This window comes from Tachypleus tridentatus, chromosome 2, assembly GCF_004210375.1.
Source record: "Tachypleus tridentatus isolate NWPU-2018 chromosome 2, ASM421037v1, whole genome shotgun sequence".
Lineage (NCBI taxonomy): Eukaryota > Metazoa > Arthropoda > Merostomata > Xiphosura > Limulidae > Tachypleus > Tachypleus tridentatus.
Window position 1 is genome coordinate 90,970,696 of NC_134826.1, and position 212,634 is coordinate 91,183,329.

Consider the following 212,634-nt stretch of genomic DNA (forward strand, 5'->3'; position numbering starts at 1 on the left):
GACGAAATTTGATTTTTTATGTTTTCATTTGTCTTACCACAATTATCTATATTTACGGTTTTTTTTTAAAAATAAGTTTTCTACATGATCGAGAAAAGTCATACTAATTTAAATAACTATTTCATCTATAAACAGACTTTAGTTTTATTAGCCTCCTCCTCCCCTCATAGCTAATCCTTTCCTCTCCTACTTTTAAAGTGAATATGTTGACGAAATTTGATTTTTTATGTTTTCATTTGTCTTACCACAATTATCTATATTTACGGTTTTTTTTAAATAAGTTTTCTACATGATCGAGAAAAGTCATACTAATTTAAATAACTATTTCATCTATAAACAGACTTTAGTTTTATTAGCCTCCTCCTCCCCTCATAGCTAATCTTTTCCTCTCCTACATTTGAAGTGAATATGTTGACGAAATTTGATTTTTTATGTTTTCATTTGTCTTACCACAATTATCTATATTTACGGTTTTTTTTAAAAATAAGTTTTCTACATGATCGAGAAATGTCATACTAATTTAAATAACTATTTATTAATAAACAGACTTTAGTTTTATTAGCCTATTCCTCCCCTCACATCTAATCCTTCAGTTTCCTACTTTTGAAGTGAATATGTTGACGATATTTGATTTTTTATGTTTTCATTTGTCTTACCACAATTATCTATATTTACGGTTTTTTTTTAAAATAAGTTTTCTACATGATCGAGAAAGTCATACTAATTTAAATAACTATTTCATTAATTAACAGACTTTAGTTTTATTAGCCTCCTCCTTCCCTCATAGCTAATCCTTTCCTTTCTTACTTTTGAAGTGAATATGTTGACGAAATTTGATTTTTATGTTTTCATTTGTCTTACCACAATTATCTATATTTACGGTTTTTTTTTAAAATAAGTTTTCTACATGATCGAGAAAAGTCATACTAATTTAAATAACTATTTCATCTATAAACAGACTTTAGTTTTATTAGCCTCCTCCTCCCTCATAGCTAATCCTTTCTTCTCTTACTTTTGAAGTGAATATGTTGACGAAATTTGATTTTTTATGTTTTCATTTGTCTTACCACAATTATCTATATTTACGGTTTTTTTTTAAAAAAGTTTTCTACATGATCGAGAAAAGTCATACTAATTTAAATAACTATTTCATTAATAAACAGACTTTAGTTTTATTAGCCTCCTCCTCCCCTCATAGCTAATCCTTTCCTCTCCTACTTTTGAAGTGAATATGTTGACGAAATTTGATTTTTTTTGTTTTCATTTGTCTTACCACAATTATCTATATTTACGGTTTTTTTTTTAAAATAAGTTTTCTACATGATCGAGAAAAGTCATACTAATTTAAATAACTATTTCATCTATAAACAGACTTTAGTTTTATCAGCCTCCTCCTCCCCTCATAGCTAATCCTTTCCTCTCCTACTTTTGAAGTGAATATGTTGACGAAATTTGATTTTTTATGTTTTCATTTGTCTTACCACAATTATCTATATTTACAGTTTTTTTTAAAAAAAATAAGTTTTCTACATGATCGAAAAATGTCATACTAATTTAAATAACTATTTCATTTATTAACAGACTTTACTTTTATCAGCCCCTCCTCTCTCATACCTAATCCTTTCCTCTCCTACTTTTGAAGTGAATATGTTGACGAAATTTGATTTTTATGTTTTCATTTGTCTTACCAAAATTATCTATATTTACGGGTTTTTTTTAAAATAAGTTTTCTACATGATCGAGAAAAGTCATACTAATTTAAATAACTATTTCATCTATAAACAGACTTTAGTTTTATTAGCCTCCTCCTCCCCTCATAGCTAATCCTTTCCTCTCCTACTTTTGAAGTGAATATGTTGACGAAATTTGATTTTTTATGTTTTCATTTGTCTTACCACAATTATCTATATTTACGGTTTTTTTAAAAAATAAGTTTTCTACATGATCGAGAAAAGTCATACTAATTTAAATAACTATTTCATCTATAAACAGACTTTAGTTTTATTATCCTCCTCCTTCCCTCATAGCTAATCCTTTCTTCTCCTACTTTTGAAATGAATATGTTGACGAAATTTGATTTTTAATGTTTTCATTTGTCTTACCACAATTATCTATATTTACAGTTTTTTTTTAAATAAGTTTTCTACATGATCGAGAAAAGTCATACTAATTTAAATAACTATTTCATCCATAAACAGACTTTAGTTTTATCAGCCTCCTCCTCCCCTCATAGCTAATCCTTTCCTCTCCTACTTTTGAAGTGAATATGTTGACGAAATTTGATTTTTTATGTTTTCATTTGTCTTACCACAATTATCTATATTTACGGTTTTTTTTAAAAATAAGTTTTCTACATGATCGAGAAATGTCATACTAATTTAAATAACTATTTCATTTATAAACAGACTTTAGTTTTATCAGCCTCCTCCTCCTCTCATAGCTAATCCTTTCCTCTCCTACTTTTGAAGTGAATATGTTGACGAAATTTGATTTTTATGTTTTCATTTGTCTTACCACAATTATCTATATTTACGGTTTTTTTTTAAATAAGTTTTCTACATGATCGAGAAAAGTCATACTAATTTAAATAACTATTTCATCTATAAACAGACTTTAGTTTTATCAGCCTCCTCCTCCCCTCATAGCTAATCCTTTCCTCTCCTACTTTTAAGTGAATATGTTGACGAAATTTGATTTTTTATGTTTTCATTTGTCTTACCACAATTATCTATATTTACGGTTTTTTTTAAAATAAGTTTTCTACATGATCGAGAAAAGTCATACTAATTTAAATAACTATTTCATCTATAAACAGACTTTAGTTTTATTAGCCTCCTCCTCCCGTCATAGCTAATCCTTTCCTCTCCTACTTTTGAAGTGAATATGTTGACGAAATTTGATTTTTTATGTTTTCATTTGTCTTACCACAATTATCTATATTTACGGTTTTTTTTTAAATAAGTTTTCTACATGATCGAGAAAAGTCATACTAATTTAAATAACTATTTCATCTATAAACAGACTTTAGTTTTATTAGCCTCCTCCTCCCTTCATAGATAATCTTTTCATCTCCTCCATTTGAAGTGAATATGTTGACGAAATTTGATTTTTTACGTTTTCATTTGTCTTACCACAATTATCTATATTTTCGTTTTTTTTTTAAATAAGTTTTCTACATGATCGAGAAAAGTCATACTAATTTAAATAACTATTTCATTAATAAACAGACTTTAGTTTTAATATCCTCCTCCTCCCTTATAGCTAATCCTTTCCTCTCCTACTTTTGAAGTGAATATGTTGACGAAATTTGATTTTTTATGTTTTCATTTGTCTTACCACAATTATCTATATTTACGGTTTTTTTTAAAAAATAAGTTTCTACATGATCGAGAAAATTCATACTAATTTAAATAACTATTTCATCTATAAACAGACTTTAGTTTTATTAGCCTCCTCCTCCCCTTATAGCTAATCTTTTCCTCTCCTACTTTTGAAGTGAATATGTTGACGAAATTTGATTTTTTATGTTTTCATTTGTCTTACCACAATTATCTATATTTACGGTTTTTTTAAAAAAATAAGTTTTCTACATGATCGAAAAAAGTCATACTAATTTAAATAACTATTTCATCTATAAACAGACTTTAGTTTTATTAGCATCCTCCTTCCCTCATAGCTAATCCTTTCCTTTCCTACTTTTGAAGTGAATATGTTGACGAAATTTGATTTTTTATGTTTTCATTTGTCTTACCACAATTATTTATATTTACGGTTTTTTTTTTAAAAATACGTTTTCTACATGATCGAGAAATGTCATACTAATGTAAATAACTATTTCATCTATAAACAGACTTTAGTTTTATCAGCCTCCTCCTCCCTTTACATCTAATCCTTTCCTATCCTAATTTTAAAGTGAATATGTTGACGAAATTTGATTTTTTATGTTTTAATTTGTCTTTTCACAAATATTTATATTTACGGTTTGTTTTAAAAATAAGTTTTCTACATGATCGAGAAATGTCATGCTAATTTAAATAACTATTTCATTTATTAACAGACTTTACTTTTATCAGCCCCTTCCTCTCTCATACCTAATCCTTTCCTCTCCTAATTTTGAAGTGAATATGTTGACGAAATTTGATTTTTTATGTTTTCATTTGTCTTGCCACAATTATCTATATTCTCGTTTTTTTTTACAAATAAGTCCTCTTCATGATCGAGAAAAGTCATACTAATTTAAATAACTATTTCATCCGTAAACATACTTTAGTTTTATTATCCTCCTCCTCCCCTCATAGCTAATCTTTTCATCTCCTCCATTTGAAGTGAATATGTTGACGAAATTTGATTTTTTATGTTTTCATTTGTCTTACCACAATTATCTATATTTACGGGTTTTTTAAAAAAATACGTTTTCTACATGATCGAGAAAAGTCATACTAATTTAAATAACTATTTCATCCGAAAACATACTTTAGTTTTATTATCCTCCTCCTCCCCTCATAGCTAATCTTTTCATCTCCTACTTTTGAAGTGAATATGTTGACGAAATTTGATTTTTTATGTTTTCATTTGTCTTACCACAATTATCTATATTTACTGTTTTTTTTTTTAAAAATAAGTTTTCTACATGATCGAGAAAAGTCATACTAATTTAAATAACTATTTCATTAATAAACAGACTTTAGTTTTATCAGCCTCCTCCTCCCCTCATAGCTAATCCTTTCCTCTCCTACTTTTGAAGTGAATATGTTGACGAAATTTGATTTTTTATGTTTTCATTTGTCTTACCACAATTATCTATATTTACGGTTTTTTTTAAAATAAGTTTTCTACATGATCGAGAAATGTCATACTAATTTAAATAACTATTTCATCTATAAACAGACTTTAGTTTTATCAGCCTCCTCCTCCTCTCATAGCTAATCCTTTCCTCTCCTACTTTTGAAGTGAATATGTTGACGAAATTTGATTTTTTATGTTTTCATTTGTCTTACCACAATTATCTATATTTACGTTTTTTTTTAAATATACGTTTTCTACATGATCGAGAAAAGTCATCTTAATTTAAATAACTATTTCATTAATAAACAGACTTTAGTTTTATTAGCCTCCTCCTCCCTCATAGCTAATCCTTTCCTCTCCTACTTTTGAAGTGAATATGTTGACGAAATTTGATTTTTTATGTTTTCATTTGTCTTACCACAATTATCTATATTTACGGTTTTTTTTTAAATAAGTTTTCTACATGATCGAGAAAAGTCATACTAATTTAAATAACTATTTCATTAATAAACAGACTTTAGTTTTATTAGCCTCCTCCTCCCGTCATAGCTAATCCTTTCCTCTCCTACTTTTGAAGTGAATATGTTGACGAAATTTGATTTTTTATGTTTTCATTTGTCTTACCACAATTATCTATATTTACGGTTTTTTTTAAAAATAAGTTTTCTACATGATCGAGAAATGTCATACTAATTTAAATAACTATTTCATCTATAAACAGACTTTAGTTTTATTAGCCTCCTCCTCCCCTCATAGCTAATCCTTTCCTCTCCTACTTTTGAAGTGAATATGTTGACGAAATTTGATTTTTTATGTTTTCATTTGTCTTACCACAATTATCTATATTTACGGTTTTTTTTAAAATAAGTTTTCTACATGATCGAGAAAAGTCATACTAATTTAAATAACTATTTCATCTATAAACAGACTTTAGTTTTATCAGCCTCCTCCTCCCTCATAGCTAATCCTTTCCTCTCCTACTTTTGAAGTGAATATGTTGACGAAATTTGATTTTTTATGTTTTCATTTGTTTTACCACAATTATCTATATTTACGGGTTTTTTTTAAATACGTTTTCTACATGATCGAGAAATGTCATACTAATTTAAATAACTATTTCATCTATAAACAGACTTTAGTTTTATCAGCCTCCTCCTTTCTCATAAGCTAATCCTTTCCTCTCCTACTTTTGAAGTGAATATGTTGACGAAATTTGATTTTTTATGTTTTCATTTGTCTTACCACAATTATCTATATTTACGGTTTTTTTAAAAATAAGTTTTCTACATGATCGAAAAAAGTCATACTAATTTAAATAACTATTTCATCTATAAACAGACTTTAGTTTTTCAGCCTCCTCCTCCCCTCATAGCTAATCCTTTCCTCTCCTACTTTTGAAGTGAATATGTTGACGAAATTTGATTTTTTATGTTTTCATTTGTCTTACCACAATTATCTATATTTACGGTTTTTTTTAAAAAATACGTTTTCTACATGATCGAGAAATGTCATACTAATTTAAATAACTATTTCATCTATAAACAGACTTTAGTTTTATCAGCCTCCTCCTCCCCTCATAGCTAATCCTTTCCTCTCCTACTTTTGAAATGAATATGTTGACGAAATTTGATTTTTTATGTTTTCATTTGTCTTACCACAATTATCTATATTTACGGGTTTTTTTTAAATAAGTTTTCTACATGATCGAGAAAAGTCATACTAATTTAAATAACTATTTCATTAATAAACAGACTTTAGTTTTATTAGCCTCCTCCTCCCCTCATAGCTAATCCTTTTTTTCTCCTACTTTTGAAGTGAATATGTTGACGAAATTTGATTTTTTATGTTTTCATTTGTCTTACCACAATTATCTATATTTACGGGTTTTTTTAAAAATAAGTTTTCTACATGATCGAGAAAAGTCATACTAATTTAAATAACTATTTCATTAATAAACAGACTTTAGTTTTATCAGCCTCCTCCTCCCCTCATAGCTAATCCTTTCGTTTCCTACTTTTGAAGTGAATATGTTGACGAAATTTGATTTTTTTTGTTTTCATTTGTCTTACCACAATTATCTATATTTTCATTTTTTTTTAAAAAAGTAAGTTTTCTACATGATCGAGAAATGTCATACTAATTTAAATAACTATTTCATTAATTAACAGACTTTGTTTTATGAGCCTCCTCCTCCCCTCATAGCTAATCCTTTCGTTTCCTACTTTTGAAGTGAATATGTTGACGAAATTTGATTTTTTATGTTTTCATTTGTCTTACCACAATTATCTATATTTACGGTTTTTTTTAAAATAAGTTTTCTACATGATCGAGAAAAGTCATACTAATTTAAATAACTATTTCATCTGTAAACATACTTTAGTTTTATTAGCCTCCTCCTCCTCTCATAGCTAATCTTTTCATCTCCTCCATTTGAAGTGAATATGTTGACGAAATTTGATTTTTTATGTTTTCATTTGTCTTACCACAATTATCTATATTTACGGTTTTTTTAAAAAATAAGTTTTCTACATGATCGAGAAAAGTCATACTAATTTAAATAACTATTTCATTACTTAACAGACTTTAGTTTTATTAACCTCCTCCTTCCCTCATAGCTAATCCTTTACTTTCCTACTTTTCAAGTGAATATGTTGACGAAATTTGATTTTTTATGTTTTCATTTGTCTTACCACAATTATCTATATTTACGGTTTTTTTTTTAAATACGTTTTCTACATGATCGAGAAATGTCATACTAATTTAAATAACTATTTGATCCATAAACAGAATTTTGTTTTATCAGCCTCCTCCTCCCCTCATAGCTAATCCTTTCTTCTCCTACTTTTGAAATGAATATGTTGACGAAATTTGATTTTTTATGTTTTCATTTGTCTTACCACAATAATCTATATTTACGTTTTTTTTTAAAATACGTTTTCTACATGATCGAGAAATGTTATGCTAATTTAAATAACTATTTCATTTATTAACAGACTTTACTTTTATCAGCCCTTTCCTCTCTCATACCTAATTTTTTCCTCTTCTAATTTTGAAGTGAATATGTTGACGAAATTTGATTTTTTATGTTTTCATTTGTCTTACCAAAATTATCTATATTTACGTGTTTTTTAAAAAAATACGTTTTCTACATGATCGGGAAATGTCATACTTTTTTAAATAACTATTTCATCTATAAACGGACTTTAGTTTTATCAGCCTCCTCCTCCCCTTAAGCTAATCCTTTCCTCTCCTACATTGGAAGTGAATATGTTGACGAAATTTGATTTTTTATGTTTTCATTTGTCTTACCACAATTATCTATATTTACGGTTTTTTTAAAAAATAAGTTTTCTACATGATCGAAAAAAGTCATACTAATTCAAATAACTATTTCATCTATAAACAGACATTATATTTCAGCTTATTCTTACGTTCCTAGCTAATCCTTTCCTCTCCTACTTTTGAAGTGAATATGTTGACGAAATTTGATTTTTTACGTTTTCATTTGTCTTACCACAATTATCTATATTTACGGGTTTTTTTAAAATAAGTTTTCTACATGATCGAGAAAAGTCATGCTAATTTAAATAACTATTTCATCTATAAACAGACTTTAGTTTTATCAGCCTCCTCCTCCCTTTACATCTAATCCTTTCCTATCCTAATTTTAAAGTGAATATGTTGACGAAATTTTATTTTTTATGTTTTCATTTGTCTTACCACAATTATTTATATTTACGGTTTGTTTTAAAAATAAGTTTTCTACATGATCGAGAAAAGTTATACTAATTTAAATAACTATTTCATCTATGAACATACTTTTGTTTTATCAGCCTCCTCCTACCTTCATAGCTGATCCTTTCCTCTCCTACTTTTGAAGTGAATATGTTAACCAAATTTGACAACTGGAAAGAGATGAGACAAGTAATCAAACATAAATGAAGAACTGTCTTGTTTTACATTGTGCAAGCAAAGATACAGTAATAGCAGGTTTACTTATGTAACTGTTTGAGATTCATCCGAGGTGTAGTTCAAAATTGTGATGCATTGACCTTAATCTAATATTCAGAGTGTTTTTCGGAGCTCCAACTGAGTATAGTTAAAGATTACCTTATAGTTTGTAGAAAAATATAGGTGCTCAGCTAAGAAATTTATATATGGACATATGAACAACTGGTTACTGTATGAAGAAAATCATTATCATTACTTAATTAATTGATTTCATTCTCTTAATTAGCTCGTAGTTAAAATATCGGGCAAAAAGTGTTTCATCTCATTGTCATTATCTAATATTCAGTTCTAATGACAAAATCGCAAAGTTAGATACATTTAATTATAAAATACTCTTAAATGCTTTTCATTATTCTGACCATTTTGAAATTACTTCGAGAAATCTTTTCGCACCAAATGTTTAATATCTTTAAACTCGCTATTATGTTTAACGTCACTTTCACTATTACATTATTTACAAGTACATTCCACTGGAATGTTCTTTTATTCTTATCATTCAAGGATACTTATAGCATATACAGCAAACCAATTTTCCTTCTTAATGTAATTGTGATTAAATTTAATCAAATGATCCCGCATTAAAACTTTATATTGTTTTGATTATTATTTATTACAAATCGTTGCAATGTGTTTAGCGTCAATGTTTCCATGCCACTTTTCTTAATAAAAAACTTCTTTTAAATCAAAGATTTTACGTTATTCACCTATTATCATACAAGCACCATGGATTTTCATCAATATCTATAAAGCTAATGTTAGACCAACAGTAGAGTAGACATTTCACAAGCCACCATTTTACAATTGGAAGAATACTTATGACCAACATATGAAAAAAGTGCTTTACTCCTGTTATAGTATTATGGTCAGCTTATTGCACAGTAAATTATTTAGCTTATTCTTAACGCTACAGCAGATAGCCCCCGTGTAACAAAAACTTAACACTAACCTTTCTTGCACATATATCATGGCAGAGCAGATACATGGATTTCTTCTTGCCGTTGTTAGATTACCCATTCTACTCGTAACAGCAAAATATTTGTTCTCTACTATTAGTGATCTGATTATGAGCTCATATAACAGTTAACATTATTCATCATTGTGCACGTACTTATGATACACGCAATCTAAATGTACTACCTCAACGCTTTCCAAAAACAAATGCTTCACTTGATTACTAAATTTTACCACTAAAGGCTTTGTAAATTGTACTCCAATTCCATTATGCAAATACAAAAACAAATGCTTCACTTGATTATTAAATTTTACTTCAAAGGCTTTGTAAATTGTACTCCAATTCCATTATGCAAATAATAAACCCATTGCAAAATCAGTATTGTACCTTCTTTTTGTCTCAGCAAAGTGGAGTAACTATACCACAATAAATATTTCACCTTAATGATAGCTTGGTCATCACTACGCATAGCGAAATCTTAGCACAGTGAATGTGTTAACTTAATGCCACTTTCTACCATTACTGATAGAACATTCACTGTATAGATGTTGCACGTTGATATTATTATATATTGCTAAATCATCTCAAAGAGTACATTTTCATCTGAATGGTATAAAGATTATGGACAATTAACTCATTGCGTTATTTCTCTTACTCATTCCATCACACATTACGTGCATCACTTTCACTTATCCAAAAGTGCTTATCTTTTTAGTGCGTGTAGTTAATATCAACTTATTTCAAAAGTAATATTTATCTCATTATCAATATAAAATTTGGTACAAATGAACAATCCAAAACATTTCACCTTTAATCATTTTAATTATTTAAACTCTAGACACGAACGATGTCTCTTATTCTTATTACAACTGTCCCTTATAATAAATCGTTGGAAAGTGTCCACATTTTCATGAATTAATTATACCTTTCCTTATAGACAGGTTATCCAACAGTAAATATTCTACAAGTGTATCACTAAAATTGTATTTCTGTTTCTCACTTACTACTTATTCAATCAACTAATTAAGCGTATTTATTTATGAAAATCTACGAATGAACTTCTCGATTAAAATTAATGTTCAACGTAGTGGAATATTAATATTATATCTAGTGAATACACTGCGCAGATACCGTATTCCACACAAATTTCCTACATATTAACATATGCGTATAGTTTAAAAGCAAAACTCCTTTTGATAGATCTCAGCAACATTCATTAAAATCCTTAATCAAGTACTTCCAAACGTTTAGTAATTCCTTACAATTAGAATAACTGAAAATTTTTAGCTGTTTATCACTAAATTTATACCACACTAACATATAGACATTTCTGTAATGTTGTTTGAAAATGCAATCACGTAATCGAGTTCCTCCTATGTCCGCAAGACATCTTCAGGCATAATGTCAGTCCCAAAATGTTTACTATTCTGTGTTGCTTGTTACAATAGTGAACATTATTGAATGTATCTTAAATGTATTCGAAGAAACTGCATTGGATCAAATTTACTGCTTTTAACGGGAAATTTTGCCATTTTAGTAACGTTTCGCGTGGATTCTAAGAGTACAGTTTTAACAATCCTGTTTGTTTATAAATTCAACTAGTTACTTATTTCTCAGTTTATTTACACCTCAGACTATAATCTAAATTTCGAATATACGATATTTGACTAACATACCATCATATGTGACCATTCGAAGTTTCAGGTGGTTGGCATTTCAATGAAATCATGTTTTGAAGTCGGCATGAGACAGTTGACTCACTCATGGAACATTTTACGATGAGTAAAATTATCTGGAATATGTATCATTGTCGTGTTAATAATTACGTAAAAAAAATAAATCTACGTTTTCCTCCAATGTTGTTACAGCGTTAACTAATTACGTTCTTACAAGTTTCGGCACCCTCGAGTTTTAAACTTACTTCACTGCGTATGTAAAAATAAAGTTAAATTTCGTTGTACGTTTAATACTTGGTATTGAACCACGATAGGTTGTACGATTAACTATTTTCTAAGACTACCTTATGAAACTGGTTAAAATACGTACAAATGTAGTAATTTTATTTCAAATGTGACTTAAAGATATTTCTAAAATGTAAGTAGTATTGTGTAGTAATAGTTTTTTTTTTTCGTAAAGCTCAAAAAAATTAAAATTCAAAACCTGCTGTAACAAGATTGATTCTTCAGGACGTTTAGATCTCCAGTTCTTGTTCATCTGTTTTTGTAGACTTGCATGTTTTCAAATTTTTCTTGAAACAAACGAAGATATATAGTCTTGGTTGTATTTGAAATGTAGAAGTTTTAGTAATTCACTTCTAAAATAAATGGTTAACAGTGGATTTTATTTTTTAATATGTAACTTGCAGTTTCTATGAATTTGTTACTTTAATACAAAGCTAATTGTGATTTCTAACATGTGTAAGCTAGGAATGTTTTGTATCCGGTTTACATAAACCGGGAAGTTGTTCGCTGCTTTAGCGTGAAGTTAATATATTAATGAGTTTAGTTGAAACAAAAAGAAATATGGGTAAATACCCTTTTAATCAAATAACGTACAATTCATACAAAAACTCCAAAAAGGTTTTAATCATTTCGTTAAATGAAACGCTGATGTTTATGAACACTACACACAAAGTATCCAAAACTCCACCTCTTAAATTTTCTCTAACAGTTGCACAATCCATACGATATGTCCATGTACACAAACTCGTGGTAACAAGTATAAATTGTTCAGAAGTATCTTATGCTGGAAGATTTCACAAAATACACGATAAATATTCAAGTACAAATTTCAAATAGGACACTAAATTACAACGAACTGTTCACCATGAAAAACTTCCACTCCTTATTCAGCTTCTTACTAGAAGAGCCACACGAGAAGACTTGGTTGAATGACAAGTAGAAACTTATCGCTCAAAGGTCTAGGTGTAAATGATCACTGAAGGTGGAATACAACTTGTATGATCTTGTACTAAGAGCTTCACCCATAAGGCGAGATATGCAACTTCTAATATTTTAAAGCTCTGCTTCCAGAATCTCAGAACAAACGACTTTTCACTTATACAAGACAAGAATAAAAATACTGAGACTGTTAAATAAAGTTCGTTTTCCTTAATAGTGGACTACGAAACAAGTTACTACTTATCAGAATCAGCCAGCTAAGAAACAACCGTACACCTCCACTGTGAAAGTGGTGTCCAAACCGTAGGACCCTTATTTCGGGATGTTACTGGTGAACACCTTTACGGACTTCCAGAACTCTGGTCATCCTACTTTACAACGTAAAAAAAAAAAAACCTCCCACCCTCCCATTATAGCACACAAACTAAATAAATATTTAGTTAACAAACTTGCACATTCCGACACGAATACAATTGGTGAACTCTGCATTTAGAAAGCCACCAAATCGTTCACCGTAAACCACTAGTTCATACTTTGATCAACTTAAGAAAATTTAAAACACTGAACTATACCTGCTACATTAATAACTGATAATTCTATATTAAAAAAATAGACTAACTAACTATATGTGATAACTACTACTAACAGTTGCACACAGCAGATATACTGATGATGTTAAAAACACAACTGTTCTCCCAACTCCAAGATTCAAGCTGCAGAACTTAGCAACTATTGCATTAAACTTGCCACTTCCTACGAACAAGTTCCAAAATGACGGAGAAATTCAGTGCCAATATTCAAGATGCAGTTTACAGTAACAAAATGTTACCTTAATACAACTTGTAAAAGCCACGTATCTACAATTCTCTCTTCAGTCTTCATTAAGTTTGAGTGACTATACATGAAACGTCTCAAACCTTCGTGGTTATTTCGTAGTCCGAGATTTATCCAGTGTTGAACCTATAGTATTCTGAGAAGTAAACAAATCCCCCCCCCAAAAAAAAACCAGGTATGTAGAAGTTCTATTCTTTAAAATTACACAAATTCTATCCATTAGCTTTACACTGAGGTTTGTTAAAACAGTTAAACTTGCATGTTTTTCAATAGCAAGAGTTACGGTGTTTTTTGCTTTTTATATAAAAACATTTGAAACAAGAAATACAGCGCAATATACATTACTTATTTATCCAGTTTAGTGGTAGTTTACACGTTACTATACTTAGCCCATGCAAAAGATGTCAGGACACAATTTTCATGCACGACTACATTGAGAATTTTTTTTGTTCCAATTAAGGTGTATAGTTGAAACAGAAGGTAGTACTTGGGAGGTTAAAAAAATGTTCATTCATCAACCATAATGGACATCTCCGTCCAATTTGCTGGCTGAGACTGCGAGATCTGCATATCCTAATATTACGATCTTCAACAGCACGTGAATCTCAGTTGTTCACAAGTCTGCAGGTGAACGTCATTCTTTAAGACCTAATTCAGTGGAAGAAAAACAAAAAACGCCACACGCGAAAAGTATTTGCAGAGCACACAACTCTTGAACTATTACTATGAATGAGATAGATCAACATTCTACTGCAGGTAATTCAAGTACGCTATGTTGAAAACAGTTACGAGTTACACTCGGATTATCCCTAACCTGTATAAAAGTTCAGTTGACTAATCAAAGAAAGAAAGTATTAATCAGAGGCTGGTAACTAACCGGCATCCTTCTAATTACACGTTCGTTTAACATGCACTAAAATTAACCGAAATTACCTATTGGTCTAGATGTACCAATGGCACATGATCAAGTTTCCGCTAGGTTGGACGATCTTCCAGATACATGCGGGTAGTATGAATAAAAAAAAAAAAAAAGGACGAAATTCCGACATCACCAAGAATTCATGTTGAAGAACCTGCGTGATATTTACCAAAGACACCTATTCCCTAGCAAGTTTTGCTAACGTTACTGTAACATATCTTAACCTTCAGAAAAACAAGTTCGCCAATACAAAATGTTACCTTACTGCAGGTGTATCAACTACAAGTATTCTTCTTCGTTCTCAGGGTTGAGTTTGAATGACGAAACAGCATAATAAAAAAATCATACATACGTGGCAAGCTCTTTAGGGTCTCATTGAAATTCTTCACTTTGCTGAACCTATTTAAGTAATCAAGGTGCAAGTAAAGCACTACCACCCTACCCACAGTACAAGGTAAAGGGCGGCATTTGTCTTAAAATACAGATCAGGTATAGAAATTTCCATTAAAATATCTATTGAGGCTAGACTGAATTTACGGTTTACGTTATCACTTCAGTTACAGTAAACTCGTACAGCAAGTCTTGCATGGTATTCAGAGTTCAACTTTGAATTTAAATCTCTTTTATAACTAACAAGCAATTAAACATTAGATAAAAAGTAAAAACGCAAAGTTGTTAACACCCCAAATACAGCTTACCCTATACAAGAGTCAGAATGTTACATTTACTCCAAACTAGGAACAGATGACCATTCTTCTACGACTATGGCGAATGAAATCCGTGACAGTAACTTCCGTTCTGCAATTGTATTTCAAAAAACAGAAAAAGTAACCCATCCCAAACAGCTCATCATCCTTACACAATGCACAAAATACGTGCAACTCATTTCGTAATTTGAACTTCCACCTTTTAACAACCTACAAAAACGAAAACGATGTAGTTAGTAGGAAAATTACCTGTCCTTGCAGTACTTACACACTCCTTATGCAGTTAGTTATTTCAAGATTCTTTACCATCAAAAGGCAAAGTTAGATATTGTAGATTCATCTATAGCTTCAACTGCAAGTACAGTAGAATCTATACATCAGTTGAAACTATTAAAAAACAAAACCAAAGTTTCTTTAATCCCACCTTTCCACCCTTGTTCGACAGCCTAGAGACTATATGCAGGTCAGTTGTAATTATAGTCGCATCATATATAGTAACACCTATACATAAAATGTTTAAAAAACATACGCAGAGTAAGTCTATCTTCACATTATCGTTTCGTTTTGTTTTTTTTTTGCAGATTTCGCCAGAGGGAAAATGATTAACATGTAGCACTCTTCCAGAAATTACTACAGCAAATCATTACAACTACTGCAACAAATACATAGTTAGCACAGGAGTGTTTGTCTTTAATCTTCCCCCTACTAAAAACCTTTGGAAAAAAACAGCAACAGATGATTAAACTAGCATCACATATTACTATCGGGATGCTTACTCAAAAAAATTTACGTTTATCGTAACAATAAATTTAGAGTTATCATATTTGCATCTACACGATAACTCTTCAGCGTTATTTCTTTTTTTTTTTAATAAGAATACGCAATTACTATATCAAACTGATATTTCACTAGTGTTATCTTAAAATTTGCCCTTCATCGTTGCCGTTACGACGCCGCTGGTTGTTCTTCTAATCTCCGATGTTCTTCTCTACCTTCCGTTCAAAATCCGCTTTCGCGCCCTTCTGATATACTATTCCATACTCTCTCAAGTTGTCAACTACGACACGAGGCACAAAAAAAACGCCTTAAATAGCACTCATGGGCCTTTTCACTGTATTCTAGTGCAACAAATAGAGAATATAGCTCTCATATTCTGACGCAAAATTTTAACTTTCAGATCATTATTAAGCACCAAACGTATTTAAGAGTAATAAACATTTGTTTTTATAAAAGGTTAAAGGAAAATTGTGTAACATGCTTAACGAAAAGTCAAAAGAGCATTCTAGAAATTTTGCGGAAGTACACAACCATATAACACCTATGATCTAACCTTTATATTGCGATATAATATCCCGTAGCGCCATCTATTATCTCGAATATTGTTTTCAATAACAAAAAGAAATATCCTGATGCATTACAGCCCCATCTATCAGAAAGAATATTATTTATAAAAATATAAAAAGGAAAATCCTGAAGTATTAACAAAGTTTAAGTTTTCCCGATATACAAGTCCAAACTATTTAAAAGTTGTCTTTTAAACAATTTAAAGTTATAATCAAATATATTAAAATCTAGTTGATTGTAAACTTGTTTAGACCTTGCCCTACGTGTTCAAAATTACGAACAAAGCTATTTCAAATATTTGATGAATTTAAAAATTATAACCAAAACTCAATCAACGAGAAAATAAACATACTTTTTAAATTTAAGTTTAGTCGATAAAATCGGGAAAAAAAGCAATATTACTTGTGTGTTTATTTCGAGAAATATAGCTCATTATGACAAAAATCACACAAAGTTCACCATTCTACGTTAGAAGTGCTTGTAATAATTCACCATATGACAATACAAACAAATCCACAACTCGCAATGATTTCAAAATATATTCTTTTTCAGTACAAGTACATTTAGTATTTCTTTCCCTTCGTACATTTTGTTTTACATATTAAACCATGTATTGTTCTTCTTGATGACAGAAAACCCACTTGAAACAAAAATATATCTCGGAATGGTTAACTTGAAAATGTCCTTAAAAGATTGAAACGTTGTTCTATGCTTTATTAATAAAAATGTTAAAACGCATACCATCCATGTTTTGTTTGTTTTATAATCTGTTATGGCATATACTTACCTGCAAAAACATGTTAGCATACATCGTAACATGAAAGTGAATAAAACAGGTCAGCAATTAGTTTCACTTTGTTTAGTGTAATTATTTATTTTTCTAAAATACATTCAAGCAATGAACACTATCAAGAAATCAGAGCTAATTTCGCATACTCGTTATGCTCCTTTTTAAGGCCATATTCATGTAGGTTATTATGGTACCGTTAATGCAAAAATACCCAATCGTTCGATCTGATTTTGTGAACTTCTCACACAGTTCAAGGTCTATTTCGCCATTTCACATATATTCTAATTTAAAATCAAATCATTTACATGTATATACACGCTTTTAATGTTGTCATAATAGATGAAAAACAATATTAAGTTACAGCGGTCTGGTAATAAATATATATATAAAATAAACAATGAACTGTAGTAATAATTTCATTAAGTAAAATTTGTATCCATAATTTTTATGCAAAAATCCAAAATAACAACCACCTTTATATATATGTCTCATTATAGTTACCGGTCCAGGTTGTCATACGGACATGTTTATGGTTTGTTTCCTTTGTAATTTCGCGTAAAGCTACACGAAGGCTATTTGCGTTAGTCGTCCCTAATTTAGCGGTATAAGACTAGAGGGAAAGCTACTAGTCATCTCCACCCACCGCCAACTGTTGGGTTACTCTTTTACCAACGAATAGTGGGATTGGGCGTCACATTATAACGCCCCCACGGCTGAAACGGCCAGCACGTTTAGTATGACGGAGATTCGAACCCACGACCCTCAGATTACGAGTCGAACGCCTTAACCCACCTGACAATGCTAGGCCGCCTACATATTTAATGCTACACATCCCACAAAGGCGCACGCACTCAGCTTCCTACTCTTATTTGATTTTTCTACAATTTTTCATGACGTCTGACAAGATTAACATCGGCGTTTGGATTTTGTTCGATAAATGGGATATTCCCAACGCATTTGGGTATTACTACCACATACATTATCCGTTATGACAATAAGTTGACAACCTGGACCGCTACAACAAATGCGATATTTAATTCATTGTTGTTTTATGGTGCTGATTTAATGGGTTATTAGCAATTACTGTAGAGTTTGTTTATATTTATAGGTAGAAATGACTAAGGATATTCTTGTCATTTGTGCAATATTTCTGACGTTCACATAATATCAATAACTTGGTGTTGAAAACAAAACGTGAAATCAATCTTTATTGCTAAATATAATGTGGACAGTTTTAATACTAATTAACTTTTTCATGTGTTGGTACAATAGTTGTACAGAAGGTCTAATAGAAAATATAAACTTATCCGATTTCGTGCAGAGCAGTCGCTTGCATCGGCAAAAGCTTCTGTGATGATTTACGATGACCTGAATGAACGATGGATTCACAGTGGTTCATCGAGTGGTCTTTCTAAAGTCCATATCTATAATCATGTTGCCAATAATGTATTCAGGGTGGTGGGAAGAAAACTACAAGACCATGAAGTATGTATACATTTCAGTGATGTCGAGAAACCCACTTGTTGAGAAAATTTATATGCAAAAACGGCTCGTTTGGGTTGAGAAAATATTTTACATAGAAGAGCGAACAACGTTTCGACCTTCTTTTTGTGAACCTGACGATGACCGAAGAAGGTCGAAACGTTGTTCGCTCTTCTATGTAAAATATTTTCTCAACCCAAACGAGCCGTTTTTGCATATAAATATGTATACATTTATACGAGTTGATATTTTCAAAATAATTTTTAGTTTTTTTTTATGTTTCTTAATGTTTGATCTCATTTCTGACCCAGGAGAAAACAGGCTTATTAAGCATATGTGTGAGGACGTTATTCTAATCTTTGGAAGACCCTCGACCTGAGCCGTGTATGGTAGCTCTAAATGTAGAATGTAAGTTGGACCTTGTCCTTTTATATAATCTCGTGCGCATTACTGATATATCCAACATAACATATGTCATAGTACTTACTTCAAAAGATTAAATTTGATATTTTGAATGTGGAAAAGACATATCTACAGTCAATTTGATTTGTTATCAAACATTTAGGTTCATTGGTTTCTGATGGCTTGCCAGATTTTGAAACTATTTTAAAACTGCATCACAAAACATTTTTCGAGATTCTGCATTTTGTTACAAATGGTGTAAGTTTTGGACATTTACATATTCCACTGAAGTTTGTTTTTGAGCATTTTGCTAGGTAATTAATAATATTATCTGAATAGATTATTTATTAAAATCTCCACCGAAAGTATTTGGTAATGTGGATGGCACAACACGAGTCGGAAAACCAAGTTGTGTTAATTAGAAAATTGCATAGATGTGAAACATTTCTTTATTAAAATGTCCTGATAGAATTTAAATTAACCTATGATTAGTACTATTATTGTATTAAACAAATGTTGATAATTATTTCAGTACAGTTTAAACTAATTAAATTTGCTGTTTTGAAAACGTATATTTTCAGTTTTTGTTTCAATGTGCTATACTGCTGCTAATTTATTCAATGTAAAATGAGTGTATTTTATCATGCTTATTTGAAATGGTAATAAACTGGACATAAGTTCTGTGGTACTAATTATGTTAGGTATGGTATATAACCCATGGTATTGGCAACATTTTAAAACTACAATAGATTTCAGTGACAGTTATTATTGTGTTATGTACATATTGTGTCTCTATTTCTCCTGTATATGTGTGTGTGTGTGTGGATTGCAAATATAAGTATGTATGTATTGTTACAAGATATATTTTTAAAGCTCTAAGTTTAGAATAAGGGACTTTGAGAAATAACGAACACAAAGATGAGATTACAAATACAAGTGGACAATGAAACAACAACGAGATGGAATGTTTATTTTTTAACCAATAGAATGAATCATTCTGCATGTTAACATTTTTGGATCTGTGTTACATATTGAGTTGATTTTTACATTGGGATGGTGTAGATAGCATGAAGGCCTACAACAACTTATAAAGTGTAAAAACCTATAAAGAAATTTTAAAGAAAAAATAAAACTGATTTGTTGTTGTTACATAGACTGGGCATGGAATTATTTTTACCATATAATTAAAAGTTATCTTTGTTTTTCTTTTTCTTCTGTAAATATTTACATTTCTTTTAACCCTTGTTCTTCACATATAGGTGTTTTGGTGCACTCTGAATATTAGGTGCTTTTTATGAAATTTGTTATAAAAACTGTTTTGCTACAGCCACACAGAGAATACAGTTCAAGTTTAAATTATATTAAAGGTCAGAATAGGGAAACACAAAGTATTATAAACATTGCAGCTAAACATGTTTCTGTAACAAGCCATATGTGTGACTGTTAGAATAAGTGAATTGTAGATACAGGTACAGGACAGAATTGTATGAGCAGGTTATTGTTAGAAGGATGAGGTATAACAATTGCAGGTCCAACTTTTGTCAATGGAGGTACCAGTTACACTTCCTTGGACTCTAGGTGGTAAGTCTGAGAGCTTATAACACTAAAAACTGGGTTTTGATATTTGTAGTTGACTTTGTGCTTAACTACAAATGAATATTCACTCCATTGCTTAAGTGTATAAACCGTCATTGACGTTAATAGAAAAGTTTGTACGTGACAATATTTTAAATTTAAGTATTGGAGTGACTGCCATGCTTTATCAGACCCTAGAGAATGACTTCTGGTGGCACTTAAAATGTTATCATTGGTGCAGTATGGAAAAGATGCAGATATAAATATATATATGTCAGGTTATGAACTGTACAATATTGAAAATATGCAGGTATAAATATATATATATATGTATGTATATATCTGTTAGGTTGTTATCAACTGTGCAATCCTAAAAGGGTTGAAGTACAACAAGGCTACAGCAACTTTCCATCAGTGGCGAGACAACCGACAAATTTATGGTTTGAACTTCAGTAGTAAGGAGGAAGCAGACAATTTCTCTCTGACAATGCAGAGAGCACTGGAAAAACTAAACCAAAATAATGGTATTTTTGTCTTATAAACTCCAACTACAATGTGTAGATGCAATGCATTTAAAATTATTTGAGTGTCGGGTTTTGAGAAAATCATGTATAAAAATATTTACTGTCATATCATTAAGGTAATTCGTCACATTAACAGATCTTAATACTTTTTAATTTTTTGTCATGATTGTCACTACTAATTAAAGAGCACTGTTAGTTTTAATTATTATATGTGTGTATTATAGTGCCATAACTGTGTTCATCTTACCCCACCGTTAGTTTTAATTATTATAGGTGTGTATTATAGTGCCATAACTGTGTTCATCTTACCCCACCGTAAGTTTTAATTATTATATGTGTGTATTAGAGTGTCATAACTGTGTACATCTTACCCCACCGTTAGTTTTAATTATTATATGTGTATTAGAGTGTCATAACTGTATACATATTACCTCAGTATCTACAAAGAATCATAATAAAAAGACTTAATCATAAACTTTCTTTATCATTTAATATTTGAAGCACCATAAACAACAAATAATTCACATTTCCTACTTATGTAAAGATTCATGCTTGTGTGAATAACGTGTTATCTTTACCACTGATTGTGTGAATAACGTGTTATCTTTACCACTGATTGTGTGAATAACGTGATGTTATCCTTACCACTGATTGTGTGAATAACGTGATGTTATCTTTACCACTGATTGTGTGAATAACGTGATGTTATCTTTACCACTGATTGTGTGAATAACGTGATGTTATCCTTACCACTGATTGTGTGAATAACGTGATGTTATCCTTACCACTGATTGTGTGAATAACGTGATGTTATCTTTACCACTGATTGTGTGAATAACGTGATTTATCTTTACCACTGATTGTGTGAATAACGTGTTTTATCTTTACCACTGATTGTGTGAATAACGTGTTTTATCTTTACCACTGATTGTGTGAATAACGTGTTATCTTTACCACTGATATTGAATTCTGTATAGTTATTCTACTATCGTAATGCCAGATTCTCTTGACCGTTTCACATGAGCAGTAACATGCAAAAAGCTAAAGTAAGTAATGTACTGATATATGTTGTCACTTTCAGTCTATATCAACATCTGTGTTGTTTTCTTACTTGCTAGGTGAAGAAATCACTCCTACAGTCTGTTAGAGCTTCAGAGAAGGCAACATAATGTTTTTCTCCACTTTCTAGGGGGCTAGTAAACCACTGTAGAAACCGTGCATACTGGACTCCTTCCACAGATAAATCTGAAAGTTCTTTTTAACTTGGTAAGGTAGCCTTACAGCTGTCAAATGTATGAAGTTTCTTTACAGGGTTTGAACCTCACGTCGCAACGTAAAATTCGCTTAACAGCACGAGTACAAAAAAAACAACTCTTTCTTTAGATGTACTGATTCACCAAGATTCAAAGAGACTGACTCAAACCAATATATACCTCAATATAAACCATTCTCAGATCACACAAATTAATCATAAGTTCTTGAACTTATAGTGTAATCTTTGTCTCTCGTCAGAAATAATGCAATAAAAAAAATCTTTCATACCAATTCTAATAACCATCCAACCGGTCTGAAATAATTTACAACCAAAAAATTTGAAACTTAAGTTTTCATAAGCACGACACTTCGAAATAATTAAGTAAAGATTTAGATTCATTCAAAGACACCATAATTGAAATAATAACGTGAAATTATTGGTGGAATAATGTGATGATGGAAACTCGGCCAAAGTTTAGTACAGTGCTTAACCCTTTTGGTACTGAATGTAAGTTTTAATGTTTGGCACGGCGCTGAATATGCATGTTTGATACTTCAACAAATTACGGTATCAGTACTAAAACCATGATATCTCGGCAATAACTCAACAAAAGCTCCTGAAATGTTCAGTGATTGTACCTAATACTAAATATGTTAAATTCAATACATAAGAATAACGGGAATAAATGAAGGTCGCCTGCCACTCTGAGCCTTCAAGTCGACTGAGGTCGTGGAGCACTCAACTGAACCTCAGCAAGGTGTTCACATAAGTCTTCAGAAACCACTGATGTGTATCTTAGATAATATAATGGTTGTCATGACATTAAAGGTGGTATTCTGTATTTCAGTGACAAAACCTCTTCCACCACCCCCTGTACCAAATCATCAGTTCCAGCAACAGTCTGGTTATCAACAGATGGGGGACTCCATTCCTGATGACCATAAGTTTGGGTGAATTAAGTCATCTTCATTCATTGTAAGCAAAGCATTACATTGAAAGAAATGTTAAACTTACATTTCATGATAATTTAAACAAGTTTTTGATTAAGAATGATGTTCAAGTATACATTAACATCACTAACACACTCCGATTTGTGGGATTTGTTTCCGTTACAATTCCTCTGGCTACTAAGTGGCTGCTTTGAAAACAAAAGTAAGTTTTATAGAGGATATATTATTATTTTAATCAGTTGAGTGACACAGTGTAGAGTTCACTTTTAAAATTGGGAGCACAAGTTGGTGTGGTGAAGCCATTCAGTGATGTTGAGTTAGTTATGTTTCTGACAGAAGTGTTACCTGATTCATATATTGAGTAGAGTGTTTTGAGTGTTCAGAACAAATACAAGTACTTTGGAATATTCTAGTGAGTGTTGCAGTCAGTGCAGAGGTAAAATGGTATTATTAATTTAGCTTTGTATTAATTTTTTTATTTTATTTTATATAATGATGGTTCTGCTACAATTATTGTTATGGTACAAAAAATAAATTTATAAAGTTTTACTAGAACATTTAAATAATTTTTTGTATTTATTTTAAATATTATACAATATTATACAAACTGTAAGGTGTTCATTCTTAGTATAAATATCAGTTTTATCAGACTGATTCAGTTAACACTTTGGATTATCAGACAGATTCAGTTAATACTTTAGATCTTTAGTAAAAATAGTTTATTAAAAACATTTAACTTTATATGTAGAACAGGTTTGTAATGTTTACATTAAGCGTACCAAAGTTTGTGAGAGTACGTGTAGCTAATCCAGAATTGTAGTAAACGTTAATTCACAGATTCAAGTGGGTTTCTCCTCATCATGAGATACATGATTAATCAATTTGACCAAGTCCTTTAGCAGATGTTGGAATGTCTTGTTTTTAATATATTTGTTGTGTATTATGTAACACTGGTAACAAACTATATTGATGTAATACTGTTTTCACTTTTATAAACATTATTTTCAGTTTTGCTTTCAGTCTGCATGTTGCTTATCGTGAATTATGACTTGTTTTGATAAATGTTTTGTTCCACTTACCATATTTTTTTTTTATTACAGCACCAAAGAAGACACTGATGGAGAAAGAAGGCAAAGCTTAGTTCAGTACAGTAATAATTCAGGTGAATATTTTATCTGTGAAAAGTTCCTATGTACTGGATTTTTTATTAATTCATTTAACAGTGAGATCCTCTTTAACATCAGCCTACTTTAAACTGATTCATAATAGAGATCTTGTCTCCTTGAGAGTCTTTAGCAAGGAAGAGAGAGAGAGAAAATTGTGAAAATCCATAAGTGTTTTATGAACACTACTTTTCATACTGATAGTAGTAGTGCTCTAATTAATTTTTATTTAATAAAGTAATGCAGCAAAGTACATAGAGTAATAACATGTGTAAAACAGACAATGTCCTGTGACAATCACAATTGCTTTGACATTTGTAGCAACTTGGCATGAACCGTTAAAATGTCATCCATCCACAGAATATGATTCCCATGGGAAAAAAAAATTTCTGATGAAGTGATCAACGAATCTCTGTACAGAAAACAAAACATAACATGTCATTTGCTAGATGGAAATCTTGCCTGTCTGTTGGTTGTGTTAACTAATATGGTCATAAACATAAGAGTTAACTATGTATGTTAACTAACTCTGAAAGAGAGGATGTGATAAGTGGGTGTGGCAAAAGAAGTCTGATTTTCTATTTGATGTTACTGTTACCAGTCAAGATTGAAGACTAATAAAAATATGGTTTTCTTCAGCAGTAGCAACATTGATTACTTCACATTAAATTTAACACTACCTGACTAGAGCACTTGTACATTATTCGTAGGTTATAATCAATTCTCTTAGTTACATATCTATGAATACATAATGCTAAAATGACCCTGCTCAGAACTGATATGTTTAGAGATCTGTAGTCGGGAATCACATCTGAGCACTAAATGGGGTATCACTGCACTTTTATAATCTGTTGTTTCAGATTACATTGTTCCTTCATCAGATTGCAATGTTATGACAAAAAGAATGACAAATTGTTTATTTGGATCTTCATGTGTTTTGATAAATATTTATATGAAACTGTTACAAGTGCTGATATCAAACTGTAAAATAATTAATGATTTTTAATTTTGAATAACATTATTTTTCTTGTTATGAAAATGGCTTACTGAAAAATATATTAACCCTTTTGCAATGGGTCAAAGGCCATGTCATTGTGTTTATTGATTTGCATTCAAAATTTTTTTTTGATATACATCAGTAAGTTTGGAATAAAATTGTAGATTATAATTCAAACTTTAGTATTGTATACGAGTTAATTTCTTAATTTAAAAATACATTTCAAAATAACACACTTAAATATAGATTGTATTAAATTATGTGGTATGTTGATTGCAGTACTGTTCAAAATTAGATGTTTGTGATGTCAAAATATTAAGTCTATAGTTTTGTACAATTTGGGAACTCAAATTAGTAATATCAACAACTTAGAATTTAAAATCAAACCTCTTATCTGTTTATGTTCCTGAGGTATGGTGTATATACTGAATCAAACATAATGGTCCCATTAACCTCTTTCCATATTTGAAAACATATACACTTACTTCAATGTATGACATGTGAATCAACATCTTACAATGTCCCCCTGAATGTCTTCTTACCTATTTTAACCTGTGAAATATTTACCACATTCTTTTGAATCAAGATTACATGACAGGTAGGTTGTGTCTTTTAATCTGCTTAAAGTTTTATATTTTTTAAAATCAAAATCCATCTTAGTTATTTAGCCTAATGAATTATTATAGGATTCTATGGTATCAGTATAGTTATTTATGAAGTTTTTGTTTATTCAACTGTGTGCATATATATATACACCCCCCCTTCCAAAAAAAAAAGGAAAAATGTTGATATCCTGCAATGTAGAAAGGCTTACCAACTGAGTTCAAATGTCGTAGTGAGAAGAAATAATTGTTTGCTTCACTTCTGGATTTATTGTTCTATATTTTAAGAAGAATAAGTTTAATAATTTATTTTATAAAAAGTAATCTATATACATGTATATAATGAGTAATAATTGAGATGTGACCATATATTACAAAATACTAGTGCACTAAGGAAGGCTAAAGGTCAGTTTCCCATTATTGGATATGGGACATAAGTACACGAGCACTGGGTCAAGTTATGCAACATATAGTGTTATGAGACTTAAGCTACTTGGACTAAACATCTGTATTTTGGTGTTATTATATGTAGTCATTGAAAAAACATAACTTATATTTGTTTCCTAATTTTTTATGATGGTTACGAGATTGGTCAAATTACAGACCCCACATAATTAGAGTATAGAGAATAATATAAAATATGAAGGTTTACTGAAAAAATACTTGAAATATATTGAAATGTATTAAGTAGATTTTAAAGATTATACAAATAATATTTGAAATTTCTGGATGATTAATAGTTTTTTTTTAATCATTGTATGAAATCACTTAGTTCTTAGACTAAAGTAAAAGACTCAATATTTTCACAAGCAAATCTTTATTAAAATATTTCATTAAAAATCAGATATTATTTGTACAAAATATTTGCAATCTTTACTAAAAGTCAACTACAATTTGTAAAAATAAGATACATGTGCTGTGTAAAAAGCTATAGTGCAAATATGTAGATTAACATGTGTATATTATACCAAGTCCATCACAAAAGGGTTAATATATTCATATAATTTTTGTTCACCACGAAACACTGAAATAACATAAGTATTTATGTAAATTGATAAGTTTGGTTACCTTTGCATATTTGAAGCCTAAATCCTTGAGCAAATCCTTCATCATAGTTGTAATTAGTATGAATATTAATCACAACTATTATTTCAGACTGTATTACTCTTTTATCCACAGGACAAACAGCTGGCACCTTGGTATACTACTACCAAAACTTTTTTGTACATGCACAAAATTACTGAATGAGCTCTTACCCCATCACTTACTAAAATGCATTATGCTTGAATGTGTTGCTAAGTTACATCAAACCATTTAGTGAGTTGTTGGATAAATTTTAAATTGAAATATCATATATGTATTGTCTAATAAGAATAATTATCTTTTTAAGTTTGTTTTATTCCAATAAAAGAAATATATACATATATCAGTTAGATGGACTTTATTTTATATGAATTTTTGTCCCCATATTTCTGAAGTCTCATCAGAAGCAGTATTTCAATAGAAACTGGAGCTATGCCAACAGTGAGATACAGTTATTGTACAGCAAGAAGCTAGTTCTATCCTACATCCTTGGTCTCATACTGGAACTCGTAGCCTTCTGCTTCTAGGATTTTTTTACTTAGCTTGCCATATTTTTGGATGATTTTGTCCAGCTCTTTCCACTGCCTGTCTCTGTTTGTGATTCTTTTATCCCAGATGAGAATCATTCAAACTTGTTTTATCCTTTGCTGTTCTGGAATGTGGATTTTGTCTTTTACTCCAGTTGTTTCTACTTGTTTACAGGCAAGTATATTTTCTTCTCCTGACACCTTAATCCAATATTTGTCTTTATAAAGATTCTCTTCTATCTTTTATCGACTCTCAGTTGCCTCGTCTTCCTTTCTACCAGCTTGTTTTCTTTGTTTGACTCTCTCTCTCTCTCTTCACTTTTATCTTCTTATTAAATGCTTTCTTTGTCTGTCGTCCTTGCACACCTTTCGGAGGTTTTCATCATGATCCCTACAACTTGTTGCAAGAGCCTTAAACCTCAAAATTTCTTTTTGTGTCCCTTGCTGATATTTGTGCTCATGCAGGTTTTTGTCAATTTCAGCTTCATCTTGACTTTCATTCCTACATAGTTCCCAAACTCAAGGCTCCTACTTTATGTCTTGTGTTTGGGATTCTTTTTTCTTAGACCTTCAGTCTCTTGAATCTCTTATTTTAGTTTAGATATCTTTTTCTACTTTGATTCTCTCTCATGCCATTAGTCTGATTGTGTTATATTTTGATTTTTTAACTTTTTGCTAGCTTCCCTCCTTACACTATCTTTCTAAGGCTCTCTACAGTGACCCTGAAAGCTTTACTGCATAAGGTCAAATCTACCTGTTATCCACATTGACTTCAATTCCTTTCTCAGTAGCTGTTTGGTTAATGTTGTTTCTGGTACTTGGTTAGTTCAAATTCCTTACTCACTGGAGTTATACTCTATCAGTCTTATCTCAGGAAACGTTTTAGTTTCTTTAAAAAACAACAACAAATATAGTTGAGACATCTCATCAGAAATCATTTTTTCTCATTTTGGTTATCCTGATACAGAATTTTACTCATTTGGTGTTCTTTTCTTGACATCCTTCTGAAGAGGATTGGAGATGAATTGTTTCTGGAACCACTCTTATCTCTGGTTTTGTGGGAGTTCTTCATCTTTGCACATCTGAGGATGTATTTTGTGAAAAGCTTGTTAATGCTCCCCTTGAGGGGATTTCTCTATCATTCAACTGTCAACCTCCTTTTTATTGTATTCCAGTTTTTTACTCTCCTCTTTAGGCCCTTTAATGCCTGGAAGAGGTTGTGTTCTCTTTCTAGGCAATGGTAGCAGTGGAACAAATACATAACATTATCTGAGGTTTTACTCCAATCATTTTGTAGTTCCTAAAAAAATACAGGAATAGTTGTCAATTCTATATCTGTTGCATGTGAATCAATTCCTTGTCATTCTTTGGTTCAGGATGTAAGATTTCTTCAATCCAAGGTAGGTTGTGGATAACCATTGTAGATGTTGTTTTTCATATTTCAGTTCCTTTATTTCTCCTTTTCTTCTACAGTAGTCAAGTTTCCTATCAAGTTAGCTACATCACTGTGGGTCAAGTGGACATTGTACTGAAAATCTACTTGTATGGTTAGCATTTCAACTTCTGTATCAACAGTTATCTCTTCTAATCTTATTTTGGGAGGTATCTTCTGCCTCATCGTTACTTCTGCTTTGGGAGTTTACCTATTTGTATTAGCTGGTCAACTTTCAATGTCGTTATTTATCCATACTCACTATCTGATTCCTTCATTTGTTGTATTAGCTGGTCAACTTTTGATGTCATTATTTCTCTGTACTCACTATCTGATTCCTTCATTTGTTGTATTAGCTGGTCAACTTTTGATGTCATTATTTCTCTGTACTCACTATCTGGTTCCATCATTTGTTGTATTAGCTGGTCAACTTTTGATGTCATTACTTCTCCGTACTCACTATCATTTCTTGAGTGAGCTAAGCCTTCTTCATATTTCTAACACATCAAGCTTCTGGTTTCAAAAGTTCTCTTCCTTCATGAGGAGTTCCATTGTCTTCTGTGGACTTTAGCCTCACTAGATTTATTTCTTCCTTGGCGATGCACTCATTTATGCCCTTTTCAATAGACTCTTGCAAACCATTGGACTATGTCCAGAGATCCACTAATTTCCCTCAACTCTCTCCTTCAATGAAAACATTTCTTGCTGTCAGGATGGCTCATTCAAACCCATGAAAACCATCAGTATAATTTCATAGAAAAGAAAACTATAAATCAACTTCACATGAAAAGATATTAATTCTATAAACAACCCAAAACAAGACAACAACATCAAACTTCTAAAAGCAGATAAAGGCAATGCTATAGTGGTAATGAACACAAATGAATACATTCAAAAAATGAACATCTTATCAGATACAAACAAATTTAAACTAATAAATACAAATCCAACAAAAACACATGAAAACCAATTAAACAAAATGTTACTACAAATGAAAAAACCAACCCAACATTTATTCTTATTTACACAGGACCAACTCGTGCACATCACAAACATGTGGCACCCCCAAACCTCATAAACTCAACTGTCCACTGTGACCAATGATGTTGACCTATGAATCATTTAACTATGTTAAATACATATCGTGAGCATTTTCTAAATATGTAACATCAGTCGGCTCCTTTTACAAAGACTCTTTTTACTTTAAATATATTCTTAATCAACCAAATCATAAAGCCTTAATGGTCAGTTGTGGTGTAATCTCCTTCTTCACAGAAGTCCCAGCAACTGAAGTCTGCAAGATTGCTTTGGAACTTTATATCCAAGACACCAACCCATTTATACACATCCCCAGCAACCAAGTAGCAACCCTTATAGAATTCACTACCACCAAAACTAACTTTACGTTTAATAACCAAAACTACCTTTAAATAAATGGCCTAAGTATGGAGAATCCTGTGTTACCAGTTTCAGCCAACATTTTTATGACACAGATTATATCTCAAGCAATCAGTTGAGCCTTACACCTACTATTATACTTCATGGATTTAGTGAGTGAGTATTCATTAAATTTGTCTTTCTTTTTTCTACTAAAGTGGGGAACAGTCATCCACCTACCCCACCCCAACAGAATGGTCATCAACGTACTTCTTCGTGGCCTGCTGCTCCTCCAGCCCCACATCCTCCCCCCATGCCAGTAATGTCAGCTGTCCCTCCGCCACCTCCTCTTAATGCAAAAGCTCCACCTGCCCCACCACCTCCACCCATGAGTGGGGCACATACTTTGCCACGCACAGGACCAAGTTCAGAAAGTGGTGGTATCGGGAAACGTCGCTAGCAGCTGCACTACAAGGAGATAAACTTCGGAGAACTTCTTGCAGGGTTTGTTTTAAGAGGAACAAACAATTACCACTGGTTAAAATTTTGATGAATTTTTTTCTAAGTTATTGTTCAGAGAAGAAATAACAACTGTTTTTGGTCAATTTTCAAAGTGTGGTTTTCTGTCAGATTGGGATGAAATAATGATCCTAACACAATAAAACTAGTTTGTATTTCTGTCTCGAATGATGATAAATAAAACACAATCAACTCATACTATTAAAATATCATCGTAGTGGGAAACAGCATGTAAAGCACAACCTTCTTTTACTGTAAATATTCACAAAAATAAACGTGTTTGAGTGTTAATTGAGGTGTGGTACATATATTTGATTTCTAACTGTAGTGCTAGTTGAGGTGTGGTATGTATATTTGTTTTTCCAACTGGAGTATTACTTGATGTGGTATATATATATATATATATATATTTGGGGCATTAATGATGGGTGAAATAAAATGTGTAACATTTCTTATTGGAAATCATGACTTTTTGCCAGTACATATCAAGAAACCACAGCAAGCAAGAAAGTGATACTTGATAGTAACCTACATTATTACCTGTAAGATTGCAACCTTATTATTCATAACAGACCTATACTTTATAGAACTAACCAGATCTGTTTAAAATATTAGGGTTGTTTTAGAAAGAAAATTGACTCAATAACTTCATTCCATGGTGTTACTATAAAAGTAGGTTAACAGTTTGTCATCATGCACTTGGAACAACCATACCAAACATTATTATTTACACCAGTTGTCCAAGCTAATATACAATACTACATGTTTTTTAATGAAAAGAACTTCATAACATTTAGCAAATTTGTATTTAGTAGTTGGAAAATATTAACCATCCACTTCTATGATTCTTTTGAAAACTTGAATTAGAAACTGGTAGTCTAGTTTGCCTTGCCTAACTCGTATATCTGCACATACTTTCACTGTATCATTTTGTTGCTGTAAATCAGTTGTATTGTGGCAAAGATAACAAAATTACCCACTTTTACTATAAGATGAAGCTGTAGTAAAAAGTTTAAACCAATAATTTGGGCAAGTTTCTGCTTACGTGTGTGTAAAAGTTTGTCAATTTAAGCAGTTTTGTTTGGTAAATTTGCACATGTGACTTGTATCTAACACAACTTTGATACTGAATTTTAGGATATAAAGATCAATCAGTGAACCAGATTTGAAAACAATCCATAAAAGTTCTGTTTATAAAATAAATAAAACTTGTGTATGTTTAGTGTGAAGAAGAAAGGTATGAATAAATTTGATTAAAATTGGACATTTTATATCTTGTGTCTTTTGTTAATGGATTGCTTTGAAATTTAATGTTTGATAGTTTAGGTTACCACAGTCCAAGCTACAGAAAGTCAAAATCTGTATCACTCATTAATAACACAGCGTGTCCTGCAGGTTTTCTCAGTCACATGATACAACGTGTGTCTTGATATTACCTCTTCTTACCTAACCCTTTTACCAATGAGCCATAAAAGTGGTTATCTTGTATGGCTACCTTGTTTACTAATTAATTAGAAAATTGGGAAATTATTTATTGAGGTGTATTATTGTAAAGCAGCAGTATATTAAATGTTAGACAGCTTTGAGCAATTGATAAAAACATTGTTTTATATAAAATGTTCCATATTAAAGGCATGATTAAAATTCCACTAATTTACCTATGAACCTATGAAGAAGCAACACGTATTTGTATATGCAGTGTTTAACACTTGTGGTTTTAAATTAATATATTGTATCTGGATTGACTCATCAGATGGTGGTTATTTTACACTAAAGGTAAATGTTTTTTTTCATTTTCCATAGACTCATTTTAAAGCATTAATAAATTTACTTCTTTCAAACGTATCTTTTGGAATAAGATCTGCTTTAATAAAGTGCTTGTTGTGTTTCCCATTATGATATCCATTGCAACAAGTCTAAAGTACCTATATAGCAATCATAATTATGCCATTAGCTACCTTCATATATGAAATATACAATATAGTTAGCAGAAAAGAAACTGAGAAAAGGTACATATTATCTATGAATTCATTCTAATCTTCATTCAGTTATAATTTTTGTTGTTAAACTTTCATGAAGGCAATTGAAACCTACTTCTAAATCCATTTTATAACATCAATCATAAAATTGTGTTTGTGTACTTGTTTTAATGACATTTTATCTTAAATACAACAAAATACATCTTCAAAATTCACAATTGTGATTAGAAGTTAGACCTATAGTTAATTTTTTATCTTGAATGTTGCCTTTAAAACCTTTTCTCATTCATTTACAGAATTATGCAAAAATCATTAGAGTGTTTGCTGGTGAGCCATGTTGGAAAGCCCATTTTCGACCATCTGAGGAGCATCCAGCAAGACAAAAGTATAGGGAACAGTTAGAAAAAGGATTTCTTGAATGCCCTGTCTGAAAACCAATTTTCATTTGAATGAAATGATGTTAAAAATAATTTCATGTATTTTAGTTTTCTTACCAAGCTTCAGTTTTTATAATGAGAAAATGACTGAGTTTAAATAAACCTTTCTTTTAATCATGTTACTTGAAACACTCTAACTTACATAATAAAAGAAATATGATAAAGAAGGAATGTTATATGTGTGCCTTGACTAACTAAACAGTTTTGGTTGGGTATGTATGCATTTAAGTGTAATCATTGATTTGATATATTTTTTAGATATGTTTCTATCTTTTGTCTTCTATTTACATAGTTTTGTTTCATGTTTCTTGAAATATACTAGACTGTTATCCCGTGAGTGAGTTTCCCTCTGAAAGTCTTTTTGATTCACAACATTTCAATAATTATCTTCAGGTGTTTCAGGAATGGAACTTCCCAATAATCAGTGAAATAAATGATTTGCTGCCATTTATGTTAAAGCCAACATTAAATGATACTTGTTTTGTTCGAATATCTAATCTTGTACCAAAATGATTAGCCATGTACTTTTTATTAAAACACTGCATAAGATCAAACAATGTGTGCAAATCAGTATGTTCAAATTTCCCAAAGTAAATTTCAAACTCTTAATCAACCTGATTATAATACCAGAGCAAATGCTGGACCGATCAAAACATACATATCCACAAAATGTTTATTTCTCTGGATTTTAATAATTTCTCTTAGATTTTTTTTAAGATAACAGCAGTTCATACACAGCGGTACAACACTATTTGGAATTGGTTTGATAACATGACTGTGGTGACTTCAATACATAGTTAACTTGCTTAAGGTGTTTTGCTTCTTAAAGTTTGCAACTGAAAATGTTAGCTTTACAATTTTAACTTTTGTAGTAAGGTTAATGTTTACTATCTTTTTCAAGTTGTAGTTATTAATAAGAGCCACCTTGTTTGTAATTCATCTTTCATCAGTAACACTTGACTGTTTGTAATGTTCACGTTGGCATAATGGTTTGTCTCAAACAGAAGATTCACGTTCAAAATGTCAGTTAAGTGGAAACTTTAAGCCTATTTATCACTCTTACCCCTCGGTGTGGATTCCTGTACGTGGTGAGGGGGCCTCCCAGGGAAGGTTCTGTTCTGTCTGGATACCTTCTCTGGGATCTAAACATCCACCCACGTGTTTGCCGTGCGTGGCGACCCGTGAAGGGGAGGAGAGAATCCTGGTGGTTGAGGGGTCCAATCCTAACACACCACTTTGGCCTTGAATTCCTGTAGACGGGCGGCCTTTGGGTGGCCCCCTTGGGTCAATCGGCTGGTTCACTTGGGCTAGAGTCAATCAAGTATCAGTGTTGGAAGTTCTCAATGGGTGTTGTGGACATTGTGCCTGATGCTGGTGTTTGGGTATAGTGCTCACGAAACCCTGGCATTGCTGCATTGTCCTTGCATGACATTGTAGTGCGTTCCCTCGTAGGGCTCCATAGTGGGTGCGGTCAGTGGGTACCGAAATTTTTCTTTTTTCCTATGGATCCTCCTTCAAAAAATTTGAAAATAGTGAAAAAACACTCAAAAGGTAAACGACCACGTCTTGAAAACTCTGAGCAGCAATCTTCAACATCTCTAACACACGTACCTCATTTTCTTGTATTACATTCTCTTTCAGAAAAACCTTTAGGGCAATTGTCCCCCTTTTTCATTCAGAAGAGACTAGAGGGTCTTGGTGGCTCTCCAAAGTCGGTAAAGAAGCTTTGATCTGGAGACATATTAGTTGAAATATCCACAACCCACCACAGTGAACTCCTCTTGAATTCAACGGCAGTTGGGGATATACCTATTGAGGTTATTCATGCTACCTTGAATTCATCACGTGGAGTTATTGTTGATAGGGATTTGAAGAACGTCCCCGAGTCAGAGATTCTCGCTGGTCTCTCCACTCAAGGAGTTTCTGCAGTGAGGCGCATCTCCACTCGCAAAGATGGAGTTACACTGCCAACAAATACCTTCGTTTTGACATTTACATCATCACGTGCACCTGCCACCATCAAGGCAGGTTATCTAATTTACAGAGTACGGCCATAGATTCCAAACCCTCTCCGATGTTGCTAGTGTCAACGGTTCGGCCACTCAAAGATATCGTGTCGTGGTTTCCTGACATGTGCTCGTTGTGGTGGCAAGGACCACGATGCCTATGAGTGTCACACAGATCCACATTGTGTCAACTGCAATGGTTCCCACTCTTCCTACTTCCGTTATTGCCCAAAATGGTTGGAGGAAAAAGAGGTGCAGCGTTTGAAAACAGTACATAACATTAGTTATCCTGAGGCTCGGAAATTGCTGCCCATCACTCCATCTCGGATATATGCTGCTGCACTTCATTCCACAACTACAGTGGGAGTACAGACAGATCTCTCTGTGCCTCCAAGAGAATTGTCTTCAAAACAAATGAAAAGGCTTTTGACCTCCATGGTTAAAAAGCTTGATGAATCGACTTCCACACCTATCTCTGTTCCTCCCATACATTCCAACAAACCTCAAAACCTCAAGATCCACATCCTTCAGTTTCAAATAAGGCATTTCTTCTGATACATCTTTTTCTCCTAACCCAAGAGCCAAAACAATCATTCGTTCGCGTCCTCAGTCACTGGAATCCCCTTCCAACAACAAAGACCTGCCCAATCGACCCAGGGCAGGATCCATGGAGGTTGATAGACCTCCTCCGACTAAGGACAGTAAGGAAAAAGACGTGGTCGTAAACATAAGGGTTCTCCAGCCACTTCGCCTACCCATCATTAAAAATGGCCACCTTGATACGTTTTCCACGATATTCTCGTCCATGGTGGAATCCTGCTTGCCACTTAGCACGGAAGGCTCAAAAACGGGCCTGGGATACTTTTCGTAGATATCCCTCAATTTCAAATCTCGTCGCATTCTAACGGGCCCGTGCACATATTGGTGAGTAAGACGTCAAAGCCAGAAGGAATCTTGGAGTAAGTTCACAACTAGCATATCTTCTACCACCAGTCCCAAGGTCATGTGGGACAGGATTCGAAAGGTCAGTGGGCACTACAGTTCTGCCCCCTCTCCATTTTACTCTCTGATGGTCAGAGGGTGGCTGATGTCCGGAGCATCGCTTATACTCTAGGTGAAAGCTTTTGCTGGGTATCTAGCACTTCTGCTTGTTCCTCCACCTTGGCCATCAAGACTCGGGCAGAGCGTTCACCTCTTTCCTTTCGAACTGTCTCTTTTACTATAATTGTCCCTTGGTGGAACTGAAAATGGCCCTTCATCGGTCTGGCAGTACATCTGTTGGACCTGATGATGTACACTATGACATGCTGCACCATCTATCTCCTGCTTCTCTTGATGTCCTTCTAATTATCTTTAACCGGATCTGGCACGAGAATGTTTTTCCTGATGCCTGGCGCAAGGCTATTATTTTACCTTTCACTAAGCCAGGAAAGATCCCAAGATTCCTTCAAACTACTGTCCAATTGCTTTGACGAGCTGTCTCTGTAAGACCTTAGAAAAGATGGTTAATGCTCGTCTTGTTTGGTTCCTCGAATCAAACAACCTCCTCTCGCCCACTCAGTGTGGGTTCCGACGACAGCACTCCACCACAGACCACCTAATTCAACTTGAAACATCAATCAGAGAAGCCTTTCTCAAATGCCAACATCTTGTGTCAATATTCTTTGACATTGAAAAGGCTTATGACACAACATGGAGGTATGGCGTTTTGCGAGGCCTCCATACATATGGGTTACGTGTCCATTTACCCATGTTTATTAAAAAATTTTAATGAACAGGAGATTCCAAGTTCGTGTGGGTTCAAAACTTTCCCGTTCTTTTGTACAGGAACTTAAAGTCCCTCAGGGCTGTGTTTTGAGTGTCACACTCTTCAGTACAAAGATAAATGCCATCACTGAACAACTCTCTCTCACTATTGCGAATGGGCTGTATGTCGACGACTTTCACATCTCATGTCAGTCGTCGAACATGAGATATATTTAGCGGCAAGTACGAACTGCCCTCAATCGTGTACTGAAGTGGACTACACCTAACGGCTTTAATTTCTCTCTCTCTCTCTTAAACCATTTGCATGCACTTTTGCTGCCAATGGGGTATTCACCCTGATCCTGAACCCCGTATCTGTGAAGTTGTGCTGCCAGTGGTCCCTGAGACCAAGTTCTTGGGACTTATCTTTGACCGTAAGCTGACCTTTATACCACACTTAAAGCAGCTACGGGTCAAATGCACAAGAGCGCTGAACATCCTCCGTGTCCTCTCTACTACCAGTTGGGGAGCAGATCGATGTTCTATGTTAAAGATATATCGTGCTTTTTTTCGATCAAAACTCGACTATGGATCAATGGTCTATGGCTCTGCCAGACCCTCGGCTTTAAAGATGCTGGACCCCATTCATCACCAAGGACTTTGACTCTGCAATGAGGCTTTCCGCACCTCTCCAGTTCACAGCTGATACGTAGAATCTCACGAACCTTCTTTGCACCTTTGCTGTTTGCATCTATCTTTACTATATTCTTCGAATCTTTATTCCTTACCAAAGCATCCCACCTAGGAATGTGTTTTCCTTCCTCATGGGCCATACTTTTTCAGAACAGACTATCTGCCATTGCTCTGTTTGGCCTTCGCATCCAGGCGCAATTGGATGAATTGGGTCTGTCCTTGGATAACATTGCAGATTCCACAGGTCAGCCCATCCCACCATGGCTTATTACAGCCCACAAATGTGACCTTTCTTTCAGTCATCTGAAAAAGGCAGATACTCCAGATTGGAAGTACCGTCTTTTATTTAATGAATACCTTTCAAACGATCATTCCGTTCCCATTTATACAAATGGTTCCAAATCAGGTAATTCAGTGGGTTCTGCTATGGTTTTCTGCGGTTTGGTGGTTGCGCGCAGAATCCCCTCTACAGCTTCTGTGTTCACTGCTTAACTGTATGCCATATCTCTTGCCCTGGATGATATTGAAGCTCAGCAGTACTCCAACTGCACTATTTATACTGACTCACTTAGTTCTCTACTGGCCCTGGAATCGCTACACGTTGGCTCACACCCTGTTCTAATTGATATTCAAAACTGACTGGCCCATTTCTCATTAACTGCTATTTCTATCCAGTTTTTCTGGATATCAGGCCATGTTGGTATTCGCGGGAACGAGCTTGCAGACACGGCAGCTAAATTTATCTGCTCCAGCACTATGACTACTGTGCCTATTCTGTACATGGACTATGGTCTTGTGTTCAAGGCTCGGCTCCATGCTAGCTGGCAGTCCACTTGGAGTGAGCAATACGACAACAGGCTTTTTCACATAAAACCCTTTATTGGGCTTTGGCCATCTAGCTTCCGTAAGGTTCGGAAGTTGTTCTAACTAGACTACACATTGGTCACAGTTTTTTAACTTATTGTTAAAATTCATTTGTCAGGAACTGTTGCACCAATGTGTAGTTTGTGTAACACTCAAATCACTATAAGCCACATTTTACTTTCTTGCCATCGTTACGACTCTCAACGACGGCACTATTTTAAACATGTTCTGTCCCAAGGTTTGTCTGTAACATTGGACATTGTTATTGGTGATGGTGACACTGTCCACCTTGATAAAGTTTTTAGTTTTTTAATGGCCATTAATCTTTTTAACCTCATTTAAGTGTTTGGTATTTATTTATTACATCTTTTTAATTGTGGTCCCTTTTCAGAGTCTCAATCTCTCTAGTTCAATTTGACATTGGAAAATAGCCAGAACATTAAATAACTTAACATTAGGACTGGAAAGGCCAACTTCAGGTTCTTACTTTACTTTTTGATACTGACCATAATGACACATAACTCGGAACCAGGACTGAAAGACCAACTTCAGGTGACTGATGGTGGTTCTTGTAATTACCTGTTAGCCTTCCTGGCGGGTTATGATCATTACCATTCTGCTACAGGAAGTCCTTTACAACTTTGTACCTTCTAATATTTTGACATCGTATTAATACAAACGTTTCTTCTTAATACTACCTACAGTTTAATTTTGGCTTCACTTGACTATGTCATCTAACTTGTTTTATTTAAAACGCCATATAGCTATTGATATAATAAAACCGGTTTCAACAACTTGCACATTCTCTTGTCAACACTGACGAACGTTACAAAATAACGAAGTGTTTGCCAACGACTATATCATTTCTCATATATCGCAATAGTACGAGTGTTTCCTCTTTGAGCCTCTGTCAATTCAATAACAATTCTTATTCTATTTCAGTTCCCATGACGTCCATTCCTTGCAGTAAACACCATCTTTAGTGTAATTTATATCATAAAAGTTATTTCAACCTTACTAAATTACCAATCTGTTCAAGTCAATAGCAAATTTACCATCATCAAAACACGCCAACAGTCTCATTGACACTGTAGTTACACAAAATCAAACCACCGCCTTACTTTGTACGAGTATAGTTATCAACCTCCCACGATAAACATTGCAAGCTTTTATAAATTGTTTTCTATAAACAATAATCAAAAACATTTTCAACCATTCTCGCGAAATTACAGTAGCGTTTAAAATATGTCAAAAAATGTAGTAGTTTATCTTTTCATTCAAGACGCTAGTAATTCTGCATAACTTTAGATCAGGGTAAGATATGAACTAATTACAACCTTAACTTACAATGTGTACAAATGCTGAAACTTATGAATCTCACGATGTATTCTAGTAACTGTTACATCAATTCACAAACGTTTATTTTATGCTAATCAATTACCTATTCTCACATTTCCAATTATTTACTCTCATGGTTTCAAAATGTTATACGGCGACAACTACGCACATCTCCCTGTAATTGATATTTAAGCTATAGGAACAGTGCTACGCTGTTACACGTTGAACGGTACTGCAGCGGTACTCCATTTTTACAGGGAGAAGAGCAAAAACATGCGGTCCATGGAAGCAAGGGAAGAAGTGCTTTCCAAATATGTGTTTACAGAAAAAGTAATTTTTAAGTATCAGCTAAATATGACGTATTGACTTGCAATTGATTCATACGGAAGCAATCTACTATACCGTACGAAATCAGTAATCACCTTATAAGGGCGAAAGTGCTGCTTGTCTGGCCTCCCGCTTCGTGGCTGAGTTGTTATTGCTCCTAAACATTTCCACTTCACAATATTAGCACTTGCAGTTGACCAGGGTTGCACTTTCAGGGCAGAAATTTGACGAACTGAATTGTTGGAAAGGTGGCATTCCACCAAATCCAAAGGTTGAATGTCACTGAGCTCTTCAGCACTGCCAATGTTTGTCTATGGAGCTTTAATGGCTGTATGCTTGATTTTATGCACCTGTTAGCAATGGGTGTGGCTGACATAGCAAAATCCACTAATTAGAAGGGGGTTCCACATAGTGTATCTCGATATTGTAAATCTATCATTTTTTACGTTTCATTTCGATATCCTCAAAAAATTTCATAAAAATGTTATAAACATGAAAAATAAACAAAAAGAACAACCAATTGTTTGTCCACGCTCCCTCATTTGGGAGGAGGCTATAAATAACAGCTGAAAGTGATATGTCTTTAAAATTTTTGTTTTAGTAGACCTACTGCTGTGTTTATAAAATCTAAATTGTTGCTAATAATTTTCTATTGCATTTAAAGCATCAGCTAAAACTTAAGCCTGACCTGCATGCTTATCGTTTTTGAAAAGCTTATCGAACACGATCAGCATCTCTGTAATCTCAAGACAGCTGGTATAGATATTAGAACACAAATTAAAATAAAATACACAACCGTTTCGACCTTCTTGGGTCATCTTCTGGTTAATCTGAATACATTTTTCTTCAAGTGGGTTTCTCGTCATTACAGACTATCATCTCTGTTACTGATCCGTGAATAAGTGTGTGACGTGTCATTAGCGTAAGTATGATTGCTGCTCGTTCTGCTTGGTGAATCTCCCTCGAGCTTTGGATACATATTGGTACTATAGCAATATATGTTCTAAAATATCAGGTCACACCTTTTATTTTTATGGCATTAGTCCTTCTTACATATCAGGTAGAACACAGAGCATTGTAAAATATTAGATGATTTTGTTTTGTGATAAGTTTTAGCGCCAGTGTTTTATTTTGGCATATCCCGTATCAAATTGTAGCTTATTTTCGAAGCCTGATACCAAAAATTGTTAATTGCATACATGGAACTTTCAGCAAACTCTATTTAACACGAGTTCTTGATAAGAATTTTGTCCAGGCAATGTACTGTTTTCTGTCTAACTTTGGTGGAAACTCGCGTAAATATACTTTATTTTCCTTGAGAATGTCCCCACACCCATAAACAACACAGCGAAATATCTGTTATTTATCCACTACTACAGGACCAACGACAAGGGAGATTACCCCAGGGCCTGGTATCATTAGAGGGTCCGTACAAAATCTCGTCAAATTGACTTTTCAGAGTGCATTAAAAACGTGGGCACGATAAAAAGTTCCAAAAGTTGTATTTTATAGTTAACATATTATGGTTACACCAGGGACCGGAAAAAACTCTCGTCAGCCCTGTACAAATGTGTAGCTTTGTGCTTAATTCAAACACAACAACAACAACAAACAACTGTATTCACGATGTCTGTCAAATGAAATGTTTCCGGAAAAGAAAAAAAAACGCATCATTTTCACATGAACAAACCCACAGTTTTCTACACACAGAGGGGAAATCGAACACGACTGGTCTTGTTCACCTTGAGTGACGTCACTTACTAACTTTGGGAGCTTGCATGGCCGGGGCGGAGCAAATTATCAAAAATTATTTGTTCTTAAATTTTAAGTTTTATTTTATGGCACTTAAATATAAATACAATCGTATTGTGTTTTAATTGTCCGACTTCTTTAAGATCTTAACAATAACTGAAAGTCATTTCTAAGTATTAATGAGTTAATAGCTAAAATCATGTCAAAGTGTCAGTTTATATCAAGAGATATTTCAAAATGTCACCTAATTATAAAATGACTAATAAGGTTTCAAGTAAAATCGTTGATGTTGACAGGAAGAGTCATCACAAACTATCACGGCATGACCAAGTAGTTAAGGCACTCGACTCATAATCCGAGGGTCGCGGGTTCGAATCTCCGTCAAACCAAGCATGCTCACCCTTTCAGCCGTGGGGGCATTATAAGGTTACGGTCAACTCCACTATTTGTTGGTAAAAGATTAGCCCAAGAGCTGGTGGTGGTTCCTTCTTGTCTTACACTGCTAAATTAGGAACGGTTAGTGCAGATAGCCCTCGTGTAGCTTTATGCGAAGTTCAAAAGCAAACAAAATATCAGTTGATAGCAAAAGACATATCAAAATAATAATTACTTATGAGATATATTTCAAAATATTAAAGAATAACGTTTATTTTGATTTCAAGACACATTTCAAATTCCCATCTATCACAGGAGATATTCAAAAACAACAGTAAAGAGCAAAATATGTTCGAAAACATTGTGTAATACAATTTCCTATGATGATGATACAGATTCTGTAATTGAAAATATTGTGTAATACAGTTTATTATTTTCATGATACAGATTTTGTAACTGAAAATATTGTGTAATACAGTTTATTATTTTCATGATACAGATTCCGTAACTGAAAACATTGTGTAATCCAGTTTATTATTATGATGATACAGATTCTGTAACTGAAAACATTGTGTAATCCAGTTTATTATGATGATGATATAGATTCTGTAACTGAAAACATTGTGTAATACAGTTTATTATGATGATGATATAGATTCTGTAACTGAAAACATTGTGTAATACAGTTTATTATGATGATGATACAGATTCTGTAACTGAAAATATTGTGTAATACAGTTTATTATGATGATGATACAGATTCTGTAACTGAAAACATTGTGTAATACAGTTTATTATGATGATGATACAGATTCTGTAACTGAAAATATTGTGTAATACAGTTTATTATTATTATGATACAGATTATGTAACTGAAAATATTGTGTAATACAGATTATTATTATGATAATACAGATTATAAAACTGAAAACATTGTGTAATACAGTTTACTATGATGATGATACAGATTCTGTAACTGAAAATATTGTGTAATACAGTTTATTATTATGATGATACAGATTCTGTAACTGAAAACATTGTGTAATCCAGTTTGTTATGATGATGATATAGATACTGTAACTGAAAACATTGTGTAATACAGTTTATTATGATGATGATACAGATTCTGTAACTGAAAACATTGTGTTATACAGTTTATTATAATAATGAAAAAGATTCTGTAACTGAAAACATTGTGTAATACAGTTTATTATTTTCATGATACAGATTCCGTAACTGAAAACATTGTGTAATACAGTTTATTATGATGATGATACAGATTCTGTAACTGAAAACATTGTGTAATACAGTTTATTATGATGATGATATAGATTCTGTAACTGAAAACATTGTGTAATACAGTTTATTATGATGATGATACAGATTCTGTAACTGAAAACATTGTGTAATACAGTTTATTATGATGATGATACAGATTCTGTAACTGAAAATATTGTGTAATACAGTTTATTATGATGATGATACAGATTCTGTAACTGAAAACATTGTGTAATACAGTTTATTATGATGATGATACAGATTCTGTAACTGAAAATATTGTGTAATACAGTTTATTATTATTATGATACAGATTATGTAACTGAAAATATTGTGTAATACAGATTATTATTATGATAATACAGATTATAAAACTGAAAACATTGTGTAATACAGTTTACTATGATGATGATACAGATTCTGTAACTGAAAATATTGTGTAATACAGTTTATTATTATGATGATACAGATTCTGTAACTGAAAACATTGTGCAATCCAGTTTGTTATGATGATGATATAGATACTGTAACTGAAAACATTGTGTAATACAGTTTATTATGATGATGATACAGATTCTGTAACTGAAAACATTGTGTTATACAGTTTATTATAATAATGAAAAAGATTCTGTAACTGAAAACATTGTGTAATACAGTTTATTATGATGATGATACAGATTCTGTAACTCAAAACATTGTGTAATACAGTTTATTATGATGATGATACAGATTCTGTAACTCAAAACATTGTGTAATAGAGTTTGTTGTGATAATGATTCAGATTCTGAAATAACAACTGTAACTGAAAACATTAAAAACATTCAGTAGAAATAATTGATAATCAAGGGCGTTTGAATGTTAAGCAATTCTCCTTCGTCCCGCTCGTGGTTAAGATGTGATGTGGGCTTGTTTTATTAACGTGTTTTTTGTTTGGCTTCTTTTGAAAGTAGTTTAAGACTAGAGGAAGGCAGCTAGTCATCGCCACCCACCGCCAACTCTTGGTCTACTTTTTTTATCAACGAATAGTGGGATTGATCGTAATATTATAACGTCCCCACGGCTGAAAGGGCGAGCATGTTTGGTGTGACGGAGATTCGAACCTGCGACCCTCGGATTAGGAGTCGAGTGCCTTAACCACCTCTCCATGCCGGACTATGAAGGTTCGTAATAAGGGGTGTGGGTAACGAGTGTGGTGACATAGTCAAGGATGTCGACGTCATGTAAACCAGGTGTTTAAGCTGAATTGTCTTGTAGAACTAGCCAATCATAATGTAAAATATCAAGTTTAGTTTGCGCCAAAGATAAGTGTACAGTATGTAAAAGACTAAAAGTGTGATAATATTTATAACAATGTTAACCAGTCTTTATAAAGATAAAATTATGAATAACAAATAAGATTAAAATAAAAATATTGCCAAAGGTGGTGGGAAAATGTGACGTAATATACAGGAAATGTAGATAAATTAAAACATGAGTGATGCTGTGTACAGGAAATATAGAGAAATTAAAACATGAGTGATGCTGTGTACAGGAAATAGTACCAATATAGAGAAATTAAAACATGAGTGATGTTTTTAATATAAAGTAACTTTAACAATGAATTTATGTTTGAAAAATCGTTCTAGAGACATACGGAGATCAACGATCCTAGAATAGAATATAGTATTTGATAGTGCTAACCAATAAGTTTCTAGCGATTGCTGTCATTTGGCGTTATTGTATTTGATTGTGCTAACCAATAAGTTTCTAGAGATTGCTGTCATTTGACGTTATAGTATTTGATGGTGCTAACCACTAAGTTTCTAGAGATTGCTGTCATTTGACGTTATAGTATTTGATGGTGCTAACCACTAAGTTTCCAGAGATTGCTGTCATTTGACGTTATAGTATTTGATAGTGCTAACCATTAAGTTTCTAGAGTTTGCTGTCATTTGACGTTATAGAATTTGATAGTGCTAACCACTAAGTTTCCAGAGATTGCTGTCATTTGACGTTATAGTATTTGATAGTGCTAACCACTAAGTTTCTAGAGATTGCTGTCATTTGACGTTATAGTATTTGATAGTGCTAACCACTAAGTTTTTGGAGACTGCTGTCATTTGGGGTTATAGAATTTGATAGTGCTAACCACTAAGTTTCTAGAGATTGCTGTCATTTGACGTTATAGTATTTGATAGTACTAACCACTAAGTTTCTAGATATTGCTGTCATTTGGCGTTATAGTATTTGATAGTGCTAACCAATAAGTTTCTAGAGATTGCTGTCATTTGGCGTTACAGTATTTGATAGTGCTAACCACTAAGTTTCTAGAGATTGCTGTCATTTGGCGTTATAGTATTTGATAGTGCTAACCAGAAGTTTATCTTTCTCTTCCGTATCTCACAGTTTTATTGATAAGACTTGATAAACTTAATTGTGTTAATCTTTGTTTAATCATAAATGTTCGTGTTGAAATTTTTAAATAAATGTTTCCGTATGTCATCAATCTTATTTAGAATTTGTGATTTTACTTACATGCATATGTTTAAAACATTAATGACCAGTTTATGGAATCTAATTGAATAAAAATGTATACACTGAAATGTTCATCAAATATTGAATGTACTTTAGTGTTTGTATGACTTTGTTCACTGAAAAAAAAATTCAGTATATATTGTTAAATAGACTTGGTAAACCCAAAACTGGCTTTGTTATGCGGGTATCAATGATCACAACATACAGTATTTAAAAATGTCGTTTGGTTATATAGGATGTTCATAAACTATTCACTCCATTATAGGCCTTTATGAATTCTTTATTGCAGGAGCTGTCTCAGAACGGGTTGTAGTAATTAATTGCACAACTCAATAATGTTTTCCTTTATTTCGCAGAACATGCTTCTTAATATTTGGAAAGAAATAATCTACTTTGATGCTATGCGTGTTAACAATGGGGCTCGTGCGGATATTACTGAATTATTGATTGAACTGTGGTAGTTTGCTAAATTAAAACAACAATTTATTGTGTTATGTTATTAATTGCCTCAAACCGTTTTAAGATAGCTTATATAATAGAGAATTTATAAAGACTTATAATGGGGTAAATCATTTATGGACACCCCGTATAACGACACTTAAAATGAGGTTTCTCAAAATGTGCAAGTTTTGAAACATTATAACATAGGTATTTGGAATAATAATTATAATGTAGACTGAACTATCTGAGCTGTTACCCTTCGAGTGCATAAAGAAATCTCATGTATAATATATATTACAAGTCTAATTAAACATTAAAGTAAAATTGAATCGATCTTTCATTGTGAAAAAATTACTCTAAGCCAAGTGACACAGTCCCACTTTTTTACCGAGTGTTGTAAAGTACATTGATTGTACATTGTCGTTTATATAAAACTAAGTATACCCATGCCATTCAATAAGTTTGTTATAGTGCAAGAGAATTTCTGATTTGTTAACAAATACATACTTCATTGGACAGTATAATAAATCTTTGTTGCAACGTTTCGTTTTTATTTCAAAGTATTATTTTATAAAGATAAATAGTAAATGTGTCATACACAGGTAAAAATAGATGTGAAAAACATCTATTATTCTAAGTACGAATACTTTGAGTTAAAACTCTTTCAGAATAATGTAAACACATCTCGATGTCTTTTATTTCAAATGCCAGCTGAGCTGTTTTAAAGTTACTTTTTGGTATTGGGCTAAACGCGTCATAATGAGTCAGAATGATCCACATGATGTTAGTGACTTATTGATAGAAACTAAAATAATATGTGTATGAATGGTTACAGACGTTTTGATTATAACAGGGAGAAAGGTTGAGTTATATCTGAACATTAAAACTGTAAAGCTTTGTGAATTTTAATTGTATAGTACTTCAAGTGTGTGGTAAATGTTGGTGTTTTAAATAGTTTTTATGATGATTGGTTAAAGAGTAAGCTATTAATTTCTTACGTTCACTTGTTTGCTCGAAATTAAGCACTATGCTACACAATAGGCTATCATGTGCTCTGCCGACCACGAGTATCGAAACACGTTTCCTAGCAGTGGGAGAACGCAGACATGCCGCTGTGCCACTCGGGGAGTATTCAGTTATAGCTAAATGGTTATGTTAAAGAACTTTTGCTAAAAATAGAAAGAACTGTTATGTGTTATCATCCACTTAATACATACAGTAGGTAAGATTTTCTATGACCATTTAAACTATAATGACTTTTAAAGTTAAATACGGAAATAAGTTTCTTTTTAACGATGAATAAATGGTTGTTATAAAAATGTTAGAGTCAGAAAATACAAAAAGTATGATTAAATACAGAAGTGAGAACAGTAACCACAACATTAAATGTGCTAGTAACACTACTCAGCTCTAGAAACAGCACAAATGTATGTTAAATATAGAAGTGAGAACAGTAACCACAACATTAAATGTGCTAGTAACACTATTTAACTCTATAAACAGCACAAATGTATGTTAACTATAAAAGTGAAAACAGTAACCACTACATTAAATGTGCTAGTAACACTATTCAGGTCTAGAAACAGCACAAATGTATGTTAAATATAGAAGCAAAACATTGAAACTAATGAGTTGGTGAAATGTTTTATACATAAAGTAATAGATAATTGTAAAAATATGTACAGTAAATTATTGGCTAGAACATCTATCTTGTTCAAATGATTGACAGTATGTGTTGTAAAAACTGACACACGTAACAGTGTTATAATATTTGTTTCATTAATTTAAATTAAGTTTTACTTGTAGAATGTATAAATTGATCTAGACATTGAAGACATGTTGAAACATGGTGTGATGTGATTACCATGGCAGCCTAGCAATGCAAAGTTAAAATGCAATTCCATATGCCTATTAACACTATCCATTTATTAAACCTCAGCAACCCTCTCTGTGGTATAGTAACAGCCACATAAATTTTTAGTAACGCCATCTGTCTACAGAACTTTGGTCATGCCTGTAAACCTTAATAACATATTCCACTTATAGTAACAACATCTAACTGTAAAAAAATTAGTAACACTATCTGGCTGTAAACCTTAGTAACATAATTTACCTATGGTAACAATCCCTCTGGTATTGAAGAGTTATCCCCTCCTGCAGATGGCCACATCCTCTGCTTCCACTGCTTGGATGTCATTGTCATTTGGTGCCTGTTACAGAACACTTTTGAAACCCTCAGCTGTCAGGATATTGTGTAAGTTATGTCACCCTCAGGTGTTAGCATACTTAGTAAAGGTTGCATAACCCCAGATGATGGTATGTGAAATCATAGTTATGTACCCTTAGACAGTATCTTTTGACCTCCTCTCACTCAGCAATCTCCCGCTGAGGCATCATTCTTTGAGTGGTCAAATACTCTCCTAATTACTAATGCAGTTGATCTTTAATGAGTATCACATCTCTTGCTTATTAAAAAGAGTACTGTTGATGCCAAGAAAGTGTACTATGTTTTATTATTCAAAACAGCCCTATTGACCTTAAGTAAGTATGCTGTTACTTGACAACTGAAAATAACACTATTCATTTTAAGCATGAGTAACTTTAATTAAAAATTCAAAACAGCATTGTTGATTTTAAACAATTGTACTGTGACTTGAATATTCAAAATGTTACTGTAAATCTTATACAATGATTTTATCTTTGCATGTTACAACAATTATTGTAGTAAAATGACAAAAATAAGGTAAAAATTACAAATTTCTACGTACAACATATGAGACTAAAATCAATACTGGCATCATTTATGTTCAATATTTAGTGCATGTGACTTGTGTTTCTGAGGTTGTTAAACACACAAGCATAAAAATTTTAGAAAAGCGTATTTTGAAAACTAACATCTTTGGGAATTTTAAGGTTTATGAACTGCACATTAGATGTACAAAACTGTTTCCCTTTAAGTTTAATATGAGTGTTATGCTTTAGATAGCTTGTGTAACACAAATATTAAATTTACTTATTTTTAGAAGCAACACATTATCTTAAGTTTGTTTGCATAACTGTTTACAAATCATAAGTTGTGTAGTTCAATAGTTATTAAACAGTGATTGTTATATTACTGGAACTTTCCAAGTTTTTCTCATTGTTTTAATTGAGTATTATTGCATTATAATATCTAGTTATGTGTGGAATATTCTAGACGTCTGTGGGGTAAACTAGGAATTAAAAAATTAGTTAGGTCTGGACTGTGTGATGGTGAAGAATATATAAAGAATATATAGAGGTGATTTTTAAAGCAAAATTATCACAGTGTATTGTGATAATAGAATAGAAAAAATTAATTTGTTTTGCACACTGTGTTCTAAACTAATTTAACTACACTGTGTAGACTTTGACAAAAATATCCAACTGTTTAAAGCTCTGGATACAAGTGTGGTGACTAATCACACTGTATTGTGATAACAGAGTAGGAGAAATAAGTTGTCTTGTCAAATTGTGTTCTAAATGTAAATGAACTGGACTGTGTGGATTTTAACAACAACAAAAAAGACAGTTATCTAAAGCTCTGGATACAACTATGATAACCAACAATGTAATAAAGATTTGTATACATGTTTGATTTGTTTCAAATATATTATTTTAGAACAACAGACTGTGTGCTGTTTGTTTTTGCTGAAATTTATTGCCAACAAGTCACATACATTTAAAATACAGAATCCAGCTCACACATGCATAAAACCTGACAGTGTTACTGTACAGTTTCATATTTACTGGATGGTTAATTGTCACAACCAGATTATTGCATTTATAATATATCAACAGATTGTAGAATCAATCAGTGGTCAAATAATGTGTTATTGTTCCAATGGAGAGAGTAATTTTGCAGGCAGATATATCAACAGATTGTAGAATCAATCAGTGGTCAAATAATGTGTTGTTGTTCCAATGGAGAGAGTAATTTTGCAGGCAGATATATCAACAGATTGTAGAATCAATCAGTAGTCAAATAATGTGTTGTTGTTCCAATGGAGAGAGTAATTTTGCAGGCAGATACGTCAACAGATTGTAGAATCAATCAGTGGTCAAATAATGTCAAATAATGTGTTGTTGTTCTAATGGAGAGAGTAATTTTGCAGGCAGATATGTCAACAGATTGTAGAATCAATCAGTAGTCAAATAATGTGTTGTTGTTCCAATGGAGAGAGTAATTTTGCAGGCAGATATATCAACAGATTGTAGAATCAATCAGTGGTCAAATAATGTGTTGTTGTTCCAATGGAGAGAGTAATTTTGCAGGCAGATATATCAACAGATTGTAGAATCAATCAGTGGTCAAATAATGTGTTGTTGTTCCAATGGAGAGAGTAATTTTGCAGGCAGATATATCAACAGATTGTAGAATCAATCAGTGGTCAAATAATGTGTTGTTGTTCTAATGGAGAGAGTAATTTTGCAGGCAGAAGCACTCTTTTTTACTGAGAAATAAATCAATGAGTTTGCCCTTTTTAACTTAGACCTAGAACAATTCAATTGTTATATTTATTTTTTGTCATTTCTTACAATTTTAACTAACAAAAATTAAGAGGCTGTGATTTACATAGAACATAGAGTATGTGAGCCATTCTGATGCTCATTAGATTTACTTGATTAATCATTCCAATACATCATTTGATTCTGTGTTAATAGTTAATATATATATATACACAACCTCTTACCTCTGATTTCTTTTCTGCCATTTTATTGTTATGAAAGTTGTTGTAGAAACATGATCAGGTTAAAAACCAGTCACCATTTGAACAACAAGTGACAACTGTAATTTGTTTATGAAAACAAACTTGTAAATAATAAGCTACACAACCAAGTTTTTCAAGTCCATTGAAGTTGAAACTTAAACTTTACGTTCTTCACAAGTTCGAAGTAGTGGATCTTTTTCACTTTGGTTCTCATATCCATAGGGTTTGTCAAGGTTGTCACCATAAACTATCTGAAAGGCTGTAAAAAAAAAGAGAAAAAAAAGACAGATCTGTTACAATGTTTTTTTGTTATCTATTAATTTAGGATATTAGTGATGAATAAAGATCAATAAATTAAAACCAATAAAACAACAATAATTTCTTCTCTAAGACTGGTTGGTTTAAAACGAACAAACAATTACTTGTACATATTTATTACCTAACTTTTATGTTTGAAAAATGTGGTCAGGTTATACACAAATTTACCTCCATTAAACTCTATTACCACACTCAACTATATTTCACTGAATTTCTGTCTGAACTAAGAGAAAAATCTTTATAGCACGTGTAATAAACGTCACGAATACACAGTACTAATAAGAGCTACTTTTCGACTGGAAATAAAAAGAAAGAATATACTTGAAAGTTTGAAAACCACTCAAAACATCATAAACCAATCTTTTTTTGCTACCCGAAATATTAATGTACACATCACTGTAATACCCAAAAAAGTAAGTTTGTTTCACATTTATGTGAAATAAAAATGTATACCATACTGTAATGAAAGTGACAGTAGGGCATTTGGTATCCATTTCATTAAAAAGTTTTCTACTGTTTTCATTTTCAACCACAGAATTATTATGAAATATAAAACATAGAATCTTTGAAATATAACTCTGTAAGATGTAATGCTAAGCAAAGTGTATCGATGTATACTGCAATGCTATTACACTAAAAAGATGGACAGTCTCTTGTGTTGTTTCAATGCCAGTGTTGTTACATTTTTGATCTGATATTGTGGTATTTTCAGCTAAAACCATTTCTCCGAAAAAGTAAATCAGATAGGCCCTCCATATAACACGAAGTTTGGCAAGATATATTGCAAAGTAATACTGAGTGCCCTTACAGAAAACTGAGTTTGTGCTACAAAATAGACTAAACACAATATTTAATATACACTGAAATAACTTTTATTCGTACAATACAAAATAACTGTGTGCGTGTGTGAAGTTCTGTTTTTGGAATGATGGATAGTTGCTTTTATTGAAGAGATGGATAGATCAGGCTGGTTACATTCTCTCAAGAATTAGTTCCAGGTTGACCATATGACTAAATATAATATTCCAGAATGACTGAGCTGAATATGTAACATAAAATTACCCAGAGTTCCCAGTGTTACCCATTTGATTGGTTATTCCCATTAAAAAGTAAAGGTTGTAATTTAGAGACATCTTGATCTTAGCTGAATATGTAACATAAAATTACCCAGAGTTTCCAGTGTTACCCATTTGATTGGTTATTCCCATTAAAAAGTAAAGGAGGTTGTAATTTTGAGACATCCTGATCTTAGCTGAATATGTAACATAAATTACCCAGAGTTCCCAGTGTTACCCATTTGATTGGTTATTCCCATTAAAAAGTAAAGGTTGTAATTTTGAGACATCTTGATCTCAGCTGAATATGTAACATAAATTACCCACAGTTCCCAATGTTACCCATTTGATTGGTTATTCCCATTAAAAAGTAAAGGTTGTAATTTTGAGACATCTTGATCTCAGCTGAATATTAACATAAATTACCCACAGTTCCCAATGTTACCCATTTGATTGGTTATTCCCATTAAAAAGTAAAGGTTGTAATTTTGAGACATCTTGATCTCAGCTGAATATTAACATAAAATTACCCAGAGTTCCCAGTGTTACCCATTTGATTGGTTATTCCTACTTAAAAGTAAAGGAGGTTGTAATTTTGAGACATCCTGATCTTAGCTGAATATGTAACATAAATTACCCAGAGTTCCCAGTGTTACCCATTTGATTGGTTATTCCCATTAAAAAGTAAAAGTTGTAATTTTGAGACATCCTGATCTCAGCTGAATATGTAACATAAATTACCCACAGTTCCCAGTGTTACCCATTTGATTGGTTATTCCCATTAAAAAGTAAAGGTTGCAATCTTGAGACATCCTGATCTTAGATGAATATGTAACATATAATTACCCAGAGTTCCCAGTGTTACCCATTTGATTGGTTATTCCCATTAAATAGTAAAGGTTGTAATCTTGAGACATCCTGATCTTAGCTGAATACTCAACAGCCATACCATCCATATATTTTGAAGGATGCATAAGAAGAAAAGTAGGTAAGATTAAAACAACTTAATGTTCTTCTTGTCCACATGCCATGTAAAAACTGCATGTTTTCATGCCTAAAGATGACCTTACAAGGTCAAAACATTGTTTTGTAGTTTATTTTAATCAAAGTTTTAATACCCATACCAGCTGTCTGGATAACACATTTTTACTTCAAGTGGGTTTCTCATCATCACAAATTTACCCAAATTCGAAGTGCATTTTATATTTCAATGCTAGCAGCATGGAGTTTTTATGTGTTTTATCACTACTACTAAGACATTTTTGTTAAATTCTGTGCTGCTATCAAGAAATATTTTATGTTGCAACACTAAGAACAAACACCATATCATGAGTTGTACGTGTAAGTTATATTGTAACTGGTATGATGAATTTTTATATTTTGATACTTATAATGTCATGGTGTATTTGGTTTAACTATCAGTTTAAGTTCTTCAATTTTATCAACTCTGTTGTGTTGAAACTCAATTATTCCCGACTTACCCTCTTTTTTTACCTTTGTTTTCAACTGCACTGGAATCATCGTTAGTAGCACTATAGCACTGAAAACACTAATTCCTCCAACACCATAACAAAGTGTATTTTTGAAGAACCAAGTGCAGTTATTTCACATCAGTCTAAAAGATTTAACATAGGAAAATTATAACGTATCTTATTAATTCACATAAACAAAAAAACATAACAAAACCTTAGCCTTTACTATCCCAAAAGCTCTAAGATTTGTTAGAGAGACACCAACCATTCTTACCTTACATATTTCTTTGATTCTCATTTTCATATATCATCAAAATATACATATTGAAACATGAAAACTCATATCTAAAATAATATTATTTTATAAATCATGAACAATTCCATTAAAATATTTCCTTGTGCAATGTAAATACACCAACAAGTGACATAAACATTCCCACAAGGATCTAATCACTTAAAGTGTAAAAGTTTTCATAAGAATATTATCTTTGGCAACACAATGACAAATGTGTATTATTTAATCTGGGAGGTTCATTCATTTTACCTGCTGCAAATAAACTTGAATTATTGTAACGATTACTCTTATTGAGTGGGTACTTTCTGAGTGTTTACATAATAGAAGAATGCAATGTTCATTCCACTTAATGATAAGAAAGGCATTTTATATTTCCAACTGTAAGTTTCACATTTCTACAACATAGTTATACATCACAGACTAACTTCACAAATAATGCTGAAAAGTCATTACTTGCTAATATCTGATGCATCTACAATACTTTTCATATCTCTGTCAGTTCACTAAAAACAAACTGAAACTTTACACTTCCCAGTTGACTATATCTATCATGATCACAATAGTTTACCTTAGGTCTGGATCAACTTTATGCTTTGTTCTACGTTGGGTTGGATGTTTTAATTATCTTGCACTTCCATTCTTTTCAACATTGGAAGTTTAACATCTAGTGGTATGTTATGTATTGCACAAGAATTTCTTGATCTCGTATAATAATCATAAAAATTAAAAAACTGTTCAAATCTAAAGATAGTCTAACATTACATGTGTTTCTGAATGAAGTCTATTCCTAATATGTATCCTTCCTCAATGTCAATCATCATTACATCAATTTGTGTGGCGAAGTTTCCCACAGTGAGAATGACTCCCACTTTCCTCTTGTTGGAACCTCATGCATGTCAGAACCTATACAAGCAGTTTCCCAACCTTCATTATCAGAGAAGATCAAATAATGGCAACTGTTGAACCAGTATTAATCAAGATATTTTGAAAATTTCCATAAATTAATCCATTAATTTGGGAACTGGTTTCTTTAGATAACAAATTTCTTAATTTAATTACAACAAATGGAATTTTCTTGACTGACTTTCACTTTTTGAGTTCAGCTAATTTCTGTTGCCAAAGGTCTGATTAGCTCTCCTTTTCTTTTGGTGTGGAGAGTTTCTGTGGTTCATTCTTAGGGTATCATCTCATGGGTCTATTATCATACTAATAGATGCTATTGAAAGACTTCAGTGGTAATTTCCCTAAAATTAGTGAGGAATGAATATAAAATCGGCATTTAATCTAATCCTTTGGAATAGTGTACAAGCTGTGATGGTGTACAAGCTGTGAAATTCTCTTCCAAAAATAAATACTTTTATTCTTATTGGTGTTTTTCACTGCTTATTCAGTAAAGGTTAACAGATCAATGTTAATATTGATATGAAATTTTAAGGAATTGCAAAAAAAATTAATAATTTTCTTGTAATGTACCTTTGAAAATAAACAATCTGATACACTTTTTATTTCTACATGTAACAGTTCAGGAGATACAGAATATGATAGACAGATATATAAACACACACTTGGCTGTTAGATACAAAGATATTGGTCTGTCACAGTTTCATCAGTATTGTCCATGATTTTAATATAAAAAATGGCAGTTTATTCTTAAGTTACAAATAAAATGATATAAAAAATGTAATTTGTCCTTCTTATTAATACAAGAAAATATATAGTAAGTGATTAATCCCTTAAAATCATTTATTCTACCAACCTTTATATAAAATGTACGAGATATCAAATTTAGATGTAAATGTGTAATTGTCACTTTTCCTATTTTTTATATATTTAGGAAGTAGAGGAATTCGATGGTTATTCATCCAAGATCAGATTAGAATGTTATGATATTATAAACAAGTAAGAATATGGAGCACTACATTGTGAATCAATTAAAACATGAAATATTATTATGGCAAAAGTCAAGAAAAGATGGAAAATTGTTATTTATAACAAGAAACAACATAATGAAAACAGTAAGCACAATACTTGCAAGGTAAGTTGCTAATTGCCTGCCTCAGATGATAGAAGAGTTGGGAAATAATCTGAGTTCGAATCCCTGTCACACCAAACATGCTTGCCCTCTCAGCATGTGCACGTTTTACTGACATCACAACAGTTTAAGTTTCAACATTAAATGTTCCTTATGTAAAACCATTTTAGTATCTTTCAGGAACATAAGGATTATAATTTCTACTATAATACGGAGGCTATTTTAAAATGATTAGCGTCACTATGTCTGGTCATGCTCTATCTGACGACTGTACATATTGATAATAGCCTTCTGATGTGGTATACATTGCAAAATACTCAATCATACGGCAATCATTTCCAAAGTTCACGGGTCCCACTTCCAGGTTTTCCATAAGTTATACAGTGAATGTAGATTATGGTTTTCAAGCACCTACTTCAGCAGTGTGATTAGACAAAACCCCTTGTGTGTTGACTTTACCAACATGTCTTTGTATGGAACAGTGTGAACACCCATCCCAGCTGCTATACGATATGATACAGTTGAAGGAGTAAGTCGTAGAAGTAACTTCTGCATATGCGATTTCTGTCACTTTTCTAAATGGAGATCATTCTTGAATATGGTGTGTACTGTTATTTTTGACATTTGTTATAAGACTTTGCTTTCCATGGATGGTTAATATTTGTTCCATGTTTCTTTTTGAATGGTCCTGGTGCCCCAAGTTCATAAATATTCCTTTGTTTTCGAAAGGCGCCGAGTGCATGTTCTTGTCATGAAAGTTGTAAATACCAGACCTGAACACATCTTTGTGATCTGAATGTATCAATATTTTCGCCTGCAACATATGCTAACTGAAAGATTATAGTTTAGATGGCATCACACTACCTACGAAAAGGCAAAAAAAAATGCCAAAATACATTTGCAATTGATGTTGTTGTACTGCGATTTCACATTGGTTGTGTTAGTCACGTGATATTCTGATTTGTATATTCAAAATAAACTTAATATAACTCAACACTCTGTTTACTAATTTTCTGTACTATACTGTATGATATTTTCTGAGCCATACTAAAGTTGTTTATTACAAGAAGAATTGGTTTTGGTTTGTTCTGAATTTCACGCACAGCTACTCAAGGGCTATCTGCGCTAGTCGCCCCTAATTTAACAGTGTACGGCTAGAGGGAAGGCAGCTAGTCATCACCACCCACCGCCAACTCTTGGGCTACTCTTTTACCAACGAATGGTGGGATTGGCCGTTGCATTATAACGCTCCCACGGCTGAAAGGGCGAGCATGTTTGGTGCGACGGGGATTCGAACCCGCGACCCTCAGATTACGAGTCGAGTGCCTTATCCACCTGGCCATGCCATGTAATTGAGTATAAGATTGTAGAGGACGTGTTTAGATGTTGGATTGTATTTATTAATATTGGTATAAAGGTATTCCTTTGTATTGGGTTATCTTGGGCTTGAGTTCAGATTACAATATTTCATTGATATCAAACTAACAATTTGGAAGAACAATTGTTATTTCTTTAGAATCCTTCAGTTCGTTATACACATTTACAAGTTTTATTTTTTTCCGTTTTTATTGGGGCCTGGCATGGCCTAACGCGTAAGGCGTGCGACTCGTAATCCGAGGGTCGCGGGTTCGCGCCCGCATCGCGCCAAATATGCTCGCCCTCCCAGCTGTGGGAGCGTTATAATGTGACGGTCAATCCCACTATTCGTTGGTAAAAGAGTAGCCCAAGAGTTGGCGGTGGGTGGTGATGACTAGCTGCCTTCCCTCTAGTCTTACACTGCTAAATTAGGGACGGCTAGCACAGATAGCCCTCGAGTAGCTTTGTGCGAAATTCCAAAACAAACAAACAATCCGTTTTTATTGTTTATTATCAAGTAATTTACAAGAATTAGTACTTTTTTTGATTATTTAAATTTAATAACTTTTAAAAAGTATTCACTTTCTTGGTCCTTCGTGGTTTTCTTGTATTGAACTTCCTGTCGTCAATAGCTTTAAGTTATCTCATTTTTTTCTGTTCTTGTTTTCCTTGTGGTGAAGATTCCAGACATGATGTTTTTGGTTGATTAAACTTTCTTGGTGCTAATTTTAAAACAACTTAAGCTTGAGATTTCGAAAACATTGAAAAAACTAAAATTAATAATAATTATCAAACTGTAGTACAATAGAAAAAAAATCGTTATACAAAAATCAAATCGCGGAAAGAATTAAAGCTCCGCATACAGGTACTGAATGGTTAAAAGCAGGATTGTAACTGATTTGGCTTTGATAAGAAATGATACTGCACACACGACTGGGGTTAGTTGTTGATTTTTGGTATGACAATGAATTTATGTTGCAAGTTATTCAAAGTAAAGATGATTTTGAAAAGTAACGTTGTTCGTGGTCGCCTAAGCTTGTCAGATACTTATCAAAAACAAAATAATATTTTATTTCAAATTGGAGTTGTCTAGTAAAATATTATTTATAGAAATATAAAGAACAACATAGGTAAAGACAACGCTGCCAAGCAACTGTTAGGTTTCCACATTGTAAGAAACCGGTTTGACTGCATCGTGATTGAGTAAAAGGTTCAAGGATAAATGCATTAGACTACATCAAGATAACTGTAAATCTTATACATGTGAGTGAGCGCAAATACGTAGTAACGACTCACTGAAGGACTTCATTTTCTTCAAACAATCACTTAGTGTCATTCTGAACTTGTTAGATAATTATAAATTATTAAATAAAAGAGATATTAAGATATAGTAGAGGTCTTTTTCTTTCTTTCAAATTTACTGCATAAAGAATCAATAAAACAATTTTAAGACGATTTCAAAAGATACTGAAGTTACAAAAGGCTACTAGTACATCATGAAAACACACTCGATCAAGCCGCAAAGAAGACTGCTTAATCATTATTTTAAAAAGTAGAGGTCTTTTTCTTTCTTTCAAATTTACTGCCAACATTATTTAATATTTTCAAATTTATGTCTGCAATGTTTACTATGTACAAAGTTATAATAATCGAAATAATATCCATTTTCAAGGTTCTTACGTGATTAATGAACAAAAGTTATAATTTATTCCAATGTTTTTAGTTTTTATTATGATAAAATATGAAAAAAATTCTACTTGAATAATACATATGATCTGAGCATTCGAATGTTATAAATATCCTCTCGATGTTAATATATTTTACAAGGAATTTTTAGGCTTCGTAACTTAACAATATTCAAAACCAATTTTGAAAGTTATTTATGAAATAATTTTTTTTTTCTGTACAATATTTCGTCTCTAACAATGAAATGTCATGACGTAAAACTTCTAAGGTGAGGTATAACTACATTTACTTTTCAAATATACCCAATCAAATAATTAGGTTTGAGATATCAGATTCCTCTGGTTTTAAATTATATTAACTTAAAACACATTAATGGCGCTTATTATGTTTTATTATATTAGATTATCTTTGCTTCTTAGTGCTTCCAGGTTTTTTCCTTTGGTCTTTGCATTTAACACTAATATTTTTAAAGCTTATTTCCTGTTGTTTTCAAATAGAAATACACGTGTATATACATATATATATATTATAATCATGTATAAGGGAACCTGTTTAACTTGCAATAATGACTAAGAATGTAAAAGTCGGTTTTGATTGTAATGAATAATGAATTAAGGTTACTATTATTATTACACTGTATAGACATTGATTGTAGCATATATGGAAAAATTGTCTAACTTGTTACAGAAACCAGGCTGTATATATTAATACTAAGCTGTAACGTGTGTGATGAGTTGTTTAACTTGTCACAGTGACTAACATGGCACACATTGATACTGACTGTAATGTATGTGATAAGTTGTTTAACTTGTCACAGTGACTAACATGGCACACATTAATACTGATTGTAATGTATGTGATAAGTTGTTTAACTTGTCACAGTGACTAACATGGCACACATTGATACTGACTGTAATGTATGTGATAAGTTGTTTAACTTGTCACAGTGACTAACATGGCACACATTAATACTGATTGTAATGTATGTGATAAGTTGTTTAACTTGTCACAGTGACTAACATGGCACACATTAATACTGATTGTAATGTATGTGATAAGTTGTTTAACTTGTCACAGTGACTAACATGGCACACATTAATACTGACTGTAATGTATGTGATAAGTTGTTTAACTTGTCACAGTGACTAACATGACACACATTGATACTGACTGTAATGTATGTGATAAGTTATTTAACTTGACACAGTGACTAACATGACACACATTGATAATGACTGTAATGTGTGTGATAAGTTGTTTAACATGGCACACATTAATACTGATTTTAATGTATGTGATAAGTTGCTTAACTTGTTACAGTGACTAACATGGCACACATTGATACTGACTGTAATGTGTGTGATAAGTTGTTTAACTTGTCACAGTGACTAACATGACACACATTGATACTGACTGTAATGTGTGTGATAAGTTGTTTAACTTGTCACAGTGACTAACATGGCACACATTGATACTGACTGTAATGTGTGTGATAAGTTGTTTAACTTGTCACAGTGACTAACATGGCACACATTGATAGTGATTGTAATGTATGTGATAAGTTGTTTAACTTTTCACAGTGACTAACATGGCACATATTGATACTGACTGTAATGTGTGTGATAAGTTATTTAACTTGTCACAGTGACTAACATGACACACATTAATAATGACTGTAATGTGTGTGATAAGTTATTTAACTTGACACAGTGACTAACATGACACACATTGATAATGACTGTAATGTGTGTGATAAGTTGTTTAACTTGTCACAGTGACTAACATGGCACACATTGATACTGACTGTAATGTGTGTGATAAGTTATTTAACTTGTCACAGTGACTAACATGGCACACATTGATAATGACTGTAATGTATGTGATAAGTTGTTTAACTTGTCACAGTGACTAACATGGCACACATTGATACTGACTGTAATGTATGTGATAAGTTATTTAACTTGACACAGTGACTAACATGACACACATTGATAATGACTGTAATGTGTGTGATAAGTTGTTTAACATGGCACACATTAATACTGATTTTAATGTATGTGATAAGTTGTTTAACTTGTCACAGTGACTAACATGGCACACATTGATACTGACTGTAATGTGTGTGATAAGTTATTTAACTTGTCACAGTGACTAACATGACACACATTGATACTGACTGTAATGTGTGTGATAAGTTGTTTAACTTGTCACAGTGACTAACATGGCACACATGATACTGATTGTAATGTATGTGATAAGTTGTTTAACTTGTCACAGTGACTAACATGGCACACATTGATACTGACTGTAATGTGTGTGATAAGTTGTTTAACTTGTCAAAGTGACTAACATGACACACATTGATACTGATTGTAATGTATGTGATAAGTTGTTTAACTTTTCACAGTGACTAACATGGCACACATTGATACTGACTGTAATGTGTGTGATAAGTTGTTTAACTTGTCACAGTGACTAACATGACACACATTGATACTGATTGTAATGTATGTGATAAGTTGTTTAACTTTTCACAGTGACTAACATGGCACACATTGATACTGACTGTAATGTATGTGATAAGTTGTTTAACTTGTCACAGTGACTAACATGGCACACATTGATACTGACTGTAATGTATGTGATAAGTTATTTAACTTGACACAGTGACTAACATGACACACATTGATAATGACTGTAATGTGTGTGATAAGTTGTTTAACATGGCACACATTAATACTGATTTTAATGTATGTGATAAGTTGCTTAACTTGTTACAGTGACTAACATGGCACACATTGATACTGACTGTAATGTGTGTGATAAGTTGTTTAACTTGTCACAGTGACTAACATGGCACACATTGATACTGACTGTAATGTGTGTGATAAGTTATTTAACTTGTCACAGTGACTAACATGGCACACATTGATAATGACTGTAATGTATGTGATAAGTTGTTTAACTTGTCACAGTGACTAACATGGCACACATTGATACTGACTGTAATGTATGTGATAAGTTATTTAACTTGACACAGTGACTAACATGACACACATTGATAATGACTGTAATGTGTGTGATAAGTTGTTTAACATGGCACACATTAATACTGATTTTAATGTAAGTGATAAGTTGTTTAACTTGTCACAGTGACTAACATGGCACACATTGATACTGACTGTAATGTGTGTGATAAGTTGTTTAACTTGTCACAGTGACTAACATGACACACATTGATACTGACTGTAATGTGTGTGATAAGTTGTTTAACTTGTTACAGTGACTAACATGGCACACATTGATACTGACTGTAATGTGTGTGATAAGTTGTTTAACTTGTCACAGTGACTAACATGGCACACATGATACTGATTGTAATGTATGTGATAAGTTGTTTAACTTTTCACAGTGACTAACATGGCACACATTGATACTGACTGTAATGTGTGTGATAAGTTATTTAACTTGTCACAGTGACTAACATGGTCCACATTGATACTAACTGTAATGTATGTGATAAGTTGTTTAACTTGTCACAGTGACTAACATGGCACACATTAATACTGAGTGTAATGTATGTGTTAAGTTGTTTAACTTGTCACAGTGACTAACATGACACACATTAATACTGACTGTAATGTATGTGTTAAGTTTTTTAACTTGTCACAGTGACTAACATGGCACACATTGATACTGACTGTAATGTGTGTGATAAGTTATTTAACTTGTCACAGTGACTAACATGGCACACATTGATACTGACTGTAATGTGTGTGATAAGTTATTTAACTTGTTACAGTGACTAACATGGCACACATTGATACTAACTGTAATGTATGTGATAAGTTGTTTAACTTGTCACAGTGACTAACATGGCACACATTAATACTGAGTGTAATGTATGTGTTAAGTTGTTTAACTTGTCACAGTGACTAACATGACACACATTAATACTGACTGTAATGTATGTGTTAAGTTGTTTAACTTGTCACAGTGACTAACATGGCACACATTGATACTGACTGTAATGTGTGTGATAAGTTATTTAACTTGTCACAGTGACTAACATGGCACACATTGATACTGACTGTAATGTGTGTGATAAGTTATTTAACTTGTCACAGTGACTAACATGGTCCACATTGATACTAACTGTAATGTATGTGATAAGTTGTTTAACTTGTCACAGTGACTAACATGGCACACATTGATACTGACTGTAATGTATGTGATAAGTTATTTAACTTGACACAGTGACTAACATGACACACATTGATAATGACTGTAATGTGTGTGATAAGTTGTTTAACATGGCACACATTAATACTGATTTTAATGTATGTGATAAGTTGCTTAACTTGTCACAGTGACTAACATGGCACACATTGATAATGACTGTAATGTATGTGATAAGTTGTTTAACTTGTCACAGTGACTAACATGACACACATTGATACTGATTGTAATGTATGTGATAAGTTGTTTAACTTTTCACAGTGACTAACATGGCACACATTGATACTGACTGTAATGTGTGTGATAAGTTGTTTAACATGGCACACATTAATACTGATTTTAATGTATGTGATAAGTTGCTTAACTTGTTACAGTGACTAACATGGCACACATTGATACTGACTGTAATGTGTGTGATAAGTTGTTTAACTTGTCACAGTGACTAACATGACACACATTGATACTGATTGTAATGTATGTGATAAGTTGTTTAACTTTTCACAGTGACTAACATGGCACACATTGATACTGACTGTAATGTATGTGATAAGTTGTTTAACTTGTCACAGTGACTAACATGGCACACATTGATACTGACTGTAATGTATGTGATAAGTTGTTTAACTTGTCACAGTGACTAACATGGCACACATTGATACTGACTGTAATGTGTGTGATAAGTTGTTTAACTTGTCACAGTGACTAACATGACACACATTGATACTGATTGTAATGTATGTGATAAGTTGTTTAACTTTTCACAGTGACTAACATGGCACACATTGATACTGACTGTAATGTGTGTGATAAGTTGTTTAACTTGTCACAGTGACTAACATGACACACATTGATACTGATTGTAATGTATGTGATAAGTTGTTTAACTTTTCACAGTGACTAACATGGCACACATTGATACTGACTGTAATGTATGTGATAAGTTGTTTAACTTGTCACAGTGACTAACATGGCACACATTGATACTGACTGTAATGTATGTGATAAGTTATTTAACTTGACACAGTGACTAACATGACACACATTGATAATGACTGTAATGTGTGTGATAAGTTGTTTAACATGGCACACATTAATACTGATTTTAATGTATGTGATAAGTTGCTTAACTTGTTACAGTGACTAACATGGCACACATTGATACTGACTGTAATGTGTGTGATAAGTTGTTTAACTTGTCACAGTGACTAACATGGCACACATTGATACTGACTGTAATGTGTGTGATAAGTTATTTAACTTGTCACAGTGACTAACATGGCACACATTGATAATGACTGTAATGTATGTGATAAGTTGTTTAACTTGTCACAGTGACTAACATGGCACACATTGATACTGACTGTAATGTATGTGATAAGTTATTTAACTTGACACAGTGACTAACATGACACACATTGATAATGACTGTAATGTGTGTGATAAGTTGTTTAACATGGCACACATTAATACTGATTTTAATGTAAGTGATAAGTTGTTTAACTTGTCACAGTGACTAACATGGCACACATTGATACTGACTGTAATGTGTGTGATAAGTTGTTTAACTTGTCACAGTGACTAACATGACACACATTGATACTGACTGTAATGTGTGTGATAAGTTGTTTAACTTGTTACAGTGACTAACATGGCACACATTGATACTGACTGTAATGTGTGTGATAAGTTGTTTAACTTGTCACAGTGACTAACATGGCACACATGATACTGATTGTAATGTATGTGATAAGTTGTTTAACTTTTCACAGTGACTAACATGGCACACATTGATACTGACTGTAATGTGTGTGATAAGTTATTTAACTTGTCACAGTGACTAACATGGTCCACATTGATACTAACTGTAATGTATGTGATAAGTTGTTTAACTTGTCACAGTGACTAACATGGCACACATTAATACTGAGTGTAATGTATGTGTTAAGTTGTTTAACTTGTCACAGTGACTAACATGACACACATTAATACTGACTGTAATGTATGTGTTAAGTTGTTTAACTTGTCACAGTGACTAACATGGCACACATTGATACTGACTGTAATGTGTGTGATAAGTTATTTAACTTGTCACAGTGACTAACATGGCACACATTGATACTGACTGTAATGTGTGTGATAAGTTATTTAACTTGTCACAGTGACTAACATGGTCCACATTGATACTAACTGTAATGTATGTGATAAGTTGTTTAACTTGTCACAGTGACTAACATGGCACACATTGATACTGACTGTAATGTATGTGATAAGTTATTTAACTTGACACAGTGACTAACATGACACACATTGATAATGACTGTAATGTGTGTGATAAGTTGTTTAACATGGCACACATTAATACTGATTTTAATGTATGTGATAAGTTGCTTAACTTGTTACAGTGACTAACATGGCACACATTGATACTGACTGTAATGTGTGTGATAAGTTGTTTAACTTGTCACAGTGACTAACATGGCACACATTGATACTGACTGTAATGTGTGTGATAAGTTATTTAACTTGTCACAGTGACTAACATGGCACACATTGATAATGACTGTAATGTATGTGATAAGTTGTTTAACTTGTCACAGTGACTAACATGGCACACATTGATACTGACTGTAATGTATGTGATAAGTTATTTAACTTGACACAGTGACTAACATGACACACATTGATAATGACTGTAATGTGTGTGATAAGTTGTTTAACATGGCACACATTAATACTGATTTTAATGTATGTGATAAGTTGCTTAACTTGTTACAGTGACTAACATGGCACACATTGATACTGACTGTAATGTGTGTGATAAGTTGTTTAACTTGTCACAGTGACTAACATGACACACATTGATACTGACTGTAATGTGTGTGATAAGTTATTTAACTTGTCACAGTGACTAACATGGTCCACATTGATACTAACTGTAATGTATGTGATAAGTTGTTTAACTTGTCACAGTGACTAACATGGCACACATTGATACTGACTGTAATGTATGTGATAAGTTATTTAACTTGTCACAGTGACTAACATGGCACACATTAATACTGATTGTAATGTATGTGATAAGTTATTTAACTTGTCACAGTGACTAACATGGCACACATTAATACTGATTGTAATGTATGTGATAAGTTGTTTAACTTGTCACAGTGACTAACATGGCACACATTGATAATGACTGTAATGTATGTGATAAGTTGTTTAACTTGTCACAGTGACTAACATGGCACACATTGATACTGACTGTAATGTATGTGATAAGTTATTTAACTTGACACAGTGACTAACATGACACACATTGATAATGACTGTAATGTGTGTGATAAGTTGTTTAACATGGCACACATTAATACTGATTTTAATGTATGTGATAAGTTGCTTAACTTGTTACAGTGACTAACATGGCACACATTGATACTGACTGTAATGTGTGTGATAAGTTGTTTAACTTGTCACAGTGACTAACATGACACACATTGATACTGACTGTAATGTGTGTGATAAGTTGTTTAACTTGTCACAGTGACTAACATGGCACACATTGATACTGATTGTAATGTATGTGATAAGTTGTTTAACTTTTCACAGTGACTAACATGGCACACATTGATACTGACTGTAATGTGTGTGATAAGTTATTTAACTTGTCACAGTGACTAACATGGTCCACATTGATACTAACTGTAATGTATGTGATAAGTTGTTTAACTTGTCACAGTGACTAACATGGCACACATTGATACTGACTGTAATGTGTGTGATAAGTTATTTAACTTGTCACAGTGACTAACATGGTCCACATTGATACTAACTGTAATGTATGTGATAAGTTGTTTAACTTGTCACAGTGACTAACATGGCACACATTGATACTGACTGTAATGTATGTGATAAGTTATTTAACTTGTCACAGTGACTAACATGGCACACATTAATACTGATTGTAATGTATGTGATAAGTTATTTAACTTGTCACAGTGACTAACATGGCACACATTAATACTGATTGTAATGTATGTGATAAGTTGTTTAACTTGTCACAGTGACTAACATGGCACACATTGATACTGACTGTAATGTGTGTGATAAGTTGTTTAACTTGTCACAGTGACTAACATGGCACACATTGATACTGACTGTAATGTGTGTGATAAGTTATTTAACTTGTCACAGTGACTAACATGGCACACATTGATAATGACTGTAATGTATGTGATAAGTTGTTTAACTTGTCACAGTGACTAACATGGCACACATTGATACTGACTGTAATGTATGTGATAAGTTATTTAACTTGACACAGTGACTAACATGACACACATTGATAATGACTGTAATGTGTGTGATAAGTTGTTTAACATGGCACACATTAATACTGATTTTAATGTAAGTGATAAGTTGTTTAACTTGTCACAGTGACTAACATGGCACACATTGATACTGACTGTAATGTGTGTGATAAGTTGTTTAACTTGTCACAGTGACTAACATGACACACATTGATACTGACTGTAATGTGTGTGATAAGTTGTTTAACTTGTTACAGTGACTAACATGGCACACATTGATACTGACTGTAATGTGTGTGATAAGTTGTTTAACTTGTCACAGTGACTAACATGGCACACATGATACTGATTGTAATGTATGTGATAAGTTGTTTAACTTTTCACAGTGACTAACATGGCACACATTGATACTGACTGTAATGTGTGTGATAAGTTATTTAACTTGTCACAGTGACTAACATGGTCCACATTGATACTAACTGTAATGTATGTGATAAGTTGTTTAACTTGTCACAGTGACTAACATGGCACACATTAATACTGAGTGTAATGTATGTGTTAAGTTGTTTAACTTGTCACAGTGACTAACATGACACACATTAATACTGACTGTAATGTATGTGTTAAGTTGTTTAACTTGTCACAGTGACTAACATGGCACACATTGATACTGACTGTAATGTGTGTGATAAGTTATTTAACTTGTCACAGTGACTAACATGGCACACATTGATACTGACTGTAATGTGTGTGATAAGTTATTTAACTTGTCACAGTGACTAACATGGTCCACATTGATACTAACTGTAATGTATGTGATAAGTTGTTTAACTTGTCACAGTGACTAACATGGCACACATTGATACTGACTGTAATGTATGTGATAAGTTATTTAACTTGACACAGTGACTAACATGACACACATTGATAATGACTGTAATGTGTGTGATAAGTTGTTTAACATGGCACACATTAATACTGATTTTAATGTATGTGATAAGTTGCTTAACTTGTTACAGTGACTAACATGGCACACATTGATACTGACTGTAATGTGTGTGATAAGTTGTTTAACTTGTCACAGTGACTAACATGGCACACATTGATACTGACTGTAATGTGTGTGATAAGTTATTTAACTTGTCACAGTGACTAACATGGCACACATTGATAATGACTGTAATGTATGTGATAAGTTGTTTAACTTGTCACAGTGACTAACATGGCACACATTGATACTGACTGTAATGTATGTGATAAGTTATTTAACTTGACACAGTGACTAACATGACACACATTGATAATGACTGTAATGTGTGTGATAAGTTGTTTAACATGGCACACATTAATACTGATTTTAATGTATGTGATAAGTTGCTTAACTTGTTACAGTGACTAACATGGCACACATTGATACTGACTGTAATGTGTGTGATAAGTTGTTTAACTTGTCACAGTGACTAACATGACACACATTGATACTGACTGTAATGTGTGTGATAAGTTGTTTAACTTGTCACAGTGACTAACATGGCACACATTGATACTGATTGTAATGTATGTGATAAGTTGTTTAACTTTTCACAGTGACTAACATGGCACACATTGATACTGACTGTAATGTGTGTGATAAGTTATTTAACTTGTCACAGTGACTAACATGGTCCACATTGATACTAACTGTAATGTATGTGATAAGTTGTTTAACTTGTCACAGTGACTAACATGGCACACATTAATACTGACTGTAATGTATGTGTTAAGTTGTTTAACTTGTCACAGTGACTAACATGGCACACATTAATACTGACTGTAATGTATGTGTTAAGTTGTTTAACTTGTCACAGTGACTAACATGGCACACATTGATACTGACTGTAATGTGTGTGATAAGTTATTTAACTTGTCACAGTGACTAACATGGCACACATTGATACTGACTGTAATGTGTGTGATAAGTTATTTAACTTGTCACAGTGACTAACATGGTCCACATTGATACTAACTGTAATGTATGTGATAAGTTTTTAACTTGTCACAGTGACTAACATGGCACACATTGATACTGACTGTAATGTATGTGATAAGTTATTTAACTTGTCACAGTGACTAACATGGCACACATTAATACTGATTGTAATGTATGTGATAAGTTATTTAACTTGTCACAGTGACTAACATGGCACACATTAATACTGATTGTAATGTATGTGATAAGTTGTTTAACTTGTCACAGTGACTAACATGGCACACATTGATAATGACTGTAATGTATGTGATAAGTTGTTTAACTTGTCACAGTGACTAACATGGCACACATTGATACTGACTGTAATGTATGTGATAAGTTATTTAACTTGACACAGTGACTAACATGACACACATTGATAATGACTGTAATGTGTGTGATAAGTTGTTTAACATGGCACACATTAATACTGATTTTAATGTATGTGATAAGTTGTTTAACTTGTCACAGTGACTAACATGGCACACATTGATAATGACTGTAATGTATGTGATAAGTTGTTTAACTTGTCACAGTGACTAACATGGCACACATTGATACTGACTGTAATGTATGTGATAAGTTATTTAACTTGACACAGTGACTAACATGACACACATTGATAATGACTGTAATGTGTGTGATAAGTTGTTTAACATGGCACACATTAATACTGATTTTAATGTAAGTGATAAGTTGTTTAACTTGTCACAGTGACTAACATGGCACACATTGATACTGACTGTAATGTGTGTGATAAGTTGTTTAACTTGTCACAGTGACTAACATGACACACATTGATACTGACTGTAATGTGTGTGATAAGTTGTTTAACTTGTTACAGTGACTAACATGGCACACATTGATACTGACTGTAATGTGTGTGATAAGTTGTTTAACTTGTCACAGTGACTAACATGGCACACATGATACTGATTGTAATGTATGTGATAAGTTGTTTAACTTTTCACAGTGACTAACATGGCACACATTGATACTGACTGTAATGTGTGTGATAAGTTATTTAACTTGTCACAGTGACTAACATGGTCCACATTGATACTAACTGTAATGTATGTGATAAGTTGTTTAACTTGTCACAGTGACTAACATGGCACACATTAATACTGAGTGTAATGTATGTGTTAAGTTGTTTAACTTGTCACAGTGACTAACATGACCCACATTAATACTGACTGTAATGTATGTGTTAAGTTGTTTAACTTGTCACAGTGACTAACATGGCACACATTGATACTGACTGTAATGTGTGTGATAAGTTATTTAACTTGTCACAGTGACTAACATGGCACACATTGATACTGACTGTAATGTGTGTGATAAGTTATTTAACTTGTCACAGTGACTAACATGGTCCACATTGATACTAACTGTAATGTATGTGATAAGTTGTTTAACTTGTCACAGTGACTAACATGGCACACATTGATACTGACTGTAATGTATGTGATAAGTTATTTAACTTGACACAGTGACTAACATGACACACATTGATAATGACTGTAATGTGTGTGATAAGTTGTTTAACATGGCACACATTAATACTGATTTTAATGTATGTGATAAGTTGCTTAACTTGTTACAGTGACTAACATGGCACACATTGATACTGACTGTAATGTGTGTGATAAGTTGTTTAACTTGTCACAGTGACTAACATGGCACACATTGATACTGACTGTAATGTGTGTGATAAGTTATTTAACTTGTCACAGTGACTAACATGGCACACATTGATAATGACTGTAATGTATGTGATAAGTTGTTTAACTTGTCACAGTGACTAACATGGCACACATTGATACTGACTGTAATGTATGTGATAAGTTATTTAACTTGACACAGTGACTAACATGACACACATTGATAATGACTGTAATGTGTGTGATAAGTTGTTTAACATGGCACACATTAATACTGATTTTAATGTATGTGATAAGTTGCTTAACTTGTTACAGTGACTAACATGGCACACATTGATACTGACTGTAATGTGTGTGATAAGTTGTTTAACTTGTCACAGTGACTAACATGACACACATTGATACTGACTGTAATGTATGTGTTAAGTTGTTTAACTTGTCACAGTGACTAACATGGCACACATTGATACTGACTGTAATGTGTGTGATAAGTTATTTAACTTGTCACAGTGACTAACATGGCACACATTGATACTGACTGTAATGTGTGTGATAAGTTATTTAACTTGTCACAGTGACTAACATGGTCCACATTGATACTAACTGTAATGTATGTGATAAGTTGTTTAACTTGTCACAGTGACTAACATGGCACACATTGATACTGACTGTAATGTATGTGATAAGTTATTTAACTTGTCACAGTGACTAACATGGCACACATTAATACTGATTGTAATGTATGTGATAAGTTATTTAACTTGTCACAGTGACTAACATGGCACACATTAATACTGATTGTAATGTATGTGATAAGTTGTTTAACTTGTCACAGTGACTAACATGGCACACATTGATAATGACTGTAATGTATGTGATAAGTTGTTTAACTTGTCACAGTGACTAACATGGCACACATTGATACTGACTGTAATGTATGTGATAAGTTATTTAACTTGACACAGTGACTAACATGACACACATTGATAATGACTGTAATGTGTGTGATAAGTTGTTTAACATGGCACACATTAATACTGATTTTAATGTATGTGATAAGTTGCTTAACTTGTTACAGTGACTAACATGGCACACATTGATACTGACTGTAATGTGTGTGATAAGTTGTTTAACTTGTCACAGTGACTAACATGACACACATTGATACTGACTGTAATGTGTGTGATAAGTTGTTTAACTTGTCACAGTGACTAACATGGCACACATTGATACTGATTGTAATGTATGTGATAAGTTGTTTAACTTTTCACAGTGACTAACATGGCACACATTGATACTGACTGTAATGTGTGTGATAAGTTATTTAACTTGTCACAGTGACTAACATGGTCCACATTGATACTAACTGTAATGTATGTGATAAGTTGTTTAACTTGTCACAGTGACTAACATGGCACACATTGATACTGACTGTAATGTGTGTGATAAGTTATTTAACTTGTCACAGTGACTAACATGGTCCACATTGATACTAACTGTAATGTATGTGATAAGTTGTTTAACTTGTCACAGTGACTAACATGGCACACATTGATACTGACTGTAATGTATGTGATAAGTTATTTAACTTGTCACAGTGACTAACATGGCACACATTAATACTGATTGTAATGTATGTGATAAGTTATTTAACTTGTCACAGTGACTAACATGGCACACATTAATACTGATTGTAATGTATGTGATAAGTTGTTTAACTTGTCACAGTGACTAACATGGCACACATTGATACTGACTGTAATGTATGTGATAAGTTGTTTAACTTGTCACAGTGACTAACATGACACACATTGATACTGACTGTAATGTATGTGATAAGTTGTTTAACTTGTCACAGTGACTAACATGGCACACATTGATAATGACTGTAATGTATGTGATAAGTTGTTTAACTTGTCACAGTGACTAACATGGCACACATTGATAATGACTGAAATGCATATGATGATTTGTCTAGCTTACTATAATATCTAACATTATAAAGATTTTGGTTGTACAGTAGGTTATAACCTTTTAACTTGTTACAATGCTTAACATCTTATAGATAGTTTTTATTGCAATGTATGCAGTGAATTGTTCAACTTCTTATGATAATTAAATTATGTACGAGATTGTTATTGTAACGTGCGAAAGAAAATAAATATGTTATATATGTGTAATCATTAGACTGTTGGTCCACTTTGTAATGTCGAATAATAAATTAGGCACAATGTCATAATATTATTCACATACCTAAATTAATTTAAGCCACTATATAACGACTTAGATTACTGAAAAACCCTATAATTCTTATATAGACATCACTATTATAAGAGGTCTAACTGCTCATCTGTGGTTCGCCTGACCCAAGTTGTGCTGATGTGCCCTAAACGGGAAAAAATGTAGTTCCCACCAAAGGGTGCGGGCAGGCGATGAATGCATTAGTTCTCTATGTTACAAATGATATTTTCGATTTTACCTTCAGTGAAAAAGAGATGGAAATCTTCAATGTGCGTGTACGATAACTAATCAGTTATTCTGCTGTATAATATTGAATAATAAATTAGGTGCAATATTGCTCACACACCTAAATTAAATATATTCAATCCAAAAAGACTGTAAAACAAAAAACAAAATTGCAGTGTTATTGTATAAATTCTGGTTGTATTTAATTATTTAGTTTTCTTTGGTAACTAACATTTTATAGGTAGATTTTGTCGTATTTTATGTGGAAGTTATATCCAGTTTAATGAACCTCATTTTTCTATGTTATTTATTCAAAAACGAGCGTGGGTTAGTCTCGCGATAAAGCTTTGGATTTTGTACCTGGAAAACATTAACTTGGTACACACAATACGACAGAATTTCTCCTACAGCGTAAGATGTGTATGTATTATAAGAGTGATAATTAACCGCTAAGTTTTGGTATTTTAATAATAGTGTTCTGCTTATAGGTTTTTCCCTTTGATAAGTTATTCAAAGTTAAATGTATTTTCAAGTGTCCATTTTTTAACTGAAAAACGTTAAAAAACTTTCTCCCCTAAGTATGATTTATAGTTCCTAAAAATATATCTACTGAAAAACTTATGACAAACGTCTAGCAGTCAAACAAACTGTAGGGTTTTCCTTCTGCTGCCTTTTTTCTGTAGTAATATTTTAGTTGCTAACTATTTACCATCCATTCTAAAAATACAAATATGAAACCAATCAACGAAACATCTTCCTATGAATGTAAACTTTTATTATAATATGACATTATAGAAAGAAGTGCAAAGCAAATATAGGGAGTTTGATTAAAATGGTGATCTTTAACCATTGTGTGAACTCCTTTACATGGATCTCACTATGTCCACAATTATCTGTTTTTATAAATATACCTCAAATAATCGCGCACAGATTTAACTTTGTAATTTATCACTCATTTAAAACTCAACACTACCAACACTCACACTATTTGAATGTTATAAAACAGTCAAAGATGCACACCTGTTGTGTGATGAAACTTTCAAGGTCTTTTCTTGCAGAAATATGAGTTGATTTGTGACTAATACATTTCACACATCCTACCCTAATCATCTGCACGTGGTGCAAACTAAACGTGACGGGAAAGCAGTATCACTCTATATATTCCGCAAAACGGAAGTAAAGGGAAACACATGAAGATGTTCACACAATTTCATATGCAGTTATTTTCATTGACAAATGCAATTTACCCCTACCCTTTCAGTTGTTGACAACAACGTCTTGGCTGTTGCGTAAAACAATTGCTTCCCAAAAAAATATAACAAATAAAATACCTCCATTTAAAGAACATTTGGTTAAATTCTGTGTTCAAACCGTACAAGTAAGTTCATTGGGCCTTATTCACAATAAATCGGTACATTTCAAATGAATATTTTCTAAACGCAAATTATTGCCCTTAATTGTCTTATGCCATAAATTAACTTTATGTTTTTAGTACCCAGTTTTATTGTCATTGAGGAAATTTTTGAGCCGTGTTTGATTTTAATTATACCATTTCTCAACATCCAAACGCAATGTTATGATGTTCTCTAGGAGAAATGCTAATCAAGTATTAAACTTGTACAAATGAAGGTTTAAAATCGAATTACAAAAGTTAATTATGTGTTACGTGTTTGTGTGAGGGTAAAACTACAGTGGGCTTATCTGTCGTGTCAACCGCAGAGAATCGAACTCCGGATTTTGTTGTTGTAAGACCATAGACTTATCACTATCCTGCAAGAGAACATTTCTATTGTGCATAGTTGAATAAAATAATGACAAAAATTATAAAAGTAAAAGCAACCATCGGTTATTGCAAATCACTCAACTTAGTGGACTTTGAGTATTCTGTGGATAAAAAAAATAACAAAAACGTTTAGAACAGCTGATTTATTGATTGAACATTGTTTTGAGGTTAAATTAAATATCACAATGTGTGAACTTCTTTTCCAAGTAATAATTACCTTTTGAAGATTAAAAGATTAAAATAAATTCCATACACACACAAAAGAATAAATAGAAAACAAAATCATTCTTTATTAAACATTTTGTTACACACTTTATAATTACACAACTACGTGAACGAGAAAAGTAATATTAATTTAAATAACTATTTCATCTATAACCAGACTTTAGGTTTATCAGCCTCCTCCTCCCCTCACAGCTGATCCTTTCCTCTCCTACTTTTGAAGTGAATATGTTGACGAAATTTGATTTTTTATGTTTTCTCATGTCTTACCACAATTATCTATATTTACGGGTTTTTTTTAAATAAGTTTTCTACATGATCGAGAAAAGTCATACTAATTTAAATAACTATTTAATCTATAAACATACTTTAGGTTTATCAGCCTCCTCCTCCCCTCATAGCTGATCCTTTCCTCTCCTACTTTTGAACTGAATATGTTGACGAAATTTGATTTTTTATGTTTTCATTTGTCTTACCACAATTATCTATATTTACAGATTTCTTTAAAAAATAAGTTTTCTACATGATCAAGAAAAGTCATACTAATTTAAATAGCTATTTCATCTATAAACAGACTTTAGGTTTATCAGCCTCCTCCTCCCCTCATAGCTGATCCTTTCCTCTCCTACTTTTGAAGTGAATATGTTGACGAAATTTGATTTTTTATGTTTTTATTTGTCTTACCACAATTATCTATATTTTATGTTTTTTTTACGTGCGTAAAAAATTTGACAACTCACACAAAGGCAAAACGGTCTTTATTTTTCATAAGCAAATTATATATTTAACACAAAAGTCATATGCAATGATACTTTAGAAACCGACTGGAACAAACCTGTCAACCACCTTGAACACGTTTGTATAAAGCTCAAGACACTCAAAACCACTTCAATGAAAAAACGCCAAAAATCAATGTTTCAAGACCGGAAAGAATACCTTGGTTCTCATACCAACAGACAACAATAAACTATGCCTGCTGTGGAAAGGACTTTTTCATGTGCAGAAAGTATCCAACAGAGTGGATTATGAGGTGAAAGTGTATGGGAAAACCCAGATATAACATGCCAATCTCTTCAAAAGATACTTCAAGAGGAAAGAAAACATGGCGGGTGTAGCTATCGAGGCACTGTTGGATATGTCTCGTGTATTTTTTAAAATGAAAAATCACAAGAATGATAATTTTAATGACGATTAAGAAATACTAGACCTAAGACTACTGGAAAGAAATGAGACAAGGAATCAAACATAAATGAAGAACTGGCTTGTTTTATATTGTGCAAGCAGAGAGACAGTAATAGCAGGTTTACTTATGTAACTGCTTGAGAATCATATGAGGTGTAGTTCAATTGTAGTGCATTGACCTTATTCTAATATTCAGAGTGTTTTTCGAAGCTCCAACTGAGTATCGTTAAAGATTACCTAATAGTTTGTAGAAAAAGAAAATATAGGTGCTCAGCTAAGAAATTTATACATGAACATATGAACAACTGGTTACTGTATGAAGAAAATCACTGAAAATGAAAATAAAACAAAGTTGGCGAAATATATATTTAGTGTGCTTCTGACTTTAACCATAACTAATATGTAGTGAAGATTATTCAATTGTTATAATGAAAGAAAATAAATACTGTATTTATAGAAAAGAGAAAAATAATTTCTTCAAATGGAGTTCTACAGTAATCAAACTCGCCTGTGTGAAATGTTTCACAAAATATAATTATTTAAATCTTTGAATATATCTGTAGTTGCCCATATGGTAGTGTAGGTGAAGTTATCACTGACCATTATAATGACAGAGATCAATTTTATTTTTAGTCAAATGGTGTTCTAAACTAAATTGACTAGCCTGTGTGGAATTTAACGAAAAACAAATATTTAAAGCCTGCAATACAACCGAGATCGAAAAATGTAAAAACAATTGTATAGACATTTTAATTGTTTTGAACACTTTATTTTAAATAAGTGGATTGTATTGTCAGTTTATTGTTGAAATTTGTAGCCAACAGTTCATATACACCTATTGTGAAAAATCGCGACCGATGTAAAACGTGACCATCGTTAGCCAGCTGAGATTACACAGTTGTATATGATCGTGAAAGACAAACAGCAGAAGTGGGCCTATACATGCATAACTGTTGTTGTGGCAGACAGAGTGTAGAGATTACCATTATGCCATATTTATTTTGATAAATGGATGGAGAAGGATTAGCAACTTCATCTTTACTTAAAGATGGTGAACTACGAAGATTTGTTAAATAACAAGTAGTAGTAGGAAAAGAGAAAATAAGAGTATGGAAAGAATGGAACACAACGTGAAATCACCTACATATCACAACAGAAAGGTGGAACAACGAACGAAAATGGATACAGGACCAACCAATCCAACCTGTCCAAATTTTATGAAGAATGATAACATGGATGCTTTCCTGGAAGGACACGAAATATTCGTCCAAATTAGAAACTGGGATAAAGGTGGCTGTACAATCTGTCTCAGCCCATTTCTCACGTAAAAAGGCCTTTAAATATATCTAGGTATGACGTCAGAAAATACCATGGACTATGAAAAGTTACATGTGATGTTAATAAAACACAATGAACTCACCGACGAAGGAACTCACAAGAAATTCAATCTAAATACTGGAGAAACTATATTTCACTTTGTGACACGTTGTTGGCGATACTTTACAAGACCACCGCATATATCTTAAATTATTTATTCAATTGTAAATGTTTTATATCATTACTACCACAATCTTCCTTCAAGGTAAGTGGTCAAAAAGTGGATCTTATTTATATAGTAATACACTTAAAATATTTTTATTGTACGGAGAATACTTCAGCTTTTTATCCCATGGTTATTTATCGTAAATTATAGCGCACTTGACATTTCACTCTAATTTCATCATTAAAAGTTCGTTTATAATTAAGTCATTGCACAGTGATCCCTGTTATCGTCACGATTCAATATTGTGAATTGTTCACACACGAAATATTTTATCCTATTCTTATAAAATACACCTACAGTAAATTCCTAACTTATTGTTATTATTTCCGGATTTTAACTCGTGAACACATCGTATGGTAAACGTTTTCTCTCACTGATACAATTATAACACTACTTTTAGCGAACTTACGATAAAGTAATTGATTCTACGTGTATCATTACAAGATCACTGATAATCTCTTATTACAGTAAATGTTATTCATTGTTATCATTATACACATACAATACAATGTTAATTTGAAGTGAAGCATTTGCTTTTTGAAAACATTGAAGTGAAATATATTCAGTGCGAAAATTGAATATTTTACAATCAATTATAACAAACCCTTTCCTAAGTCACTATTTTAGTTTTTTTCTTGTCATAGCTACCTATATTAAACTCATCGTATAGTAAATATTTCACCTTACTGATAGCTTGTTCACTCTGCGTCCAGTGAATTGGTGGCACTGCAAATATATTAACATAATACCGATTTCTACCATAACTGACACTATTGACAGCATAGAAGATGTTTCACGTGATGTTTTCATTATATATTTACCAATACTGAAATCGTTTCGAAGTAAATGTTTACCTTAACAGTTTATTTTAAAATTATATCTAATGAACTCATTGCACAACAAATGTTTCCTTTTTATCCTTAAACATTTAATTATAATAAACTCATGAGACACTGCAGTAAACCTTTTCAAAATGTTATTATAATTTTCCTTTCAGCGAGATTATCTCACAGTAAATATTTTACCAATTAAATGTTCCAATATGTTATTTTTCCCCAATTTCTCTTTTCATCATATAGTAAGCATTACTTTACAGTTATAAAAAGCTATTTATAATGAAATTGTCAAACTGATTCAATTCATTGGTATCTCGGTGTGTTTAGTTGTTGCCAACTTATTTCAAAATATTTATCTCGTTGTTGTCAATATAAAATTTCGTGAAACCGAATAATCCAAATATTTCACCTTATATCATAATTACTTCTATTCGCAACACCGAAAATGTCTCTTCATTTGAAAGTGAGCCTCATGGTTACTGTTACCCACTTAATTATAATACTTAACATATTGCTAATTCGTTACCTCAACGTTATTCGTATAATTTATATATAACAAGTTCGTCACACAGTAAATGTTTAAACTTACTTTCTCGTTATCATTACTTAATGGATTTCATAATCTTAATTAGCTCGTAGTTAAAATATCGGGCAAAAAGTGTTTCATCTCATTATCTAATATTCAGTTCTAATGACAAAATCGCAAAGTTAGATACATTTAATTATAAAATGCTCTTAAATGCTTTTCATTATTCTGACCATTTTGAAATTACTTCGAGAAATCTTTTCGCACCAAATGTTTAATATCTTTAAACTCGCTATTATGTTTAATATCACTTTCACTATTACATTATTTACAAGTACATTCCACTGGAATGTTCTTTTATTCTTATCATTCAAGGTTATTTATAGCATATACAGCAAACCAATTTTCCTTCTTAATGTAATTGTGATTAAATTTAATCAAATGATCCCGCATTAAAACATTATATTGTTTTGATTATTATTTATTACAAATCGTTGCAATGTGTTTAGCGTCAATGTTTCCATGCCACTTTTCTTAATAAAAAACTTCTTCAAAATAAAAAAAAATGTTACGTTATTCACCTATTATTATACAAGCACCATGGATTTTCATCAATATCTATAAAGCTAATGTTAGACCAACAGCAGAGTAGACATTTCACCAGCCACCATTTTACAATTGGAAGAATACTTATGACGAGCATATGAAGTCTTTGAAAAGACCATATTAAAAGGATTTTATTCTAAGAATTCCAACTTAAAACCTTTCGTTTTTTTGCAGTGATTTCGCCAAAGAGAAAAAGTGATTAACATTTACTCCTCTTCCAGAAATTACTGCACCATGAAAGGGAAGCTCATTACAACTACTGCAACAAATACATAATTAACACGAGTGTTTTTCTTAAATCTTCCCCCTACTAACTTTTTGAAAGAAAAAAAAAAAAAAGCAACAGATGATTAAACTACCATCACATATTACTATCCCGATGTTTACTCAAAAATTTACGTTTATCATAACAATAAATTTAGTTATCCTATTTGCATCTACACCATAATTCTTCACCGCTATTTTTTTTTTTTAAATAAGAATATGAAATTACTACAGTATACCCTCACGTGTTCGCGGGTTAGGCTCTTAACCCTATCGCATCGTATGCCGGTATACCGAACTAGCGTCATAAGAACGAATGCTCGGTAAACCAGGCTTTTGTAGGTCATAGAGACTAAAAGCGCTTTTCAAGGGTATGCCTGTATTTACTCTCTCAAGCAGTTTATCGATTGCCGTCTTTATCGAACAATTATTTCCGAATTGTACTGTACTGTATTATTATTATTACCTGAACTGTGCGTACTGTATATATCTGTCAAAATTTGCCTTTAAATTTGTTCCACTTTCTGTCAATTCTAATACATGTGTTGTACGCATAGAAAATGGCTTTACGATACAGTAATACAGTATAGGTTACTATACTATGCGGTGTTACTGTCCTCCTGTACTTAAGTTTCTTTTTGATTAAAATATTGTTGCAGTACAAAATTAAAATGTGTTTACATTATCATTACTACATTAGGGAAATACATGACTGCATGCAATATTACTATATTATTACTGTATTAATGAGTAAGAGTGTCTTTAGAAAGTGACTGAGAAGCATTCAGTACCGTATATCATCTCATACAGAAGTTTTAAAGCTGCATCCAATACGTTAAAGAACGTAACCCCCGCGAATAGCGAGGGAATATTGTATATCAAACTGATATTTCACCAGTGTTAGCTTAAAATTTGCCATTCATCGTTGCCGTTACGACGCCTCTGGTTATTCTCCTAATCTCCGAAGTTCTCCTCTACCTTCCGTTCAAAATCCGCTTTGGCGCCCTTCTCACGTACCATCCGATACTCTCTCAAGTTGTCAACTACGACACGAGGCACAAAAAAACCCTTAAATAGCACTCATGGGCCTTTTCACTGTATTCTAGTGCAACAAATAGAGAATATAGCTCTCATATTCTGACGCAAAATTTTAACTTTCAGATCTTTATTAAGCACCAAACGTATTTAAGAGTAATAAACATTTGTTTTCTAAAAGGATAAAGGAAGATTGTGTAACATGCTTAACGAAAAGTCAAAAGAACATTCTAGAAATTTTGCGGAAGTGCACAACCATATAACACCTATGATCTAACCTTTATATTGCGATATAATATCCCGTAGCGCCATCTATTATCTCGAATATTGTTTTCAATAACAAAAAGAAATATCCTGATGCATTACAGCCCCATCTATCAGACAGAATATTATTTATAAAAATATAAAAAGGAAAATCCTGAAGTATTAACAAAGTTTAAGTTTTCCCGATATACAAGTCCAAACTATTTAAAAGTTTTCTTTTAAACAATTTAAAGTTATAATCAAATATATTAAAATCTAGTTGATTGTAAACTTGTTTAGACCTTGCCCTACGTGTTCAAAATTACGAACAAAGCTATTTCAAATATTTGATGAATTTAAAAATTATAACCAAAACTCAATCAACGAGAAAATAAACATATTTTTTAAATTTAAGTTTACTCGATAAAATCGAAAAAAAAAAGCAATATTACTTGTGTGTTTATTTCGAGAAATATAGCTCATTATGACAAAAATCACACAAAGTTCACCATTCTACGTTAGAAGTGCTTCTAATAATTCACCATATGACAATACAAACAAATCCACAACTTGCAATGATTTCAAAATATATTCTTTTTCAGTACAAGTACATTTAGTATTTCTTTCCCTTCGTACATTTTGTTTTACATATTAAACCATGTATTGTTCTTCTTGATGACAGAAAACCCACTTGAAACAAAAATATATCTCGGAATGGTTAACTTGAAAATGTCCTTAAAAGATTGAAACGTTGTTCTATGCTTTATTAATAAAAATGTTAAAACGCATACCATCCATGTTTTGTTTGTTTTATAATCTGTTATGGCATATACTTACCTGCAAAAACATGTTAGCATACATCGTAACATGAAAGTGAATAAAACAGGTCAGCAATTAGTTTCACTTTGTTTAGTGTAATTATTTATTTTTCTAAAATACATTCAAGCAATGAACACTATCAAGAAATCAGAGCTAATTTCGCATACTTGTTATGCTCCTTTTTAAGGCCATATTCATGTAGGTTATTATGGTACCGTTAATGCCAAAATACCCGATCGTTCGATCTGATTTTGTGAACTTCTCACACAGTTCAAGGTCTATTTCGCCATTTCACATATATTCTAATTTAAAATCAAATCATTTACATGTATATACACGCTTTTAATGTTGTCATAATAGATGAAAAACAATATTAAGTTACAGCGGTCTGGTAATAAATATATATATAAAATAAACAATGAACTGTAGTAATAATTTCATTAAGTCAATTTTTTTATCCATAATTTTTATGCAAAAATCCAAAATAACAACCACCTTTATATATATGTCTCATTATAGTTACCGGTCCAGGTTGTCATACGGACATGTTTATGGTTTGTTTCCTTTGTAATTTCGCGTAAAGCTACACGAAGGCTATTTGCGTTAGTCATCCCTAATTTAGCGGTATAAGACTAGAGGGAAAGCTACTAGTCATCTCCACCCACCGCCAACTGTTGGGTTACTCTTTTACCAACGAATAGTGGGATTGGGCGTCACATTATAACGCCCCCACGGCTGAAACGGCCAGCACGTTTAGTATGACGGAGATTCGAACCCACGACCCTCAGATTACGAGTCGAACGCCTTAACCCACCTGACAATGCTAGGCCGTCTACATATTTAATGCTACACATCCCACAAGGGCGCACGCACTCAGCTTCCTACTCTTATTTGATTTTTCTACAATTTTTCATGACGTCTGACAAGATTAACATCGGCGTTTGGATTTTGTTCGATAAATGGGATATTCCCAACGCATTTGGGTATTACTACCACATACATTATCCGTTATGACAATAAGTTGACAACCTGGACCGCTACAACAAATGCGAATGTAGAATGTACGTTGGACCTTGTCCTTTTATATAATCTCGTGCGCATTACTGATATATCCAACATAACATATGTCATAGTACTTACTTCAAAAGTTTAAATTTGATATTTTGAATGTGGAAAAGACATATCTACAGTCAATTTGATTTTTTATCAAACATTTAGGTTCATTGGTTTCTGATGGCTTGCCAGATTTTGAAACTATTTTAAAACTGCATCACAAAACATTTTTCGAGATTCTGCATTTTGTTACAAATGGTGTAAGTTTTGGACATTTACATATTCCACTGAAGTTTGTTTTTGAGCATTTTGCTAGGTAATTAATAATATTATCTGAATAGATTATTTATTAAAATCTCCACCGAAAGTATTTGGTAATGTGGATGGCACAACACGAGTCGGAAAACCAAGTTGTGTTAATTAGAAAATTGCATAGATGTGAAACATTACAATTACATTTATGGAATTCAAACCTTCAATTCAGGGTTCCCAAAGTTAGAATACTGCAAATGACTATTCGTGTAGCTTTTTAATAAAATAAAAACAGGAACTAAAATTAAAGTACATTTAAACCATCACTTACTCCATTTTAATGAAATAATATATTTAAACAATTACAAAATATGTGCAAAATAAATATTGAAGAAAAGTATTTTCTACACTTTTATTAGTTATGAAATTAAAAAAAAAAAAGATGAGAAAGTACCTTTAATACCTGGCTTTAAACGTATATTCAATGAAATACCTTTGAGTTCCAATCAGTTTTTCTTTTATACTCAAGAAATTCTTTGACTCAGATAACCAAGTCACGTACAATGGAACCAATATAAACCTGTATACAACAGGTACATCTACATTTGTAAGTAACATACGATCATCATAGTGTTGAAACAGAATCATTCTCTTTCAAAAACCTTTAATGCGTATTTTGTCGTCACCCGTGTTTAATAATTTTATAGTAAGTTTATCTTTTCCTCAAATTATTTTCTTACCACTTTTACATCTTCAATTTCTTCCCTGCTACATTTATCATTAACAGTAGATGTTTTTTTCACCTTTTTTTACTTGTTCATTGCAATATTTTTACTTTCTTTAATAAACTTTATAATATAAAAATATTATTATTTAAATTACATTAACCGCATTTTCCATTTTTTGAAATTGTGGCTTTTCTCTTGCTATGACTCACCCTTTTCATACCACATTTTTTGACATCTTCGTCAGTATTATTATAATATTGCCAGCAAGTAATCAGTGATGACGAGAAACCCACTTGTTGAGAAATTTATATGCAAAACGGCTCGTTTGGGTTGAGAAAACACTTTTACATAGAAGAGCGAACAACGTTTCGACCTTCTTCGGTCATCGTCAGGTTCACGCAAGCTTCTTTTGTTTTTTTTAATAGTTCAGAGAGCTCTCTCGCGCCCCCCGCTAGTACAGCGCTAAGTCTACGGTGTTACAACGCTAAATCAGGGGTTTGATTCCCCTCAGTGGGCTCAACAAATAGCTTGATATGGCTTTACTATAAGAAAAACACACGCTATCTCAAATTATAACACTTTTTAATTTCCCAAAAGCTTGTTTTCTTTTCTTTGTTACCCAGTATATTTCTAGTTCCACCAAATAATTTTTTTTTCTGGTAATGTTTTTTGCAGTTTGTGTTATGCTTGTACTAAAATTCTTAATAAAAGCATCAAAAATCCATCCGTTCAACTCAAGTAAATTCTTAGCTTCCTCCTTCATTAAAATATTCCCACTTTACCTTTCCCAAACGCCACCTTTGTATTTATTCAACTCATCATTCGTAAGCCTGTTCCTACTCTTAAAATCTCGAGAAACGGATGTCTTCTTGATACGAATTCTTCATAAAAATCCGAATCATCACAAGTGAAAAATATAAATGTGATAATTTATTATTAATTTTAGTTAATACTTTGCCTCTACTATCGTTTATTTGTGCTTCATTAAACGTTCTTATAAACTGCTTGAACTCCTGATCATTACGGACTAAACACCTAGCATTCATTGTACAATTACAGAATTTCATTATCGGTCCTAATAAAATCGATACCGATTTAACTGACATAATTGGCATATAATAGAATTCAGACGGTAACAATAAATATCACTGTCAATTTATTTTTCAAATGAATGATATTTTACAAAAAAAATAGTGAAACCATTATGTAATTAACACAAAAAAGCTATGTATTTTACAAAATGATGTTGACTACAATAACTTTTTATTTACACTTTGAAAAAGGCTAGTTTTTCCTGTTATACAGTTTAGTTTTTGCATACTATCATAACTATGTCTTTACATTATTTTAGACATTTAGATATAATTATTGGCAATGATTTCACATTGGGGTAAACAAAGACTAATAATAAAGGTCAGGACAATTGATGAGATGGAAAACATTTTTATTTATAAAAGCTCCAAACGAGTCAAACCAAAGTCATTAAGTAATATTATAAATGCTATAGTTCTCAATAATAATTAATTGACTTAAAATATTTGGTTAAAATGTAAAAGGAAGAAGTATATAGATTATAGAGTGTGCAATAATTTGTTAAGTACAAATGGTTATCCGCACTGTACCCACTTTCGGTATCAAAACCTGGTTTTTAGCATTATAAGCCTTTAGCTTTGCCACTGAGAAGCAAATATGTAATGGAGCTAATACAACTGCAAATTATACAAGACTCCAAGTTACAGATAAAAAATGTACTGGATAACTAGCTGAGTATTAAGTAAAGTTATCCAGAAATAACCTTAAGAGGCCTGAAGTTTTCAAGTCACTAAAAACACAATGGTGAAATAATTGTATTGCAAATTGTTCAGAGCTTTTGTAAATAAAAATGTTTATCATTTTAACAATCATCATCTTTATTATTATATTTAATTATCATTTTAACAATCATCATCTTTATTATTATATTTAATTATCATTTTAACAATCATCATCTTTATTATTATATTTAATTATCATTTTAACAATCATCATCTTTATTATTATATTTAATTATCATTTTAACAATCATCATCTTTATTATTATATTTAATTATCATTTTAACCAGTATGCTAACTTTAAATTGTTTTGTAGTTTCTTCACAGAATTTATCAATCATAATGAAGTTAGGTACTTTAAACCGTAAGAATATTGCAAACAAATTGATTTTAGCTTTGGTTATTGCAAGTCTAGTCACTCTTATAAATTGTTATATCAAATCAAAAGTTTTTCTATCTGTGATCTGTGCTAAACAAATATTTGATTTGTTAAAATCATTAATAGGCTATTTATGAAGATGAAAATATCTGTAGTCACATGCAATGTTCCATCAAATTTATTAACCTTTATAATCAAATTACGTACTCTCATATCATACAGTTTCTTGTTACATAGACAGTGCAATAAAGGGGTACATACCCCTTTTGGTTTTTATAACTCAAAATTAACTCTTTTCCTAAAAATGTTTATTTAAAAAATTAAACATCTTTGAATTTCCCTAAAGACAGCTGAGAATCTTCCAGAAACATATGATAAACAATTTTATCTTTTGAAGATGTAGTATAAAGAGGTGACTTTAATATTTTTGTTGCAAAGTTACAATAATTATCGAAAGAGGACAATTTATAAATCTGTAAACACACAAGAGAAGTAAGCCTTAGACACAAAACAAAACTGTACACTTTTCACAGTGCATTACAAGATTCTGGAACAGAGTAGTCCATTTTGCATTTAGTAACTACTGATTACTATTCAGGAGTCAGAACAGGATGGGCTGGAGGGATCTTGTTTACTTTCAAGGGAGAAAGGAGGAATCCTGCAATCAAAGGTATAGCCATCTTCTCTTTCCATCCTAAATGTTCCCCTTTAAAACAAAACACAAGATTATGTCAACACACTAGATGTTTCTACTTGCTATAGTAGAATAACTACATCCTTTCTAATATGTATTATATATTACTGTAGGAGAAATTGCAAGTTCTTAAAACACAATAAAACAATACCTGTTTATTTCTTGAATTTTGCATAAAGCTGCTCAGAGGCTATTTGTGCTAGCTGTCCCTAATTTGTAGGTGATAGACTAAACAGAATGCAGCCAGTAAAAAGCATTCACTACCAATTCTTGAATTACTATTTAACAACAAAAAATTGGGTTGACTGTCAAAGAAATAATACATTTGTTAAATATTTTACGTTAGGAAGTCCTGCATGTCCTAAAGAGTACATATGCTAAATGTGTCACATTGAAAAGAACTGCATGTTTAAAGAAACAGATTATGTTAGACACCCTATGTAAAATAACAAGCAATTCAAACCATTACCTGTAGTGAGGATTGTTTAGGGTTTGTGTGTGATCTAAAAAGACAGAAAACTGAATATATATTTCTAGACAAATAGTTACAGTGATATGACTCACTGTAAGTGCTCAAAGAGAAACTTATTAATATTAAATAAGTTCTGAAGTTTGAATGTCTGAGTGTACTAGCTGTTTCAAGAAGAAACAAGTTTCATACAAGTTATTTTCTAATACCCAACTTTCTTTTACTTACTTTATCATGCTTTAAACTTTCCTTCGAACTTTACAAGCTTAATATATTTCTATAATACCAAAAAATGTTTTTAAAGAAACATTACCTTTATTAAATGTTCCATATTAGAGGTCCTGCATGTCCTACAGAGTACATATGGTAAATGATAATACGAAAAGATAAAAAAAAACTTATAGCTCAAAGATTTATTTTTCAATTTCTAAAAATTCAAGAAATAGCAAACCTAAAAAACAGACTGTAATTAATAACAAAATTCAATATGCATCAATTAGAATCTTCAGAACTCACATGGCCACTATAATGAAAAGCAGGCTGTGACTTCTAGAAACCTTATTGTGTGTATCTACTGAAGGCCTGAAGGCTCATGTGGTCACTATATTGAAAAGTGGACTGTGATTGCTAATAAATCTCAGCAGATATATCCACTCAGAGAACTGAAGACTTACATGTCTAGTACATTACAAAGCATGCTGCCAATGCTAACAAAACTTACTACATGTGTCCATTGGGACCATGAAAACTCACTTTGCTATAAAACTGAAAAACAGGGTGGGACTGCTTACAAAACGTACCACACGTGTTCACTGGAGTGTGAAGGCTCCCTTGGCTGCTATAAGAAATGCAGGCTGGACTGCTAATAAAGTGTACCATGTGTGTCCACTGGGCATTTGAAGATACATTTAGCTACTACACTAAAAAGCAGACTGTGACTGCTAACAAGGTGTTCACTGGGAATGTGGACGCTCCCATGGGTATTATATTGAAAAGCAGTCTGTGATTGCTAAGAAAACTTAACATATATCTGCTGGAGACTTGAAGGTTCGCATGGCCACTGCACTGAAAAGCAGATTGAAACTGCTATTTATCGCATATGTAAACAGAAGCTCCAAGACACATCACCACTGTATTAAAAAGCAAGTTGTGATTACTAAGAAAACTTACCATGTGTCCAGTAGAGCTTGGAGATTTTTATGTGATTAATATATTGAAAACTAAGCTGTTATTTCTGAAAAAAATTATCACATGTATGCACTTGAGTTTAAAGACTCACATGGCTACTATACTGAAAAGTAGGTTGTGACTATTATCAACTTACCATGTGTCCAATGGGGTAGGATGTTTAAAAATGCATGTTACTACTACATAGTATGACTTCAAACAAAACTTACCACATGTGTCCACTGGGAGCTTGAAGACTCACATGACTACTATACTGAAAAGCAGGCTGTGGTTTTGACAGAATAGGTTCCTGTAAAGTATATTGGTTTCTTATGTCAGTCACATTATCAAATCTCTCTAAAAAATGCACCATTTGCATTTAAACCTTTAGACATCAACAGAAAGGGTTTACAAAAACCAAAATTCCTCAAAAATGCTCTATCTTCACAATACTCTTATATACACAATATCATTACTAAGCAGTAACACAGACATTAGCCTGGGTCCCTTTAAAAAATCCCTCAACCCTTGTATCATGCAACACAATACAAGATGCTAAATGTCTGGGGCCAAAATTTAGGTTTCCAAATTCTCTCTTGTACAACCTATGCATATATTTGGTGGTAATATGGTTCTCCAATTTCTGCATACAGTACGTGTTTCCTTTTACTTTATTTTATTTACTTATATTTTTGTAATAATTAAAACCCATCTGCCATTTATTCACCCAACTTATTAAATGATTTAAATCCTTTTGTAAAGTATCAACACAAAAAACCCTAATGTAACCAGCTAATTTAAGTAATTTATTGTCCATTCCTTCATCCATATCATTGATGTATATAAAGAAAAGCAAAGGTGCTAACATTGAATCACGAGATATGCCACTCATAACATTAATCCAATTTGACTGAATTGCATTTATAATAACCCTCTCCTTACTTCCATCCAGCTACTTTTCTACTTAATTATCCAACTTGTCCCCCTCCACCTACATTGGTGATTTATTTTACAAACCTTTTATGTGATGCCTTATCAACTGCTTTCAGAAAATCCAGATGTGCCAAACCTACATCCTTACTCCTCATATATATAAGAATGTTAAACGATTTATAAAGCAAGGTTTTTCCTTGGTAAAAACATGCACACTACCCAATAAAATTCTAAAATTTCAAAACTTTTTCCCACTGGCTTTGGATGTAACAGACCTTTAATTACTGGGGCAATTTTTATCACCTCCCTTGAAAAAAGGAGTTACATTAGCCAGCTTCTAATCCTCTAGCACCTAACCACTATTCAAGGACTGACAAACTAGTAGCAAGTAACTCGTATATCCAATTCTTAACCTCATTCAAAACCCTTATTATCTGGTCCAGGAGCCTTATCTTTCCTTAAACTTCTCAATTTTATTTAAGAAGCTCACAATGAATACAATCACCTTGTTTGACTTTATTTCTATCTATCAACTGTTCAGGATGAAGAATACTGCTTAAACCTTCATTAAAAACAAAGTTAAATATTTCAGTCACTTCATAATCATTAGATAAGAGCCTTCCTGTATCATTCATCAAAAGCTCCTGACATTTTGTTTACCTTAATGTACTTAAAGAAATCCATACTGTTAATTTTTATATTTTCAGCCAACCTTTTTTTCATACATCCTCTTTGATATCCTAACTTCTTGGTTGTGCAACTCTCTTCATCCTCTATTATCTTTTAAATCTCCTGTAATACCAGTGAACTTAAATTTCTTATATTCCTGATATTTTTCTTCAATTTTATTCCTTATACACTTCACAAGGTAGCCTGGTTTTTAAATATTTAAAAAGTTATTTTTAAACATTTTCCACATTTGAACAGTGTCTCCAAATATAACTAAGTTGCCCAATTCACAATGGACAATTCTTGTAACATTCCTTCAAAATTTGCTTTTTGAAATTTGGAACCAAAATATGTTTATTCCTGATTTCTTTATGTAATAAAATATCAAACTTGACTGAGCAATGATCACTTGCACCTAGACATTTCCCAATTTCCACCCCATCAACCATTTCTTTACAAGAAGTTAATAATATATGTAAAATAGCATTGTTCCTAGTAGGTTCCTTGACCAATTGGTGAAAAAAAAAAAAAAAGTTTCCAAAAACCTTTCTCCTCCGTGGTTTGATCATAACATTTTCTAATCTGTACAACTGAAATTAAAATCTCCCATAATTATTACCTCATTAACACTAATAAAGCAGGCTTAATGTCTTAATGTCAAAATTCATATTTTCAGCCATATATTGTTTCACTGGTTATAAGCCATGTACACATTTCCTTCACTCACTTGTCCTATAACGCCTCGTCCTCGAACAGTTTCCAAAGTTCCTGACAGACTAAATATTCTCCAGTGTCTCTCTCGTAACTGAACTGTTAGCTCTCCCAAGTTTTCAAGCCTTATGCAATACCTCCACTGTTTAATTATAGTAACAAGAAATAAGGGAACTCTCTTTTTACATAAACAGCTCACTTGCATTAAAAACTTAAAGATTCAAATGCATGTTTACTAATATCAAAATTTTTAATTTTTATGAAGGCTCCAAATTTTTTTATAATTTATGAAATAAACTTTCAAAAGCAAACTTAAATGTTAAAACCTGATGAAAAAGTAATAAACTGGTTTAGTAAAATAAGCTGTGTTTCAAAATGTACAGCTTAGTTTATTTCAAAAATGTTTATGACAAACTACACACTTTGTAACAGAATAAGCATTCATGAAAAGTACACTAACACTAATAAATGCTGACTGCAACAAAAGCTACTATCCATAAAGTGCGTTGTTGTTTTTTATCCTTTTTTTTTCATCAGTGTTTTAACTGACATTTACATATTCTGGTATCACTGAAAGGTCTGTGTAAATTACAAAGCCAAATTCAAATATCAATCATTCAATGTATCTAAACCATAAACAAAGCCTTTCACTTTCTGCTTGGGGCCATGAAGCTAGTGCATAGTTTTGTAATCTGTGCATAAAGTCTACAGCAACTCTGCTGCCCACAGAAATCCTCGAAAGTTCCTAAGAAATGTCAAAACGATTTAGGTCTATTTGACTTTGTTCTGTGGTGTTCAATATGCTTGATAACCCATATTAAATAATTATCAAAGGTTAGAGAGGCACTCAGCTGAAATAGTAGAATTTTGCTGGAGAGGGACATATTTCACATATTTCAACTTTTCTAGACAGAACAAAAATAATAAACATATGAATTATTTTTCCAATTAGCCTTAAAAATACTTTATTGCTAATCCACAAGTAGACACGACACTTCTTTGTGATATTTGGTCAAAGTGTAGAACTGTCCTCCAATGATTTGGTGTCAATGCTAACAATATATCTTGAATATTTGGTCATCATGTTCTAGTTTATTAAATAAATTTTGTTTTCATTTCAGTGTAAAGAACTGGGATTACTAAGAGTGGTGTATGTGTGTTTGTGTCATTTAAAACACTTAGAGCTTTGTTTCTGTAGGGACATGTATCATAATAGCAATATATTTTCTTTGTCCAAAGTTCTGGTTATAAGTTCTTTGTTTTGTTTAAATATCCAAGGAGCATTTTATTCTTCTGGTATAATTGGTTTATCAGCTACCTTCTGGTTCTTGTGATTATGTTTATAAGTTAATATTTTAGAAGATCAAGATAATAAAAATCCTCAGGTGATCATGTTTTAAGAAATTCAAATAAACATTTAAATGTAAACCATTGGTGTGTTTAGGAAATATTGGTGAAATACTGTGTCTACATAGTCTCATGTATGCTATTGCTGTGGTAAGTCCTTATGGTTTTATAAATAATAAAGACAGGCCACCTAAATCAGTGAATACAGTTTTGGAGACAACATATTATGTGAAGTTTTGCATCTTTTGATAATTTAGTTGTGATGGAAAACTTTAGATATTCAGGTAAAATGGACAGTGCATGTGGTGAAAGTTCAACATTGTTTTCTACAACTATAGAACATTTCTCTTGAATAACATTGGATGTTTTCATTATTTTGTTTGATTGTTTTTGTTCTAAACAATAATTACAGTTTTGTTTCTCTTCTTTAATTCCTTTCTTCATTTCAGCTTGATTTTTTTATCTGAGTTAGTGATGCAAATCAGATTTATCATTACAGTTCATAAAAATCTAATGATATTTTTGCTTACGATAAGCCTTTTTCTTAAAATGAATGTCTATTAAATCTCTAGTAACACATTTGAAAAAACTGTTTAAAGTGAGTTGAAATCTAAAGAAGATGTATCAGTTCACATTTTCCTCTTAGAATGAATCTTGTATTTTGGCATTCTGGAAGAAATCCAACAAATCCAATTTCCACAACAGTCTTTGCAAAATTCAGTGAGTTACTTTGTTAACAGCATACAGCACTAATTAAGGAAGGGTTGCTGCCTTTATTGTCAGTAGTTATGTATACGATAAGAGTACAAAGTGCCAACTAGAGCATTTTAACCACATTATATTATTAATAAAATAACCATAAACTATAGAACAAGTTGGTATTTTTATTCCATAATTGTTTGTATAATTTTATCAGAGGCAACTTCCTACTTAAATTGAGTGGCTCATAATGTCTGAAACAAGTGCTAAACTTCTAAATTTGTTCTATCCAATAACATCGAAGAAAAAAGTGTCTGTAACAAGCTTTGAATTTTTAAATTTGTTTTCTGTTATAACAGAAAACTAAAAATAATATGCTGTTTACACTGACTATGATTTATCACACAAATAAATATATTATTAACTCATTCACTGTGTCTGGGATGTACATTTCCCAGTACAGTGATAGGTTTAATGAGAATAGAAAACTTAACATATACCTTGTAATCATAATAATTTCACTAAGACAGTTAGAATAATGACATAATAAAAATATTTACAAATATAAGTACAATATATATATAAACACAAACACACACACCCATTATATGTAAATAAATGGAAATAGTCATAATATAAATTAACCACTGAAACATAAGAAATACAATTTATGACACAAATTTGAAAATAAATAAAACTTTTGTATTTACGATGAGCATGACATGATAGTAGTTCATAATAGGGATCGCAAAGAATTCCACAAAACACTAACAGAATGTTTGGGTAAAAACATCTTAAACAGTAAAGATTCAGTTCAAACAACATTTAAAGATATTTACTACTGACTGCCAGGGCTGACCTATATAATAATGCACAAAAAAGCACTTATTATCGACTTACAAAGAAAAGAAAATCTGCACAATATAATTATTATTATTCTATTGTCAGCCTACAACAAAAATGGCATGGTATATTGCACCCAAAACCTTATGCAAGATATTAAATAAGGTATTGAAAAGGTCATAGGGGTACTGAAAATCAATTTCGTCCTTTTATATTTGACATAAGCTAAACAACATCATGCCCCCCGCTAGTACAGCAGTATGTCTCCGGATTTACAATGCTAAAATCAGGGGTTCGATTCCCCTCGGTGGGCTGTGAAAAGGTCCTCCAGATTGGGGGTTGTGCAGTAGGCTAACAACCTACTCACTTAAAATCCAGCCTGTTACAGAAACCGCAGCAATTGCGACCCTATGTTCCTTAAGGAATCAAGTGGCATATGATGTATGATGAAACAAGATCATAATTCTAGTGTAAACAGTTATCATTACCCCTTAAAATTAGCTTTCATACAAATATCTGATATTCCTTTAATAAGCTTAAGTAAAGAGTGAAACAAGAATACCAGCCAATACAGATGAACTTTAGATTACTATAATGTGTTGGTAATTAATGCTTTGTACACTATACAATTATTGCCATTAGGGAGCCAACCCCTGTACTATGTATGAAGTGAAGGATTAAAAAAAACCAATGCACATAACATTAAATTTTATTATACACATTTGTAGAATAATTGCCTTAAAAGATATGGAGATTTATTTAAAGTAATGATTTAAACTTTTTACATATTTTATTTGAGAATGTTGCTTTTCTACTGGAAAGATTTTATATGCACTTACTGGGGTTGTGTTTTAGTCTAGACATATAATTGCTAGTTGCTATGCATTATTTACAGAGAATTTAGTTGCACAGAAACTATATATGCCCACTATATTTTGAAACAAATCTTCATGACAATCTCCAGCTGCAGCTTAACATTTTACATCTTGAACTAATGTGATCTAATAGTCAATAGCTACAGTAAACTATCATGAACTATATCAGCTAGCTACCATATCAAGTTATTCTTTGCCCACAATTAAGCATAAAAAGAATCAACAAAAAACAAATAAAAAATTGGGAATTTAAAAACATGCAAATAAGGATTGTACAAGGAAACAAGGCCAGATATACTGTAAATATTATTTACTATAACTATAAACCCCTATTTTGGCTCCACTCCATTACCTAGAATTACATTTGGCAAAGTTAAAATAGGGATTTATAGTTTGAGTAATAATGTCTACATACCTCCAGCCTCATTTCCTTATTCTTTTTATCACCTCTATTTGCATGTTCTTAAATTCTCAAATTTTTATTTACCTTATTAAAAATTTGTTAGTAGTGACTAGATATTTTATTTGCAAAGAAAGATAATCTTTTTCATAAGCAATGGTCCACTACTAAACTCATTTCATTATTCAACAAATCTATCATGATATACATGAAATGTTTTATCATGTTCAACAAATCTGGATGTTTCACAATGTCCAACAAATCTGTTACATAAGGCATGGGACATTTTACCATTTTCAACAAGTCTGACAAATAACACATGGGGACACTTCACAATGTTCAACAAATCTGTCAAATAATATATAAGATGTTTCACCATGCTCAACAAATCTGTCATGTAAAGCATGTGATGTTTTGAAGATGTAAAGTTCATTCCATACTTCACACATTAATTTGTATCATATTATGTATTCAGCCCCCTGCTCCCAACTCCAGCAGTGAAACAAATAAACAACTGCAAGTCACTTTTACATCTGTTGCTTATGGCTGTTTTATTATTTTTTTCAAAAAAATTAGCAGATTTAGTTTAAATATTAATCAAATTTTTGTCAAATCTATTAACCCTTTTGTAACAGGTCAGGGTTCAAAGGCCATGTCATTGCATTTGTTGACTTGCATTCAAAATTTTATTGAACTCTATTTTATGAACTTATATCAATAAATTTAGAATAAAACTGTAGATTATAATTCAAACTTTAATATTATATATGAGTTAATTTCTTAATTTAAAATATAGCTTTTTGTAAGTCATGTGGTATGTTGAGCATAGCACTGATTAAAATTAGATGTTTGTGATTTCAAAATACTAAGTCAATAGTTTTGTACAAATAAGGAACTCAAATTACTAAAATTAGTCAGCTAGAATATAAAACTAGTACCTCATACTATTTTATGTTGCTGAAATATGGCTTATATACTGAATCATACACAGCAACTCCTTTCAACTCTTTCCATTTTTTGAAACAGTCCCTTATATACACTTATTTCAATATATGACATCTGAATAACCAATCAACAACTTAGAATGTACCTAGAGTGGTTTTCCCCACAATTTTAGCCTTTGAAAATGCTACAATGTTCTTTTAATCCTAGATTTCAATGAAGTATTGCTTTTAGTCTGTTTGAAGTTTCATGTTTTTTTTTTAATCTAAATAAATCTTAGTTACTAAGCTTAATAAATTGTAATGGAATTCTATGGTACCATTGTAATTATTGATGTTTTTTGCTTATTCAATTGCATATGTATAAAACCTAAAAAAATTTTTTTGATATCCTTCATGAGTGAAATTTTGAAAGGTTTGGCAATCTATGTCCAGCAGCAACCAAGTACAAAGGTCGTAGCTAGAAGAGATAATTGTTTGCTTTACTTCTTAATCTAGTGTTCTACATTTTAAGAGAAATAAGTTTAATAATTTATTTCTAAATAGTAGTAACATATGTAATGTATAATAATTAAAAGTGATTGTATATTACAAAATAACAATCCACTAAAACACAGCCAAGACAGGGAAGACTAAAGGTCAGTTTTATATTACTAGATATGTGACCTGAGTGCACGTGCATCACATCACTGCAAGCTATGTAAAGTTAGGTGGGCATGACTGGAAGGTCAATATAATAAAAAAATAATAAATACATAGTGTTATGAGACTTAAGCTATTTTCTAAACATTTGTATTTTTGCATTATCATATGTTGTCATTCCAGGAAAAAAAACATAATTTATATTTATTTCCTAATTTTTTTATGTTGGAAACAAGGTTGGTTAAGTGACAGACCCCACACAGTTAAAGTACATAAAATAATATGAAATATAAAGTCTTATGGAAAACAAACATTTGAAATGTATTTAGGAGATTTTAGAGATTGCACAAATAATACTGAAGATTTTTGGGATGAAGAATAGATTTTTAATCATAACATGAAATTACTTTGCACTCAGACTAGTAACAAAACAGACAAGTCTTTTGAAAAATTTGTCATTAAAAATTTGATTTTTTTTTATACAAAATAATTGTAATCTATACTAACAGTCTTTCAAATTTTATGAAGATACATATGCTGTATCAAAAGTTACAGTGCAAATACTTAATGTGTACAAATGTGTAGATGAACTCATGTACACCATAGTGAGCCCATTGAGAAAGGGTTAATTTGTAACTTAAAAATATATCAGTGTAACCAGGAAAATAACATTCAATTGCAGTTTGAAGTTTATTCTAATGAAAAGGTCAGGATCCTGTTCTTTCCTTTCAACAAATTATTCATATTTTTTAATAATTCAACAACAAATTAACAAATTCTCTTTCAGAGTAATGTGACAGTCATACCACTGTAGCTTTACAACAAATATAAGATAAATACAGAAACTTCAAATACAGTGTTAGGGCACTAGATGTATATGCAGAGAAGAAATAATATTCCTTTGACAATAAAACACCATAAGATTCTTTTATTATATGGTCCCTAGATTCCCTCTGACAAAAACAGGCTAAATACTTAGAACTTCTACCCAAGATAATGAAGAAACACATCTAGAACTAGAACTAAATTTCACCAGTAAAATTGAATTACATCACTTACCCAGTAGACTGTAGCATTTTGGGAAGCCTGAAATAGTCAGAAGTCAATAGTTATGAAATATTATTAAGCTTAAAAATATAAAACATCCTCTACTGATTGTAAACAAATTTTACAGAAACCACTAGCAAGGTTTAGTTGTGAAAACAATTGTATAATTTTCACATGTATTTAGATTTTCACTTCAAGTTTGGTAAACACGAAACAGACATCTAGTTACTAAACATAAAACTATTATAATGTGATAACAAAAGCAGAATGTGCAGATATCAGTGATTTACAATATTACTATAATTACTTACATTACTCATAAATACATAAAATACCAAACACCACCACCAATTCCAGCTATCATCATGGATTTCACAAATACAAGAGAATCCTGAATGTCTTCAGTGATAATGTTAAGAAGATTCTTGCCATCATTGTTAATCTTACTAATGCATTAAATTATACTTAACACTAATAAGGTCAGAGAACCATTAACTGAAGTTATGACTTACATTAAAATATACCAAAAATTCTGGTTAATACAACTGATATCAGCAGCATATAACTGTTAATGTGAATGGAATACAAATTACTCACTAAGATTCCTTACTTTTTTATGCTTGACATTCTAGCTAAGACAACTGATATCACAGGTATATAATCATTAACAATTACTCACTAAGACTGCTTACATTCTTTATGTGCGAAATTTTAGGTATGACAACTAATATCATTAGAAGTTATATTGGAAATACTGCTTCAGTATAGAAAAATTGTAACTTTCAACATGATACTTGCCTATTCTCACAAGATTAGCTAGAATCCCTCATTAAGAAAGAAGAAGGAATGGTGTGACAGAATGACAGGAGTACCTGCTGAAAGCATCTGAAGGATACCCCTGAAAATTAAAGATTCAGATCTGAAGAGAAGAACTGCACTACTTCTGAGCCAGGTATGGATTGTATAAGATATAAGGGCACAAAATTAGAAGAGCACATCCAAGTGGAAGAGAATGTGGTAGAAAAGTGATCCTAACTAATCAGAAGAATGTGTTGTAACTCAATCCTAGAATAAAAAAGGTGAGTAAACAATGATGCCCCCCTCCCCCTGGTGTAAATTGGCTAAGGCAAAGCGAAACGTACTCAGTAAGTCAACTACATCCCAAACCTCTTTATGAGGTACCAACATCCATGCTAGGTTAGGATAAGGATCATACTGTCTTAACCTCAAATCAAAAACCAGGGATTAAGACCTAAATCAATACCTGGGTATGACACGAGAATTACCACTGGGGTATCAATCTAGGACCATTCAGTGCTACTAACATCCCATAAGTAAAAAACATGAGACAGTCAAGGACAGAACCATAACCATCCCACATATTACCACTGTGACCCAGAACACAGATTGAGAAAATTGATGTTAAAAAAGATAAACAACCCAAACCCATATACAAACTTATGTTAATTGGTTCATTCTAAATCCAAAACCTCCTCACAAGGTACCTACACCAACATGAGGGTAAAATGAGGGATCCCAAATGAAGGGGTTAACTGCATTCTGACATCTTACTCTATTGTATTAATTAATAAATATAGGAGGATATTACATCATCTACACCCAAGGAACAACACTCTTACTTGATAACTGAATGGTTATTGTGTGGAACTTGTTTAGCAGAGTGCCTCCATGGTCGACCACCCCAGCAGCTTGGAACTGATAAGCAGCAAAGACTCCCATACTCCATTCAAAGAAAGAATGGTGACATTGTGGTGGAGAGTCCAGAGGAATGCAATCACTTGAAATGATGAAATAGCTGATCAATAAACCTTATTTTGCAAAATGGACTATACTAAGTTATTCATTCTAGACATGGTGGGGATGGGAAGCAATCCCCTTCTTCTTTATTCATGCAGTCCATGGGTGGTATGGTCCGAAATGGGCATTTTTATGAAGAAAACACTGCAAAGGTAATTTACCATCAAAAGATCTTGTGGAACACCCCATCTCAACAATGAGCATGCAAAGCCATGAAAGATAAAGCATGAGTCAACATGGCTGGACAGGCAGATTTGAAGAATACCTAATCAGGCAACACTCACCACTGAGTGGGATCCATGGAATAATGAATTAGAGAAATAGCCCTACAAGAAAAAAGTATGAAAAAAATCAGTTAGAGTTGCACTGAAATCTGAAGAATGACCACAGTTGATAGAGAAATCCAGACAATGAGAAAATTACGATATGACTGAGGTATTGGGATATGAATATACTGGAAGAGGTTGACAGCCATATTACAGAATCTCCTCCATTAAACAGGGAAGACACTAAGCAAGGGAAGAAAAATGAGATGTTGGATCTGATAGGAGGATAACTAGAATAAAGTCTGGAAGGAAGAAGGTTGAAAGGAATAGGCCAAGTGAACCAAAAGGTAGACCTAACTTGTAAAGGTAGAAAGTGAAAGATCATGAAGGGGAAAGGATTGCCAGGGGATAAATAGCCATGAAAGTGTACCCCAGAAGGTAGCAGTATGGGCTATATGACAGATCCAGTCAAGAGTAAAGATGTAGAAGAGAAGGAAGAGAAATAGGAGAAAAAGAGGAACCACCTTCCCAAGCTGTCAAGGTCTTCAGGAGAAAAGAGAAGACAAGTAAAATGATAAAGGGTACAGGAAACATCAATGACAAACAAATCTGATCTTTGAAGCTCACAGGCTTAGAGAAGAAGGACATATATATTAAGGGAAGCATGGAATATGAGAAAAGTGGTTTAAATACAGGTAGAGTAAGGGAATATAGAATGCCTGGGAGGGTGACATATCCAAAAGGAATGCAGGAATGCATGAGCATGTAAACAACAGGGGAAGAAAAAAACTTCAGAATCAGGAAAAATGAAAGGTACAGGATAAGGCTGCCTGATATCTGGGTCTATAATAAAGGTACCAATAAGGAGAGAACCCCACCAATGTAAAAGACTCCTGAAAATGAGGGGATCTAATGCCCACTTTATGGGATATATCTGGTCAGGGAGCAAAAGACATTCCATGACTAGATTAATAGCACCTGACACATGACATGCAATAAGGTGAATGTGATGTGTGTGAGCCCACTATAAAAGATCCAGTGACCAAAATCATAGATTTCTGGAACAGATGTCCCACTGGTGGTTGATATGTGCCACCACCATAGAATTGTCTGAGTGAATCATCACCAGACATGTCACAGAGAAGAAGAAAGTGAAGCAAAGCCTAATGGAAAGATAAGAGTTTAAGAATATTGACATGCAACACATTTTCACCTGCAGACCAACAGCTCAAAGTTTCTTGGTAATTAACCTATGCCCTCATCTCTGAAAAGATGCATCCATGAAAAGAAGTAAATCCAAAAACAGGGGAGGAAGCAGCATGCCTGCTGACATATGGGCTATATCCATCCACCAAAACAGGTTCTCTCTCAAGGAAGGAAGTAGGGAAAATGGGGTGGAAAAAAGATACCAAGCAAGGTTCCATCATTTCTGAAACACCCATAGAAGAGATTGCATATGGGCATGCCCAAAGGATGGCCGGTGATGTCATTAAAGACTACATTCCTAAAAGTTATAGAACATCACTAGCAAAAGTGAATAAGCTGAGAATGTGTGGTTAATCAATAATTCCACTGAGTGAAGTCAAAAAAGGAGGATGCTGGGCATAACTGATATGCATGTTGAGTGAGATCTTCAAATGGACAAATGATCAGCCAACTCACCTAGGCTACCACAGAGTGGCTGCTGAATATTTTTGGCCACTAAACAGTGGCCAACTCCTGTTCAGTAGAAGCCAGAGGTCAATGTAATAATGAAATTGAATGCCTAAGCAATTCTCAAACTGATTCTGACAGATATTGACTGGACACTGGAACTTGAAGAAGATTAAAGGAAACAGGAAAAGGCAAAAACAGAAGTTGGGAAAGAAACTGAAATTGGAGGCATATGAGGCTTTAACTATGACAAATGGGCTACAATATTTATAAGGGTAGATTACTGGTGGACTGATATCACCTGAGGCTTGATAATTTCTGATACTATGTTAAATAAACAACATCTCAGAAATGGGGCCACAACAAGTTGAGTATAAATAGATCTAAGCCAATATGGCTTCACGATCTACAAGGTCTTAACGACAAAAAAACTGCATGTGTAATGCCAGAGCCAAAGATGATATGTGGGCTAAATTAGAGGAGAGAAAGAAAGGATATCACCAGACCCCCTCCCCTTCTGCAAGGAGCCTCAGAGAGGTAGTGTATGAAAGAAGATACCCAAAGAGGTTGGTGAGAGTAAGACACAAGCAAGAATATTGTGTATGCGTAAGATTGACACGGTTGAAACAAATCCCATTCCCATTCAAAGTAATAACTTATTGATCACACATCTACAATTTTGGCAAACGTCTTTCTCTCACCTTCAAGCCACTTATAAAAAACTGTAAGAATTATGTAGATGGGAAAATTTTCTTTCTATTGTTACAAACTAGAGCTATTTAGTAGTAGGTGGTACTAGTTACAAACTTGCAAATGACTGATTTGGAGGTGGAGCCACTCTAGTATATTTGCTAAATATATTGATATTTCAGCAAATGATAGAGGTCTTATTTTATATTTAGCTTGTCTGTATCTCAAATTCAAGTTTCTAATTTGTTAGGTACTTGTGCATACTATACGATGGACATAATAAAATAGAAACTGAGCAATAAGACAACTTGATGTTATGTGACACACAAAAATCAATACTTAACATTTTCTTTTAAATTAAGAAATTAAAATGTACATAATTTTAAAGTTTAAGTTATAAACTACATTTTGATGCCAATCTTATTGATGTAAGTAGCAAAAATATCAATTAAAAAATTTTGATAATAACACTCCAAATGTCATGACATGTGCACTTTAACCTACTCAGGTGAAAGAATTACAGAATGTTGTTCTCACACAATAGATGGAATATGAAACATTTATATGGGATTTTGTTATGCTTTTGATGAGACAGCTTTATGATGGAGACTTGCTAGAAAACTACAGTTCAGGCTATTGTCAAGATGCAAGGGCACATGTGGAAAAATACTGCAATAATATGGTGAGGCTCCAAAATTGCTTTAATATATCATACTCAACCAGTGTATATAAAATTTTGTCTGAGACATTTGATATTGCCTATAAATAAAAATCTGATGTCAGGTAAATAACACTGAGAATATTAGAGTATGGTTATGAAACTATTTAAACACAATTTCCTTACTCTGCATCCCATGTAGAATGGGATTACTGTTACCCTGATATCTTCTGTTGTCTCTTTGTGTACATCTGATAACTCCAGCCATGGATGATTTTTTTCTTGCCATGCTCGTAACGTTTCTCGAGAACTAAAACATGGCTCTAGGGAAAAGCATTTTCATAAACTTCCAGCCAACATATATTGATTCTAATATCATAATTTCTCAACACTGAACACAAAAATTTAAATAGCAAGTGATAGCACAATGTCCTTAATGGAAGCAATCACACATTGTAATTAGTTACATATACTTTAGAGTAACTACTATACATGATGATCTTGTAGAACAACTTAGTTAATACCAAGGGTGCTTTAACCATTTTCACTGAGATTTATAAGTCCCAGTGTCAGTAAATGGTTAACTTTGTTATAACATATTAACAACTTTCCATACCTTTTTCAGGGTCAAACATGAGGAACTTATCAAAAAGTTCATGGTTAAGTGGATTACTTTCAGTACTAGTGTAAGGCAAAATGTCTTCATGAGCAACATAGTCAAGACCTATTAAAAATAAAAAACAAAAAAGAATAAAGTGAATTTTTTCATGCTAAGTGATACATTACATTTCTGACAACTTATATGTAACATTGTCGTTTTTGTACTGCACTACAAAAACTACAGAAATATGCCTGTTTCTGTGCAAGATAAATGACCATACTAGTGGCTCATCCATGTAATAAAAGTATAGTATCAAAATCTGTGAAAAAAATCACAAAGTATTGTACAGGTTTTTGTTACACCAAAAGGAGTTCAATTTGCAACTTTTGATTAAAAATTTAAAATTTACCTTATGAATCATTAATGTGTTGTCAGAATTGTCTAGTCATCAACAACACCTTCTTCACAGTTTTTTCCAATTCAGCAACAGCTTATACCAGATATGCTACAACTGGTGATACCTCATGAATGGAAGCAAAAAGTCAAGATGGTTAAGCTTTTTATTTAAATAAATAAACAGTTCCAATTTGCTTCACAGTCCCCACTCATAAAGAGCAAATAAAGAACAACTAGGATCTGTTGGGTTTCATTAAGTTCATACTCATATAAAAAAACAAAAAATGTGTGATATCTTTACAAAAACTCATTACGTAAAAAGGCATCTAAGTTAGAAGAATAACCACATTAAACTTGTAATATTAATTCTAGAGACTGCTGACCATACATCAACACTAGAATATAATACTCTTGAATGTAGAACATTTCATGTGAAATTGCTTCACAGTACATTGTATATAACTATGAAGCAAATGATATGTCTCTCATTTGGTGGGCTTCAATATTTTTGAATTTTCTACAGAATTAACCTGATAAGCCTAATTTTGTAAGCTTTATTTTACAAATTATTATAAAAAATTAATATCAACTCAATTTCAATTTTTTATAAATGTATCTATAAATGTGTAGGCAGCAGACAGTGTTTCACACTCTTTGTTGAGGTCTTCCGAAACACATGAATATCATCTCTATACCTGAAGCAGATACTGTTTGTGAGTGATTCAAATCCAGTACAATCAGCTCTATCCAAAACCACCGTAAAACAGCACATAATGCACTTTCATTATTTTAGGTTTTTCTATTAATACAAAGAGAAAGTAATATGAAACATATTCTGAGGGAAAAAACAAACATAAACATCAACTTACCAGGTATGGCATACAGAGATCTACTGTTGTCTTGGTTTCCCAAAAATGTTACAGCTTCAGTTTGTGTTCTCTAAAAATACAACATAAAAATATAACTAAGAGCTTCTGACTTACTCAGATATTATTTCTTATTCTGTGCAAACTCTCAATAACTCTCTAACTATGGGCATCTTTTTCTGAACACATCAGAATGTTTTCTATGACTTAATATTCAAAATATAATTAAAGTACTTCAATATCATGGCACAGAAAGAAACTTGGCATCACAACATAGTTAACAACCTAAATTTTAATATATGTTATAAATTCTTAAATATATCAGGCAATATTTAAAAACAATCCATAACTGTGACATCTGTTCTCTAGGCATTCCCTCTTTTCTACTTTATATATCACCTGTCTGAGATGATTGAAATTTAATGTAAATTACTTATTATGATGTCATCACTGAAAAAAGTACAATTTTTATAGCCTTCACATTTATTTGGTTACAGAGCCATAAAGTAAAAAACAATACCCTTTTGCCACACCAGCTTGTCACACCCTCTCTTTTACAAATTGCCAATTGTTCTTTCTGACATTAGTTACTTATTACATATAACCATGAGAAAACCAAAGTTTTAATATATCACATGATGTATTATATTACTTTGCTTTCTGTATAGAAATTTGTCTATTCTGCTTTTAGTTCAAACTTTATTTCCATGGGAAACACATTGATGAGCTTAGCTGAATTTTTAACAGCTCTTGTCACACTGTTAGAAAACCAGAAAAAATGTGATAATTATAGAACATTATCTTACTTTTGAGTACTATTATTGTGTTCTTTGATGCATTATTTAAATCAGCAAAAACAGTATTCACTGCAGTTGTGTCATTACAATAAAAACATTAAGTATTAATGACAACAAAAAAATATGAAGATCAAGGTAAGTACTATACTTCTTGTTTTACATGTGTATTTATTTATTATTATAAAAGTAACTAAAATGTAAAAATTAAAAACTTCCTAGGTTAGAAAAGGTTAGATTAGATAAAAGAGATTAATAATAATATATATTTTCACAAGACACTCTTGTTAGTAGGCCATGCATTATGTGATTCAAATAGTACCACAAGTTCCACTTTCACCAAGTGATTTAGAAATTTTAAAATAGGAATATTAGTTAAACACAGTTCAGAGAGTAACATAACAAAAAATCAAAGATAAACCATAGTATGATTTTAAGAATACTTCAAGGTCATCCTTAACACCCCCTGACCTGTATCAAAGGTTGACTGGAAGGTTGCCCCACAAAAAAATAAAATGCAAAAAACTTTCAGAATAGATCCAATTTTAAGAACTGATAAATAAACTTTTGATATTTTTATATTCTATTTAATTCCAAAAATTACAATTACTCTTCAGTTGAAAATTTTACATCTTTATTCAACTCATTTTTGATGCCTTATTTTTTACAAAGTTTCATTACATTTGAAAAAGTAAGTCCAAACCATGCCAAAGTTACGTAGTATCTTTAGGAACCATTAATGATCTATAAAAATTTTAAACATAACAGCAGTCTTGGCCAATCACATTCAATGTTTTCATTCTAACTAGATTGGTTGGGTGGCCAAGAACAGTAAAATATAACCTGTAGGAAGATAAGACTTGCATCAGAACTCTCACATACTACTCTACTATAATACAAAAATATGTTCATATACACACATCACTGATACACATTGTCATTCATACTCATATTGACTTGGAGAGAAGCAAAGTTAGCCTTATTTTATTTATTGTTATTGTTTTGTACTGATTAAAACTTTCATAAAATTTTTAGCTGCAGTTATGTTCTGTTTAATTCATAGATTTTCACACTTTTCTCAATGTAACTAGCTAGACTTGATTAGCTGTGTATGTCTAATGTTAACCTTAGGCCTACATGTTCGTAATCAAAAGGGGGACAATTGTCAAGATTAATGAAAAAAATTCTGAGTCTGACTATGTACATTTGATCATTCTAGTTTCTAATAAAGGTCTGTTGGTAAGAAGCTGAAACAGCTATCTTATTTTTAATGTTGAAAGCATCTATACTAGAAATTAATTTAAATAAATGTTTGTGTTATCAGCTTTCATTTTCATTGTGAATTCCCAACTACTCTTGCATGTGTATACATTATGAGTTACTTACTAATTAAGTATACAATAATGTTGAATTAACTACTAAACATATTTTGCCAATAAAACTTGTGTAATTGAAAATGATTGCACCATGATCAAAATATTGTGCTTCTTTTAAAAGCTGTAACTTGTAAAAAAAAAAAAAACAGTGTGGAAATAAAAGTAACTGAGCTGTACACATTGTACTGTGTAACAACATACCCATTCATACTCAGATGAACCCCATACAAAATTTACATCCAACTTTTCTATGATAGAAAGTTTAGTGTCTAAATCAGCATTATTAGCCAATCAAAAAAGCAAATGTTTTCTAATATTTACAGCCCCTTTCGTGGACTATACCAAAATTTCTCTTATGCAAAATACAACCTTTTTTAAACAAAACAAAAAAATGAATAAAAAGATATTTTTGTGGGAATTTGAGTTATTTAGTTCACCGTTAGTAAATTTACCAATGATTTTGGTCGAGAATTGGAGTCAACATTATGTGTGTAGTGTGAACATAGATTAGTCTATAGTAGACTGAGATACTGTTTGGTTGGTTGGTTGATTTGGTGTTTTATGGCACAAAGCAGCTAGGCTATCTACCCCAAACATCCAGTAAAAAGTGAAAATTAAAGTAAATTTAGTAAAATTCATAAAAGAAAATTAAGGTAAAACAAAATAAAGTTTAAAAAAAACATAAATAGCATAAAACCAATGTTTACATCTAGTCAACAACGTTAAGAGAAAAACTACAGTAATACAAGCTGTAAAGAACTTTCTGTAGCATAATTGTAATTATCATAACTCGCCAGGAAAACTAACAGGTAAGTACAAAAATCACCATCAGTCACCTGAAGTTAGCCTTTCCAGTCTTGGTTCAGAGTTATTTGATATTATGACCATTTTCAAAAAGTAAAGTAATAAAAGTTTTAAAAACCTTGTAGCAAAATTTTAATAATAACTCACCAGGATAACTAACGGGTAGTTCAAACAGCACCATTAGTCACATGAAGTTGGACATTCCAGTCCTGGTTTCGAGTTATTTGACATTACAGCCATTTTCTAATTTGAAATCAAACTAGATGGACTGTAATTCTCAAAAGAAAATCACATTAAAAAGGTCTAATATATAAATTCAAAACCTTAAATGGCCTTTAAAAAACTATAACCATTTCCAAGACAGACAATGTCACCATCACCAATAAGACTGTCTAACATTACAGACAAACCTTGGGACAGAATATGTTAAAATGGCATCATTGTTGAGACTCATAACGACGGCAAGAAAGTAAAATGTGGCTTATTGTGACCTAAGTGTTACACAGACAACAAGAAGCAAGAGAGCCAAAGTCCAATACAGGGTTTTATTTGTAAAAGCTTGTTGACTGCCAGCTGGCATGGAGCTGAGCCATGAATACAAAACCATAGTCCATGTATGGAACAGGCACAGCAGTGATAGTTCCAGAGCAGATAGAATTAGTTACGGTGTCAGCAAGCTCGTTCTTGTGAATACCAATGTGGCCCAGTATCCAGAAAAACTGGATAGAAGTAGATGTTAAAAAGAAATGGGCCAGTCGATTTTGAATATCAGCGAGAACAGGTTGTGAACTAGCGTGAAATGATTCCAGGGCTAACAGAGAGCTAAATGAATCTGTATAAATAGTGCAGTTTGAGTACTGCTTAGCTTCCATGTGATCCAGGGCAAGAGAAATGGCATACAGTTCAGCAGTGAACACAGAAACTGTAGAAGGAATTCTGTGTGCAACCACTGAACACCACAACAAACCATGGCAGAGCCCACAGAGTCACCTGATTTTGAACCATCTGTATAAATAGGAGTGGAAGGATGGTTCGAAGATGATCAGCAAATAACAGACAGTATTTCCAATCAGGAGTGTCTGCTTTTCTCAGATGACTTAAAGACAGGTCACATTTTGGAACTGTAAGAAGCCATGGTGGGATGGGCTGACCAGTGGATACAGCAATGTTACCCAATTCATCCAACTGCACTTGCATACAAAGGTCAAAAGAAGCAATAGCAGATCATCTGTTCTGAAGAGGTACGACCCACCAAGTAGGAAAGAAAACACAACCCCAGATAGGATGCTTTCATACGGAACAAAGTTTCGAAGCATATAGTAAAGACAGTTGCAAATGGCAGAGGTGCAAAGAAGGTTCATGAGGCTCCATGTATAAGCTCTGAACTAGGGAAGTGCAGAAAGCTTGATGATGAATGGCATCCAGCATCTTTAAAGCTGACGTTCTGGCAGAGCCATAGACCAGTGATCCATAGTCAAGTTTCAAACGAATAAGAGTATAATATATCTTTAGCATAGAACATCGATCTGCTACCCAAGTGGTAAAAGAAAGGACACGAAGGATGTTCAGTGCTCTTGTACATTTGACCTGTAGCTGCTTGATGTGTGGTATAAGGGTCAACTTACAGTCAAAGATAAGCCCCAAGAACTTTGTCTCAGGGACCACAGGCAGCACAATTTCACCAATACAGAGGTCAGGATCAGGGTAAATAAACCATTGGCAGCAAAAGTGCATGCAAACATTTTAGAGAGAGAGAAACTAAAGCCATTTGCTGTGGTCCACTTCAGTGAACGATTGAGGGCAGTCTGTAGCTGCCACTCAATATACCTCATGTTCAATGATTAACATGAGATGTGAAAGTTGTTGACATAGAGCTGGTTTGCAACAGTAAAAGGGAGTTGTTCAGTGATGGCATTAATCTTTATACTAATAAGTGTGACACTCAAAACACAGCCCTGAGGAACTCCAAGTTCCTGTAGAAAAGAAGGAGAAAGTGTCAAACCCACACGAACTTGGAATCGCCTGTCCATTAAAAAATGTTAATAAAAATGAGCAAATGGCCATGTAACTCATATATATGGAGGTCTTACAAAATGCCATACCTCCATGTTGTATCACAAGCCTTCTCAATGCCAAATAATACTAATACACGATATTGTCATTTGAGAAAGGCTTCTCCAATTAACATTTCAAATCAAATCAGGTGGTCCACGGTGGAGCGCTGTAGTTGGAACTCACACTAGGTGGGCAAGAGGAGGTTGTTTATTTCAACGAACCAAACAAGAGGAGCATTAACCATCCTCTCTAAGGTTTTAGAGAGCTCATCAAAGCAATTAGATGGTAGTTTGAAGGAATCTTGGGATTCTTCCCAGGTTTAGAGAAAGGTAGAACAACAGCCTGGTGCCAAGCATCAGGAAAGACATTCTCCTGCCAGATCCAGTTAAAAACAATCAGAAGAATAGCAAGGGAAGCAGGAAATAGATGGTGCAGCATTTCATAGTGTACATCATCAGGTCTGATTGATGTGATGCCAGACCAATGAAGGGTCAGTTTGAGTTCCACCAGTGTAAAGGGACGATTATACTCAAAGAGACAATCAGCTCAAAAGGAAAGAGGTAATCGCTCTGTCTGAGTCTTGATGGCTAAGAAAGTGGAGGAAGAAGCAGAAGTGCTAGATACCCTGCAAAAGCTTTCACCTAGAGTATCAGCAATGCTCTGGTTATCAGCTATTTCCTGGCCATAAAAAAACAAGATTGAGATGGTGACAAAATTATATTGCTCATTCTTGTCCCATGAGACTTTAGAACTGGTGATAGAAGATATGCTGGTTGTGAACTTAATCCAAGGGTCCTTCTGGCTTTGACGCCTTACCGACCAAGCATGTGCATGGGCCCATTTGAAAGCGATGCAGTTTGAGAGTGTGAGATATCTATGGAATGTGTTCCAGGCCCATTTTTGAGCCTTCCGTGCCATGTGGCAGGCAGGATTCCACCACAGACGAGGATATTGTGGAAAGTGTGTCGAGGTTTTAGGAATACATTGAGTAGCTGCTTGTATAATACAGTCAGTTACTGCTGCCACACAGTCATCTATTGATGGCTGACAAACAATGGCAGGATCAAGTTCTGCGAGAGCAGTGAAAGAGGGTCAAGTTTGATTGATCCAGCTTCCACCGGGGCACACTGGTTGGGTGGCATTGACTATGGCCAATCTCTCTCAAAATTATAGGAAAATGATCACTGCCTCATGGATTACTGTCAACCCACCAAGAAAAATAGGAGAATAGTGAAGGGAAGCCAACTGAGAGGTCAACAGCAGTGAAGGACTGACTAAGTGTATGAAAATAAGTAGAAGAACCAGTATTGAAAAGAGAAAGCTTGTGATCAGAGAGCATATGCTCTACAGAGCAACCCCTCCTATCAATATCAGCACTTCCCCAGAAAGGATGATGCCCATTAAAGTCCCCCAGGATGAAAAAGGGAAACAGCAACTGTTCAATGAAAACATCAATGTCTGATTGATCATATCTCTCTCCAGGCAACAGGTAGAGAGAACAAACAGTGATGGTATGACCCAAGGAAACACGGATAGCTACGGCCCCCAAGAGTGTATAAAGTGGCAAAGACAGGGTGGTCACATGCTGATCAACCAACAGTGCCACCTCTCCATGCACTCATCCATCACACAGCCTGCCATTTCTGTACAAAGAAAACTGCCGAAAGATGACTGTATCTGCAGGTTTCAGTAATGTTTCCTGTAAGGAAAGACATTCCGGATGGTAATCAGCAATCAGTGTTTTGATGTCATCCAGATTAGAACATAAACCTCGACAGTTCCATTGTATCAGAGTGGCCATTTTTATTTACATGTAGGTGAATTGGGTGAAGAACCCTTCTGTTTATGACCACATCTTGTTTCTTTACTGTCTTTATTTGAGGGAGATCTATCAACCTCCATGGATTCTGCCCTAGGTCAATTGGGCAGGTTTTTGTTGTTGGAAGAGGATTCCAGCAACTGAGGACGTGAACAAATGAATGTTTTGCATCTTGGGGTGGGAGAAGAAGATGTATCTGAGGAAATGCCTATACCCAAAACTAAAGGATATGGATCTTGGGGTTTGTTGGAATGTATGTAAGGGACAGTGATAGGTGTTGAAGTTGATTCATCAACTTTTTTAACCATGGATGTCAAAAGACTTTTCATTTGTTTATAGAACGATTCTTTTGGAGGCACAAAGAGATCTGTCTGCACTCCCACTGTAGTTGTGGAAAAAAGTGCAGCAGCATACGTCTGAGATGAGGTAATGGACAGCAACTGTCAAGCCTCAGGATAAGTAATGTTATGAATCATTTTCAAAAGCTGCACCTCTTTTTCTTCCAACCATTTAGGACAAAAACGACAGTAGGACAGGTGAGAGTTATTGCAATTGATGCAATGAGGATCAATTTCACACTTGTAAGCATCATGGTCCTTCCCGCCACAACGAGTTCATGCCAAGAAACAGCAACATGACATCTTTGAGCAACCGACCACTAACACTGGAAACATCTGAGAGGGTTTGAAATGTATGGCCATACTCTGCAATTAAGATAACCTGCCTTGATGGTGGCAGGCAGACGTGGTGACATAAATGTGAGAATGAAGGCATTGGGCAGCATCATAATTCCATCTTTCTATGTGGATATATGCCTCACTGCAGAAACTCTTTGGGTGGAGAAACCAGTGAGAATCTCAGACTCTGGGATGTTCTTCAAATCCCTCTCAACAATAACTCCTCATGACGAATTCAAAGCAGCATGAGGTGTAACCTCCAATTGCCTCTGAATGCAAGAGGAATCCACTGTGTTGAGATGTGGATGTTTCCACCAATATGTCACCAGATTGAAGCTTCTTTACTGACTTAGTTGAGCCAGCAAGTCCCTCTAGTCCCTTCTGAATGAAAAAGGGAGACATATGCCCTGAAGGTTTGTCTGAAAGTAAATGCAATATAAGAAAATGAGGTACAACAGGTGTTACAGATGTTGAAGATTGCTGCTCAAAATCTTCAAGACATGGTCATTTAACTATGGATTGTTTTTTTCACTATTTTATTTAAGTTTTTATTTGGAGTATCCACAATAAAGAAAGGGAAATTTTGGTGCCCACTGACCCCACCCACCATGTAGCCCTACAAGTGGACTCTGCAGCAATTCCAGGGTTTCGTGAGCACTATACCCAAACACCAGCATCAGATGTAATGTCCACAACAACTGTTTAAAACATCAAACACTGGTACTTGGTTGACCCTAGACCAAGTAAAACAGCCAAATGACCCAAAGGGGGCCACCCCAAGACTGCTTGTCTTTAGGAATTCAAGGCCAAAGTGGTGTGTTAAGATTGGACCCTTCAACCACCAGGATCCTCTCCTCCCCTTCACAAGTCACCAAATATGGCAAACCCACAAAATGTGGGTGGATGTTTAGATCCCAGAGAAGGTAAACCGAAAGAACAGAACCTTCCCTGTGAAGTCCCCTCACCACATACAGGAATCTATACCAAGAGGAATATTGTTTAACATAAGGATCACTAGCCACCTGTGAGACAACAAGGGTTTAAATTGGTTGTTCAAGGAATTTCTTAGTTATCTCAAATGACTGTTAAAATCAACCCCTAATAAACAAATGTATGCTGTTATAAGATTAAAGATATTTTGGATAAACAAATGTTGTTCCATGTTACAATTTAAAGTAATTTTAGAAAGAAAAATGGATAATTTAGATTTATTTCAAATTTCATTTGTGTTGATTATGAAGTTGGTCAAATTCACCAAACTAATATAGAATTTGGGTGCAGAAAATAACAGCTGAAATATAAATTTGTACTGAAAATAAAAATTTGAAAATTTTCAGAAGAAATATTTTTAAAGTTAACATTAAAATCACTTTACACTGAGAGCAGTCAACTTTTTGACTATATGTGAAGAAAATTGTAGAAAGTACTTCATTAAGAATTCTGACTTTTTGTCTACTAAGGACTCATAAATGCTAAATGAAAGCTTACCAAACTTTATAAAGATACACAAAACATATCAGAAGTAATACTATGGAAAGACTAAAGCTCAATTTTTAGGTCAGATTAGCTAAGATCGACAGTGAGAGAATTCGTGGGATTGGGCCATTGGACATACATTACATTCAAGAAGAAATATTCACTATAATTCTGAATCTACTAACAGAATCTATGAAATGTGGCAAGCTTCTATTAAATGTACAAGTAGCATTAGAATTAAACATCCAACCCATGCAGGAAGGACCCCACTTCATTTTAACCTAAAGCTGAGTGTAAAAGGATTATATATATCTAACTGATCTACTGAGCAAAGTATATGTGTGCAAATCCCCAACTGTCCATACATTCAGGAACCACACATCTCAATGACAGTAGGAAGGGATGTGACAATGTAATGGTTCACATCAAACCAAATCCAATCTAACTAGACACCCACCAGCTAACAGTAGTCTCAGGCATGGTACACACTCAGAGGCAGGGAGCTAAAGGAAGACCTTTTGGCTCAAACATCATCATCCTTCTGATAAGACCACAAAGCTGTTATTTTGTTTGTTTGTTTGTTTGTGTGTGTGTGTGCATGAGTGCGTGTGTGTGTGCTCCAAGACCCACCACAAAGAGGTGAAGAATATGAGGCAAAACTACAAAATTGAAGGTAGGGTGAGGAATCACAACCAATACATGTATAAGGATCTAAGTTGATTGGTCCAGCTCTAATCCAAATCCACTTCCTGGAAATTATTTCCTGGTGATGATGGTCCTATTGAAAAGAGTGAACTGCAATGAGATAGAATTACTCTCAAGCAACACCATCCATCAGATAGGGCTGCACAAAAGTGGGTCGCTTTTATAAAATACATGCAATTTCACCGTCTGGATAGAACTGCATAGAAGCTGGGTACAGAATCTATGTCTAGTATCCACTGCACAGGATTGGAGAATCATATGCCATCTCCACCAGCAGAACACCACCAACCTACTCTTTACTAAATGGAAGAAATCACAATCAGGAGAACATCTTCATGGTCCACTGCCACTGTGGCTTGGAACTGGCAAGTGGCAAGGATTCCCATACTCTACTAGAATAATAAGGGAGATAAAATGTGGTGGAGAGTAAACAGGAATGCCATCATTAGAGACAATGCAATGGGTGAGAACAAAAACCCAATTTTGAAAAGCAGACTTTGATTTATTCAATCAAAGGGACAACAGGGATGGACAACTATCCCTTTCTGTTTTACCAATGTTAATCCATGAGTTAGTATGGTCCAAAACAGGCATATTACTAAGTGAAATACATTGCAAGGAGAATACTTCTATCCATCTTGTAAAACACTCCATCTCAACAACATGTATTATAGGCCATGAGTATACATCTTGGACTTATAGTGCAGATTTGAAATACACAAAATGGTCCCCACTGAGTAGGATACAAATCCTAAATGGGACATGCACCTAGAGGGAAAAAAGATACCATACCCAGTCACAACCATGCTGAAATTTGAAGGATAGCAACAGATGGAAGGCAGCATCCCAATAAGATAAAAACAGCTACCCAATGAATATTGTGAGGGATGAATGTATGAGATGTAAGCCACATGCCTAACTGAAGATATTCCCTCCAATGAACAACAAAGGTCAGACTCCAGGAAAAAAAAGAAAGTTCCCAATTTTATAAGAAGACACCTGAAACAGAACTTATGAAGAAAGAGACAGGAAAGAATAGATTAATCAAAGCAGTTAATGATCCCAATTCGTAAGGGTAGAAGGAAAATGTCACATACAGATGAATGTGACAATGAGAAGATCTACAAATCCATAAGGAATACAAATGGAACTGACTGGTACAGTTTTGACTGAGAAATTCCATGGCCTGATAATGAGGAATCAAAATTCAAAAGAAGAGTTTACTTGGAGTTTGAGTAAAGTGGCAAAAGCATCCAGATATGAAATACCCCACTGAATGCATAGCCACCTGAAAAACCTGAGGATTGAGAAACCACTTCAAGGGATAAACATGGTCAGGTCTTGTGAAACAATCCATCACAAGGTAAAAAGCACCTAGAATATGACACCCAAAGAGATTTATCTGCAGAGTGTAGGTCCAATAAAGAATGTCCAACATTTGATCACAAAGGGAACAGGAGCAGGTGTTCCCACAATGACTGAATTAACCACAATATTGGAATTGTTGGATTGCCACATAGTACTGTACCAGTTTAAAAAATGAGCCAAAGCAAGATGTGCCACCACAAGCTCGAAGATGTTAAAGTGGTAAGACATTACAATCTTCAACCATTGCATAGAATCCTCTTGCTGATAGACCCACACTCCCCAACCTTGGAAAAAAGCATCAATGATTTCATGCAAATCTGTACAATATGGAAGATGAGGTACTCACTTCATTGTGCTGTCCTTGTTCAGTCATCAATATAGATAGTTTTTAACAGAAGAAAAAAGGGTGCCTGTGGAGTCTAAGGGATCCTGAGCAAGTTTCTATTGGCTGTGCAGAATTCACTGAAAAAAATACATATGCACCTGACCTAAAGAAATAAGGGCTTCCATAGAAGCTGAAGTCTTCAAAAGCAATAAACCCTCTTATGCAAAGACCAAGGAAGCAGCAAAAGCATGAAGAACTGAAAGCACTATAAAACAAAAAAGTAGTAGAAAAAGTTGGACCCAATGAGGTTGGTTTTGAAAAATAAACTCAAGTGGATAAATAGTTGGTAGGCAAAAGGAGAACTTTACCAACTCTAGAATCCAACCAAAACAAGCTGTTGTTATTGTTATAAAGCACAAAGCTACACAAAGGACTACCTGTGTTCTGCCCACTATGGGTATCAAAACTTTGTTTCTAACAGTACAATTTTGCAAACATACCACTGTGCCACTGGGAGGCATCTGCTACTGTCAGCAACAAATGAGTATGTTGAGAAGACTCCAATTCAGAATGACCTAACATGTAGTAGTGTAAACTCTACACTAGAGCATGCACAAGTTGGGCAAAAAGCTTTGACCACCCAATAAAATATATATGATGTTGAAGCAAGCTCAAAAGACTAGGTGCAAAACTAATACAGAACTGCATAGTAGACACACCAAAAATAGCAGATGCACTGATTTTTAAAGAACTTCCAAGAGGAATTGGGAAAGATCCAAAAATTGGTTTAAGCAGAACAGCTGGATCACAGGACAATAAACCTGGAGTAAAATTCTGGAGAAAATTGTCTGAGAGACTTGATAGCTCTCAATGACAGAAGGGTCAGCACAACCTTGGATAGATAGAGACAGGTAGCTGGATGCCAAGTTAATGGAAAGGAAACAGATACAAGAGACAAGGGTGAAGAGGAAAGAAAAAGGATGAAAAATCCTCCTAACAAAACTTGGATCACCCAGAAAATCAGTAGTGACTAACTGCTACATGGGAACAAAATTGCTCAAATATGATCACACCAGACAGGAAACCATTTGACAGTTACTGTCAATGAACCTGATGTTGAAACCAATGGCAAAATTTCAAATCCCTAAAGGACAGAATGTTGCAGGATGAGAAACAGTTATGGCAGATGTCACGGTATCAGAATGAGACAAACAAACAAGCAAAAAGAAATGGGTCAATTGTGTACAACTGAAAAAAGTCTGCACTTGATTACTACCTAACAAGAAATGATAATTCAATAGGATCAAATAAGAGTGATTCAGGTGGGTGAGTCACACTCCTACTAGTGGATGATTGTCATAGGATGATTTACATGCGAGATACAGTTGAACTGCATTGATTGCGAAGTACATAGGAGTTCAAGGCTTGTAACATAAACAATTTTTTCCATATAATGGGCAGCACTGAAGAAGAATAAGTATAAGAGAATAATAAGAGGGTGGGTAACATACTATTCTGGAAATATGAAGTAAATACAATTTTTTACACAAAACTTCATAATCTTAATTCCAGACTCAAAATATTTTAAGTATTTAAAAATAATTTCATGGAACTCTCTCATTTTGTAAAAAGTAAAATTTAGAGTTTGGTATAACCAAGAACAAAATTATTTTGTTCACTGTGTTACACTCATAATACGTTGATCAAAGTTTCTCACCACAAATGGACAGTCTCTGGAATCAATCAGTACTTGATAGTATGTGTGGGTATGGCCTTTCACTTCCCGGCCCATGTGATTAAACCCAGAACTTCCTTCCTCCATTCTCCTAAATGCAAAAAAGTATCCAAAACTTTGTAATGAATCTCCCTCAATTAGAAATTTTCATCACATAATGTCAAAGTTCCAAATACAAAAACTAAAGTACTGTATTACATGTCTGTGACCATGTTAGAAGTCTATTTATGTGGGGTAGAATGTTTAAACAGTAGTTTCTGGTGTAAAACATCAGACATTAGTACAAACTGTCAGAGTTCATTGACATAAGTACTTATATGCCATACAGTGATGACCCATATATCTACTCCTATAAAAATATATAAATAGCAAGAAAAATAATATACTACAGCTGAAAATCCTGAAAGTTGAGCTCTGGTGAGTTTCCAAAAAACTATAGTCAACTGTATTTTAAAAGATGTTGAAATTCAATATTTTAATATCATACATAACACCAAATACTTTGTTTATTTGAAACTGAAATATCTTTTACAAACAACAAGCAACTATATACATAGTAGTTTATAGGTCTATACATACCTACATACTTTTCAGAATGTTAACCTCTACACTGATATATGTTAATTCACCATTATAGTTATCTATGCTTAAATATATTCACTTGACTGCCAATACAAGTTAGAGATCAACACTACCACTAGTACAGCTTAATATTAGGTCCAGGTAAGCAATAAAATGGCCAACTATTTTGAAACATGATACACTTTTTCCAGTGTTAAATCTAACTTCTCTACAATTAAAAAATACATATATTTATGGCCTATTTTATATATAAAATAACATACAGCAGGACAAGTATTTTTTTTATGAAGTTGGTTACTCTTAAAAACTATGCATTTTTTGGTAAATGACAAACTTCTATCAAGTTAAGTCTACTGTGCTTGGATTGGTGCATCCTATCTTAAAGGCAAAACTATACTATTGAATTTAAAAATATATAAAAAATAAACCTGTAGTCAGGTTTGCTAGTTTACAAAAAACTTTGAGGTTGATATTTATTCAATAAAATATTTTTATTCATACACAAAAAGCTTGCTTTTCCCTTTATATTTTATTTGAATGATTACGATGCCCTCACTAACCATCGCCCTTCATCCTCCCAAAGAAGAATAGTTAACTATTTGAAAACACATAGATCCTTTTTTTTATATTTATTGCACCTTCTGAGTTTGATCCTGTGTTCCAACTCTTTTATCAGAAATGATGTTCAAGTACTATAGGAAAATAAATGTTTTAAATGGAAAAAAATGAAGAAGGCTTAGTTAAATCATTTTACATTTAATCCCATTAAATTTTATTTGACAAACAAGATCACATTCAGTTAATTATCAATCAATGAATGCTCAATAAAAATTATCAAAAGGAAAGGTAAAAAAAAATATATATATATATATATATATATAAAGTTCTTAAACTCATTTTTCTTAAAACACAAAATAGTAAATAAAGAAATAAAGCACATGATTATCTTTTATAGTTATGACCTTTGTACTAATTGCTGCATGTCTTAGCTTGCTAAGCCTTAAAATATGCCTGTGGAGTATACGAAATGGAAAAAAGTTTTTCAGGGTCTATGTATAAATCTGAATAACCAAAAAATTCATAAATTACTTCAGCGATACAACAGAATTCCATTATACTTTATCAAATTTAATAACTAGCTATATTTGTATCTAAAAAATACAAAAACATGAACAGGCTAAAGATTCAACTTATCAGCTCAAATATTTGTTTTGAAAGAAAGAGAAGACATCAATATATTTGGAAATGGCTGAGAAAATTGCTAAGGGGACATTCTGAGCTTCCAGTCAGTTATTCACATGCTTTATACAAAAATGTATATAAGGAACTGTTTCAAAAAATGGAAAGAGGTGAATGGAACCACTGTGTTTGATTTACTAAATATAGTGATAGCTCAGCAAACAAAGAAGAGGATTTTCTTTTATATTCTAGGTTGGAAATATCAGTAATTTGAGTTCCTAATTTGTAAAAAAACATAGACTTTGTATTTTGACATCACAAGCATCTAATTTGAACCAGTGCTGAATTCAACATACCACATGACACACAAAAACTGATGTTTAGGTGAATTAATAATTTACTTTTAAATTTAAAAATTAAATAATGTATAATATGAAATTCTGAATTATTATATACAGTTTGATACCAAACCTAAGAAGATAAATTCATGAAATAGTAATTCAATAAAATTTTAATGCAAGTTAACAAAGGCAATAACATGGCCTTTGACCCATGATCCATCTGGAAAGAGTTAAGGGTTCATTGTCTCCTGATGAAAAGTATTTGACTGATATGTGTATATTTTTTTCTTGAAGGTATTTAAACAATCTCCTTGCAGTTTAAGATTTGTCACCCTACAAATGTATTTGCATATTCTTTTATACACATCTTAATAGCCTAACTTAGAAATCCATCAGATAACATTTATGATTTTTCAAACTATATAGTTAATTCTGATAATTGTTATAGAAAGTTATTTTCCACATACTAATTGAAATAATCAAAATCATTATTCAATATCAAGATTTCAATTACCTAGCTATCAGTTCTCCAACAGGTCTTCAATAAAACACTGAGGACAAGGATGATAAAAGCTAAATTATATACTGCATTCTAACAAACTCAGTGATATTAAAAAAGACAATCTAATTATAAAATAAGGTTAGTGAGTTTATAGTAAAAAGTTTAAGAGCTTGTTTTTAATTAAAATTTATTAATTTGAGAGAAACAAAAGAAATACAAGGTACTTGAGGGTTATTTAAGAGTAATGAAAATGTTTTAACCTACCTTATGGTTAATCAATTTGCCCCAATCATTTGTAACTGCAATAATATTTATTGTATTTCCATGCCTCATTATCTTTGTATATAAACCTTGTATATAAATTTTGTGTCACACCTGAAAAAGACACTCAAGGTAATGCTGTGGACAGTTTATTTGATAATTTACTACCATATTAACATGTTTCCCTGCACAAGCATCATTCAATTGGTACTTTCTTAAGTCTTTCATACAAAATTGTAAGATAAGATATATATGTATACCTGTCTTCTTTCTTATTGGGCACATCCCTGTCATACACTCTGGCCAGCCATGGAAACAGTGTCACTCCTCGATACCCAAAAACTCGATGTAAAAAAAGCTGCATGGAATATAGTAATGAATAGTTATAAAAATATACATAATATATATTTATACAACACTGAAAACTTCAAATGAAATGTAAAAATACACAAAACCCATTAACCACATCACAACAAATTTGGTAAGCTTTCAGTCACTTCTACACAAAAAAAATTAGAATATTTAATTATGTATTTCTACTAAAACTTTGTTCGTAATTACTGGTGTTACAGAGTTTACTGCTCTAAGATCATATTATTTTCATGTTAAGATTAAAAATACTTTTTCATTATCTGAGTACTTTCAAATTTCATTTAAATAATTTTGGGCCTAAGACCTTCTAATTAAATATCCAGAGTTTGTTTTTCAGAAAACCTTCTTATTTTATCTGTTATGTTCTATAATATAACTCTATACAGGGTAAGTCAATTTAACTGACTTTATATCACCATAAAAAAAAATTAGAAAATAATTTTAAATTTCCCATTTTTATTTCTGAAATGACTGCAAACTGTAATAAGTAATCACAAATGTTTGTCCTAAATAGCTTAAAACTTGTAACTGCATACACCTATTTATACTTAATGTTATTGTTTGTTTGTTTTTGAATTTCACACAAAGCTACACAAGAGCTATCTGCACTAGCCGTCCCTAATTTAGCAGTGTAAGACTAGAGGAAAGACAGCTAGTCATCACCACCCACTGCCAACTCTTGGGCTACTCTTTTACCAACAAATAGTGGGATTGATCTTCACATTATAATGCCCCCATGGCTGAAAGGGCAAGCATGTTTGGTGTGATTGGGTTTCAAACCTACGACCCTCAGATTAGAAGTTGAGTGCCTTAACCACCTGACCACATGTCTTACTGCCTTTTGAACCATAATCCTGCTATATAAACTGAATATCACTTAGTAAATTTGTACCTTGCATTACCCTATCAAATTACATATTGCACAAGTTACTCTTGAGTACACTTGTGAAGAATTTTTATTAGTTTTATTCTCTATTCTATTTAATCTACCCTAACAAGTTTCTAATTATTACATTTTAGTTACTTTTATAATAACATATAAAGAATACACACAAAAAACAAGAAATATAGTACTTATCTGGGTCTTTTTCTTTACTGTTGACTGTCAATTAAACTTAGGCCTATTTTTTTATGCTAATGGGAATGTAACACTAAATTTCAAGTGTTTCACTTAGGTTCAAGTGAACCTAACAACACAGTCTAACAACACATAAAAAGTAACAATATCTTATAACTACCACAACTTAAATCGCTTTCTAACTATGCAACAACAGACATTAAAAATTCAGCTAATCAGTGATGTCGAGAAAACCCACTTGTAGAGAAATATATATACAAAAACAGCTCGTTTGGGTTGAGAAAATATTTTACATAGAAGAGAGAACAACGTTTCGACCTTCTTCGGTCATTGTCAGGTTCACAAAACAAGAGGTAACTGACCAGAAGCTGACCACATGTTTGGAAGGGGTTGTGTAACTGAGTGTCGGAATGTAGAGGGCGGTGTTAGATGTTTGAATATATAATTTTATATGGCATCCCCAAACCTCATAAACCAGATTGTCCATTACGAACAATAATGTCCACATATGAATCGTTTAATTACAATCTTGGTAAATACATAGCATGGGCATTCTCCATATATGTAACATCAGCCAGCTCATTCATCAAAGATTCTTTTAATTTCAAGTCTAATCTAAATCAACTTAATCATAAAGCCTTAATGGCAGGTTTCGATGTTATATCCCTCTTTACAGAAGTTCCAACCACTGAAGCCTGCAAGATAGCCTTAGAACTCTATATCCAAGACCCTAACCCAACTATAGACATTCCCAGCAACCAATTAGCAACCCTCATAGAATTCACCACGATAAAGACAATCTTCATGTTCAACAACCACAACTATATACAAACAAATATATATAAAGCATGGGCAACCCAGTATCACCAGTTCTAGCCAATATTTTTATGACACAAGTTGAAACACAAGCAATTAACACAGCATTACATCCACCACTATACTGGTACAGATATGTAGATGACAGGGTTGCGGGATTCAAATCTACAGAACACATACTTAATTTTTTCAATCACATTAACTCTATACATCCCAACATTAACTTCACATGTGAACAGGAAGAAAGCAATCAAATATCATTTCTTAACCTCAAAATTACAAGAACTGACACACAATTCAAAACAGAAATCCACCGAAAAATCATCCATACTGGACTATACATTCCTTGGGACTCAGCACATGAAACAAAACAAAAACTCAACATACTAAGAAACCAAATAAACACAGCCATAAAACTATGCTCACCAGATAAAATTAACGATGAATTAGACAAAATAAAACAATACTTCATCAACATCAATAAGTTTCCTCCACAAACCGTAGAAAACATTATAAGCACACACCTAGACAGAAAGCAAAGTCAACCAACAAAAGTAAATATATCTCACGAATCAAAAAATCACGAAACCATATACTGCTGCATACCATATATTCCCAACATCAGCAGACAAATAACCGACATTTGGCAAAAACTAGTAACAAAATATGACATTCCAGTCAATACCAAATTTATTCAAAAACCCAGCACAAAACTGAGGTCTATACTATGTAAAAACTACACTGACAAACACCACACCAACATTATTTATAAAATACAATGTGATAACTGCCACGACTTCTATATTGGAGAAACAAGTAGAAAAATGGAAACCAGATTCAAAGAACATAAAAAGTCACCTTCACACGTTTTCAAACACTGCAAGTCAAATAAACACAACATAACCATAGAAAACACTCAAATACTAAATAAAGAAACAAACATAAACAAATGCAAAATTAAAGAAACCTTACTTATACAACAACTTAAACCCAAAATAAACCAATATAAAGGAACGCCTTTATACCTATATTAATATAATAAAAATAAAATTATATATTCAAACATCTAACACCGCCCTCTACATTCCGACACTCAGTTACACAACCCCTTCCAAACATGTGGTCAGCTTCCGGTCAGTTACCTCTTTCTTTGTGAACCTGACGATGACCGAAGAAGGTTGAAACGTTGTTCGCTCTTCTACGTAAAATATTTTCTCAACCCAAACAAGCCGTTTTTGCATATAAAAATTCAGCTAAGTTACTCAATGCATTTACAATGAGAACAAAGTCTTAACTGGAAGTAAAATAAACAAATGTCTTTACAGTAAACAAAGTAATATAATATGTCATTTGATAAACTAAACTAGTTTATTTGATAAACTAGTTAATTGGACACTCTTGCTATGCCCATCTCTCATATTCTCTCTCTAACAAACTGCCAGTAGCTCTCTGTTATTTAATATTATATTATAACCAAAAGAAAGTCAGTGTTTTAGTTTATCAAATGTCTTTACAGTACAGTAAACAAAGTAATATAATATGTCATTTGATAAACTAAAACACTGACTTTCTTTTGGTTATAATATAATATTAAATAACAGAGAGCTACTGGCAGTTTGTTAGAGAGAGAATATGAGAGATGGGCATAGCAAGAGTGTCCAATTAACTAGTTTATTGTTCTGTAAGGAAATACAATTAAAGACTATAAAATCATGTTTTGTCTGAGCAATGAAAACATTATAATAAGCAATTTACATTAAATGTCTTACTTCTAAAAGGAGTGATAAATAAATTAGAGAAGAAGGAAGACTTGGAGAGCAATTGTCACAATTATCATACCAGAGAAGATTGAAGATTTGTTAACGTTTCTTACAAAATTAAGAATTGGAAACTAATACAATATTAAAATTTTATTTGTTATCTATGTTTTGATCCCATGGGTTTTTTTTTTCTATACTGTGATAATAAAGTAGTTTAATTTTATTTTGAATGCAACTCTGCAAAAGATTGTGACTTGTGCACTTTGACCTACCTGATACAAAAGATTAAATACAAATTATATGGTTATTTCATTAACTAATACATGGACCCAAACAACTCAAAATAACAAGATATCCATTTATGTAATCTCTAAACACAAAATAACACAAACAATCCCAAATGTAGCCCTTCACATTTATATGTATGTTTAATAGATGTTTCACAAATTGCACTTCACAGTTAACACTTATATTACAAAATTTCAGAAGCAGCAAATTTGGTTCTAAAGTTTCAAACCTCAAACTTACCCTTAATATCTTGGTTCTCTCTTCAACCTCAATATTCTCCCATTCAAACAAACCACCAAAAGACTGATCATCCAAGCCCTTTACAAATATAGTATGTCTACAAACACTAACACCATATTGTTAGTTAAGTAGATTCATGAAGTGGAAATGTATAGTCTAATGATGATAACATAAATGGCACATATAATCCCCTTACTAATACTAAATGGATGGCTGTACCTAAATGCTCTGAAAATTTGTCTTCCTTACAGATTCTTTAAAATCAACTAACTAAAACTGTTAAACAAGTATTACACACAAATCCAATTGAGAACTGTATTAAAATCAACACATAAGATTAAAAAAAACATTCCATTCAGGAGATTAAATTCTGATCACATTTTATTCATAAATCATTCACACATTTTTTTAAAATATCAACTCACTAGGCTGCAAAGTTACCTACAATGACAAAATCATATAAAACTTATTAATACATGGGATTTCCTACAGAAATGGTCACACTTTATCCTATCCCTGCACCTCTGCTATCCACACAAACAAACTACTTGACAAAAAAACTCTTCAACAGACTTTACAGTTTTAACTATGGGATGCACATATCTGGAGCTTCTGATTAAAGTGTGCAAACTTCCATACTGAAACACACCTCAAATTCTGTTGAGTTAAGCTTGTCTTAATAATTTCTCATGAACTATATAACTGAATTTACCTATTTATTTAGTGAAGGTCAATATCCAAGTTCATTTATTCATTTTTACACTCTCCCTTCCCTTTGAGTCTCAACACTGCTCCTAGAAATGTTTATTATAAGTACACAAACTTCTATTAAGTTCTAGTTTGTAGTTATAGATTTGTATTCACTGTAAGAACTTGCATAATATGGAATGTGTATATTCTGAAACATTCATTAACCCTTAAACATCAGGAATGTTGTAAGTAGCAGCATCAACTGATGATGACTGCCATTTAAGGGTTAAATATGTTATTTGTTACTGCTGTGATTGTGTATTGTTCATCCTTAAAGTCACAAATAAATAGTACAGTGCATGTTTTCTCCTGTCAAAACATGAAAAAATTAATCAAACAACTTTACCTGTCCAGTGTCATATTTTCCTTCAAGTTTAGGAACTCCAAGTCTTCCCACCTCAGCTAACCTGTACAAAGCATACTGAACAAATTAGTTCCCTGAATTAAACAAACTATAATAAATTATCCTGTTATCAAACATCATGTAATTTGAGATATGTTACAGTTTAATTATTTTTATATCTCCGCAGAGAGACACTGTTTTTCTATTGTTGTTTCTTCGAAGCACTTTTCAATTAATTGCCATTTCTTGATTTTTTGAAAAACTGACTGAATCTTGGCAAGGCTTACCTTGGTCCACATATTTTAATATTTTTTATTTAAACCTTTTAAAAATTTTATGGCATCAAATGTTAACACAAAAATGTTTATTTTGGGCTCCTGTGCAGTCATGTTACAGCAATCAAGATGGCAATTGGCCCAAGTATAAATTTTCATGTACCCAATACAATGGCATACAATAAAAAAAAGTTGAATTTGTTCAATTTATGTCTTTTTAGGGAATCACAGCTCACAATAAAAGCATAATTTTGGAATTTTTAGTCAGTTACTTAGTCATATTTTGACCAAGTTACATGGAATTTGGTACAGATACTTTTTACAGGTAATATATACTTAGCAGTAAAAATGCGATTTCTTAGTAATTATAGGGGGTCAAAATTCCACAAAAAAGCATAATTTAAGGGGTTTTTTGACAATTACTCCACCATACTTCAGCCAATTTACATGGAATTTGATACAATAATACTTTTCTTAAGGGTTCCAAACAGATATATTGACAATTTTGGAATTTTTGTCTCTTGCTCAATTTTTCAGTAAATGTTGGCCTCTTTATCTTGCATTTGTTTTAACTATCATACACAATATTTTAAACACAAAACCTGTACACCAAATATTTTAATGTAATCCTTTTTTTTAAGGCATTTAAAGGATGTTATACAGGGTGTTCGGAAAGTCACTGTGCAGTTTTGTATTCATATACATATATAAGTGCACAGTAACTTTCCGAACACCCTGTATTTGTTAATTCTGTATATTACAATTTAACAAGTTTTTGTTTACATGATGCAATAAAAAGGACTCACAAGATGATCAGTGGTATGTTTACCCCAATATAGCACCAACAATCACAGTCAATGTAACAACCAAATTATGTGAAATTTAATAATTTGATTTACTTTTTTCAAATCTCCTATTATGCTCACAACTGAGATAAGTCTGTTATATTTCCAGTCACACTACCCTGATGAAATTTTTTAAAACAACTTTAAAACAGCATTCAATTGAAGTTATTTCTTTAAATAGTTTTTCTATTTTGTTGAATATTAGAAATTAATGCAAGTTCTTATTATAATAATACATAGTATTTTATATTATTATAAAGAAAGTCATATCTAATTGTACTGCATTAAATATATATATAAAAGTTAGCAGAGTGCACAACAAAAAAGGAACACACACTATAATAATTTATCAATTATTTCTTCCAGGTATTTATTAAACACTGTTCTCATACATCTTTTAATGAAATTCCCCCAGCTTAAAATAGTAAGTGAAAAGTTATAGTTTCATTTTAATTTTGAAAATACTTTTTTTTCATTTTCATATAAGGGAACATATTATCATCAGAAATAGGTGTAACCTAAAATTTTATAAAATATTAAATCAAAACTGCAATGCTTTCTAGAAATTTCATCAGCTAATTAATCATACCCATTATGTTCACATATTATATTTTTGCTAAAGTGGCTAGCATATTTTCCAGTTAAAATAAAAAGCTTTGTAATGTCAATACAAAGTAAAAGATGATGTAGTTTTGTGGCATTATGTTCATTAAAACAGATCATGCATACAAAACTGCACAAACATTTGTATGCTATCTTTATATCTAAATATGCAATCATTCCACTTGAATTTTTCAGCATAGCAGAAAGGATCCATAACATGAATTATGTGATGTGTATATTATTATATACAGTGCTGAAGGTTTGAATTCAGGAATGGGAGTATAGTCATGCATAAAATGGTGACAGCATTTTTCATTGCTTAAAATTCTTAATCAAGATGCATAAGCAAGGGTACAGCAAACATCCAATTAGAGAAAAGTACACATTCCCCTCATGTTACTCTCCACTTCTATCACTGTATACAATGTGTATATATGTATTAAAACCTTTGCATTTCCATTTAAAAATTAAATTTAAAATATATAATAAACACACTCAAATTCATACAAAAACTAAAATTATTAGTCATTACAATACATTCCTTATAAAACAAACTGAGAGAGCTTCTGGCCAAGAAAAACTTAAATTCTTAAACTCAAGTTAAACTAAAGAAACAAGTGAAACTTGATTGATAATGAAATTAAAAGGTAATGTTATGGTAAATTTCAGTTCATCTACTACAAATGGCAATAGGCTAAATAGGAGTAGACAAAACAAGAATTAACCTAAAAAATACAATTAACAGTTTCTCAAATAAAGATCAAGATAAACTTTGGTTACAAAAACCACTTTGAGAAACATTTTTATTATACTATTTACAGTACGATGCAATACTTTTGAAACATTCACACATCGCTATTTTTTATGTACAGCCACAAATACACTATAAATATATCACATAAAACCTACCACTAATTTATAATATTATTTTAACGTGTTTTTTTGTTGTTTTTTTCATTTACAATAAAGTGGCATATCAAGTTTAGGGAGAAAATATGAAACATTTATTTTGGTATATATTTACATTAGACAAAATGGAAGTAGATGAAATGGAAACAAGCTAGTTTTATAATTATATTCTAACTTTTAAGACTGGAACTTGGAAGTTGAAATATTGTAAGGCAGTCTTTGTACCTTTCATTTTAATTTTACAAATTATAATTACATATTCATAGAACATTAATTTCACAGCTAAATTCTGCATTACCTAGTGTACGTAGCTTTATTCCCAAATGAAGAAAGCATTAGTTTTACGATATTAATATTAATGTATTTTGATCGTAGGCCTAATACACGATGTAAAGTTGCAGCCATTTTAAAAAAACAACAACAAATTATGGTTAAATTAGCCTTCTCGCCTCTTGGATTTAATCTTAGCTTAACAGAATCGGCATATCCGGAAACATTAGAACAAAAACAGTGAAAGCTAATTATCAAGTACAATTAAAAGTTTAAACGCGCAAATCTAAGAGTGGAGTAAATCTTTCGTGATTACATATACATGTATCATCCTAATTTAATCACGAAAAATGAGATTAACTGAATTATTTTAAAATTTTGAGTTGTGATTATAAAGAATAGGTTAAAGAATATTTTGTGTACGAGAAACTAAAATATGAAATATTTGTCGTTGTTATTACTTTGCGGTTTATTCGCCCTTAAGAAATATAGCTTTTTATTTCCTTAATTAAATACGCTCAGGAAAAATTAAAATCAAGGGCACATTCACACATATATATAGATATATATGTATACAAATATAATTTATATATATGTACGATTGTTTTTATTCTATCCGGCGGACATATATACCTGAACGTTGAAAGCCTTTTCAACTGATTCACTCATAAAATAAATGTCATTAAACATTACATCGAAACAAATTTACTTTGATAGCATTAACAAACAAACAAGTGAAAAGATTTTTATATCATATATACTCATATATTGTGTGAAGCTTAACGAACAGATTTTTTAAATCATAGTAATTTTCGTACTGAAAAATAAACACCTTCAATGAATGCACATTTGTTTGTTTTAAAAAGTGTTCTCCTCTCGGACAGCCTTCTGTCTCTTTACATTAGTGCCAGGATGAGAGGAGGCTTTAATTAACATATATCGCAAATCACGCTCCGCCTTTTCATTGCTTATTAGTTCTAAGGTTCACAATTCATTACTGGTATGCCTGGCATGGCCTAGCGCGTAAGGCGTGCGACTCGTAATCCGAGGGTTCGCGCCCGCGTCGCGCTAAACATGCTTGCCCTCCCAGCCGTGGGGGTGTATAATGTGACGGTCAATCCCACTATTCGTTGGTAAAAGAGTAGCCCAAGAGTTGGCGGTGGGTGGTGATGACTAGCTGCCTTCCCTCTAGTCTTACACTGCTAAATTAGGGACGGCTAGCACAGATAGCCCTCGAGTAGCTTTGTGCGAAATTCCCAAACAAACAAACAAATCATTACTGGTAAAATTAAGTAAATAAATCACGAACCAATCCTTGAAGCTGTGGGAGCACTGTAAAAATAACGGTCAAATACTTTTATTCGACCAAAGTAGCTCAAGGTGTTGTCAGTTAGTGGTGTAGCCCTTGCTATCTTTCTTCTGGTGTATTACTTTCAAATTAGAGACGACTAACGTGGATATCCCAAAGTCGAAAAGAAAGCTTGTTAGGTACACGAATGATAAAGGCTGGCTTATATATATATATATAATAGTTTTAGTTTGGCTTTGAGGATGGGTCAGCGAAGATTGATCAACAGGTCCCTTGTTGTCCTCAAACGAAGAAGGGATATTTTTGACAGAGGTAAAAATGTCTTTTCTTCACTAACTGATTAATTAATCAAAGCTCTGCAGACTAGATATCTAGGTTTCATGGCCCACACATACAAAGATCACATGTTGTTTAAGTGTAAAACGCTCTCTAGAAAATATTACGTTTCCTATTAAATGCACGTTAGCACTTCCAATTTAATTTTTTTTGGTAGTCATGAGATCGGTCAAATTGACCGACCTTGTACAGAATTACGGTAGAATGTTTTAAAGATTGCGCATATAAAATTTGAAATGAAGTTTTTAATCTTAACATAAATCACTTTGCACGCCGACTAGTAAAAAAATCCATATATCTGTTTGTAGCTAAGCAGAAAGCTACGTAATGGGTTATCTATGCTTGCTCCCCCAGTGGCACAGTGGCATGTCTGTGGACTTACACACTAAAAACCGGGTTTCGATACCCGTGGTGGGCAGAGCACAGATAGCCCATTGTGCTTATTTCTAAATAAACAAACAAACTATCTATGCTTTGTCCACCCAGATTCTAGTGTTAAAAGTCTGCAGAATATCACTGTGTACACGGACAAATTACATATTTTCTTCATTAACAATACTAAAAAATACAATTATTTTGTACAGAAAAGACATAAGGTCCGCCAAATTTTGCGAAGATATAATACTATATTAAGAGTTAGTGGTACCAAAACTATAAAGACTTTAAACAAGCACAAAGAGGTCAGCCCGGAATGGCCAGGTGGTTAAGGCACTCGGCTCGTAATTTGAGGGTCGCGAGCTCGAAACTTCAAAGGTGCTCGCCCTTTTAGCCGTGGGGGCATTACAACGTCACGTCCAATCTCACTATTCGTTGCTAAAAGAGTAGCTCAAGAGTTGGCGGTGGGTGGCGATGACTAGCTACCTTCCCTCTAGTCTTACATTGCTAGCCCTCGAATAGCTTTGCGCGAAATTCAAAACAAACCAAACTAAACAAAAAGGTCACGTGGTCGGTTACATTTACTTCCGTGTTGAGATATTGACATGTGAAATTAAACTAAAGAGAATGCAATATGAGGCCCGGGTGCCTTTACTTAGGGCTCACTTTAGACAGGTTGAAATGGTTGGTTTATTTTCAAAATTCCAAAGGGCATGCAGTTTTACATTAATTTGTTCTCAGAGGTTTTGTCAATTAGTAGTTTTGGATATTGACATAAAGCTGCCAAAGTACTATACACACTCATCATCATCTGCCACTCGATACCTTCAAGGAACATAGGAATCACATAGGGCTGCAATTACTGCGGTTTCTGTAACAAGTTGATTTTTTAAGTGAGTAGGAGTTAGCCCACTGCACCGAGCCGTCCCTAATTTAGTAGTGTAAGACTAGAGGGAAGGCAGGTAGTCATCACCACCCACCGCCAACTCTTGGGCTACTCTTTTACCAACGAATAGTGGGATTGACCGTCACATTATAACGCCCCCACGGCTGGGAGGGCGAGCATGTTTGGCGCGATGCGGGCGCGAACCCACGACCCTCGGATTACGAGACGCACGCCTTACGCGCTTGGCCATGCCGGGCCATTATACGAGGTCTGTTCCAAGTTTGACTGTGTGGGTATTTGGGTATTGATGTTGTTAAATACCCAGGAGGGTCAGGTACATTTGACCTCTTCCTCCCTCCCGAACGATTATAGCGTCTGTCATTAGGGTTTTTTTTTTGTTTTTTTTTAAAGCTTTGGGCCAGAGTAAAAGTATAACATCATACTCAGGTCCATTTCAGGGCTCAGTCCATGCATGGACGAACAAGAAGTTTTTTTTTTTTTTTTTTTTTTTTTTGTATTTTCATATATATTTTTTTTTTGTATTTTTCTCCTTTTTCTCGATTGAGAGAATGCTACTACTACTTGTAGTAACACAAACACTCACACAGAAAAGAAAGTAATAATAATTATTATTATTCAATACTTGAATAATAATTCAAAAAGAAAAAATAATAATAATAATAAATAATAATAATACTGATTAAAAAAGAAAATAATAATTATAAAAATAAAAAGAAACAAGGACTAAGTGTCTAGTGCATAGTGGCCAGCTTGTGTTACGTTTCTTAAATATATGTTAAAAGGGGAGAGGTATTTAGGACCATTTACATCATGTACGTGATATCTGTCGAGATCACACATTAAGTCATTTTTATGCCAATTCTTATTCAAATATTTTAGAGAATTATGCAAGAGTCTTTCAGCTTTTGTATTTATGTTTGCATACTTGTGCATGAATGTGGTTGAGGTGCTACGTGGTACTTTGTATGCTGAAGTTAGTACAGAATTTTGTATACGTTGAAGTTTCTGTACATGTGTGGGTGCTATGTTAATCCAGGCATTTGATGCATATTCTATTGTTGGTTTAATGTACGTTTTGTAGATTTTAAGTATGTTGTCTGGTGATGTTCCTTGGATTTTACCTGAAAGACTTCTTGCATAGTTTGCTCTTTTCCAGATTCGTATCAGTACATTTTTTTAATATGTGGTAGCCACGTTAATTTTGAGTCATAGGTTAGACCTAGAAATTTAGCAGAAGTAGCAGTCAGTAAAAGTGATCCATTCATATAGAGTTTTGGTGGATCTTTTTTCAGTTTATTCAGTCTGCTGAATACTATGACTTGGGTTTTTGGAATATTAATTTTGATTCTGTATTTCTGGCAGTATTCTTCGATGTTATTTAGGATTGGTTGTAGGTTCGTTGCTGCTATTGACGGAGTGGGGGCACTTTTCCAGACTGCTACATCTTCAGCGAACTGTGATGCATAACCTAAATTTAGGTCCGACAGAGGCATATTACTCACGTACATGATAAATAATATAGGGCTAACAACCCCTCCCTGCGGGACTCCTGCTTCGGTGAAAAGGACCCTGAGTGGGTCCCATTTACATTTACTTTACACATTCTGTTATCCAGGAAGTTGGACAGCCAGCGAATAGTTTCCTGGGGTAATGCCATTTCAAGCAATCTATGTCGTAAGCCGTTATGCCACACTGTGTCAAATGCTTTCTCAATGTCGAGAAAGCAAGCTACAGTGCATTCTTTTGTTGAAGCTGTCGGTAATTGATTCTGTAAGTCGAATCAGGTGGTCTGTAGTTTGGCGGTTTTCGAAATCCGTTTTGAATTTCTGGTAATTTTGAATTTTCTTCTAAGTAAACTGACAGACGATAACTAATTATCCTCTCTAATACTTTGCCAATACAACTGGTTAAGCTAATCGGGCGGTAGTTGTTTGGTTTATTCGCTGGCTTTCCTTCTTTCTGGAACATTAATATTATTGCTTCCTTCCAAGTAACGGGGATATATCCAGCTGATAGTGAGAGATTAAATAACGCTGTTAGGTGTTCATATAATCTCTGAGTGCCTTGTTTTAGGAGGATAGCTTGAATACCATCTTCTCCAGGGCTTTGTTTTTTGTGTTGTTAATAGCAGTTACGACTTCTGTTACAGTGATATGTTTTACCAGTTGATGAGTGCTCCAGTCTTTTGTTTTTTCTTGGTGTGTAATAGTGTTGCCTGGAAATTTAGGTGTAAAAATGCTTCTGTTTTGATCAATATAGTTTGTGACTGTATTATAAAAGTATCTGTTCATGTCTGGTTCATGATGTGTTTTGAACGTGTTTTCTAGGTGTTTTTTAAATATCTCGGCTTTTTCTGTTAGTGTATGCTGTTTCTCCATCCAGTTCCAGTGGTGAATATACTGTGTTTGTTGTTCCTGTGTTTGTAAATCTTTTCAAATGTGTCCAGAATTGTTTAGGATCAGTTTTGTGATTTAGATCGGAACAGAAGGTGTCCCAGTTTTCTTGTTTCTGTTGTCTGATTAAGTTTCGTATTTTATTCCTTATTGTGTTTATCTGAGTTTTAAGTGTGGGGTTGCGATTTTGAATGTACTGTCTGCGGAGTATACGTCTGTTTTTAATTAAGTGTATTATATCTTTATGTAGTTGCCATGAATGAGTTGTTACGAGTCTGTTAAAAAAATACGCGGACTGTTTGAATTGCGCGGCTCCAGTTGGTTCCAGGGAAATCCGCTTGGTGTCGCTAGGTTCGCAAGATCAGCTGATTACGACGCCATTTCCCGATTGCAGATATCTTTATTTGTGTATTAGCTACGCGGTTTTAAGTAAAGTGCGATTTTTTCGTTTGGCGGATTTCAGAATGAATGACCTGAAGAAGCAACGACTTGCTGTGAAATTTTCTGTTAAACTTGGAAAATCTGCGACTATTTTGCGACTAAAATTTTGCTATGCTTAACACGGCTTACAGTGAGTTGCTATGAAGCGTACGGCATGTTTCAAGTGGCATGAACGTTTTAAGGATGGTCGACAGTCCATTGAAGATGATGAGCGTCCTGGACGTCCTTCCACGTCAACTGACGACCCACACGTCGACAAAATCAACACCCTGGTGCGGGCAAATCGACGTCTGACTGTTAGGGAGCTTGATGAAGAGTGTGGGATATCAATTGGATCTTGTTACGAGATTTTGACCGAGAAATTGAAGATGCACCGCGTTGCTGCGAAATTTGTGCCACGCAGAACTCGTGAGTTTTTGGCCAAACACTCGATCACTGTTCTTACCCACCCCACTTACTCACCTGACCTTGCTCCTTGCGATTTTTTCTTATTTCCCAAACTCAAAAGACCGTTGAAAGGAAGAAGATTTGAGATGATTCCCGAGATTAAGGCAAATGCGACGAAGGAGTTGGAGGACATTACAAAAAAAGCGTACCAGGACTGTTTCAACAAGTGGAAACACCGTTGGGATAAGTGTGTGCGTTGGGGAGGAGAGTACTTTGAAGGGGTCCCAGACCTGTAACTTCTAAATAAAGTACATTTTGTTTTATGACGTCAGTCCGCGTATTTTTTGAACAGCCCTCGTACACACTAATTATCCCTAAATTTGAGCTAATAGACTACAAGAAATAAAGGATTAGTAACAGCCATTGCTAACTCTAGTCTAAATGAACTGTAAAATTTAACCATTAACAACCGCTAAATGCATAGCTTTATTTTATCAAAACGAGATTAGAACTATGAATCTATAAAATATATTTGACCACAGAAAACAAACCAGGAATAATGATATAATCTAACAAATTTTAAAATATTTAAATAAAATTATTGTGACCATTAATAAGAAAATCTCAATAACATACAAAATAAATGTTTTTTCTTAAATAGAAGACGTATTGATTTAAAGTTTTGCTAACTAGGAACACATATACACACAACTCTTATTAACATATATTTATTTTAAAAAATACCAAAACAGTTATCAGTAGTTATAAAATCTGTTAAGTTGCATTAAATCAATCAGAAATAGAACAAAATCAAATAAGTTACATATTTTAATGTCTTCCAGTATTTTTTGTATTTACAAAATACAAAAAGCAGTCTGATTTATAATTTTACGTTTCTCAAATGATACCAAAATACAAAAAACGTAACTTTCATAAATTATAAAATTAAATATAAATGTTTACTAATCTTTCAGAAAATTCATATTGTCAAACATGAAACATATGTACACAGTATCTTCCAGTGTGTGCATATATTGTAATAACACCTTGATAGTCTTGGAATATTTTAAACAGCATCACATATGTAATAACACAGTATCTTCCAGTTATGTATATTTAACATAAATTCAGTACAGTCATTAATTCATGCAACCTGTATGTATTTAATGACATTATATCTTACAGGGGATATACTTTGTCCTCAAATCACTACAGTTTATCAATCTGTATAAGAGCATTATGTTTGTTTGTTTGTGAATTTCGTGCAAAGCTACTCGACGGCTCTCTGCACTATCCATCCCTAATTTAGCAGTGTAAGACTAGAGGGAAGGCAGCTAGTCATCACCACCCACTCCCAACTCTTGGACTACTCTTTTACCAGCAAATAGTGGGATTGACCGTAACATTATAACGCCCCCATGGCTGAAAAGGCGAGCATGTTTGGTGCAACACGGATGCAAACCCACAACCCTCAGATTATGAGCCACACGCCTTAACCCACCTGGCCATGCTGGGCCTAGAGGATATAAAAATAAATACACTGTACTGAAGCCACTATAGTGTTCAAATAAATATGTGGAACAGTACACAACATACCAAATTCTCTACAGTCTACCAACTGGTGGAACTGCATGTACTTAAGAACATACTTTAAAGTGTCACCAATATACATACACTGCACTAACACAAATACAGTCTATCAAAATGTGAGAGCATCATATATTTAAGTAAAAAGTATCTTTCAGTGTGTAAACAATATACTGTCATAACTGGTCTATAACTGTAGAATAAAATTATGTAGTTAAAAACACTGCATTTTCTCATGCTATGTACCAACATCACAACAATCTACAAATGTGTGAGAAAGAATCACACATTTACGTGCACAGTATTTTCCTGTGCAATGTTCTATAATCACAATGATCTTTTAATCTATGCAGCAGCATATTTAGTATCTTTTGAAGTATATACATTACACTAATATCAATATGGTCTAACTATCAGTCAATTAGAAACATACATTTACAGATATTGTATCTCCTGGTTTATTATATCGTACTGATGTCACTATGGTCTATTAATCTCTTAAACGGCATTATGAATTTTATGACAATATACTTTAGTGTATACAAACAGTACTAATATCATTACAGCCTACAAGTGTGTGTAAGAACATGGTTGTTTCAGTAAATTTGTACTGTAATTTGCATCACTAGAAGCTATCAGTCTGTAGAATATGATGCACAAGTGCTTTACAGTTTATACAGACTGCACTAATATCATTTTTGTCTACAAATATGCAGAACAGCATGAACACTGTATCTTCCAATGTATATACACTGTAATGACACCACTAATCTATGAATCTATGAAAGAACATGTATACAAGCACATAGTTTCTTCCAGCTTTATGTATATACTATATACCAAATTAACTACAGTTTATCAGTTCATGAACCTGCATGTATTTAAAGACATAGTCTCTTCAGGATATATAATCTGTTCTAAAATCACTACGCTTCACAAAACCTGTGGAAGAGTAGCACGTACTTGAGGGCACAGTAATAATTATGTTTTTATATACTGTTATTAACATCTAGTCTATCAATCTGTGGAAAAGCATGTACACAGTATCCTCTAGTGTAATATACTATATAATATAATAGTGTAATATCACTAGTCTATGGAACAGCATCAAGTATTTAAGCATGTATTATCTTCCAGTGTGTGTGCATAGAAATACATATGTACTGAATTAACATCACTGTAGTCTTTCAATCTGTAGATCAATACCACGTATTTAACTACATAGTATATTCTGATGTATATATACTTTAACAGTATCACTAGCCTATCAATCTGTGAAACAGCTTCATGTATTCAAGAATACAGTATCTTCAAATTCTACACACAATGTACCTAGTTAACAAGTCTATAAAAACTGGCAGAAATGCATGTTTTTAAGTTCAAAGTATCTTCCAGTACATACACACTGTATTTACTTTAACAGTCTATAACTGTGGAACAGCATCATATGATTAAGGAAGTAGACAGTACCTTCCAGTTTATATACATTGTACTAACATGACTATAATATATCAAACTGTGGAAAATAATTGTATATTTAACAACACAGTATCTCTCAGTGTGTGTGCGTGTGTATATATAGTGAAATTAAATAATTACATCCAAATGAAGCTAAGTGAATAAACAAAATCATGAGTAAGGACTGTATTAAAAACAGCAAATCCCAACCTCTGATTAATTACAACCATAAATTTAAGCCATAAACAAAACATATTAACATAAAATAAAATACAATGAATACTTTTAAAAAGGATCCTAGGGTACAAGCTACAACGTGAGATTATAAAATGTATCCTAGGTTTTGTAGGTGACTGAGGAAGTATGACTCACATTGCGGTAGGGATACACTATCTATTAGTCTTAACCTCCAACTTGCAAGTCTCACATAAGTGAATTAGAAACTAAAAAAGCAAGATGTGACTCTACTTTACACAGATGTACACCTTAAGCAATATATAAAAGCACAGCAGTCACAGAAAACTACCACTTTACTGATGTTATGTTAATAAGTGCCTCTACCATATAGGGGAAAGGAATGCTAACTTCAAGAGGTATGTTTTATCATACTTACCTCCAAATAGTAGTACTTATTTTCATTTTTTATTTATCTTTCATCTTTTTCTTATTCTTACTTTTAACTTGCAAGCAGTGAAGGGTGATATAGATGTGGGATGTTGTGGACTTGAACACCCACATCTCACTCTCCTAATATCTAATTTTCTTATGTGAGACTAGCAAATTGGAGGTTAAGACTGATAGATGGTATATTCCCACCACAATGTACTTCCTACTTTTGCAGTCACCTCCAAAACCTACAATACATTTTATAATCCCACGTTGTAGCTTGTGCCCTAGGATCCTTTTCAAAAATATGCAGCATATTTTATTTCATGTTAATGTGTTTCATTTATGGCCTGAAAAAAAAATATATATATACTGTACTAACATAACTATATGTAGTTTATCAAATTGAGAAGCATTTAACTGAAATATATTCATTTTCTATATTTGGAAATGGAATTTTTAATGGCCATCATTACTTCACACAAAGTTTAAACAAAAAAAAAACAAGAGTTAAAATGATCTTAAACAACATATTAAGAGTCCTGCATATTTAGTCTAGAGAATGTTAATATATACTCTGGGACTAATATACAAATACACTATGATAAATGATGGATAAATGTATCTTGAAACTTAGACCACCAGAATATTTAGTGAATTATAAAAATCAAATAAACCTGAATATTTTATTTGTGATGAACATGCATAAAATTTACTGAAAAATAATACAAATATTAAGAAAATGGCACTCATTAACTTGGTAATTATCTTTATACACTTTCACTAAGAAACTGTATTTTGGCTCAAAATAGTTGAAAACAATCCACATTCAAGAAAAAATTCAATTAAAAAAATAATGTGTTTACTAATAAACCAAGCACTTCAAAATACTTCAGAATAATTATTTTGCTGACCAACAAAAGTTTATTAGAAATTCTGAGATATTAATAGTAAATACACTCACTGAGTACATGCTGGCAAATATTCTACAGGTTTTTATTTTGATCCAAAACATGGCTTACTTTCAGTTTATAATTTATACACAACATTCTGTTTTTAATTGTTTAAATTACACATAAAATCAAATTACAAATAACATTACACACAAACACCAATAACAACTTAGAAGAATTATGTAAAGAGTAATTGTTTATAAGGGTTAATTTTTTCATTCAAACTGGGATGTACATATCCCAGTGCACTGGAAAATATATGTCCCAGCAATAGTGAATTGGTTGAAGTGAGAAGTTTAACCTGCCCCTAGTAGCTTAAACATGTAAAAGCAAATTTTCAACAATTCTCATTACATCTTTATACACCAACTTAATAGACCTAAAATTCCACTTTTTTAACCTACCACAGGTGGATAGACTTTTACTCTACTAGGTACTGACATTTCATTTTTTGTCAAGCCTTAAAAAGCCAGGCTATTTTACATTCTTCACCAATTAAAAAGTGTGTTTATAAATTAAATCAAATCTACAACAAACTACTATTTCCATAAATTCATATCTCTAATGACATTTCAGGACTTCTAATGTCTTTACAGATTCTAGTTTTTAAACACAAAGGATATTTAGTAGCAAAAAACAACAAAAAGTAATAACAAGAAGAGCATACTACAGGTTGGCACAAACCATTTTAGCACCTGGTTTAAAACAATTTCAGAATGAATGGACTAGAAATGCTTTAGCTTTTAATATAAAAGAAAAACATTTAGTAAAGTAACAGACATAAACATACCTATTATACATATATATCTTGTTTTCAGTATATATAAAAAAAACTCAAAAGAAAAACTTTACATTGACGATCTTGTACATTTTCTTTATACAGACATTTAAAAGCATGGCCAGAGGTAGATATACATCTTAACAGAACATCTCTCAAATGTGATAGATTATATGTTATCATTTAACATTATCTTAAAATTTACAACATAAATTTATTGAAAATTAAGATAATTTAAAGTAGCAGACTGGCAAATTACAAAGATTGTATTCACTTGCATTTATTATAATGTTTATAATAATAATAATAATCCAAAAGATTCTATATACATTGATATAGTGCATCTTTTATGAAATTGGTGATAAAGGTCCTGGTAAACAAAAAATATTTCCCTGTTGGGAAATTTGTTCTTGTACAATTAATATCTACAAGCATTTATTTTTGCTACAAACAACTGAAGAGACAAATAAAAATTGTCTGAATACATGTGTATGTCAAACATACATTCATATGTTAAACAGCTAAGTCATCAACAAAGTAAACTTTCCATTGTAGTCTTCTAATAGTATATTATTACAATGTTGCTAAGTACTGAGGGTTTAAAGCATTAATACAAAACAATGGATGTATAATTAAGAAAAAATATATAAATAAATAACATTCTTATTTCAGGATCAAGATGCTAATAACCTACTTGCTCTTCTTACAAATGTTCCTACCAACTCTCCATCATACAATACACACAGAAAATTACAATATTTACTTTGGGATTTGGTTTTTATTTAGTAACCTACACAATCAGTACACTGTTAGCTCAATTTCTTGAAATAAATGTATATTACATTTTTTTATCTAAGCTTTCCATGCACATACATATATGTATTTATTCATTAATTTAATTGTTTTTAATATTTAGACATTAAACTCCTTACATCTCAGCATACAGAACACCACATCTAAAAACTGATAAAGGAACCTTGCTTACATTAGTGGTGCCACCTTGAGAAGGAAAGCAATGTAATAATATTGTTGCATTGATTTAAAAATGTTTCTTACTATGTGTGACTGAAGGTTTGTAAACTAAATAGATGTTTATTTGTGTATGCAGGTTTAATTTGGGATTTAGAACTGTTCATTTTTACAGGTTAATGTACGTATGATAGCTTTCTGGCTCACTAAAAATCTATTTAAGGTTTCTTTTAACAACAGACTAAACAATGTAGAAAAAATATTTGCCAAATGGGCAAAGTATAATAGTAAAACATTGTTTTTTATCAAACAATATGGATACCACACCATCAGAAATGAACATCAAAGTTACTTTCAAGTTTGTATGCCTTCTCATTTTGTCATAACATGATTCTACATGTGAAAGCTGCAGGCAAGTAAATTAACTACCCAGCAACTCATCAGTAAAGATCAACACAGACAAGCGTCCAAGACTTTTAGCATCAGTAGGAATAACCTGACACAATTAACTGAAATTTACAGGCCATATGGTAAATGAAGACAATCTGTCACAACTGTAATAGGATATTACACATTTTATATACAACAATAACAGCTATGTTACCAAAGTTATTACATTTTCTTTGAAGAAGCTGTGATTGTCATGGTGAACATCTATATAATAATTGGATAAAAGAAACACGTCTTTCAAAACAACATATTGATACCAATATGTCATAAAATCTACAGCTTAGATAAGGAAGTTCATGTAATGGAATAAAAAATCCAATTTTTAAGCTATACGGCTGTAACTTGTAACAACTAGAATCCACATTACAGGCATAACAGAACTGTCTAATACCTCAGCTCTCCTCCCTAAACATTAAAAATGTGGAATCCATATCGCAGCACATTGCTGCTCATGCCAAGGCAGAATTTCAGATTCATACCCAAGATGAATGTCTTAATCACTTGGCAACTAAAACACCTTATTAGCATGAGAAGAGTAAGATTCAGCTTAGTTACAAATTGGTCATTTTCTTGTCACTCCTACTAATCTTTATTGCTGATATTAATTCAAGAGAACAAATAAAAGTCACCTTCTAATTGAAAACTCTTAACTTTCAGACTAACTATGTTAAACCAATTTTAAGAAACAAAATTGATAATGATTACACATTTTCCTGCTCTACCTCTAGTTTATATTAGTAAAAAATAAATAAATATTAAATTATACTGAGAACAATTCTTATATATCAAGTTTTAATGCTATAATATGCATGTGATATGGAACAACAATGGTTGTAAAAATGCACAGGTCATTGGAAAACAAACTAAGATTTTCTTTGCACCAAAATAACGACTTTGTAACATGAGCTATTTCCAGACTGACATTCTCTACCTAAGAATAAAGGATAAAAACTGACAGTGTAAGGGGATGTTGACTAGAACTATAACCAGACACAATAAAACATACCTCCATCTGTGAACAATGTGCATATACTTCTGTAAAACTCAACAGTCTAAAAGTAAATATTCAGGACTATAGTAGTTCATAAGTATGTATTAAGCATTCACAATAAGTGTGTTCACTTTCTGCACATCTACTTCACTATTGTTATACACATCTTCAACTGTATCCTAATACAAGGTTTAAGACTAAATTTTTAATAGACAATTACATAATAGAGGTTTATATATTAATAACAACAAAAACCTTTCACATGAGTATAGAATCAATTCAACTACTAAACACATCAGAATTTGTTTTTGGCACACTTATATCACAGTACTTCAGACTTAGCCTTCACTCAAGAGACAACTCAATCTTTCTGCCACTGAAGCCCTTTTTGCAATTTTTTCAACATACTTAACAATGTGGTCTCTCTTCAAATCTATAGATAACACCTAAAATAGAAAAAATATATTAAAAATTTGCCAAGAAAGTCATCCAACAAAAAAGGAAAGAAGAACAGTGAAAGAAATTTGTATTGTTTTTGTTGAAACAAACAAACATTTGAAATTATTTCAGGCAGGATTAGAGTAAATTAATCTAATGGAGTTTCACCTCTCCCTCTTTTTATTAGCTATACTTTTGTGCACCAGCAGTAGCAAGCATGAGATGCATATATACCAGATTCAATTTCATTACTCATCAGTACCTCTATTAGCCTACCCTCAAATTAAAATTCTTCTAGGCAGGAGTGGAGTAAGCTGATTTACGAGCCTTTGGGCATATTCGTGCAATCAATTGAAACAGTTTGACATCCTAAGTACAAAACCTATAATTAGATCTCAAATCAGTCAACAGATGACAGAGCTATGGGCTTAAAGTTTCTACTTGGAAAACAACTCAGATATTTTATGAGCCACTATGCTGCAGCTAAAAACTACAACAAAAAAGTAATTAATCTGTTATATTTTCTTATTTTAATTTTTGTTTCAACCAAACACAATTTAAAAATAATTCATAAATAAGCTCTCAGCAATGATTAGAAATATAAACGCAAGGTTTAATTTAAAATAACAAAACAAGATAACAAAAAAGGTAACTTGAGTCAAAATAAAAAAATGTCACTACTGTACTTGAAAAGCTTCTTAAAAGACAAATCAGAAAAAGTATAGTATTTTTAGTATAATTTTATAACATACAAGTTTTCAGAATATGTGAACATACCTCAAACTTCAAGTCACATGACTCATAAAATATAAATTTTATAAATAAAAACCAAAAGACCAATGACCAGATTAGCAAAAAAAAGTTTGTCCATTACTTGACATTGAAAAATTCAGTTCTGCACATTTATGTTCAATATTTTCTAGAAACAATTTTGTTTTCCATTTATAATTTAATTTTCACAGTATATACATTTCTCAAAATCTTTAAGCAAATGTTTTTATTTTTCACTTTTTGTATGTATATTGGTATGGGTGAACAAGAATGAACACGGTTTGTGTGTATCTTATTATCAATAAACAAAAACAAAATGTTTTATATGTTTGTATAAGTCAACATGAATGAATAACAAACCTGTCCATTTCTTGCTACAGCCAGAATTCCTTGGGTATCTTGTTTCAAGACAGCAGAAAAAACAATGTCTGGGCAGATAACCTGAGTATAGAGTGGAGCCACAGACTCCAAATCGAACAGGTAGATACTTCCAAACTTTGTAGTTACATACACAAGGCCAAGATGACTGCTTACCTAAGAAATAGTTTCTTAGTAGTTTATATTAATTTTGTTATTCCCTATACCTTGTTATAACTTAAAATGTTTACACATAATCACTTACACGTAATGCAATAAGATTTTACAACAAAATCTTGTCAGGCCTCCCAGCGGGTCAGTGCAAAAATAATTTTCTTTTTAAAAGTTCCACTTCTAAAATAGAGAGAGAGTTAGCTTTTTACATAAGCATTCAGGATCTTGGCAAGCTGAATTCATGAAATTTCTCAGGCTTCTGACTATATCTTGACAACCAACTTAATGTTCTTCTGTATTTTAGGTTTGTTCCTAATTTTTTCTTACAAAATCTTTCTTCATATTCTGATGAGAAAGCCTATCTCTTTATCAGTCTTTCTTTATGTAACTTGCATCCTAACATTTCATTTCCTTTCATAAAGTTTCAGACTTTCTCCATGATAAGTCAATTTTCCATTTGGAAATTTTTTGAAATCATGATTTTCTTTGTTTTTGATCACTTCATACTCATACTGAAGTTAAAATATATTTCTATAACTTACAAAAACAATTACTATAAAAAGTCCTGTAAAATTACATGCAACAAACTCCTTGTGAAGGAAAAGGACTTGCAGATCTACGAGGCCACAGGACAATCACAGTTCATAGCATACACAAACTTGGATTCTTCAAAATATCACTTTACTTCTGAAATATAACAATGGCTTACCACTAGAAAGACCCACTGTGAAATTCTACATTAAAATCACTTTGGCACAATTTTATAACTTTTATTAAATGAAGTTAATTTTGTTAATAATAATAAATGTACAAAATTAGTGTACATTATTAAAAAAAGAAAGAAGTACCATCTTCCATTAAGAAAGTAATTTAGAAAAAATTTTTTATAAAATAGGATCCTATTACTTTTTAATTTTAGCAAGGGTCTATTTTATGACATTGTTCATTTTGATGATATATAAACCTATTATTTCCTTGTTTCTTTGAAGAAAAAAAGGACTCATGTTCTAAATACATTTTTTTAAGAGACCAAATTGTAATGAAACTAAGAACTTCTCCTGATAACATTGAAAAATTCTGTGAAGTTTCATCCAAATCAGACTTACTAATATTTTAGTAATACTAAATGTGAATTTCTATACTCATCAGTAAAATGTTCATGAAGAAATTCATGACATTATGTGTGATGACACATATTTTACTAATTTTGTTCCAATAATGCTGATAATGAAGACTGAATTATTGCTCCATACCAGGATCTCTGTAAGATAATTATGATAATATCATGACTACAGAAAGAACAAAAATTTTGAAAATGTTTTGTGGTTAAAATATAGGTTTACATTAAATTTTATAACTTTTTATTCATTACTTCACAGGCTTGATCAAATTAATTGACTCTGAGATTTGTGAAACTATACTTTAAAATAATTACTGTAACTCTGAGTTCATTAAGTGTGTTCACAAAATATGACAAGCTTTTAATAGACACTAAATGTGCTACACACATACACACAAATCAAATTTTTAATAACATATTTCTTTTATTAAAGATTTGTCTCTAAATTTCTAAACTGTTTAATGAGTAAGTTTAAATGAATAGCAGTTTTTATGACAAGAATAAAATTACTTCTTTCCACCTTACAGTTTTCCTATTTTATTTTTATAGCCTTTATAAACCTTTTAAACGAATATCAAATTATTATCATAAAACTATGTTTTATCTGTTATATTCTCTAGACTAACACTAACTGTAAAAAGTCATAAATGTATAGTAAAAGGAATGGTTTGAAAATATGAAATAAAGTAAATACTACATTATTTCTTCTAAATTGACTGCAATATTGATCAAAATTTAAAATGACTTATAATAGTTTCTAAAGTTAAACATTTTACATTTGTTTTTTTAATTTCACAGTTTTATTTCAGAACTCTGTACCTTCTGAAGCAGTGATTCTTGTGTCAAAAGTAATAAATCATAGCATGAGCCTATTAGCTGTTTCCCATACTGCTAATGTAAACAATACAATTGCTTATGGTAATGTTTCACAGAGTGCTTGAGTTCAAGAACTTCTGGGCAGTTTTTGGCTTCCTTAAATGTATCTACATATAGCATTTAGATATCATTAAAACTAACAAAATTTAGTAACAAAATTATAAAAGTTCCAAGTCCATTCTTGGATTTGATACATGTCAGTTAAGTAAAATGATTTTTGTGAATTATAGCAAATGCAAATCTGGGTATTAAATGTCTCTTTTCTTAATTTGATAGATATGGTGAAGACAAAGAAGTTTATTATTTGAAACAATCTGTCCACTAATGAGCAGAGATGTATAGGTTACTTTCAATAATGCAGATCATTAAAAACAAATCAAACATACAAAGATTAAATTGTTTTACAGAATGAATAAAGAAAGAAATAAGAAAATCAAATTGACTCAATATAATCATTTGATTAAAGTGCAGATTCTTAAGTTTCAAACATTCTTAACTTCAAACATTATGATCACTTTATTGAAGCAATGTTCATAATACTTTCTAACATCATCAGTTTATGAAAGTAGAACTTGTACAACTTTCTAGCCTTTATTCAATACAATTATTTCCTAAAAGTATAGCCAGTAATACTTTCCCATACACCATTAGTGAGAAATTTCATAAAGGTACTATTTTTAATACTTAATCCCTTCTCAAATCATGAGCATTTTGCATAAGTTAATATTCTCATACATTGAAAATATATTTCTGATATATACTTACCCTTTCTCACAGTTACAACTTTTCTTTATTTGAGTCTCCTCTAGTGAACATATGTTTGCTTGCCAATAGCTTTGAATAACTAATATAACAAGCTTTACATTTACAAAACAATCATTTTGAGTGAAGATTAGAAAGCATTACAAGTTATACTTTGACAAATGATTACATTAAGTGAAAGTTAGACAGTATTACAGTCTTTGCCTTCACAAAATGACCACACTAATTAGAATGTATCACAAGCTCTGCTTTCACAATATGATTATATTTATTGAAGGTATTATATATTACAAGTCTTACTTTCATAAAATGGTCATAATGAGTGAAGATTAGTATTAGAAGCTGTACCTTCATAAACTCATCATATTAAGTGAAGTTATAGAAAACTGTTTAATGCAAGTAGTATTATTAATTTGCTTTATGTTTGCATTGCATTGATTTTGAAGCTATAGATATTTCTAGAAGGCCTAAGTGATAGCCATATGAATAACGGCAATCAGACAAGCAAAAATAGAGAAAAAAAAGTAAAGTCATGTGAAAGAGAAGATCAGTCTGAAGAAAGTTAAATGTAAAGTTAACCATTGTAGGACCAAAAGGCCTAACATTTGATATGTATTAGAGATTAACAATTTTGAAAGAGATAAAGAGAATAAGCTGTCTTGTCAAAGAGTGCTCTATAGTAATTGAACTCACTTCAGTGGACTTTGACAAAAGGCAGATGATTATTTTGGAAGCTCAAAAAAAAAGAAAATTATTGGTAGTATAGGATACAACTGTGATAACTCAACAACTACATAAGTGAACTATACACAAATGCTATTGTGATAGAAAGAGAGAGAAAAATAGATAGGCTTGTCAACTAAATTTTAAAGCAATTGATTGGCCTAAGTAGACTTTTGACGAGAAGAAAAAACTATATAGTGTTTAGGATACAACTATGATCTCCATAGTGTAAAGAATTTTGTACATATATTTAAGTTGTTTCAAAAAAGTGTATTATCTAAAGATAAGTAGAATGTGTGCTGTGCATTTATTGTCTAATTTATCACCAATAAGTCACAGATACCTACTGTAGAAAAATCCTTAGCTAAACACACCCATATACTTACTTTAATATACGAGGTCTGTTCAAAAAATACGCGGACTGTTTGAATTGCGCGGCTCCAGTTGGTTCCAGGGGAATCCGCTTGATGTCGCTAGGTTCGCACAGATCAGCTGATTACAACGCCATTTCCTGATTGCAGATATCTTCATTTGTGTATTAGCTACACGGTTTTAAGTGAAGTGCGATTTTTTTCGTTTGGCGGATTTCAGAATGAATGACCTGAAGAAGCAACGACTTGCTGTGAAATTTTGTGTTAAACTTGGAAAATCTGCGACTGAAACTTTTGCTATGCTTAACACGGCTTATGGTGACGTTGCTATGAAGCGTACGGCATGTTTCAAGTGGCATGAACGTTTTAAGGATGGTCGACAGTCCATTGAAGATAATGAGCGTCCTGGACATCCTTCCACTTCAACTGACGACCCACACGTCGACTAAATCAACACACTGGTGCGGGCAAATCAACGTTTGACTGTCAGGGAGCTTGCTGAAGAGTGTGGGATATCAGTTGAATCTTGTTACGAGATTTTGACCGATAAATTGAAGATGCACTGCATTGCTGCGAAATTTGTGCCACGCAGAACTCGTGAGTTTTTGGCCAAACACTCGATCACTGTTCTTCCCCACCCCCCCTACTCATCTGACCTTGCTTCTTGCAATTTTCTTTTGTTCCCCAAACTCAAAAGACCCTTGAAAGGAAGAAGATTTGAGATGATTCCTGAGATTAAGGCAAATGCGACGAAGGAGCTGGAGGACATTACAAAAGAAGCATACCAGGACTGTTTCAACAAGTGGAAACACCGTTGGGATAAGTGTGTGCATTGGGGAGGAGAGTACTTTGAAGGGGTCCCAGACCTGTAACTTCTAAATAAAGTACATTTTGTTTTATGACATCAGTCCGCGTGTTTTTTGAACAGCTGTCGTATACTACAAAAAAACAAGTTCCCAACACTTGGAGAGATGACTGAAAAGGAGCCATTGCCCAACAAACAGCATGTAGTACCAAATGGTTGGCATGAAGACCTAACTCTTCCTGAGGCCAAAGATGTGGGATTTAAGTTTGCATCACTCTGATCAAATTCCCCAGATAATGGCAGAATTTATCTTAGATCGGGAAATCCCTTTGCCTATGTGAAAGAAGCCATCTCCTGATGAACTACAGCCAACACTTCATTTGCCAGTAATGCAGTGCCTGCAGCCATTGTCACATACTCTTCTATGCCAGTACCATCAATAGCCAAAGTAGTTGTAATGGTAAACTGTGAATTCAAAAATACTCAAAGACTACTGGTAATTGAAAGTGAAACAGAATTTACAATCCAGTATAGAAAAACAGCTTGATAGTGGATTGTAAACAATACTTTGAAATGCAAATATCAGCAACTGAATATTTTCAAATTGCACTAAAGAAAAAATGTCTGAAATAAAGCACTAAGTATTAATACTCACAGCAAATCAAGAATTGAAGATTGGATTTAACTGCACAGAGGGAGTCATCTGTAATAGGAAAGTGTGGAGTACTCCTATTGATGAAGAACTGTCAGATACTTAAATCTGGAATTAAATGGGAGTTCAAGGCTAGTGGCAAGTAAAATTTGTGCACTAGAGGGCAGTTAAATAAAGATTAGCTGTAAAGGCGAGTGAAGATATGTAATTAATTGTATCAGAAATACCAACTGTAATACCTTTTAATATTCATTAGTATGATCATTTTGTGAAAGTACAGAGCTTGTAATAATTTCTAATCTTTACTCATTATATTCATTTTGTGAAAGTACACCTCATAATACTTTCTGACCTTCACTGATTACAGTGTTTTGTTTCACAAAAGAAAGTACAATGTTTAAAATACACATTAAATAACTGATTAAAAATTAGCATGAAGTCAGGAAATCTTACCGTTAACGAAATATATATATTTCATAAATGTGTCAGAAACTGAGTGAAAATAAAATTGTAGGAATTTTATATCAAAACACAACAGTACGAGTCAACATCTGTTGTTGAAATTAATCATGACAAAACTATTTATAAAAAAATTATCTTTATATAACAGATTAATAAATTACAGTTAGTGCAATAAAATATTACAGCTTGCACTTACATTAACCTAAAAATGTTCCAATGTTTTTTCTGTTCCATTTAAATCAAAAATTAAAACATCCTCAATAAGAGAATACGAGTTTGAGCTTTAGGAAAATTCAACAAAATAATGGAAGATAAGGAAACATATAAAAACAAATAAAATATAAGAAACAAGGCTCAACAGCAGGCATGAAACAACCTTATATGAGTATCATGCATTTATGTGCCGTATAAACTTAAGACATTGTGGGGGATTTATTTCAAGATGAAAAAATGTTGGTATTAATTTACTATCTTTAGTAGTTAAAATAAAGTAACTTACCTGAACAGAAACAGGAAAATCAAACCTCCCCCATGGATCTTGGAAATCAAATGTTTCTGTGTGGAAGACGGGGGCAAAGTTTCCAGGCTTGTGTGACCCAAGCTCAACAACATGCACCTAATTTAAAAAACATATTTTCTTAATTAACTTCTTTAATTGTGTTTACAAAGTTACTGTAACCTTTACTTCATAATACTCACTGAAAATACAGAAGAACAAAGTACACATAAAGTAAGTGGATTTTAAGCATGATTTGACTTTTGTGGAGCATTATTGACATTTAAATAAAATATATATGAGAGGGAGAGAGACAATAACACAATGAAATAACTTTTGCTTTTGCAAAATTTCAAATTAAATTTTATTCACATAAGAATGACACACCATAATAAACTTAATTACCACTTTCAAAAAGCATTTCACTTTCTAACATAAAATATCTCATTTAAACGTTTCCTAATTTCCTCCTTGATAGAGCTGAATGATTAATGGGACTATCTAATCAATGGGCTCATTAATCAATAAAACTATTAGTACACACACACACACAAATCTTGACTGGAATGTCCATACAACCAAAAAGTAAAAATAAAAGGTGCCTGTGGATTATCTTTAAAGTTTATTTGGATAATATTTTTTGGCTGCAGAATTATTTTTACATATATGTAATACTTAACAAATCAATTGCAAACACCAACTAAACATCCCCACTATGCAGCCAACATTGTTTTTTTAACATGTAGTAACACAACACCTATATACTGTAAAAAAATGATAGGGACATATTCAATTTTTATTATCACCATCCACCAACAAGCTTAATATTACATGATTATGTGTCTAAGTGAAATAATTGCATCTGATGATCACAAAATCTTCTCCAAACATTGTTAATATTGCATGATTATATATACTTTGAATTAAATGAATATGAAAATAATACTTCATAATGATTTCAGTAATCAGAATATTTTGCTCTTCCTTACCATATTCAGAATATAATGTTGCCAAACTGTAGCTTTAATCTACTAAAGAGTTTCAAATAATCATACATGTATGATTATTTATTTTCATGCACTTTCCACAATACTTACGCATGACTGTACAATTATAATTTTGGCTGACAAGGTAGCGAAATCTGCCAGTATTGTTTACTTGAGAAAAATTTTGGCCACCTTGCCTACCTGATGAATCTGCGAGTATCACTCACATTAATTTCTGGAAGTCAAGCAAGAGCAAGTTAGGCCACCAAATTATAGCACCCTGTACCCTGTTGAGAGTTGTTTTGTAAAGCAGCATATAGGTTTTGGCCCATTTGAAGCTCAAAGTAGGAGCATTTCCAGTGAATGTAAGAGAAATTGGCAGGTTACCAGTCTGCAACTAGCAAGTTTGCTCAGATGATTGATAAAATAACATTACAACATGTTCATTTTATTATCAACAAACATACAATTTTATAAAGTGTATGCACATTTTTACTCCCTAACTTTTCAATAGCCAGCTGCCTGGAAGATCACATGACATGAAGCAAAAAAGAAGAAAAAAAAATCCATTTTCCTCTCTGCACTATTATTCAGGACTCAAATGTTATTCGAAACAATATAGTAATTTGATGAACATAATAAAAAAAACTCATGCTTACAAACTTTACAACTCATTAAACCATAGCACATCTATGAAAATAGTAAAAACACCATAATTTTAGATAAAAAACCAGTCATCAACAAGATACCTTTATTAAACCTTAAAAAATCTCCTGTAATATAATATCTTCATTTTTACAGCGTATCTCACTTATGTGTCTAAGTGAAATAATTGCATCTGATGATCACAAAATCTTCTCCAAACATTGTGCATTTGTAACTGTTAAACTTGTAAAAGGTTTCTTCGTTACTCATTTAACACATGTATCAAGTGTATAAGCTTACCCTATCCAAAGTTATCTGACCTCTTTTCATTCAAAAAAAATTGTGCAGCTTTCAAATATGTTTATAGTTCACAACCAAAATGAGCTAAAATAGTAAAAACTACAAAAAAAATTAAATATATACATTTACTCCATTCCGTGATAGTCTAATTCTTGTTCTATTAATAGTATACAATTATATTCAATCTTTCTTTATAGTGTTTTTCATTAGCATATGAACAAACCACTTGATATGGTACTGTAACAAGATTTTAAACAAGATTTAAGACCTCTACAAACACTAAGGGAAGTCTTGAAAATTGGGGAATGAACAATATATTTTAAAGCAATGATTGGCAAAAAAAAACTGAAAAGTGGGTAATTTTGTTTAAAGGCAAAGCTTTCTTCAACTATATGGAAATTAAAATACAATTTTTTTTCTTCAAGAATTACATTAAATGAATGCCATAAAATGGCAAAATATTAATTCTAAAATATTTGTGGGTTAAAATTATTGGAGTATATTCAGAATTAACATAAAAAATTTACCATATAATATGTGTTTGAAAAATTTTATCAAATGGTAAAAATACCAAATGCCAGAGGAAACCCTGTCTTCAGACTTCAAGAATATATAATTATATAAAATTAAGTTACTGTTTTAATCCTAAATTTTATACATGAGAATGTGTCACACACACAAGACAACTGCACTGTCTAAAGTTTAGAAATGGTAAAATAATTATTTGCCTTTCAGAAGCCTTTTCAAAATAATACAATGTATTAAAAGAACATTTATAATTTATTTAAAATTACATAAAATAAGAAATATAATGCAAATTATGCATTAGAAATATAACTTAAATATCAGAATACCAAAATCCTTACTGAAAATTATAATTTAATATCTGTCTGTTAAGTTTAATGATTAGTTCTTAAAAAAACAAAAGTTAACAGTTAAACAGCAAGAAAACGTTAATATTTTCTGAATCAAATGAGGTTTGTCTGGCATTCAAGAAAAAACTTACATGACTACTATGTAACCTTTCAGCAGAAATGCTGGTTGCTGAAAATACCAGATACTTAACTACTATCTGTTAAGTTGCAAGTACAAATGGGCATTTTGTGCCCACAATCTCAATCGGTTGCTTTTTAGATATAGAAAGTGAATAATCATATGTATCAACTCACATCCTCTTCACCAATCATTTCAGAAGAGTTCTGTACTCTGGACACATTTTTATTTTTGTAAACAGACATCAGCAGCTCTAAGTCAGGTGGACTTTTTCTTCATTGATAGTTCTTGAATTTCAAGAGCACTGAAACTACATGAAGGTTTCCTTTTCCAAATGGACTAATTTTATTAATTTCTACTGAATAGCAAACTGGTGTCAACAGTTGAATAACTTCAACCTTTATCATATTATACACTTTGTTTTTCTCATATTCATTCAAAAATAACAAATCTTTAAGCATCACATCCAGAAAGCACAATTTCATCAGAATGTCAGAGTCAATAGCAGCAGATATGTTTTCAAAATTCTCAGGCTTTGCTTGTTTAATCTGCAATACTGCTCCTGAGTCAACTTTTAATGGTTTTAGGAGGATTTTTAACTGATACAAAGTAGGTAACAAACTTGATATGGTAAAGTAAGATTCATTGTTGAGTTAAGTTTTGAAAAGAGGTCAAAATTTATTTAGCTTTTCCACATTACTCATTTCTAATTCTGCCATTAACTCTGGTTTATCAAATTCCACTAATGTCATGTATGAGTCATTGCTGTAGATGTTTCTTCAATATGGTATAAATGCTGCTCCACCTAGTCTCAAAATAAAGACTCAGCTTGTGTTCTGGTAAACCACATCATTTTAGTTTATTTACAAAACAATAGCCCTTTGATGTACCTACTCTGACAAATTAAAACAGCAATTACTTGGTTCATCCTACATTTATTCCTTCCTTAATAATTAAGTTTAAGGTATAGACAAAGCATGGTATCAACTTTAATCCATATTACTAACTGCTTTCATACAGTCAGAAGTGTTGTTTAACACTGTTTCTTTAACTTTATTTAAGATATTTTAATTTTCTGAATACAAAATAACTTGAGCTATAACTTCAGCTGTGTGAATTAGTGAACATTCATGGTTCTGAAGAATATAGCTTTTTGAAACTCAGTGTTGGTTTATGAAATAAACAGTCAAGCAAAAGGTACTGGTCATTTGCTCTAAAGGTCTATATGCCAAAAGTAATGACCACATCATTTGACACAGAAAGTTGATAAATAGCAGATTCTTGAATTCTGGTATACAGTTTGAGGATAAGGTTCTCACTTAATTCTTTCCTTGACAACACTAAGTATTTAGCATCAAGAGATTCAAGTAACATTAAAAAGTTAGGTTTCTCCACAGTTTGGAGTGGATGCACACCCTGAACTACATAGTTTGTTGATACTTTTTTCTGTTTCATGTTCTAAGTTCTTCAGCTGCTAAAGACTTGTATAGCTGTCTTTTCAGTGATTATTATACAGATGTTGAACTAACACTACTATATCTAACACTGCTGATATTTGATTATTATGATAAAGATAGTGATACAGCTAAACCCATTGTTGACAGAATTTTAACCACTGTTTTGAAACATCTTCCTGAATGCTGCACTGTGGAGAACATGTAAATGGACTTGCAGGTTTGCAGTATTTCAGAACCCCTTTACAATTCATACACACACATTCATTATAATAAACCTTCTGTAAGATTCAACCTTACAGAATGATTAACATCTTGTCTACTCCTTTGCTATTGGTGTTTGTTTACTATACACAACACCACTTTACAATTGTAAAATTAACAAACATGACATATCATTTCACTTTTACAGCAAACAGCAGTTGAATTAGATGTTGGTTTGAGAATGTTTTTAGGTTACTATCTTCTAACCCATTCTTTCTAGTATAATAAGGATCACTTTATGAATAATCAGAGCGGGAAAAAAAAAAAGTACAGATTTGTTATGGAAACTGGGATATGTATTACTCAGTAAACTAATTCTTCATTTAAGTATCACTGTTGATAAAAGTCGATAAAAGAAGGAGAATAGCACTGTGACAAAGAACTGGGATATTCAAATTTTGTAGACTTTTAAATCAGTACTTTATTTGTTAAAACATATTTGTCCTTAGTTTTCATGCAATACAATATATTAGTGGATATAAAGGGAAAAGGGTTTTAATGAGAATTTGTTACAGACCACTAAATTATACTGATGAAGTTAAGGAGAAATTTCACAATGAGATTCAGATTTCAGCTGTTAATTAAGTCATAATTATGGGTGATTTTAATTTCAATCCAAGAAAATGGGAAATGCTTGAGTCAAACCATGAAGAAGAAAGTTTTTGGAAACTGTTCAGGATGACCTTCTTCACCAAGCAGTCAAGGAACCTACTGGAAACAATGCCATTTTAGATTTATTGTTAACTTCAAATACAGAAATGACCTAGAAGGTAGAAATTGGAGAACATCCGGGTGCAAGTGATCATTGATATATTAAGTTCAATCTTTTGCTGAATATGAAGATAAGAAATGATACTTTGGTCATAAATTAAAAAAAAACAACAAATTTTGAAGAGATGTGACAAGAATTATCTGTTGTTAATTGGGCAGCTGAGTTATTTGGAGACACTGAGCAAATATTTAAAGTTTTGAAAGAAATTTTAATATTCAAAACAAATATATTCCTTATAGAAAAGGGTAGCTGAAAAGTAAAAAAAAACTAGGTTGGCTCACAAAGAGTTTAAGAGATAAAATTAACAAAACGAATTACAAACTTAAGAAATTTAAATTGACTGGTATTACAGGAAATTTAGAACATTACAGAAGATCATGAAAGTTGGTCAAACAAGAAATTAAGATATCCAAAAGAATGTGTGAAACAAATTTAGCTGAAAAGAAAAATGTTAGGAGTAAAGATTTTTTTAAAAGTACATTTAGGATGGGAATAAAACCTTTGAGGGATAATAAAGGAAGGCTTGTATCTGATGATTATAAAATGGCTTGGTTAATTTTTATTTTTTTTAATTAAGCAAGACTTAAACAGTATCCTTCATCTTTTGATAGATGAAAACAATGCTGAACAAGACAACTGCATAAATTCTAAACTTGTTAAAATAAAATTAAGAAGTTTAAAGAATGATAAAGCTCCTGGGCTAGATATTTCCCTAAAGGTTTTGATGGAGGTTAAAGATTGGATATGTGAGCCACTTACTACTATTTTTGTTAGCACTTGAAGAGTGGGCAGGTACCAGTGGATTTTAAGTTAGTTAATGTGCCTCTTTTATTCAAGGGAGATGATACAAATCATCCCAGTAATTATAGACCCATTAGTCTTACATGAATTGTGAGAAAAGTTTTGGAAAGTCTGTAAAAAGATGCTTTGCAAATTCATTTAATAAAGTTTAGAATTTTAATGAATAGTCAACATGATTTTACCAAATCTTTTGACATTCTTTGCAAAGGTTACTGCTTATGTAGATGAGAGTGAAGGTGTAGATTTAGTATATCTGGATTTTCAGAAAAAAAATAACAAGGTGCCACATAAAAGGCTTGTAAAAAAAACATTATCTTTATAGGCGTGGGGAATAAGTTAGTAAATTAGATAGAAGAGTGTCTGGATGGAAGACAGATATTTTACAAATGAAGTTCAGTCGAACTGAATTAATGTTGCATGGCTTACTCTTAGGACCTTTGCTCTTTTTGGTTTACATCAATGACATATATGAAGGAATAGTCAATCAATTACTGAAATTTGCAGACAATATTAAGGTCTTGGGTGTTGCTAGCTGTGAAGAAAATGCTGCCGATTTACAAAAGGATTTAGATCATTTAGTGAGTTTAGCAAATAAATGGCAGATTGGTTTTAACCCTTAAACAGCAGGAATGTTGTAGGTAGTAGCATCAATTGATGATGGCCACCATATAAGAGTTAATTATAATAAATGCAAGATAATGCATGTTGGTTGTCATAATTTATATTTGCCAGTATAATTTGGATGAAAATAACCTTAACCATCTCATAAAAGAAAGAGATCTTGGTGTAATGAATGATCAGTCTCTAATGGCATCCAAACAGTGTGCTGTTGCTAGTGATAGGGGAAAATTTTACATTGTATCTAATGAAATATTTAACACAAATCTAAAAAGAATATAATTTTATTGTATAGGTCATTGATTAGACCATGTTTGGAATATCTGCTTCATCTTTGGCTCCTTTTCTTAAGAAAGACACTGAATTATTGGAAAGGGTTCAGAGGAGGGTTACTAAAATAGTCATATGAGGAGAGATTAAGATCCTTAAAATTGTTTTATCTTGAAAAAAGAAGAGTTAGAGAAGATCTGATTGAAGTATTTAAGACTGTAAAAGGAATTGATAATGTTGATGCCTCAATATTTATAATATTTAATAACAAGGATTATAAAACTACAGGATATAAGTACAAAGTTTAGCAGAGTAGTAGTCATCTTCAGCTGCGAGTGTTTTTTTTGTGTTTTTTTTTTCCCAAAAAGGTGGTTGACCTATGGAATGAATTGTCTTCAGATGTTGTACAGACAGTAAATTTAAACAAGTTTAAGAAAAAATATAACAATAAGAGATAACACATGCTTTCTGAAATCTTCATTTTCAAGCATAACATCAACTTTTATTTTTACATTTTGTATTGAAGTAGTTAATTTCTAACTGACATTATTCTATATTATCATACAACAGTAAAAGGTCACCTGCAATGCCTAATGTATTGCTTTCTACAGCAAATAAAACCAAAATTGAGAATAACAGGTATCTTTATTTCTTGCTTTTAAGTTGATATGTAATGCTGTGCTGTAACTTCCAAAGTGTATATTTCTTCTTGTAATTTATTGCATGCTTATGTTTTCTGATGTGAGGACATTACAAATTGTAACATTAAGTACTTCTTATATGACATCACTCGTGTGTCTACTGACTGACTAACAGACAGTATACATATATATGTGGTGTGAATGGTTAAAACATGCAATTCCTCAAGTCAGCCTTTGGCCACATTTTGGGATAATCACCTATTGCAACAATATGCAGTGTACACTTAAGACAATTTAGTATTATTTTACATGTTCATAACTTTATTTACAATAATTTTGAAGCCTTAAGTGATGTACATGTACCTATAACTATATAGTTACTCAAGTGGTTTGTAACCAAGGAAAAAGAAAATTCATAAATAATTTTTATTAGACAAATACATACTTGGACAAAGTAAAAACCTGGTATTTCAAATATTCTTTAAGTAGCTTAAATCTGAAGAAAAATGACAAAAATTAGAATAACATCAAATTATTTTATAAAATAAGACTTCTGATAGTCATAACTTTATCTTACAAAGTTTTAAATCCATTAGAGAATAAATAAGGATGCCTGGAACATTTTTCATGTTTGTGTCTATATATAAAATTTCAAAAAATACAATTTAAACAAGTATCTCTTGTTACATACAAGCTTTAGGAGCACAGCACTTTTGTAGCTTCTTAAACATTTCTGCATACAGAACAAGGAATTTTGCAAAAAACAACATGAAAATTTAACACACACAGACTCCCTAGATCTGTGCATGCTTATGCAAGACTAAATAATACTGTTACTAAGCAAACTTAGAAACCTATCACAATGTACAAAAAAAGTGAATTTTTACTTTTTTAATACCATAATAGCCATCCAGTTAGTGATGGATGCTGCCAGCCAGTTGTCTTTCCTCTAATCAACAGTTGAAAATTAGTGACAGTGGCAGACAGCCTTTATTTAACACTTAAGTAGCTAGAGAATAGGCAGTGGGTGCTGCTAGTCAGTTGCCTTCTCTTCAATAGTTGCATTCCCATGAAATTAATTAATTATAATTTTTATTAATCAGTTATTGCAATATTCAAAAACAGTATTGATCAGAAACATTAATTTTGATTAATCAATAACTTTGCCCATCTTTACCACTTGAAATCACATAACTAATGATTAAAATAAAACTGTTTAGATTTGTGATGTCTAACTGTTGAGACAAATGATTTACATTCATCTGAACTGACCAACAGCAGAACAGAACACTTTGAAACAAGTGTTTTCCAGGATAACTTACCTTTCCCATTGGTTCCAGTCCAGGTCTAGTAGTGACAATCATGACAGTTGATGACCAGACATTTTCTCTGAATTTGAAGTTTGTAAAACAAACACTGTGGCTTTGAATACACTGGCTGAGGCCCTTTTCAACTGAGTAAACCTGTGTAATGCCACCTACAGTTCCTTCCTGCAAGAAAGGCCATTTAATTCTAAAACTCATCACAAACTTTTTTGGGTTTTTATTTGCTAAGTCTCTGATGATATCTCCAAAACCTTTGTCTTTAAATTACTATCTGTTTATATCGTATTCTTAGTTTGTCCACATAAACAATGACTATTACATCCAAAAACTTGAAACAATCTGCTGAGTTAGTATAAAAAATTGCAAAATATGTAAGTGGAGAAAACTTTTTAAACTGCATGCACAAGCACACATCTGTAGATAAACAGAGGATTACAGTTTTACATTTGCATATTTTATATCTGATACATTACAAAAGTTTTGTAAAATATAAATAGTACAGTTAAAAAGTTTTAATAACACCTAATAGGTCAAATATAAGAATTAAAGTGGTTCAAAATCTAAAAATCAAACCAGAGTGTGATTTTAGATAAATCTGTTAAAAACAAAATGTAGAAGTGAAAATCAAGAAAAAAGAATTGGTATTTTATAGAACAAAGTCCATGAAGAACAAAAGAGTAGATAAGCTGCATAAAAAAATATAAATGAAAAAAAGGAAAAATACACTCAAGAAATGATTGCTGATAAATTATTCATATACATTTACTTTTACAAAAACATTTTATCCCATTTTATATACAACTAGTATATGTTTCTAATGGTATTATCATAATTTTCAGACTTTACCTCTGACAGAAGACCAGTCAAAGCACACCACTTTATACTGGAATCAACAGTGTAATTTACAATTTCAGAACCTTCAAGACGACTATGCCTCAGAAATATCTTTTGTGGAGCATTCCCAGCTACAATACAAAGTATCTCGTTTTTAATCTAAATACTAAAAATACAGTCACCAAATAAATTACTGTATTTCTTAATCAAACGTCTTCAGCTTTATGGTTCTCTCTTTTTGTATTTCATATAAGTAATATATGTCACATGTTAGTATAATTGTATAATTAGTAATATAGCTTTACTATAATATTAGAACAATATTGAAACAATAACAATAATCTATACATTATCAGATACTCATCACAGCAGACTTGAAAAATAGAACACTAGATGCAGTTTATAATTTAACAAATAATTTAAGATCAAACAATTGTAGGTACTAATTCTTATAAAGTTACATACACAAAAAGAAGCAATCTTTAGTGCTACAATGACCTGTAATTCTGATATAAAATTCTTACTTACATTTATAAGACCAGAATGGTGTGTCATTTGAGGATGCTGGAAAACTAAATAAATATCTAAGCACATGAAGTTACAAAACAAATTGCATTTAAATAACTTTTTAACATCTTAGATTATACTATGCTTAATAAAGCACTTAACAATTACCATGAAATATACAAGTTTAAAATAACTAGTTGTGATAAATTTAGAGACTCACTTTTTAGGGGTTGTTCAGGAGGGAATATTTTTTCTGTTCACCTCAAACCCCACATTGAGCACACCATTCATTAAAATTTTACAAAAAATGAGGAAACATACGTAATGATGCATCAACATTCAAGCAAAACTGGAATTTGTAAAAATTCTGGAGAATTTAGGAGGTGACTTATATTTTATCAGTGTTAGTAAAATGCTACTATTTAATAATGTTTTTGAACAACTTAAAATGAGACTTACATTCATCAACATTCCAATGAAACACAGCAGTTTCTGTCACAATTGCTATTATCTTTGTATTGATCCAGGTCCAGAAATGTACCTCTGATGACATCTGGTACTTGGTGATATTCTTTCTACTTTCAATGTCAATCACTTGAAAATGCAAACCAGCTGAAATAAAACAGTTTCATCATTTAGAAAAACAACCTCCTTTTGCTGAAAGGGTTAATTATCACACTTATCTTTACACCAAGTATAACTAATTCTTTCAATCTTGTAATAACAATGAGCCAGTGTCTGTAACATTAATGAACTTCTAAAGCTGTCTATTACAACAGTCAATTACTAAGGTTGTTTTCTTTTATAATAACTGAATACTCAGGCTGTTTTTTACAATAATAGATTACAAAGGTTGATTTTTATATCAATCAACTACAAAGGCTGTCTTATTTACAACAATTGATTACTAAGGCTGTTTTACACAACAGTCAATTAATAAAGCTGTTTATAATTGGAGATGAGTAAATTAATCAGTTAATCAAAGTTTCTCGTTTGTCTCCAATTAATACCATTTTTTATCATTGCAATAATTGGTAAAGTGAAATTATGATTAATCAGTTAAAGTTATAAAAATACAACTAATCAAAACTGATTATTACTATTTTAGAGTAATACAACAATAAAATTATGATTCACTGATTAATGTCACAAAAATACAACTAACTGAAAAGAAGATAAGTAGCAGGCAGCATTCAATGTCAACTGTCTGGCTACTTAAGTGTTGAAATAAAGGCTATCTAGTCACTGCCATTAATTTTCAGCCACTAACTACAGGGAAAGAAACTGACTGAAAGCATCCATCACCAATTGCTTGGTTACTTATAGCAGCAAATAAAATATAAATTTATTGTTGTTTTGTTTTATACTATGTTATGATTCTAATTTTATCTGGCAACTGTATTAATTAGTGTTGTATAAGGAGGTATGGATCTAGGGGAAAAAAAAAAAGATAAAAAGGGTCTTGACCCTCACTACATTTTTCCCAGATATTAATAACTATGTTGTATTGACAATCAAAGTTCCCATTCAGTTTTTAAATAAATTAAGAGCTATTTCTTAATTTTGTACAAGCAGGTGTAGATTTAGGGAGAAGTCCAGGGGATATGGACCCTCCTCCATATTTAGTAGTACTACAGTGACACTAATTTAAATTCAAAAGTATTATTACTAAAGGTCTAGTTGGAACCACACCCCCATAAAGCCCTGAATTCATACACATCAAGATGTAAACTGTAAAATCTGTTTTTTCATCATGTTGAAATTTATAATTCTCATAACTTTACTCAATGGTGTCAAATAAACTATCAAGTTTCTTTTTGTACAAAATCCTACTTCCTGAGTTTATATTCTTGTGAAAGTTGTAACAGACACTAGCACATTTGGAACAATGAACAGTCTGATCATTGGAAAACACTATCAATTATCCAACTCCCCTGATTCTGAAGCAATCTCTTTTATCCACTTTTTCAATACAGTCATTTAACTATATGATAAATTAGAAATGTAAATTGATCAATTGATTTTCATTATTATACATTAATCTAATTTATATTTTATAATAGTCTAACAAGTCAATAATATATAACACTGTTAATCTGTGTTGTTAGCTTATTTATACAAGCAGAACTCCAATTTAACTATTACTAGCTCTATTATAAAAATGCTTTAGGAATCAAAGAAGTGTGAAAAGAAAAACCTGACTATAGTTACAAAACAGCATAGAAAAGTCCTATTAAGTAGAAATGTTAATATATACAAGTTGTTTTACTGACTTCTCAGCAATGTATTTGAGTTTATTCCAGTCAGTATTCCAAAATGTATTAAATATTAAATTCACTTAACACATTTTTTGCAGAACTCATTATATATGCATGCAATTTTAATAAGGTACAATAAACAAAAGCACTGTGTTCCTGAACCTTATATATAACAAGAGATACTTATTAATTATCAATTTGTTGTTTTTTTTAATCTAATACAGTGTGAAAAAACATTCCAAACATCTTTATTTATTCACTAATGGTTTTCAAACTTTGTAAGATAAAGTTTTGACTACCAAGTCTTAATTTACAAAATAAATTGACGTTATTCCAACTTCCATGTTGTTTTACTTTAATCCTAAATAATTTAAATATCTAAAATGCTACATTTTTACTTCAGTTAAACAATTATTTGCCTAATAATAATTATGTAAGATTATTTGTTTCCCCTGGTTACAAACCATTTGTATCCAATCAAAGGGATGGCAAGGATGGGCAGCAAACCCCTTCTTCTTTACCCATAAAAATTTCAAAAGTGACAATAATCTGGAACAGGTATATGGAAAAAGCTAAGTAGCATGAAGAAACCCTACTACTAATTTTGTGGAATACTTCATCTTAACAGCATGCATTACTGGCCATGGGTATACATCATGATTGGCAAGATTAGTCTCCACCCAAAGAAAATTTGGTAGGATGTCTCATACAGCCCTCAGATTGCTATCCCAACCCCACCAACTAAGGTGGAATATCAGGAGCAGATGTGTGTAACCCACATATAGCATAGGCCCACGCAGAGGCTAAAGCACATGTATTACTAACAGATATCCCAAGTAACCACAGTCTGTAGGCTAATAAAAGCAAGGACCACACAGCATCACAACCTCTAAAACATGGAGTTGAAACAAACATCCAAGCCACTGAGCAGCAAATAGTATACCCGGGTATGTCTTATTGCTAGCTTTATAATACAGATTCTTGGAATGAATAAATAAGTAACATACCTGAACAGGAAATGTACTCCACTGAGTGTGATCCTCAACCTAAAGAGAACATGCCACAGTAGGAAAGGTAATATATAGAAAAATTAACTTACCAAGTTACAGTCAAACTTATTTTTGAAGGATGGCAACAGGTAAAAGGCAATACCCCAATTCACATGCATTAAGATGGTATGTTTCACTCCTATTGGTGGAGGGTTGTTGGATGATAATTTATATACAAAGAAGCAGTACACCACATTAACCATAGGATAGTTGGGAGTTTCAAGGCTTATGGCATGCAGAATAATTTGGCATATTGAGGGCAACATGCAACATTAAACAAGAAGAGCTATTACATGAGGAGGTAGGGTACCATATTGGAACTGTAACTTTGTAGTGGACATAAAATTAATGTTTATTATAAATGCATACACTGTACTGTTCAAACATTTTATTTAAGTCCATTAATATTACAAGAGAAAGCTTCTAACAGATTAAATAATAAAACATTATATTAACAATGTAAGTTATTGCTTACGCTATAGTTTATAATGTGTTGTTCATTTCCTTGTTTTACTTACATGATTCTTACCTACTGTAATGCCATAAATTACACTATTTTTCCAATAAAGAAAATTCAAAAATTAATCAAATAAAAATTACAAAAAAATTTAAAAATAACTAATAGTTTACTGCAAGTATCAGCAAAATATTACCAATAAATGTACAAAAATTTTACAATAACAAAAACAAATTGATGAAAAGCATAACTAGGGATGGAGAATTAAAAAACACCCCAATGTTGTAAAAAGTCTGATTGATTTTAACTAAATACTTGCCTTTCATGTAAATCACTTAAATTATTTGTATAGAAAATCCCAGATTAGAGTTCAAAGAACATGTCATCACATTTATTGACTTGCATTCAAAATTACATTGAACTCCTATTTTATGAATTTATGTCAATAAGTTTGGAATCAAATTGTAGATTATAATTCAAACTTTAATATTATATACAAGTTAATTTCTTAAAAGTAAATATTAAAAGAACACATTCAAATATAGATGTCAGTGATTCACGTGGTATGTTGAAAGCAGCAGTTCTTAAAATTAGATGTTTGTGATGTGAAAATACTAAGTCAATAGTTCTGCACAAATTAGGAACTCAGATTACTAAAATTATCAAGCCAGGATATAAAATAAAATAAGAAACGCATATCTTTTTATTAAGCTGGGATATAGCTTATGTACTGAATCAAACACAGTGGCCCCATTCAACTCTTTCCATTTTTTGAAACAGTTCCTTACATACTCTTATTACAGTATATGACATGTGAATGACCAATCAAAAACTCAGTATATCCTGAAAATGCTCTTCCCCACTATTATAACATTTTAAAAGGCTTCTATGTTCTTTCAATCCAAGTTTCCAAGAAGATAGGTTGTGTCTTTGGCCTGCTTGAAGTTTCACATTTTATAAAATCTAAAAATATCTTAGTTACTATGCTTAAAAAAATTAGAGTGGAATTCTATAGCATCAGCAAAGTTAGTTATAATTATTTGGTTATGAAACTGTATATGTAAAACCCAAAGAAAAAAATGTATCCTTCATGTGCAAAATTTTAAAAAGCTTAGCAACTTGTGTCCAGCAACAACCAAGTGCAAAGGTTGTAGAAAGAAGATATAATCGTTTGCTTTAAATCTTGATTCATTGCTTTATATTTTTAAAAAATAAGTTAATAATTTATTTCTGAAGAGTAACACTGTATATACATACATACATATATATATGTGCGTGTTTACATATACATGATGTATAATTGAAATGCTACTGTATATTACAAAATACTAGTCCACTAAAACACAGCCAAGACAAGGAAGATTAAAGGTCAGTTTTATAATACTTGATATGTGACCTGAGTGCACATGCATCATGTCAGTGCAAGCTGTGTAATCTCAGGTAGGCATGACTGGAAGGTCAATAATAATAAATATATATGTTCCTATATAGCATTATAACACTTAAGCTACTTAATGTAAACATTTATATTTTTGTGTTATAATATGTTGTAAGTCCAGAAAATAAGCAAAAAAAAAGCACAAGTTATATTTATTTCCTAAATTTTTATTTTGGTTGCAAGGTTGATCTGGTGACAGACACCACATGGTTGAAGTATAAAAAATATAAAGTCTTACTGAAAACAAACATTTGAAATATATTTAGGAGGTTTTAGAGTTTATACAAATAATATCTAAGATTTTTGGGATGAAGAATAGGTTTTTAATCGTAACATGAAACCACTTTGCACTCAGACTAGTAACAAAAGACTATTTTCACAAATAAATCTTTAGTAAAAATATTTCATTAGAAAATCTAACTTTTTGTATACAAAATACTTGTAATCTTTACTAAAAGTCTACCAAATTTTGTAAAGACATACATGCTGTATCAAAAGTTATAGAGTAAAAGTGTAGATGAACTTGTGTATATTATACCAAGCCACTTCCAAATGGGTTAAAGGTGAATTAGCACACCTACCTCTTAAACCAATTATAGGAGCCTCAGGATTCATTTTGGCTGATGAGGCAGCAGCTTCCCATGTTTTAGGGAAAGAACAGTGAGGATTGAGAACAGTAATGGCTGTACTAAACTTGTGATGTTTGCTAAAAAAAAACACACATTTTGGTATTTGTACAATAAATATGCATAAAAAGTTTAATAATTCCATCATTTAAGAACATTACTGAAGATCTTAGCACATTCAAGATATACTACAGACTAGAATTTTTAACCTGAATAAAACTTTAAAGAGTGCAGTTGAAGTGAAATATATAAACTCATTTCTGCACAAGGTTTCACTGAGTTACATCAAAAATTTAATGAGGCAAATTTACTTAAATGTATTATAATGAAATTAGCATTATTATGAATAACTCACAGTTTTGTCTCTCTCATTAAATCATAGCTAATGTACGCAGTACAAGTATCTACAGAATGAATCTACTGATACAGCACTGTTTATGCACTTTCAGTCAAACTTCTATGTGATAAACTGAGGATTAGAAAAAAAATTTGCTCATATCATTTGACAGTAGCCATGCACAATGTTTGTTTACTTAGATATTATTTCAAGCAATACATACTTACCTGACTGGCATGCTTATAATCAACAGAAAGAACTAACTTTAAACTACAATATCCTAATTGTTATTTTAAAAATGGTTTGCAAAATTTGTTGCCAAGTGTGTCAAACAACTGAAGCATTATTTGTTGATTTCATCCTTACTAGTACTTACTGTTGCCCCTCACCTAGATACATGTTATTTAAATAGATAATTAAATTGTACTTAGGTTTTACTTTTACATTTCAGTTAATTATGTCTTATTTGTGTCCTAATATTCATCTTTGAAAGGTTTAATAATTTTTTTAATATAACCCAAACTTCACCCCAGTTTACAAGGATCAACCTACAATGCAAGTGTAAAAACATTTATATGAAAGCTTGCATATCTCTGCAAAAGATACTGTAATATGTCTTAAAGGCACCCATAAAAATTATTTTGCACTTAAACTACTCAGAATCTGACTGCAAATAACTACAATAAATAAAGAATTTTTAGTATAAATAATAGAAAAAAATGAGTTAAATATGTTATTTTTTGTACTACACACCTTTAAGAAAGCTCCTCTCAAATTTCAAGTAATTCCATCCACTAGTTCTATTTTTGTAACAAAACTTGAGAGAGCTGCTTGACCTACATATAATGCTAGTAGGTTGATGTGAAAGAGTTAAGATTACAGACTAAATGAACAGAGCAGAAACTGAGAGGATTCAAGTATACCCATCCATAATTTTGAATCTACAAGTTTGAACTACTGATGAGGATTGTTTGTTTGTTTGTTTTTTGAATTTTGCGCAAAGCTATACGAGGGCTATCTGTGCGAGCCATCCCTAATTTAGCAGTGTAAGACTAGAGGGAAGGCAGCTAGTTATCACCACCCACTGCCAACTCTTGGGCAACTCTTTTACCAAGGAATAGTGGGATTGACCATCACGTTATAACACCCCCACGGCTGAAAGGGAGAGCATGTTTGGTGCGACCAATATTCGAATCCACGACCCTCAGATTACAAGTTGAACGCTTTAACCCACCTGGCCTGATGAGAAGGAAAGTGTTCAATCAGCAGGTTTCATCTGGCACTTTAGACCAAATAATGAAATCTTTTATCAATTTTACAATACATTCACAGGTAAAAATGCAAAACATGTTGACCAACTTTATTTCTAAAAACCAAAACTCTTTGTATTGAATCACTATTATCTTATCATTAATTGAGTTACACAGTGATGCATTTTGCACACATACTAAGTGGACCCCAAGGGCCTAGACCTGGGTAGCATTACTTATGTGTGTGAGCAAATGCACATCATTTTAATGAGGCAATCTAGTGAAAACCACATAGAAAAGAAGCAGTTCCTCATATTACAACCTCTACTGTTTAGAAAACCCATTGCATTTTGGTAACAATGGCTTTTATATCATGTTGCTTAGCAATAAAAGTATAGCCTAATATTGTTGTTAAAAGCTCATGTGCTGAAAGTATAAAAGGTTTTTGTTCATTTTTAAATTTTTTCATTAAAAAATACAGCTTCTATACATCTTTAAAATCTTTAGTTTTTTGTAAGATAGAAATTTTAAATAGGTTTTGATTTTCTGTGTTTGGTATTCCAAGTTTACAGAGAAAGTATTCTGCTGGAGCAGTGTTATTGTTAGTTATATGTATAAAATGCACTGATGTGTTCCAAGATGCACTTGTGGAAAGATCTTCCAGTTTCTTCTATATACATGTCTCCATGAATATTACAAATAATTTAACAGACTATATTTTTGATGTGGCACACTTCTTCTGCTCCATTTTCTCTTGTGTAGCATTGTTTTTTGGCACATTTTGTTTGTGAGTATGAAAGGTAAACTAATTCTTTCAGTATTCTACCTGGTTTTTTGTGTTATGTTGATTGTCATTTGAAATTGTTTAATGGCTTTGCAAATCTTGGTTGTGATTATGTTGTTTACAAATGAAGTGTCCACATTCTGGATTATCACAGTCTTACAAACTGTTTTTTAACACAACCAGTAAACTTTGTATCCTTTCAACTTTACATTTTTGTTTCCTAGCATCTTCTATTTTCCATCTATCTGTTTTACTTCAGCTAATCATAAAACATATTATGGTTCTCTATTTTTGTATTCCATATATGTAATATGTTAGTATAGTTGCATAATTAGTAATATAACTATACTATGATATTAGAACAATAGTAATAATAATAATAATAATAACCTATACAGTGTCAGATGCATGTTACATCAGACTTGAAAAATAGAACACTACAAGCAATTTACAATTTAACACTTAATTTAAGATCAAACAATTATATGTACTAATCCTCATAAAGTCACAAAATTGAATCACTAGTTAAAATAAAAATTATTTGATTATTATCTGAAGTATAAAGGTAATTTTTCTAACCATTTTCATCATAATGTGTAAATCATTCCAATATGCAGTAAAAATGTGAAAAAAATAAAACATTCCATTTGTTTATTAAATTGGTGCAAAGTCACTCAAGGACTACCTGCACTAGCCATTCCTAATTTAGAAACGATAAACTAAATAGCAGGCAGCTAATGAACATCATCCACTGCCAACTGTCAGGCTGCTCTTTACCAATGAATAGCGGAATTCACCATATCATCATAATATTCCCACAGCAGAAAGTGTCAGCATATTCAGTGAAGGAATTCAAATCCACTATCTGAAGGTTGCAAGCTGAGTGCTCTAACCACTATACCATATCAAATATATATCGTACTGTATCAACTGTGATTCTTAAAAAGAAATCTCATTAAAAAAGATATTATGTATAAATTAAAAACTTAAATAGCATTAAAAAGATTGATGGCCTTTAAAAAACTAAAACCATTTCCAAGGTGGACAGTGTCACCATCACCAATAACACTGTCTAACGTCATGGACAACCTTGGGACAGATATGGTGAAAATGGCGCCATCATTGAGAGTCATAACGACAGTAAGAAAGTAAAATGTGGTTTACTGTGACCTGAGTATTGCACAGACTACACAATGGCACATCAGTTCCAGATAAAAGAAAAAGATGAGTTGAAAAACTGTGTCCAATGCGTAGTCTAGTTAGAACAACTCCCTCTTTCCGATCCTTACGGAAGCAAGATGGCCAAAGTCCAAAAAAGGGTTTTATTTGGAAAAGCTTGTTGTCACTTTGCTCACTCCAAGTCGAATGCCAGCTGGCACAGAGCCAAGCCTTGAATACAAGACCATAGTCCATGTATGGAACAGGCACAGTGGTGACAGTGCCAGAGAAAATATATTTTGCTGTGGCATTGTCAAGCTTGTTCCCATGAATACCAACATGGCCCAGTATCCAGAAAAACTGGATAGACATAGATGTTAAAAATAAATAGGTCAGTCAGTTTTGAATACCATAGAGAACAGGGTGTGAACTAATGTGAAGTGATCCCAGAGCCAGTAGAGAACTAAGCAAGTCAGTATAGATAATACAGTTTGAATACTGCTCAGCTTCAATGTGATCCAGGGCAAGAGAAATGGCATACAGTTCAGCAGTGAACACAGAAGCTACAGAGGGGATTCTGCACGCAACCACCGAACCACAATAAACCATGGCTGAGCCTACACAGTCACCTGATTTTGAGCCATTTGTATAAATAGGAGTGGAAGGATGGTTCGAAAGATGTTCAGCATATAACAGACAGTATTTCCAATCAGAAGTGTCTGCTTTTCTTAGATGACTTAAAGATAGGTCACACTGGAGAAACTGTAAGAAGCCATGATGGGATGGGCTGACCAGTGGATACAGCAAAGACAGACCCAATTCATCCAACTGCTCCTGGATATGAAGGCCAAAAGGAGCAATGGCAGATCATCTGTTCTGAAAAAGTATGGCCCACCAAGGAAGGAAAACATAATCTCAGGTGGGATGCTTTGGTAAGAAACGAAGTTTCAAAGCATATAATAAAGACATTTGCAAATGGTGGAGGTGCAAAGAAGGTTCATGAGACTCTACGTATAAACTCTGAACTGGTGAAGTGCAGATAGCCCCAGTGCAGAGCCAAAGTCCTTGATAATGAATGGGGTCCAGAATCTTTAAGGCCAAAGTCCTGGCAGACCCACAGACCAGTAATCCATATTCACATTTCGAACAAATAAGAGCACAATATGTCTTTAGCATAGAACACTGATCTGCTCCCCAGATGGTAGAGGAGAGGACACAGAGGATGTTCAGTGTTCTTGTACATTTGACCCATAGCTGCTTGATTTGAAGTATAAAGGTCAGCTTATGGTCAAAGATAAGCCCCAAGAACTTTGTTTCAGGGACCACAGTCAGCACAACTTCACCGATACAAAGTTCAGGATCAGGGTGAATACCCCATTGGTGGCAAAAGTGCATGCAAACAGCTTTAGAGAGAGAGAAGTTAAAGCCCTTTGCTATGGTCCACTTCAGTAAATGATTGAGGGCAGTCTGTAGCTGCCACTCAATATATCTCATGTTTGACAACTGACATGAGATGTGTCTTCTACATTGAGCCCGTTTGCAAAAGTAAGAGGAAGTTGTTCAGTGATGGCATTAATCTTTACACTGAAATGTGTGACACTCAAAACACAGCCCTGAGGGACTCCAAGCTCCTGTAGAAAAGAATGGGAAAGTGTTGAACCCACACCAACTTGGAATCTCCTGTCCATTAAAAATTTTTTAAATAAAAATGAGCAAATGGCCATGTAACCCATATATATAGAGGTCTTGCAAAATGCCATACCTCCAAGTTGTGTCATAACTAATGTTAAAGAATACTGATACAAGATGTCATTTGAAAAAGGCTTCTCTGATGGTTGAGTGCTGTCATCGCAACCCACATTGGGTGGGCAAGAGGAGGTTGTTTGATTTGAGGAACCAAACAAGATGAGCATTAACCATCCTCTCTAAGGTCTTACAGAGACAGCTTGTCAAGGCAACTGGATGGTGGTTTGAAGGAATCTTGGGATCCTTCCCAGGCTGAGAAAAAGGTAGGACAATAGCCTGGTGCCAGGCATCAGGAATAACATTCTCCTGACAGATTCAGTTAAAAACAAGCAGAAGAATAGTAAGAGAAGTATAGTGTACATCATCAAGTCCAACTGATGTACTGCAAGACCAATAAAGTGCCAGTTTGAGTTCCACCAGTGTAAAGGGACAATTATAGTCATAAAGACAATCAGCTTGAAAGGACAGAGGTGTTTGCTCTGCCTGAGTATTAATGGCTGAGAACATGAAGAAAGAAGCAGAAGTGCTAGATACCCAGCAAAAGCTTTCACCTAGAGTATCAGCGATGCTTCAGGTATCAGCTATTTCCTGGCCATCAGAGAGCAAGATCAAGATGGGGATCAAATTATATTGCCCACTGACCTTTCAAATCTTGTCCCATATGACTTTGGAACTGGTGGTAGAAGATATGCTGGTTTGTTAGCTTAATCCAAGATTACTTCTGGCTTTGACATCTTACCCACCAAGCATGTGCACAAGCCTGCTGGAAAGTGATGTAGTGCAAGAGTGTGGGATACCTACGAAAAGTATCCCAGGCCCGTTTTTGGGCCTTCTGTGCCATGTGGAAGGCACTTTTCCACCATGGACAAGGATATCATGGAAAACATGTCGAGGTTTTAGGAATACACTTAGCAGCTGCTTATATAACACTGTCAGTTACCACTGCCACACAGTCGTCTACTGATGGCTGACAAACAATGGCAGGATCAAGTTCTGTGAAAGCAGTGAGAGAGGGTCAGTTTGATTGGTACAGCTTCCACCGGGGCACACTGGTTGGGTAGCATCAACCACAGCCAATTTCTCTCAAAATTACAGGAAAATGATCACTGCCTCATGGATTACTGTCAACCCTCCAAAAAAAATGAGAGAATAGTGAAGGGAAGCCAATTGAGAGGTCAATAGCAGTAAAAGAATGACTAAGTGTATGAAAATAAGTAGAAGAACCAGTATTGAAAAGAGAAAGGTTGTGATCAGAGAGCATATGCTCTAAGGAGCAACCTCTCCTATCAACATCATCACTGCCCCAGAGGGGTTGATGTCCATTAAAATCCTCCAAGATTAAAAAGGAAGATGGCAACTGTTCAATGAAAGCATCAGGGTCTGATTGATCATACGTATCTCCAGGTGACAGGTAGAGAGAACAAGCAGTGATGGTATGACCCAAGGAAACACGGATGGCTACAACCCCCAAGGGTGGGAAAGACTGGGTGAGCACATGATGATTAACCAACAGTGACACCCCTCCATGCACTCATCCATCACACAGCCTGTCATTTCTGTACAAAGAAAACTGACAAAAGATGACTGTATCTGCAGGTTTCAGAAATGTTTCCTGTAAGGAAAGACATACCGGATGGTAAGAAGCATCCAGTTTTTTTATGTCATCCAGATTAGAACGTAAACCTCCACAGGTCCATTGTATCAAGGTGGCCATTTTTATTTACATGTAGGTGAATTGGGTGGGGAACCCTTCCGCTTATGACCACATCCTTTTTCTTTACTCTCTTTATTTGAGGAAGGTCGATCAACCTACATGGATTCTGCCCTAGGTCAATTGGGCAGGTTTTTGCTGTTGGAAGAGGATTCCAGTGACTGAGGACATGAACGAATGATCATTTTTGTATTATGAGGTGGGAGAAGAAGATGTATCCAAGGAAATGCCTGTACCCAAAACCAAAGGAAGGGGATCTTGGGATTGTTGGAATGTATGGAAAGAACAGAGATGGGTGTTGAAGTTGATTCATTCACCTTTTTAATCATGGAGGTCAAAAGACCTTTCATTTGTTTTGAAAATTATTCTTTTGGAAGCACAGAGAGATCCATCTGCATTCCTACTGTAGTAGTAGAAATGAGTGCAGCAACATATGTCCAAGATGAAGTGGTGGACAGCAACTTGCGAGCCTCAGGATAAGTAATATTATGAATCATTTTCAAACTTTGCACCTCTTTTTCTTCCAACCATTTAGGGCAAAAATGAAAGTAGGATGGGTGAGAGCCATGGCAATTGATGCAATGATGGCCCATTTCACACTTGTAGGCATCATGGTCCTTGCACCACAATGAGCACATGTCAAGGAACCACAACATGATGTCTTCGAGTGACAGAACCTCTGACACCAGAAACATCGGAGAGGGTGTGGAATGTATGGCCTTACTCTACAATTACGATAACCTGCCTTGATGGTGGCAGGCAGACATGGTGACATAAATGTGAAAATGAGGACATTGGTCGGCATCATAATTCCATCTATGCGAGTGGATATACGCCTCACTGCAGAAACTCCTTGGGTGTAGAAACCATTGAGAATCTCAGACTCTGGGATGTTCTTCAAATTCCTCTCAACAATAACTCCTCATGATGAATTCACAGTAGCATGAGGTGTAACCTCAATATGTATATCCCCAATTGCCTTTGAATGCAAGAGGAATTCACTGTGTTGAGATGTGGATGTTTCCACCAATGTTACCAGATCGAAGCTTCTTTACTGACTTTTTTAAGCCAGCAAGTCCTTCTAGTCCCTTCTGAAATAAAAGGAAGACATATGCCCTAAAAGTTTGTCTAAAAGTGAATGCAACACAAGAAAATGAGGTACAACAGGTGGTGAGGATTGCTGCTCAGAATCTTCAAGACGTGGTCATTTACCTATGGACTGTTTTTTCATGATTTTATTAAGATTTTTAATTGGAGTATCTATAATAAAAAAAAGGAAAATTTCGGTGCTCACTGACCCCACCCACCATGGAGCCCTACAAGAGGACACACTACAATGTCAAACAAGAACACTGCAGCAATGCCAGGGTTTTGTGAGCACTATACCCAAACACCAGCATCAGATGCAATGTCCACAACACCTGTTGAGAACATCCAACACTGGTACTTGGTTGACACTAGCCCAAGTGGACCAGCCGAATGACCAAAGAGGGGTCATCCCAAGGCTGCCCGTCTACAGGAATTCAAGGCCAAAGTGATGTGTTAGGGCTGGACCCCTCAACCACCAGAATCCTCTCCTCCCCTTCACGGGTTGCCATGCATGGCAAACACGTGGGTGAATGTTTAGATCCCAGAGGAGGTAAACTGAAAGAACAGAACCTTCCCTGGGAGGTCCCCTCACCACATACAGGAACCCACACCAAGGGGAATTAAGACAGAAGAATATGTAAATAAGGCACACATGACAACCAGAACATGCACACAAGACTAAAAGCATAATTTCTAAATAAACATGTATATGTAATATTTTCAACACTGAGAAAACATGAATATCAAAATCCTGCAATTCACTTTAAACATCTGCCAAATGATTGAATATTTTAGAATACTTTGGTTAAACAACCCAAATTACCATTGAAAGGAAAACAAAATCTAAAGTCACAATACTGATATGAAAAGTAAAAATAGCAGAAAAGGAAAATGGTATTTAATTAAAAAAGAATTTAAAATTATTTCAATTCTTAAAATGTATAATAACTACAATTTACTTGATTAATTTTAATCTGATTCATGTCCTAAAAGTTGTTGTTCAAGAAAAATGTATATACATAGCACTTTAGCCACAAACTACCACCATCCACTAAATTAAACGTGAAAAAAACAAAACAAAACTTAAAGCCAGACTTTACTATTTGAATGTTTAACAAGCCTTCCCTTAAACTCTTTTAAATGTACTGCTTCCACCATATTTGAAGGTAACTGTAACAGATTTACCATTTTATATATATATATATATATATGTGTGTGTGTGTGGGTGGGTGTGTGTGTATAGACACATTTTATTATCTGCTTGTTTCACTTTAATGTATATTTTGAAATGCATAAAACTTATATTGTTAAATGTGTATTGCAAATGTTCTGCCTATTCTCTAAATTTGCAAATTCTCAAGTGTAAGAATCAACAATGTACTATATGTAAATAAAATATTGTTGCCAAGTGAACTTTCAAAAAGCTTGCCTAAAATTTATATATTGTTGATTTTCTACACTTGGTTTGCGATAAACCTTAGAAGCTATAACTGTGATAAATGCTTACTAATAGTAAATCTACAGATATTTCACAAGGAACATTTATAGATTTTGAACATTATAAACTGATTAACTTCAGACATTACAATTTCTACAAGAACATTAAATATTTTCATCAGTAAAAAACTCCCATGTGAAGAAACTAGCTAGCTTACTATCAAGAAATGTGTACCTGTATATCGACATAGAATTCATTCTCTCAATGAAATGTCAATAAAAGATTAGTTTCAGACCAGATAGAACACTCAGTATTGTTTGCAAGTTGGTAAAAGACTTGTATATAAATCATTATTTGTAATAACCATTATTATAAATTGTATTGTTGTTTGTATATTAAATTACATTTGTGTTAAGAACGAAAATTGTGTGTATCAATCTTGTCAGCAAATATCATAAATTTGATACATAGACATTAAATTAACTTCTAAATTAAAATTAAAATTTCTGGCTATTTGAAATAATACACAGCATAAAAAATCTGACTCATCTGAGAAATTACAATATATAACATATGTAACAGTAACCATTCCAAAAGCCAATTATCTTGTTAGAAATATAAAACTATCTCAGCTGAATATGACTCCTAGTCTGATAAAAGTTGTATTTTTGTCTCTTAGTTTTACCATTCTCATCATTTAGTATGAAAAAGATATACATCAACATTATAACTTCCCTGAACAAACTTAAACACCTCAATCAGATCCCCTCCATTACTTCTTTCTTCAAGGAAAAACGTTTAAGACCTTAACCTATCTTCATATGACAACATACGAGGTCTGTTCAAAAAATACGCGGACTGTTTGAATTGCGCGGCTCCAGTTGGTTCCAGTGGGATCCGCTTGATGTCGCTAGGTTCGCACAGATCAGCTGATTATGACGCCATTACCCGATTGCAGATATCTTTATTTGTGTATTAGCTACACGGTTTTAAGTGAAGTGCAATTTTTTCGTTTGGAGGATTTCAGAATGAATGACCTGAAGGAGCAATGACTTGCTGTGAAATTTTGTGTTAAACTTGGAAAATCTGCGACTGAAACTTTTGCTATGCTTAACACGGCTACGGTGATGTTGCTATGAAGCGTTACGGCATGTTTAAGTGGCATGAACGTTTTAAGGATGGTCGACAGTCCATTGAAGATGATGAGCATCCTGGACGTCCTTCCACGTCAACTGACGACCCACACGTCGACAAAATCAACACCCTGGTGCGGGCAAATCGACGTCTGACTGTTAGGGAGCTTGCTGAAGAATTTGGGATATCAGTTGGATCTTGTTACGAGATTTTGACCGAAAAATTGAAGATGCACCTCGTTGCTGCGAAATTTGTGCCTCAGAACTCGTGCGTTTTTGGCCAAACACTCGATCACTGTTCTTCCCCACCCCCCTACTCACCTGACCTTGCTCCTTGCGATGTTTTCTTGTTCCCCAAACTCAAAAGACCCTTGAAAGGAAGAAGATTTGAGACTATTCCCGAGATTAAGGCAAATGCGACGAAGGAGCTGGAGGACATTACAAAAGAAGCGTACCAGGACTGTTTCAACAAGTGGAAACACCTTGGGATAAGTGTATGCATTGGGGAGGAGAGTACCTTGAAGGGGTCCCAGACCTGTAACTTCTAAATAAAGTACATTTTGTTTTATGACGTCAGTCCACGTATTTTTTGAACAGCCCTCATATGACAAATGTAGGTATCATCCTGGCAGGTTTCCTCTAAACCTATTCCAACAATTCAATGTTTTGTCTAGGTAAAAAGTCCAATACTTTACACAGTGTTCCAACTATGGCTTAACCAACAACATACACAACAAAATAATATTTTTACACTTGTATTCAATTCTGTAGATACAACCTAAAATAATGTTTTCACTACCACTAGCAACTACGTGTATTAAATACTGATTAATCATTAAAGTTCCTCTATGTGGAAACCATATTTAGATATGATCAAGCTTTCAAATGAATAAAACAGATAGATATAGGTGTCTAAAAGTTAAATAAGCATTGTATAACTACAAATTTGTTTTTATTTGATTGTCACAAGACAGAGAATGAAACAATATTTTAAAAGAATTTATTGAAAGAAAACAATACATTTATGGACAAATATGGAAATCGAAAATGAAACATATAGGGAAATTAAAAAATAGAGTTTAAAACCATATTTGGAACCAGAGAAATAATTATTTATTTATTTATATTTTGTAACATAAAATAACATCAAAACAATTTAGAAAATGAAAAAAAACCAATTCTGAAGTATTGAAAGATTGAAAATTGCAATGATAAGAATATTAAAACAATTTTCAAATTGAAGTTGACCAGTTTTACAATAGTAAATGGTCAAAATGTTTTGTTTTTTTTAAATAATACTTAGGGAATGATAACTATATTAAATATACAGACTTCATACATTACAAACTAAACATTATGTCACTGTATTAATCTCAAATTATTGACAAGTAAATAATGCACATTAGAAAAGTATAGATGTAACACAGATCACCAATGCTAAGATATATATATATATGTGAAATATGTGCACATAGTAATGTCAAAGGCCATTTTCCATAAAACATAATAAATAACTTTATGTCAATGAAATACCTTTGACAAACAGCAAACTCTATATATAACTAATTTATTTTGCATTACATTTCATAAAAATCTTTTGTTTCACTTAACTTGGATTAGACAAAACTATTACATCTTCACTCTTCATTAACATTGCTATTTACAGCACAAGTTTTATTACAGCTTGTGGCACTAAAAACTGGCAATAGAAAGTTAAGAAAGTTATAAGACTGAAAAACTGACTAAACCCACACTGTTAAATGTTTAAATTGTGTACTACAATAATCATACATTGACCATAATACACAAATTAAATTACAAGTTTCTTTTAAATTAAATAATATAAAAGAAAAAAGTAAATCCCATCCTTCAAATGTAAATTTCATAATTAAACATTTAATAAATACTTCTATCAAGCATGTGAAAATGCATTAATATTATCTATATAAAAAAATAAGAACAGCAAATTTACTTTACTGCACACTTCACAAAGTCTTTCACATCACTAGTTCCTACTATATGAAACATTTGTTACATACATCAAACAATCAGCACACAAGGATCACATCAAAATACTCCCCACATACAATATAAAACAAAGAATGTATTCATAAAAATGATATAAAACAGAAACTACACATAATGCTACATGGAAATGGAACCCATTTACTTAAAAAAAAACAATAATAATTCAGTAATAACACTACCATTTTCTCTAACGGTACCTACTTCTTCTGAAAACCAGGATGTCGAATACAAATCCACTGATCTGATGTCATAGTCACCCGTGGCCAAGTTATATGTGAAGGAGAAATTCCAAGGTGAGATACCTGAAACATGAATGTATATTTGTACACACACTCACTCATCTTACATCCACAATCTTGTAATATATTTTCAGGTTTAAGGTTTCCTGGGTAGAGCTAGATGATTAACTCAATTGATTGTCTGCAATATTCAATTAGTGTCATGTAAAAAAAAAATGACTAACCATTAATGTCCTGAATTTTCTAATCAAAATTGGCATTTCCAAATATTACCATTTTTGATTATTTTAGCTATTCAAATAAATGAAATATTTGCATAATGATTTATCATTTCTTATTAATTCTAGAATATTCAGCTTAATCAATTAGTGTCAGAAAAACAACTGACCAAAATTACAAAATGCTTACATTTTGCTTTTACACAATTCATAAATATGACTTTGCAGCAAAACTGGATTTTTTTTGCAGGTTGCAGTATTTTGGGCTTGTTTTCTTGAGATCATTTATTTGGCCTTTTTTGTAGTAGAAGGCTTCAAAATAAAAAGTGGTTGTAGGAGTGGTTTCAGTGATTGAGTGGGTCAACAAATAGCCTACATGTCATTACATTTTTGGATCATTCTAACCCTACTTGTACTCAGTTGAAAAACACACCTACAATCTTAAACTATATTAACTGCCCACTTGACACATTCTATATTCCTAACAAGTCATACAAATCATCATTTTGAGGTTAGGCCATCAAAAAGAAATTATGAAAGTTTTTACTGTTTGTTTTGGTTTAATTTTGAAAGACAGTACCACTTATTTTGAACAGCATATAAAACTTATTTTTCTCATGAGACTTGGCAAAACTGTGTGGCTGTTGGGTACAAAACTAGCAAGTGATGCAGAGCTAATAGTGTAACTTAATATGTTTCTCACTTACTACTATCTACACACATAATATTTTTCTATATTTGTTCAAAAAAGAGAACTTGCTTATTTAACTGTGTTTGTCCAAAATTAAAAGATATGGACTAACAGCATTTACAATATGTAATGCCATTAAGTTATTAAAACTGTTTACATGAAAAGTACAATTTAATTACTCCTAGCTCTAGCTGGATAGAAAAGTACTATAAAGGAAAAAAAACAAAAGACTGTCTTCACTTGCCATTTAAACAATAAGCTTTAAATTGCTCAGTTTATTGATTTCACAATATGATAACGTGTTTCTATAATTTCTTCAGTTTATACTACAAAATTTAAACATTATTTACGGTTATGTATTCTTTCTAAATTTATGTCCATATTCACAACTACTCAATTAAAGGCCTTTTTTTTTTCATATAACGTTAATTACTTTTTTAGATTTTTGCTCAATGATGATGAAACTAGAAAATTTCCAAGTCCACAGTTAACTTTTTTTAATGTTAATATTTCTTGTAATACTTTATTCACATATTTTGGATCATCTTAACCTCTGTAAAGAGGCCATTTAGCATCATCAGGTCTCTTTCAAATAAGTAGCTATGTATTATATTTTCCTGGGACCAGCATGAATTTGTTTTCATTTAAATATATATTATCTATCACTAAAGAGAGTGTTTAACTAATGTTATTTTATTCTATGGTGAATAATATTTCATGTTAAAAGAATAAAGTACAGTGTTGTAATTGTAAGCATATTTACAAATCAGAAGACTGTTGCTGTAAGTAACATGATCTGGGTAATGTTATTATCAATTTCTTAGCAATAGTTTTCTATGATCATAAATTGGACAAGTTCTACCAATTTCAACAGTCACCCGAATATGCAATAACCAGCCCAATTCCTACTGCCAAACCAATAAAAAATAAAAAACTCCATAATATGAAATACTAATTTTAAATGAGCACAAAATAATGATTTATCAAAAGAAACAATAATGCAATTTTCATGACAATCTAATACATTTTCCACATTATTTCATTAGGCATAACAAAAAAGGCCAGACTTGGACTTGTATTATTCCTAGGGTTAAGGAAGAACTAATATTTGTGGTCTCTTTGACCTACTGCTGTCTGTACCAGCTAGCTGTGCTGAAGCAGAGAAAGAATTCAGCATGATGAAGATGATCAAGAACAATCTGAGATGATGTCTGGGAGCTGACATGATCACTGATTATCTTCTGGTCATGCTCTGATTTTAATCTCACAACAGCTATCCATCTTTAAAACCCTAGATCACTTTGCACAAAGAAACCAAATGCTGGCAAAGTCCAGACTGAAAAGTAGATGCAAGAGAGTGAAGAAGAAGAAATCCAAAAATGGGATGTTGGGACATCAGTGGACCCTGACACAAAAGCATAACAAATTTTCTTTCATTATTTATTCTGCTTAGAAAAGGACACTTAATTTAAATTTAAAAAATCACTGCCTAGGCCATTTTAAAGCTACTTGCATGTTTTCCACATGTTCCTAAGATGTGGATGTTTTTGCATTATCATCTAGCAACAAACATGGTTTAACTATCCCACTTCCTCAGGAGTCAAAGGCTGTTTTAATGAAAAACAACACAGTTAACTATATTCTTGGTAATTTCCAATACATAACGCAAAACATATTTTGTAAAATAAAAATCTAATTCTTACCAATGACAAAATTAGAAGGAAAAAATATAAGTTCAGTCTGATGTCAGCTGGAAATAACATGGAAAGGCAACAATTATGAACAAGTTATTTAGTCATCCTTAGATTTTTTTAAATGTCCCTTCATGAGTATAAACTATACAAAACTGAAGTGATAGATGGAAGTTTTGCATCCACTGGCACAAATAAAACATACTGGTACAACCACATAAGTATTTGCAGTTGATTTCTCAGTAAAATGTACTAACCCTCTTGTAAATGTTTCTGTACCTTTTAACAAATTTAAAAAAGCCTTTTAAATTCTCTTTATAACAGTAATAAATATTAAATTTTATTAATGAAACTCCTGTTTATCTACTTTTTCTTGTGAACCATAAATAATCAAATTAAGCTTTCTCTTAGATTTTCATATTTAACACGAAGAAACTTGGAAACTCCAGATACAAAAATGCTTTTAAAACAATTCAGTAAAGCACTTGGTTACCAACAAATTAAGCTTAGTTTGGGTTCATTTTATTTGTAAACTCTTTTGTTACAACTTTAAAACCATCAAAACAAATACTGTGACTTATGCTCGAATACAGATGTTCTTATGAATATTGTTGTTGTTAAGAGTGAAATTTAAACAAATATCTTCTTGATGCTTTTAAATTGGACGTGGGAAAGAAACAGTTGATACATGCATAGCCTTCAGATACAACATCATTGTAACACCTTAACTTCCATAATAAAAAGAAATACACTAACCTCCTATATTAAATAAATCTTTACATACAGTTTCCAGACACCTTCATATTAATAGCTCCCTAACAACTATGCATAAATATCCTATCAGCTGGTATTTGGTTTTAAATTACTAAAATATTAGAACATTAACCAACACTTGAAAGTTACATAAACTATGTTAGCAAATTAACAAGTTTTTGCATGGATTTTGAAATAAACTGTGTATAGAAGTTTCTTTAGAATTATTTTTCTTTATATTTCTGTATCTAAACCTTAATACAGCAAACAAAAGAAAAATAAGATGTGGAATATTTAATCATGATATAAACAGCATTTGAAATAACAAAAACAGTTAAAATACTAGATGTTTAGACTTTTGAAAAGATTTATCTAAAGGGTCATTTTAACTACAATGGTAAAATGAGGTATTTCATGCTTAGAGAAATAGTTCAGCAAATAGTAAAGTATAATACATATTTAACTTACATACATAAAAAGCTTTAAACAATATATAAAATCACACAAATATGAGGTCTCTCGTACAACAATTTAAGATTCAAGTGCACAAATCTTAAAGCATGAAAAATAAGAAACCTGAAGAAGCTCTGTTACACACAGAGGAGAACTTCTAGCAGAGGCTCTTGCCATGATGAAGTCATCTGAACACAAGCTTTCTCTCTTTCACAATTTCTGATCGTATAATTCACACATCTGAAATATCCAATATGAATCATTATTATAAAAAGTACATATTTATAAATACTATAAAAAACAGTGCAGAAGAAATAGACTATTAAGTTAATAAAGAGAAAAATCAGGCACGAACAAGTAACTTTGACACACAATGTTTAACAACTAAATTCCTATAAAAATATAATTAATGCTAATTTTAGTGACATCTAAAAAAATATTTATATGTGTTTGATTATATACTGTAAATTATATACAACAGCTTAATCATGTTTTCAAGGGGACTTAGGTTATCTTTAACAGAACTTTGTAATATTTGTTTATAGTATAAACAGTACATGGTAAAAGTAAACACAGGGTGTCTATGTGTAATAAATACAGCTTTTTATTTTGTGTCTTTAGAACTAGCAAATGATGAAAGGATCTCATCTGTCTGAGTTTTGACACATTTTCTGTAAATATTTACTCAAGCTTTCTTCATAATAAACTGTGCAAAAACATGTCTAACTCAAACATTAGAACTTAATGAAATTATTATGTTTCAGGTCCCTTCACAAAAGCTTATAACAGCAAAATTTTTTTGCCTCTTTTGGCCACAAAACGATTCTCAACAAAGCACTGTTCGTGACTTTCATTTATATTTCACTGGAAATATTAGAAATTTTCTTATTACATATTAATTGTAACTAGTCTATGTATATATATTTTCAAGGTGACTGTTATCATCCACTTTAAATTTAGAATAATATTTATAACTCTCTAATCCTCAGACATCTGCCCACTATCTGTAGATTTATCAAAAATAATTTATCCTCATAATTATTGTCTAAATAAGAAGTATACCCCAAATTTGCTGAACTACACATTTAACATACGATAGAATAATACAGTTAGAACGATTACATTGGTGTGATATGTATAACATTCAAGAGTCGACTGTCTAACCTACAACTTCCACATCATATCCAGGGTCGCGGGTTCGAATCCCGGTCGCAACAAACATACTCGTCCTTTCAGCCGTGACGGTCAATCCCACTATTCGTTGGTAAAATGAGAATCCAAAGAGCTGCCTTCTTTCTACACTTCCCTTTACACTGCTAAATTAGGGACGGCTAGCACAGATAGCCCTCGAGTAGCTTTGCGCCAAGTTCAAAAAATAAACAAACCACATCCTATATTGTCTGTAGTCTATAGTACAAAAAACGAGTATAATGTCGTCCACAGTTGATAAACATATGCCTGCGAGTTTTATTTTGTATTATTTTCACCATGACATTATAATTTCTAAAAAGAGTCAACAAAACTTTCAAACTATGTTACTTTATCTGTAAGTGTAGGTAATGATAATATAAATAATAAAATGACTGGCAAGGAAACTCGTATCTGATTTTTCAAACAGTAGTTAGAAATATATGATCGACTGTAAAATGAAAAATGGTTAAAAATGGTCAAAGGGTAAAATATTCTGAAGTTAAAAGTGTTTGTTTCAAAGAAACAATTTCAACAGTAAAAATACCCACCTTTTCATAATTGAAAGCTGTCACTCCTTTCGGCTGAATTAATTCATCACAGCGCCATCTTTGAGTGAAAAATTATTTAACTTTTATGTGTTTCATTTCTGATTAAACTGAAACAAAATTTCAGGGTTTCAACCAGATCTATCATATAGAACAATTAATGTACTGACACATAACAATGACATTAATATTAGTGGTATTTTTTACCCCTTTACTCTCACCTGATTCAAGAACTATTTTCAGTATAACATTTAGTGAACTATATCACTTCGCCTGTTTTAGGTTGCTGTACTCAAATATTAAGGCCTGGCATGGCCAAGCGCATAAGGCGTGCGACTCGTAATCCGAGGGTCGCGGGTTCGCGCCCGCGTCGCACTAAACATGCTCGCCCTCCCAGCCGTGGGGGTGTATAATGTGACGGTCAATCCCACTATTCGTTGGTAAAAGAGTAGCCCAAGAATTGGCGGTGGGTGGTGATGACTAGCTGCCTTCCCTCTAGTCTTACACTGCTATATTAGGGACGGCTAGCACAGATAGCCCTCGAGTAGCTTTGTGCGAAATTCCAAAACAGACAAACTCAAATATTAAACATACCGTTCATTAGGCATTAAAACTGCCCAGTAAGGTTTTTTTCTGTATCGACCCTCCAACGATACCTGGGTAGAGAGTGTTCTGAAGAAAAATTAGTGGGTGTTACATATAATATAATAGTCTCCGAGACATAAGTTCACAAATCAAACAAAAATACATTCTGCGAAGTTTTAATTTACAATAGAACGTTTATTATATTAATTACCCGTCTTAGTAAAATATACTCTTTACGTGAACCCAAAATTACTTAAATTGAAATTATTTCAGACAAAAACAATCACAAACATAACTGTTTACGTTCATCCGCGATATTTTCCGAAACGGGGATTTCCAGCAAAGTGGATAAATTGGGGTCTACTAAGCGGGAGGTTGCCCCAATATCACATATCATATGACTGTGTTCTCCCTTAACTTCGACTGAATTCGTTAGAAGGAAACAAGTAATACATAAAGTGCAGATAATTTTAATAGCAAAACACAATCAAAGTACAGTGTATGTGTATGCGTAACTGGTAAGAGAGAGTGCGTGCGTGTAAAAAGAAAACTTTATTGGTTCTCTTTGCATTCTAAGACAAAAACAAAGACTGCCCGAGTAAGCTATGCTGCTGCTGCAAAAAAAAAAAAAAGGCATTAGTTTGGCCACATGAAATGTAGAAACAATGTATAGTTGTAGCAAACTGGACAACATTGAAGTTAGATGAATAGGTGCAGGAATGATAACATCAGAGAAGTACAGTATCGTCTACTTAGGAGGACAGAAACATAAAAAGGGCGTAAGAATTGCATTACACCAAGAATGTGTAAAGACCGTAAAAAAGATATTGCGGAATATCATATCGAGTGTTGATGATCAAATATATAGCTAGACCACTTGATTCCAACATCATTCAAGATACACAGAAGGGAATATCATACGATTGTTTGCGGGCTTGAATGTTCGCCCTTTCAGCCATGGGAGCGTTATAATGTAACAACCAATTCCACTATTCGTTGATAAAAAAGTAGCCCAAGAGTTGGTGGTGATGACTGGCTGCCTTTCCTCTAGCCTTACGCTGTTAAATTTGTAATGGCTAACACAGATAGCCCTCATTTAGCTCTGCGCAAAATTTAAAAACAAACAAACCTACGGTTGTTTGGAAACTGCCATAAAACAATGCAAATCTCGGAACATTGTCATCATCCGCAGAGACTTTAATGCTACAGTTAGAGAAGAGAGAGTGGGAAACATTGCGGGTCTGTACTGCTTGGGAATAAGGAATGATAGGGGTAACAGAGTAAAAAATGAGCAAAAATGCATGACCTCATGTTTGGAAACACCTGGTTCAGTCGACACAAATGGAGGCTTTGGATGTGAAAAAGCTCTGAAAAAGTGCTCAAAATCAGATCGACTTTATCTTGATAAAAAAAAAGGATCCAGGAATGCTATTTTAACATACAAACGTTACCAGGAGCTAATTTAACAGCAGTCATAGCCAAGTGCTTCTTAAAATGAGAATAAAGCTAACGAAAATGAAAAAAGACTGCTAAAAATACCAAGTCCAACCTGGCACTTCTGAAATCAAATCCATCAATCAATGCACATTTTGCACAGTAACAGTAATAAACAAATTCGAGATGCTAGAAAGATCAGAAGATGTTGAGAAACAATGGGAATTGTTGAAAGAATCTATGAACCAAGCAGCCACAGACACAATACCACAAGTTCAAAGAAGAAAAATGGATGACAGTTGACATTTTGAATCTAATGAAAAAATGAAGAAAAAGAAGGAAAAAATAGGGAGGAATAAAATCTACTAAATAGAAAAATGTCAGAAAAATACATGCAATCAAAGGAGAAATGGTAAAATGGCAGCTGCAAGGATACAGAAGAGCTTTGTAATCAAGACACAAAAGCAATGTAGAAAATAATTGATCAAGTATGCTTGAAAAGGACGTGCACATCAACAAGTCATTGAAAATCAAAGGAAGGAAAAGGGATTATGGAAAAGGGCAATATTTATAACAATGAAAGAATTGAAAACTTTATATTCAAAAATAATTTTGAGGGCCCTTCTGTTCTGAGAAAAGAAGTGAAGCCTATAATAAAAAAATGAAAACTAGAAAAACCTCTAGATAAGATAACGTTACAATCAAAATGACTGAGGGATTAGATGAGTTTGGTACTGACATGGTCATTAGTTTTTAACTAACATCTATGAAACAGGCCATATCCCAAAGACTTATCAAAACCAGTATACATAGCATTACCAAAGAAGCCACGTGCAGGCGAATATGAACTACACTGAAAGTAAGTCTTATGAAAGACCTCACAAAAATATTATTAAAAATAGTTATGACGAGAGCAAAAAATTGAATCAAACCCAAAATAACAGAGGAACAATGTGGATTTGTTAAAGGTAAAGGCACAGCCAATAGAAATTATACCATTAAGACTATCATAGTGCATGCAGGTGAAGTACAGTAGAATTTGTATTTTTATTTCAAATACTATACAAAGGCATTTGACAGAGTAAGATATGAAGTAATAATGATAATTCTTAAAAATATCAATTTAGATGGTAAAGATATGAGAATCATCAAAAATATATAATAGAAACAAACAGCAGTAGTTAGAGTTAAGCATGAGCTTGGCCAATTTCAGAAGTTAAAATGAGGAATCCATCAAGGATGCATGTTATCCCCTGGTCTCTTTTCCTTGTATAGTGAAATGTTCATGCGAGAAAATACATGTCAGGCATAAATACTGGAGGCAACAATGTAAACAATATCAGATAAGCTAATGGGACATGTACAACAAACAAACAAATGAAAACTCACTTAATAAATTAAAAATGTGGCTACTGTGTAGAATGCTTAGAGTTTCCTACTAAGAATAGAAAACAAATGAGAAATTCTATAACAAAAAGAAATTAAAAAAATGATAACAAAAGTATGAAGACAAGCAGCATTCTTCAGTCATCTAATGAGGAGAAAGGGGTGGAATATATGGTAACAACTGGGAAATTTTGGGGAAAAGAAGTACAGGTAGACAGAGAGAGAAGATCTTGGACAGTTTAACAATTTAGATACACAAAGAGAGGATGATGTAATTAGAAGTTCCTGGGATCTAGAAAGAAGATCACCTATGCTACAAAGTATAGTACTTGATGATGCTAACATACTCAATACTGCTTTCATTACTACTGTCCTGATTTCTAAACCATTTTTCTGTAGCACCTTGTAAAACTATAATCAATAATAATAAGGCTGGAGACAGAGTTATAAATATGTACCTTGTTTATTCTAGTAAAGTAAAGCATTTACAACTAGTATAGTGGCATTTAAATGATTTCTACATTCTACATGCTTGAATGGCTTCAAAGAGTTATGTTGGTAGCAAAGAACAACTTAAAAATTTTAGGTGAAATCTTCAATTTCAAGAATCAGCTTAAACATAGCCTTACAATATTCACAAGGGTTTGTTTAGCCATTATAAATAAATTTTGATGCGGTAAACCTAGTTGTTCTGCTGTAGGCTTCAGTGCTTAAATAGCTTCCAATCCATGATAACGAGAAAATCCACTTGTAGAGAAAATTATATATTTAAAAACAGCTGGTATGGGTAGAGAAAGCACTAATAGAGGAGCAAACAATGTTTCGACCCATACCAGCCATTTTTAAATATATAATTTTCTTAAATAGCTTCTGTCATGTACTACAATTTCAAATAGCCTAAAACCGAGTTAAATGACAATTTAAATTAAAAATTAAATAAATGTCGATATGTATCCAATTTATGATACTTGCCAAGTTTGAAACACAGTTTGTTATATACATATTTAATAGACAAACAATAATACAATTTACAACAATGGTTATTACAGGTAATAATCCATGTACAAGAGTTTTACAAACTTACAAACAATATCAAGTCTTTCTGGTCTAGAACTTCCTTCATATCTTATCAAGGGTTCAGGATGAGAATTTTAATTTCAAGTTGATATTGGTACAATTCATTTAGCAGGGAGGTGGGTAACTCTGTGATCTTCATCATTTTTTGCAAAAAATCTATTTCAACAGTGGTTTCTTAACCTCAAGCAATATTGTAGTTTCAATAATATATTTAATCTGGCACAATGAAACAACTGTGCTCAACATCAATTGTTTTTAAAAGTATGGATTCTGAACAACAGTTGGTTGAGGTTTGTGAGGGTCTTCTAGATGGTTCAAAATGCAAATCACTGATGAGCTGTTTTGCAGTGGCAAGAGAGAGCATGTGAAATGAGACTAGTAGTTAGCTCCAAACAAATTTTGCCCAGTCAAAGTAGTCCACAGATTGACAAAGTTTGAAAACCACTGCTCTACATGATAATATTACACATTTCTTTTCCTTTTACATAGGCAAAATTGAATATATATTATGTGACATAAAGGCTTTTTGAGCTACATGACTTAGATATATATATTGATATATTGGTATATATGTTGGTTAATTTAAGAGCCATCTATATAAATAAGTTTTGTTGCATTTTATAATTTATTTTGAATGAGTCTCCAATTTATCATAATATGTACTTTATGTATTATTTCAAATAACCAGAAATCTGAATTTAGATTTAGAAGTTAATTAAATGTTTATATGTTTGTTTTGAATTTTGTGCAAACCTACGTAAGAGTCATATGCACTAGCTGTCCCTACTGGAGCAATGCAAGACTAGAGGTAAGGCAGCTAGTCATCACCACTCACCGCCAATTCTTGGACTACTCTTTTACCAACGATTAGCAAGATTGACTGTAACATTATAATGCCCATATCTGAAAGGGCTGACATGTTTGGTGTGATGGGAATATAAACCTGTGACCTTCAGATTACTGAGATTGTAGTAATTTGTTTTTTATGAAAAGTAGTTTTATGTGTTGAAGTGTAATCATTGGAAAGAGCAGCTGCTTCCTGTAATGTTTCAACTTTCTTTTCCTCTAAGTAACTTTTAAGGTTTTCACATGCACAATGTGTAAATTCCTTATAAAACATAATTGTCTTAGTTTATTGAAACTGTTGCTAGTGTACATAGAATTACATCATAATCAAAATAAACCAGTTTTTCATGGGCATATTCCACACAAGTTTATCTTTCTTGCAATAACCTCGAAACATTTGTTGATAAGCCTCCATTAACATTTCATACACTTTACAAATAGATGCTTTAACCTTACCATAATTCATGAAATATTCCAGAGAGAAAGCAACAGTATTAAAATAGACATATAATACTAAACTCATCACACTTCTATGATAAATTTGTTTGATAGCAATGAACAAACTAATAAAACCCCTCCTTTTGTTTCATGAATCAGTACCAGAGTAGTCCTATAACCTGCATCCAAGTATCTTAACAAGTTTGCCCACGTTTTAATAAAATAATCAAAGCTGTTTTTTTCTGTAGACTTATAAAACAAGAATAATGTGAATAACAATAACAATATGAAGAATAAATACATGAATTCTGAATTTTGTCTAACAATTGGAACAAGCAACTTTTTTGCTATTATCAATATTTTTTTCAACCTTAGCTTCCAAGATTATAGGTCATGAGTGTTGTGTTAAAAACAAGTTTGACCTTTAAGATTTTTTTGCCTGTATATTCCATTATAATTTTTGTGAAATCCCTTGGCAAACCCTATTATGAACCATTGACATAGTTCATGATAAAAAATTGTTTTTGAGTTGTTACTGAAACTGTGAAACAGAATAATGAGATTTGATAGTTACAACACACTTCTAAGAATTTATTTCCTAGTAATTATTTACCAGGTTAATATATCACTTCCTAATGTACTGTAGATTTCAGTTTACTAGTTCCTTAAAATATAAAATTTTAGTTTAATATTGCTTTTTTGTACATATGAATGTAGATAAAAAGTTGCAAAATATCTAAACCATTTTCTCACAAAAGTCTGTGTTCTATTTTAATTGGTGAACCACTGAAACAATTGTCATCATGTGGCATGTGCTCTTAGAGCATGCTCATGGGGTGAGATAGAGCATTCAAATCCCACCTTCCCTTTATGTTGAACAGTTGTGTTAGGTAGTGTATAAAGAAATATTATTTAAATAAGTAAACATGTTATTAAATATTTTATTCAATAAATTTCAGTGCAAATGTATCTTTCTGGTAACGATTTTTCATTTACTTCTCAAACATTAGTACTAGCTAGGCCTCTTTTATTTTTTAAAACATCAGTCTTTACACAGTTCCTTGAAAAAAATGTTCATACCATAACAAGTATCATTCTGTTTTGGTCAGGGTAAGAAGCATATTTAAATTATAGTTTAATATCACACTACTGACAGAAAATTAAACCTCAAATTCAACACTTCCTCAAAATAAGTTCCTAAATGGTATGGTATAACAGCTTTTAATTTTTCTTATTTTAATTAAATAACCATGGCTTTCATGTCAAAACTAGATGCATAACATTCATGTAAAGTTGTTTTGTTGAATCCCAGCATGATTCATTTTATTATATTTTTTGAACTGAAAAAAGTACTAGACATTTGTAAGATTACCAATAAAACTATGACCAAGAGAGAAACATTGTGTGAGAAGTAGCTCGATTTGCACGTTTTAAGTGCAGTTATTTCCTGAACTTTCATCTCAGTGTTTCAGCCATAATGTAAATTAGACACAGCTAGTGAGTTCATAGAAAGAAAAGTTACAGCCTGTTGCTTAAATCCATCTATTGAATACTTAAGACCATTTGAAATGGTAAAAATTATGAAGTATATCTACACTAGTACTAGCTCTCTATCATTCTCATAAATTTCCAATACTTACACACACACAATAAATTACTGCTATGTTACTCATGATTTTGCTGTTATTTATGTTCATGTACAATAACACACTTCACACTAATTTGTAGCTGAAGCAGATATGTGATATGTGAAGGTTTAGACTTTAGAGGCTAGATCTAGTAATGTCCACCTAACAAGTTATAGAAAGAGTTACAAAAACTTTAAAATTTAATTTTATTTACACAACTCCATATATATAAATGTGCTTATATATCTACTGGTAAGGTTCACGAGAGAACCAACTGCTTCTGGAAAAATGCTCCATCACCAGAAGTAGCTTTCTAGAACAAACTCAAAACATCAATTCAATGTGTTTAGAAGATAAGAAACAGCAAGATAACAGAAAGCAAGTCTTCCACTAAATAAAGCATCAAACCAATCTTAAATGTTGTAATTCATAATTGCATATTATCAATCAAAAGTTGAAAAAAATGTAAATCTTTAATTACTAAACTTACTACAGCTCTTATAAGACTGGAATTTTAAAAATCAATAGCCATACAGCTAGTCAGAATAAAAAAGTAAAAATGTATCTTAGAAAGGCTGGTATGAGTGAACACTTATTGATAAGCAGAGAACAACATTTTGACTTTCTTAGGTCATCCTCAGGTTAGCAAACAGAGTTTGCAACTGTTTGATACACATCCCCTGCAACCAATTAGCAACCCTTATAGAATTCAATACCACCAAAACTAACTTTATGTTCAATAACCAAAACTACCTACAAACTCTCTTCGTTAATCTGAAGATGACCTAGGAAGGTTGAAACATTGTTCTCTGCTTATCAATTAAAGTATTAATACCCATACCAGCTGTTCTGAGACACATTTACTTGACAAATATTCTTCAGGGGGCAAGGTATTTACTTTGTAAATAATCTTAAGGCACACATTATTAGTTCTAATGAACTGTTTTTGGGAGAAGGATATATTTACTGACTATTGTAGTGTGAAGCATTTGAGATTAAAGTTCATTGTATCAATGAACATGATCTGGTTGCATTCTGCAAGATGTTTTTAAATTCAGAGGAGAAGCTTTTCCCTGTACTGTGGAAGGAAACTACAGAAAAGAATAATAAATAAATGCTAAGAGAGTTCAATGTGTTAATAACCTTGATTTCATCAAGATTTCGATAAGTAACAGTCATTTTCAGGGGATTCCTATCTCTCTATCTGTCTATCCTCATCACCCCATTAGTAATACAAAGTATTCAATAGAAAAATGAACATTAACTCAAAATGATTACCTTATTTATTTCCTTGAAATGTTCATAGTTGACAATCTCCCCACTGTCTTTCACAAGCCAATTACATAATTGAAATACTTGTAAAAAAATTCTACATCTTTATCAAATATCTCAGAAAATTTGAAATTAAGTTAAGTTTAGGATGTTCCATATAAATATATAACATTGCAGTTACTACAACCAACCACTCAATCTACAGATAACAGACGATCCAAAATAATAAATTATAGCAATAAGTTGCCAATCTGTTCTTATTTAGTGAAACATAGTGATGCTACTAACCTTTTCCAACATAGTGGCTTGTTTATCTTTACATATAAAATATTCTTAGAGGATTCAATACATTTCTACTTACAATAATAGAGTGTTTATTCAAGTCACCAACATTAACCCTCAGAAGAAAGTGGACAGCTAGCTCTAACAAATTGCAATTAGTGTTCATGAAATTCCTATGTCCATACTAATGTTATACTGTATACTTAAGTTTCCCCAATTTGATTAATTTTGACCTTTGAAAATTAATCAGGTCTAGAATGTTGTATGCAGTACCTGATTTATAAGTTTGATCAATATTCATTTATTCTATATTGAAATATACTTCCATGAGGTTGGGGAAAATGCTCTATGCATCATTAACCTTTTGACCTTGAACTTTTGACTCTTGGCTCTTCAAAACTTAAGACTAGAACATCATATGCAGGTCCTGTTATATAACTTTGGTCAAACTCCATCCATTCAACTTTGATATATCCCATCCACAAGATTGGAACAGATGGAGGAAAGATCACAGACAAACCAAAACAACACATTCAGCTCCATAAAGCGATAGAGACAATGACCTTATATGGATGGCTAGCTCTAATAATAAACAAGTTTTGCAATCAGCAGTTCTCAAAAGTTTTTATTTGTGAAATGCCCAATATCCTTTTCCAACCTCAACAGACTATACAGTAAATAATAGGCTATGCTGCTGCTTCCTTTTGTAATTATGTAAACTTTCTGCAGACTACCAGAGTGCTGACTGCATATGACAAATTGAGAACCTCTGTTCTGCATCTATCAGTTACCTCATGTGTATACTACTAAAACAGCTTGTTTGTTTCTTTACATACAAGATGCACCAGCTCTTGGAAAGCACTCTGTTTGAAAGAAAGAGTTAAATGGTGAATCATTCTTATATGTACTGCAACTCAACATCCCTCTTAAAGAACATATTTATGAATAAATCTGGGTGACTATTGAAATTTCCTAATGGATCTATTGTTAGACTCATGAACTGGTCACATTCAACTAATCAGCTATTTTCACATGAAACTTGGATATTTGGAACAAACAACAACAGTAATAATTAGAAACATTAATTTAGATTAGTTCGCTATTTTTAAAGTCGTAACATGCATCAACTAAGTTTAACAGCCGTGAATTAGTTAAAACATAAGAAGAAGAGATAAATAACAGCAATAGTTCTATTACTTGAATTGTTTGAATACATAAAAACAGTACTAACTGAAACACCAGTTTTAATTAGTTGATTATTTTACATAACACTAATTGATATAACTGATGCTGATTGGTAATCAATTATATACATTATTCACCCACCTACAGTACTGACTGTGCAAAAGTGTTAGGACAAGAGAATATTTAGTAATTCTTTCTATTTTATGGGGCTAATTCTTTCCTGCCATTACAGAACATAAATTTACCTATACCAAGGGCATGCATGTCATTTGCATGAACAAACATTCTAATCAAATTTCAGGTTTGAAATAACTGCCATGGTACCCCATGCAATGTCTTAACTATAAAAAAAGAAGCAAACAAAGAACTAGAAAGAAATCGACTGAATAGCAATCCACAAATAAACTTTGATAAAAACACTGTTCAACACTATATTAGGTTTTGTTGTCATGTCATAGCCCACTACTATAAGTAGAGCACAAAGATCATGTAAAAGCTTCCCATGATGCTGGTTGGACTCTCCAATAAATTGCTGCAGACTTGAAATGTCTCCCAAACACTGTTAAGTTCATCCTAGATCATGAGACTTAGACAAGGAACTTTAAAAACAGGCAGAACACCTAAACTCAATAATACTGATGCTAATTATCAACCTTTATGCAGCTTTTGAGACAGAAGGTAGACTGCCACTAATCTCAAACATAAGAAAAATGATCATGTACCAAATGATAAAAAAAAAAAAGAGTCCAAATCTATGATATCAATAAGACTGAACAAGTACAGAATATCTGATCATGTATCAGTTAAAAAAAACCTTTACTTTGATCTACAGATATTGTCAAGAAACTGAAATTTGTTAAAAATTACAAAAACTGGACTGTTGATGACTGGAAAATGGTATTATGAATGGATGAGCCCAAGTTTCAAATATCTGGTTCAAAATGCAGGTTGTACATTCAGCAGAAGAAAGGTGAAAGATACCTATCTCAATGCATAGCACCTACCATGAAGCATGAGAAAAGGCAGCATGATGATTTGGAGGTATTTTTCTGTTGAAATAACAGGAGATATTTGGAAATGTGTGTGTGTTTTTCTTATAGCAAAGCCACATTGGGCTATCTGCTGAGCCCACCAAGAGAATCAAACCCCTGATTTTGGCATTGTATATCCACTGTACTACTAGCAGGGTACATATTTGGAAATAGATGGAATAATGAGCCAGTGCAAGTACCATCAAATACTGATCAATCATGGTATACCCACTGGTTTGCATATTATATGCAAAGAATTCTACTACCAAGAAGATAATGAACTCAAACACTCAATAAACCTATGCAAAAATTATTTAGCTTAGAAAGAAGCCACTGGAGTCATTCAAATGATGCAATGGCCCCCACAGAGCCCTGACCTCAACCCAATTGGGATTAGACAGGTCAGAACATGACAAATCAAAAGTTACTTCTAACAAAACTTTATGGGAGTGTACAAAGGATATTTGGATAAAATCCAAAAGAACACTTTGATTAAATGATTTGCAACAATACCTGAAAGACTGTCAACAGTTATTAAAACAGAAAGGTGGAAAAACAAAATATTAACTGTTTGCTGAGCTCATGAACTTCCACAGAGTTTTTGTTGTATTAAATGTGAAGATTAATAAAAAATTAGATGTTTCACCTGAAATTTAACTTCCATTGTTCTTTGAAATTAGCCTGAAATCTAATTTTTGACATTGTTCTAACACTTTTGCACAGTACGGCATACATATAATGACATAAATTTTGTTTCATTCTGCAAATTCTGTTTGTATACAATCACTTATTCACTATTTCATCTTGCTTCACACTGTTACTGTGCTGAAAATTGAAGGTCACAGAAAATATTCTATGGATTAAACAAAGCATTATCAAGAAAATCTTTAAACTTTTAATCTCCAATATAAATATGTACTAAAACACGACACTTCTTTAATACAAAATCTAGATATGTCAGTTCACATAAACTGCCAAAAGATACAAACAATAAGTTATAAATGTAATAGTTTTACAGAATCAAAAATAAAAATTATGTTATTTGTGATCAAAATAAATGTGATATTGTTTCAATATTTTTCAGTTACTTTAATACTGCTTAGGGCTTTTTACTTTATTGTTTAACCTCAACTTCTGCTATGTTCTGATTTACTCAAAATAACTTTGATAAATAAGTTTCATGGAGCATTATAAACTTTTGCAACCTTTTAACACCACTTCTATTTGAATGTTGAGTTCTAGTATTTCAAAAATACTTTAGGATGTTTCAAAACTATTTTTCTCAGAAGGTTCAGTTCTAATATTTTAAAATCAATTCCTTTTGATTGTTCATGTTTCAGTAGTGCTTTTAAAAAATTAAGTATAATCATGAGAGAAAAGTGATACCCTCAATAAAATTTTATAAACATAACATAAATAATATATTAAAGATTCAGTTACCCACTTCTACCAGTTTCTGGGTCTTTCCCTCTTTGCACAACAAAATGTTGTTTTTCCCATTCCTCTTTACTCATGGGAAACATACTACATTTCCAAGTTTCACTTATCTGTGGTCCAATCACTTAATAAATGTGTAAGTGTATTGTTGTTTATAAAATATGCTAAATCATCAAACATGTATTCTTACAACATCATCAATCTTCATTCTGCAAAATTACATCTTATAAAGTATAGTATTATCTAACAAATTTATAGCCCACATTCTTTACTATCTATGGTACATGGGGAAACTTTTCATTTCTAATTAGTTTCTCACGCTTATTTATAACCTAATGCAGAATAAAACTATAAAAAGAAAATTTCTTAAGTATTCTTTAACACTCATGTTATAGGTTTAAAATACAAAATTGCTCTTTCTTGATATTTACACTACCATTTTCTTTTTATATTACTAATATTTTAGCTCCTTTGTGCTATATTTAAAATAAAATTATTTATATGTAAGCAAACATTATTTTAGAAACATACTTTCTGTATCATCTCCTGTCTGAGTGATTTGCTGTTGGGTCTGTTTTACTTTAGTATGATCAAGGTTGCCAGATTTCTTAGAATTTTTATGATCCTTTTTCTTTTCCTTTCAATGTTTTTTTTCCCAGAATCCCTTTCTTTAGGTTTGTGTTGTTTTTTGTTTTGTTTTTTTCATCTGATGGAGAATAAAATGTACAAGGTTCTGTTTTAGATCATTTACTACTAGTTTTATGATGATTGTTTTTTCTCTTTCTTTCTTTTGTTTGTCATATTTGACATTTTTTGATAAAATTGGTTCAGGACAGTGAGATAAATCATCCAATGAACTATAGTTTCTTTTTCTTGGTCCATGTTGTCTTTCTCTCACCTTCAAGAAAATATATTTAAAAAATTATATTTTTTTAACTAATAAATTTGAACAGCAGCTCCACTGTATCAGCATTACTGTTGTGTTGTGTTACCACACTTATTTCAATTTCATTTATTATTACCAGAGGGCACGATCAGGAGTTTCGTGTTGTACTTACACACGATTCTAGAATATGAACTTTGTACTTCAACCTGTTTGTTTATAATGTAATATATTCTTTGTTATTTTACTAATTTTTTTTTATACACGGTCTCACAATTTTATAACGGCCATTGATGCTTCTTTGTTAAAGTACTTTAGAGTAATCGAGAACTTTGCAGAAATTTTGGCTAAACAATCTTTTCAAAAATAAAATAAAAGTTAAGAGCCAAAAGCCTTGAAATGCCTATCCATTAAAAGATACAATTAAATAACCAGAATTATTTAACCTATGAAGTTTGTGTCTACAAGTCGTAATACTCATAGCGGTATTGTGAGTTTAAGATTTATGACATTATATTTTAATGAATATAAAAGTGTTGAAAACGTAACAACTTGTTATGACAGTGGCATTGTGCTTCAAACACTTAAACTGTTAAAAATAAAGAAAGAAATTGGCTGTTTATACTATAGCGTTTTATTGTAATAACGAAACTGTTTAATCTTGATTTAATTAATTTCGAATCTCATTTAACCTCCTTTTATTCAACTAGCTGTATAAACGTAGAATCTATAAAATATACTGTTACTGTAGTCTCGTTTTTTTAGTTAATAATTACCAATTAACGACTGATAATTTAATTTTTATACTGTATATTAATGTGTATAAGACATTTCAATACTCGAAATAAATTGTCGTATAACTCTAAAATAGTTTTTATATAATTAGTTTGTTTGTTTGTTTTTGGAATTTCGCACAAAGCTACTCGAGGGCTATCTGTGCTAGCCGTCTCTAATTTAGCAGTGTAAGACTAGAGGGAAGGCAGCTGGTCATCACCACCCACCACCAACTCTTGGGCTACTCTTTTGCCAACGAATAGTGGGATTGACCGTCACATTATACACCCCCACGGCTTGGAGGGCGAGCATGTTTAGCGCGACGCGGGCGCGAACCCGCGACCCTCAGATTACGAGTCGCACGCCTTACGCGCTTGGCCATGCCAGGCCCCTATATATAATGAGAGACACTCAGCGTTTCGCATTAAAGCTTCTTCAGGAACATTCACTAAAACGTTGAGAGTCTAATTAAATAAATCAGTATTTTGATGTCATACTATTGTTTATTTGTAATTTTAACAAGTAATAATGTTAATAGACTAACATATGATAATAAGACAACGAACTGGAACAAACCTTCTCCCATACTTCACTGTTTACAGTGGGAGATGTGCATGAAACTGTGGGAGTCGCTGAAATTGTATTTGCTTTCTTTCGTCATATTTCATTAAGTTATGAGAAAAAATATTATGAAAATATTACTTGTGTTTGAAAAAGTAATTGTTGTTTTTATTTTAGGGCTGAATACAAGCCCGGTATGGCCAGGTGATTAAGGCACTGGACTTGTAATCCGAGGGTCGCGGATTCGAATCCCCGTCACATCAAACATGCTCGCCCTTTCATCCGTGGGGGCGTTACAATGTCACCGTCAATCCCACTATTCGTTGGTAAAAGAGCAGCCCAAAAGTTGGCTTTAGATGCTGATAACTAGCTGCCTTCCCTCTAGTTTTGGGCCCGGCATGGCCAAGCGTGTTAAGGCGTGCGACTCGTAATCTGAGGGTCGTGTGTTCGCATCCTCATCGCGCCAAACATGCTCGCCCTTTCAGCCGTGGGGGCGTTATAATATTACGGTCAATCCCACTATTCGTTGGTAAAAGAGTAGCCCAAGAGTTGGCGGTGGGTGGTGATGACTAGTTGCCTTCCCTCTAGTCTTACACTGCTAAATTAAGGACGGCTATCACAGGTAGCCCTTGAGTAGCTTTGTGCGAAATTCCAAAGCAAACAAACCCTCTAGTTTTACACTGCTAAATTATGGATAGCTAGCGTAGCTAGCCCTTGTGTAGCTTTGCGCGAAATTCACAACAATTTTTTTACCCCCATGGCTCAGCGACATGTCTGCGGAGTTACAACGCTAAAAACCGGGTTTTGATACCCGTTGTGGGCAGAGCACAGATAGCACATTGTGTAGCTTTGTGCTTAATTCAAAACAACAACAACATAGACTAATAATTAGAAATATTACAAATAATATGGTCACATTATTTTAACTCCCCCCGCTAGTACAGCGGTATGTCCAAGGATTTACAACGCTAAAATCAGGGGTTCGATTCCCCTTGGTGGGCTCAGCAGATAGCCCGATGTGGCTTTGCTATAAGAAAAACACACACACACTGAATACAAGCTTTGCACAACATCTGTCAAATAATTACAGAATATTTTGAAACATCCAGTTATTTGCAACATTATTTATTTATTTACAACTTACTGAAGTTATGCGGCTGGCATGGCTTGATGGTTAAGGCACTTGACTCGTAATCTGAGGGTCATGGGTCCAAATCCCCGTCGCAAACATGCTCTCCCTTTCAGTCGTTGGTAAAAGAGAAGCCCAAGAGTTGGTGGTGAATGGTGATGACTAGCTGCTTTCCCTCTAGTCTTACACTGCTAAATTGGAGACGGCTAGCGCGGATAGCCCTCGAGTAACTTTGCGCGAAATTCAAAACAAACTGAAGTTATGTAAATTTGCGATTAATGAAAACTTATCTTAAGACATGAAAAGTGTGTTATTTGGAGTTAAGCACAAAGCTACACAATGAGTTATCTGTGCTTTGCTCACCATAAATATCGAAACTTGGTTGCTTGTGTTGTAAGTCTACAGAAATACTGCTGTGCCCCTGGAGAACTGGACATGAAAAGTTACTTTTCTTATGTGAAATTATAAAACCGCCCATAAAAATTGCAAAACAAAGTATGTGAAAATGCAAATATACATATATCACGGCATGAACACAACAAACCTTCACGACAAATTTGGTGCAGGTTTATCAAAAGAGGGCGAAGTAGTGGTAAAAAACCAAAAACGCCATTAAAAAACGCAAAATGCAAAACTGATATTTTGTATGTACTCCCACACAAACTGTCACATCAAACTCGGTAAAAAGCCATCCACAGAATATGAAATAGCGGTAAGAAACGCAGAAACGCCCATAGAAACTGTAAAATATAAAACCCAAAATTAGCATGTATCTCTCCATTGAACCTCCCTACCAAAATTTGAAGATCTATCTACAGAAGATGCAGTACTGTTAAAAAACGCAGAAACGCCTACAAACATCTTAAACCTGAACTTTTGCATGTATTCCCCATATGGACCTAATAAACCTCCATACAAATTTTGGTGACGATCCATCCATACCCTGCAAAGTAGTTAAGGAGATGTACAATAGATAATACTATGTTATTTATGCAGATCCTTCCAAGTGTAAAGTTCCGTTGTTTCACCATTTGTAACATTTTTCAATGTCAATCTAGATAGCCTTGCGTCCTCAGTTATATTGAACTACCCAAAGATATAAATAACTCCAAACTGACCAGTAACTACTCATTTATCATTGGGGTGCATGTGTGCATGTGGCCATGATTGCTTTGCATTGAATTTTGAACTGACAGACAATGTATAATTGGATTTTCTCTGGGTTTTCCCTACCCGCCCCGCAGCTAATATCGAGATATTAGATTTATAGATCACCACTAACATGACCCTGAACAGGGACCGTCACGTTATAGTCGAATATTGTCGTCTGCCAAACTCTGTTACCGACCACTTTTCTTTGACTCTATCTCAAACATTCTAAAACTTTCTTACCTTCCCAAAGTAACTTGATGCAAAACATAAATTTCCATGATAATATTATCCTACTCACACGTGAGGTGAAAGGGGCTACCAATATATCTCAAGACCCCAGTTGAGTAAAGTCCTACTTTTCTATAAAACTAAATCCCTGCTACGATATATATATACCAATGTAAGATGGCTGAAAGTAAGCCATCTCTCTAAGTCACAACCCGAAACAACGAAAGGAACACAGTGCTATGCTATTACCTGTTACATATACCGTAACTAAGAGTCACAAACGAAGTTTGTTGCATTCTACAAGTAAAAAAAAAACTTTTTTTTCCTATGATATAGGAAGTTGCAGTGGGCAACATTTTCTCCACCTCTATTCTCCAAAAAAATGGAATGATGCGCCATCTCTTCTTCGTTGGTAACAATATCTGAGATGTATATATTACTGTTACACATAATAAATACCGAGATAAATGAACCAAAAATATTTAATCTTAAGATTTCCTCTTTATGTGACAGGTCACATATGTATGTTTTGCAAACGATTTTTGCACTCGTTTAGATCGTCTTGGCTTGACAAAATTTTTAAACTCAATTAACAAAAATATCCAAACTACATGGAAAACGACGTTTCGAGGTAAAATCGTTTTGCCATTGTCAGTTCAATTGACAAGCTTTAAAAGTTCAACTCATAACAATGGCGACCGCTTGCACATGCCGAACACCAACTGACATCCAATCTAGTGCCCCCCAGTTACACAGTGGTATGTCTGCGGACATACAACGCTAAAATCTTGGTTTCGATACCCGTGGTAAGCAAGCACAGATAGTCTATTATGTACTTAATGCTTAATTACAAAGAACAACCAATCAAGCGTTATTTGTGTCAATGGAATACACGCCCAAAGGGATGAAGCCGGCCGACATAGCAAACACTTTTATTTTGTATCTTATTATTAGTATAAGTAAATATACAACACAATTAAATATTGTTAATTTGAAAAGTTGAATAACAATACTCAAATTGAATTAAAATGCGACAATTATATAACTAGGGAATAAAAGAAGTAACCAAACTAGGCTGAGAATAGTCACCCAGGTTATTGCCCAGCATGGCTAAGTGGTTAAGGCATTCGACTTGTAATCCAGGGTCATGGGTTTGAATCCTCATTACAGCAAACATGCTCACCCTTTCAGTCATGGGGGCGTTATAATGTGCGGTCAATCCCATTATTCGTTGGTTAAAAGGGTAACCCAAGAGTTGGCGGTGGGTGGTGATGACTAGTTGCCTTCCCTCTAGTCTTACACTGCTAAATTAGGGACGGCTAGCGCAGATAGCCCTCGTGTAGCTTTGCGTGAAATTCAAAAACCAAACCATTTATTTTTTAGAGTCCCTAGCTGTTGACTTGAAAACATATTTTTTGAATTTTTTTTAACTTTGTTCTGTACTTTTTGAAGATTCCTATTCCCCCTTTTAAATAAACACTTTTTAATTATTTTGTTTCTTCTTTTGGGTACATTTCTGGGGAATATATTTTAAAGTTTTTCGTAAACACTCGTTTAACATGCAAAGTACAAAAATCAAGAGAATAAACTACCACTTACAAGAGTAAGGAAATCTAATATGGTAATCGTCTACTGTTAGAAAACTCACTGAAATAGTCGCAGAAAATCATGTCAAAGTACAATAGCGAACTAGAGAAATGATGAATCCTACATGTTGCATAAGTTATTTTCCAATTAATGCGCATTAGTACAACACTGGATTTTCTAAATAGCGGAAAGTGAAGGATTTAAAAATTTCTTTAGAGCAAAAAAACAAAAGCAATTGAATTAATTTTACAACTACCTTATGACATATTCAGTAGTGCATTCTTTTCTATTGTCCAGTTTTTTTGCCATTTTTTCTGTAGCGGCTTGTAAAAATGTAAGCAATAATAATAAGGCTGAATAACCTGTTGTACTGAGTCTTAATATCGAAGAAGAACCTTTAGAGGTTGAAAATCTCGACTTTCAAAAACCAAGTTGAATACAGCCCTACGACCTTCCTAGGAGTTTGTTTAATACTGGGTACAAATTTTGGAACGGTACGCCAAACCATTTTTGCTGTAGACTTTGGGACATGAATGACTTCGAAGACAAACTTGGGCAGTTCCAATAATAAAACTGATCAACTCTATCCTTCTTTTTCAAGAATCAGCATAAAAATATTCCTATGATCTGCATAGGAATTTTTAGTAGGTTTACCTAGGTTTAAATGATTTTTTAGCTGTTTTTCTCTGCAGTCTTCTGAAATAATAATGAAATATGAAAAACAAGCGGATTAATTTTGAATTTTGTCTAACAATTGGAAAACAGTATTTTTCTTTGCTATTATCAATATTTGTACAGCTTTAGCCATTGAAATAAATGTCTTGAGTGCTGTTTCAAGAACAAGTCTGTCTTTTAAGATAGTGTACGTCTGTATGTTCTATCAGAATGTTTAGTAAAGTTCCAGGCAAACCGAACCCTATTACGAACTACAGGTGAATATATTACCATCCTCTTCCCCTTTGCCAATCACCACTCTTATAATCCGCCAAGGGAATCACCGCGGGGAATCGAATCCCAGATTTTAGCACTGCAAGTCCATAAACTTACCGTTGTCCAAGGTACCCTCTACTACTTTTTTTTTTAAATTATCTACATTTCAGGAAGTTTTGATTTAGAAAATACGTGTGAAAAATGTATCATTTAATTTCAGTGATTCGGCACAAATGTTTCAGCAAACATATTGGGGCTGAATAGTGGTTTTTTACTTGTGTGTGTGTTTTTCTTATAGCAAAGCCACATCGGGCTATCTGCTCAGCCCACCGAGGGGAATTGAACCCCTGATTTTAGCGTTGTAAATCCGGAGACATACCGCTGTACTAGCGGGGGACGGCTTTTTATTTAATTTTACCGTTGATTTTGTTATTTAGCCGTCCAAATAAAAGTGATTCATAATTTTTGTGCACACATAATGCAATCTATATATGATGATTCACATCACGTGGATAAATAAGTAAAGCTGTGGCCTGATATTTCTATTTATTATTATTAGATTATAAAAATATTGGTGAATTACAAAACGTGTTTATTGTCGTAGTTAGTAGCCTGTACGACTACTTAGTCTAATAACTATTATTATTATCATTAATATCATGAAATAAATTTTCGTTTTGTTTGTGCATAGCTACTGCCCTAACCATCACTTATTTTGAGGTGATAAACTAGGACAGAAGGTAGTTAGTCGACACCATCCAACACCAATTCTTCGGCTACTCTTTACTAACGAATAGTTGGACAGTATGTTAAATTATAACGCCCCACGGCTTAGAGTTCATAGGACAGGCTGGACTACAACAGATATTGTAATGGTATAGAGCTAAGGCGCTAAATAAACAACACTGTGCAACAAAATTTTTACTTTTTCTTGTTCCTGGGCAGAAAGTGTTATTTCCCAATTGCTTATGCCGAAAGTAACTGGAAATGACCTATTTTTCTCTTCAAACTTTGCTTTTGTGTCCTGGGAGCGTATAACGAAAACATGATGGGAGACTATATTTGGGGGCTAATACGTGAAAGTTGGCCTGGCATGGACTAGCGCGTAAGGCGTGCGACTCGTAATCCGAGGATCGCATCCCAGTCGCACCAAACATGCTCGCCCTTTCAGTCGTGGGGGCGTTATAATGTAACGATCAATCCCACTATTCGTTGGTAAAAGAGTAGCCCAAGAGTTGGCGGTGGGTGGTGATGACTAGCTGCCTTCCCTGTAGTCTTACACTGCTAAATTAGGGACGGCTCCGTGCAGTGGGCTAACAACCTACTCACTTAAATACTTGTTGAAGAATCTGCAAGCGATTGCGGCCCTATGTTCCTAGATGGAATCTAATGGTGATAACTAAACTATGTGAAAGTGATTTGCATTGCAGTCGCAAATCCAGAAAAACTACTCACTTCTAAATATTTTTTGTTCATTTTTGTATAACTTTAGTATAAATACATGTAAATCTTGATTCACATGTTGTTTTATTCAGACCCTATGTGAATGAAAATGTGCAAATTTGCCTGCTTTTACATAGAAAATAGGTTAATTTCTAAATTTCATTATCCAGGTCACAAAAGCAAAGTTTGAAGGGAATAATGGCCATATCCTATACTTTTACAACTATGCAATTAAGAAATAACACATATTATCCATGAACAAAATTTGTGTTACATGGTGTAATTAGTTGAATAAGCTACAACTGTTTAGATATGAACTATTGTTTGAAGTAGAGTGCGATTATTATAACTTTTATTTATTTAAAATATCAGAATTGAGGTTAAAATTAATAACACATTAGGGACTATAATGTGTATTTGTGTATATGTGCATTTTCATATGTGCATTTGAAAGTAATTGGTTGATATATATGTGTGTTAAAATATTGTGGAATTTCATCCAAGTAGCCCCAGATCCAAGTATGTCTCCAGATTTACAACGCTAAAATCAGGGGTTCGATTCCCCTCGGTGGGCTGAGCAGATAGCCCGATGTGGCTTTGCAATGAGAAAAACGCACAAACACACACATTCATCCAAGTAAATTAAAAAATACTCTCTCCTGGAATTGAGGGTGTACTAGTTGTTTATGTAGTTGGACTGTAATAGTTTGTTGTTCACTTTCCATTGCTGCAGAAATACGCTTTTGGGCCATGGGTGCTATGTAAAAACTGCAAATAAATCCCATTATTCTGTCAGACAAAAGTAGCCTATAAATTGATGGTGGATGGTCTTATCTATCAATTCAAAATTATGGACGGCTAGCGCAAATATTCCTTATATAACACTGCACGACCTCTAAAACAAGTTATTTTTCTTATAATTAAATGACCGATATTTATTAGTTTTTAAGACACTATGTAAAGTTAAATATTCTCAGATACATACAGCGTTTGATTTGTAACATGTGGGTGGAATGTTTTTCCTTTTCCATTTACTAATCAAAATATTATTTATCAGCCTAGTATTGATCAACATGTGATTCAACTACTTGGAAACATCTTATTGGATGCCTCAAGGAGTCGTTTAGTTAATTACAAATAATAATAATGGTCTCTTATTATTTATTATTAACAATATAATTATTTCTATCTAATAATTTGTAATGTAGCTTAAGTTATATATTTTTTGATTAAGGATAAACTTCCCACTTGTCGTCAGTTTTTATTTATATATTTATTTTTAGCTTTATAAGTTTTATTGAATTGTTCCCTCCCTCTTTTTATTTTGATTCCCTTTGGTGGACTAAGCAGATAGCCCAATGTGTCTTTGCTATAAGAAAAACACACACCCTCCTTTTATACACTTAGGTCTTCTTTCTGGCTATGCATTGCATTGCGTTGTATGTTGTTCCAAAAATTTGAAGACTGCTGCGAAAAATAACAAAACCAAATACCCTACGGTTAATTACAGTGTCGGATTAAGACATAAGCTAATTAACTTACAACTTAGGACATCACAGCTTATGGGACATCTTAATTGCCTCCTTTAAAAAAGAAAAAATGACTCCATAAAAAAATGTTTTTTATCGTATGGATTTTCTTAAACTTGACATAACTTATGGTCTCAAAATGGTACAATCTGGCACTTAAATTTCAACTTTAAGCTGTCTAGTTCTACAAAGGAGCTATATAATCGATATAATGGAATCTCTTTTCCACTTATGCAAACTTTGCACCATATATATTTATAGATACTTTTGTATCTGAAAACCTTATTTTATGATATCCTCCGATGAAAGTTTTTGCCACTAGTTGATCATATCTTAAACTTTTATGTCATGCCACTTTCAGTCGATTGTCCTAAATATATGGATTTTCCAATCTTTAATTTACTGATTTATGTTTAATGAAATAGCTCAATGATTCTTTTCTTCTTTTATTCTGCCACTGACACACAAATAAGCTTCAGTAATTAATCACAACACCATCCATACACCTGTCTTCACGTCCTGATTAATTATCCTACATGTGTATCATCTATTACAGTTCATCAGTCCCATTACGACTCTCAGCCGAAAAAAGGGCTCAATCCTCTAGAAACCTGCTAGCGCTTGGGATTAAATGAAATAATAAAACAAAAACAAAACAAACTTTTTTCTATTCATCAGATATTTAGTATTGAACTGAACGATCAGTTAATAAGTCGAGGGGTAACCAAATTTATGCAGTAACTCCTAGAGGAGACATTACTGCAAAATCTGAAGTCCACGTTATAATATTATAATCGCAAACATAAATAAAAAAAAATCAAACTCAAAATACTCCAGCGAGAACGTTTGAGTGTATTAGTCTGAGAGAAGAGCAAAGAAAAGACAGATAAAGAAAAAACGTGTGACTAATCTTAGCGTACAGTATACCCTTGTTCCGATCTGACTCACTTCGGGAACTCAATTATACTCTTAAATACAGCAATCCAGAGGAACAGGTTTGTAAGTGGTCCGGGAAGGGATATGTAGGAGAAAGATATTATCTGGTGCACATTACCTATACTCACGAGCAGGATCATCGAGAACCAAGGTGCTTTCCAAAGTAAATTTCAAGTATGATTACCAGCATGATAATATTCCCTTATCAAGAACTAACTCATTTTTTATGGGTACCTGGGTAATAATCCCGACTATCTATTGCTGGTCCAACTTATTAGCTATTATAGTGATCACGAGATAATTAATCAAGCGTAGAGTTTTGCTATTCGTAGATTTCAACGAACAATATGTCTTGTGTTACAACAAGTGGCACAGAGAGGCATAAGTGGTCTTATATATTGACCAAACTTGGCAGTTATTCAGGGTCTCACACAAGGAAGGACCCTGATGCTATGCTTTTTAATCTACTTCTGAATTTTCTTATCATTATGGAGCCCCCATTTGCTCGATGTTGCCCGGCGCTCCAGAATGGTTAAGACCAACCATGCAGAGATGTATAATCGTTCAGGAACTTTATTTGCAGACCATAACTGTGTTGAAATAATTAGCTGAGATATTTTAGTGGCAATAAACCTAAAGAAAGCAGTATATATTTGTTTGTTTGTTTTTTGAATTTCGCACAAAGCTACTCGAGGGCTACCTGTGATAGCCGTCCTTAATTTAGCAGTGTAAGACTAGAGGGAAGGCAACTAGTCATCACCACCCACCGCCAACTCTTGGGCTACTCTTTTACCAACGAATAGTGGGATTGACCGTCACATTATAATGCCCTCACGGCTAAAAGAGCGGGCATGTTTGGCGCGATGGGGATGCAAACTCGCGACCCTCAGATTATGAGTCGCACGCCTTAACACGCTTGGCCATGCCGGGCCAACTAGTATATGACTAATATTGTGTAAGTTATGAAAACACCCAGAAAAAATAAACTCGTTTTTTTTTACATTCAGTGTTATAATAACCAGTAAGGGTTAAACCATTATCACAAATATGTATGTGTTTTCAAAAAGCTTTGGATATTAAACAGTTTAGGAAAACAAAATTATATCTTCACTCATCATTTCAAGCTAACCTTCAATTTTCTAAATAAGAGAAAATTCTCAATAGCCACGGCACTTAAAATTATTTCAGGTAGGATTAGAATAAATTAACGCATGAGAACCTTTCCCTCCTTTTTTTTTTTATTAGCTATGTCTTTGTGCGCCAGAAATACCAGGCATGAGGCGCGCGTATATCCGATTCGATTTTATTACTCATCAGATTCTCTTCAAGTCTAACCTCAAATGGAAAATATTTTACTCAGGATAAGGATGAATTAATCTGAGAACCTGGGCGTGGTCACATGCATCTTTCGAAAAGGTTTGACAATTTGATTTCAAGACTAATAAAATCTCAAATTGGTGAAGAATTGACGAAGGAATGAGCTAAAAGTTTGTACTTGAAAAACTCAGAGCCATTCTATG

The 212,634-nt window shown here is 32.6% G+C and overlaps 3 protein-coding genes and 2 long non-coding RNA genes across 18 annotated transcripts; 1 reads left to right on the forward strand and 4 right to left on the reverse strand.

Moving 5' to 3' along the window:
- Positions 1–11,478: 11,478 nt before the first annotated feature.
- Positions 11,479–16,370, reverse strand: LOC143244505 (uncharacterized). 2 transcript variants are annotated; one of them, XR_013025126.1, is made up of 2 exons: positions 13,478–16,370; positions 11,479–13,016 (listed from the first exon to the last, which is right to left on the reverse strand). It is a non-coding gene; the product is annotated as an uncharacterized LOC143244505 (long non-coding RNA). The 2 variants fall into 2 exon arrangements; XR_013025125.1 differs by having other exon boundaries at positions 11,479–13,019.
- A 1,834-nt stretch (positions 16,371–18,204) lies between these two features.
- Positions 18,205–34,104, forward strand: LOC143244506 (protein enabled-like). Of its 2 annotated transcripts, XM_076489307.1 has the most exons (8): positions 18,594–18,727; positions 19,036–19,132; positions 19,290–19,384; positions 21,051–21,225; positions 23,328–23,430; positions 24,531–24,592; positions 30,830–31,115; positions 33,406–34,104. In XM_076489307.1, the coding sequence occupies exons 2-7, from the start codon at positions 19,111–19,113 to the stop codon at positions 31,069–31,071; spliced, it is 699 nt and encodes a 232-aa protein (XP_076345422.1). In that variant the 5' UTR covers positions 18,594–18,727; positions 19,036–19,110; the 3' UTR covers positions 31,072–31,115; positions 33,406–34,104. The 2 variants fall into 2 exon arrangements, with proteins under 2 accessions (XP_076345421.1, XP_076345422.1); XM_076489306.1 differs by lacking the exons at positions 19,036–19,132; positions 19,290–19,384 and having other exon boundaries at positions 18,205–18,727.
- A 16,916-nt stretch (positions 34,105–51,020) lies between these two features.
- Positions 51,021–56,903, reverse strand: LOC143236225 (uncharacterized). Its single transcript, XR_013019514.1, has 3 exons — positions 56,779–56,903; positions 54,465–54,598; positions 51,021–51,869 (listed from the first exon to the last, which is right to left on the reverse strand). It is a non-coding gene; the product is annotated as an uncharacterized LOC143236225 (long non-coding RNA).
- A 29,837-nt stretch (positions 56,904–86,740) lies between these two features.
- Positions 86,741–131,116, reverse strand: POLDIP2 (DNA polymerase delta interacting protein 2). Of its 8 annotated transcripts, XM_076489309.1 has the most exons (13): positions 130,750–131,116; positions 127,823–127,883; positions 122,433–122,530; positions 119,290–119,398; positions 106,177–106,246; positions 104,927–105,034; positions 104,497–104,633; positions 99,238–99,264; positions 92,448–92,573; positions 90,349–90,428; positions 89,265–89,301; positions 88,952–88,985; positions 86,741–88,494 (listed from the first exon to the last, which is right to left on the reverse strand). In XM_076489309.1, the coding sequence occupies exons 1-12, from the start codon at positions 130,854–130,856 to the stop codon at positions 88,968–88,970; spliced, it is 978 nt and encodes a 325-aa protein (XP_076345424.1). In that variant the 5' UTR covers positions 130,857–131,116; the 3' UTR covers positions 86,741–88,494; positions 88,952–88,967. The 8 variants fall into 8 exon arrangements, with proteins under 8 accessions (XP_076345424.1, XP_076345431.1, XP_076345426.1 ...); XM_076489316.1 differs by lacking the exon at positions 92,448–92,573; XM_076489311.1 differs by lacking the exon at positions 88,952–88,985.
- A 10,308-nt stretch (positions 131,117–141,424) lies between these two features.
- Positions 141,425–200,633, reverse strand: LOC143244508 (clathrin heavy chain 1-like). Of its 5 annotated transcripts, XM_076489320.1 has the most exons (11): positions 200,494–200,593; positions 187,956–188,033; positions 185,749–185,865; positions 181,782–181,882; positions 168,862–168,986; positions 163,538–163,690; positions 162,584–162,702; positions 161,735–161,902; positions 152,672–152,788; positions 146,231–146,404; positions 141,425–145,107 (listed from the first exon to the last, which is right to left on the reverse strand). In XM_076489320.1, the coding sequence occupies exons 3-11, from the start codon at positions 185,800–185,802 to the stop codon at positions 145,000–145,002; spliced, it is 1,119 nt and encodes a 372-aa protein (XP_076345435.1). In that variant the 5' UTR covers positions 185,803–185,865; positions 187,956–188,033; positions 200,494–200,593; the 3' UTR covers positions 141,425–144,999. The 5 variants fall into 5 exon arrangements, with proteins under 5 accessions (XP_076345435.1, XP_076345434.1, XP_076345433.1 ...); XM_076489319.1 differs by lacking the exon at positions 187,956–188,033 and having other exon boundaries at positions 200,494–200,633; XM_076489318.1 differs by lacking the exons at positions 187,956–188,033; positions 200,494–200,593 and adding an exon at positions 187,365–187,509.
- Positions 200,634–212,634: the final 12,001 nt, after the last annotated feature.

Coding starts and splice junctions, on each gene's coding strand:
- LOC143244506 (XM_076489306.1), top strand. CDS start 18,596: ATGATTTACGATGACCTGAATGAACGATGGATTCACAGTGGTTCATCG. Junction 18,728..21,050: donor GAAAACTACAAGACCATGAA/GTATGTATACAT, acceptor TATATCTGTTAG/GTTGTTATCAACTGTGCAAT. Junction 23,431..24,530: donor CCTGATGACCATAAGTTTGG/GTGAATTAAGTC, acceptor TTTTTATTACAG/CACCAAAGAAGACACTGATG.
- POLDIP2 (XM_076489308.1), bottom strand. CDS start 130,856: ATGGCTGCAACTTTACATCGTGTATTAGGCCTACGATCAAAATACATT. Junction 104,634..104,926: donor CATGTTTGACCCTGAAAAAG/GTATGGAAAGTT, acceptor GCTTTTCCCTAG/AGCCATGTTTTAGTTCTCGA. Junction 88,495..90,348: donor GCTCCCAGTGGACACATGTG/GTAAGTTTTGTT, acceptor TTTGTTTTAAAG/GGGAACATTTAGGATGGAAA.
- LOC143244508 (XM_076489317.1), bottom strand. CDS start 184,491: ATGTTATTTCCAGCTGACATCAGACTGAACTTATATTTTTTCCTTCTA. Junction 162,703..163,537: donor TCATTGGAATGTTGATGAAT/GTAAGTCTCATT, acceptor TTTGTATTGTAG/CTGGGAATGCTCCACAAAAG. Junction 161,903..162,583: donor TGACTGGTCTTCTGTCAGAG/GTAAAGTCTGAA, acceptor CCTTTCTTGCAG/GAAGGAACTGTAGGTGGCAT.